This window comes from Moschus berezovskii, chromosome 9 (assembly GCF_049115385.1).
Source record: "Moschus berezovskii isolate FMDL1 chromosome 9, NW_MosBer_1.0, whole genome shotgun sequence".
In the NCBI taxonomy this organism is placed as follows: domain Eukaryota; kingdom Metazoa; phylum Chordata; class Mammalia; order Artiodactyla; family Moschidae; genus Moschus; species Moschus berezovskii.
The window spans coordinates 31,994,616-32,282,973 of record NC_142468.1 but is presented as its reverse complement, the minus strand read 5'-3'; the positions used below and the strand labels follow the sequence as shown (position 1 = coordinate 32,282,973).

Sequence of the window (288,358 nt, the reverse complement as noted above, 5' to 3'; positions counted from 1 at the left end):
TGCTAGAAATGAATACATCCTGCATGTGAGGCAGCCAGGCTAAGTTGAACAAAAGAAATTGTGTTTGATTTGTACAGTAAAACCACAATTACCTGAAGTGCTTGGAGAATAGAGTATCAAGGTTACTTCAGGGTTAACTGAAGGAAGTTTTAGAAAATACTAGCGGAGACTTCCCTTGTGGCTCAGTGATAAAGAATCTGATTTTCAGTTCACAATATATGGATTCAGTCCCTGGTCCTGGAGGATTCCACATGCCACGGACCAAGTAAGCCCCTGTATCACAAACCGCAACTGCTGAAGCCCTAGAGCCTATGCTTTGCAACACAAGCCACCTCAGTGAGAAGCCCTCGCACCACAGCTAGAGAGTAGCCCCTGCTTGCCACGACTAGAGAAAAGCCGTGTGCCACAATGAAGAGACGCGGCACAGCCAAAACTAACTAAATAAATAAAATTATTTTTTTAAAAAGAACTGATTTGTTAAAAAAAAGAAAATGATAGTGAATTCTCTTTATCTCTCCCTCTCTGTCTCTCCTGACTTTATGTAAAAAGCTGGAGAATACTTTATAAAATCATTAGACCCAGTGACCCCATGTTCCTTCCTCAGTAAGCAGAGCATGATGAATTTTTAAAATTCCTTTTCATTTTAAGGAATTTAATATTATATATGATATGTAATATGTCAAGGAATTTAATATAATTAACTATAATTCTAAATCTCGCGTGGCCTCTGAGTCGTGTCCCAGTGCACTCGCAGGACTGGCCTGGCCCTGCTGATGCCTTGGTCTCTCTGCAAAGCCAAGAACATCGCCTGGAGAGGAGTCTTGAGGGAAAATGGCGTTCATGCCTCTAACTCCACAGAAATTCTGTTGCACAGTCATCTTCTCATTCACACCAGATATTTACTTGCCCTGGGAACGTTTTTCAAAATGTTCAAATCCGTGTATCAAGGTTCCTTTGTAGTTTCTTTGAGCATTACTTTGCTACCATGTGAGATGAGTGCAATTGTGCAGTAGTTTGAGCATTCTTTGGCATTGCCTTTCTTTGGGATTGGAATGAAAACTGACCTTTTCTAGTCCTGTGACCACTGCTGAATATTCCAAATTTGCTGGCATATTGAATGTAGCACTTTCACAGCATCATCTTTCAGGATTTGAAATAGCTCAACTGGAATTCCATCACCTCCACTAGCTTTGGTTCATAGTAATGCTTCCTAAGGCCCACTTGACTTCACATTCCAGGATGTCTGGCTCAGGTGAGTGATCACACCATCATGATTATCTGGGTCATGAAGATCTTTTTTGTATAGTTCCTCTGTGTATTCTTGCCACCTCTTCTTAATGTCTTCTGCTTCTGTTAGGTCCATACAATTTCTATCCTTAATTGTGCCCACCTTTGCATGAAATATTCCCTTGGAATCTCTAATTTTCTTGAAGAGATCTCTAGTCTTTCCCATTCTATTGTTTTCCTCTATTTCTTTGCATTGATCACTGAGGAAGGCTTTCTTATCTCTCCTTGCTATTCTATGAGATTTCTAAGCAACATAACCAGAGATAGTAAATAGGGCTTGAGTCGCTATTGCTACGGGAGATCAGTGGAGAAATAACTCCAGTAAAATGAAGAGGTGGAGCCAAAATAAGAACAACACCCAGTTGTAGATGCGACTGGTGATGGAAGTAAAGTCTGATGCTGTAAAGAGCAATATTGCATAGGATCCTGGAATGTTAGGTCCATGTATCAAGGCAAATTGGAAGTGGTGAAACAGGAGATGGCAAGAGTGAACATCAACATTTTAGGAGTCAGCGAACTAAAATGGACTGGAATGGGTGAATTAACTCAGATGACCATTATATCTACTACTGTGGGCAAGAATCCTTTAGAAGAAATGGAGTAGCCATCATGACCAACAAAAGAGTCTGAAATGCAGTACTTGGATGCAATCTCAAAAACAACAGAATGATCTCTGTTCATTTCCAAGGTAAACCATTCAACATCACAGTAATCGAAGTCTGTGACCCAACCAGTAATGCTGAAGAAGTAGAAGGGTTCTATGAAGTCCTACAAGATCTTCTAGAACTAACACCCAAAAAAGACGTCCTTTTCATTATAGGGGACTGGAATGCAAAAGTAGGAAGTCACGAAATGCCTGAAGTAACAGGCAAGTTTGGCCTTGGAGCACGGAATGAAGCAGGACAAAGGCTAACAGTTTTGCCAAGAGAAAGCGCTGGTCATAGCAAACACCCTCTTTCAACAAGACAAGAGAAGACTCCACACATGGGTGTCACCAGGTGGTCAATACTGAAATCAGATTGATTATATTCTTTGCAGCCTAAGATGGAGAAGCTGTATACAGTCAGCAAAAACAAGACCGGGAGCTGACCGTGGCTCAGATCATGAACTCCTTATTGCCAAAGTCAGACTTAAATTGAAGAAAGTAGGGAAAACCACTAGACCATTCATGTATGACCTAAATCAAATCCCTTATGATTACACAGTGGAAGGGACAAATAGATTCAAGGGATTAAATCTGATAGAGTGCCTGAAGAACTATGGATGGAGGTTCGTGACATTGTACAGGAGGCAGTGATCAAGAACATCCCCAAGAAAAAGAAAGGCAAAAAGGCAAAATGGTTGTCTGAGGAGGCCTTACAAGCAACTGGGTAAAGACGACAAGTGAAAGGCAAAAGAGAAAAGGAAAGATATACCCTTTTTTGAATTTCCAAGGTGAATTCACACTGAAGTTACAGAAATTAACAACTTAGTATGCAACTTCCTCCACATAACAAACTCAAATTGAAGCTAGTATTCCTCCAACAGTGTTTTAACCTCCCATCAACATCCCCATATAAGCATCTGATGGTGGACTTCTAGAAATATCAATAGGGAAGAAGTTTGAGGGAAAAATAGAACTTTCATGACATCCCGCTGTGGTCACCTTGAAAGAGCCTGCCAACTTCCATGAGCAAGGCAGGGCCTGGGAAGCACCCCACATTGTACAGAGGTAGCTGCCATTGTTCTGGGATTTGTGGTCCATTCAGCTAGTTGTTTTCCAGCGTCCCCCTACTAAAATCTAAGAATCAGGAGTAGCAAGGATGTCAGCTCAACCGAATACCATGTAAGGGAAGTGGTGGCCTGAGAGCTATGACTGAACATTCATTATATTTTTCTCACTGGCTTGCATCCTGCTTTTTATCATGCTTGTTTCAGTTGTTAATATCACTAGAGTGGGTCAAAGAAATGAAATCCACACCTCAGCTGACCTGGGTAAAGCTAGGAAGACAGGAAAGCTATTTATTTTATAGTGATTCAAGCCCTGTTTACTGTCTCTGGTTATGTTGCTTAGAAACCTCATAAGTCTGACTTGACTCCAAGTTCCACATGGAACATTTGGAAAACTATAGAAGAATGTTCTTGGAACCCTAGCATCATTCAAGAAACTTTTTTCCATGTTAATTCTGCATATTTATTATACATATATACAATGCAAAGATGAAACTTAAAACTGTAATTTTGGTTGTTAATCCATGTGTTATAAAGGGGGAAACATTTTCTTCTTTTCTCCTAGTTCCTATCTCAGATGATAAAAGAGACAATTGCACTAAGTTGGTGGTGTTGGAAAGAAACCTTTCCCCCTCATTTCCTCTATTCATTCTTTCCAGGGAGGAAAGTGATCAAAACTAACGAACAGACCTGCCCTCTGTCGGGCAGCAACCATTGTCCACATGTGGTCTCTTGTTCGCTCTGCTCTGGTGCCCACCTCCCCTCCATGCTGTGAGCCCACTGGGGAAGAAAGGACCTGTCCTTACAGGCAAAGGCCAATGCTTGCCCAGTTGCTCTGCCAGGATCAGGTGGGAAAATGCAATCCAAGGCACTAGGTAAGAATGCTCTCTTGGCTCCTGGTCCAAGCTACTTTCTCCTGTCTGGCTTTACCAGTAATCATGCTGTTATTTTGGTTTCTTATTCCTATATCAATTTCTTAATCTGCTCAGAACTTGAGAGAAGAGTATAATTTACTCAATCCCAGCAGACTGTTGTAATGAAATCTTAGAACAGTAATATATTTACATCTGGAAGGAACTTTAGGGATCATCACTCCTTAGTGTTTCTATGAGCAAATGAACACCTGGAGGCATTAAGCTCCTTGCCCAAAGATACTCAGATAGTCAATGACCATGATGGGATGAAAATTCAGTTCTCTGGAGTTTGGAGTCAGTGATCTCTCCTTTATTGTTATGCTATTCAGAGTCAGCCTTAGTCATGGGCACTTGAAGTCTCTGTCTCCTCCCACCCTCTTCAGGGACTTCAGCATCCAAAGAGTCCCCTGTAGCAACCAGGGGTTTTCTTACTTTCCACATCTCCAATGAACCTTTGCCACCATCTCACTTGAGCCAATCACTGTAAGAGCCATGCACAGAGTACAGTCAATAGCTGAAACTTCTGTACCACCAAAACCAGTAACTTAAGTATTTTTCCTTTCTTCTTATCCTCTTGCCCCTCCTCCCTGCTTGCTCATAAATTACTGCCATTGCAACTATTTTTTAACCACTGAGACCTCCATCAATTAGCTCTCTAGTTCCTCCTCCTTGTTTCACTTTCTGAGTTTCAAGCTTAGATTCCAGGGTCCTTCACTTCAATCCTTCTTCTTATTTATTCCCCTAATCCTACTGACCCTCATCCTTTCATTCAGTTCAGTTCAGTTCAGTCGCTCAGTCGTGACCGACTCTTTGTAGCCCCATGAATCACAGCACGCCAGGCCTCCCTGTCCATCACCAACTCCCGGAGTTCACTCAAACTCATGTCCATCAAGTCGGTGATGCCATCCAGCCATCTCATTCTCTGTCGTCCCCTTCTCCTCCCGCTCCCAATCCTTCCCAGCATCAGAGTCTTTTCCAGTGAGTCAACTCTTCGCATGAGGTGGCCAAAGTACTAAATGACCTGGGATGACTAACTCTTCGACTTCCCCATTCCTGAACATGGGCAAATGAACATTGCTGAAGAAAATCATATAACCAGGAAAATCCACCCCTCTATAAATTCAAGATCTCTAGTTTCTCATGAAAAGGCACCATAGCCCAAGAATCCTACTCAGTTTCTCTGATCATCTCATTTTCATCTTCTCAAACCTTGTCCAAGCTCCTCAAACCTCCAAATCCCTTTCTCTCTCATCTCTCAACAGCAGTTACCTTCTTGTTTAGATAAAATATAAATCACCAGGAGAGAACTCCTCAACTTTACGTAACCAAATTCATTTTCTTCTCTTCCCATCATAATGGAGGATGCATAACTCCCTTCCAAAGTCAAGTTCTTCACCCATGCTAGGACCCCCCCACCTCCTGAATAGCCTACACAGGGGTCTCTCTCATAGCATGCCATGGCACACATGGGATTCTGGAACCCTCACACACCTAGGCTCTAGGACTTGCAGGCTCAGTAGTTGTGATGCATGGGCATTGTTGCCTTGAGGCATGTGGAATCTTCCCGAACCAGGGATCAAACCCATGAATTGGCAGGTGGATTCTTAACCACTGGACCACCAGGAAAGTCTAAGACTCCTTTGTTTTGATAATTGAATCAGTATTGAATCAAGATATTCAAGCTTCAGGCTCACAACTAATGTGCAATGGAGAACTGGATTTCATTCTTAACATTTATGTGCATTGACGTGGTTCAGATTAAGCACCATAATCCCATTCTGTGTTATTGTTCAGTCACTCAGTCCTGTCTGACTCTGCAACCCCATGGACTGTGTATAGCAGGCCAGGCTTCTCTGTCCTTCACCATCTCCCAGAGCTTGCTCAAACACAAGTCCACTGAGTTGGTGATGCCATCCAACCATCTTGTCTCTGTTATCCCCTTCTCCTCCTATCTTCAGTCTTTCCCAGCATCAGGGTCTTTTACAATGAATCAGCTTGCATCAGGTGGCCAAAGTATTGGAGCTTCAGCTTCAGCATTAGTCCTTCTAATGAATATTCAGGATTGATTTCCTTTAGGATTGACCAGTTTGATCTCCTCATTGTCCAAGGGGCTCTCAAGAGTCTTCTCCAACACCACAGTTCAAAAGAATCAATTCTTCGGCACTCAGCCTTCTTTATGGTCCAATTCTCACATCCATACATGACAACTGAAAAAACTGAGATTTCAGTTCAGTTCAGTCACTCAGTCGTGTCCGACTCTTTGCGACCCCATGGACTGCAGCACGCCAGGCCTCCCTGTCCATCACCAACTCCTGGAGTTTACTCAAATGAGGTTTACCAAATTTTAACTCAGAGATAGGCATGTGACCCAACACCAGACAATGAAAGAAGAGCTTTTACCAGGGACTTCAGAGGGAAAAGCCTCTCCTTTCTCTGAGAAAATAACAGACCTACCCTCCTTTTTCATTGTGGAAAAGAGGCAAGTAGCCTCAGATACTATTGGGAGTTATTATGAGGCTTCAAAAAGATTTAGCCTTGGAAGAAAGCTAACACCACACAAGGCAGCAGTCAGAAGTGGAAGAAAAGTGTCTGGTCTTTGATCTTTAGATTTCTTCTCGTATCTGGTTGTTTTTTCTCTTTCCAATTTTCATCCATCCACATGGCACTAGCAACCATTTAAAGGAACTTTGTAAAATAGAAATTTATTATGATTTTCTCAGTTCACACTTAGTGCCTCAAATTATTATAGTTAATATCATAATCTCACATAAATTCTATGGGCTTCCCTAGTGGCTAAGATGGTAATAAATCTGCCTGCATTGCAGGAGACCTGGGTTTAATCCCTGGGTCAGAAAGATCCCCTGGAGAAAGGAACGGCAACCCACTCCAGTATTCTTGTCTGGAGAATTCCATGAACAGAGGAGCCTGGCAGGCTACAGTCCATGGGGCCACAGAGAGTCGGATGTGACTAAGTGACTAACACATAAATTCTGCCCCAAAGCAATAACCATAGTTGTTTTTTATTTCATTTATTTGGCACATTTATTAAGTTCCTACATTTGGGGCAATATTTTATTTACTCTTCCTAAGAACATTATGGAAAACCTTGTATGTTGCCATTCACTTACAAGAGAGGAAACTGAGTTTTAAAGAGGAGATTAAGCTACTTTCCCAAGGCTACCTAGCTGGAAATTGGAGAGTTGGAATTTGCTCAATTCCAGTGATTGAGTTCTTAACTGATACTTAGTATGACTACAAGCTTATGTATGACTTGATCCCTCCTCATCCTTCTAGATTTATTTCAGGAAACTCTTCTACAGGTTAATAATCCAGTCACAACAGTCTTCTTTCTGTTTCTCAGATATGTGTCCCTTCTTCACCAGTTCCCTCTGTTGGGAACATTCCTTCTCTCCCTGCTTCTCTGAGACAGGTCAGGTATCAGAACTTGCTGATGTGGTGTCTCATGATATCATCAAAGACCCAGGTTCTTTGTGCTCTCTGCTGTGACTTTCACAGCCTCTTGTCATCTCTCTGGGCCATGAACTAGCACGTGCAATACTTAGGGATGCTGCAGAAAAGGCTAGCTTGGCTCACTTATTAGATTTCCTAGGTCTGATTTTTCTTACCATGATTTGGACCATTTGTTCTTGGAACAGTCTTACACTATGGGGCCAGTAGATATAGTTTAAAGTATAGAAGCATATTTTTGATAGACTTTACAGTAGAACATTGAAGGCTGAAGCTGACAAAATTGGACCACAGCTTGCTGTAAAGACTCGTGTGGACAGCCAGTTCAGTGTTTTGGCAGCAGGTGGAATTTGCAGATAGCCTCCATGGTCATCCTGAGTTGCCAGGATGGTTATTCACAACCCTTCTCATGGAAATCATTATAAGCACTTGGATAGACTCATCCCTCAGGCTTAAAAAAATTAGAAAGATCTATAATTCTCACCACTTTTCTGAACCAGATCCTCAATTACTATTTAAACTCTGCATGAAGGATTTTCTTAAAGAATCAGAGAAAGAAGGCCTAAGTATTACTGTTAAGAAATAGAAAATGAATACCCATTCAAAAAAAAACCAGCAGCAAATACCACTACCATGTATGATGGAGAAAAGAACAAATGGGATTAAAATTTGTAAAACACAGGATATGTGAATAATACAGCAATCTTTATTTTTATGTTATTTTTCCAAAAATGATGTTTGAAGCGAAGAAGAATGGATATTCAGCATCAAATCATGCATATTCTTCTACTAGGTACTTATTTTTCATAAAATATTGACACATTTAAATCTATTTAAAATTATCTTCAATGAGAAAAATGTCACAGAGTAAACAAAAAATTATATAAACCATCATAGGTATAAGATGGCTGCTGCTGCTGCTGCTGCTAAGTCACTTCAGTCGTGTCCGACTCTGTGCGACCTCATAGACGGCAGCCCACCAGGCTCTGCCATCCCTGGGATTCTCCAGGCAAGAGTACTGGAGTGGGTTGCCATTGCCTTCTCCAAAGCATCAAAGTGAAAAGTGAAAGTGAAGTCGCTTAGTCGTGTCCGACTCTTCGCGACCCCATGGACTGCAGCCCACCAGGCTCCTCCGTCCATGGGATTCTCATATGAGTGATTTAGCAGCAGCAGCAGTATGAATATAATGTGGCAACATGCTTCCTTTATCTCTTCTGGCTGATGGGAGAGTAAATGTTTTTCACCAACTAGGAAGCAACATTTCTTCCTCTCAATTTGTTTGGGCCAATTAAGGTCAGGGCCTCTCTGCTGCTGAACAAGTAACTGGCACTGAAGGCATGTCATCTGTGACAAGGGATGTGGGATTAGTAGTGCAGCTTAGACCAATTTGTATGTATCCTGGAAGTAGAGGCCAATTCCCCAGACTGTACTGCTGTGACATGATGGCCAAGGGGATGGAGTAGACATTGTTGCATCAGTCATAATATTCTCAACATCAACCCTAAACCAGCTTAGTGCCATCAGTATTTCAGGTCTCAGTTTTAAGTCATTTATTCAATATATACTTTTTGGATACCAGACACTAAGCTAGGCACTAGGTTTACAATGGTGAACAGAATAGACGGGATTTGTGTCTTGTGGAGCTTACGGTCTAGGGGGAGGGAGAGAGAAAACTGAACTCAAGCAGACATATAATGACAACATGTGGTGGGTGCCCTAAGGGAGAATAGTTACTATGAGAGCAGAGATTAAATTAAAATTTGCTGTTAAAAATGGCTATCTTGAAAAAATACAGTTCAGCTCAGACCAGAAAGATAAAAAGAAAATAACCAGGCAATGGGAAAAAGAAGCAGCAAGTAGAAACAAGTGAGGGTAAAAATAAAAACAACAACCAGCTCAGGGTAACTGAAAAACAATCTAGTCTCTTCATTCACCAATCATTTGCTTCTTTATGTTTCCTTTCCAAATGATGTGAACATCTGCAGAGACTTTTAACATAAAATTAAAAATTTAAACCTATATATTATCAATAAAAAGGCATCACTTCCAACAGTTGGAAGAGGAAGGTGGGGAGGGAAGGTCAAGGATGATAAGAGGTTGTTAATGTCCCATTTATATAGAGAAGGCTTGAAATACCAGGTAAATCGATGGGACTCAAAATAAAACTATAAATATGTTAAAGTTATTTTAAAATAAATGTCTTTGGACTTCCCTGGTGGACCAATGGTTAAGAATCCACCTGTCAATGCAGAGAACATGGGTTCAATCCCTGGTCTGGGAAGATTCCACATACCGTGGGGCAACTAAACCCATGTACCCTAGAACCTGTGCTCTGCAACAGGAGAAGTCACCATATTGAGAAGCCCATGCACCACAACTAGAGAGTAGCCTCCCACTCACTGCAACTGGAGAAAGCTTGCACGCAGCAACAAAGACCCAGCACAGCCAAAAATAATAAATAAATACATTTCTTTTATAAAAAGATAAACATCAGGTTTAAGATAAATTAGGTTTCCTGTCCCTTCAAAGTCCCGATGAAGTTCCAGAATAGAAGTACGAGGATGAAGAAAATCATAACAAAACATCAGAGAACCAAAGAGGGAGGGAAGGACTCTCCTTGGATTTCAAACCACTTGATGCCATGGTTAACCATATAAAAATTTCAGTTGTTCCTAAGGGAACATCATATAAACTCTATTAATAGAAGTTTCTCTGCTTTCTGTAAAGTGAAAGCAAGTAAGTGAACAGAGTGTCCTTTCCAATGATTTCTTTTAGAAGCAATAAATGCCTAAACCCAAAGCCAGATAGGAAACAACTAACCACGAGCTCCTTCTACTACCCTAGTGTTGCATCATCGCAATAATTTGTCACCATCTCTAAAGTAGAGGAAACCAGAGGTATTTCCTGCAAAGACTTCTGAAGTGTTTGAGTATTTTGTTAGCCTCATTAAACAATTTGAAACTATATGCTGCAATCTACAGTAATTTGAAAAGTATGTTTAAAATGATATATTTTAACTAACAATGGCAGAAATTCACTGAATTAATGAAACCTGATCATCTAAAAGCTGGTGCTGTTTTGGACAAAACTTGAGAAATTCTTCAAGGTTGGCAATTGGGTTTGCTCCTCACTTACCTAGCAACAAGATTCAGGAAGTACAAGATGAATCACACATTTGGCAAAAGCATTGAGATAAATCAAGTCCTTGGTGAGAAAATTTAGAAGTACCATCCATGGAAAATCTGAGAACACAAGGCCTTCCAGCAGGAAAACTCAGCTCTCTAAAGGTCTGTCCTCTCCCTGGTACCATCTCACTTTCAAGCCCCTTCATTAACTTAAAGTGTGCACCACAGTTCAAAAGCATCAATTCTTCGGCACTCAGCTTTCTTTATAGTCCAACTCTCACATCCATACATGACCAATGGAAAAACCATAGCCTTGACTAGACGGACCTTTGTTGACAAAGTAATGTCTCTGCTTTTTAATATGCTGTCTAGGTTGGTAATAACTTTCCTTCCAAGGAGTAAGTATCTTTTAATTTCATGGCTGCAATCACCATCTGCGGTGATTTTGGAGCCCAGAAAAATAAAGTCAGCCACTCTTTCCACTGTTTCCCCATCTATTTGCCATGAAGTGATGGGACCAGATGCCATGATCTCAGTTTTCTGAATGTTGAGCTTTAAGTCAACTTTTTCACTCTCCTGTTTCACTTTCATCAAGAGGCCCTTTAGTTCTTCTTCACTTTCTGCCATAAGTGTGGTGTCATCTGCATATCTGAGGTTATTGATATTTCTCCCAGCAGTCTTAATTCCAGCTTGTGCTTCCTCCAGCCCAACATTTCTCATGATGTACTCTGCATATAAGTTAAATAAGTAGGGTGATAATATACAGCCTTGACGTTCCTATTTGGAACATGGAGAAACCTTGGTAATTTAATGCTGAGTGAAAAAAGTCCCAGAGGACTGCATATGGTACAATTTTATTTTTATAGAATACTAACTTCCCTGGTGGCTCAGTTGGTAAAGAATCTGCCTACAATGCAGGAGACCTGGGTTTGATCCTTCATTTGGAAAGATCCCCTGGAGAAGGAAATGGCAATTCACTCCAGTATTCTTTCCTTGGAAATCCCATGGACAGAGGAGCCTGGCAGGTTCCACTCCATGAATTCTCAAGAGTCAAACATGACTTAGTGACTAAACCAGTACCACCACCACACTACCACTAGCAAGATTAAGCAAAATATCAACTATATATATACTGGTAACTAAGCAGTTTCTTTAAAAAAAAAAAAAAGCAACTAAATATGTGTTTACCATCTGATTCAGCAATTTCACTTTTAGGCAGTTATCCTAGATAAATTAAAAGTTAGGTTTACACCAAATCTATACATTAATGTTCACTGCACCTTTATTTGTATTAGCCAAAAGCCAAAAACAAACTATATTTCTCCAACAGGTAAATAATTAAACAAAATGTGGTGCATCAATACCACGGAATACTACTAAGCAATTGAAAAAAACCTATTGGTAAGCATAATAACTTGGATGGAATGAAAAACAATCAAGCTTTGTGGAAAAAAAAAAGCCAATCTCACAAGTTTGCATTTATATAGCCATTCTTGAAATGACAAAAGTAGATAACCAAGAATAGATTAGTGGTTATCAATGGTTAGAAAGGAGTAAGGGACGGAAAAGGCACTGGCAACCCACTCCAATACTCTTGCCTAGAAAATCCCATGGACGGAGGAGCCTGATAGGCTGCAGTCCATGGGGTCACTAAGAGTCAGACACGACTGAGCAACTTCACTTTCAATTTTCAATTTCATACCTTGCAGAAGGAAATGGGAACCCACTCCAGTGTTCTTGCCTGGAGAATCCCAGGGACGGGGAAGCCTGGTGGGCTGCCGTCTATGGGGTCGCACAGAGTCAGACACAACTGAAGTGACTTAGCAGCAGCAGCAGCAGAGAGGAAATGTGCCTAATTTGTTATTACTGGTCATCCTGTACACAGCCAGCACTATTAAGACAAGAATCTATGGTAGAACTTACATGTAGTCCATCTGTGCTCTGTGGCTTTAGACCACAGCTGGTTGCTTTGATCAGGAAGATAAGATCAAATTAATTGGTTGCGTCCACCCACATTTCCTGGAGAAAAATTTTCTCTTCCTGTTGCTGGATCAGTAACTAGATTTCTTTTTGTTTACATCAAGAGAATCCTTAAAACAGACTACTAGAAAGAATTGTTCTCATCACTAGAGGGCAGTGTTGTCTATAAATGAGTAGTTTAATATTGTACCATACTCCAGTTTGTGTTGGTAATGTGGAAAATACCAAAATCAGGGTGCAGAGCAGGGATGCCGTTATCATGAGTTTCCGAATGGGAAGGTTGTACGGGTTCAGGTTCACCTGAAGAAGGTGTATGTATAGATGAAACACGATACATGCAGATAATTGGATGTGACACTAGAAACAAAAAGGAGGACTTGAGTCACGAAATAAACACTTGATGCTGAAAAAAAAAAAAAGGAGTAAGGGAGCAAAGAAAATTACTTTGGCCTTGAAAGACAGCATGAGGGATCCTTGTGATGAAACTATTCATTATCTTTATTGCAGCAGCAGCCATACAAATCTAAACGAGATAAAGTTGAATAGAACTAAACATGCACACAAAGTGCATATAAAACTAGTGAATTTTGAATAAAGGTGATAGGCTGTATTAATGTTTAAAAAAAAAGTTGAATTCCCTCTTTCAGACTCTTCATTCATTTGTTCATTCAACAATAATTTGCTGCATGTGCTGTCTGCCAGCTACTATGCTGTAGAACTAATTCATCAAAGTTGTGAGATATGTTACAGCGGATAAATGTTCAGGGCCTTCACAATGTAAAACAGGGAGACCTCACTCTGTCATTTGTGTCAGTGAAGGCTTTCCTGAGAGAGAGAATTGCTGAAGCTAAAACTTAATGGATGAGTAAGCAGAAGCTAGATAAATAGCTAGGATCCAGCTTGGAGGGAGAAAATATTTCAGGAGGAGAAAATGTATCTGTTCTCTCAAGTGTTGCCTTGAGCTGGCAAGCAACACAGTGTAGAGGAATTGAAGCAAGATTTGAAAGAAGACTGAAGAGTGAAAGAGGAAAGACAAAGAGAATGAGGGAGTGTTTATGGGGTGAAGAGGGGGTGTTCAGGGGCTCTGTCACCTCATCAGAATCTTGTAGGCAAGTGCATGGGCGGGGTGGCTGGGGAGAGTGAACAGGGTCACTGGAGATGAGGGTTTCAAGGAGCAAAGACATCAAGGAGTTGTTTGGACATCCATATGAACAATGATGATTGTGGGAGCCCACTCAAAGACGGGATAGGTGCCAAAATCTTGGCAGATGGTTAAAAGTTTCAATCATGGTACCAAGGAGTGGCTGGAGAAATTGTATTTCCCACTCCACAATCTCCATTAAACCTCCCAAAGTCATCCAAATAGTAGTAGTAGTCATGGTAGGAAAAATATCTACATGCACAAGAGATCACTGCTGTGTGGTGGGGTAGGAAGTTGTTAACTGCTAGATCAGGTTGATGCCTGGGGAAGGACCCCTCTGGTAGGACTCTGCTGTCTTCTGCTCTTCCTCTCTATTGAGTGCTTTCAAATCGCAGGTCAGTTTGAATCTTCCTGATGGTAATATTCTCCTTAACACTGCATATACCCTGGCAATGGATTGCTTTTCATGGCAAAAATTCCTGAAATACTAATAGCAGTGGACCATGGTGTCAGAGTTTCTGTGGGGACAGGAGAAGGAAGTTGACTGCAAAGGTCACCTCCATCACTGTTATTCAACTCCCACTCCTAAACCAGGCTATAGGGGTCCACTGAAATAGTGGAAGATTCTTCGTCTTCTAGCCTGGCTTATGAAAAGAGAAAAAAAAAAAAAAACTAAGAAAGGCAAAAGTCTTCTTGTTGTAAAATGGAAGGGGAAAACTTTCTGAAGGTGTGAAGTTGGGTGCCTTATCTATCTAGTAACAAAAGGTAGCCATGGGAGACTACTACTTCTTACCCAAATGAGGTAAGATAGACCACTTCTACTTATCCACAGGATGTGAGATAGAGCAATGTAGAGTAAACACCAAAGGCCAAGCAGAACACAAATAGGACAGACCTGAACCTTCTGCAAAGGACGTTGATGGCTGAGGGCCATTTGTCTCACAGTACAACCTTCAGGGGAAAAAAGCACCTGTCATAAGTTCAGGGTGTCCTTAACAGGAACCCAAGTGCTTGAGCATTCTAACATTAGAAAAAGAAAAATTCAACAGAATCATGGTTGGGATGCAAAGCCCCCAGAGATAGCAAAACAATAAAAGAGAAGAAAGGGTACCTGAAACTGCAGTTCTGCAGAGGCTGTGGAGACTGACAGTGAAGGAGAAGAGAAAGCAAGGCAAGCAGACAACTAAAAGCTGAAAAGTCAGACTCCAGTATGGTCCAAGAGAAGAGACCCATCATAGGTGGTGATTCTGGAGTGAGATCACAGCTACAAGCCCTTCCTGCATTCAGACACAGCCACGCCTGCCTTAAGGTGGAGGTGGAAGTCTGCAGCAAACACAGAAATCAAGAGTCTCAATGTTTTTCAATGTCCAGAGTTCAGTCTTCTGCCCAAAGACTGTCCATCTCCAGAACTTTCTCCCCCAGAACTCTGATGGCATTCAGAAGGAAACTGTGAATAGTTAAAAGGGAAACCAAGTAGATTCAGACAGCACAGAAAGGTGAGGGGAGTAAGAGACAAAAAAAAATTTTTTTAATGCAAACCTGTGTGATCCGATAGAGCTATCATCGAATGGCTCTCTGGGCCGAGAGGGGTCGCCAGGATTAGAAGACAGTCACTGTGACATTTAAAGTACACATGACTAAGGGACTCAAATTAACTAGCAGACTAATCTCCTAGTTTAATCTCTTCTGATGAAGGCAAGTCACCTGGAAAAACTATTTTAAGTAGCTATCATTTGCCTCTATTCCACTTTAGAATTATAAAGTTTAATTGAAGTATACTATATGTAATATTAATCTAGACCATGAAAAATAATGCAAACCCTACTTAATATGAAAATCTGAGGCTGCCTTTTATTTGAACCATACATGACTAAACACTTTGATTTGCATATTTTATGAATTCCCTTCTGATGTGTCACATAAGAGTTGAGTCATTTACACAACTCTTTAAATGAAACTTTATGTGTAACACTTTGCACTTAACAGGTTGATGTCTTCATACTATCAGGAGAAATTTCAGATTTCTATTTTATGAAATGAGAGACCAAATTACTGTTCTTACTTTCTAAAAAAATTATCAGTATATATTTCAACTGGAGTGTGTTGAAGCTTTAATGTTTTATTTTTTAGGATAGAAAACATTATACATCTCTTTTCAAAGACCAAGGATTTATCCTTTGGTTCACCATGATATAGGAATGAAAGTTTATAATATCTGATTGTAGGAAATCAACCAGATCAGTATATGCTGTGATGACGTATTGAACATCATCCACACAAGCTGAGTTAGCCTCCTCAGCAGTTAACAGTATGATCTTTACTTCTATCTTTGTGATAAAACTGTTGGTAAACCCATTTGGTGCTTATTTGCACCCTCACTTTTAAAAATACTTGTTTATTCATTGCATTGTGTTAGGTCTTAGGCTCAGCACGCAGGATATTCAATGTGTCATGCATTACAGCACACAGCTCAATAGCTGTGATGCATGGCTCGAGAGCCTGTGGGATCTTAGTTCCCAAATCGGGGATCAAACCTGCATCCCCTGCATTGCAAGTGGGTTCTTAAGCACTGGACCACCAGGAAGGCCCTGTACCGTCATTATTTTTAAACTCTACAAAGCCCTGGGTCACTTGATCACACCTTTTTATGATACCCCCATTGTCCTTCCAGACACCACATCTTTCTAGTCCCTCGTCTACCACTGTAGGTCCTTTTTCTAAATCTGTTCTGTGGACTTATCCCACCCTCCCTCCAACTGAGTTCAACCTTTAACTATTTTTCAAGGTTCCTTCCTCAGTTCAATTCAACAAGGTTTTGGGGGTACCCACTAATGCATGAGGCATAATGATCAATGCTGTCCATGCAAAGATGAATAAGACATGCAAATAACAACAGAGGCACAGAAATACGCAAGTATAATCTAATCTATACTTACGTGCTACAATAATAATGTGTACAAGTAACTTGCTGGCAGGGCCTCAAAGGATAAAATAGTGAACCCTGTCCTCTTCTCTCTTTACCTGCTTTTCTGGGTGAACCTTTTCAATTAGAAGAGAGAGAGATTCACAGAAGCAGATTCAGACAGGGTAGAGTTATTCAATGATATGTATGTATGGGGAAATAAACGGCAAAGGTCTCTGAATGGAATGAAAGAACAGGGTGTGCTCTGGTTTCCTCCACCACATCACTTATGATACATTAAGATTTCTGCTTCCCCAGGAGGTACAGTTTGCACACAGGCCATCATTTTTCTTTCTCTATCCTGTAACACTTTTTCAGCATCAGCAATCACTGTCAATTACCACATTTCCTCCATGTTTATCAACACTAGCTCCTGAAGGAAAGATTCCTGATTGATCCAGCTGATCTTTTTCTCACTAGGGTTTCTCAGCCTCAGAATGGATCCTGCTCCCAACCCAACCCACTGTGGCTGGGAGTGGGACATGATAAATCAGATGTTGATACCCTCTGGTTACAAATCCTCAGATTTAGAAGAACTCTGTTCTCTTTACCATAACCTAGAAGGCCCCACAGTATCAGGCCTTGCTTGCCTCTCCAACTTCATTTCAGGTTGAAGTTTGTAAGGCACATCAGGGGTTTTTCCCTGCCTAAGCACTGCTGCATATGCTCTTCCTGCTGCCCATTCATGAGCTAGAATTGGAGTGTATGAGACAGAGACCTGCGTGTCCTGTTCACCCTATGATCACTCTTGCTTGGCACAATGCCTAAGACAATGGGGTCTCAAAAAGTGTTCGTCGAGTGAATGGTGAATTCACAGTAGACACACAGCTTCCCTTATAGCTCAGTTGGTAAAGAATCCACCTGGATTGCAGGAGGCCCCAGTTCGATTCCTGGATTGAGAAGATCCCCTGCAGAGGGGATAGGCTACCCACTCCAGTATTCTTGGGCTTCCCTTGTGGCTCAGCTGGTAAAGAATCTGCCTGCAATATGGGATCCCTTTGAGTTTGATTTGGGTTTGATCCCTGGGTTGGGGAGATCCCCTGGAGAAGAGAAAGGCTACCCACTCCTGTATTCTGGCCTGGAGAATTCCAAGGACTGTATAGTTCATGAGGTTGCAAAGAGTCGGACACGCCTGAGCTACTTTCACTTTCACACCTCTGCCAAAGGCAGAGACTATGGATGGAGAAGATATCGAAGCTTAGCTCATTGGCTGAGAGTATCTCTTCCTATGTTCTCGACTGCTAAGGTTTTCCACTGATTATCTATTATCAAAGTTCCATTCGCAATTTCAGATCTGCATCTCCTTTCCTTTGAATATCTTCAACTAGATATTCTACAATAATGTCAAGCTTATACTAGTCTCTCAAACCTGTACCTCCTCCCATGTTCCTTCTTTCTTATGATTTCCCCAGTGAGCAGTTCACTGAAATCAGAAATCTGATAGTCATCTTTTTCTACCTGCCCATTATTTATCCTGAAGTCAATTCTTTTATGAAATAATATTTACTTTCCCTTTTTAAATAGCTTTCAAATTCCCCTCCTCTCCCTGCCTCTCTCGCTTGCCTACTTCCCCTTTTTTTTCTCCTGCCCTTGCACACTGTTCTCCTGTGATAGTGAATGCCTTAGTCTTTCAAACTTCCTTATATTTATGTGCCTACTATTTCCTCCACTTGTACTACTTTTCCTTGCCTTCTCCTAGTAGCCTTAAAATCTCAGGAGAACCGGTCAACCTTTAACACTAAATAGACAAACCTCTCTTTTGGAACAAAAAATGATGAAGGATGTTAAAGAGGGGAAGAAAAGGTCCCTGCTATGTTTAAACTCCATAGAAAATGTAAAAGAACTTTGAAGACATGGAGTTCAAGTGTCTGAGCATTTTGTCCAGCATTTTGACCCTCCTAAAAACCAGAGGGAGATTGTTATGAAAATACTAAATTTTGCCACAAAGAACCTAGTAGATGAAATTGGGCTGACTAAAATGACAAGAAAAGCAAGCACCTGCTACATTCCTGTGTTGCTGCTGCTGCTAAGTCATGTCAGTCGTGTCCGACTCTGTGTGACCCCATAGACGGCAGCCCACCAGGCTCCCCTGTCCCTGGGACGTATTTGGCCTCAAGATGAGAGGTGGTCATGATGTGAGCCTTTAGGTCCAAAAGATGTTGCACTTCCTCACTGTCACCAGGTCTTCAGTGGCTAGTCTATTAAGCTCAGCTCAGACCTGGAGTGAATGAGTGAACTGGTCCTCAGCATAATTATGACAAAATCATTAAACTCTTATTGCACAATAATTCAGTAATTCTGACACCAGCTGTGTAAAGGATCTGATCTATATCTCTATCTATCTGGAAAACATTTACAAGGGGTAGACAACTTATGATGGCCTCTAAATTAGTTCTCCATATATTGGGATGAAGAAACACACCACCCATTTTATTTGTTTATATAAGAAGGACACACTTTAATAGGGGAACCAGATCATTTTATATCATATTAAAAGAGTGAACCAAAGAGTCTATCAGTGATATAGATGTCATCTTTCTGGGAACCTTTTCATTATTCTCTACCTCAGGACAGAGTTAATGCTCCTATGACCTTCTCTTGCATATTCATATTATTACACATAGATCACGTTACTTTAGTTATTTGTCTGTCTGTCTCTCCTACTGAATTGTAAGCTGTTTAAGGACAGAAATTACTTTATACCATTTGTCCTCTCTGTGTCTGCTCAGGCTTTACCCTAAAGCTGCCTGTTAAATTAACTATTGTAAACTAAGAAAGGACTCTCTGTGTTCTCCCAGAGTTGTTACTGGTACAGCTGCACTCTAAGCCAAAATAAAGAATATGCGTGTATTTTATTGACTGGAACTCTGATATCTAAGTAGCATGTGTGTTCAGTCACTAAGTTGTGTCTGATTCTTTGTGACCCCATGATTGTAGCCTTCCAGGCTCCTCTGTTCATGGGATTTCCCAGGCAAGAATATTGAAGTGGGTTGCCATTTTCTTCTCCAGGGGGATCTTTCCGACCCAGGGATTGAACCTGTGTCTCCTGCATTGACAGATGGATTCTTTACCACTGAGCCACCTGGGAAGCCCAGCCTAAGTGGGAACAATGTTCAAAACCAAGCCAAGTTTCCAAATAGGACTTTCAATCAAGTGTTCTTTGTTTTTGAGACTCTATCCCAACCTCTTGCTTCCTTTGTCCGCTAACTCATGATGATTGCTTAATGCTTTCCAGCTGTTTCTACTCTCAAGATTTTAAGTTTTTCTTTCACTGACCAAGAGGCACTGAACAACTTATAAGGCAATGATATTTTGAATGAAATTACTTCTCGTATTTCTCTCCCAGTTTTGCCCCACTGCTACAATCTGCCCCAAATATAATCTAGCCTGTCTCACACAGTCCATCCAGTAGCTACCTGTGATTACCATGACCTGATATTCCTGTGCAGAATTCCTCACTTATGCACCAGCTTAGCACGTCCACCTGTCCCAAGGCTTGTTGGCAATGTAGTTTCTACTCTCTGTTTCCTTCATACATGCTCATTAGACAGTCCATAAACTCAAATTATCTGTGAAAATGATGCTGAAAATTATGTCTGTGAAAATGATGCAGTCCGTAAATCTTTACATGGGAAAACTACTAGAGAAGCTGGCTTAAGGATGACTTGGTTCAAGATCCAATGGCCCAATAGAAAGCATTTCTTTTGCAAGGTGGATTGTCTAACTATTCTGATAAAATTATGTTCTCTTTGTATATTCTTTGCCTGGAATGTTTAGCCAAGTGCCAAAACCTGACAAAAAGAGCAGAGAGCTAGAAGTCATGAGTGCAGGGTTCTAGACTTAGCTTGGAACTAGCTAGGTGATCCTGATCAAGCCACCTACTTCTTTCCTTGGTCATTGTTGATTTCACCAGGCAAGCACTTAGGCTAAGGAAAAAAAATTATTGAACCTGTGGTAAAGGTGCTTTTATATAGTGTCAAGAGCTGTGAAGGTTCTGAGAGTGTAGCTTACTTAAAATATAACAAGTTAGTCTGTCACGATTTTGTGGGTGCTGGTAAAAAATAACAAACAAAGAAACATGATATTCCTCGATCAGAGACCAAGGGCTTTATTATTATGACCTAGCAAGCAGCATGAGCATCATCAGAACATTTGCATCAGTTCTCCTTGCTCCCAGGTTGCAAAGGTATGACACAGATGGACACAGAAGGAAGCCTGTGCACCATTGGTTGCATTTCAGAACAGGAGTTCTGCAGTATTCTAAAGGACAGTTTCCACCAGAAAATGGAACTTTGCTTCTTGTGGATACCATGTTATCATGGACTAAAGTTTTGTTTATTTTTCTCATATGTCTCTAATAGATCTGAATACAAATTACTGATTTATATACTTTAATTTTATTGAAGTATGGTTGATTTACAATGTTGTGTTAATTTCAGCTGTATAGCAAAGTGATTCATTTATTCATAAATATATTCTTTTTCATATTATTTTCATTATAGTTTATTACCGGAGAAGGCAATGGCAAGCCACTCCAGTACTCTTGCCTAGAAAATCCCATGGATGGAGGCGCCTGGTAGGCTGCAGTCCATGGGGTCGCTAAGGGTCGGACACGACTGAGCGACTTCACTTTTTCACTTTCACACATTGGAGAAGGAAATGGCAACCCACTCCAGTGTTCTTGCCTGGAGAATCCCAGGGACGGGGGAGCCTGGTGGGCTTCCGTCTGTGGGGTCACACAGAGTCGGACACGACTTAAGTGACTTAGCAGCAGCATAGTTTATTACAGGATATTAATATATTTGCTTTTGCTATACAGTAGGACTTTGTTGTTTATCCATTCTAAATCATTGATATTTTACTTAATGATTTCATCTGTGCTTTATAAATATAATAGATCTAATTCTAGAGAAATGAGACAAGTATTTATGTTAAATGAAGGATATGGATAGGAAATAGGAAAAAGTAAAGGTTGCAATATAGTTCAGGTTGATATTTAAAGATGGCCCTGTGTGAAAATTACAATATATAATCCATGTGCTTTTCCATGTCACTATTCAAATCCTGTCTTCAAATAGTAAGCCAAACAATTCCTTTCATGCCCTCTACTGGATATTGTTGTTCAGTCACTAAGTCATCTGGCTCTTTGTGACCCCATGGACTGCAGCATACCTGGCTCCCCTGTTGTTCACTATCTCCCAGAGTTTGCTCAAACTCATGTTCATTGAGTTGCTGATACTATCTAACCATCTCATGCTCTGCCACCCCCTTTCTCCTTTTGCCTTCAATCTTTTTCAGCATCAGGGTCTTTTCCAATGAGTCAGCTCTTCGCATCAGGTGGCCAAAATATTGGAGCTTCAGCTTCAACATCAGGCCTTCCAATGAATATTCAGGGTTGATTTCCATTAGGATTGACTGGTTTGATTTCCTTGTAGTCCAAGGGACTCTCAAGAGTCTTCTCCAACACCACAGTTTAAAAGCAACAATTCTTCAACACTCAGCTTTCTATTGGATTTTTAGAAGTTAAACATTGATAACACTGGAAGATAATGTAGGAATATTGAAAATAATTTGCAAATGGAAACAAAAAACTGGTGCTTTTTTTAGGGAGAGAGGAAGAAAGTCAATTAACCCTCCCCTGAACAAAATTTATGTTTCTATTTATTGACATATTTGCATTGCTCTCAATTTTCTACAAGTTAACTTTCATCTCTGCAGAATTATAAAACAACCTAGCCAAAGGTGCGTATATTTCTATAGGCAAATAATCCCCAGTGGGTTCAGCATTTCCTTGAAAAGATATTAGTTTTGTATGCTTATTCCAACATCTTCAGTATTTCCTTAAAAGGATCAAGAAGAAGATAAATGAATAGGATCAATTTAGAAGCACTTTGTCTGTCATTATGAATTGCCATTGGGTTTGGATTGGAAAATCGATAAGAAAGATTAGAAAAATTAGCTGTTTGCTCTTCCAGCAGTATTTCAGAGTACCAGCAGAGTATTTCAGAGATGAATTATAGAAGAAAAGATATTTTCACAGTCATTCATTCAGGAAATGATACCAGCTATATGCCTAACTCCAATGGAAGCTTTGAATCCACATGAGGTTCCAGGGAACTATCTCCTGGAAATTATAGTTACAGTCACAATTACTTCTGTATCTGAAAATATTTAACCCCAAGTAAGATAAGCTGCAAACACAGCTGTGGAAAATCTGAAAACACAGTGTGGAAAGTCTTGTTCACCTTTTCACCACTTAGGCAGGCTGACCACCTTTTTTTTGTGACTACTAAACTTGTCTGTGAATTTTTCATCATAGTCTCCATTTACCCAATCCCATCATCCCTAGTCCTAATGCCAGAACATTCTTGGTCATGCTAAAGGTCTATGAGAATTCCCCAGTAATATAGTAGGTCTTAAAACTGACATCACAGTGGGTCTGGAGTAAGATTTTCTTTAGTATCAAAAACGAATCCTTCTCCAAGTCAAGGGCCTTATTTACAGGCCTTTAATATTCATCTGTCTTATCTAAAATAGTATTTAGACTTGATTTTAAGTTGGCAAAACTTCAAAGCAAATTAAACCTTTACCAACATAAATACAAACTATGAAGGGGCAGAAGTGCCGTCAGTGGAAAAGAAATATGACACATATCTACCAGAAGGTGGCAATGTTGCTTCTCCAAACTTTTCAGATCAGAAAGGTTCCTGACTCAGGACAGAAACTGCTGCTGCTGCTGCTAAGTCGCTTCAGTCGTGTCCGACTCTGTGTGACCCCATAGATGGCAGCCCACCAGGCTCCCTCGTCCCTGGGATTTTCCAGGCAAGAACACCGGAGTGGGTTGCCATTTCCTTCTCCAATGCATGAAAGAAAAGTGAAAGTGAAGTCACTCAGTTATGTCCAACTCTTCGCGACCCCATGGACTGCCGCCTACCAGGCTCCTTCATCCATGGGATTTTCCAGGCAAGAGTACTGGAGTGGGGTGCCATTGCTTCTCCAAGGACAGAATAGGTGTGGCTATTTCTAAACTCATTTTACATTTAATTCATAGGCATCATTTACAGAACAGAATGTGACTTAGCTAAGCTTCAAAGTTTATCATCACAGTCAAAATACCTTGTTTAGTCACTAAGCTATGTCTGACTCTGCGACCCCATGGACTATAGCCCACCAGGCTTCTCTGCCCATGGGATTTCCCAGGCAAGAAGACTGGAGTGGGTCGCCATGTCCTTGTCCAAGGGATCTTCACAACTCAGGAATCAAACCCATGTCTCCTGCACTAGCAGGCGGGTTTTACAACTAAGCCACCATAGAAGCCTGTATTCAAAATATACACAGAGGCAAAACACAAAAAGGGTATTTGACAAGTAGCATATGAGTCTGTAGATGTACTGAACCATTACAGTGAGGAAGGTTCCTTGCTGAAAGTTTCATGTGGAAGACACAGAGAAGCAAAGGACCTCAACCCTTAAAAAATTTGGAATATAGTCTGGAAGAAGAACTTTAGTCATAAACTGATCAGAATTTCTGTTTTAAAATTCTGGCCCCAATGTAACTAGATTCTCCTGGATCTTTTCTCCTCAGAGACACTAAACTTACTGCTTCCTATCTGATTGTGGGGTCTTTCTTTACCCTTAGCCTTTCATGGCCATGTTTTCTTCATCACATTTACTTGTTTGGCTTGAAATATCTCAAGCCCTTACACGTTTGGTGCTGGAAGGCAAAGAAAATAAGTCTTGGCATGGCCCCTTCCCAGTGGAAATAAAGGGGACTTTTCTCAACACTTCTTCCCAGGCAGCCAAACAGCTCCAGACTCCAAGATCCCGGATTACGCCCAACTTGAGCCTTGCAATCCTCCCAAGGCCAACATGACATTTCCCACAGAAACCTCAGCAGCCTACCCACACTTAACAAAAGTTTGATAGCCAAGAAAAAAAAAAAAAAGGACTTATATTGCTTATATTCCCAACTTTAACTTTTCACAATCTGCATTTCAGGATATTTACCAGCATGTTATGACAAAAAAATACTAATTAACCAGAAGCTCCTTAGCTGGCTTAAATAGCAACAGCAATAATAGTAATGAGTAGCCTGTTCTAGGCCCTTCTGTGCATCATGCTAAGGCTCTCATTTGGTTTCCATGAAGTGAAAATCACTGTGTGAACACTGCATCTAGTTTACTAGACTCTGACTCAGAAAGCTCAGTAATCTCAGTGAATGTCTCTGGCAAAATGTTGCACAACTCTAGGATTCACATAGGCAGGGTAGAAGGAGCAGTTAGTTGTGTGTTTGTGCGTGCATGCCAAGTGACTTCAGTCATGTCCGACTCTTTGTGACCCTATGGACTCTAAGGAGCCCGCCAGGCTCCTGTGTTCACAGGATTCTCTAGGGAAGAATACTGGAATGGGTTTCCATGCCCTCCTCTAGGGGATTTTCCCAACTCAGATCGAACCAGAGTCTCTTACTACTATCGCCACCTGGGAAGCCTGTGTGTTAGTTTATTTACAGGCAAAAGAAATAATGGAGTCAATTTCTGTACCATCACTGAACATCTGCCGCTCCTCTACTCTCCACCACCTCTCAGGTTTGAGATTCTTTTGCTGGTTAAAGCTCATTGCTGAGAACACAATGGCTGGTGCTACAGAGGGGGAAATGCCAGGTCAGCAACTGAACTGCTAAAGCCATATGTGCCTGCTCCATAAATGCCCGTTTTTCATCTTTAGTGGGCTTCAAAGTTAAATAGCTAAGACAGACAATGCAAAGAAAAATATGACCACAGCAAAACATAGAAACTGCGCTGACTAAAATTAAGTCTTCATACCAATCATGCATTTTTAATGGGAACGTTTATGGAAATTGTCTCCTAACGTTTAGGCAGTATTTTTTTTTCTTCATTGGTTATTTATGATGCTCTGAGCTGGAAACATGAGCTAAGTGGGAAAGCCAGAGAATGGGATTTACTTAACAACCACAACCCTGTCCTTTCATAAATAAAAAGAAGAAAGCTGATCATCTCTTCAAGTTGCTTTGTGAGATAAATAAACCTAAGACAAAAAAGCTACCAGGATTTATCACATCTTTTTTTCTTCTTCCCAACCTAGAATTCCCTAATACATAGTATCTGATGGGTTTCTTTTCTTTGTTACAGATTGTCTGCCATGGTGCTTAGTTTAATTGTGCCATTTTATTATTTGGAATGTGAAAGTAGAAAAAATTTTAATACAATTGAAGAGCTTAATAATTAAATGCCTTCAGCCAAATGAAAATAGCTGACAGAGGTGGTGGGGGTGGGGTGCTAGAAATTAACATAAAATTAGGTCTAAGAGTAGAAAACAAGGAAGAACTTGAGAACCTCAAGAGTGAAGCTGGCTCCCTAGCCTGTTCAATTCTTTAGTGTTGATGTTGGGCCTCTCAAATGCAGTCTTTATTTTGGAATGTGAGTGTGAGATTCCCTAGGAGATTATTAAAGTTCTGCAGTAGATGTAGCCCTGGGATTAAGCTTCTGCAAACAGATTTGCTCCTGTAAAACTGGGTAACTGAGTCCACGTGCTGAGGCTCAAGGCTGGACCATCGTGTATTTGTACAAGTCTCAAATTAAGACACGTTTCCTAAACAGCCATCCAGGCAATTCTGCCATCTTCAGAGAAGCTGAAAACTGACCTAGGCTCTGTGTCCTAAAAGAATGCATTAATCCCTGCTTCACACTGAGAATAATCCCTAGAAATATTGTAAACAGACTTCAAATGCCTGGAGTAAATAGGAAATCTGGGACCCACCAGAGGGAACTTGTGAGGCAGCTTATTTGTGTTTTAGAAGGAGATCCTGTGAGCCACTCATGACCATTCCCATGTTTCAAGGAGCCTTTTCAAGTTCTGTTTTTAAGAAGCGGAGAGATTTTTGCAACCCATGTAAATAAAATGTAGCAAACAGGACATAATAACTGCTTAGTGGTTCCGTCAGCCAGTTAACTATCACAAATGATGATTTCCCTCCAGCCAGACTGTGACATGGTCCTAAATCTTCACAGAAGGTTGGCTGATAAAGGTGAGCTTCACTTAGCCCAGACCTGACAGACTGTGGGTTATGCTATCTCTACCCTTTGTTGAGCTCATTCTTAAAATAGTACCTTCCTGCCTGGGTACCGTACCTCTGAGGTGAGACATAGAGCTAGCTGGAAGAGAGCCAGGGAAGAGAGGGTGAAGCAGTCAATGGAAATTAGAGGAGCTATCGTGCCTGCTGAAATGGCTCCAAATGGGACAATTAGCTGGCCCAACAGGCAGACTCATTGTCAAAACTGAAACGTGGTTCACTGCAAGTCTCCTTGCTGTGTAGACACAGGATAAAGACTCTGATAACAGTCAAATACATTTTTAGGAGGAATGTATAGTTGGGCACATAGTCTTGATACTAACCACCCCTAGGTCAATTTATGTGGCACCAGTGAAGTCACAGGTCATTTAGGCTGCTTCCATATCCTGGCTATTGTAAATAGTGTTGCTATGAACATTGAGGTGTATGGATCTTTTTGAATTACGTTTTTCTCTGGGTATATGCCCAGAAGTGGGATTGCTGGGTCATGTGGGAGATCTATTTTTAGTTTTTTAAGGAACCTCCATACTCTTCTCCACAGAGGCCGTATCGGTTTACACTCTCACCAACAGTTCAAGAGGATTTCCTCTTTTTCATGTCCTCTCCAGCATTTATTGTTTGTAGATTTTTTGATGATGGCCATTCTGACCAGTGTGAGGTAATATCTCACTGTAGTTTTGATTTGCATTTCTCTACTAATCAGTGATGTTGAGCATCTTTTCATGTGTTTGTTGGCCATCTGTCAGTCTACTTTGGAGAAATGTCTGTTTAGATCTTTAGTCCATTTTTCCATAGGGTTGTTTGGTTTTCTGATATTGAGCTACTTGTATATTTTGGAGATTAATCCTTTGTCAGTTGCTTCATTTGCAAGTATTTTCTCCTGTTCTGTGGGCTGAAAACAGATTTCACAGAAAAATGGTATAGATTATCTTATTTACAAAGCAAAAACAGAGACATGAATGTAGAGAACAAAAGTATGGATACCAAGGTGGAAAGAGGTGATGGGAGCAATTGGGAGACTGGCATTAACACACATACACTATTGATACCATGTATAAAATAACTATTGAGAACATACCGTATAGCACAGGGAACTCTACTTAATGCACTGTGGTGACCTGAACGGGGAGGAAGTCCAAAAGGGAAAGGGTATGTGTATATGTTGGCTGATTCATTTTGCTTTACAGTATACCTAACACCACATTGAAAAGTAACAGTATGCCAATAAAATTAATTAAAAAAAATAAATTTTAAAAAGTCACAGGTATTCATTACTCTGAGTTTTATTGAGTGTGTTCACTTTGTGAAAAATTATGAAGCAATACACTTAAATTTGTATAGATTTCCACATGCTTCAATAAAATGTTTGCTTAAAAAATAAAGGTAGAGGATTGTTCTGAATATGGGGTCAGCAAATTATGGTCCCAGGGCCAAATCTTGCTACCTTTTTACATGTGAGCTATGAATGGCTTGTATACTTTTAAATGGTTAAAAAATAAAAACACAAAAGAAAGAAAATAATATTTTGCTCATGTGAGTATTCTATGAATTTAGAATTTTGGCACCCAGAAACAGGTTTTATGGAAACAGCCACATGCTTTCCTTTACATATTGCCTATGGCTATTTTAGTTCCACAATGAGTTGACCAGTCAGAAAGAAACAGTATTACCTGTGAAGCCTAAAATATTTATATTTATGTGTTTGTATTATTATTTTATGATCACATGTTACTCATACATAAATATTTGTATTTATACATGATCTTTTACAGAAAATGCTGACCCTTGTTCTAGATTTAAGGCAACAAAAAACTGGACAACCAAATGCAGGACATTATTCTAAATTGGACCTAGATCAGGAAAAAATGCTATAAAGGACATTTAGGAAACAGTTTGGAAGATGTTAGTACATTCTGTGTAATAAGACAATATGCTTGTTTATTTACTTTTGGCCACACCAGGTCTGTGTCACTGTGCTCGGGTCTCTCATTGTGGTGAGCAGACTCCGCTCTAGTTGCTGTGCACGGGTTTCTCATTGCGGTGGCTTCTCTCATTGAAGAGAGCAGGTTCAAGGGCACTCAGGCTTCAGTAGTTGCGGCATGCACAGGCTTAGTTGCCCTGCGGCATGTGGAATCTTCCCAGCCAGGAACCGAACTGATGTCCCCTACACTGGCAGGCGGATTCAGAGCTCACGTGTAAAAAGGTAGCAGGATTTGGCCCAGGGAAGTCCCAGATAATATTTTTGTAACCATGATAAATTTCTTAGTGTGATCTTGGTATTATGGTTGTTTATGTGGAAGACTGTCCTTGTTGTTAAGACATATATAGGGTTGCAAATAATTGGGGGAGATGTGCACAAAGAACACAAATCTATCACAAACGTGGGAAAATGTTAGCAATTAATGAATCTGGGTGAATGGTATCCTACTATTCTTTCAACATTTCTGTAGGTTTGAAGTTTTCAAAATAAAAAGCTGGAAGAAACAATTAACATAAACCTAAAAACAATGTTAATTTTAGAAGCAGTCAACAGGCAAGGAAAGGATCAATCGGTAACATATGCTGAGGGCCAATCAGTTAATACAAGTGGTTAGAGGTTTGCACATAAACCTCTTCAGCAGTTATACTTTGCGGGTTGTCATCTATCAGCCAATGGCCCTCATCTTGTGGCTTTTCTGAATTCTCCTGTCTGTTTTTTCTGAGCCAATTCCAGATTGCAAGGGGTATACCAAAGATTTACTTGTTATTCAATCTCCACATTCAAACCAAAAATGATAGTTGATGTTTATCCTGTCTTTCAAGAAACTAAAAAAATGTACCTCCCACATAAATGTGCTTTTTAGTTTTTCCCAGTGGGACACAGAAATCCATCATTAACTGTCACTCTACCTTTTAGAAATTATTTAATTCCTTCAAGATTTATTACCTCTTTAATCAAAGCAAACTCCTAATGCATCAGTAATGATCAGTAACGTACCAGTAATTATACACCATTTTCAGCCTATATTTCATCTGTGTATTTTTATGAGAGTTTCTTTTCTAAATTATGCTTTTGTCTGTGGGCAGTCATTTTGAGGTTTAGGAACCAGCTGAGGTGTAGATTATCTTGAAAGGTTGCATATGGATCTGCAAAGGCTTGGGGATTTCATAAAGGATCACTTGCGAGCAGGGGCTGCGAAGCACTTGTGGCTCTGCAATGAAGTAAAAGTGATTGTCACTCTTCAAGACTAGTCTCTTGGCTCCATGTCAGGCTGACTGGTAATATAAAATCTATTTTATCACAATTCATTTTCTGTCAGATAGCCGGGCAGAGACTGTATAGATTATGGCTTCTCAAGGAAACAAAAACAGAATTTGTCTTACTAATTGAGCCGATGGGCTCTTCAAAGCGAAAATCTAGATCAGAAACAAATTGTCCTTTACCCATTGGCTGAGATTTGAAACAGCTCCCCAACTGTCACAGGAAGGAACGAGATTTAATTCGATGTAAAATGCATGAATTAGTTTCTAAAAATAAAATTGGAAGCCCTTTAGTTGCTACAACCTTCATTCCAGGAAAATGAGTTATAGGAGTGTCTGATATTGTTTTATGGGACTTGGAGATTAAAATGACTTTTTGGTAGACATCGCGTCGGCTTCCTATTCGAATGAGTCCAGAATGAAGCTGACTACAATTATAGGGGAAAACATGAATGACCATTACTGGCAATGAAACAACCAGGCATTGCCAGTAACTTTTAAAGCACACATATACACACGTTACACTCCCTTCAAATTTTTTGTTGCTTATGTCCACGTAGACTAAAGTGTCTATACCAGTGATACCAAGCAAAGCTGATTCCTGATGACTCAAACTATTTTACAGCGGATCCACTCCAAAGTTTGGAGAAAGGGGATGGTATTCAGGTCTTTATAGCCCTGCATGTCCCATTCAAGGCCAGCGATAGGTAGCAGAATCCTCCACCTCCAAGGAGATGAGTCCTGCAAAAGACTTTTACCAAGTGAAGTGCAAAGGTTAAAAAAGCTGACGTGTAGTGGGAATAATGTTTTTTATCTCTTTTCTTGGTCATTTCTTTTTATTCTCCGATCCTTCTATCACTTATACTGAATCTTAGTGAAAGTCTTGTCCAACTCTTTGTGATCCCACGGACTGTAGCCCCCCAGGCTCCTCTGTCCATGGAATTCTCCAGGATACTAGACTGGGTAACCTTCCCATCTCCAGGGGATCTTCCCAACCCAGGGATTGAACCCAGATCTCCTGCATCGCAGGCAGATTCTTTACCAACTGAGTCACCAGGGAAGCCCTACTGAGCATTAATGTTGAGACTCATTGCCCCAGCACCAAAAATCTCAGGAAGAACAAAAGAATCAAGTTGTAGGCTCAAAAGCCTGTATTGAATTTTAAAAATAGTTTCTTCAACCTTTGACAGAGGCAGATTCAAAAGCAGAAAACAAAAAGTTTTCTTGAGCTCCAGAAGGAAAAGAACATGAAGTGCTCAGAACATGTGTTTATGTGATAAAGTTTAGTGTCCTTTCTCTGTAACACAAAGAAAAAATAAGAACATTTGAGGGAGGAAGTTAGAGAGATGTGGGGGATGAAAAGACTTAGAAGAAGTGAATGATGAAGATCTTTGTAAAAGGGCTGCTTAATGCTGCTGCCTCTGGATCCACATCCCCAGGAGGGAAGGGAGTGATGGAAACCCCCGGAAAGATGTGGGAAGACAAGACAGGAGGGGACTTGTGCCCTGTGTCCTGTCTGGAGTGCTGGCAGGAAGCAGCCTTCCTGGGACCCATGTGGAGTAGCCACAGTAGAAGGGGAAGGACAGGGCAGGTGCAGGAGAAAAGGGATGTGAGGCAGACCCGTTGTCACGCACATGGCACCTGCGGTCTCCTTTTGTAGCTGCAGCACCTGAAGGAGGGAACGAGTGAACTCAGAGAGAACTAAAGCACAGGACTGCAGGGGGAGGAGGGATTCTCACAGTACAGGTTACGGGGTGGGTGGCCAGAGTCAGAGATGAGATATAAAATGTTGCTGAATTTCAGAAGCTCAATGGGCCCCAGCCAGAGCTGAGGCTGGAGCCTTGTCCACAGGGTAGAACACTGAACCCAGCAGAGCAACAGCCCTGAGGTGAGTCTGCTGAGATGAGTCTTTGAGTTATATCAACAGTGGATCCAAGCTGAAAGGTGATTGTAGCCCAATGGTTCCCTCTCAATGCCAAGATTATATATGAATCCCCCAGAGTCTCTGATGGTTCCTGTGGAGATCAGGAGAAGGGGAAAGGAAGATGAAATAGGAAATGGTTATGGACCCCTCAATGCTGTGCTTCTCAATCAGGAGTTAATTTGTTCCCTAAGAGACATTTGAAGATGTCTGGAGATGTTTTCTGATTGGTACGGAGCAGGAGGGGGTGCACCTACTGGCATCCACTTGGCAGAGGCCAGGGATGCTGCTAAACATCCTATCCTATAATACACAGAACAGCTCTCCCAAAAAGGAATTATCCTGCTCCAAATGTGAGTAGTGGGGCTTTCCTGGTGGCTCAGAGGTTAAAGCATCTGCCTCCAATGTGGGAGACCTGGGTTCGATCCCTGGGTCGGGAAGATCCCCTGGAGAAGGAAACGGTAACCCACTCCAGTATTCTTGCCTGGAGAATCCCATGGACGGAGAAGCCTGGTAGGCTACAGTCTGCGGGGTCGCAAAGAGTCGGACACGACTGAGCAACAGAACGGTCGGAAATGTGAGTAGTATTGAGGGTGAGAAACCCTGAGCCAAAGTGTCTGAGTTACCACCACCAGCAAGAATAAAAGCATGAGAAATGTTTTTTAAAAGTTGTATTACAGTTTTGCACACTTGACCTCTATGGTTGAACACACACACACACATATACACACACACACACACACTACAATACAAAGATGGAGACTTGAAGGAAATGGTGAGTGGAACACAGAATGGTATGGTATATCCCTGAGGACCTTCAACATTTAAAAGTTAGATAGGAACAGCCAGTAAAGATGACATGGGGGAGAGAGTGAGCTACAGAAGAAACTCAGAACGTGTAGTATTCCAAAGGCTAAGGGAAAGGCAGAGAGTGAGGAGGAACAAAGAGCCTCTTGATGAGAGTGAGAGAGGAGAGTGAAAAGGTTGGCTTGAAGCTCAACATTCAGAAAACAAAGATCATGGCATCCGGTCCCATCACTTCACGGGAAATAGATGGGGAAACAGTGGAAACAGTGTCAGACTTTATTTTGGGGGGCTCCAAAATCACTGCAGATGCTGATTGCAGCCATGAAATTAAAAGACGCTTACTCCTTGGAAGGAAAGTCATGACCAACCTAGATAGCATATTAAAAAGCAGAGACATTACTTTGCCAACCAAGGTCCGTCTAGACAAGGCTATGGTTTTTCCCATGGTCATGTATGGGTGTGAGAGTTGGACTGTGAACAAAGCTGAGTGCTGAAGAATTGATGCTTTTGAACTGTGGTGTTGGAGAAAACTCTTGAGAGTCCCTTGGACTGCAAGGAGATCCAACCAGTCCATTCTCAAGGAGATCAGTCCTGGGTGTTCATTGGAAGGACTGATGCTAAAGCTGAAACTCCAATACTTTGGCCACCTCATGTGAAGAGTTGACTCACTGGAAAAGACTCTGATGCTGGGAGGGATTGGGGGCAGGAGGAGAAGGGGATGACAGAGGATGAAATGGCTGGATGGCATCACCGACTCGATGGACATGAGTTTGAGTGAACTCTGGGAGTTGGTGATGGACAGGGAGGTTTGGTGTGCTGTGATTCATGGGGTCACAGAGTCAGACACGACTGAGCGACTGAACTGAACTGAACTGAATTGAAGGGAAAGAGTAGCTCAAGAAGGACAGAGTGGCCACCTGTGTAAAGCACTCCAAGAAGTCAAGGGGATAATGAAAAAATTTGTCAGTTGAATTCCACCTCCTGTATAGTAGGACAGGTGGGAAGGGATGAGACCCAGAGGACATGGAAAAGGATTAACTTTGGGCAAGAGAAAAGATTTCTCCTCCTCTGCAACAGAAGAATGGGTACAGACATAGGTAGGTTTGTAAATTTATTGCAAATACATTGTGAATTTCCCACATCAGAGGCAAAATAATCTGCTAAAACTGAGAAGAGAAGCCAAAGAGTCTGGAAGCTTTGAAGTGGTAACCATGGAGAGCAGGTGGATCAGTCAAGGGAAACTTGGCAGGATGCATGAGCAGTGTTGAGCTCCCAGTTGAGGCTGGTGATCATGAAACTGTAGTGATAATCATCAGCATGTTATGTGATATTTCCCCTCCACTTCTCAGCTGCCTGATGCAATCACAGAAAAGACAGATCGCTAGATCAGTCAGCATGAGGTTTTGGTAGGAGCAGAGGTTCTTCATCAGAGTTTGTGTCAGAATCGCACTGAGATTTTTTAGGAGCACTCATATCCATGCATAGACTGTATCCCAGGGTTCTGACTTGGTAATCCTGATGGGCTGGTGTGTATATCCCCCTAGTTTATAGGAAGTTCTTCCATGATGTGTAGCCTCCAGTTAGCAGGCATTCATGCGCTTGGTGCAACTACAGACAGACTGGTCAGCGAATTAGCAAAGGAGAGCTTAAAATGATGGGCAGTAAAGTATAAACCAGATTAGAGAAAGAAGTAAAGACACAGAATCTCACACATTGGGATAATATGGATCTTCCTCAAACTACAACGAGATTATGTCCCAATAAGCCCATTGTAAGTTGAAAAATCTTAAGTTGAAAATGCCTTTATATTAATACATCTAACCTACTGAATATCATAGCACAGATTTGCTTACCTTGAACATGCTCAGAACAATGAAATTAGCCTATAGTTGAGCAAAATCATCTGACAAAAAGCTTATTTTAGATTAAAGTGTTGAATACGTCATGTAATTTATTGAATACTGTACTGAAAGTGAAATATAGAATGGTTGTAGGTTGTTTACCCCCAGATTGGCACAGCTGCCTGGGAGCTGCCACTGCCCAGCATCAGGAGACAGAATCGTACTGCCTGTCACTAGCCCAGGAAAAAATCAAAGTTGAAAATTCGAAGGGCAGTTTCTCCTGAATGCATATTGCTTTTGCACCATCATAAAATTGAAAGATCGTAGGTTGAACCGTCATAAGTTGAGTATTGTCTATACAAAGATCAATATATGGGAGGTCCCCAAAAAGTCAAATAACATGTCTTGTGTAGAAAGAGTGCTGATAGCAGGTTTAAATTAATCAAATTTAGAGTACCTTTTTGTTCTCATCATAACCTTTTGTAGAGGAGAACATATAACCTGTAATCTCCCAGAAAGCTGCATTTTTTAGTATGTGATGGCCCAGAAATGCTCATCATTTCTTTGAAGCTAATTAAACACTGAAGTTTCCAAACACATATTATGTCTCATGATGCTGCCTATAGGGGTAATGAGCCTCTCCCCCCATTCCTCAGAGATGTCTTCCTACGGGGGATAAAGAACAAAGGGATGACACACTTTAAGCATTGAGGGGGAATCTAGCGCTGAGAAGGCTGTCACTACACTGAGGGCTGGACCTGATGCGACTCTTCAGTCACTTCACCATGAGCCTTCATGCTTCCTTCCCTTCGAAACTGCAAAACAGGAACACTAACAGGAAAAGTTGTGATTTATGCAATTCATGCATCTCTGTATTTTATAACTTTTTGGAATAAAGTGATTGCTAAAAAGAGAATATGATTTTAGGATGGCAATAGAAAGACTTCAGATAATAAGGGTCTCAGGAAATGAATTCAGAACTTTTATCTCTGGTCAGTAAGTTATTTAGACAGATCACCTCCTAAAGAACCAATAATCTTTAAAATTATTTGCTTCAAATTTCAAGAATGTGATCACTGATCCTCTCACCCCCCAGCAACACTTCTTCCCAACTCTATAACAAGGGAGACTACTTGTGCAATGGCTCTGTCTGACTCAGCTGCCTCAGGTGTAACTGAGCTGAGCACTGGCCTGGAGGGCTGAGCAAAGTCTTTGAAGAGCAGAAAACATCTCCAAACACTGGCCTCCTGTGACTTTGCCCACCACATTCTCTGGGTTTCTCCCACATGGAAGGTGTGATCCCTCCTTAGAGCATTTTCTCAAGAACAAGTTATTGTATTGTAACTTTGAAGCTCCCCAAAATGTGGGTTTTGATTTCTATTTCTGCAAGACTGAGTCTCATTTCATTGGAATGGCAGAGGATGGTCCTATGGTCCAGCCCCATCTCCTATCACTTTCTTTCCTCTCACTCTGAAGCCCACACTCCAGCCAAATCAAGTAATGGCATTTCTTGGTGATATGGCATTTCTTGCACGACTAGGAACATATTGCCCCCAAACCTTTGGATTAGGAAACAGAGACTCAGACTCTATACATAACTTTGCTGTCAATCATCCAGGGAGCCTCAGTTTCCTCTTCTACAAAATGAGGAGGTTAGAGACTTAGCAGTTGCAAAGGTGTGGTCCATGGGTCAGGTCTGGCCCCATATATTCTTTGACAGGCATAGTGTTTGTGTGTTGAGGGGCGGGTTGGTATGTATTCCGCTCTCCAATTCACCCTAGTCCCCACCACTCTCTCTCACCAATGCCTAGCAGCACACACATGTACATTAGCACCTGGTCCCTGAGTGCACATGAACTGGCCACCAAGAAACCTGATAATCTGTAAGGTTTTGTCCAGGTCTAATAACATGTGAAATAAATTAACTCCAAAAACACAGGCTCAAGCAGATGGTAAATGTGCAAGAAATACATAAAAGACCTCAGGTACCAGAGACCCTATCAAATAGTCCTGGACAGACACCAGGACCTTTACAAAACAATCAGATTCCCTTGACTGATCCCATATGGCTAATGAGTTTGCTTTCTGTTACCCTGTGGCTTATCACCGTTGCTCCCAGGATGGCCTGTTTTCCCACACAAAACCAAACTGATTTCTACACAGAACAACTGTTCCTTTTGAAGTTGTAACCCAATGATCAATAATCTTTATTTTCCTTCCTGTACAATAATTTACATGAGAGAAAATGAAGGTCCTAATATTTCTCATTTTAGCACTGACGAGCGTCTGTAAGTTTCAGTTGCAGTGGAGGAAATCTGGAGCCCATTTCTTTCTACCACTTGATCTTGACAGGATCATGAACCACTGGAATTCCAGTCCACCCTGGGGAGACTTGTTGTTCAGACTCGGTGATATATGCTCACCTCCTCCCAACATCCATTTCCTTTGACGGAAAGAGTATGGCCTTTTCTTTGACCAAACCCATCCCATCTTAAACTAGTTTAAACCCTTTTACACACTAAATTCATGCCACTCAGGTGTGACAAAAACAAATCAATCATCCAATTTGCCCCAAAGAGAAAAGGCTAAGACAGGTCCTAAAGGGCAAAGGGCTAGATCAGATGGTCTCTTAAGACCCCTGCTAGCTCTGCTGTTTTATGATTCTAATTTAAGTTCATTGAAAGATTATGCCAGAACTGTGGTTGCCTCAGAATATCTTGGAATAAAAAGTGCTGAAAAAGAAATGGTCTACATTAAGAAATGTCTCTCCAAAAATGAAAACATGGGGTCATTGAGAATGTACATGTGAGGACACCAACTTTTGAACATCAAAGAAGAGGCCAAAGTAATACAGGATTGGAATATGCAGAGTGGCACCCGGAGATTTGAGAATTATGTTCAGATGATGATCTCCAGCACTGTAGAGTCCAGGTCTGGGATATTCCAAATGATTTATGACTACAGAGCTATGTGCAAGAAATTTAGCGGGGAGTGAAGTAAAGAAAGATGAGCTAGAGTCTCAATAAGTGCTTGCAATCCTCTGAGAAATAGCTAAACCCTTGTAAAGGTCATAACCAAATATATGAACATTTCTAATCTTGATCAGCCTTTTGGAAGTGAGTACATATTGTGACCGAAAAGGGTAGGGACTCATGCAAGAAAAATCGCTGCAGCTTTCAGTTAATTTCATTCATTTGGAAATCATCTTTTACTTCTGAAATTCATTTGGTTAGGCAGTGCCAAAACTAAAGCTTAGAGACAGTGCCCAAGACACTCAGATATTAAACTCCTGAGTCAAACTATGTCTGACTCCTGAATCTGGACTCTCAATCATTATGCAATATTAATTATATATTAAAGAAATCTGTTATTCAAACACTTCTATTGATCAAAGAGCCAATGGAAGTTTTAAAGCATGAGCAGCCATGTTTTTTAGAAAACTCACTCTGGCAGTGGCGTGGGGTATGACCTATGCAGAGGAAGAGACTAGTGGCAAGAATGGAGTTTAAGTTACTATTGCAGCAGGCTGAGAAGGATACAAGGAAGCCTGGTTAATATGGTAGCAGTGAAAATGGAGAAGAGGAATCAGATTTAAAATAGAGTTTTGTAATAGAATTATTGGTGATGAATGAGAAACGGGGTAGTAAGAGGTGAGGGAGAAGCAGTTGCTGTGGTTGGTTTTGTCTTCTAGCTTGAAGCCTGGGTGATGACCCAGATGAAAGATGGATTATAGGAAGATAAAATGGCCAAGAACAAGATGATGAGGACAGTGGAGATAATGAATTCAACTTGGATGCCTGAGACTATTTAGTTAGGCGTGCAGAGCTAAAGATAGTCTTAGGTAGGCGTTATGACTGTGTGGATGGAGGGTAAAGTCAAGAGAACAGGTGCAATCTCTCGGGGAGTTTATAGAGTTAGAAGAGAAAAAGACCAATAGCTAAAACCCTGTGAAATACCAGCATTTATGGGCAGAAAAGGAGGAACAGGCAGAAGACAGAAGCAGAGTGCTGAGTGGTAAAAGAACTGTAGACAGTTGTATTTGGGAAGCAAGGGGAAGGGTTTCAAGAAACAAATAATACAGGGAAGCCAAGCAAAAGAGGTCCAAATATAGATCTTTGGATTTAGCCATTAAAAAGCTATTAGCACAGCAGGGAAGTCAATGTCATTTTGCGTCAGAGTCTGTTTGGGATTAGGGATCAACTACTTCCTTGATGGAAGCTATAGGAGTCTCATTATGGCTTTGAACACTAAAGGCCAGGTGTTTGGTGTTCCTGCAAATACAGACAGCATTTCTAACTGGCTTCAAAATGCTGACATTGTCTGATCTAACTTTTTTAATCTAAATACAAAATCAAAATGAAAGACATTCAAGGTAGTAAATGCTGACATCCCATAATTGTTTTAATGTGAAAAACAGGAGTGTGTTATGCAAAGGATAGAGGCCCAGACACTTTGATTAATTCAGGGCTCATATTTATTTCAAGACCTCTGTTTTCAGTGTTAGTTCTGATGAGAGAGAGCATATATTTCTGTTTTCCAAAATGGTTAGCATGAAGTATCAATAACCCAATGGGCCTACCAGTTTTGAAGTCATCTGATTTGTACTACATTTTCAATTTAGGGACTCTCACCTCAAGTTCTGTGCATTAAAGAAAACTTTATTTTTATATTGTGCTATTTTAATGCAGATAATTCAAGTTCATATAAAATACATCTGCATTGTTTATATTAAATAGTTATTTTATATATTAGATACCTAAAAAAGGCTTTTTAGAAGTTTATATTTGACACATTTAACTGAGAATTCATTTTTACTTACCATATTATTTCATAAAAACCTTCCATGTAAATATAAAGTATATTAGTATTATTTTTAATCAAATAGTAAAGTAGTTCAATAAGATCTTATTATTTGAAATGCTTCTTTAAGAAGCTGATGGAACTTGTAGGGTAATTGGATCACTTTGAACTAACCTCCACTTTGAGTGGGTCGCCTACCTCAACCCTGTGTTTCAAGTGAAGGCCATAAATTATTCTGTTTCACAGTTGAGACACTGGGTCTCTGAGAAAGTGAAAAAAATAATTTGAGTTATGAGCAAGTTGGAGATTAAATCAGACAAAGAATGGACAGATTTCTTTGTGCTTCTAGGCCTACTTTATCCTTCTGTGTTACATCACAAATAGGGTGTGTCTACACCCCTTAAAGAATGCTACCAATCTGATGGAATTAATTGTGTTGCTTGGATTAAAAAAAAAAGTTCTTTTGTCATTTTCACTTATAGTAATGAGTGAGATAACAATCTTACAATATCTAGAACTAGAAGTATCTATTACCTTAAAATTACAAATGCCAATGATAAATATTACATAATAAATCTATATCTATTTACATGTTAATAAAGTTAACATTGATGCTGCCTGGGAAAGAATGGCTACATGAAATACTTCCAGCTGCAAACATCCTGTAGTCACAAAAGCAGAAAGCCTCTTTGAGGTTAGAAAGCCATTTAGTTTGGAGGCCTCAGAGAAGACTTCAACAGCAGCTGAGACAAAAGAAAAAAAAAAAAAACTTTTAATTCATGATCCAGTTCTGTAAAGACTGAATTCTAACTGATTAGCAGGCATGTGACAACTAAATGGATCTGAACAATGGCACAGAGTGTTTGGAAGAGATTTAAGTGTGGGGCTGGGAAACTGGAGTCTTGAATTTTCTTTAAGGTCTTACCAATGACTTGCAGCCTGACTTTACCCTAATTATTTATGTCCTCTCTTTCACACCAGTGTTCCAGTCTCTTTGTCTATAGGGAAGGGTGGGGGGATAATTTGTATCATGCTTTGTATGATACATACCAAAGTAACAAACTATGATAGAGAATTCTATTGGGTTCTGGCTGAAGATTAGATTGGCTAGACCAGGACCACCCAGAGGTAACTTAGACAGTGAGTAAATTTTTAAGAAGCAATTCTCTTCTTTCTCTGTTTTACATTTCAGTGTGAGAAAGGTTTGGAAAGCACAGAAAAATAAAAACAATTGAAATTCACCCATAAGTCAAGAAATCATCACTCGACATTTGGTGTATTACCTTTCAGTCTTGTGTGTATGTGTGCTTGTGACACATTACTAATTGTATTAATACACAATATTAACGGAGATAGTGAAGGACAGGGAATCCTGGCATGCTGCAGTCCATGGGGTCGCAGAGTTGGACATGACTTAGCAACTGAACAACAACAATGAGGAGGAAAAAAGTTTTCAGTGATTTATAATTATACAAGTGGTTTGTAGCCTGCATTTAGTAATCAGTGAGGATTTGTGGTGGCTCCAGTTTTATTACATTTAATGTACTTAACATTATTTATTTAACCAACCCCACCTTGTTAGATATTTAGGTTATTTTTAACTTTTTGCTGTTAAAACCATGCTGATTTAGTTCAGTTGCTCAGTCATGTCCGACTCTTTGCGACCCATGAACTGCAGCACTGGAGAAGGCAATGGCACCCCACTCCAGTACTCTTGCCTGGAAAATCCCATGGATGGAGGAGCCTGGTGTGCTTCAGTCCATGGGGTCGCAAAGAGTCGGACACGACTGAGCGACTTCACTTTCACTTTTAACTTTCATGCATTGGAGAAGGCAATGGCACCCCACTCCAGTACTCTTGCCTGGCAAATCCCAGGGACGGCGGAGCCTGGTGGGCTGCTCTCTGTGCGGTCGCACAGAGTCGGACACAACTGAAGCGACTTAGCAGCAGCAGCAGCAGCAGCAGAACTGCAGCACACCAGGCCTCCCTGTCCATCACCAACTCCTGGAGCCTATCCAAACTCATGAGTTTGGTGATGCCATTGAGTCGGTGATGCCATCCAACCGTCTCATCCTCTGTCATCCCCTTCTTGTCCTGCCTTCAATCTTTCCCAGCATCAGGGTCTTTTCAAATGAGTCAGTTCTTTCCATCAGATGGTCAAAGTATTGGATTTTCAGCTTCAATATCCATCCTTCCAATGAACAACCAGGACTGATCTCCTTTAGGATGGACTGGTTGGATCTCCTTGTTGTCCAAGGGACTCTCAAGAGTCTTCTCCAACACCACAGTTCAAAAGCATCAATGCTTTGGCGATCAGCTTTCTTCATAGTCCAACTCTCACATCCCTACATGACTTCTGGAAAAACCATAGACTTGACTAGATGGAACTTTGTTAGCAAAGTAATGTCTCTGCTTTTTAATATGCTATCTAGGTTGGTCATAACTTTCCTTCCAAGGAGTAAGCGTCTTTTAATTTCATGGCTGCAATCACTAGCATTAATCTTTAAAGAGACACTTGTAGCTAATTGATTAAGATAAATTTCAGTTCAGTTCAGTACAGTCGCTCAGTCATGTCCGATTCTTTGCGACCCCATGAATTGCAGCACGCTAGTCCTCCCTGTCCATCACCAGCTCCCGGCATTCACTCAAACTCGTGTCTATCGAGTCGGTGATGCCATCTAGCCATCTCATCCTCTGTTGTCCCCTTCTCCTCCTGCCCCCAATCCCTCCCAGCATCAGGGCCTTTTCCAATGAGTCAACTCTTCTCTTGAGGTGGCCAAAGTATTGGAGTTTCAGCTTTAGCATCAGTCCTTCCAATGAAACCCAGGACTGATCTCCTTTAGGATGGACTGGCTGGAACTCCTTGTGGTCCAAGGGACTCTCAAGAGTCTTCTGCAGCACCACAGTTCAAAAGCATCAATTCTTCAGCGATCAGGTATAAGAGTGCACATTTTCCTGAATTTTCTTTTTTCTTTAATCTTTATAATTTAATAGGTTTTTCAAGGAGTAGTTTCAGCTTGTTTTAATTTCTTTGATTATTAATGAGCAATCCTATTGAAGTAGGTTAAGTATCTGTGGGCACTTTTAATTGAATCTCTTATTTTTCAACCTAGAAGACAAAATCTACCGTCTTATTAAAAGAATGTCTAGAAGTGCAGACTTCCAGCTTACAGTTAGGAAGTTGAAACTGAAAGCTCCAGAGGATACTCGGATATCTGCCAATGCCCCAGAATAGGAATTGAAAATGTATGTAAATATATGGTGTCTCTGTTCTCACCCCACCACATGAACTGACAAACATCACTAACTGGTCATGGTTTTTCTTCTCATAGGGCCTAGATACTCTCAGAATTCTTCTCAACCCCAACCACTCTCATTCCGAGCTAGTATCCTTCTTGGTCCTACTTGAAGTGAAACCAAGTTGCCTTTTTAGCTCAGAATGTAGCCTAGAAAAGATAAAGGTAGAGAACCTACATTACATGACTGCTGGATTCTTCCTCCATTCTAGCAAATATATATATCACAGAAATGAAGCGTTAGCTGCACATGAACGTTCTATTGTCCATACATAGAATTCATACAATGCACACATGGAAGTTCTGGCCCCTTTTCCGTGTATCCTTATCTTCTAGAACAGTACTCCCTGAAGATATTCTGTAATGAAATAACTGTTGGCTATCTAACAATGTGATTATTGGGATTCTTACAAGGTCTCTTCAAGCTCAATATATAGTCTTCCTCCAAAGTTTGCTTCCACTGCCCAACATTCAATTACGTTTCTTCTCCCTATCCATTTCTGTTTTTTCTATTTTATCGAAGCATAGTTGATTTACAATGTTGTGTTAGTTTCTGCTATACAGCAGAGTGATTCAGTTATATATATATGCACATCCTTTTTCATATTCCTTTCCATTATGATTTATCACAGAATATTGAATACAGTTCCCTGTGCTGTACAGTAGAACCTTATTGTTTATCCATTCAATATATAATATTTTGCATCTGCTAATACCAAACTCGCAAGCCATCCCTCCCCTACCCCCTTGGCAATCATACGTCTCTTTATATCTGTGAGTCTGTTTTGTAGATAAGTTCATTTGTGTCATATTTTAGATTCCACATATAAGCGATATTATGTGGAATTTGTCTTTCTTTTTCTGACTGACTTCACTTAGTACAGTCATCTCTAGGTCCATCCATGTTGATGTAGATGGCATTATCTCATTCTTTTTTATGGCTGAGTAATATTCAATTGTATACCACATCTTTTTTATCCACTTATCTGTTGGTAGACATTTAGGTTGTTCCTATGTCTTAGCCATTGTGAATAGAACACAGGGGTGCATGGATCTTTTTGAATCATAGCTTCGTCCAGATACATACCCAAGAGTGGAATTGCTAGATCATATGGCAACTCTATTTTTAGTTTTTTGAGGAATCTCCATACTCTTTGCCATAGTGGCTCCGCCAGTTCACATTCCCACCAACAGTGTGGGAGAGTTCCCTTTTCTCCACACTCTCTCCAGCGTTTGTTATTTGTAGACTTTTTACTGCTATGAGGTTGTACCTCACTGTAGTTTTGATTTGCATTTCTCTAATAATTAGTGATGTTGAGCATCTTTTTGTGTACTTATTGGCCATCTGTATGTCTTCTTAGGAGGAATGTCTGGGTCTTCTGCCCATTTCTAGATTGGGTTGTTTGTTTTTTTGTGACTGAGTGTATGAGCTGTTTGTATATTTTAGAAATTAAGCTCTTGTCAGTCACATCGTTTGCAAATATTTTCTCCCAATCTGTAGTTTGTCTCTTCATTTTCTTTGTGATTTCCTTTGCTGCACAAAAGTTTGTAAGTCTGATTAGGTTCCATTTGTTGATTTTTGCTTTGGTTTCTATAGCTTTGGGAGACTAACCTAAGAAAACATTTGTATGATATATGCCTGAGAATGTTTTACTTATGTTCTTTTCTAGGAGTTTTATGGTATCAGATCTTACATTTAAGCCATTTCAAGTCTATTTTTGTATATGGTATGAGACTATGTTCTAACTTCATTGATTTACATGTAGCTGTCCAGCTTTCCCAACACCACTGGCTGAAGAGACTGTCTTTTCTCCATTGTATATTCTTGCCTCCTTTGTCAAAGTTTAATTCTCCATAGGTGTGTGGGTTTATTTCTGGCTTCTCAATTCTGTTCCATTGACTCATAAGTCTGATCCTGTGCCAATATCATGCTGTTTTGATTACTGTAGCTTTGTAGTATTGTCTGAAGTATAGGTGGGTTATGATTCCTGCTTTGTTCTTTTCCCTCAGGATTTCTTTAGCAATTCTGGGGGTTTTTTTTGGTTCTGTGTAGATTTTAGGATTATTTGTTCCAGTTCTGTGGGAAAAAAGTCATGGGTAGTTTGATAGAGATCACATTAAATCTGTAGATTGCTTTCGGTAGTATGGCCATTTTAACAATATTAATTCTTTCAACCCAAGAGCATGGGCTGTCTTTCCAGTTCTTTGAATCATCTTCAATTTCCTTTATTAGTGTTTTATAATTCTCAGCATATAAGTTTTTCCCTTCCTTGGTCAATTGTATTCCTAAGTACTTTTTGATATGATTTTAAAAGAGATTTCTTGTTTGCATTCCCTTTCTGAAAGTTCATTGTTAGTGTAAAAAATGCAACTTATTTCTGTATGTTAATCTTGTATCCTACTACCTTGTTGAATTCATTTATCATTTCTAGTAGCTTTTGTGTTATCTCTTTCTATTTTAATGTCATTTTTAAATACAGCTGTTACCAGTCCCTAAAGGGACAAAATTGTATGGGATCTTGAATGGCCATGCCCATTCAATAAAAATATAAGAGGATGGCTGCTGAGTGGTGTTTTTAGAGATCAGCAAAATGATTCTTATGTACATCATCGACCTTGGAGAAAGGGTGCCCTTTAATTTTGCTGTAAAAGAAGGAAGCAGCTGGTGAGGAGCTGATAATGAGAGCTACACTTTTGATGAGCAGCAAGCCAGAGGAACTGAGGATGGAATGACCAGGCAGCCTTTCCCACAGGAATTGAGGATGGAATGACCAGGCAGCCTTTTCCAGCATTTTTCCTCTTCCAACAGCTTGAGCCACTGGCAACCAATCCTGACCTTAGATAGGAAGGATGTTAAGATGTTTTAGTTCCATTTGAGATTCAGTCCATCTGGCTCTGACCTTGAGCACAAGGAATAATCATGGGTCTTCCCACATATTCAGTCAGTTGTTCATTTATTCAACATATGTGAGCATCTATTATGTGCCAGGCACATTAGTGAACCAGATAAGCATAACGCCTGCCAAAGGCAATACAATAAATAGTTTGGGAAGACTTTAGACACCCCACATCCTAAATTAGCCCTTCTATCCCACCCCAAATAAATTCCTAGCCCTTCTTGAAACCAGACTGCCATTCAAATCCTCTCATAATGGAAATTCTGAAGCCACCACTGGTCTGGTCCCTGCCCTCACGGAACTTACATTTAGTGGATCAAGCATTAACAAGCAAGAAGTCAGTGCCATCCAAGTACTATAAGTGCTCTGATGAGGGTACCAATTGGTGCTATGGATACTGAGAAGAACATCAAACCCAAGTGTCACAGGAATGACATCCAAGAAGACAGGTCCTGGCGCATGACAAAAGAGTCAGGGCAAAGAGTCCGAAGCAGAGGATTCAGGATCGGCAGAGCCTAAACGGAAAGAAATGACAGCATATTCTAAGAACTAAGTGTTAGTTTTGGAGCTTAGAGTGGGCGAAGGGTAAGAAAAACAGAGTAAATCACAAGATATGATGATGGGGAAATGGCCAGGACCAGACAAAGAAGGCTATAAGACATGATGTGAGGTTGGAACTCTATCCGAAAAGGGAAGCCAATATGTTTGAAGCAAGCAAATGAACTGATAGGTTTGTTTTTAGAAAGATTGCTCTGGCCAGAGTCAAGAGAAGAGAAGCAAAGTTGGAGAGGAGTGCTTCATCAGTAAGCTGCTGGAGGCATCCAGGCTGCAGATGGTCATGTGGCTGCAGCCAGGGTAGTGGCTATGGGGATGGGAAGGTGTATGAGGGTTGTGTTACTGTTCCAGGGCTGCCATAACAAAGTACCATAAACTGGGTGGCTTAAAACAACAGTTATTTATTCTCTCGAAGTTTGGGGGGGCAGCTAGAAGTTCGAAGTCAGGGTGCTGGCTCCTCTGTCACCTCTAGCAGAGAATCCCCCCTGACTCTTGTAGCTTCTGACATTTGCCAGCAGTCCTATCTTGCAGAGGCACTACCCCAGTCCACTGGCCTTCACATCATCCTCCTTATGTGAGTTTCTCTCTCTCTGTCCAATTTCCCCTTTTTATAACACCAGTTATGTTGGATTAAAGCCCACCCTAATGACCTCGTTTTAACATGATTACTTCTGTAAAAACTCTGTTTCCAAGAAAGGTCATGTTCAGAGGCACTGGGGACTGAAACTTCAACATGTGTTTTTTGAGGGACACATTCAACTCAATATAGAGTTTTTTTCCTGAGTCCCAGTCTCCTCCTGTTGCCCTAGGTCAGATGGGAGTCTTGTTCCCTTGGGCTGCACACCTGGTCTCCAGGATACAGTAAAGCCTGTCCTTAATAGGCCTCCTTCCAAAGGCTAGAGACTTGTCTCAGTTGGGAAATGGAATCTTTGGGACTTTCCTACTACCACCACTTGCCATTTCACTCTCAGAATACTTTCTGTGTCTGAATTCCTCAGCCGAGTCTCTATTCATCTTCCATGGCAGCCAACTCCCAGGATGCAACGTTCCTGCTGCCAGTTACTATCCCTGACTATCACCTGTTACTCATTTTTCAACCACCCCCCCCACACACACAGGTCATCTGAAGCAGAATTATACAGGAGTCGGACACGACTGAGCGACTGAACTGAACTGAACTGAACTGATTGTTTTAAAATATCATTTATTTTAACACAACTAACCCCACTGAAATTAAAAGATGCTTGCTCCTTGGAAGCTCTAACAAACCCAGATAGGATATTAAAAAGCAGAGACATCACTTTGCTGACAAAGGTCTATATAGTCAAAGCTATGGTTTTTCCAGTAGCCATGAACTGAAGTGAGAGTTGGACCATAAAGGAGGCTGAGCACCAAAGAATTAATGCTTTCAAACCGTAGTGCAGTGCTGGAGAAGACTCTTCAGAGTCTCTTGGGCAGCAAGGAGATCAAACTAGTCCATCTTAAAGAAAATCAGTCCTGAATATTCATTGGAAGGACTGATGCTGAAGCTGAAGATCCAATACTTTGGCCACCTGATGAGAAGAGATGATTGTTTGGAAAAGGCTCTTATGCTGGGAAAGATTAAGTGCAGGAAGAGAAGGGAGTGACAGAGGGTGAGATGGTTAGATGGCATTATCAACTCAATGGGCACGAGTTTGAGCAAACTCAGGGAGATAATGGAGGACGGGGAAGCCTGGCATGCTGTAGTCCAAGGGGTCACAAAGAGCCAGACACAACTGAGTGACTGAACAGCAACAGGAACAACAAACCCCACTGCATCAGAACTTCTAGCTACGGGGTCCAAAATTCCATATTTGTAACTAGCTGTCCTAGTGTTTTCATGAACACTCATGTTTGAAGACTGCTGCTCTAGGTTATGATTTCTGGATTTCCTGCCAGGACCTGCTGCAAGGTCTACCTGCCAGTGTTGGCACTCTTTCTGAAGGTACATCTCCTTCTAGGCTCTCCTCCCTTCTCATCTGGTCCCAGGCTACCATGGTTAAACAATTCCAAGCTACCAATTTCTCACAACCAGAGGGAGACAAACATACTAAAATAAACTATTCTTATGAAGAAAAGACCCAAGTATTGGGATTTCACTTAGCCGAGTGAAGATGTGTCATTGTATATTGCTGATGAAAATAATATGAGAATAACATTATTTTTTAATGACTCTAAGAATATGCCCCCAAATTAAAATCCTGATATCTACAACAGAATCAGCTAAAGGTTAAATATATTACATATATTTATGTATGTTCAAATGTGTATGTATGCGTGCATGCTCAGTTCCTTCAGTCGTGTCTAAGTTTTTGTGACCCTATGGACTGTAGCCCTCCAGTCTCCTCTGTCCATGGGATTCTCTCGGCACAAATACTGGAGTTGGTTGCCATGCCCTCCTCCAGGAGATCTTCCCAACCCAAGGATCAAACCTGCGTCTCCTGTGACTCCTGCATTTCAGGTGGATTCTTTACCTGCTGAACCACCAGGGGAGACTCAATGTATGTATATCTATATCAAATTGAAAGTACAAGTAGGCTGTCCGAAGTCCTGATTGCTTCCCTTAAGCACAAACACTCATCTCCACTCTACTTAAAAAAAAACAAAAATCGTGGGAGGGGGGTTCAAGAGGGGGGACATATGTACACCCAGGGCAGATTCATGTCAATGTATGGCAAAACCAATACAATAATGTAAAGTAATTAGGCCCCAATTAAAATAAATAAATAAAAAAAATCATAGTCTAAAAGCTCTCAATCACATGATATTTAGTTTAAAAGAACAAGTCTACCTTCTCTTGGTACTTTTAAGGATTTAGACTCTTATGGTTTGGCTCCAGTATAAGTGACTTATACTTACTTACTAATAGATGTAAATATGTAAAAATACTCATTTTTAGAGCTCAGTGCACAAATGAATTCTTAGAATTTTCTTTGGGGAATTGAAGTTTCAAATCTCTTTCACCACCAGAAGAGAGCAAGCATGGAGCCCAGTGCAATAACAACACTCCTAAAGGTATCAAATAAATATTTGATGATGTTGATCATATTCTTGCCCCAGGCTGAGGGATTGTCACCAACAGAGGAATAGATGATCATCCCTCAAGTGATTTGATCTCATTCATACATACAACTCATATCAGACTTTTACTTGTTAACAACATTGTACATTAGAAGGATAGAGGAGTTTTCTAAGCACAGATGCCTACTAGGTATTTGTAAGTAAAACCATATGTAGAATAGGGTTAAGAAACTCAAAAATAATGAATGGGCCTGCTCTAACATTTAAAGTAAAGGAAGAATTAAAATAATTATTTAAATAGATTGCTGCTGCTGCTGCTGCTAAGTCACTTCAGTCGTGTCCGACTCTGTGCGACCCCATAGACAGCAGCCGACCAGGCTCCCCCGTCCCTGGGATTCTCCAGGCAAGAACACTGGAGTGGGTTGCCATTTCCTTCTCCAATGTGTGAAAGTGAAAAGTGAAAGTGAAGTCGCTCAGTCGTGTCCGACTAGTAGCGACCCCATGGGCTGGCAGCCCACCAGGCTCCTCTGTCCATGGGATTAAATAGATTAGGTCCATATAAACTGATTTGGGTCTCAATTATTCTTCTTGGATATTTCAGTCTAATTGGGATGTCATTCATTCCATTTGCTCATTTTATAAAAATGAACCCAGCAAATTTACACTAAACATTTACATATTTACACTTAAAGGAAAATGTGCTTCCATTTAATTTTTTAAAATCCAGTTACTTTGCAGTTCTAACATCAACAACACCACCTTGTATGTAACCAGCATTTGCTATATCTTGTTCATCTGTCTTTAATCTTGCTTTCATACCTCAAAAATAAATACTCTTCATGTTTTATTCTACCTTTTTTACAGGTATATTCTTTAAAGAGTTGATGCTAGGGTGAAGTTATTTTATAGCAACAGGCAAAGTTGGGGGTTACTAGACCTCTGGCCCTAAAGACCTAGCACATTTTACTTGAGTAAGTGGAAGCTTCTTTTCACTGCCCTTTTGCCTGCTTTTTAGCCCTGGGCCTGCCATCTTCACCACACTCTCTCTATTGAGCTTCTCCAAGTTGTCCTCTATTGCACAAACTCTTATTAAAATCCCTCTTAGGTTTCACACCCTGGCACCCTCACTGAGTACCTTGTAAAGTAAAAGATATAAAATACTGCCAGTCTTATTTTCCCACTCCATTTCAAAATTTTTCCTTTACTACAAATTAAGAAAACATAGCTGATTAAATAGCTCGTATTAATGTTACATTGTAAAAGAGGAACATGTTAAATTCAGTATGAAAAGAAAGAGCGTGAAATAGAGTTCTCACTGGCCCTTTCCATGGCTGTCTACTTCTCTGTGACGGGTGACCAGGAGGGACACCTGCATACCTCGTCTTGGAGAGAACGCCTCTCCATCTTCTCATATAACTTCAAATCCACTTTTCTCTGACTGGTTAGTCTCAGCCTTTCAAATATGAGTATGTTTAGATAAGCTTATGTAGACCTCAGAAAGAATTACTCTTTCACCTACCACCATGAAGTATTCCCTCAAAAACCCAAGCAGACTATAAGAAGAAAGCTTTGATTTTTATTTCATTTTGTCTTCTCTTTACAGAGAATAATCTTTCTGTCTTTAGATATTGTTGATAATTTGGGAATCCAAAACTATATAAATAACCACAACCTTCTCTAAGCTTCAGTTATATATATATAAATTACTTCCTTAAAAGACTTAAGGAAAGCCAAAGGCAGCTTTGAAAACGTGTGTCAGTTTCTTGTTGAACACAATTCAAAACCAGCCCCAGAGCCTGTTGTTACCATTTGTTTTTAATGTGCAGCTATAAAAGAACTCACTGGGACAAAGTTGAGTTTTAAAAAGACAAGGTAGTGAGATTTTTTTAATAGTTGCAGATTTTATAAGTTTTAAAATTGTGAACTGGTGTTCTTTATACACAAATCTTTCTCTTCCAAAGGGACATGTTGGATTAAGTTCTATTTTCAGTATATCTGAGACGAGATCTATCTAAGCAAAGATTCGGGACACTGGCTCTAGTCAGACTTTAACTTCCAAGACAACACTCATCAAACTCCCTGAGCTTTATTGCAAAGATCTGGGTGAGACATGGTAAATACTTTTTAAAAATATGCAAGTGTGGTAGAAAAGGCATATGATTTGTAGTTTGGCAGAAGTATGCACAAATTTAGTCTTTGCCACTAGCCAACTATATGATTGGGGGTAAAATTTTTTAATCTCTGAATCATATGTGAAATGGAATAATAAGTCACTGTTGAAATTGTTGGGAGGATCAATGAAATGATGCACATTGAGTATTAAGGATAGCACCCAGCTCATAGAAACAACTGAAAACTTATTAGGTTCCCATCCCCTTTCCCTTTGTGGACCATGGTGGGAGGGAAATCCTTCTACTTGCTATTAAAAAAAAAAAGAAAATGTGCAGAAAGCTTTCTAGGATCGGATTACCAGTTATTCTTTTCCTGAAAGGCAAGTCTTAGGTTACAGTTTTACTGTAAACATCTCCAAAACACTGCAGGCAGAAAGATCAAGGAGATTTGCAGTTCCTAGAAAGATTCATGATATCCCATGAAAGTTCGTATTTCAAGGCTGATCTGCTGGCTGATGGGATTCTGTCATCAGGAGCTTTCTTTCTCCATGTGGCTTCTTAGAAGATAATCTGACTTTCACAGTTTATTTCCCACAATTTGTCCCTTTGCACGGATAGTATTAATAGTTTCTATCACTTTGGCATTTAGAGAACATTTCTGTTCAAAATTTGCCATATGGGATGACACTGAGCTCTTCCACTAATGAAGAATCTGTATTTAATCAGAGTTTTCAACTTTCATCATCTCTCCTCTCTTCCCAATGCTAAAATCCTACCTACCTATATTGCCAAGGTAAAAATCACTATAAAGTTTAAGGTCACTTCACCGATTACTATTTGTGTGGTGCCTTAGGGAGATAGGATATGAATTCTTCAGGAGGAATCATGCTTTATGGTGCATGTGATCTCTAAGTTGCTGGGTTTGAAAGTTCCATTAGACTAATACTCATCAACTAATAATTATGCATGTGTAATTAAGAATGTGTACAAATATTAATTATAAAAATGTTCACCCCCATATTTTTCAGTGTTTCTACTTAATACAATTTCTCACTAAAAAATTCATTTAAAGTGAGGAAAGAAACTAAATGCCCAACCCATAAAGTTCAAAATTATGAAATTCTATGTAATAGAACACTATTTAGCCATTAAAAATTAAGTTGTAGAAAAATATTTATTAACAGATTTATATTGTAGCAATCTACATGTGGGGCAAATTATAAAACTATGTACTATACAATCCTATTTTGGTAAAATTAGACTAGATATTTATTATATTTATATTAAATACATTTATTATATGTATACTATAGCCAAGGAAAATGTCTAAAAGGATAATGTGCACATGTTTAAAATGCAAGTGATAGAATTACAGTTGGTTTTACTTCCTTCATTTCTCCTGACTGTAGTTTCAGTTTTTCCATAATGAATGAACATGCATTACTGGCATGTATTTTAAAAGTTATTGTTAAAATAATTATTTTCTGATTACCACACGAGGCTCCATGAGATTTATGTGTGTGTGTGCTCAGTCATGTCCAATTCATTGCCACCCCATGGATTGTGGCCTGCCAGGCTCCTCTGTCCATGAGATTTTCCAGGCAAGAATACTGGAGTAGGTTGCCACTCCATGAGATTTAAGGAATGTGTAATAAGGCTTCATGGTGAAAAGAGAGCTTAGGTGCTAGAAAAGGTAATGAATTAGAAGGCCAAGCCTCAGCTGAACAGCAGGATGCTTGAGTCCCTAATAAACTCACCCCTGTGCAAGGTAACCTTGGACGAGCCATATCCCTTTTCTGTACATCACTTTTTCCACATGGAAAAGCACAATGACATTCCACACCTCCATATGATATCACCTAGGTTGGGTATGCACTCTTATCAGGCTCCAGGTCACAGGAAAAACCTGCACATTGTCAGCACTCTGAATTTCCATCAGTGATGTGAGCCATGGGTTTGTCGGACTATTTATTTAGTATTTCTATTTATTTTGCTGTTATTAGATTATGTTCTGGAAACTTTACCATGCATCTTGGAGAGAGGCTTCTCTGTGGGTAATCTTGAATTGCTAATCATTTCCATCAGGAGCAGAGAAGTGGTTTTACTTTTTTGCTTTTCTGGTAAGTTCAAGGAGATCTTTTGTAAGCCTCTGTGTTGTTTGGTTTTGCAGTGCAGGCCTTACCAAAGCAAAATTTCACCTCTGACTATAAAGCTGGTAATTCAGTAGAAGGGGAGTAAGAATTTGTAATGGCTGTTTTAGACAACATGGAGCCCACTGAAGATAAAATAGATTATAAAACAGAGAAATATTACCATAAAGTTGTGCAGGTTGGTCTTCAGCTTTTACAGTGTCTTTCTTTCTTCTGTGTGAGACTCTGAGGTTCATATGCGTAAATCTTTGCCATGTCTAATGACCTCGGAAAATGCTCATCTAATGATTTAAGACAGAGAAGGGAAATTGCTATCAATTCTTTCTATAATTTATTTATCTTTAACTAATTTTATTTATTTGGCTATGCTGGGTCTTCATTTCTGACCAGGCTTTTCTTTAGTTGCACTGAGCAGGGGCTACTCTCTAGTTGCAGTGCATGGGCTTCTCACTGCAGTGGCTTCTTTTGTTGTAGAACACAGGCTCTAGAGCAATCAGGCTTCAGTAGTTGTGAAGCACGTGCCTAGTGGACCCACGCGGCATGTGGGATCGTCCCCGACCAGGGATCAAACCTGTATCTCCTGCATTGGCAGGCAAATTCTTTACCACGGAGCCACCAGGGAAGCCCCTGTTTCTATAATTTAGATTTAACAGGATAAATCTGACACTGGGCCTTTGAATCAGAATAAATAACAGTATTAATAAGCCTTAAAGTGGGCTTCTGAGACTCTCTTCCTGATTAGCTCTATAACATGCATACTTCTACATCTGGCAGAAAATTGGAATATTGGAAATCTTAATCTGAGGCTTCAGATGATCAGTGTCAAGTGGCTAATTATGATTCATTTTCTACTCCAATTTAACCATTAATTAAAGTAGGTATCCTTGACTTAACATTCAGTGTAAGCAAGCTCAAAAAGAAAGTGTGATACACACTGCTCCTGAAAAGCCACTGACTGGTTCCATTATCATCACCTTCCTATCTGTTGCTCGTGGTTGCTATAGTAACTAGCATTTAAGAGGCAAACACACAAAATCAACGTGCTGGGCTGATGCCATTCTCAAACGGCTTTGTTTCTTGTCTAAGATTTCCCTGCCTGCCCTTGTATCAGATTTCACCTCCAAAGCCTCAAGTGACTACCTTGCTGCTTGCAAATGGGCAAGCGAAGGGGAAAAGGGTGGGCTGGAGACAGGCCTCATTATGGCCACCTGCCCTTTTAGAGAAAAATAAAGTCGATGTCCAGTGCAGTTAGTAAGACTCAGCGCCTTGCTCGCTCAGCTGGGAAGGAAAGGGGTTGATCTGCGACAGCTGCTTCATTGTTGTGAGCGGTGTTTGTCCAGCTTCGCCAGGAGCACAGATGGGGTCAGGCCCGCCTTGCTCAGCCACAAGCTCGCCGGAACCTTGCTGGTGCAGGGGGGCGTGGTTTCCAATTCTACACCCAAAAAAGACAGCTGATTTTTCAAGTGTTGCGTTCAAAGCGAAAAGGAAGGGAGCAGAAGAGAAGAAAGAAGCTAAGCTAGAATGAACACTCTGATCACTTATGGTGAACAAATTGGGCCAATGGTTTTTAGAAAGAAAGGAAGCGAAGTCGCTCAGTCGTGTCCGATTCTTTGCGACCCCATGGACTGAACCCTACCAGGTTCCTCCACCCATGGGATTTTCCAGGCGAGAGTACTGGAGTGAGTTGCCATTTCCTTCTTATTTGGATTTAAATAACCATTTTGGTTTATTTCATCTATTTTTGTAGCAGACATGGGCAACATGTTTAAACAGAAAAGTGATAAATAGAAACTATTCCATTTGGGCACTTATAATTTCAACATAAAGAGACACTGACAGTTATATTCATCTGGCCTATACACTAAAAGCTTGCTTTTCTGGCATTCCAGTGATTAAGAAAAATTAGGTCACAACCCCACAGGAGAAACTGCAGTCCCCAAAATATCCCTTTTGAAAGAGTACACATGACTTTACATTACCAGGCACATTAAGCTTGGTTGGAATATTTTTACACATATAAACCTTTAACTGAGTGGTAAACTAATAATTCCCAAGCATTTCTTTAAAGGGAGCTTAATATTTTGGTTAGCAAATGTGCCCAGGGGAAGTAATACATTAATAATTCTTGCTTTGTACACAGTTCCTTTCTTTATGCAGTCAGAATGCTTTATGGTGGCTTATATCCACAAATTGAAAAGAGAATGGATACATCTTATCTTTTATGACTTATTTGTTGAAAGAACACTCCTAAGAAGCACAAAAATAAGATCTGGTTGCATGCCTGAAGGAAAGATTAAATGATTAATGACTTAAAAAACATAGAGAAAGTTACAATATGCATAAGGAAATAATCCATTAATCAGATGTGGGAAAAATACACAATATTGCTTTGCTAATGAAGATTATCACTGTGTCATCTGGCCCTGGACCTACCCAAATTAGACTGGACCTAAATCCAGTGATCTGGAAGTAAAAAAAAAAGCAAAAAATGATGACCCATAACACAAATGCTCCATTTTGTCAGCCCCCTGGGCTCAGTCACTTCTGTTGGGTGTTATCTGATCCTCCTAAGTAGAGAAATGGCTTGTGGAAAAGAGTCCTGGAACTTTCCTGTATGTCTGAAGTACTACATACGCCATTTAGGCCTGAAAAGCTCTTTTATTAGTTATGTGGTCAGTGCCTATGTAAGGGTGGAAAATGCGAGGAAACCAGGAGTCCCATTCTATTCATCTCATCTTTTTAGCTCTAAGCCCTGAAGAAAAGCAACAGCAGTTAAAAAGCTGCTGGGAATGCTCTTTTCATTTCAGTCCATTGGCAGACAAGTAAAATGTGATTTCTTAATCAAAGGGACAGATGCCATTTAATGCAGCCATTAGTAAAAGAAGGGTATGTCCTATTGATTGCTATAACTAAGAATTGTGTTGATAAATACAAAGTTGACATTTATAAGGCATTATGCCCTGAGCAGTTCAGGGATTCAGGAGGCTGGACACAGGAAACCCAATCAAGGGTTTCGGTTACAAGTGACTTAGTTAGGCTGCTTGCCTGGCTCTGTTGAAAGCTTCAGTCCAAAATCACAGCAACCTTCTAAATAAAGAGTATGTGAGCGCACTGAGGACGGACACCAGGGAGTTGAGTGGGCTGGGGCAGGGCGTGTCCATCAGTGTACCAAAAGCCCCACCAAAGCTAGCATCCTTCCTGTCTGGATTCCCCCAGAGACACCCTGGAGCTACGCTGAGAGGGACCAGAGACGCCTGATTTTAAATAGTAGATGTTTGATTTGGGGCAAATTAGTCTCTCTGACGGAGAAGGCAATGGCAACCCACTCCAGTACTCTTGCCTAGAAAATCCCATGGACGGAGGAGACTGGCAGGGTGCAGTCCATGGGGTCACGAAGAGTCGAACACGACTGAGAGACTTCACTTTCATTTTTCACTTTCACGCATTGGAGAAGGAAACGGCAACCCATTCCAGTGTTCTTGCCTGGAGAATCCCAGGGACGGGGGAGCCGTTGGCTGCCATCTATGGGATCACACAGAGTCGGACACTACTGAAGTGAATTATCTGCAGCAACAGAAGTCTCTCTGAGCCTCAGCTTCCTGTCTATAAATCACTGTACTGTTTTGAGAAATAGTTTAAAGTATACAGATGCTTGCTTAGCACAGTTCCAGGTACATATTAGGCCTTCCTTCTTCCTTGTTAATCTCACTCCACCACCATTTACTCCTCTGCTTTAAACCTACATGGCAATATGAAGGCTATTCTTTTTGCTTGCAAATATGTTCATTTGCTCAACATCTTATCTGTTGTCAGTCTCATTTTTCCACAATTTTAAAGAACCATGAAAAGAGAAGAATGGCACAGAGTTATCATGAAGATTAAAAGAAGCCACAGGCTTCCTTGGCAGCTCCGTGGTAAAGAATCCACCTGCCAATGCAAGAGATGCAGGTTCAATCCCTGGGTCAGGAAGATCCCCTGGAGAAGGAAATTGGCAACCCACTCTAGTATTCTTGCCTGGGAAATCCCATGGTGATGGAGCCTGGTGGGCTATAGCCCATGGGATCACAAAAGAGTTGGATACAACTTAGCCACTAAACAACAACAAATCTCATCTCAAAAAGAAGTAATGCCTATAAAGTATGTATTGGAGATGAGATTCACACATTTATTCTTTCTCCAACTGCTTGCCATGTACAACTGCACTAAGATTGAGAGCTAATTGTCCCCAATCTATGTGGGGTGGTCCAGGAGCATGGGAAAGTAGTAATGGGGCAGAATGGGACACCAAAACCATTTCCAAAAGGAGGCAATGCTTAAGCTGAATCTTGGAAGAAAAGAGGGTTTGGGAGTGGGATTGGGAGTAGGGGAGAGTGGAGAGGGTGTGTTAGAAAGTGGGGGATGGGGAAGGAAGAAGGGCACTTTTCTAGTTCCTACTTTCAGACCTATGTAGTCAGGGAGTGCCACTCTCTGAGGAAAACTCCTAACATGAAAACAAAAGACTGAACCCAGAACTAAAAACGACCAACAGACAACTACAAGACAATGCTTTGAGTAAATGAAAATAAGATAAGGAGAACTCTTCTAAAAATCAATATTAATTTCTTCATCAAGATGAGGGGAGATATCATACCCAATAAAACAAGAACAGAATGCTATTAAAAAAAAAAAGAACAAAAGCAAAAAAAATCCCTTAGAAGTGAAAATCTTTAAAGCAAGATCAAGGTAGCTGAGATGCAGAGAAAAAAACAGAGAAAAAAATAAAACTATCTGAATTTTAATATGGACAAAGCAGAGTAACTTACTTCATAAAAGTCTGTACTGGAATTGTGTCTAATACCCAAAATAGCTGACTTGGAGATAGATGATAATACCCTAAGGTTGAAGGGGTTGCTGTTCTCAGAATGAAAACATTTAATTCCTATTCTTTAGTCTAGAAAGGCAAATTACTGTCTCCCATCCTGTAAGAGGTGCTGGTCAGAAAATCATGTGGCAAAAAGTTTTGAGACTCTGATCCTAATGTCTTATCTGTTAAATAATTATTTTTACAAGAGAATTAAATGATAACTCATACAAATATAAACACATATGAATAGTTTCATTTAAGTCACAAATAATGAGGGAATCAGTAAGATACTGTAATTCACTCAGAAGAGAACTCAAAGCACCACACATTTATAGTGAGAAAATGAATGCTGGAATGAATTTGAAGGCCAAAACCTAGAAACTGAATTTTATTTGCTTTATTTTTTAATACTTGAGTCTAAGAATAAGCTATGAACTGTGTGAAAAAATTCTTAGCAATAATTGTTCAATTTTGATGGTCTTGCTCTTTATTATTTTTTTAAATAATTCAAGCCTTTACCTAAAACATAAAGGATCATTCTTTAAGTGTAATCCACCTAGATAATAAAAATCCTGTGCCTTACCAGAAAATTTATTTTTGCTTCATGTTGACTTTATCTTATCCTTTGTTATTCAAGCCCCCCCCCAAAAAAGATTCCTCATTTATGATAGAGATGTGGTTCTTTTTGTGTTATTTTCTACATATTTTAAAATTTTATTTTATTGAAGTATAGCTGATTTATAATACTATGTTAGTTTCAGGTGAATAGCATAGTGATTCAGTATCTTTGCAGGTTATACTCCTTATTGGTTATTACAAAATAGTGGATATAATTTCTTATGCTATACATTATATATTTACTGCTTCGTTTATATGCAGTAGTTTGTATATATTAACTCCATATCTCCATTTGTCCCTCCCCCGTCCCTCTCCCCTTTGGTATCCACCCAAGATCTTTACTGTATGATTCCATTTATGTGAAATGTCCAGAATAGGAAAAGCCATAGAGAAAAAAAGTAGTGGGCTGAGAGGAGTGAGGGGGTGACTGCTTATGTGCACAGGAGTTCTTTCAGGGATGTTGAAATGTTCTGAAATCAGGTTGTGGTGATGGGTGCATACCTCTAGGAATATTCTAAAAGCCACTGAACTATACACTTTAAATGAGTGAATTTTATGGTATGTAATGTTTATCTCTCGATATATCTGTATATATTTTAAAAGTCTCAGAAACATGGGGTAGGTCTGAATGAGAAGGGAACAGCTTTATGAAGAAAATGACATTTGATTTATGGATTAAAGGATGAATTTTCTACATAGAGAAAGGTAAAGAGACTTACCAGCCAGAAGGACAAGCAAGGATCTGTGAACGAGATGGTATCTGGGGAATGTGTGGTCAGTGCATACCTCGAAGGAGGTTAGTGGGAAATGAGACTGGAAAGTAAAACGAGGGTCTGAATCAGCCAGAGTCTCAGCAGAAAAGAGAAGGAGTCATCAAAAGAGGGTAACGAAAGAGAACGTGACAGAGAAAGTGTCCTCAGGAGTGTGTGCGAAGTGAAAGGAACCCCAAGGGAAGGCGAAGCTCCCCTGGGACCAACTACAGCTGGAATTCATTATGACCCCTGGGCCTAACGGTCGGCTGAAGGGAAAAGTAACCAGAACTCAGTGAGAACTGCAGCTGTAGCAAGGAACCCGGTCAGTGTGGACTTTGGGTGGGGGAATGGAGTCACCGACAAACCTTGGAGGGAAGAAACCCAGGGAGAGAACTTTCTCTCCACCCTCCAGTCTCCTGTTAGGTCAGAAGGTACAGAGCACAAACCTGCTGACTGAGTCCGCACCGGTCAGCTTGCTGCGGTGGAGAGCTGGGCCACATATGAAGAGAGAGTCTGGAGAGGGAAGAGCTCAGGGCCAGATCATAAAAGAGGTGTGTGCCTTGCCAAGCAGTCTGGACTTTGTCCTGTAGACAGAAGGAAACCATAAAAGGGGTTTAAGGAGGGAAGTGCCTGCAATGTGATGGTTTGGAGAGAGAGAGAGCCTAACATTGTTTCTCAAAGTGTGGTCCCCAGACCAGCAGCATCCACATCACCTGAGAGGGAACTTGTCAGAAATGCAAATTCTCAGGTCCCCTCGCAGACCTACTGAGCCAGAAATTGTGGGAGTAGGGTCCAACCACCTCTATTTTAACAAGTGCCTTCAGGTGATTCTGATGTGTATGAAGTTGGAGGACCACAGGTCTAGAACATTATCCCTGAATCACATGTTCAGCAGGTTTGTGGAAAGGTGCGGATCCCATGTGCTTTGATCCCTAGGCCTAATGGTCCAATGGACAAGCCATATCTATGCTGGACAAGCACTTATGACTGTGCAGATTGGTTGGCAGTGTACACGTCTAGAGCCACCATTCAGGTAGATGGCCAGGACCCTGCTAACTGAGGTCTGGAGCATGTGGGGCAGCCCTCACGTTTACCTTACTGATTAGGATTTCCAGGAGCAAGTCTGAGCTTAAAGGGAAGAAAGTATAATAATCTTGTGTAGCAGAATAATGTATATCTTCAGTCCTAGAATAAATTGATGCTTGTAGAAAAAGTGTGCCTTCTCCCCTTGAAAAGGGACTGTATGTGAAAGATTGCTTATCCTATAAAGGAAACAGAGAGAATCTCTTTTGAAAGTAATTTGGAAACAATCTAAATATTTAGAGATAGAAGATTGGCTAAATAACTGAGGGTGCATGCATGCTAAGTTGCTTTAGTCGTGTCTGGCTCTTTGTGACCCCATAGACTGTAGCCCATCAGGCTCCTCTGTCCATGGGATTCTCCAGGCAAGAGCACTGCAGTGGGTTGCCATTTCCTTCTGAGGGTACATCTCAAATGTAATACCTTACAGCATTATAATTTATAATTATGAAGAATATTTAATATCATTTAAAATTTTAAAATGACAATGGTGTGTTCTAAATGATTCTTTTTAAAAATTATGCTAATGTTATATATGCATAGAGATAATCTGGAGGGCTATACTTCAAATAATAATTCTTATCCCTAGGTGGTAAAATTACATGGATTTTACTTTCTTCTATTTCCACTTTAACAATCTTCCATACTGACATGAATTTTGAGATTAGAAATTAAAGCTATGACTTAAAAGAGAAAGCAGAAAATATAATGAAAATATGTTCATATTTAAATACTTAAAATATTAAAAATATGTGAATATAAATAAGTTACCATAAAGTTAAAAGAGATATAAAAATGAGGAGATTATCTGTAAATTATGTACTAGTGGGTTAATTAGAAAAACAAAATTCAATATAAAAGTTGGCTAAAGTCATAAACTCTGATCTATAAAATAAATATGATTTTATTTTTTAAAAAGAAAAAATATTCAACTTTGCCAGTAAAAAAAAGAAAAATTAAAACAAGGTATAATTTTTGTTTGACTGGTAAAGATTAAAATGAATAGTCCAGTTTTGTCAGTGTTTAAAATGGATATTTTATCATGGCTTTGACAAGAATATAAAGTTACAAAAATTTTATTTGAAAATATGTTCCAAAAGCTTTAAAATATAGTCTTTGACCAGATAGGAATTTTCCCTGAGAATATAATCAAATAGTCATACATAAGTATATGTTTAGCTAATAAACATTGAAAAGATGCTTAACCTCACCACTTCCCTGAGAATTCAAAACTGTGTACTCGTTTTCATTCATGAAACCCAAAATTTTTCTAATGTTATGTGTTGTCAAGTTTCTGAAAATACAGATATGTGTTGCTGATAGGAAGCTAACTTGGTATACCCACTTTGGAAGACAAATTTGACACTGTCTCTTTAAAAAATATACTGTTTATACTATGACCGAATGATTCTACGTTTCAGTGTTTAACCTAGAGAAAAAGATACACATTCACCAAGAGAAACACGTAAACAAAAAGAAAGAGGTGGGATGAGTCTAAATTTCCGTACATAGGGAACAAATAAGAGATAGTGAGGTCATGATTGTTGTGATGTTCATTTGCTAAGTCACATCTGACTCTTGGAGACCCCCATAGCTGTGGCACACCAGGCTTCCCTGTCCTTCATTATCTCTCGTAGTTTGCTCAAACTCATGTCCATTGAGTCAGTGATGCCATCAACCATTTCACCTTCTGTCGCCCACTTCCCCTCTGTCTTCAATCTTTTCCATTATCAGGGTCTTTTCCAATGAGTCAGCTCTTCGCATCAGGTGACCACAGTATTGGAGCTTCAGCATCGGTTCTTCCAATGAACATTCAGGGTTGATTTCCTTTAGGATGGACTGGCTGGATCTCCTTGCATTCCAAGGGACTCTCAAGACTCTTCTCCAGCACCAAACTTTGAAAGCATCAGTTTTTCTGGGCTCAGCTTTCTTTATGATCCAATTCTCACATCCGTACATGACTACAGGAAAAACCATAGCTTTGTCTAGACAGACTTTTGTCAGCAAAGTGATGTCTGTGCTTTTTTAATAAGCTGTCTTAGTTCAGATCAGATCAGTCGCTCAGTCGTCTCCTACTCTTTGTGACCCTGTGAATCACAGCACGCCAGGCCTCCCTGTCCATCACCAACTCCAGGAGTTCACTCAGACTCATATCCATCGAGTCAGTGATGCCATCCAGCCATCTCATCCTCTGTCGTCCCCTTCTCCACCTGCCCCCAATCCCTCCCAGCAACAGGGTCTTTACCAATGAGTTATCTCTTCGAGTGAGGTGGCCAAAGTATTGGAGTTTCAGCTTTAGCATCAGTCCTTCCAATGAACACCCAGGACTGCTCTCCTTTAGAATGGACTGGTTGGATCTCCTTGCAGTCCAAGGGACTCTCAAGAGTCTTCTCCAACACCACAGTTCAAAAGCATCAATTCTTCGCCATTCAGCTTTCTTCACAGTCCAACTCTCATATCCATACATGACAACTGGAAAAACCATAGCCTTGACTAGACGGACCTTGGTTGGCAAAGAAATGTCTCTGCTTTTTAATATGCTATCTAGGTTATAACTTTCCTTCCAAGGAGTAAGCGTCTTTTAATTTCATGGCTGCAGTCACCATCTGCAGTGATTTTGGAGCCCAAAAAAATAAAGTCTGACACTGTTTCCACAGTTTCCCCATCTATTTCCCATGAAGTGATGGGACCAGATGCCATGATCTTAGTTTTCTGAATGTTGAGCTTTAAGCCAGCTTTTTCACTGTCCTGTTTCACTTTCATCAAGAGGCTTTTGAGTTCCTCTTCACTTTCTGCCATAAGGGTGGTGTCATCTGCATATCTGAGGTTATTGATATTTCTCTGGCAATTTTGATTCCAGCTTGCGCTTCATCTAGCCCAGCGTTTCTCATGATGTACTCTGCATATAAGTTAAATAAGCAGGGTGACAATATACAGCCTTGACGTACTCCTTTCCCTATTTGGAACCAGTCTGTTGTTCCATGTCCAGTTTTAACTGTTACTTCCTGACCTGCATACAGGTTTCTCAAGAGACAGGTCAGGTGGTCTGGTATTCCCATCTCTTTCAGAATGTTCCACAGTTTATTGTGATCCACACAGTCAAAGGCTGTGGCATAGTCAATAAAGCAGAAATCGATGTATTTCTGGAACTCTCTTGCTTTTTCCATGATCCAGCGGATGTTGGCAATTTGATCTCTGGTTCCTCTGCCTTTTCTAAAACCAACTTGAACATCTGGAAGTTCACGGTTCACGTACTGCTTAAGCTTAGCTTGGAGAATTTTGAGCATTACTTTACTAATGTATGAGATGAGTGCAACTGTGTGGTAGTTTGAGCATTCTTTGGCATTACCTTTCTTTGGGACTGGAATGAAAACTGACCTTTTCCAGTCCTGTGGCCACTGCTGGTTTTCCAAATTTGCTGGCATATTGAGTGCAGTGCTTTCACAGCATCATCTTTCAGGATTTGAAATAGCTCAACTGGAATTCCATCACCTCCACTAGCTTTGTTAGTAGTGATGCTTTCTAAGGCCCACTTGACTTCACATTCAAGGATGTCTGGCTCTAGGTGAATGATCACACCATTGTGATTATCTGAGTCATGAAGATCTTTTTTGTACAGTTCTTCTGTGTATTCTTGCCACCTCTTCTTAATATCTTCTGCTTCTGTTAGGTCCATACCATTTCTGTCCTTTATCGAGCCCATCTTTGCATGAAATGTTCCCTTGGAATCTCTAATTTTCTTGAAGAAATCTCTAGTCTTTCCTATTCTGTTGCTTTCCTCTATTTCTTTGCATTGATCACTGAGGAAGGCTTTCTTATCTCTCCTTGCTATTCTTTGGAACTCTGCATTCAGATGCTTATATCTTTCCTTTTCTCCTTTGCTTTTCGCTTCTCTTCCTTTCACAGTTATTTGTAAGGCCTCCCCAGACAGCCATTTTGCTTTTTTGCATTTCTTTTCCATGGGGATGGTCTTGATCCCTGTCTCCAGTACAATGTCACAAACCTCCATCCAGAGTTCATCAGGCAGTCTATCTATCCGATCTAGTCCCTTGAATCTATGTCTCACTTCCACTGTATAATCATAAGAGATTTGATTTAGGTCATATCTGAATGGTCTAGTGGTCTTCCCTACTTTCTTCAATTTGTGTCTGAATTTGGCAATAAGGAGTTCATGATCTGAGCCACAGTCAGCTCCTGGTCTTGTTTTTGCTAACTGTATAGAGCTTCTCCATCTTTGGCTGCAAAGAATATAATCAATCTGATTTTGGTGTTGACCATCTTTCACCAGTGAGACTTTATTTTCTTGGGCTCCAAAATCACTGCAGATGGTGACTGCAGCCATGTGAATCTTTTGATTTCATGGCTGCAGTCACCATCTGCAGTGATTTTGGAGCCCAAGAAAATAAAGTCTCACTGTTTCCATTTTTTCCCCATCTACTTACCATGAAGTGATGGGACTGGATGTTATGATCTTAGTTTTTTGAATGTTGAGTTTTAACCTAGCTTTTTCACTCTCCTCTTTCACCTTCATCAAGAAGCTCTTTAGTTCCTGTTCGCTTTCTGCTATTAGGGTAGTATCATCTACATATCTAAGGTTGTTGATATTTCTCCCAGCAATCTTGATTGCAGATTGTGATTTATGCAGCCAGCATTTTGCATGATGTTCTCTGCATATAAGTGAAATAAGTAGGGTGACAATATAAAGCCTTAACATATTCCTTTCCCAATTTTGAACTAATCATTCCATGTTTGGTTTGAACTGTTGCTTCTTAACCTACATACAGGTTACTCAGGAGACAGGTAAGATGGTCTTGTATTCCCATCTCTTTAAGAATTTTCCACAGTTTGTTGTGATCCACGCAGTCAAAGCTTTAGCATAGTAAATAAAGCAGAAGTAGATGTTTCTCTGGAATTCTCTTGCCTATGATCCAATGGATATTGGCAATTCAATCTCTGCTTCCTCTCTGGCTTTTCTAAATCCAGCTTGTACATCTGGAAGTTCTCAGTTCACATATTGTTGAAGCCTGGCTTGAAGGATTTTGAGCATTACCTTGCTAATATGTGAAATAAGCACAATTGCATTGTAGTTTGAACATTCTTTGGCATTGCCCTTCTTTGGGATTGGAATGAAAACTGACATTTTCTTGTCCTGTGGCCACTGCTGAGTTTTCCAAATTTGCTAGCATATTGAGTGCAGCACTTTAACAGCATCATCTCTTAGGATTTTAAGTAGCTCATTTGAAATTAAATCACCTCCACTAGCTTTGTTCACAACAAGGCTTCCTAAGGCCCACTTGACTTCACGCTCCAGGATGTGTGGCTCTAGGTGAGTGACCACACCATTGTGATTATCTGGGTCATTAAGACCTTTTCCCAATATTCTTGCCTGGGAAATTCTACGGACAGAGGAGCCTGGTGTGCTGCAATCCATGGGGTCGCAAAAGAGTCTAACACAACTTACTTAGCAACTAAACAACAACATGGGAACAGATATAAAATATGTATTTCTGTCTGAGAAAAATAAATGTAGGGCAATATTATTTATGTATAAGTGAACAAGATGTTACTAGATTGTTTTAGATAAATTGTTGTTGTTTAGTTACTATGTCATGTCTGACTCTTTTGCAACCCTATGAACTGTAGCCCTCCAGGTTTCTCTGTCCATGGAATTTTCCAGGCAAGAGTACTAGAGTGGGTTGCCATTTCCACCTCCAGGGAATCTTCCTGACCCAGGGATCAAATCCACATCTCCTGCCTTGGCAGGTGGATTCTTTACCACTGAGCAACCAGGGAATCCCTTTTAGATGTATAAGTTATGTATAAAAACGGATTAAAATATGCACCAAACTCATCATGGTTATTTCATCTGCAAAGGAAGGAAGGGACCAGGTTAAAAAGTGACAGCCAGAGGGGCTTTTCATTTTACTTAGAACAGTCTCATCTTTTTTACAAAAAAGAAGAATGTTTGTATATTTTTCAGATATTTATATATGCAGAAAGACTGGGAAATAATGTATTGAAACATTAAATAGTAGTTAATTCTGGATAGTAGAAAACGGGTGTTAGTTTCTCCTTCTATGTTTTCATTTATTAACAATTCAAGCCCTTCTCACCAAAAGAAGGATATAAAGAAAAAAGGGGAGGAAGGAGGAGGAGGAGAAAGAAAAACCTGAAAGGCTACATAGTGTATGACTCCAATTATATGACATTTGGAAAAATCAAAACTGTGGAGACAGTAAAAAAGGTTAGGCGTTGCTAGAGACTGGGTGAGAGAAGGATGAATAGGAGAGCATAGAGGATTTTTAGGGCAGTGAAACCACCCTGTATGATATCTGTAATAGTGAATACATGTTATTCTACATGTGCCCAAACCTAAGGAGGATGCAATTCCAAGTGTGAAGCCTAATGTAAACTATGGACTTTGAGTGGTTATTATGTGTCAAAGTAGTTTCAGCAGTTGTAACAAACTTACCACTGGGAGGAATGTTGATAATGGTGGAGGCTATGCATGCTTGGGAGAAGGCAATGGCAAGCCACTCCAGTACTCTTGCCTAGAAAATCCCATGGATGGAGAAGCCTGGTAGGCTGCAGTCTGTGGGGTCGCTAAGGGTCGGACACGACTGAGTGACTTCACTTTCTCTTTTCACTTTCACACATTGGAGAAGGAAATGGCAACCCACTCCAGTGTTCTTGCCTGGAGAATCCCAGGGACGGGGGAGCCTGGTGGGCTTCCGTCTATGGGGTCACACAGAGTCGGACACGACTGAAGTGACACAGCAGCAGCAGCATGCATGCTTGGGGGTATTTGGGAATCCTTCCTCTGAATTTAGCTGTGAATCTAAGACTGTTCTAAAAAATAAACTCTATTAAAAAAAAAAGTGAAACTTCCAATGTAGAGGGTTGATGAAATTATGGCATACTAGAGAAGAAACTATCATTAAAAACAATATGGATGAAGACATTTTAAAATTTAAAATGAATTACAAGGTTAAGATGGAGGGGGGAAAGGCAGATACAAATAGAATTCATATTTATTTATTTAGGGATTTGTTTTGTGAAAAAGAAGCAAACATTTTTGAATGATGGATCTGTGGGTAACTTTTCTTTCATTTTAATATGTATTTTCACATGTATCTAAAGAAAGCTTTACTGATCAAGTAATGAAGTTAATAAAATAAAAAAGCCTAGCAAGGATAGGGAAGAAAAGTAAGTTAGTGGCAAACCTAGTATCACCTTAGAATATATTCAATTTTTATTTAGCTTCGGTACATCCCTTTTATTGTCTTGGGGAAGGGAAAAAAAAAAAAAAACCCTGTCAAGCAGCTCCTTTCCCCAGGACACAGAATTTTATGCTGCTGCGGAAACCCAATGGGCAAAAAGGATTTGCGATATAATTTCATATGAAAATGCAAGTGATTTATTGCCTTACCTCTTGATGTGGTACAACTAAGTACACAGAGCAGTGACCTCCATGTACAGCAAAGTGAAGTGAAGTGGTCACTCAGTCATGTCCAACTGTTTGCAACCCCATGGACTGTAGCCTACCAGGTTCCTCCGTCCATGGGATTTTCCAGGCAAGAGTACTGGAGTGGGTTGCCATTTCCTTCTCCAGGGGATCTACCTGACCCAGGGATTGAACTTGGGTCTCCCACATTATAGGCAGATACTTTTACCGTCTGAGCCAACCTGGGCTCAAATACCCTCCAGTGTTTCAAAACTTGGAGCACCAAGCCACACGATTCAGAATTACTTGTAGTGCTTCTGGTTGATAAAATGGAGCTCTGCACAGACCTAACTCTCAACACAAGGAGCCCTGGCATCAACAGAAACAAACACCCTCAAAGCTTCCCATGCACCTTAAAATTTGAAAATATTTGCCAGAGATTAATCACAAAGCCAGTGTGATTTTTTTTTTTTTTTCCAGAAATGTGGATTCGAAGTGTCAGTCCTAACAAAGGTAGGTGAGGATAAGGCACCACAGCATCACTGAGATTGCTTTGAAAGGTCCAAACATCAGAGAGATGGAAGCTGTTGATATCAGTCACAGTCCCTTGGAGGCAGAGCCTTGGCATTTTAAAGAAGACCAGAGACAGAAGGAAATGCTTCCAGGGTGAATTATCTTTGGGTAGTCCCAGATAGGAAAGATAGTATGGATCAGGGAACTCCTGTCAACCCAAACCACAGAGGAGACTGAGCAAAAAGGCAGGGCCAGGCCTCTGGGTGGTGAGCCTGCAGCATCATAAATCAGACTCCCTAGAATGCAGGGAATTCTTCTGATGCATCACAAAGAGAGTCTGCTTTTAACCAAGGACGCTTTTCAATCCCAAAATACCTCAGGATGATAACAAGCATTGCTAAACTGCTCCTGGAAAAACTTCAGAAATGATTTGCTCTATTGCTTTCCTGCCTCCAACCAAGTTCTGACTGTAGGAGGTGGAAATAGAACCAGGAAGCGAAGTGTCCCTTCCTCTGGAGTGGAATGTTCTAGTCCTGCATTGTCTGGTAGGTAGCCACTGGACACATGTGCTATTGAGCACTTGAAACGTGGCTGTCCTGAGTTAGGGTGTGTTGTAAAACACAGTGGTTTTGAAGAAAAAAAAGGATGTAAAATATCCAATTAATAATACTTTTTATTTGATTATCTGTTGAAAAGATATTTTGAATTGTGCTTATGCTCAGTCGTTTAGTCAGGTCTGACTCTTTGTGACCCTTTTGACTGTAGCCCACCAGGCTCCTCTGCCCATGGAATTTTTCAGGCAAGAATACCGGAGTGGCTTGCCATTTCCTTCTCCAGGGGATCTTCCCAACCCAGGAGTTGAACAAATATCTCATGTGTTTCCTGCATTGCAAACAGATTCTTTACCCACTGAGACATTGGAGAAGCTCAATATTTTTAATACATTTGGTTAAAAACATATCATTAATATTTGCTTCACCTGTTTCTTTGTACTTTTTTAAAGTGGGTACTAGAACATCTTACGGAGAAGGCAATGGCAAGCCACTCCAGTACTATTGCCTAGAAAATCCCATGGATGGAGGAGCCTGGTAGGCTGCAGTCCGTGGGGTCGCTAAGGGTTGGACACGACTGAGCGACTTCACTTTCACACATTGGAGAAGGAAATGGCAACCCACTTCAGTGTTACTGCCTGGAGAATCCCAGAGACAGGGGAGCCTGGTGGGCTTCCATCTATGGGGTCACACAGAGTCGGACACGACTGAAGTGACTTAGCAGCAGCAGCAGCAGAACATCTTAAAGTACATATGTGACTTATGTAATATTTCTATCAGACAACCGTTTTCTAGATTGAAAAAGTAAGCAGGTGCAGCCTAGATGAAAATATAAATGACAAGTAGTTATTCTACAACCTTTTGACCCAGCCCAAACAGAAGCACAATTTCCATTTCAAAAACACTTATCTCTAACTTTTGCTCAAATGACTGAGGCTTTCCCCCTTTCTCTGGTGAGGTTCCCTGTTGTGAAATGAGAGAAGCACTCTCATTATTTTTATTTCTCAGTTCCTCAGGGCAGAGGCCATGTTGCTTTGTGTTTTGTGTGGCTTCTCACCCACTGTGGATGCAGGACAGAGATCTGACCCACAGGGCCCATGACCTGTGCAAGCTCCCTTCTACTGTTTACACCTGGTGGTTGTTTATCATTTGTGGTGGTTCATTCGTGTTTAGGTTTATTCAGTAGATGAACAACTTTAGCTAATTGGTGAGCATTTATTGCTAATCAGTATGGCTGATTTAGAGATGGGAATCAATTGTGATGGTTAACTCTGAATATTAGATTGAAAGGCAATTCAAGACCAAAAGACACCTGTTTTTTTGCAGAGCATGGGGGTTAGGTATACTTTTAACTAGGAAAAAACAGCAATGAGATTATAATTGTAAATAGAATATACATAGTAAGCACAGCAAGAAGATTGTGGTCTGAGAAGGGAATAGCTAGACAGAAGGAATTATAAATGTGAGTTTGGATGTTAGAGCTGATGAAGATGTCTCCTAAACTGAGCAAGGCTAGAAGCTGTTGCATGTTAAATTATCAACATATATTGAAGTCTTCTTGCAAAATGATAAATAGTTTGTGTATGCATCCATACATCTGCAGCCTACTGCAGCACACGTGTGCATCACACACAAACTCATACCATCCCCCTTCCATGGCTGAAAACACCATAGTTCCCATAAAAAACCCTTCTGGGGAATGTGAAGTTTTTCAAGTATGAATCTGAAAAAAATGTAGAGAATTGTAACATTTAATCTTGGAACATTTGTTATTCTGGGGCTGCCTGTACCAGTGGGTAATTACCAGAACAAGGATTAGTTCAAATCCAAGTTTGGCCAGTTTAGGAAAATCTGTAGGTCAAAGGGAGGAATTTGTGAAAATCACAAACACATTTTAAAGGATTAAGCAACTAGCTTGCAGTGTGCTCTATGCTCCGTTCCTTCCCACTCCAACACTCTTCCACTGACTCTTACTCTCTTAGTTTTTTATAATTTTTGTTTATTTTTTATATTTCACAGTATACTGCCAATTAGAAATAACTTATGTTTTCAAAATCCACTCCTAAAAATTCACATGGTTCTGGACAGTTTAGGGACTCTGAACCATTTACACATTTGTGTAAACTTGTCCAGTGACACTTGAGACCAGCTGTGCTGGAAAATGGATGATGGGCTATGACTGGGCAGGAAGGAGCAAGTTGTGTTTGACAGTTGGAGCACTTTAGCAGTTCAGACAGACCTTTGGATGTACCATGGTGGAGAATGCAGAATATATAGGAATGGGAACTAGTGAGAAGGGGTATCAGATTCTATGCGAGCAAGGCATGAAGAGGGGTGAGGGGACAAACTTAACTGGTTCCAATCTTCCTAGTGCACCATCCATTGGCTCTGGAGAAGGAAAAGACATGCTTTTTTCTTTTCTTTTGCCCTTCTTTATCCCTGCTAAGGGAGAAGGCAGTGGCAACCCACTTCAGTACTCTTGCCTGGAAAATCCCATGGGTGGAGGAGACTTGTAGGCTGCATTCCATGGGTTGTGAAGAATCAGACACAACTGAGTGACTTCACTTTCACTTTTCACTTTCATGCATTGGAGAAGGAAATGGCAACCCACTCCAGTGTTCTTGCCTGGAGAATTCCAGGGACGGGGGAGCCTGGTGGGCTGCCATCTATGGAGTCACACAGAGTCGGACAAGACTGAAGCGACTTAGCAGCAGCATCCCTGCTAAGATTACCCTTTTCCCTACCATTCAGACTTCAGGCTTTCAAGATGAAAGCTATGACTCAACTACTAGAATACTGGGATATATATGCTTTTTTGGTCTAGCCTGGAAACCTGATCACCATTTATAACATTAATTTTTTTTTAATTACTTTCTAATACAAGCAAGTAAAAATGGGTACAGAATGGACTTTTGGGACAAAATAATTCATAAGATAAACACTATATATGTGTATATATATGTTGTATATATATATGAGATAATAGCCTCATGCTTCTAATAAAGTTGTTTTTATTATTCTTGATATATTAACCTATGATCCCTGAATAAAGAACTGTTCTTTTATAAAAATTTCATCTCATACAAAATTCTCCAAATTGTTTTTTTAAGATTATTTTTATCATTACTTTGTATACTTGTGAGAATTTTTTTAAAGACAGTATGTAGGACTTTGTGCTAAGCTGATGCATAGTCATGCAGCATCAGTGCTGATATTGTTATTCTAGAGTTTTCTCTGCATTTGCTTTGATACCTACAATAGTGCCAAATTGACTTCCTTCTCTTCCTGGTTTAAAACCACTACCCCGCTACGAAACCTATCACCAAGTTCCTCTTTCCTGTTGGAGCAAAACTGCTCAGCTCCCTGAAGCCAATCAGGAATTGGGCTCTTCTCAGCTCAGGATCAGAGAAGGCAATGGCAAGCCAGTCCAGTACTCTTGCCTAGAAAATCCCATGGATGGAGGAGCCTGGTAGGCTGCAGTCCATGGGGTCACTAAGGGTTGGACATGACTGAGCGACTTCACTTTCACACATTGGAGAAGGAAATGGCAACCCACTTCAGTGTTATTGCCTGGAGAATCCCAGGGACGGGGGAGCCTGGTGGGCTGCCGTCAGTGGGGTCGCACAGAGTCGGACACGACTGAAGTGACTTAGCAGTAGCAGCAGCTCAGGATCTGATGCCACACGCTGTCCAAGTTGAGTGTGATGATCCATGTATTCCACTTCTAGGACCCAACAGGGGAATGAAGTCAGGAGAGAAAAATATAGAACTGCATAGCAGTTAGAGGATGGTTCTTCTGCAACAAATGCAGGGGGAGGAAGATGCCAGTAACTCTTCAACAGCTGGATGGGCAGGGTAAGCCCTTCTTTGTAGCATTTGCAGGTTTCCATGATGTAACTACTCCACCATGACTGACTTCAAGCCCCTAGTATGATGTCACTGAACATAGAGTTGGGAAAAGATCTGTAGCAGTAAACCATGATGTAGTATTTCAGCAATTCAGATTCAGGTGGAACCTCAAGATCAGATAATAATAAAATATAACAGTTACTCAGTAATGGGTTATCAATATAATTTATGTAACTGTAATTTTATGTACTTCAACTTTTAATATTAACTATGCTTAACGACTGGCTCACAAAACTCCTGAAATTTCACAATGGGTTTTTGTGAGGCAGTGCCATGGACTCCTCTGCACCACCAATGTAGATTCTGCGTGGAGCAGGGATTGCACATTTCAAATTGGGCTGTGCATAGTGAAAAGGCTTCCTGAAATGATATGAACATCATAGGGATCTGAGACTAGTGTATTAGGGGCACAAAAAGCCTTAGTCTAAATCCTGCATTCATCTCTGAGACATCTGGTTTTCTTTGGAAGTTCCCATCCTCACATTGACCTTACTCAAAGCTACTCGGCTTGCAAAATCTAGTGGGTTTGTAGTCAGAGGTGAAAGAGTTTCCAACATAGTTAACATGCATATGAGGGAGATTATATGGTTATTCAGAATCACTGTTATACAACTGAAAAGTAACAGGGTCATATTTTACTTGCTTTAACTGTTTAGGTTCAAATCAGTATAATTTTCTGAAACAATAACATAAATCCCAGAGAAGAAAACCTGTCACTTGCAGGAAAGCAAAGCCAGAATAAAGCATTCCAACATCTCCTTTCCCCTCTTTAACTGGGTGGCTAGTCTTCTGACAACCCCAAATATTATCTTAGGACCTTGAGACACAGGGAGAGGGCACACACAACCCGAAAGAAAAGGTTACAATCACAGTTTGGTGAAGAGAAAATACTCTCGCAAAGATAATATGCCGTGACATACTGTATTGAAGTATGGCTTTCCATGAGAAATTCCACATCACAAGGTTCTCATGTACTACAGGACTAAAGTCGTCCCTAATCTCCAAATCCAGTGCCTAAGTGCCAGCACAACCTGCTGTGAAACAAGGCTCTTACATAAATCCTGCAAGCTGTAATATTTCAGCTACAAAGGAGACTGTATCTGCCAGGATAATTCCCGATGAGGAAAGTTACAAAACCAACAAAAGTAAACAGAATTCTTTCTCGCCAAGAAACACCCAGCCCATCTTTTAGATCAAATTTGCCACACATGAACTGCCCATTTAAGAGCCCATGCAGAGATCTGATGTTTAAAGAGAAGAAGAAAATGAAAATTGTATGACACACTCAGTAGGGGATATTTTGAAAGCTAACTTGGGCTGGTTTGTCTAAAGTGTATGGCCAGACAATTTTTACCAATGGAAAGTCCACGAATTTTCATCTGAGAATTCTTGATCAAAAGTGACAGGACTGGGTACCTGGAGGCAAGACGTCAGCCTTCAAAACTAGAAAGGGTCAATATCAAGGCTTCCTCATGCAGGAACCACTCTGTATTTTCTGTTTCTGTTACTCTTGAGGAGTTTCAGTTTGCCGTCTTCAGGGTTTTGATTCTATCTGCATTGCCTAATCAGGTGTTCAACTGTTTTAAAATTTATGTGACTATAACATGTGTGTGATAAGTGCTAAGCCGCTTCAGTCATGTCCGACTCTTTGCACTCTATGGACCGTAGTCTGCTATGCTCCTCTGTCCATGGGATTCTCCAGGCAAGGATATTATTTCCTCCTCCAAGGGATCTTCCTCACTCAGTGATTGAACATGCGTCTCACATCTCCTGCATTGGCAAGGGGTTTCTTTACCACTAGTACCATCTGGGAAGCACACTGGGGTATAACATTAGAGTTGAGATAGATAATGCCAGTTTTCTCTTAGTTGGGTTTACCTAGTGTTACGGGTTGGTTTGTGTTCTCCCATTCCCCACCTCAAAGGGAAAAAAAAATTCTTGTGTTGAAATCCTAACCCCCAGTACCTTAGCATGTGGCCTCAGTATAAGTAAGGTCTTTACAGAAGTAATCAAGCTAAAAGAGAGTTTATCAGAGTGACCCCATAATCCAAGACTGGTGTCTTTAGGAAAAGGAGAAATTTGGACACAGGGACAGACACAGATAGAGAAAGAGGAAATGAAGAAGCATGGGGAGAAGATGCCCATCTACAAGCCAGGAGAGAGGCCTGGAATAGATCCTTCCCCCCACAGTTCTCAGTTCAGTTCAGTTCAGTCGCTCAGTCGTGTCCGACTCTTTGCGACCCCATGAACCGCAGCACGCCAGGCCTCCCTGTCCATCACCAACTCCCGCAGTCCAACCAAACCCATGTCCATTGAGTCGGTGATGCCATTTAACCATCTCATCCTCTGTCATCCCCTTCGCCTCCTGCCCTCAATCTTTCCCAGCATCAGAGCCTTTTCAAATGAGTCAGCTCTTCGCATGAGGTGGCCAAAGTATTGGAGTTTCAGCTTCAGCATCAGTCCTTCCGATGAACACCCAGAACTGATCTCCTTTAGGATGGACTGGTTGGATCTCCTTGCAGTCCAAGGGACTCTCAAGAGTCTTCTCCAGCACCACAGTTGAAAAGCATCAATTCTTCGGCACTCAGCTTTCTTTATAGTCCAACTCTCACATCCATACATGACCATTGGAAAAACCATAGCCTTGACTAGACGGACCTTTGTTGACAAAGTAATGTCTCTGCTTTTTAATATGCTGTCTAGGTTGGTCCGGGAGTTGGTGATGGACAGGGAGGCCTGGCATGCTGTGATTCATGGGGTTGCAAAGAGTCGGACACGACTGAGCGACTGAACTGAACTGAACTGAACTGAGGTTGGTCATAACTTTCCTTCCAAGGAGTAAGCGTCTTTTAATTTCTTGGCTGCAATCACCATCTGCAGTGATTTTGGAGCCCACAGTTCTCAGAGGGAGCTAAACTTCTCACACCTTGACTTTAAACTTCTAGCCTCTAGAACTGGGACAATACATTTTTGTTGTTTAAGCCACCCAGTCTGTGGCACTCACTTATGTATCTTGAGCAAATGAATACACCTAGCAAATACTAGAGGTCAGTTTACTGTGAACACAGAAGTACTTCCCTTTCCCTTGGGCATTCATTCCTATGGAAGTTCCTTCAACCACCCAATTAGCATGATTAGACTTTGTCTCAAAGAATTTAAATTGCTTTCAGGATATGACTGAGGTCTTTCAGAGAGGTTACCAGAACTCTGTGGACTCATAGGATACATCAACCATAATATCAACAAATAATAAAAATATGTATCTGGTCAGTTTGGCAATATGTATTTTATTGGAGGCAAATTACCTTACATTAATATATTGGTTGGTTTTGCCATACATTGACATGAATCCGCCCCAGGTGTACATGTGTTCCCTTTCTTGAACTCCCCTCCCACCTCCCTCTTCCCCATATCCTCCCTCCATGTCATCCCCGTGCACCAGCCCCAAGCATCCTGTATCATGCATCGAACCTGGACTGGTCACTTATGATAATATACATGCTACAATGCCGTTCTCCCCAATCATCACACCTTCACCCTCTCCCACAGAGTCCCAAAGACTGTTCTATATGCCTATGTCTCTTTTGCAGTCTCGTATACAGGGTTCAGGTTACCATCTTTCTAAATTCCATATATATGCGTTAGTATACTGTATTGATGTTTTTCTTTCTGGCTTACTTCACTCTGTATAATAGGCTCCAATTTCATCCACCTCATTAAAACTGATTCAAATGCATTCTTTTTGATGGCTGAAAAAAATCCATTGTGTATATGTACCAAAGCTTTCTTATCCATTCATCTGCAGATAGACATCTAGGTTGCTTCCATGTCCTGGCTATTATAAACAGTGCTGCAATGAACATTGGAGTACATGTGTCTCTTTCAATTCTGGTTTCCTTGGTGTGTATGCCCAGGAGTGCGATTGCTGGATCATATGGCAGTTCTATTTCCAGTTTTTTGAGGAATCTCCACACTGTTTTCCATAGTGGCTGTACTAGTTTGTATTCCCACCAACAGTGTAAGAGGGTTCCCTTTTCTCCACACCCTCTCCAGCATTTATTGCATGTAGACTTTTGGATACAGCCATTCTGACTGGTGTGAAATGGTATCTCTTTGTGGTTTTGATTTGCATTTCTCTGATTATGAGGGATGTTGAGCATTTTTTCATGTGCTTGTTAGCCATCTTTATGTCTTCTTTGGAGAAATGTCTGTTTAGTTCTTTGGCCCATTTTTGATTGGGTCACTTAGTTTTCTGGAATTGAGCTGCAGGAGCAGCTTGTATATTTTGGAGATTAATCCTTTATCAGTTGCTTCATTTGCTATTATTTTCTCCCATTCTGAAGGCTGTCTTTTCACCTTGCTTAGTGTTTCCTTTGCTGTGCAGAAGCTTTTGATTTTAATTAGGTCCCATTTGTTTATTTTTGCTTTTATTTCCAATATTCTGGGAGGTGGGTCTTGGAGGATCCTGCTGTGATTTATGTCGGAGAGTGTTTTGCCTACGATCTCCTCTAGGAGTTTTATAGTATCTGGTCTTACATTTAGCTCTCTAATCCATTTTGAGTTTATTTTGGTGTATGGTGTTAGAAAGTGTTCTAGTTTCATTCTTTTACAAGTGGCTGACCAGTTTTCCCAGCACCACTTGTTAAAGAGACTGTATTTTGTCCATTTTATATTCTTGCCTCCTTTGTCGAAGATAAGGTGTCCATAGGTGCGTGGATTTATTTCTGGGCTTTCTGTTTTGTTCCATTCATCTATATTTCTGTCTTTATGCCAGTACCATACTGTCTTGATGACTGTGGCTTTGTAGTAGAGCCTGAAGTCTGGCAGGTTAATTCCTCCAGTTCCATTTTTCTTCTTCAAGATTGCTTTGGCTATTCGAGGTTTTTTGTATTTCCATACAAATTGTGAGATTATTTGTTCTAGTTCTGTGAAAAATATTGTTGGTAGCTTGATAGGGATTGTATTGAATGTATAAATTACTTTGGGTAGTATACTCATTTTCACAATATTTATTCTTCCAATCCACAAACACGGTATATTTCTCCATCTATTAGTGTCCTCTTTGATTACTTTCACTAGTGTTTTACAGTTTTCTATGTACAAGTCTTTTGTTTCCTTAGGTAGATATATTCCTAAGTATTTAATTCTTTTCGTTGCAACAGTGAATGGAATAGTTTCCTTAATTTCTCTATTTTCTCATTATTAGTGTATAGGAATGCAAGGGATTTCTGTGTGTTGATTTTATATCCTGCAACTTTACTGTATTCATTGATTAGCTCTAGTAGTTTTCTGGTAGAGTCTTTAGGGTTTTCTGTGTAGAGGATCATGCCATCAGCGAACAGTGAAAGTTTTACTTCTTCTTTTCCATTTTGTATTCCTTTTATGTCTTTTTCTGCTCTGATTGCTGTAGCCAAAACTTCCAGAACTATGTTGAATAGTAGTGGGGAGAGTGGGCACCCTTGTCTTGTTCCTGACTTTAGGGGAAATGTTTTCAGTTTTTCACCATTGAGGATAATGTTTGCTGTGGGTTTGTCATATATAGCTTTTATTATGTTGAGATATGTCCCTTCTATTCCCACTTTCTGGAGAGTTTTTATCATAAATGGATGTTGTATTTTGTCAAAGGCTTTCTCTGCATCTATTGAGATAATCATATGATTTTTATTTTTCAGTTTGTTAATGTGGTGTATTACGTTGATTGATTTGCAGATATTGAAGAATCCTTGCATTCCTGGGATAAAGCCCACTTGGTCATGATGTATGATCTTCTTAACGTGTTGTTGGATTCTGATTGCTAGAATTTTGTTAAGGATTTTTGCATCTATGTTCATCAGTGATATTGGCCTGTAGTTTTCTTTTTTTGTGGGATCTTTACCAGGTTTTGGGATTAGGGTGATGGTGGCCTCATAGAATGAGTTTGGAAGTTTTCCTTCCTCAGCAATTTTCTGGAAGAGTTTGAGTAGAATAGGTGTTAGCTCTTCACTAAATTTTTGATAGAATTCAGCTGTGAAGCCGTCTGGACCTGGGCTTTTGTTTGCTGGAAGATTTCCGATTACTTTCTCTATTCCATGCTTATGATGGGTCTGTTCAGATTTTCTATTTCTTCCTGGTTCAGTTTTGGCAAGGTGTACTTTTCTAGGAATTTGTCCATTTCTTCCAAGTTATTCATTTTATTGCCATATAATTGCTGATAGTATTCTCTAATAATCCTTTGTATTTCTGTGTTGTCAGTTGTGATCTCTCCATTTTCATTTCTAATTTTATTGATTTGGTTCTTCTCCCTTTGTTTCTTGATGAGTCTGGACAGTGGTTTGTCAATTTTATTTACCTTCTCAAAGAACCAGCTTTTGGCTTTGCTGATTTTTGCTATGGTCTCTTTTGTTTCTTTTGCATTTATCTCTGCCCTAATTTTTATGATTTCTTTCCTTCTGCTAACCCTGGGGTTCTTCATTACTTCCTTTTCTAGTTTCTTTAGATGTAGAGTTAGGTTATTTAGTTGACTTTTTTCTTATTTCTTGAGGTGTGCCTGTATTGCTATGAACTTCCCCCTTAGCACTGCTAAAAAACATGAAAAGTCTTTATATCCTCCTATGCTGTATACCTACTCCTAAAGATTTAATCATGGATGGGTACAACTGAACTATTAGGTCTATCACAGTTACTGATAATATTAAAAAAATTGGAAATGATTTATTCTATAACAGATGATTAATTAAATAAAAAATGGTTACTTTCACATGATAAAACATAAAAAACCAATGACATAGAGAATGCCCAGGGTATAATTTTTTAAACAAAGTAGGCCAATTGTAAAATAAAATGACCCTGAGTTTGAAAGAGAAGAAGGGCAAGGGAAAGAAATGTTCATCTTTCTCACTAGTTTGTAGGCCTATGGGAGATTTTATCACCTTAAGGAGCAATATTTTAAAAATTCTCTATAAAGAACATGAATTCCTGTTATAATTAGGGATAAGCAAAAAACATGGGTACCAGAATTCATAAAATAATTTCTTATGGGCATGATGTTGAGATAATTTGGCCTAGTTTTTAATTTATATAACTATTAATATTTTATTTTCATATAATGCACATATATAAACGCACACAAATTGTAAGTGTACAGTATGGTGAATTTTCACAAAGTGAAATACTCATATAACTCAGAAAAATTTTGAACACTACCAACATCCCAGAGACTTTCTTCATACTCTCCTCTTACTATCTCCTGAAGGTACTACTATTTTGTCTCTAACACCACTATTAGTTGTACCTGTTTTTGAATTTTATATAAATGTAATCATACAATATATGCTCTTTGACTCAGTGTTAATTTTGTGAGGTTCATTCATATACTTACATGGAGACAGGACTCATTCACTATCACTTCTGGAGAGCCTGTAAAACTATTTCTTACAGGCCAGCTGACTGTTGTTGTAAATAAAGTTTTATTGAAATACAGCTATGCTCTTTAATTTACACCTAGGGCCACTTTCAAGCTACAGGGCAGAGTTGGGTAGTTGTTACAGAGAACTGCGGTGTTGGAGAAGACTCTTGAGAGTCCCTTATACTGCAAGGAGATCCAACCAGTCCATTCTAAAGGAGATCAATCCTGGGTGTTCATTGGAAGGACTGATGCTAAAGCTGAAACTCCAATACTTTGGCCACCTCATGCGACCAGTTGACTCACTGGAAAAGACTCTGATGCTGGGAACGGTTGGGGGCGGCAGAAGGGGATGACAGGGAATGAGATGGCTGGATGGCATCACTGACTCTGTGGATGAGTTTGAGTGAACTCCGGGAGTTGGTGATGGACAGGGAGGCCTGGCGTGCTGTGATCCATGGGGTCACAAAGAGTCGGACACCACTGAGCGACTGAACTGAACTGAACTGAACAGAGATCATATAGCCCACAAAGCCTAAAAAGTATTTACTATGTAGCCGTTTACAGAAAAAGTTTGCTGACTCCGGTTACATAGTATTAATTATGTGTCTGTGCCACAGTGTATTTATGCATTCTACTTTTGATGAACCATTGTGCTGTTTCTAGTTTGAGATTATATAATAGGACTGTCAGATTTAGCAAATAAAAATGCAGAACTCTTGGTTAAATTTCAATTTCAGGCAAACAATGAAGAGTATTTTTAATATAAGTATATCCCAAATATTGCATAGGAACCATGGGCTGAATATCATAGCTGTGAATATTGAATTATGTATCTTTTTGTGAACATATGTATATAAGCAATTGTTGGGTATATTTCTAGGAGTGGATTTCTGGGCTATATAAAGTATGTGAGTGTTCACTCTTGGTGAATACTAACAAAGAGTTTTCCAAAGCAGTTATACAAATTTATACTTTCACTGACTATGAGAGATTTAAGTTGCTTCTGATCTTTGCCAATCCTTAATATAATTAGTGCTTTTAATTTTAACCAATCTGATGAATCTGCAGTAGCTTCCCATTGTGGTTTTTATATTTCCCTGGTGGGTAATTAATTTGAGTATTTTTTTATATGTTTATTGACCATTTGGATGTTGGGAAGGGGGCGGTTGTGTGTGGTGCCTATTCAAGATTTTTGGTCATTTTTCTGTTCTGCCAAATGCCTTTTTCATGGTAGCCAGTGATTTATACTATGATGTGGCTTATAATGGTGAACTGGAACAATCAGATTTTTTTCCTCTTCTCTTTCACTTTTTCATTCTTTCTTTCTCCCTGGAATTTGACCTGGAAAAGATAGGGAAGTAGGGTAGATTTCAGCATGATCTGAAAATTCATGAGGTAAAAGTCTAGGGCAGTGGTGTCCAATAGGACTCTGTGAAATGATGAGAATGCTCTGTTTCCAAAGTGTCCAATATGATATCTATTAGTCATGTGTGACTTCATTGCTTGAAATGTGACTATTGTGACTGAGGACCTGATTGTTTACATTTTATTTAATTTTAATTAACATAAATTTAAATAGCCACATGGGGCCAGTGGTACAGAATTGAAAACTGCAGGTCTCATAGATGGGCTAAGGGTAAACCAGTTATAAAGAAGGTGATAGAGGGATTGCAGCTAAGATATTCAAACAACAGTTTTTGTTTCTGAATTCCCAGGATCTATTCAGATGAGACTGGAGTGGAGAGAATTTGACAGACTGGAACTATTTTCATATCTTCTGTTACTGTGGTCTGATGTTATTGTTAGTATTCTTAGATTTTTGTAAGATTCCATCCCCCGTGTCCTGCCCCAGTGCCGGTTTTTCAGCTTTACTGAATTCTCAGAGTGAAATGAATCTTTTTCAAATGCCTCTACAGTGACTAAATTGATTTAAGTTGGTTCAGAAATCTACAAAGTCCTCTCCCTCAGGAAGAACCAAAATTTACCTTTAAGATCTTAACAGATTTACCAGCTTCCCCAACACCTCTTAGGGGTGGTGGCCAAGTTCACAACACTTCTTCCTCTCTGGGAAGACTCCCAGACACACAGGGATAGGTCATGAGTAATCACATCTGAGCCACAAGATCTTGTAATCTTTGCTATAGACAAGTGGTTTGAAAACTGTCATTGAGTGTCAGAATAAGCTTGAGGACTTATCAAAACACAGACTGTGAGGCCCAGCCCTAAAGTTTCTTTTCCAGTAGGTCTGTGGGTGGGGCGCTCGTATTTTCATTTCTAACAAGTGCTTGGATGACATTAATGCTGCTGATCTGGGGCCCTCCTTGAAGAATTACTGCTGTAGATAATTAAGTCTGGGATAGTCACTCTGAGCCGAGAAGGCAATGGCAACCCATTCCAGTACTCTTGCCTGGAAAATCCCATGGACAGAGGAGCCTGGTAGGCTGCAGTCTAGGGGGTCGCTAGGAGACTGAGTGACTTCACTTTCACTTTTCACTTTCATGCATTGAAGAAGGAAATGGCAACCCACTCCAGTGTTCTTGCCTGGAGAATCCCAGGGACGGGGGAGCCTGGTGGGCTACCATCTATGGGGTCGCACAGAGTCGGATACGACTGAAGCGACTTAGCAGCAGCAGCAGTCACTCTGAGCCAGGGCAACCAGTTTTTCTCAGCAATTTGAATATTGGAACAAAGAGACACAGAGACAGAGGGCTATTAGAGCAATGCTCTGGAGAGAAGGTCCAAAACCACCACTGTTCGGGTTCCCAGAGTTGGTCTGGCTCCTGCTCTTTGGTGGAGCCTTGGTTGTTCAGTCCTTTGAATACATCTTAATACCTTCATTATTTTGCAAACTGGCCTGTTTGCAAGCTTCTGTTGCCTGCCCCTCAGTTCAGTTCAGTTCAGTCGCTCAGTCGTGTCTGACTCTCCGCGACCCCAGCACAGCACGCCAGGCCTCCCTGTCCATCACCAACTCCCGGAGTTCACTCAAACTCATGTACACAGAGTTGGTGATGCCATCCAGCCATCTCATTCTCTGTCGTCCCCTTCTCCTCCCACCCCCAACCTTTCCCAGCATCAGAGTCTTTTCCAGTGAGTCAACTCATCGCATGATGTGGCCAAAGTATTGGAGTTTCAGCTTTAGCATCAGTCCTTCCAATGGACACCCAGGATTGATCTCCTTTAGAATGGACTGGTTGGATCTCCTTGCAGTCCAAGGGACTCTCAAGAGTCTAATCCAACACCACAGGTCAAAAGCATCAATTCTTTGGCGATCAGCCTTCTTCACAGTCCAACTCTCACATCCATACATGACCATGGGAAAAACCATAGCCTTGACCAGACGGACCTTTGTTGGCAAAGTAATGTCTCTGCTTTTAAATATACTATCATGGTTGGTCATAAATTTCCTTCCAAGGAGTAAGCGTCTTTTAATTTCATGGCTGCAATCAGCATCTGCAGTGATTTTGGAGCCCAAAAAAATAAAGTCTGACACTGTTTCCACTGTTTTTCCATCTATTTCCCATGAAGTGATGGGACCAGATGCCATGATCTTTGTTTTCTGAATGTTGAGCTTCAAGCCAACCTTTTCACTCTCCTCTTTCACTGTCATCAAGAGGCTTTTGATTTCCTCTTCACTTTCTGCCATAAGGGTACTGTCATCTGCATATCTGAGGTTATTGATATTTCTCCCAGCAATCTTGATTCCAGCTGGTGCTTCTTCCAGCCCAGTGTTCCTCATGATGTACTCTCCATATAAGTTAAATAAGCAAGGTGACAATATACAGCCTTGACGTACTCCTTTTCCTATTTGGAACCAGTCTGTTGTTCCATGTACAGTTCTGACTGTTGCTTCCTGACCTGCATACAGGTTTCTCAAAAGGCAGGTCAGGTGGTCTGGTATTCCCATCTCTTTCAGAATGTTCCACAGTTTATTGTGATCCACACGGTCAAAGGCTTTGGCATAGACAATGAAGCAGAAATAGATGTTTTTCTGGAACTCTCTTGCTTTCTCCATGATCCAGCAGATGTTGGCAATTTGATCTCTGGTGCCTCTGCCTTTTCTAAAACCTGCTTGAACATCTGGGAGTTCACGGTTCACATATTGCTGAAGCCTGGCTTGGAGAATTTTGAGCATGACTTTACTAGCGTATGAGATGAGTGCAATGATGCGTTAGTTTGAGCATTCTTTGGCATTGCCTTTCTTTGGGATTGGAAAGAAGACTGACCTTTTCCAGTCCTGTGGCCACTGCTGAGTTTTCCAAATTTGCTGGCATATTGAGTGCAGCACTTTCACAGCATCATCTTTCAGGATTTGAAATAGCTTAACTGGAATTCCATCACCTCCACTAGCTTTGTTCGTAGTGATGCTCTCTAACGCCCACTTGACTTCACATTCCAAGATGTCTGGCTCTAGGTCAGTGATCACGTTATCGTGACTATCTTGGTTGTGAAGATCTTTTTTGTACAGTTCTTCTGTGTATTCTTGCCACCTCTTCTTAATATCTTCTGCTTCTGTTAGGTCCATACCATTTCTGTCCTTTATCGAGCCCATCTTTGCATGAAATGTTCCCTTGGAATCTCTAATTTTCTTGAAGAGATCTCTTGTTTTTCCTATTCTGTTGTTTTCCTCTATTTCTTTGCATCGATCACTGAGGAAGGCTTTCTTATCTCTCCTTGCTCTTCTTTGGAACTCTGCATTCAGATGCTCATATCTTTCCTTTTCTCCTTTGCTTTTTGCTTCTCTTCTTTTCACAGCTATTTGTAAGGCCTCCTCAGACAGCCATTTTGCTTTTTTGCATTTCTTTTCCATGGGGATGGTCTTGGTCCCTGTCTCCTGTACAATGTCACGAACCTCCGTCCAGAGCCTGCCCCTAAAAGAACTTAAACTAAGACATGAGTATATGAGTTGTGTTCCACCACAAAAACAAAAACCATTCTAAGCATTTAAAACAGATAATACAGTACAGGGAACTGGTCACACACGTGATAGAAGGTTTGAGAAGACAAACAGGTAATAAGATTAGCAACAGCAGGAAGCTACCCCCACCAGTAGACTGGAGGTATAACTGGAGAAGATGGCATTAACAAGGCCACAGTGACCTGGAAGAAGCTGGAATCACGGTGAACCAGTCCAAAGCAGAAAATGCTGTTGCAGCTGCCAGAAACATCACCCAAGTGCAGCTCTGTGGTGGTAATGAAACACCCAGTGTCCTCCCTTCCGCCTACCTCAGTCTCCCAGCAGTGCTTCTCCTGGTTGGGAAGTTTGGGGAAGATGACCTGGGATATCGAAGTTAGCTGGATGCTGTGTAAGAACAAGGTACGTGTAAGAAAGCAAGCTTAGGGCTAGCACTGTTTAATGTGGATTTCTCAATTTTTAATCAAAGAACATTTTGCCAACTTGCAAATTACTGAAATAATATGTGCACACTGTATCATTTCTAATAATTTAACTAGGTTTTTATTAGCTTGTTCCATAATTAGGGGTGACATTTCTGAGTTAATCTTCAGGAGAAAATTGCAAATAACAAGAACTGGCATTTGTATAGTTCTTTTCAATTTGAAAAGTGTTTTTATCTGTCTCACCTAACCTAATCCTAAAAAAAAACCCTTGTGAAGTAAGTTTACCGTTAGCTCTATTTGAAAAATAAGGAAACTGAAACTCAGAGAAAATAAGCAACATGAAATAAAGTCACATGGCTCATAAGTGGCAAAATGGCAAGATCCCAAACCTGGACTTAGTACACAACCTCAATTGTTGCAAAACACCAAGCTATTGTGTGAAAACACATGCAGGGCTACAAACTTCAAATTCTTTCTCTGTTGGTATCTCACTTCCTCCCTTATCTAAAACCCAGCATCTAGAGAAAAACCTTGTAACCATTACTGAGAGGAAATATTTTGAAAGATGAGCAAAACATACCATGATGCCTTTCCCTTGCCTTCTTCTGTAGATGGTCAATTAATCTATTCTCAGTGGTCCTGTGGGTTCTTAATTAATAGGTAATGATTATTGGACAAGATGCGGCCTTTCATGAGATCATTCTGGAATAATAGCAGTCCTTTAAAAAGAAAAGAAAAAAGTTTAAAAAACTCATTTGAGAGTATAAATTAAGCTGCACAGAGTGGGTGTTTCTGATGGCTTATGAGACTATTTAATCATCTAGAAAGAAATAGAAACACACACAATGAGTTTATGTGAATGTGTGTGTGTGTAGCGGGGGTTTCCTTTCTGTCTGCATTGATGCTGTTAAGCTTCCTCTGGTTCCAGATCCACAGATTGCATTTCTGATGCTGAAGAGCCATCTTTGTTTCCCCTGGTTACCAATGAAATAGTGTGCAGGGATCAGTTCAAATTCATCACGCATAGCAAAATGCTTCCAAACACAATGACTTGCTTTCAGTATTTATTATCTATACTTATATCTATTTAATAGTAAGGGCAGCTCACACGCATATCCACACATTTTTGTGCTTATAATCTAGTGTGTATGATGTCCTTTACATAGAAAAATGATATATGTAATACAGCACATCCCTATAATATTAATTGCTATAGAGAATGGAATTTTTTCTTCAGGCAGACTTCATCCTCTCCTTCATTACTGAAGACCGAAGAAAACTTGCTGAAGGGTGATTTACCCTGTAGAGTTACTCCCCAGAATATATCTCAATACTGTAATAGACTTTTATCTGTAAGGCTAAGTCTTGCCTTATAAAGAATCTCCACATCCAATTTGACTCAATAAATTTCAGGCTCAATGATTGATTATATTTCCATCTAAAAGCTTTACACAGTGACAAGATAGGGAGAGCTTTAAGAATCATCCCAGGTCAAGTTTCTTCTGAATATTTCCCCACAATGAACATCAATACATTAAGTCTACCCATTAGTTAGAATATCACTGATTGTACTCTTGATCTGCAGGCCAATGGAACATTTGTATTGTCTAGGTTCCATTTAAAACAATATTTGGAATGGGTGGAATAGCTCAGAACAGGAGAGCAATACTCAAAGTCATCTTCCTTCAGTGGATAAAAATGTGTCTGGCTGTAAGAAACTGGCTTGTTAAGAGAAAATCAGAATTTAGTGCTAAAATCTCTCCCTCAGAAAAACAAAACATTTCTCTCTTTCCTGAGATCCTCAGTTAGTTCCATGAATATTTTTCTCTTGAACCCCATTATTCTTGCACAATGATATGAGAAAATAAGGGTGATAAAACTTTCACCAACAATTAGGTGGAGAATTGTTTGAAATTTTGTGAATCCCCCCCCGCCCCGCTCCCCCTGCCAAACTGTGGTCTTCTAGACATTCTGCTAGTGGAAACAGGGGTGTGAACTAATCCTTAAATGTGACTAAGATATCAAATGCCATTACAATTCACCTTTACAACTGGAATAACTAGATGTATTGTTTTTTTTTTTTCATTTAAAAAGACACCTAGAGATTTGCTCTCAATGTTAATTTTTCATAACATTTGGTGATCATTGAGTAATGTGAAGTGCCATGGGAAAAATATACATATTAAAAATAAAATTTTCCTGAAGGTTTGGAATTTTACATACCCTTTGCTTACTTTTAATTAAACATTTCGGTTATTAATATCACAGTAATTCCTGAACAGCATGATGTGTTGTTTGGCTGAAGTCATACAAAAATTTGAAGAGTATGGTATATAAATTAAGGGGAAAGTGTGTGCATTTAAGAGCACATGTATACATATGTGTTATTTATTAAAACTTCAGGCAAGGATGTTGTCTTCCTGAGAATTCAGAGCCATGAGAGCGGGAAGTCTGCTGCAGAGAACAAAAGCATGGCTGCGCGATAGTATTATCTCTGCAGCAGCAGCAGGCTCCCTGACGGAGTGCTGCGGCGACTATCTAATCTGTTACACTGCATTTTTATTACTGACACCCTGCGTTATTCTGTCAGCTTAGCCGACTAAACTGTTCCCCGAGTTCTGGCTGGTCACCCTGACTCCGTTAAATGGGAGAAGGAAAGAGAAGGCAGGTGATTTGTACCAAGAGAAGCACAGGGAGATTTCTTTCCTTCGGGTCAGCGTCCTTCATCGTCCGGGACTTGGGGAATTCCAGGACCGCATTTAACCCAGAAACCAGAGTGTCCTATTCATTAGTTGCTGCGCAGAGGGAAGACAGTGAAAGGCTTAATCTCTTCCCAGCTGGGGCCAATAGAGCTGGGTTGGTCAGACCTGCCTGGCTGATGTGCAGTAGCCTGGACCCTGCTGGTCCCTCAGAGACCGCACGGGGCCTAGAAGAGGTCAAGTCAAAGGGCACGACCTCAGGGAGCTTCCCCTCCTACTCTTGCCCGCGTAGTCCGCAGCTCGCTCCTGAAAGACCACCGCTACTACTGCAAGGCTGGAGGGCGGGGAGGGGGCGGGTCGCGGAGGGGGCGGGGATAGGGGCGGGGACGAAGAGGCTCCGGAGTTTGCTGGGAAGTGTAGTTTCCAGAACCTCAGGAGCGTAGCTGTCCACGCTCTGCTTGTGGAGTGTGAACTACGATTCCCAGGAGTGCACGGGCCCGGCCCGGGAGTCCATGCGCAGTGGGCGCCACATTGTATCCTATCAGGCGAGGAGAGGGTGATGTCACCTGCGAGTTGGTAACCTACGAGCGGCTGTGAAGGAAACTGTTTAACCGGATCCCATTGTACCCGGAGCGCAGAGCCGCCTTTTCAGCATGCAGGGGCTGCTCAGGTAAGGGGGACGTGCCGCGTCGCCCGCCGCACTCATTCATTAAGAGGCACCGCGCGGTGGCGCGGGGGTGGGCGCGCTTCTTCGCGGCCCGGTGCTGGGTTCGCAGCGCGCCCTCCCGCTGCCTTCCCGGAGCTCCCGGGCCAGTAGGTAAATATTAAACCCGTCCTTCAGGTTGGGTCTGGGTGGGAACAGGACTTAGACAGCTCCCAGCTGCCAAGCTGGGTTTGGGAAAATGGCTGCAAGCGCGACTCAAAGCAAGGCGAGCCCGGGGGAAGGCGCCCCGAGGACGGAGTTGCCTCCCTTCTTTCTTTCTTGAGGCGCTTGGACGCCAAGAGAGCCAGCAGGGTACCACTCGCCGTCTTGCAGATGACACGCTGGGGCTCTGGGGCTCTTGGCCTCTGCTGGGTGCTGCGGGCACTGCTACTGTCGGGAGTTGCTGGCCCCGGAGGCTCTGGAAGGGAGAATCCCGAGGTAGGCTTGTTAAAGTGGTAACCGAAGAGGCGGGACTCATTTACTCGTTCGCGTCCCAGCAGAACCCCCGCTATCCCGGGCACCCTCGTCCCAAGACTCATTCGAAAGGGATGGAGTGACTGTAATTTAGGCGAAGTTGGAAGCTTAAGGTCTCAGAAAGAGGAGGGAAACCCACGTTGCGGAAGAAGCGAGGGGTGTTTGCGGACAGCGGCGAGGGGAGGCTGCGCAGTCTGCGGACCGGGTTCGAGGCGCCGCAGGGCGATCCAGCCTCCTGTCCCTTTGGGTAGGGCACGCCTTGGTGCCCCTTGCACTGAAGGCTCCCTCGACCAGAAGCACTTGAGCTAGGACGAAGCGTCTGCCCGGAGTGCTGGCTGGGCGGTGGGAAAGCGGTGGGGAGAGTTGAATAACGATACGAGTCGCAGTGGGACAGAAGGGCTGGGTAATCGGGTTTCCCAGCTAGTGGTGAAAACTGCTTGTGATCCTCATGGAGACGTGTGCGAGGCCCAAGAACTCTGTATAATAAAGTCTTCTGGATTTCCTTTCCCTAGCACCCTTATCCCTTCTCTTACTCATTCATCAAACCTTTGCTTAAGGTTCTGTTCTCAAGTTGCTCTCAGCCTGCGATTGGGGGTATTCTGCCTCTCGTTCCTATAAAATATTTTAATGGACCCAGGAATCGAATACACTCCAACCCTCGTTCACTACCCAGCCCCTCACCTTCCGCCCCCATCTCCAGGATACTCAAGGAGAGCATTAAGAGTAAATGCCACCCGTGACGCTCTCGTTGAGCTAGTAGTTTCCCGAGGCTCGGGAAGGACCTAGTGAATTGAAGCGGAGTTTGCCTGCAAGATGAATCCTGTTGCCATGGCGACTCCTGCCGTTGGAATCTTAACTGCTCCCACTGCTGTTTCAATTCGTCGTGGCCCTGCGGGCAGCTGGGAGGGCGTGGCCAGTAGGTGTGGTCAGATGCTCGCCCTGGGCCCAGCTGCTCTCTCCTGGTCACCGGTTTCAAGGTCCCGGGCTCTCTCCATTCCCTGTAAATAGCTTGAATACAATTTTTAGACCCCTTTCCCTCTCTCGAGCCCATACCTGGTCTCTCCAGCTCCAGCCCCAGAAAAAGCTGTTGAGAGCCTTTGTCCTGAGGCAGACTCCAAAAATTACAACCAGAAGATCTCTTTCCTCTTTCACGCTAGCTGCTTCATTTTCCTAATAACATGTAATAGTGTTGGGAACAGCTTTCTCAAGGAGTTCTCTGTCATGCGTGAAGAGAGCTCCCTGGCTACCAGTAAAGGTCCTCAATTTGCCGTAAGTGCAATTCGAGGGACAAGTAATGACTGAAATTGACTTCTGGAATTCACTGCTATCCCATGTGTTTCTAATGAAATCTAAAAAGCCTGCCTAGAGGATTCAGATCCTTGAGAGGGTTGGGATTTGGGAAGCCTGGGTCCTGCTCCGGCATTTATGGCTTCCCCATTCTGGGGTGAACCCTCTGCCTCTGGGGACCTCAGTCATTGGGGACCTGGGGAAAGCAGCATAGAGTGTTTCCTGAAGTTGATTTCAGTATAAAACCTTGTGACTCTAAAAAGGAGTTGTTCGCCGTCTTTTATGTTTCTCAAAGAAATCTGAAGATGAGAGTTTAAGCCCAGCTTTTGACACTGTGACATCGGGTTAATATCTGAGCCCTACTTGTATGGCAAAATAGCCTGGGTCTCATGGTAATCCTTCAAAGTGGGCAAAGCAGCTATATCAGTATTTATAATATTAGTTCTACTCTTACTACTATTATCCCAGTACCTGGACATCTATTTATCTTTTTATTGTAGAATTGTTTAGGTTTTGACTTTTTAGATTCTCGTTGAATGCAATTATTGGTTATTTAATTGCATTAAGAGTAATCGAGCTATACATTTTGCTTACCTTCTGCTTTCATTTCATACCGAAGTGTATTATCACAGATATTGCAATTAAGGGGTATATATCTGTTAGCATCAATGCATGTGCATTCATGTGTAGGTAAACGCTTGGGGATTCTGTGTGCCAGGTGGTTGACATTCATCCTCTTGTTTTAAGTAGGTGATTACATCCCCATGAGGAAAGAGTATCAGAAATTTCATTACAAACTAGAATTGCCTTAAATTATCTCACTTCCTGACTCCCTCTAATGCTGTTAACAATCCCACCGTTTGTGGGTTTTTCCCACTCGGAAGGTCTTTTGAGAGCAGAGTCTTTGCCTAACCTGTCCCTGCCTATCCAGCAATTAAAGCAGTGTTTGGCCATTGGCAGGTGTTTTATAAGTATTTGTAGAATCACTACTCACTAGTAGAAACATGATTGGAGATCCAAGATCTGTATTCTTTCCACTGATAGTTTTGTCATCAATTGTAACAGTCCTTAGTTTTCTATCAAGCAGTTTCATCTCAGCATAAACCAGAACTCCTGTGCAGCATGTGACTTGAGGCATAAAAGGCCTTCCACGTGTTTGAAATAATCGAATTGTAACTGTTTGCTTTTGGACTGTATTCTCTCACAGACTGCTGCTGCTAAGTCACTACAGTCGTGTCCGACTCTGTGTGACCCCATAGACGGAAGCCCACCAGGCTCCCCCATCCCTGGGATTCTCCAGGCATGAACACTGGAGTGGGTTGCCATTTCCTTCTCCACTCTCACAGACTACCCCCCCCATAATTCTTAATACACTTCTTATTACACCAAACCAGACATTTCTCAATATCTCTCTGTTGTACTGTCCTTGGCCCAGATAACTGTCCCAGGAGGTGTACGACAGGAGAATAGGAAGAGAGACCAAGGCAAAGATACCCAGAGACTTCTACCAGGCCACGAGTGGCCCCCCAGAAGCACCATTGGGTAGAAAGGTGGACAACGGCTCTCTCATCTGGGGTGGGGTTATTCTATAAACAGGGTAAGTTATTCAGACTGCTGATATGAGAGAACAGGGTAAAGACATTTGCCCAATATTTGTAGCATTCAGTTATCGGCCAGTAATTTGCATTCTGTGGGTTTTCAGAAGTGTGAGTGAGTGAGGAGATGTGATAGTAAAGAGGCTGCAGTGGGTGGACATGCGTACAGGAGCTCAGTGAATAGGTGCCAAGGAATTTGAATCCTGAATTTCTTGCTCTGTGGACACGCCTCTGGCTGTTAAGAATTGGTGTGTCTCTGTGTGTGGTTTTATTTGAGCTACTTTGTTTAAGAGGCTGCTTTTAGTGTTGATTCTGTGGTCATCAGAACAAATAAGGTGTTTACAAATAAAACATAGTTAAGACTGAAAGTGTTTCATTTTGTAAATATTTGGGGGATTGTATAAAGAGTGGCTTTGGCTTGAGAATCTTGAGGTCTTCTGTGAAATTACTTAAAAACTTACAGCTGTTGGATCAGGGGAAACAAGCTTTTCCAACAAAACTTGGTACCAATGATAGCCTTAGGTGTTTGGTTCAGGAAATAATCACAGAGAGGGTAACTTCTGTGGGGGCCCTCCCTGGCTTCGTGTCATGCCCCTGGCATTTCTAAGTGTTAAGTCTATTCTAGTATTGCAGGAAACAAAGCAACTTTGCCCATTTAGGATAGCAAACTTGTTTAATCTCTAGAGGTGGCCCCAGTCAAAACAAAAATTCTTCTGTTTTGTGATTTTTTTCTTCTTTGGATAAGGAATGTGGGCTACTGTCTCTTATTTTGGTATCAAAATTTCTAACTCGGTAATGGAGGGAATCTTTTAAGTGAATATATGTATCTTAAACACTTAGAGCATCAGATCATAGTGGTTTCCTCTATTTGAGGGCGCAGTTTAGAGGCAACTGCTGCATAGGTAATATTTCAGAACTTGTAAGGAGGACTGTGTCTGTGGGTTGGTGGGGCAGGCTGGGGCTGGCTGTCCGAGGATACCTCTCTTGAAGGATGTGCTTGGAGTGGTTGAGGGGCTGATAGAGATTGGAGTTGAAGGATGGATCTGAAGTGCCCCCTTCTCCCTTCCTTCAAGCTGCCACTCCGTGGCCCCACTGAAAGAGGGGCAGATGAAGATGAGATGCAAGTGGATCTGGGTGACCTACATTCCACTCTAGCAGACTATTTCCGCAGCAAAAAAAAAAAGTGTTTACCTTTGTATTTTCTGGCATCTCCACTGTTCCAAAAACAGAGAAATAAGCATTTTGAAATGAGTTTGCATTCACGGTACACGTCTAAAAATGATGTGATTAAGTCCTAGGAGCATAGCAACAAGCATGTAGAGCCTGCCCCACTCCTGCCCATTAACCTGAAGTCACCAAATACACCCTCAGCCCTGTGGATGTGTAAGTACTCCTGGTTTTTATCCCATCTATGACTTTCTGAAATGATGGTTCGCCTCACCTGAGCATCTGAATTCTCCTTGCTGTCTCAGTTCCAGCTTCCGGGAAGCCTTCCCTGCCTCTCCCTCCGTTTTCACAACCATCCATGGCGCCTTCCTCCTTAAGAGCCCTCAGCCTGACCACGCAGCCAAACACTCAGAGCTAATGTGCTACTAATAGTCAAACAATGTGAGGTGCTTAGCTGGGGTCCGGCCTTTCCTAATACTTTTCTTGAGCTTTACCATGGCCTCTTTCACAGCTGTAGGGGGTAGGTACTGTTATCACCATGTTAGAGTTGAGGAAACTGAGGCATGAAGAAGTTAACAAACTCATTGAACTCACACAGCAGTAACTGCCAGACCCGATTAGGGACCCAGGCATCTAATTATTTACCTCTGCCCCTCCCCCCATGCACCCACACACACACACAAACACATTATTGCCTTGCCTCCGGTTTTCTCTCCACTGAGTCGGAGGAATCACAACTTCCTTTGTGTCAAGGTCGATTGAGAGTAAAACTGCTTATTGACTTAAAAGTTTCTTAGAGTCTGATTTTCTGGAACAAAAAATGTTAAATGAGATTAGGAATGTTGCATTTGTGTATTTGAATGATAAGAATTTCTGAACTCTCTCCTTTTTGCTTTGTGAATGATAGGCAAATTACTTGAAAAAGGAAATGCTTTTCCTTGCCATCTCTGAATCTATTTGCATTAAACCCTCTTGTTAACTGAGATAACTTTTCAGTGGGTTGAATCTTTTATCTGAAGAAAGCCCTTCTCACTCAGCGCAGGGCCACAGAAACCTGTTTTGAGATTTAAGACTCCCATAATGTCTTAGCTTCCCAACTCCCTGTTGTCTTTTAATATACATGGTGAAAGCTCTTTTGAAAAGAAAATAATGAAAACTTGAGCAGTAGTCAAACATGTCATCTAATATTGGTTATCCTTAGATGGGTTTCCCAGGTGGTGCTAGTGATAAAGAACCTGCCTGCTAGTGCAGGAGATATAAGAGAGGTAGGTTCAGTCCCTAGGTCAGGAAGATCCCCTGGAGGAGAGCATGGCAACACAGTCCAGTATTCTTGCCTGGAGAATCCCATGGACAGAGGAGCCTGGCGGGCTACAGTCCATGGGGTCACAGATTCAGACACGACTGAAGCAACATAGCCCACATGCTTAGATATTAAAATAAGCCTTTTTCTGAACCCTCGTCTTAGAAAAGAGGCTTATTTTTACAGTGGAGCAGATTTGGTGCCAGATATACAATTGCAGTTCTTTTAAACCGTAGCCACTATTGTGAATTAAATGTGGAAAACTAGGGAAGTAAGTTCAATTTCCAATGTTGGTGTGATTTCCTGACTTACAATAGATCTTTTACTTTTGGCTTAACACTGGATATTTTGCCACGTTGACAATATTTAATGAAGACTATTGAATAAAATACAAATTGTGTCATTTAGGGAAATAATAGGAAAGTTATGCCGTAACAGCATATTGCCAGGAAAGGAAAATGAAAACAAAAGCCTTGTTAGCCCTTAAGCTGCTGAAACATAATATTCATTCAACAGTCATTGATTTCAGAAGAATTTTTAAATTCATCTTGTTAGGTTTCCTAAGTGTGTCATTCACCTTTACTAGTAGCCTGAACTCTTTCTGTTCTATAAATTGCACCAGGATAGGAGTGGAAGGTTCCTGTGTTTCTGCCAGGCACACAGTTAGGGTCACCTATTAAACTGGTCTTTGTCATCTTTATTTCTGGAGGGGGAGAGGGAACGAACCTCCTATATGATTGGCAAACATTGCCCATCTGATGGAGTGTCTGAATTTAGATTCCAAGTGCAGATAGTCTAATTCTGAGCTTTCGGTATTATCTGGGCAATGCAGATGCTCATCTTCTGTTTTTTGAGATAAGTTCTCATATTCTGGCTTACTGGCTAATCTCATTTTGTTAGTGACAAGCCAGGTCAAGGGCATGAGTTAGTTTTGCCTGATCTTGGAGCCACCAACTGCACCTGTAATCCTAGTAACTTTTTTTTTTTTTTTAATTCTTTGTGCTCCTGGTCACAAAGGAGACTTAGACAGTGGATAGACCCCGTGGATATATCACCGTATAGCCCTCATCACTAAGGGCGAAGATGGTGCCATATTAGAAAATGAACTGATGAGGGTTTTAGTTTTTTTCTGACCCCATAAGTTAGAGGCAGGGCTTCACTGGCAGTTTGCCAAGGAACTATGTTTCTGCTCCTGACTGATGTGTCCTTCTGTGAAGAGTGTGTTAGGAATAGGGGCAGCTTCCTAAAACACAGCCGTCGTCTTTTCCCTTTCTGAGGGGTGTGACCACAGTCCATAGTGCGTGCTTTGGTGCCCTTTCTGGGCTTCGCTCTTCTCCCATAAAGCTTTTCCAGATTTATACCCTGGAAGAAGAGTGAAGGATCATGGCCCGATCATTCACCTGGTGAACTAGACTGTTCACATGCATCTAGGCTCAAATTTATATTTGTTGCATGGAGTTTTGGTAAAACTGAGCAGTGAAATGTCTATACAGAAGTTCAGTTAGAAACTAGTTCTGTGACAAAGGGTTAGACTAGGGACTCTTCTAAATTTTGAGAATTTACTACAAAACTTATTATAAAAAGAAAATGAAATGGACAAATTAGATCATTTAGAGGTCATTGTTGCATTCTCTTATTCTTGAAAGTTGGTGAAATTGTGGATATAGAAAATGTATGGTTTGGGTCAAGGTAAAGGATTTAGGAATTAAAAAATAAATGCTGCTACAGTTACTCCATATTAGTGGTGGCTGTTTGATTTAGGATGGTGGTGGGAAAAGAAACAACATTTCTGCTCCCATTCCATTTGTGTGGCAACCTTGTTTGCATTAGGGGTGCTCCTCTCCCTGCTCAGCACTCAATGGTCATTCAGACTTAAAGTCAGAGAGTCTGGAATGAATCTTGCTGGAATTGAAGCCAGTAGCTAAGGCTGCATTGTATCCTCAGAATGTTGAATCAAAGGCCTTTTATTATATTTTTGTATTTTAAAATCAAGAATAGAAATTGGATTGGTCTAGAAAACCTCTGTGACCCATTTAGGGCTTGACAGTCAACAAGGAGGTGACATTTGCAACTACAGTTACAGGAACTGTGGCACAGGACTGCCTTGGTTCACATTTTCTGCTAAGGAATACGTGTGTGTGTGTGTGTTTAGTTTGACCCAGTTTCTTTTCAGACTGTGACTGAAGCTACCTTTCTTCTGTACGCCACTTTTTTCTACTATATTCCTTGGATTGTAATTTGAGTCTGAAGGACCAGTGACCTACTTCCTTGCCAGTTTTTCTCTTACAGCCTCCCTGTGGGCTAAGGGAGACCGTGATCCTCTGTGGCCAGGTTCCATACCAGGGGAGACACATTCACTGACCTTATAAAGGGTCTTGCCCCTTAACCTCCTACTTAGAATAGGGACCTGTGTGGCAGCAGAGAGGAGACGGTTTACACTGTAATTCTCCCAAGCTCAGATTGTTTTTCCGATGGAACAAGTTGGGAGAAGTAGGTGGAAGGGAGGATAGAGGGAGTTATTGGGCTTCGCTTATCTTATCATTTGTTTCCCTCTGGATTGCCTTTGTTTATACTGTCTCCTCAGGTCAGGAATTCCTCCAGCAGAAAGCATGCATCCACACGGGGTTGTTGAGATTGGGGCTTCCTTCTTGTGCTCGAATTGCTGACTTGGCTGTCCTCTCTCCAATTTGATCTGAAAGGAGGGCTGGAATGATTTAACCTGCTTTACATTCTTCCATTGCGGGGGAAAAGAGATCTTAAAATGATGGCTTGCGGGCAAAAGGATTAATGATTTTTCTAATGGGGAAAGGAGATGAGGCTGAGAAAGTTCAACACCTATGTATAACTTCTTCATGTTGGTTGCAATTTTAGAAACAAATGTTTGACACCTTGAATGAAATCTCTTCTTTTGGTTGCTGCTTGGCAATTGCACAGAGGAAAAAGAAACACCATTTGATTTTAGGTTCAGGTTTGGGTAATCTTGGTAGTTCCTTTAAACTTGTTTCCTCATCTGTGAAACAATGTGAAAATTCTAAAATCTTATGAGAACAATTTCATCCTAACATAATGACCTCACTTACATGGTGTTGTGTGATGTTGATATAATGTCCACTGGGTTCCCCTAGAATGGAGATCAGCGAAGGGGGATTCTGTTTTCATACTTGCAGAGTTTCCAACTTTGGTCCCTGTCCTTAGTAGTGTTTCTAAAACCCTCTTCTTGGCTGGAAGCTAAACCCTCGAGGTCTGATCTCTAGTCTAATCTCCTTAACTGAGCAGCTTCTAGTCTTCCCCAGGCTTGGGGCTTAGGAAATTCCATAATAAGGGATGAGGCTAGACTGTGGTGTCTTTGAGTGACCATCAAGTTCTCTTTAAGTCGATCATCTCTTTGAACTAGAATTTGATTACCACCATTGGCACACAGGATGGATGCAGCCAACAGTCATATTTTATTTGGCCAGGACAACGTTATTTAAAAATGGAATGACTTTAGTTAACATTTATATTCTGATTTGTCACTGACCTCACCAAACCGTAGTGCCTCATACACAACCACTTTGTTTATGTGATACTTCTTAACCTCCTTGGACCCTGAAGGCATTTGAGTTTTCAGTCCCCATTTTAAACCAAATTAAATTGCAGTAAGAGGCTCTTTGACCATTTATCCAGCAGTGGGCTGGCAAATGATCCAATCCAGGGTTTCTTAATCTCAGCACTATTGGCATTTTAGGCAGGATCCTTCTTTGTTGTTGGGGGCTGTACTGTGTGTGAAGAATGTTCATTAGTGTCCTGGGCCTCTACCCACTCGTTGCAACCTTTCCCCCAGTTATGACACCAAAAATGTCTTCAGATGTTGCCAAATGTCCCCTGGGGAGCAAAACTAGGTCCAGTTGAGAGCCAGTTGAAAGATTTTGGATGGCCTGGGAATTTTGAACACTGGACCAGGCTTGGATATTTAAGGATAAATTCGAATTCATCTGGGAAACTGAGCTACCCTGCTGTTTTTTTTTTTTTTTTCCAGGAGTGGGGGTAGTTGGTTAGAACAGGGTAAAGGTCAGTGAATTAGACCCTTCGAGGTCGCTTCTTCATTCTTCCATGACCACTGCCTGGGAGGCCAGCCATAGTTTAAGGACATATCCTTGGTCACAACAGGGGGTTCTGTGAGGCACTGGTGCTGGGTCAGGGCAAGCCCACCAGAGCTAGTGCGTAAACAACTCTGAAACATATAGTTTGTGTTGGTGGATCAGTAAAGTGATCTGTGGGTAAAGACGATGAGACTTTGGGGAAAGAAAAAGTCAAAGACCAAAATGCTTTAAAAAAAAAAAATCAGCTTTTAAAAAGTAACAGTTTATCTCAAATCGGCAGTGAGGGAAGAGCTCTGAAAAGAACTAGCAGCAGACTAATGTCCCCCACCCCTCTTTTTTTCCTCTCCCTCAAAAAAGAATGTTTGTAAAACTCGACTCAAAATCGGGCTTTGGCAACACTTAAACTTGCCTTGCCTCCCAGAAAAACATTGGCCAAGTTTCAGTGTACAGAGGGAGAGTGTTGTGAAGTTTTAATTAACCAATCCAAGCTCAGTCCTTGAGCAACTAATCCAGCGATAATGCTTAGGGAAGCACACAGTTTCAGTTAAAACGTAAACCATCAAGTCTCTTCTTAGAGGGGTAGGTGGGACTTCTGAAGGGATCCATGCCTCTTCCTAAACACTGTTGGTTCTGTATCCTGGTTGGGAATCATAATTATCCATGGTGGTTTAAAGAAATGCCTTGTTATCACCTCTCATCCTTCAGAATGGCTGTCATCATGTTATAGGATGCTCGGGGCTGGCATGCGGGGATGACCCAGAGGGAGGATAAAGGGAGGAGGGAGGTGGGAGGGGGGTTCAGGAGGGGGAACTTATGTAAACCCGGGGCGAATTCATGTCAATGTATGGCAAAACCAACCAACATAATATTGTAAAATAATTTGCCTCCAATAAAAAATAAATTAATTACCAAAAAAAAAAACAACACAAAAACAAATGTTGGTGAGGATATGGAGAAAAAGGAACTCTTGCACACTGTTAGTGGGAATGTGAATTGATGCAACCACTGTGGAAAACTGTATGGAAGTTTCTCAAAGAAAACCAAAGAGAGCTACCATATGACCCAGAAATTCTACCCCTGGGTATATATCTGAAAAAATAAAAAACACTAATTTGAAAAGATACATGTACTCCAGTGTTTGTAGCAGCATTGTTTAGAATTGCCAATATAGAGAAGCTACCTAAGTGTCCTAAGTATCCATCAACAGATGCACACGGATAAAGAAGGTGTGTATATATACAATGGAATACTACTCAGCTATAAAAAAGAAAACTTGCCATTTGCAGCAACATGGATGACTTGGAAGACAGTAAGCTAAGTCAAATAAGTCAGAGAAAGATATTCTATGATATCACTTATTTGTGGACTCTAAAAAATGCAATAAACTACTGAATACAACAAAAAAGAAGCAAGACTCGTAGAGCACAAACAAGTGATTACCAGTGGAGAGAGGGGATAGAGGGGCAATATAAAGGTGGGGGTGGTATTAGGTACAAACTAATGGGTGTAAGATAGGCTGCAAGGATGTATGTACAACATGGGGAATATAGCCAGTATCTTGTAACAATTGTAAATGGAATGTAACCTTTAAAACTGTATTTTTTTTTTTTTTTAAGTGAGATGCCCAGGGATTCTTATTCAGTAGATTTAGGATTTGGGCCCAATCTTCAGGATTCTTAAAGCTCCCATGGTAATTCTGATATTTAGCCAGGACTGAAAACCACTAGGAACACAAGATCCTTGTGTTTGGGAAATGTGGTTATAGTTGCAAAGGTGTGCTGGCCTGGACTGGGTGGTTAAATGCACTGCCCTTTTTTCGTTTTTTTGTGTGTATCCATTTTGATATGAATATTTTGTTTTCTAGAATTTTGAATTTGTGAAAAGGATAAGTCTTTTATATGTGGTATAGTGTGCATTACCTAATACATTGAACCTAATTCTCATAATCTAGAGTTTTTTGTATTTTGGTAGACTGTACTGAAATAACTTGTGAAAGTTATTCTCTCCTTTTCAAGATGCTTCCCTGGGGTGATTGAATATGCATATTAATTAAAGCAAAGGAGACAAAAAGCACCCAATGGCCAATACCATGAGTGCCCTTGGATAAACTGGTGGGAAAATCTAGATTCCAGATGGCATCTAGATATTTCACAGCAAAGTTAAACTCAGGTACCTGTCAGACTCGTCTCTGGCTTCATAAAATTGGGCAGATTTGTTTGTTGCAAGTTTCCTTCCTCAACCTATGCCATGGGCCATCATGCAGGACTTTAAAGTCCTGCATTGTAAACTACCAAAGGTGGGAAATACAGTAAAACAGCTCCTTTTACTTGCATTTTACTTAGAATAATCAGATTAGATCTAAATATCTATCAAGCATAGCAGAGGCAACTGAATAAGGAGAAAATACTGTACCTGAGCCTTGTATGGCCTATCTCGTAAGCTATGGAAGTGAAGTGAAGTGAAGTCGTGTCTGACTCTTTGCGATCCCATGGACTGTAGTCTACCAGGCTTCTCTGTCCATGGGATTTTCCAGGCAAGAGTACTGGAGTGGGTTGCCATTTCCTTCTCCAAAGCTATGGAAGTGTCCCCTTAAAGCATCATTTGTTTATTCACTTGGCAGGTAAAGAAGTTTTGATACTGGATGTGAACATATCAGAATGTTGTTTTATATCCCAGCTTTCCTCCTTTGGAATGCAGAACTCTTGTTTTACTGAAAAAAGCTCAGATTATCCTGTCTTCAGCTTCTGAAATAAAAAAATTACGTTGTGCAATAGGTGAAGACTCTCCCCAATGAAAGATTCTTTGCTTCCACTGGCAAGTAATTTCATGTTTTGCTTATTTGGATCATGTCCACATTTTCAAAGGAATGTAACCAGCATCAGTTATAGGAAACAATGCTCTACGATCTCAAATCAGTTTTTCCAGTATGTTATTCCTGCAGATCAAATCTTTTATCCTCAGCTCTTTTCTCTCCTAAAAGCCAATTGTGAGTCTCAGATGGCCATATTTTGTATTAGAAAACAATTTGTTAGCATGACATGGTATTAAAGAAAGAATGGCAGTTTTAAAAAAAGGCAGAATACATATTTTTTTTTAAGGGATGATGAAAATGTTCTAAAATTACTTATAATGGTTACACAGTTTATAATTATACAAAACCCCTCTAAACTGTACACTTTAAATGAATGAATTTTATGGTGTGTGAATTATATCAAAATAAAGCTGTTACTAAAAAAAAAAAGACTAAAAAGAATCAGACTAAGTAAAACCTTAGAATTTAGACCTTAGGGATAATATCTTGGCCTTACTTTTCTCTTTTCTTCATATACACCTCAATTTTTTCTCTAAATAGATAACATGGACAAAGAATAATTGTGATCATTCCTCAGGACCATCTGAACCATGGGAAAATTCGTTACAATGACATTTTTATTGTAATGAAATATGGCTCATATTTTTATCATCCCTCTTAATTGTGAGCTAGGGCAATAAAGGTTAGACAGGTTTGCAAAATTTTATACCTGTTGTGATGATAAACCAAGGTTTTGGTTAATTGCAATTTGCTTTAAACTTGTTCTGTTCGATTATTTTGCAGAATTTTTCTGCTGTAGAAGCCGTTACACTGTAAAAAGTACTCAAGTATATAATCTTGTCTGTAATACTGTGTATGTTGGAGAGGAATATTTCATTTATAAGGGATTATGTAACTTGGGGTTTCTCAAATTTGGATTCATGATCATTTGAGAAACACTGCGTTAAAAGTTAAATTGATGAATGTTGAGGTACTCATTTGGTGCCATTGGGATCAAAAACTTGTGTAGAGGTAGACTTTGAAGTTCTATTTGGGTATAAGATTGTTTTCCAGACATATTAGTTTTATTGCTGCATAATGAACTACCACAAATTTAGCAGCTTAAAGCCCCACCAGGTCGGAAGTCTAGGCATGCTGTAGCTAGGATTCTCTGCTCACAGTCTCATCAGGCTAAACCTAATGTGTCAGTCAAAGCCACAATTCTCATCTGGGGCTCAGGGGATTCCTCCAAGCTGTCTGGTGGTAGTTGTTGTTGGTCAGTTGCTAAGTCATGTCTGAATTTTTGAGACCCCATGAACTGTAGCATGCCAGGCTTCCCTGCCCTTCACTATCTTCCAGAGTTTGCTCAAACTCATGTTCATTGAGTCAGTGATGACATCCAACCATCTTATCCTCTGCCACCCCTTCTCCTCTTGCCATCAGTCTTTCCCAGTATCAGGGTCTTTTCCAATGAGTTGGCTCTTTGCGTCAGTTGGCGAAAGTATTGGAGCTTCAGCTTCAGCATCAGTCCTTCTAATGAATATTCAGGATGCAGAATTTATTACCTTGTGTCTGTAGGACTGAGGGCTTCCCAGGTGGTGCTAGTGGAAAGAATCTGCACAAGAGATGCAAGTTCATGCCCTGGGTTGGGAAGATCCCCTGGAGTAGGAAATGGCAACTCACTCCAATATTCTTGCCTGGAGAAACTGATGGACAGAGGAGCATGGAAGGCTACAGTCCGTGGGGTCACAGAGTCAGACATGACTAAGTACATAAGGACTGAAAACTAACTGCTGGCCAGAAACTGCCTGCTTTTAGCTCCTAGAGACCTACGTTTTATGCCACATGGCCTACATTGGAAGATCACAAGAGGATATTTAGTTTCTTTTTTTTTTTTTTTAGATATAACTAATTTTATTTTATTTTATTTTTTTTTTAGGTAATTAATTTATTTTTTATTGGAGGCAAATTATTTTACAATATTATATTGGTTGGTTTTGCCATACATTGATATGAATTTGCCCCGGGTTTACATAAGTTCCCCCTCCTGAACCGCCCTCCCACCTCCCTCCTCCCTCCTCCCTTTATCCTCCCTCTGGGTCATCCCCGCATGCCAGCCCCGAGCATCCTATAACATGCATTGACCCTGAACTAGTGATTCGTTTCACATATGACAACATACGTGTTTCAATGCCATTCTCCCAAATCATCCCACCCTCACCCTCTCCCACAGAGTCCCAAAGACTGTTCTATACATCTGTGTCTCTTTTGCTGTCTCGTATACAGGGTTATCATTTGCATCTTTCTAAATTCCGTATATATGTGTTAGTATACTGTATTGGTGTTTTTCTTTCTGGCTTACTTCACTCTGTATAATAGGCTCCAGTTTCATCCACCTCATTAGAACTGATTCAAATGTATTCTTTTTAATGGCTGAATAATACTCCATTGTGTATATGTACCAAAGCTTTCTTATCCATTCGTCTGCAGATGGACATCTAGGTTGCTTCCATGTCCTGGCGATTATAAACAGTGCTGCAATGAACATTGGAGTACATGTGTCTCTTTCAATTCTGGTTTCCTCGGTGTGTATGCCCAGGAGTGTGATTGCTGGATCATATGGCAGTTCTATTTCCAATTTTTTGAGGAATCTCCACACTGTTCTCCATAGTGACTGTACTAGTTTGCATTCCCACCAACAGTGTAAGAGGGTTCCTTTCTCTCCACATCCTCTCCAGCATTTATTGCATGTAGACTTTTGGATAGCAGCCATTCTGACTGGTGTGAAATGGTATCTCATTGTGGTTTTGATTTGCATCTCTCTGATTATGAGGGATGTTGAGCATTTTTTCATGTGTTTGTTAGCCATCTTTATGTCTTCTTTGGAGAAATGTGTGTTTAGTTCTTTGGCCCAGTTTTTGATTGGGTCATTTATTTTTCTGGAATTGAGCTGCAGGAGCTGCTTGTATAATTTGGAGATTAATCCTTTATCAGTTGCTTCATTTGCTATTATTTTCTCCCATTCTGAAGGCTGTCTTTTCACCTTACTTATAGTTAGGATATTTAGTTTCTTCTTCTAGGTCACGTCTTTTCTGCCATCAGCCAGAAAAAAGGCTGATTTTATGGTCTCACCTGATTTGGTCAGGCCCACCCAATATAATCTCTCTTTGACCATATAATGTAACATAATCATAGGAGTGATAGCTCATCATATGCATAGGTTCCACTCACCCTCTAAAGATTATGGGGCATCATGTCAAGTTCTGCCTTTCATACCGGATAACAGAAATTATGCCAGTATATTGCTGATGATTATTTAGGTGAAAAATCCAAAATCCCAAAATGAATGATATTTCACAAGGTATGCCTTAGGACCTCTCCCACTGCCCTGCTCCCACCTACCCCATCTTTTAAAAATATCTCCCCCTCAAACTTATTGCTTTCCATTGATACTTTTCTTGTTTCAAGTAGAATGAAAATGACGATCAAAAAAATTTTGTTATTAAAACTTCCTACATAAAAACACAAATGCAAAAAATGATTAATATAGGTTTATTATATTAAACCTGTATATTTATATGGAGCTGTTTCATCAGTTATCAGTTCATGTTTAATTTTTCATTTCTACCTCCAATTACCTTTTGTCAACTCTGGGATTATTTTAAAGTAAATTCTAGACATTTTATAATCTCATCTGTAAATATCTTAGTATTTAGTTTATGTCCAAAAAATTGGGACTCTCTTAAAAACATAACTAAAATCTCTTATCGTATCTAAAATAATTTATACCTTTAAAGTTACAAAATATTTCATCAGTTTTCAAATTTACTGTTAACTTCTTTATTTATTTATATTTATTTATTTATTTTATTGGAGGCTAATTATTTTACAATATTACATTGGTTGGTTTTGCCATACATTGACATGAATCCGCCCCGGGTATACATGAGTTCCCCCTCCTGAACCCCCCTCCCACCTCCCTCCTCCTTCAAATTTACTGTTAACTTTTTAAAAAGTTTATTGAACTCAGGATTCCAGTAAGGTTCATACATTGCAATTTTAAAAAAAATGTCCCTTCAGTTCAGTTCAGTCGCTCAGTCGTGTCCGACTCTTTGCAACCCCATGAATCACAGCACACTAGGCCTCCCTGTCCATCACCAACTCCCGGAGTTCACTCAAACTCATGTCCGTCGAGTCAGTGATGCCATCCAGCCATCTCATTCTCCGTTGTCCCCGTCTCCTCCCGCCCCCAATCCCTCCCAGCATCAGAGTCTTTTCCAGTGAGTCAACTCGTCACATGAGGTGGCCAAAGTATTGCAGTTTCAACTTTAGCATCAGTCCTTCTATGAACACCCAGGACAGATCTCCTTTAGAATGGACTGGTGGATCTCTTTGCAGTACACGGGACTCTCAAGAGTCTTCTCCAGCACCACAGTTCAAAAGTATCAATTCTTCGGCGATCAGCTTTCTTCACAGTCCAACTCCATACAGAGTCTCTTTAAATCCCAGGTAGTATTTTTCTTTGCAGTTTACTTGTGAGAAGAACTGGATTATTTGTCCTATAGCATTTCCTACAGTCTGGACCTCATGGCAAAATAGCTCTATTTCCCGTTTCCTTTAAGTTAGTTAAGATGAAAATAATCGATACCGTGGACCTCTCTTGTCCCTAGAGGTAGAAAAGCTCAGTTGGTAAACAGAATGCATCCGTATGGTTTACTGTCCATGTGTGTACAGGTATTTAGAGATATATCTGAGAGTAAAGCAAGTATGTTAGGTTTTTCAAATTCTTATTATTGAAAGCAGTGTAAGAGTTACATACAGAGTGAATTCAGTTCAGTTCAATTCAGTTGCTCTGTCGTGTCTGACTCTTCATGACCTCGTGAACCGTAGCACACCAGGCTTCCCTGTCCATCACCAACTCCCGGAGTTTACCCAAACTCGTGTCCATCGAGTTGGTGATGCCATCCAGCCATCTCATCTTCTGTCTTCCCCTTCTCCTGCCCCCAATCCTAGTGTAGTTTAAATTCTTGTGAAAAATATATCACATACAGATGCACTAAGTGATACTTAGATTTATTTAGTAGTCCTTTAGCCTAAATGTTTTTTGTTAAATAGAGTTTAGCTTCCATAAAAGGAAAAAAAAAATTTTTAAAGGAGGGAGATGTTTCAGTTTTGAGTTTTGGAAAATAACCAGATTATTAAAACTGTGCTGATCACGAAATAATTGCTTTTCTGTAACAGGACTTTGCTAGTTATTTCATATCTGTAGACTCTCCAGAGGTGTGTCCTGTGGCCTCAAAGAAGGTGATATATATTTTAAATCCTAACCATTGGAATATTCTATTTTAAAAACTGCAACACTTAATATTGTTTTAAGAGAATAACTTTATATGACTACCATTGAAGGAAAGTAGAAGAGGCTTTTCAGTTTAAATTTTATTTTGAAGGAAAAAATAGAATTGGGTTGAGAGAAGTACTGATAAAAGCTTAATTAAGAGCATAACAATTTAGCATGGGGGATATAAAACTTTTTCTGTAAAGGGCTAGATATTAAATATTTTAGTCTTGGTAGGCCATGCTGGCCCTGACAACTATTCAACTCATTGTTGTCGGAAGAGCAGCCATAGACAGTATGTAAACACATGGGAGTGGCAAGTTAGGAAGAAATGACATCTTGATCATATTGTCTTACCCATGAACGTGGAATAGCTCTCCATTTACTTGTTTCTCTCATTTCATTCACTAGGCTTTTGCAGCTTCTGCATATAGATCTTGTACATGTTTTGTTAGGTTTATACCTAAGTATTTAATTTCTGGAGTGCTAAGTTGTGTTGTGTTCTTAATTTCATCTTCCACTCATTTATTGTTGGTATACAAGAAAGCAATTGACTTTTACTATTAACCTTGTATCTTGGAGATTTTTTGTAGATTTTTTTTTTTCTTTATTAAGTTGAGAAAGTTCTCTATCCCTTGTTCACTGGAAGTTTTTAATCATAAATGGGTATTGAACTTTACCAAATACTTTTTCTGCATCTATTGATATTATCATATGATTTGCTTACCTGGGATAAATCTCGCTTCCTTTTGGTGTATAATTCTACATTTGTGTTGGATTCAGTTTGCTAATATGTTGCTGAGGATTTTATGTTACGTTCCTAAGCAGTATTGGTTTATAGTTTCCGTGTAATGTTTTTGTCTAGTTTTGCTGTTAGTGTAATACTGGTTTCATAAAAAGAGTTAGGAAGTATTCCCTCTTTGTGTATCTTCTGAAAGAAATTGCAGAGAATATGTGTGATTTTTCCCCTAAATATTTGGTAGAATTCACCTGTGAATCCATCTGAATCTGGTGCTGTTTTAGAAGGTTATCAATTATTAAACTCTCTGGTTTTGTTAGTTTTATGGCCTGTAATTCAGAAACTGATGTGTTTGTAGATAGTTGATGTTAAAGAATAATTAGTTTAAAAAGAAGATTCTCAGTTACAAAATAAACATGTCAACAATTTGTATTTAGCTTATTATTTAGTGAAGGAATCAGTAAGCTGTCAAGACCAGTTCAAAGGAGAATTTTAAAAACATGTATATGTCTATTTATCTAGCCACAATCTGAAATGCTGAAATAAATTTGCTTGTGGATGCAAAACTGATTGATATTCTAAAGGGCTATACAATGTAATGTTTTCCTTTATACATTTACGTAAATCAGTTGTATCTCTGCCAGACAAAATCCATTTGCTTCCTTATAGGTAAAAGTCATTACATTGTTGTGTATTTTTTACAAGTTAATTCCTACCTCTACAGAGTTGTGAAATTGTCTGACCCAGCATATTCTCAGACTTTTCGGGACACTTTGATCCTATTAAATATTGACAACTCCAAGAAAATTTGTTTAATATACAAATTAAATGGGAAATCAGAAGTGAAACACTTTGTTCTTTGATTAAAAAAAAACAACAACAATGAAGCCTAATTCATGTTATCTGACTGATGACTTCATCTTGGGTGCTGAAACTTTTGAAAAATTCCATGGTATACTTGTTGAGAGAATGAGAGACAAAATGGCAAGTAACATCTTAATATTATCATGAAAATATTTTTGAACTTAACAAACATCCTGACAAGATCTGAATGCTCTCCGGGCTTCCCAAGCCACCATTTTGAGAATCATTGGCCTAGTTAGAAGGAAAAAAAAGTCAAAGATAATCCCTGGAGGACCTGCTAGACCACAAATAACACTCCACTGAAAAGATATGCAGTAATCTCTTGACCGTTTCTGAATTTTGATTTTTTCTGAACAGGAGTCCCTTCTTTGACAAATGTCTTGCACAGCATGGGGAATTTTCAAGGCTATTCCAAGCAATTAAGTCAAAGGTTATTTTTTGATTGTAAAATTAATACAGGTTAAAAATTTTAATACAGATTACCATGTGAAAAATTAGGAAATATAGGAAAGTATAAAAAGAGAAAAACCTTATAAAGGCAAGTAATGTTAACATTATGGGAAAGTATCTTTATGTAGTTTTTAAAATATTTTTGATTATATATGTCCTGTTTTACATTCTTCTTCCAACTAAATGTTGTCAAAGCATTTCTCATGTTATTAAAAAATTTTTATTGTGGTAGAAAACACATATAAAATTTACCATCTTAACCGTTTTTATACTTGTTCTTAGCCAAAAGGCCAAGACGCGATCTTAACCATTTTTAAAATACACAGTTTAGTAGTGTTCAGTGTATTTACATTGTTATGGAACAGATCTCCAGAGCTTTTTCATCTTGCAGAAGTGAGACTCTATACCAATTAAACAACTCCCCTTTGCCTCTCCCCAGCCCCTGGTAACCATCATTCTATACTGTTTGTCTATGAGTTGACTACTTTAGATGCCTTGTATAAGTGGAATCACAGTATTTGTCTTCTTATGGCTGACTTGTTTCACTTAGCATAAGGTCCTCAAGCTTCTCCCATTTTGTAGCATCTGGCCAGATGTCCTCCTTTAAAGCTGTGTAATACTTCAGGGCATCTATATACCACATTTTCTTTATCCATTTGCCTATTGGTGGACATTTAGGTTGCTTCCAACTTTTGGCTATTGTAAATAACGTTGCTGTGAACACGGGTGTGCAAGTATCAGTTTGAAACCATGCTTTAAATTTTTTTGGATATATACCCAAAGGTGGGATATAACCAGAGCCTGAATCATATGGTAGTTCTATTTTTAGTATTTTGAGAAACTGTCATACTCTCTTCCGTAGCAGCTCTACCATTTTACATTCCCACCAACAAAAGTGCACATCTTTGCAATATTTGTTTTTTTGAATAGCCATCCTAGTAAGTGAGAGATTATTAAAACTTAATAAACTTTGTTATTGTTCAGTCACTCAATTCTGTCCAATTCTTTGCAGCCCCATGGACTGCAGCACACCAAACTTCTCTGTCCATCACTGTCTCCCAGAGCTTTCTCAAACTCATGTCCTTTGAGTCGGTGATGCCGTCCAACCATCTTGTCCTCTGTCATCCCCTTCTCTTCCTGCCTTCGATCTTTCTCAGCATCAGGGTCTTTTCCAATGAGTCAGCTCTTCGCATCAGGTGGCCAAAGTATTAGAGCTTCAGCATCAGTCCTTCCAATGAATATTCAAATGAATGAATTTATTCATCTAATAAACTTAGATAACAATATTTATTTCCAGTTTATGTGCAGTATAGGGTAATCATTTTCCTAATATTTCCCATTAAAAGCTGTTATGAACATCTTTTTTCTTTTTCACACTATTTTCTTGAATTTATTTATTAGAAATGAAATAAATGGGTCAAAAGGTATATAATTTTAAAATTTTTTGTTAAGTATTGCATAATTGTTCACGAGAAAGGTTTTGTCAGTTGACACTGAATCAGTTGACACTAAAACATCTTTCATTTCATGTCTGTGGTGTGAATATTATTATCTTATAATTGTATCTGTGATTCAACAATCACATTTTATTCTAATTTACATTTCAAAATTTGTTGTGTTAGTCACTCAGTTGTGTCTGACTCTTTTGTCACTCCATGGACTGTAGCCTGCCAGGCTCCTCTTTCCATGGAATTCTCCAGGCAAGAATAACTGAAGTAGGTAACTGTTCCCTTCTCCAGGGGATCTTCCCGACCCAGAGATTGAACCCAGGTCTCCTGCTTTGCAGGCAGATTCTTTCCTGTCTGAGCCACCAGGGAAGCCCAGAAATTTGTTAAAATAGAACCTTTTTCTCTAGGCTATTTGTATTTTTCCTTTCTCAAATGGTTATTTGCCCATGGTTATTTATTTATTTGAATCCCAGTGTTTTGAATGGATCATAAAAGAGATTAATTAGCAATGCAAATATGAAGTTACCAGACTTTTCACAAATGTATAAATAGTCATGGAACCCCTTAGCAGAAAAGTTATGAGGTCTCCAGGCACATTTTAAAATGACTTTAAAGGTCTCTGGCTACAGATTTGCATAATTAATTATGTTAACAAGCCCTTTCCTCATTATCTGGAGGGAAACCTTAGGTCAACTCCTGCCATCTTATGGCCAATTTGCATTTCCTGGAACTTTTGGCTCAGTGGTTTCTTACTTTAAGTGATTTTTCTGCTGATAGCAAGACTGCTACAGAAGGCTTTTCTGGAGGCAGAACAGGGAGATGATAAGTGGTTTTTTCCATTGGACTGAAGATGTTTGGAAAAATAGGAGGTAGAACAATGAAATAATCCAAATATTATGAGGAAAGAGGCAGAAGTTTATATTAGAATGGTTTATGTGATAAAGGAAATGTTATACCCAGTTCTTTTTGTTTATAAATGGTATCTCAAAGCAGATACTCAAGTACTTAGCTAAAAATTTTAAGGCATTGCCTATGCAGTACTAATATTATGATAATGCTGTACTCATCACAGTCTGATTGTCTTTGTGTCAATATATCATAAAGCAACATTGTGGGGATGTGACTTTTCTTCTACTTTAAGCACTTCAGGTTTGTTCTAATTTAAACAGAAAGAACAAAAACCAACTAATCTTCAAAGCATTGAGAGAGAGGTTTGTGTTTTGAAATTAATTTTCGATAGTTATGGCAACCCATAATAGACTATAAGGCAGTGTTTTCCAGCATGCTTTAGAGAAGACCACTTTATTCAGAATTATCACGTTTCTGTTGACATGTTTTTTCTGGAACTCTACTTTGAGACACTATGGCTGTCTGTCCTTGTTCAAGAAGTAACAAAATGCAAAATGTGGAACTTTCTGGTAAGGCGTTGGCAGATAGTCCTTGTGTGTTTGTTTGGGAGATATAGTTTGATCCAGTAGTGGAGAGGTTGCTTCAGTCATGTCCGACTGTTTGCGACCCTATGGACCACAACAGCCCACCCGGCTCCTGTGTCCATGGGATTCTCCAGGCTAGAAGACTGGAACGGGTTGCCATTTCCTACTCTGGGGGATCTTCATGACCCAGGAATCAAACCCGCATCTCTTCATTGGCAGGTGGGTTCTTTACTGCGAGCGCCACATGGGAAGCCAGGTGGAGAGGTTATTATGAAAGTATTCTCTGGAATAAGGACCACAATCCAGGGGAGAAGGTCACTTCTGCATTCTTCTCTCTGAGTCATCAATTCATGTCTTCCTAGCCTAGAAAAATATATTTCTCCCCAGCTGATCTATTAGTTCCTAAGCACCATTCAGATCACAAGTGGTGAGGCCTTCCCTAATATCTCAGTTGGTAAAGAATCCGCCTTCTATATAGGAGACCCTGGTTTGATTCCTGGGTGGGGAGGATCCCTTGGAGAAAGGCTCAGCTACCCACTCCAGTATTCGTGGACTTCCTTTGTGGCTATCCTGGTAAAGAATCCACTTGCAATGCGGGATACCTGGGTTCTGATCCCTGGGTTGGGAAGGTCCTCTGGAGAAGGGAAAGGCTACCCACTCCAGTATCCTGGCATGAAGAATTCCATGGACTGTGTGTAGTCCATGGGTTGTAAAGAGTCAGACACGACAGCGACTTTTACTTTCACTTGATTCATTATAAATTGACTGATGGAACAGAATTTCCAAGAGTACCAAATGCCTTTCTAAGTAAAGAATCAGACACTGCATTCCCACATTCTGTGGACAAATGGCACCTCTAATGTAAATGGACCTTGAGATGTTTTGCCTTAATTTTCTATAATATTTCATTGATTTGCAATGGTAAAATCTTGTGAAAAATCTTTAATATGAAACAGAATAGAGTTTATAGTCTTCTAGTCTATGCCTGGTAAAATCCTAAGCTAAAATTATTCAAACATACTTTTCTAGTTAATGATAAGGAGTTCCATATTTTATGAATTCACAAAAAAATGATTTAAAATATAAAAGATTACTCTGTTATCTTCTGATTCAGCCATTCTCTGTTAATTCCTCTTATAAAATTTTTGGGTGGACTATACAATTGATGGACTCACATTTTGTAACTTTCTATATAGGTTTCATTTTTTGAAAGAAGCTAGTCCTAAGTGGGTCAAACTTTAACAGATAACATCATTAATTTTCTGCTGAGATTGGCAAACAATTTTTATTTGGTTTGTGTTTACTTAGATTTTCAGATATGTTTGTTGTCTTGCTCTGTTGAAGAAACTTTTAATTCCTAGTGTTTAATACCAAAGTGACAAAGTGTAGGTCCATGTTATAATAATAATGCTGTAATTTTTTTTGTTTTTAGTATAATCATCTAGTTGGGGGCATGTACTTTTTTGAAGTGAGAAGTTTTAAAAATAATCTCAGACAGAAAACCTTGAAATTATCAATTGTCCCAAAGAGAACGAATACCAATCTTAAATCAAAATTTCAAACCATACATTATGGCTCACGTTGTAGAAAACTCTGTATTGAGGGAATGCAGATTCTTTAGCCTGCTATCTACTGTATCACTTTGGCTGACGGTCTCTTGGGTCTCAGCCTCCTTCAGTTTCAGATACGTGAAGTGGAGAGGTTTGAATTAGCTCACCACTTCCCTGGGTTGGGAAGATTCCCCTGGAGAAGGGAAAGGCTACCCACTCCAGTATTCTGGCCTGGAGAATTCCACGGACTGTATAGTCCATGGGGTCGCAAAGAGTCGGACACGACTGAGCGACTTTCACTTCACTTTTGTGACAGTGTCGTCTCCACTGGCTTTGAAAGGCATGTAACATTCACTGTCTGAGTTGACCCTGAGTGTCCTGCATCACAAGTCAGGATCTTGAAACCTGGAATGAGTAATTTGCATACTAATAAATTTAGTGTAATGACAGAATCAGTTAGAACTCAGGTCTCCACTATCATCACATCCTAGATGGTTATCTGACAGCCCCAGATGTCAAATACACATCCCTTCCCCCACTTCCTCACTGTCCACAGTTATGGCAGAGAGTGTTTATCCCATGCTTATCTAACGTGACATTTCTTTCCTACTCAACCTGGACATGGCTTCACAATCCATCTCAAAGCAACATTCTAATAGCTACAGCTAATAGGCAAGGAATTCTAACGAGTTTGGCATTGTATGTAGTAGAATCTTTAAAAAAGTGCCACTGTAAATTTTTTAAAGGAAATTTGCTTATATTGTTTAATTCAACGGGAATGTGTTGCTTTCTTTTTAGCAGTGGTTCCCAAAATGATTTCTTTTTAATTGAAGTAATTATAGATTACCACACAACAATGAATTCAATGACACCATCAATGAATTTCAGTTTCATTAATCACAGTATATAAATCCATTTGGAGAAATGGGCATCATATATATATACAAAACATTTACATGCTTATGAATGAAACGCTTCTTGTGATATTTCCCACCCTCCACCTACTGCCCGCAATCCCTACCACCAAAAGTTAGGCATTAAAAATCATTATTCTATACTATTTTGTCTTTTTTTCTTAGTTTTAGTTTAAGTTAAGTAGGATTTGATTTTTGTTTTAAGGGACCTCTTCAGTGGTTTCCAGTCTGCATGCTGTGGAGTCCCATTTCCAGGAGGTGCCTCAAGAGACACTCCCCAACCCCCACCCTACTGCCTCCCACCCCTTCCAGCTTTAGCCAGCCTGTCTACTTCAACCCTTCTGTACATTGGGGTTCTCCATGAGATTTCATTTCGATAAAGAGTTTCACAGCTTTTTAAAATTGAAAATGACTGATAATCCTACATGCCCATTTTACACAGTATTTCAAGGTTATCCTATTGGTTAACACTGGAGCCAGGATAAGGACCAGTGTTGTCCATCTTGCTGGCTGCTCTTTCTTCATCCCCTTGTCCTGTTCATAAGGTGGTGGAGGAGGTAAGCTGACACCACTGCCAGCTCTGAGAGCAGCACATACTTAAGTGGAAAGAAAAATTGTTTACAGTGTTACCAGGGGCCTGAAATCTGTTTCCACCCTGAATAAAAGGTTATGTGGTGTATGTATTTGTTAGTATGGGGTGGGTGGAGGGATGGTGAAGCTTTTTTTAAAGCCTAATTTTATTTGAAACAGTAACGAGTGATGCTCTAGGCAGAAGACAGCTTCTCTTCTCTTTTTCCCTGTGTGTGCCTCTTCCCCATGCTGAGTTTGTGGCATGACTTACCTTGTCCTGAATTTAACCATTGTCTAAGCAGACTCTCTTGTCTCTTTCCTAGATTTTTCTGTCTATCAGAGGACAAGCTTAGGGCTTCTTTCTCTACATTGGTCCCTGTTGTCATTATTAAATCAACATGCCATCAAGATATCAGCCAAATAGGATATTTAACATACCTTATTTGGGCTATCTTTTTCTTTTTGACTCAGATGTCCCTGTAAAACTCATTGGTTTTTAGGACTTGCTTACCTCGGTTTCAGGTCAGTTCAGTCGCTCAGTTGTCTCCGACTCTTTGCCACCCCGTGGACTGCAACACACCAGGCCTCCCTGTCTATCACCAACTCCCGGAGTTTACTCAAATTCATGTTCTTTGAGTCGGTAATGCCATCCAACCATCTCATCCTTTGTCATCCCCTTCTCCTCCCGCCTTCAATCTTTCCAGCATCAGGGTCTTTTCCAGTGACTCAGCTCTTCACATCAGGTGGCCACAGTATTGGAGTTTCAGCTTCAACATCAGTCCTTCCAATGAATATTCAGGACTGATTCCTTTAGGATGGACTGATTGAATCTCCTTGCAGTCCAAGGGACTCTCAAGAGTCTTCTCCAACATCACAGTTCAAAAGCATCAATTCTTTGGCACTTAGCTTTCTTTATGGTCCAACTGTCATATCCATACATGACCACTGGAAAAACCATAGCTTTGACTAGATGGACCCTTCTCTGCAAAGTAATATCTCTGCATTTTCGGTTGGTCATAGCTTTTCTTCCAAGGGGCAAGCGTCTTTTAATTTCCTGGCTGCAGTCACCATCTGCAGTGACTTTGGAGCCCCCTAAAATAAAGTCTGCCACTGTTTCCACTGTTTCTCCATGTATTTGCCATGAAATGGTGGTGGGACCGGATTCCGTGATCTTAGTTTTCTGAATATTGTGCTTTAAGCCAACTTTTTCACTCCTTTCATTTTCATCAAGAGGCTCTTTAGTTCTTCTTCACTTTCTGCCATAAGCATAGTGTCATCTGCATATCTGAGGTTATTGATATTTCTCCCGGCAATCTTGATTCCAGCTTGTGCTTCTTCCAGCCCAACATTCCTCATGATGTACTCTGCATATAAGTTAAATAAGCAGGGTGACAATGTACAGCCTTGACGTACTCCTTTCCCTATTTGGAACCAGTCTGTTGTTCCATGTCCAGTTCTGTTGCTTCCTGAACTGCATACAGGTTTCTCAAGAGGCAGGTTAGGTTGTCTGCTATTCCCATCTCTTTCAGAATTTTCCAGTTTATTGTGATCCACACAGTCAAAGGCTTTGGCGTAGTCCATAAAGCAGATGTTTTTTTGGAACTCTCTTGCGTTTTCCATGATCCAGAGGATGCTGGCAAATTGATCTCTGGTTCCTTTGCCTTTTCTAAAACCAGCTTGAACATCTGGAAGTTCACGGTTCACGTATTGCTTAAGCCTAGCTTGGAGAAATTTGGGCATTACTTTGCTAGCGTGTGAGGTGAGTGCAATTGTACAGTAGCATTCTTTGGCATTACCTTTCTTTGGGACTGGAATGAAAACTGACCTTTTCCAGTCCTTGGTCACTGCCGAGTTTTCCAAATTTGCTGGCATATTGTGGACAGCGCTTTCACAGTATCATCTTTTAGGATTTGAAATAGCTCAATTGGAATTCCATCACCTCCACTAGCTTTGTTCGTAGTGATGCTTCCTAAGGCCCACTTGACTTCGCATTCCAGGATGTCTGGCACTAGGTGAGTGATCAAAACCATCATGATTATCTGGGTTGTGAAGATCTTTTTTGTACAGTTCTTCTGTGTATTCTTGCCACCTCTTCTTAATATCTTCTGGTTCTGTTAGGTCCATACTATTTCTATCCTTTATCGAGCCCATCTTTGCATGAAATGTTCCCTTGGTGTCTCTAATTTTCTTGAAGAGATCTCTAGTCTTTCCCATTCTGTTGTTTCCCTCTATTTCTTTGCATTGATTGCTGAAGAAGGCTTTCTTATCTCTCCTTGCTATTCTTTGGAACTCTGCATTCATATGGGTATATCTTTCCTTTTCTCCTTTGCCTGTTGCTTTTCTTTACGCAGCTATTTGTAAGGCCTTCTTAGACAGCCATTTAGCTTCTTTGCATTTCTTTTTCTTGGGGACGGTCTTGGTCCCTGTCTCCTGTACAATGTCATGAACCTCCATCCATAGTTCATCAGGCACTCTATCAGATCTAGTCCCTTTAATCTATTTCTCACTTCCACTGTATAATCAGAAGGGATTTGATTTAGGTCATACCTGAATGGTCTAGTAGTTTTCCCTACTTTCTTCGATTTAAGTCTGAATTTGGCAATTACCTCAGTTTACCTTACCCATTTGAGGCTGCAGGTGATCTAGAATTACTGGAACAAGTGTCTGGTGACACTTTGTAGAGGGCATCGAGTAGATCCCAGTTCCATGCCTGTGTGTGGGGTGTTCAGTGTTTCCCTTCAGATTCTTGTGGGTTGGTTGCTCCCACAGACTCCTGACAGGCAGCTGGTTGCCTCACCTTCCTTGGGAAGGTCATCTCCTGAGCAGTTGCTTTTCTGATAACTGTGGCAAAGCCAACCATTTCACTTCAGTCAGTAGTTTCAACCTTCTCTTTTCCCGTATGTTGAAACAGATCTGACACTGAGAAACTGAAATGGCTTTCTCTGGACCCACTCACTTTTTACTCCCTGGTGACTCGGTGGGAAAGAATCCGCCTGCAGTGCAGGAGATGTGGGTTTGATCCCTGGGTTGGGAAGATCCACTGGAAAAGAAAATAGCAACTCACTCCAGTATTCTTGCTTGGAAAATCCGTGGACAGAGGAGCCTGGTGGGCTATATTCCTTGGGGTTGCAAAGAGTCAGACTTGACTGAGTGACTAAACAACAACAATAAAGTTCAGGAACTTTTTATATATTTCCTTCTTAGGATATAAAAGGAAGGAGGAAGAAAACAAACAGTGAAAGCCTCGTACGTCAGAAAACTGAAGCTATCTGCTGTCTTTAACAGGAGATATGTCCTTCTCATCCATCCACCATTTAGCAAGTCTGTTTTCTTTCAGAATAAGTTAGGATGGCTAACTGCAAGTTCTTGAACTGCCTAAGGGAAGACTCTGTGGAGGAACTTTTGTTATCATAGCTCATCAGCAATGTTCTAGAGGGTTACCAGTTTCCCTTGTGAGGTGGGAAGGAGCATGGTGAGCAACATGATGAGTTTGAAGGCCCTCAAGGTTTATACAAAGTTAATGTGCTTTGGTGGAGGTAGTTCACTAATGGTAACTTCATTTTCTTCCCAAGGCAAATTGGAATCTCAGAAGTGTTAAAATATCCACTGCTCATATCTGCGTCACTGGAATTATTGATTAGCTTGTTGTAATCACAACCAGAGTGACTGCTGTTTCAGGTGAAAAGAGTAGGATTGAAATGTCAAGGAGCTGTTTTTTAAAGGCATCCCTAGAAATGAGTAATATCTGTGAGCTGCACTGTGTCAGGGTCGATTTCCTGGGTTTGATAATGTGTCCTGGTTTTGTAAGGTATTACTGATGGGGGAAGCAGGGGATTTCTTTCCCTTCTCCTCTCCTCCCATTGTGTTCCCCCTCTGCCTTTCCCTTCCTCTCCTTCTCGTCCTCCTCTTCCTGCTCCTTCTCCTTCCTTAGGAGACTAAGGTTATGGCAAGAGTCAAAAGTTTAAAATACCCTGAGAGGAAAAATGATCATTCCAGGTAAGACATTTCATTTCAGGTCTAATATCTTTCATTCTTTCCTTGCTCCCTCCCTCCCTTCTTTCCTCAGTTTTACGGAGATACATTTCACATAGATAAACCGTCTCTTTTAGAGCACAGTTAATTGATTTTTTTTTCACAGTTCATTATTTATTCACGGAGTTGTATAACCATCACCACAATCTAATCCTAGTTTAGAAAATTTTCAACTTTCCAAAAAGGGACTCCATAGGCATCAGCAGTTATTTGTGTGCCGTCTCCACTCCTTCCCCCACCCCTGCCATCTGCATCCCAGAAAGCCATGGATTTGCTTTCTGTGTCTATGGATTGTCTTGTTCTGGACATTTAATATAAATGAGGTCGTATAGTATGTGATCTTGGGTGACTGGCTTCTTTCATTTGGTATAATGTTTTCTAAGACTTCATTCATGTCATAGCCTATATCAGTACTCCTTTTTTGATACCAAATAATATTCCATTTTATGGATACACCACATTTTGTTGATCATGGACATTTAGATTGTTTTTATTCTGTGGTTGTTATGAATAATGTTTCTGTCAGCATTCATGTACCCATTTTTGTGTGAACATATGTTTTTAGTTCTTCTGGGTAAATACCTAAGTATGGAATTGCTCGGTCATATGGAGAGTCTATGCTTATATTTTGAAGAACTGCCAAACTATTTTCCAAGTGGCTGTACCATTTTATATTCCCACCAGCAGTGAATGAAGGTTCCAGTTTTTCACACCTCAGGTGTTTCTTAAGCACAGTGTTTTTGTTGTGTTTACTAAATGTTTCCTCTTGTCTTGGTGGCCGTGGGAGTAGGGAGCTGAATAGTAACATTGGAGGAAATGAAACCAATAAAAATCAAATAAATTATTTTCAGATTGGCCGAGTGTAGCTCTGGAAACCTTTCAGCCCAGAGCCTACAAACCTTCCTGTTTTACTGGATATGACATTACCAGGAATTTTACTTTTCTGCTTTTATTCTCCCTGAGGAGAAAAAAAGAAATATGTCTTTTCCTCACCAGACATGTAAGGTTCAAACGAACATAAAGGATCCCTGAGTTATTAACAATTCCACGAGAATATGTACTTGGTCTGTGCCCAGAATAGTCTCTATAAAATTTTTTCTCTTGGAGCTTCCTCTGTACTGTTCTCCACCAGAGTGTAACACAAGAGCTGAATCAAGGTTTGCTGAATCGATATTTAGCAAAGAAGTGATGACTGGATGCTAGTCAACTGGCTCGGGCCACTGGAAGGCCTGCCTCTGACTGTGCTTTCTGTCAGCTGCAGCCTCTCAGGGTTGTTACTGGCCTGCCCCAGGCAGTGGTGTTCGCATTTGCCTTGTCTGAGTTCAGGTTAACAAGACCTTCCATAATCCACCAGAGCAGTGAGCAGGTAAGTCTGAAGATCTTGAAAATGGCCCAGTACACCAGCCAAAGACAGGATCCCAGCTCCTTTGCCCTGTGTGGCAGACTTGGGGAGTAGCCTGGCCAGGGAATACCAGGGAATACTATCTCTAAATTCTGGTACATAGGTCTGACAGCTCCCACGGTCTTCTGGCCACTGTTGGTTACTTTTGGTCATATAGTGACAGGAAGCAACCAGATTATTTTGCCTGCTGAAACCAAACTGTAACAGAGAAGACATGCCCCTGATGACTACCTTTCTCACATTCCCCCTATTTACTTTCCCCCAGAAAAGGATGTATTTCTTTTATTCAAGTAACTCAAATAGGAATCTAGTGGGTGGGGGCACAGGCTCGAATAGTAGCTGCTGCTGCTGCTGCTAAGTCACTTCAGTCGTGTCCGACTCTGTGTGACCCCATAGACGGAAGCCCACCAGGCTTCCCTGTCCCTGGGATTCTCCAGGCAAGAACACTGGAGTGGGTTGCCATTTCCTTCTCCAACGTGTGAAAGTGAAGTGTGAAAGTGAAAAATGAAAGTGAAGTCGCTCAGTCATGTCCGACCCATAGCGACCCCATGGACTGCAGCCTACCAGGCTCCTCCATCCATGGGATTTTCTAGGCAAGAGTACTAGAGTGGGTTGCCATTGCCTTCTCCGCAAATAGTAGCTACCCATCCCATTTCCCACATTTATCTTCTTGCAGAGCAGAACTTTATGCATGATGGTTACCAGGGTAGATTCCCTCCAGATTTTCATTGACACCCTAATTACGTACCTTTCACTCTCTTTGTGGGTGAGGGGGTCACTACACATAGGTAGTGTCTAGCAGGTAAGTGTTGTCTCTAAAGCCTCTCCTCCTTGATCATTCACTCTCTAGCCAAACCTCCTTTGACTTCCCGGAGTCCCTCCCTGAAATGCCTTGCTCACATCAGGACAGGACCCCATGTTCCTTTCTCCTCTCCAGTAAAAATTGTCCATCTCAGGCACATTCTTCCAATGACCTGTATTACCTCTGTTAAATCAGTATCTTGTTTCCATTAAAATGAGATTGGGTTATGTATGTATATGTGTGGGTATATGATTTTGGACAGCTGTCTGTTGATTATGGGCTTCCTGCATAGCTCAGTTGCTAAAGCATCTGCCTGCAACGTGGGAGACCTGGGTTCAGTTCCTTGGGTGGGAAGTTCCCCCGGAGAAGGAAATGGCTACCCACTCCAGTATTCTTGCCTGGAAAATCCCATAGACAGAGGAGCCTGTTAGGCTAGAGTTCATGGGATCGCAAGAGTCAGACACGACTTAGTGCTGTCTTTCTTTCTATTGATTATACCCATGCAAATTGTCTACCCATTTTACTAAGTGTATATTGTCATTGAAAGGCAAAAAATGTTTTTTAAAACTACATTCATTTCAGGGGTCAGTTTCACATCTCCATGAAGCCTTAGAATATTTTAATGTTAAAGTAACTGTTGATGTATTATCTATTGGCTAGCCCATTTTGTAATTTCTGTAGTAATTAATGTATCTGGCTTAATGGCTTCAACTGGAGCTATAAAGAGTTGAATTCTAAATATATACTATGTATATACACACACACATATATATATATATATATATTTCTTTTGACTTTTTTTGACCAGCCAGTACTTTGACTGGATTGAGAGTTCATAATGCCTTTCCCAAATCCCCCAAATAGGAGTTTCCAGCAGTTAAAAAGAATTTGAAAACAGACCTTTGCTATACATTTGTTCATCTGACATTGTGTTTGACCTGGTCTTGGGACAAAGAGAACTGTCTGAAAAAGGCTGTTTCTCATGCAGGTAGGGGTGGAGAACTGAGTTCTTCCTAATCCATATATGTGCCTTTTTTTGTTACTAAACACAGTAGACCCAGAGAGGCAGCCTGTGTGACATGCCAGGCCTCAGGACCAGCTCCCTGTGAATGTGTTTGACCAATTTTTAAGGCAGTAAGGATTGATCAACTGTCAGCCACCATAACACTTCATACAGTTACTTTCATCTTCAGTAGTGTAGTGGATTTATCTGCCTTACAACTTATCCACAAAACATCATCCTTTTATCTCTCTGTGACATTCTTCACCTTTGATGGGATTCTGACTGTATCATTGTGGCTTATAACTGGAGTTACCAGTGGAAGTCTGAGATCTGATTTTCTTCTAAATAAGCATGTTGTATGATGTCCAGTAAGGTAGCAACCAGCTGTATGTGGCTGTTTGTAAACAGGTGTGAAACATAACAAAAGACAAAGAATGAGTGATCCTTCACAAAGGAGAAAATATAAAGCTGCTTCTTGACATGCTGTAAGAAGCATTCTCCGTGCTCTTGGATGTTCCAGAGGACAGCAGAGAACAAGGACCAGGATGCTCCCAGACATGGTGGTGGTCTCCACAGGGGCTCATGCCAGAGACTGGAAAGTGTTATGGAGCAAGTTTTTCCAGCCTGCAGGAAAAGATTATTTAAAACAACAACTAGAACAAAACACCCCGCCAAACTCACACAACTTCACCCAGAAAGTTTCTGAAGATAAGCTGGTGATTGGGGTGGTAGTGGAGTGTTAAATTCCTCTTCAGCATCACACACTTGGCTCAAGTTTGGAGAGGAATTTAGCTATAATTTGGATGTAGGCACCATCACTTCCACATTTCAGAGCCTCGTTAGCCACATGTGGCTAATGGCTACTCTGTTAGACATTGTAGAGATAACATATCCATTGTTATAGCAGGTTGGCTGTTCATTGGCTCCTTTTTAGCCCGCAGTAAGTTTGTATGCAGACTGCTATATAATACTCTTTCCTCCAAGAGTAAAACTAAAGTCTGGGGAATTGGAATTTCTGCTCCCCAGAACTGGATCTTTGATCTACCTAAGACTTAGTGCCAATGTCTTTTATATGTTCATGTACATATAAATATAAGGTTTGGTTTGAACATGAACTTGGCCGTCATGCATTCTGATTCATCCAATCCTTACTTACTCTGGCTTCTTGCTCTCAGAATCCTTCCTTTCTAGTATTGCTTTGGTGCCCGCTCCTTTGCCTCAGGGACTATGATACTGCATTTAACCATGCCTTTGTTTGTTCTAAACTGCCTTGCTCCAAATGTATACACCTTGCCTGAGTGTTAGCCATGGATTGTGTTTGGACTTAAGAGTGGTTCCTGCTATGGATTCAGTTATTTGTTTTGAAAACACAGATGTTCCAGAATAACATCCATTGCCAATCACTGAACCACAACGAAAAGTATTGTCTTGACTTCACTTCTTGTTTTAAGCAAGTTTCACAGGCTTCTCCTCCTGAGATTTTGTTTTCCCAGAAGCTGCTGGCAGGAGACAGAATGATCTGAGGAAGTCCGAGAATTGGTGGCTCTCTTCTCTGAATGTCATGGAACATAACTAAATTTAAAGCTCTTGAAAGGCAAAGGCAATATATTTTCTCACCTGTACTTTACCTATAAGTACTTATGGTATTAATACTTCAACAGTGATTGGCTGATTGATTAATTCTGGAGCAGACTTACTTAATGTGGTTTTTTGTTTTAATTTTTGTTAATATTTAAATCTGCTGAAATTGAACATTCTATATTGAAAATAAGTTTGTCTAGTTTTGAACAATGAACTGGTTTATTACATTATTGCTTCCAACAGGACTTACTGTGACTCTATTAGTGATAATTAATAGTTCTCTTGGTGAAACCAAAAAATGAATGTGGTTAGTGAGGCATCACTGATGAAACAATGTTCTTGCCTCTAACACAAAAATAGGACTTGGGCTCTGTTTACGTGGCCCCCATTTATTCCATTAGGCAGTGAGGACCCCTGGAACTAAGTGCGATATGGTTGTAGGAGTCTGGATGCAGCAGAGTGCTGCGTTTGTTGAGCAGAAATCTTGATTTGAGTCTGTTTTTGGGTTGGCTTTGCCACCACTAGCTCCGAATCTGGGGAGTTCCGATTTAATTTCCCCTTGGATGAAATAAGTATTTTGATGCCTGGCTTCCCTGTCTACTTAGTGGGGCTTATGAAGATCAAAGGAGAAAGAGTACACAGAATCATTTTTCACAGTGTTATAAAGTGTAAGATTTTGCTACTGAAAGAGTGATACATAGCCTATGTATATCTGTGGATTGATGTTTATACTCATTGAGTCCTCTTGTTTATGTGTCAAGAAACTCAAACCTTAAGACATTGGGGCAACTAAGAACAACTGAGAATCTAATGGAACATATGCTCAAAATGTGTTTTTGTTGTGTGAGGATGATTTTTTTTTTCTTTCTGCATTTGAAAGGTCAACTTGGTACCACTTATTATTTTAAAATAGTTTGAGAATGAGGTGCAGGACATTTTCTACTTGAATCCATTTGGTGATAGACTGTTTCCTGGAACATTCAACTAAGTGGAGGGGGATTGAACTGATGTCTGCTTCCTTGTGTGTTATTCTCTTGGCTGACTTGGTTTGTACCTCTGTAAGATCATAGGGAGGCTTCCCTGGTGGCTCAGATGGTAAAGAATCTGCCTGCATTGCAGGAGAACTGGGTTTGATCCCTGGGTCGGGAAGATTCCCCTGGAGAAGGGAATGGCTACCCATTCCAGTATTCTTGCCTGGAGAATTCCATGGACAGAGGAGCCTGGGCAGACTACAGTCCATGGGGTCACAAAGAGTTGGACAGAACTGAGCGACTAAGCACTACTGCAACACTACAAGATCATAGAGGAGGCATCAAGTAGTACCAAAGTGGCTATTTCTTTGTTCTTTTCCTTTTAGGCTCTGCCTCAGAATTATTTTGATTGCAAGCAAGAGAAGCTAAACTTAAGCAAAAAGAATTTGCCTGAAGAATATGGGGTAGCCCTAATGAAAGTTGGAAAGCACAGGTGGCTCTGGAGATTTAGAATTCCAGGGAGAAAGTCTACTTGGCCTACTTTAAATCTTTGCTCAGCTTTGGCACATTTTTGGCAGGATTGGCGGGATAGAGGCAAGACACCAAGACTTTAAGGAATAGGGGTGGATCATTCCCTGTAAAATCAGTATGCTAGACCGGCAAAAAGAACAGTAGATTTCAGCAGGATTCTCAGTTCTCTGAAATTAGGGGGGGCACTTAACATGCTCTGTCTGTGTATCTACCAGCATGGGTTACATCTCCCTTCTTTTATTAACAAGAGAAGCAGAGGTTGAGAAAGATTAAAGAGGAAAGGATCTTCACTGCTGGACACCACTGCACACCCAGGATATAGACAAGTGTTCCTCACTGCTCCTAAGGCAGGCCCTCTTCTATACTGTAGTGGGATCCTTTGGTACTCCGTTTATTTTTCTCTTTTGCATTGCCATTGTAGTTATAGAATTTTAAGCAGTATGGAAAAAGAAGTAAGACTGTTTCTACCAACATGGGGAAAAGGTTTACATCATCTGGGAGCAGCATGAAGCCTAGAGCCTGGTTACTCATAGATACCCCTTAAATATTTTTTGAAGAAATGCTAGGATTACAACATATTTTGGCCCATACGTTGGTCTTTCTTACCATATTCTTCATTTTATTTTAATCTTGAGGGAGAGAAAACACCCTGGCAGTGATACTGAAATCTTTTAAATTTGTGGCATGATAGGAAAATGTAATTACAGTGTCAACATTCTGTCATCCTCCATTCATCATTCTTTATGGAAAAAAAAATTACAGTGGTTCTGACACAATTCCAAGGATCTAATGGTTTCCCATGACATAAGTTGAATTTTAAGATATTTTACCTAGAGATAATCAGCTTCTCATAGCCTTTAGAAATGACATTCTTGCCCACTATTGTTCTTTGTCTGCCTCCTCTACTTAAGAAGAGAAAACTAAAGGAAGGGGAAATTGCATTTTTACTATTGGCTGAAAATGGTTTAGAGCATCACTTGATGATATCTGGAAATTCACTTAACTCAAGCTGTTTTGTCTTCCCACACATTTCGAATGGATGCTAAAAGGGAAATAGCTCTGAAGAAGCAGAAGAGTTATTTTTAGATTTTACGCCTATATTTGGGCTTCATTACTCAGATTTTTTCCCCCAGGGCCGGGTTCATATTTATGTGTACTGTGCTTGATGGCTTTTCCTTATTCTTCTTTGCCCAGAACCACCTGGAGGCCAGCACACTCTGTACGCATGTCAGTCTGCAGTATGAATAAACCGTGTGTCCTCCCTTGCCTGCCTCTTCCCTTGGACTTTCCCCCAAACGTTGTAGATCAAAAGGTTACTTTGTTTCAGATTTACCTCTAGTTTCAAGTAATTTATTTCTCCAGGGGCCATCCATGTTTTCTGTTTTTCCCCTGAGTTCTCAAACACCTTGATTTTTCCACTGATTTTCTTTTACACTGATACGATATTTAGAAAATGTAGAGAAGTAGTCTAATGAATTAGTTTTTTAAAGGTTTGACTGAATATTTGTAGTTCTGATTAGCTAGTAAGCTTCCCTGGTGGCTTACACAGTAAAGAGTCTGCCTGCAATGCGGGAGACCTGGGTTCGACCCCTACTCCAGTACTCTTGGCTGGAAAATTCCATGGACAGAGGAGCCTTGTAGGCTACAGTCCATGGGGTCGCAGAGTCGGACACGACTGAGCGACTTCACTTCATTTCATTGAAACTAAGAAGCTTAGTGGACCGAATTGGAAGATGTCCTCTGTGGGTGTTGCCTCTGTGTAGGTCACTTTGCCCAACCTTACACACCAGCAGTAGAAGGTATTGATTTAGCACGTTTGTCGGAGACACTCCTGGTTTTCACTGAGCAGGGGATGCTTTTTGTAGATTGTTTGAAGGAGATCTTCCTGACACCAGTGTATCACTTATGGTTTGAGTTTTTTTGAGTTTGATTTAAAAACTCACTTCACGTGGTTCTTAAAGAGACATAAAACCAAGATTTAAAATATGCAAATAAGATTAAAAAGAAGACCCTGATTTATTTGTAATCTCTCTGGGCCCTTTGTGTATTCATTCTGCTCTCAATTTTGAAGTAAATACAATTGAAATGTTTCTCCATTCACTTACCATGTAATGGGTGGTCAACGGTGCGTGTAGTTCTAACAACTTGGTAAAACTAAATAGGTTGCATAAAACTTGCTTGATACCTTCTTGATTGAAATTCAAAGGAAGGAGACTCCCGCTGCCCTGTGGATCAGCTTCTGTTCTTAGCAAGCTCTCAGAAGGCCCTTCAGGGAAGCCATCATTCTGGATGGTGTTTCCATCTTGGTGGGTGGCCTGGGCTATTGTCCTTCCTATAAATAGTTGAGTGGGTTGCAAAGAATGTCAAGTAAGTTTTTCCTACCAACACCCATTTTACTAGTAGAATGTTTGAAAGAATGGGACAGTGATGGGGTAAATTTAGCACTGTCTACTTACTGGTGTAAACCTTAGTTGATTTTAAATTTAAGGCCTGTTATTAGCTCTCTTCCCCTTACAAAGGGAATTTCAGCTGTGATGCAGACGAGGCAAACCACATGACAAGTCCACTGTTTCTCTGTGGAATAATGGTATCTGGGTGGGCCTTTTGCTGCTTACTTACAAATGGTCCCTAGAGGTGACCATAGTGGGACTTGACTCATGGAGCCTTTGCCAACTGGAAGTCTCACTAGGGTGGCGCAGAGACTGGTGTAACTGGATGCAGACATTGCAGCTGAGCAAGCAGGGTGGTGGTGATGGTGGTGGTCGTGGTGCTGGTGGTTTGGAAAACAAAGATGCTTAGAGGCCTTTTGTTACAAACGGGGGTCCTTACCAGGGAGGCAGTAATCTTCCACACGGTAACATGGGGCCTCTGCCTGTGCCTGAATTTCTTTCTATCCAAGCAAATTAAACACTTAAAAAACAAAAAAGATCTTAAACAAATTGACCATTTGAATTCCATGGCACGTGGGACTCCTTTCATCATCCTGTTGTCAGAATTAAAAAGTTCTCTCTTTTGAACAGCTGTACATGATCAGCATGTCATTTTCTGCTTGCAGTGATGTAGAGATTGTTGTTGTTGTTTAGTCGCAAAGTCGTGTCTGGCTCTTTGCGACCCCATGGATTATAGCCAGGCTTCTCTGTTCGTGGGATTTCCCAGGCAGGAAGACTGGAGTGGGTTGCCATTTCCTTCTCCAGGGGATCTTCCTGACCCAGGGTTGGAACCTGCATCTCCTGCATTGGCAGACGGATTCTTTACTGCTGAGCCATAAGATGGATCAAATTCAAATGTTTCTAGCAGGTGGGTGATGTAACTCAGCACGGGAAGGAAAATAGTCATCCGTTTTGCATATTAAACACAAGAATATTCCTTTCCACTTGTCTCTCATTTGTCTTTGGACATGTGGCACACTGTATTCTGTTTTCCTGCTTTTGATGGAAATGTAAGCTCAGGAATTATTTCACCATCTTCTTATTTATGTGCAAGTGAAAATGATGAAAAATGGCAACTCACTCCTGGCCTTAGTGTTGGAGAAAGAGTAGGCTTGGTGGGATCATGGCAAACTGCATCAGGTTATTGCTGCTTGGGAATGGAAGTACTGTGTTAACAGAATGCCCAGCTATTTGGCAATTAATAAAACTACATTTTAAAACATTATTTTTTAAGAATGCTGTTTGGTCCAGTGGTTAAGAATTTGGCTCTGGAGCCAGACAGCCAGAGTTCAAACGGCCAGTTGTGCTGTTAATTACCTGTGTGACCTTGAGCGGTATAGTTAATCCTTGAGCCCCAGATCCTCACTGAAAAACAACGCCTATAATAAAACCCCGTCATAGGCTTGTAGTTAGAACTTCTAACCCATTAGAAGAACTCAGTGACTGACATATAGCTAAGTGCTTAACAAACCTTAGCTACTGCTATATTATCACTCAACAGCAAGTGGGTCTAAGAAAGTGGGCGAACAAACCACCAATATGCAACTTGGGTTTAAGAGCACAGACTTTAGAGCTAGCCAGCTTTGAGTCTAGGTGCTACCGTTTACTAGCTGATTATCTCTGAGCAACTTATGTGACTCTTATGAGCCTTTGTTTCTAATCAGTTGTAAATGTGGCACAGTAGGATCAACTTCTGGGCTTAATGAGTATTCAGTGAGATAATGCATGTGAAGTGATTGGCATATTTGATAAATATACTGTGTATTGAGCATTTGGTAAAGACTGCACCAGACTGAAGGTTAGTACTGTTTTATCCCCACTTTACAGGGGAGGAAACCGATTGCAAGTTAATTCCTTTGGGAAGCTGTGCACTGGCAGTTCTCCAGCAGTGCTGCTGGAAGATTTACGCTTCTGCACTGTGTGTGTGGTATGGTTTAGTCACGAAGTCGTGTCTGACTCTTGCGACCCCATGGACTGTAGCCCATGAGACTCCTCTGTCCATGGGATTTCCCAGACAAGGATACTGGAGTGGGTTGCCATTTTCTTCTCCAGGGGAATCTTCCCAACCCAGGGACTGAACCCAGGTTTCCTGCATTGCAGGCAGATTCTTTACTGCTGAGCCACCAGGAAAGCCCCATGCTTCTGCATACATTTCACTATTGTTCTTTGATAGCCTGTTCAGGTGTGCTCATAAACATCCATACCTGTCACCTCATTGCATTCACCATGAGGAGAACCTGTACTGCAGATCTTGCATTGTCAAGTCTTAAGAAGACCAGTTGGATGTCATACCTCTAGAATATTTCATAACTACTCATTCTTCCTAAATTTACATTGTTGCTTGAAAGTCATGGTTTTATCAGAGCACCTCTGACTTGACCTTTCTTCTGAGTGCCCTTGATTTCTTTTATTCTTGGATGTAATAGTAGAAAGTTGTCTTTTCAGATTCATAATTAACTCTATAAAATTGGAAGGGAAAGGCCATTGACAAAGTAGACTGATTTGGTGGCTGTTCACCAACATATTGAGGAGAGCATGGCAATCCACCCCAGTACTCTTGCCTAGAGAATCCCTTGGACAGAGGAGCCTGGCGGGCAGCAGTCCATAGGGTCACACTGAGTTGGACATGACTGAAGCAACTTAGCAGCAGTAGCAGCACCAACATATTGAAATTCTCTACCTTTGAAACAGCCCTCCATTTAGTTTGGAGATGGTAAACCAAGCCACATGGTACATCTTTGCAGGGTTTTGAGGAATATTGCATTTTATCCAGACCAGCCAACTGCTTTGAAAGCTTTCTGTTGGGACATGCACACAGTTGGTATGCAGAGATGTCAAGGGGACAAAACTCATTTCATCCAGTGAATATCCTGGTAGACTTGGGGGGAAAAGGCTTAATTATGCTTAATAACGGGAAATTCCCTTTCTTTAAAAAAAAATCCCATTTTAAATGACATAAAATGATCTTTACAATGAGGAAGGCAGTCAGTTTTGACTTTTATTTATTTTTTTTTCAGGGAGTGAATAATCACTTCCTTAGCAGAAAGGAAAAGTGTTTCTAACAAAGTGCCTCTAACAAAGTGTTCTTTCTTGAGCTGCTCGACATTTGAAAGTTCAGGTAATTTTTGGCAGATCAGAAGAAGGATGTTATGGCAAAATGGAGTTGCCAAAGTGATCCTTACACTATGATTAGTTTTCTGTCTAGTCGTGCTTTTTAGTAGCTAAGGATCTGAAGGTGGGCATTTCTTAGAAACGTGATTTTACTCCTTACTCCTCACACGTGGTCTGGCACCTCTGAACACTTTGACCCTGCCTTGTGCTTCTTCTCTAGTCTACTATGCCGCGGGTACATTAGCCATCTTTTTGTTTCTCAAGCAGCGTAGTGTCTCCTCCCCTCCAGCCTCTGCTGTTCTCTCAGCTTGGGACAGTCTTTAGATTCTTGCATGGCTGGTTTATTTTCACCATTCAGATATCAGTTCAGTGACATCTTCTCAGCTGCCATCTTCATGACTTTGCATCTTCTAAAGAATCACTCCCCCTTCAGAATCCTTGGCCACTTATTTTATCTATCTGAAATTAGAGTTATGTTTGTCCCCTCTTACTAGAATACGATCTCCATGAAGATGGGAGCCACATCTTCTTGGTTCATTGATGGGTCTCCAGCACCTAGAAGAGTTCCCAGAGGTTGTCACCATATGCTTTGTAAATGAATGACTTAATTTATTTTTAATATAAATGTTTTTGAAAACCTTCCCCAAATTCTTGTGCTTAGTGTAGACCAGAGGTCAGCAAACTTTTTCTATAAGGTGTTAGATAGTAAATGTTCTAGATTTGGGGGACCAAAATACCTCCCTGACAACCACTCAGAAAGCAGCCATAGCCAGTCTGTAGACATGGTTGTGACTGTGACCCAGTAAAACTTTATTTACAAAAAATGTTGAGGGGAGGGGTACCACAGTGATCTACAGGCTGCAGTTTGCCCTGCAAACTAGAGTCCATTGGTTTTAACCTACACATTCTGCAATGTTCTGTGAAAGAGTGTGGGATTTGAAGAGTAGCTATTTTAATCAGAAGCTCAGTTCAGCTGAGTTCCTAGTTACAACTAGGAACATGTGAATATCTATTCCTGTTATGTTAGAAGGGAACGTGTAGTGAAAATTATCCAAAGCGTGATAACATTCCCAGAGACATCCTATATGTATGTGGTGGAATACATGTTAGAGAGTGTTGTAACAGAAAAGTTAGCTACTGATCTAGCATTGGCAGTGGAAATACCAGGAGAAATATTGATAAGAATTAGAAGTTGAAAAAGTTTGACCACCCTTGGTCAAGCTTAGCCAATATAGGATTTAGTTTAGGCTAAAGCAGCAACTTTAGGGAATGGATTGATCTGAAATTATGGAGCACTTTATGTACTTTTCTTCTGAAGGAGGAATAAACTCAAAGATACCTAAATGCCATCAAGCATACTTTAGAAAACTTGCATCTATCAAACATTTTGTATCAGGTTTGACACGGTCTCTAATAAGATACCACCACATGGCTGAGCTCTTAGTCCCTGGACTTTCTCCCTTCTTCCCACATGGCTCCCCAGAGCAGGAACCAGCTGGTCAGTGGGAAGTGTTTCTGAACAGGCTCGTTCAGTTATTTGAAAGATCACAGATTCACAAATGATATGCCACATACTTTGCCTCTGGAGCTAGGTTTCTAATTTTCTTCTTTGACTGAAAATGTTTAAAAGGATGCAACCAAAGTTGACTCATTCTACTAATTAGAGTATACAGATCTTGATGAAATTTCAAACAGTGTTTAAAACAGCATCATCATAAACCAGGAACTCCGGGAGTTGGTGATGGACAGGGAGGCCTGGCATGCTGTGATTCATGGGGTCGCAAAGAGTTGGACACGACTGAGCGACTGAACTGAACTGAATATTCATATAGATTTTTAGTTTGTTTTTAATTTTGGTAAAAGAAAAAAACAGTCATACAGGATTTTGAGATTTATTCGCTAGGTCAGGCTGTCTGTTTATCAAGAGTCTATTTAGAATCACTCATTGAGTCTACTTAATTGCTGTGTCTTAAATGACTGTGGCCTTGAGGAAGTCATTTAATTTCCTAAAGCCTCAGTATCTATAAAATGAAGATGATCTCTCAAGTCTCTTATAATCTGGGGTGATTTTTAGTTGAGCACATATGCTAGCTCCAGTGTTGCTGGAACTGGAAGTATTAGTGAAGCTCATATATCCCTTTGAAGCTGTTAGAGTGCTTTTAGATGATATATTTACAACTTGTTTCTCCTTCAGAACTAAATGATTTATTTGAAATGACTTGTGAGGATATAGTTGGCAATTTTGCAGAGTAGGATATTTGTTCTTTATGTTGAGATCTTTCCATCAGTAAGCACGAAGGCTGCGGAGAGAGAAATAGTGGAAGCACAAGTAATTCATGCATGTTCTTACCTAATGGCTTAGGTTCACTAGGTCCATAAGATGACTGTCTTGGTTGTTGTCTTTTATCAGTTTTGTCCATCTGTCTTATGAGATGCCTTTATGACCTTGTGAATGAGAGAAAGCTCCGAGGAGTTCAGCAGCACCCGCGTCCACAGCTAGATGGCTGTCATAGCCCCACATAGAACTCAGAGCTTCTCAGGATGCCTCTCTACAGGGAGCAGGCAGCTGGTGTTTGAGGCCCCTTCCTTCTGTTCTGCTGAGATGTAACAGTTCTCTGAAGGCCCATTCATATTTCATCTGTTTCAAAAATTTCTGAGGTCATCCTAATTGGAAGTGCCCTTAAGGTCCTCTGAATCTCTGAAATACTTAGTATCTCTTTTGTGGCAGTTATATCTAGTGTTGTGCATTTTTCTGTGTTCATGAGGCTCTCTTCTGTTAGACTGTAAGCTCTGGAATGCCTGGAACCAAGTGTGGTTTCTCTCATTGTCTCCTGTCCTATCCGGCAGTCATGGGTATAGTTTATCCTTCCCCTGTGTTCCCCATGCACATCTGCAAGGCAGCCTCTCCTTTTTATCTACTTGACTTCTAAAAGGCACAGAGGATGGCTTGTTCAATTTTGTATTCCTAATCCTTTTCATATAACCCCTGACAGATAGCTTCTTAATGGAAGAGGGAGTAAAGCTGTAGTTGACCCAATAAAACACTGGAATATTTACATTTGTATGATTTTTGCTGATCTAGATATCTCCTGGGTGTACAATGTATTACCCTCTAAAACATCAAATGTTTTGATGACACATAGTCATCATCTATTTCATACATGATTTAAATGATGTTTCTTCCGTCAGAGCCTTTCAGTGAAAGCCTCAGGTGACTCTTTCTGAGATGATTGTAGGATGGCACTGCAGAGTAGTGGGGGAAAGGAAGCCGGAATTCCAGCCCCTGCTCTGCTGCTTAGGACTGTTTTGACTTTGTGGAGGTCCCGTTAGTGCTCAAAGAATTTTCTCAACTGTAAAGTAGATATAAAGATAATATATGATTGCCTGTGCCTCTCTCTTCCTCTTTCAGGAAAAATTTGTTGGGAAAATCAAATGATACTGTGGATATTCAAGTACTTTGAAGACTGTAAATTACTAAGGGAATATATTACATGTTATAAAGGAGGGTTACACCCAATGGTTTTAACACTTAGATTTTTTGTGGTTCTATGAAATAAGTAAACCAACTTATAATTAGGCCCATTGACCATTACCCACATAAGGGCCTCAAGGTCTTACCTGTTCCACCCAAATCCTGCAAAAAGTAAGCCTAATAGTTTATTTTTTTAATTTTCATTCACTTTATTCATCATAAGTATGAATATGTCCATTTGTCAAGAGTGTAGTGTTGAAGATCAAGAAACCTCCCCATATCAAGAAACAAAATACAAAGCAACTCTTCCCCCACCCAGAAAACAGTTTTCCTCAAATCACCACTAATTTAATAATAGAAATTTCCAAGTGTTAAGACATCAAGGATTATTACCCTGTAATGATAAAGCCTAATAAAGTGAAAATACATTCATTAAATCATGAGGGATAGTTTAGATATAAGAATAAAATATTGGTAAATATAAGTTTTTAATAGATTAATCAATCTAGAGAGACTGGGAGGAAAAGACAAGAGGGTCAGTGCAACTAACTCTGAAAATTCGATACTGCATATGTAACTAGGACAAGAAAAATAATTCATATACAGTAATATGTAAGTGTATTATGTATTATAGATGAATACAATCAAGTGTATCTTAATAAGTAAAATACCATGTAGTGATGCCTAATAGTTAAACACAGTTTCCTTATTGCCTTGATAGTTCTTTTTCTAGGTAGAAAGAGAGAGAGAGATAACTAAATGAATTTTATACTCAGTGCAGGATACTGTATTTTACTTACCACCCCTGGCCTTTTCCAGTTTCTGAAGTCTCTTCTTTCTCACTGTGTGCAACTGCTTTGATATATTTTCCTGTGACATTTTCTTTTTGAGGCTCGATGTATTCCTTCTCTGGCATGCAGCTACTCTCTCAGACTCTACTGCTAGCTACAGAGGTAGAGATGAATGGCTGAAATGAGGTTGTGGCCTATTTGAGAAAGGGAAATAGTGGTGGTGACTTCTGAATGTTCCCTGCCTAGCAATGATGATGACTTTTACATCCTAGTAACTCTGTTTTTTCAGCACTATACTGTATACTTTCCCAGCTTCAAGGAACAAGTACCTCATAGACTTATTTAAGATTCCTAGAAAGACATTCTTGCAAAATTTGTCTCTAAAATAGGAGCCCTTTGAGAAAAGAGGTGTTACATTAGTCATACTGATTTGTGAGCAGCAAAATCTTTGGAGCCTTTTCTAAAATGAGACATTTGTGTTTGGATTTGTGACTTGATTGTTAGGTTGACTATTAGGTTGATTCTTGGAAAATAGTAATGCATGAAAGAGTTTGTGGTTTGAGGGGATGTTATACGTAGAAAGAGAATAGCCTGACGTGAGACAGGGTTTAAACCCTTTCTGATGTCTCCTATTTTTCTGGATGTTCTTGTTATCTAAAACTGTGATACCTGCTTCCTAGCATGGCCATAAAAATGAGCTGAAATGATGCATGTTGATGTCTCACATGATCTCTCATACTTTGGGGGCACTCAGCAATTGGCAGTTTCCGTTTTATTTAGTCAAGTGGAGGAGGAATCAGTGTTCTTTTCATTGTTAAGGGACAGAAATCCCACTTAAATTGGCCTCAGGGGATGGGGCGGGGAGCTTCATTGAATCATGCAAAAGGTCCAGGGATATTCGACTTGAGGCTCAGCTGGATCTAGTAGTTCATGATGTCATTAAACCCTCCTTCTCTCCCGAGGCCCCTTGTCCTGTTCTCTCATTTCTGCTTTTGTCTATGCTGCCTTTGTTCTTGGGCACTTTCTAACACATGGTGGAAAAAGCAGCTAGTGTAAATTCCAGGTGTATGTGGTCCTTTTATCTTGTGATTCTAGGAGAGAGCAGTCCTCTCATCTACAGTATCCATCCACATAAAGACCTTTGGTCTTCTTTGTGTTGTGTGCCCATCCTAGATCAGTCACTCAGTCCAGAGGGTGGAGTGCCTTCATTGGCCAGGCCAGTGCCATGTGCCCACCTCTCTATGGGTGGATAAGAGACAGGACCACTTATTGATTACTCCATTAGAATCACCAGGGGAGGAGAGTAAGCCCTTCCCAAAGATGTGCAAAGTGGGCAGATTAGCTTAGAGACATGCCCCTTAGGGATAGTGACCAGAGGTCCCAAAGACAGACACAGTGTACTCTCAAGTTGTACTCTGTGTACATGTGTGTATGCACACCCCTATGCTGTTGTGTGTTACTTTGGAAGACCCACCATAGATTCATTCTCTTAGGGTTCTACCACTTCCTATTTCTTCCAGTATAATCTTTTCTTGAATGGCATTTACCAATAAGGAAAACACTTATTTCTGAGACATGGCTAAAATTATCTGTGTTTTGTAAAATTTGACCTGGTTAATTTTATGGGAGCTTTTGTGTTTGTAGTCTATAGTGTATCAGTTGTGGTACATACTGGATACCAGTTGTGGTAAATAGTGGATAGAAGAAGCTGGCTATTTACATATTTCTTCTTGTTTTCTTAGCATAAGGATCTTCTACAATGTACCATCAAGGTTTTCCTGGTGGCTCAGATGGTAAAGAATCTGCCCGCGATGCAGGCTACCCGGGTTCAATCCCTGGGTCGGGGAGATTCCCTGCAGAAGGGAATGGCAACCTACTCCAGTATTCTTGCCTGTAGAATTCCATGGACAGAGGAGCCTGGCGAACTGCAGTCCATGGGGTCCCACAGAGTCGGACACGACTGAACGGCTAACACTTCACTTCACAGTGTACTACCATGTTTCTTCTTAACTGTGGAACTGTAAACAGGAGAGTGGCTTCTCTGTTTCATTGGAGCCAATTCAAACATTAGAACCAGAAGGAAGAGTCCTTTGCTTCCTTTAGGTATATTCTTTGACTTCTCAAAGTTCAAAATGATGGCTTACCCAGCAATGGGTAGAAACAGTGGCCTGTTGCACTCCTTTCCATTTTCATTTTTTATTTTTAAAATTAATTTTTGGTTGCATGGGGTCTTTGCTGCTGCACCCAGGCTTTTTCTAGTTGCTGTGAGTGGGGTACTGTCCCGCTCTGGTGCAGGGCTTCTCATTATGGTGGCTTCTCTTATTTCAGAGCACAGCTCTCGGTGTGGGCTGCAGTAGTTGGGGCACTTGGGCCTAGTTACTCTGCGGCATGTGGGATCTTCAAGGATCGAACCCAGGTCCCCTGCACTAGTAGGTGGATTCTTAACCACTGGACCACCAGGGAAGTCCTTCTTCCCATTTTTAAAGGAATTCATCAGGTGGTCTTGGTTCTTGGTTTGGGAGTTATGTGCAGACTATAATCCTAGGTCTAGAGCTTTTTTTTTTTTTTTCCTTTCTTAAATCATAAACTTCCCTTCCTTAGAATTAATTATTTTCTATGTTGGGATTTGACACTATGAGGATTAAATTTGCTCTAAAGGCCGGAAAAATGTGCGTCTAAAGTGGATCCTCTGGTTTACTTCCTCAGATGCTAGAACTGGAAGTGATCTTAAAGATCATCATTCTGTCTCTTTAAGGATTAACTAAGGCTCCAACAGGCTAAATAACCAGAGTCACAGAGTTACTTAAGAGGCAGTGCTGGGATTAGGCCTAGGTCTCTCTTCTTCCTAGTATCTCCCCCCGCCCCTCACCGCCACTGACCTCAGCTATCTTCATAGTTTTTTTCAGGCAAAATTTTTAACATATTTTCTCCAGAACATTGTTTTCCTTTTGACACAGCTCAAATATAAACTTGGAGGTCAAGAACCGAATTGACCCCTTTCATCATCATATGCCTAATAATGTTAATTAGTAGTAGCAGTATAGTATAATACCAGTAATAATAATGATAATAAAAATACATCTATAAGGACTTTGGCCAGACATTATTCTTTGTACTTTACATACATATTTACCTATTTAATTCAAGCATCAACCCTGCAGCCTGGCTACTATTATTATCTTTATTTTACGATGAGCAAACTGAGGCCCAGACATATAGGGTTTGGCTTAGAAATGTACAAAGAAAGCACTCAGTAATTATTTGATGAATCCTTAAAATTTCCAAAGCACTTTCACAGTCATTATCTAATGTGAGGATGGTTCAAGGTAGAGTTTCTTCCTTAGGACATCATGGCCTGAGAGCTTCAGGAGCATGACTGAGTTTAGAAATAGTGAGTAGTACTCTTGTCATGTATGGATATGAGCGTTGGACCATAAAGAAGGCTGAGCACTGAAGAATTGATGCTTTCAAATTGTGCTGGAGAAGTCTCTTGAGAGTCCATTGGACAGCAAGATCAAACCAGTCAATGCTACAGGAAATCAGTCCTGAATGTTCATTAGAAGGACCGATGCTGAAACTGAAGGTCCAGTACTTTGGCTATCTGATGTGAAGAACTGACTCATTGGAAAAGACCTTGATGCTGGGTAAGATTGAAGGCAAAAGAAGGGGGCGGCAGAGGATGAGCAGGATCACTGACTCAATGGCATGAATTTGAGCAAACTCCAGTGAAGAACAGGGGAGCCTGGTGTGCTGTAATCCATAGAGTTACAAAGGGTCAGACATGACCTAGTGACTGAACAACAGCAATAAGTAGCAACTTGGGAACTGCTTTGATCCTGACCTTCTGACCCCATTGGTATCATCAGTGGATTTCTACAAAAGCACATCCTCCTGGTCGGTAGCTCTGGAAACTCTGAGGCAGCATCAGGTTTTCTATTTGCCCCCAGGCTGTCCATTTCCAGCATTCTTCCTTGCTCTGTGCGGATCCACATTTCTGTCTGGTATCAATTTCTCCCTGCCTGAAGGACTTCCTGTGAAGAGTGTTGGCTTTTGTTCTGGCACACAGTTAAGTTCCTCAATGACCCTTTTAAGGTTGCTGTCAAGCTTTTTCCAGAGCAGCCTGAGCCTAGGACCATTTTGGTGACTCCCCCTGGTGTTTTAGGTAGTCTGAGGCTGATGGGAATGCAATCATTCGCAGCCCTGTGTGGATCCTAGGTCCATGTGCAAAGCAGTCCTCAGCTGAAGCTTTGAGGGGACCCCTTGGCAGATTTCCAGAGCTCTAGTGGTCTCAACCTCTCCAAACTGACTCTGCATCTCAGCAAGACCCCTGAACATGGCTTGGGTTTCCTCTTCCTGCACTACTGTCTGGAACAAGGTGGGGTGGTTAGTAGGGCTCACCTCACCTGGAATTTCATTTTCTCAGTTTGATGTATTTTTGTAGTTGTTGGTAGTGTGATTCCCATAGCAGTTAATCTTTCATGGGGGGAAGTGGGAGTCCAGGTTCTTATTTGAAGTTCTGAACATTAGCTCTCCAGGGGTAGCTGTTTGTCCCCGCTTCCTCAGGAACATACACATCACCCTCTTCTTCCTGCTCCCTCCTCTCCTGGGTGCTCCGTATTTCAGGAAACATGAAAGTTTCCAGTAAAATGAATTGCTATTTGAAGCAAGCAAAATATTTGTCCTGAAGATAGGCTGACAAACTGAACCCTCCCTCCACTCACTCCCCATCTGTCTTCTCTGAGCCAGAGTCTGAAATGTTGCAATGGCTTGAACAGCCAGGGGTCAGGTGCCAGTGGACCAGCTCTGTGAGGGCAAGGTCCACATCCACTTTGTTCATGCTCATATCCCAACCCACAACAGGGAATGGGCACACCATTGGCCCATGAATGAATGGATGAAAATGTATAAGTGATCACACATGCAGAATTGCGAATTTGGGGTTGGTGTGTACCTGTATGGGGAGGGGGTGAGTCTTGACTGCCTGTGAATCGTCTATGACGCAAAACTAGTTTAACGTGTGTGTGTAGGTTGATTATCTATGGGCATCTCTGTCCTATGACTGTTCCAGTATGAGCAAGTATGGTTGTTAACCAGCATGTTTTTCCACAAATGAGCTGGCTCTTCCCTTACACTTGCCACCACCCAGTGAGGTGGGGTGGTGGAAGGAGAGGAACCACGGAGGAGCCAGTAGCCAGGTTAGCAAGAACTGGCCACAGTTCTGGTTACTGCTGATGAGTAGGAGGGAGATCTAAAAGAAACAGACTGTCTTGGTGGATTATTTTCACAGAATGGAGAGTGTAAGGTAAGGTAAGTGATGATTTTAGGGGGAAAAAAAAGACATTGAGTGCAGGGGAAAGGTGATGGCATATATGTGGCAATCACATGTAAGTAAGGGTTAAACATTTTTCTGTCATGTCTTCGAGTAGATTGAATGCTCCCTTGAAATGTCAAGCCTAACTTTCTGGACTATTTTTAGATCTCTTTTAGTGTTGTACTACCTCCTGTTTTCTTGCCTGGGAAGTCCAATGGACAGAGGGACCTGGCAGGCTTACAGTCCATGGGGTCTAAAGGGAATTGGACACGACTTTGCACGAAATACCAACAACCTCTTGTTTTGGCATTAATTTTCTCATCTTTTTTAAAACCTTACCAATGTTTGCCTTCATCTTTTGGAGATTGGCTATTATGCTTCCATTGGTGCCCTTTTGTAATTTATTCTTTCCATTACTGTATTTGCTTGCTTATTTAAGGTTGGTCAGAAGCCATGAATGTAACAGGATACACTGTACTGCTCTTTCGATAGTTTTTGAACTGAGCTTTAGGAGGTGGGGTTTTGGATTACTAAGCAAATTCTTTCCTTTTGGGTCAAACTTGCCAATAAATACCTAACAAAAAATTCCTTAATTAGACACTTTTAGTTTTTTATATGTTTCTGGACCTGCTGCCTGGGGAGTATATGTTGTAAAGATAAAGGTAGAAATATTTACTTTTGTAGCAAAAAAAAAAATTACAGAAAATCTTTAAGATTATAAGTAAAAAAAATCTTTAAGAAGATTCTCATTATACAATTTTGGTAAAAGTGAACAGCTATGCATTCTGTTGCTATGGTGATGAGATACTGTCTTCCCTTTGATAGTTTCCCCTTCACTCCCCCCACCATTCTAAATTAATTATAAGTTTAAAGGAAAAAGTCATTGTTCATATTGGTGTTTTACAGTTGAACAGATTGTTTTCATTTGGAGAACTAACAATTGTAGGGGTGGGTGTGGTAAAGTGAAAAAGTGCAGAAATGAAAGCATTCTGTGAGCCAGGGCCAGAGCATAGATATTCATTGACAATGGGCTGTGGCCCCAAACAACAGAATGGGAAAGACTAGAGATCTCTTCAAGAAAATTGGAGATACCAAGGGAACATTCATGCAAGATGGGCACAAAAAAGGACAGAAATGGTATGGACCTAACAGAAGTAGAAGATATTAAGAGGTGGCAAGAATACACAGAACTATAAAAAAAAGATCCTCATGACCCAGATAGGTGGTCACTCACCTAGAGCCAGACATCCTGGAATGCAAAGTCAAGTGGGCCTTAGGAAGCATCACTATGAACAAAGCTAGCAGAGGTGATGGAATTCCAGTTTAGCCATTTCAAAATCCTAAAAGATGATGCTGTGAAAGTGCTGCACTCAATATGCTAGCAAATTTGGAAAACTCAACAGTGGCCACAGGACTGGAAAAGGTCAGTTTTAATTCCAATCCCAAAGAAAGGCAATGCCAGAGAATGTTCAAATTACCACACAATTGCACTCATCTCACACGCTAGTAAAGTAATGCTCAAAATTCTCCAAGCCAGGCTTCAACAGTACATGAACCGTGAAATTCTAGATGTTCAAGCTGGTTTTAGAAAAGGCAGAGGAACCAGAGATCAAATTGCCAACAAACGTTGGATCATTGAAAAAGAGAGAGAGCTCCAGAAAAACATCTGCTTCATTGACTATGCCAAAGCCTTTGACTGTGTGGATCACAATAAACTGGAAAATTCTGAAAGAGATGGGAATACCAGACCACCTGACCTGCCTCCTGAGAAACCTGTATGCAGGTCAGGAAGCAACAGTTAGAACTGGACATGGAACAACAGACTGGTTCCAAATCTGGAAAGGAGTACATCAAGGCTTTTGTCACCCTGCTTCTTTAACTTATATGCAGAGTACATCATGAGAAATGCTGGGCTGGATGAAGCACAAGCTGGAATCAAGATTGCCAGAAGAAGTATCAATAATCTCAAATACACAGATGACACCACCCTGATGGCAGAAAGTGTAGAAGAACTAAAGGGCTTCTTGATGAAAGTGAAAGAGGAAAGTGAAGAAGTTGGCTTGAAGCTCAACATTCAGAAAACAAAGATCATGGCATCTGGTCCCATCTCTTCATGGGCAAATAGATGGGGAAACAACGGAAACAGTGACAAACTTTAGTTTTTGGGCTCCAAAGTCACTGCAAATGGTGACTGCAGCCATGAAATTAAAATACGTTTGCTCCTTGGAAGAAAAATTATGACCAACCAAGACAGCATATTAGAAAGCAGAGACATTACTTTGCCAACAAAGGTCTGTCTAGTGAAAGCTATGGTTTTTCCGTTAGTCATGTATGTGTGTGAGAGTTGGACTACAAAGAAAGCTGAGCACCGAAGCACTGATGTTTTTGAACTGTAGTGTTGGAGAAGACTCTTGGGAGTCCCTTGAATGGCATGGAGATCCAACCAGTCCATCCTGAGGGAAATCAGTCCTAAATAATCATTGGAAGGGCTGAAGCTGAAACTCCCAATATTTTGGCCACGTGATGTGAAGAACTGACTCATTGGAAAAGACCCTGATGCTGGGCAAGATTGAAGTCAGGAGAAGGGGACAACAGAGGATGAGATGGTTGGATGGCATCACCAACTCGATGGACATGAGTTTGAGCAAGCTCTGGGAGTTGGTGATGGACAGGGTAGTCTGGCGTGCTGCAGTCTATAGGGTCGCAGAGTCGGACACGACTGAATGAACTGAAATGAACTGTAGTCCCAGAAGGACAAAAAGAGACATTTAAGGTTTCATGGCTTATCTCTTTGATTAGCCAAGATAATGAATGAATTAAAGGGCATTGAAAGTGCCTGGCATGTTAAAGAGGGTTGATAACTGAGAGTTATTTAATTTTTAAAAAGACTGGTTTACAAACAAATATTGCTAAACTCTCAGAAACAGCTGGATAATTAAGGCAAAAAACAAGTCCAAGTCCGTGCTAAAATGAATGAAGTTGCTCAGTCGTGTCCGACTCTTTGCAATCCCATAAACTGTAGCCTACCAGGCTCCTCTGTCCACGGGATTTTCCCGGCAAATCTGGAGTACTGGAGTGGGTTGCCATTTCCTTCTCCAGGGGATCTTCCCAACCCAGGGATTGAACCCGGGTCCCACATTGTAGACAGATGCTTTACCATCTGAGCCACCAGGGAAGTCCTAAAATAAATAAATAAAATAGAAGGAACTAAATGCAAGGGCTTCCCTGGTGGCTCAGCTGGTAAAGAATCTGCCTGCAATGAGGGAGACCTGGGTTCAATCCCTGGGTTGGGAAGATCCCCTGGAGAAGCAGCTGCCCACTCCAGTATTCTGGCCTGGAGAATTCCATGGACTAAGTCCATGGGATCACAAAGAGTCAGAAACAACTGAATGACTTTCACTTTCACTTTTCAAATACAAGCAAGCCCTCTTCTTCTCCAATCTTCATTTTATTCGCCAAAGAGCTACTCTTCATTGGCTTTTGTATCTGCTATTTTATCATGTGCATGTTTAAATAAGCATGGCCTTCCTGTGTTTATGATATACCATAGTTATTATGCAAATTGGACTTTTTATTTAATATATTTTATACCTCTGAATGTCAGAAAGATGGCTCATTCTTTTTAATGACTGTATGTTATTTCATTACATTGAGAGGTACTCTAAATCTTTTTACCAGTCTTTTAGTGATAGCTTCCCATATTTAACCATATGATATCTTTTTACTGTTTAGTATTGTTTTACAGAATATGAAGTCCAAATATTAACCTCAGTCTCCAACTACTCCAGGCTTGGTACTTGAGATGAAGTAACAGTTTAAAACAGAGCTCTTCTTATTATTTCATTGAGAACAAATTTTTAAGAGAAGCAGTCTCTTTAGTATCTAGTCTTCTTATATTACCCAATAAAGCAATTATTACTTTCACCTAATTATGTAGAAAATTACAGAGTTGGGTGGAGGGGGCATGTTGGATAGTATCAACTTCCTTCACACTTTCCTTTTGATGATGGTAGGAGAACTTTTTTTTTGGCCTGGGTTTAAATCAGGAGTGTGGTCATCCATGTATAGTAACTAATGATGAAAATTTAATAAGGATCCTTACTTACTATTTGTTTGACTCCTACAGTTTCAGAATTGTTTATACTTCCCAAGGATATTTATCACACAGAGAGAAATCACCAATAAGAAGACACACTCTATTGTAGTTGCTGGTAATTTCTATTTGGGTTGACTGTTAGCTTTGTTTTAATGAAAAGAAATGTATTTATCAGTTCACTCACTCAACACATGTGCTCTTGTGTCCTTGATACATTCCCACTTAGCTCTCACTTTACCTTTTCCCTCGTCCTCAAGGTCTGTTTTCATTGCTTTGTGTACAGGTTAGTCAGTTTTGAAGTGCATATTGAAAGGAAAACACTGTTTTTCTGAGAGCATGTACCTCGTCTTTGTACTTCTTCAAGGCTCTGCTTTTGGATGGCTTCTTAGCACCCAGAAATGGCATCATTTTCCAGTTCTCCCAGACCAGCTGAGATTTCTGGAAGTGACTTGGAACTCAATTGCCAGAGCAGCCTATTAACAGATACCAGAATAAGTGTCTCTTGTCTTTGCTATTTTCCGAAAGCTTGATAGGCATGTCATATTGACTGATGCTGATTTGTTCAGACCTTGTCATCATTGTCTATGAGCTGTGCATGCTTACATTTTAGTGTCTTCTAATGACCTCAGAAAAATCCATTTTACTTTCACTTTTACAGTAGGCATTTGCTTCCAAAGTAATGGTAACTTTATTTCCCTGGGAATGATACTAGCATACTGGAAATCATTTTGCTGTTCTTGAGAATGATTTATTTTCTTCCCAGCTGTTTGCAATGAATAATATTTAGTGATATTTGAAGAAATCAGGTTTCGATGACATAAACTTTTGCAAAGTGTGACCAGGAAATAGAATCTTATCTTATAGGACTGTTGTGAGCATACAGACCTCAGTTTCATAACATTCCTTGATAAAGTCTTAATGTGGTCCTGGAAAGACCATCTCTTGCCTTATAAATTCATACAGTCACCGTGTTTTCATTTGGTTCTACAAGCAGTGTGATTCCATTTTTTATTGATCGATAAGGAGGACCCCAACTATTTCACCTTTTAAAAGTGGAACCTCAGAAACATGTCCTTGAGAGAATATTTCTAGAAACCAACTTTAAAGTTGTAGCCAAACATTCAGCACCCAAGTAAATATGGAATATGTATACCTTTTCAGAGTATCTAAAAGTAGAGAAGAATTTTGAAACTTGTACTGAATTTATTACCTTAAAAAAATCTTTAAGTATATTTGATTGCATCTTAAAAACATACCAAGTACTAAGTTTTCTTCCTTCTGAAGTCTCCTGGCTCTATTTGTGATATCTTGTGATTTCCAATGTATAATAGAAGTATAATTGAAACAGAGGCAAATAAAAGGAACAAATAATGGAATTTCCCACCCTCTCTTCTAACCAGCCCTGTGACCAAATGAAGTTTCAACATAATGACGTTAGTGAACCAGAATTCTCCAATTTCCTCTAGTAGTCTGCAGAATTTATAGCAAAACTTTTTTTTTTAATCTGTAATGTTGTTATTCCTATAGCTGGTGCTTGCAGGCTTGGGAATATTCTTCTTCTATGTGTTCATCAAGTTTGCATCTAGCATTACATTGACATTTTCAGATTTGTTGACTGACATAGAACAACTCCAAATCAATATAATATTGACAATGAAGCTGTCTCATTTTGGGGCATGGGTTGAAGTTATGCAGAAAGCAAGCTGTAATTTTTAATAAAAGAATAGGTATAACTATTAACAAGTTATTCAGGTATATACTTAAAATTTTGATGGAGTTTTATTGAGAAGTCTTGCAGACTTTTCTACTTTCAATAGAAAACTTGAATTTGCATGATGCATTTATGAGTTCATTATCCACGTGAAACTATTCCAGTAGGTTCCCCCAAACTTGGACATGTGTGAAAGTAATAGCCACCATTTATTGAGCATCTTCCGTATGCCAAGCATTTGGCTAAATACTTTAGCAACTTTAAGATTAATAATTCCAATTCTGGAAGCATTGCTGTGCATTCACATATATAGAGGTAGAGGGGTATGTATGTGTATGTGCGCTTATGTGTAGCCACCAATGCAGTTTTGATATAAATGGTGATGTATATGTATTATTCAACTTAATTTCTTTTTTCCCCACTCTGAATAAGTTAGATATTTCCCTGTCAGTATCTGTGGACCTCGTATATTCTTTGAAACCAAGCATTAGTTCAGTTCAGTCGCTCAGTCGTGTCCGACTCTTTACGACCCCATGAATCACAGCACGTCAGGCCTCCCTGTCCATCACCAACTCCTGGAGTTCACTCAAACTCATGTCCATCGAGTTGGTGATGCCATCCAGCCATCTCATTCTCTGTCGTCCCCTTCTCCTCCTGCCCCCAACCCCTCCCAGCATCAATCTTTACCAGTGAGTCAGCTCTTCGCATGAGGTGGCCAAAGTATTGGAGTTTCAGCTTTAGTATCAGTCCTTCCAATGAACACCCAGGACTGATCTCCTTTAGGATGGGCTGTTTGGATCTCCTTGCAGTCCAAGGGACTCTCAAGAGTCTTCTCCAACACCACAGTTCAAAAGCATCAGTTCTTCAGTGAGACAGTCCAACTCTTACATCCATACATGACCACTTGAAAAACCATAGCCTTGACTAGACAGACCTTTGTTGGCAAAGTAATATCTCTTCTTTTTAATATGCTATCTAGGTTGGTCATAACTTTCCTTCCAAGGAGTAAGCATCTTTTAATTTCATGGCTGCACTCACCATCTGCAGTGATTTTGGAGCCCCAAAAAATAAAGTATGACATTGTTTCCACTGTTTCCCCATCTATTTCCCTTGAAGTGATGGGACCAGATGCCATGATCTGAGTTTTCTGAATGTTGAGCTTTAAGCCAGCTTTTTCACTGTCCTGTTTCACTTTCATCAAGAGGCTTTTGAGTTCCTCTTCACTTTCTGCCATAAGGGTAGTGTCATCTGCATATCTGAGGTTATTGATATTTCTCCCGGCAATCTTGATTCCAGCTTGTGCTTCTTCCAGCCAAGAGTTCCTCATGATGTACTCTGCATATAAGTTAAATAAGCAGGGTGACAATATACAGCCTTGACGTACTCCTTTTCCTTTTTGGAACCAGTCTGTTGTTCCATGTCCAGTTCTAACTGTTGCTTCCTGACCTGCATACAGGCTTCTCAAGAGGCAGGTCAGGTGGTCTGTCATTCCCATCTCTTTCAGAATTTTCCACAGTTTATTGTGATCCACACAGTCAAAGGCTTTGGCATAGTCAATAAAGCAGAAATAGATGTTTTTCTGGAACACTCTTGCTTTTTCCGTGATCCAGCGGATGTTGGCCATTTGGTCTCTGGTTCCTCTACCTTTTCTAAAACCAGCTTGAACATCTGGAAGTTCACGTGGGATTCTATAATGTGTGTGTTAGTTGCTCAGTCATGTCCAACTCTTTGTGACCCCATGGTCTGTCCATGGAATTCTCTAGTCAAGAATACTGGTATGGGTTGCCATTTTCTTCTCCAGGGGATCTTCCTTACCCAGGGACCAAACCAGGTCTCCTGCATTGCAGGCAGATTCTTCGCTGTCAGCTACAAGGGAAGCCAGATTCTATAATACTAGTTCTCAAAATTGCCTGCACATTGGACTTACCTGTGAAATTTGAAAAATTGCCCAAACCCCCAGTACTGGAGAGTTTCATATGATTGGTGTAGTATAAAGCCTGGGTATCAGAGTATGAGAACCAGTGATTTGTACTGTGGATGCTCCAACATTTATTGAAAGAATCCCCCTTTGAAGGACATTAGATATTCTCTATTACAAGTAATGAATCCTGTTTTCTTTCTGTCATAATGTTATAGTGACCATTCTTGTTAATATTTCTCTGTGCTCACATGTAAGTATGTCGGTAGGTTAATTCTTACATGTGGAATCTAGGTGCAGTGCTGCGGTCCATGGGGTCGCAAAGAGTTGGACATGACTGAGAGACTGAACTGAAATGAACTGATGGAATCTAGGAATTCTTAGTTGTGGATCAATGGGCAAGTGCATTAGAAACAACAATAGATACTGGCAGATTGTGATACAGTTGATTTCCCCCTTCTCTGATTATTAGATTGCCCATTGTTGGGCAGAGGGTTTTTTGTTGCCTTTTTTTTTGTTTGTTTTAAACTGATCTTCTCCCTCACCTGCCTTGTTTCCACCCCAGTTATAAAAAATGTTTGTTCTGATTTTGGAAGGTTGTACATCTGAGTGCTTATGGAGGTTCCTATCATGAAGGGAGACTGGGGAAATCCTACGTCAAAGCTTTTTTTCTCTAGGTGTTCTGAGTACTGTGTCTTTGGACATTAGTTTCATAGGCTGACATGAAATTCCTGCCTTTACTCCTCATCATTAGAAGCATGTGTCTCTCTCAAAGGGCTGGGCAGTTCTGATTTGAGAACAGCACTCACCAGAGCCAGGCTTCCCTGGTGGTTCAGATGGTAAAGAATCTGCTTGCAGTGCAGGAGACCCAGATTCATTCCCTGGGTTGGGAAGATCCCCTGGAAAAGGAAATGGCAACCCACTTCAGTGTTCTTGCCTGGGAAATCCCATGGATGGAGGAGCCTGGCAGACTACAGCCCAGGGGGTTGCAAACAGTTGGACACGACTGAGTGACACACACATGCACACACACACACACACCAGAACCACACAAGACCTGGGCACTTGGAGGCCAGAGTGCCTCTTTACTGCCTTCTTTCTACACCTGAACTTGCCTTCCATGGAAGCTTTTACGATCATCTTTCCATAAACCTCTCTTGAAGAATTATTATGTAAAATTTATAGGTAGAATTTTTATGAAGGGTAGGGTACTTCTTTTGAAGGGAGTTTCAGTTTTCATAATGCGATTCCATCATCTGATTCGTTGTTTCTGGGTGGCTGCTCTCTCCTCATCATGAGCAGGACTCATTAGGAATAGCCCAAGCATAGGTGTGGTGCTGGCCTGGCCCAAAATGAGCCCCTCAGAGCAGCACGGGTGTGGAGAGACTCAGCATCTGTCTAGTAAACAGCTCACCACACTGTAATTTGGAACCCAAGAATCACCATGTACTTAGCTTTCCATAAACATTTTTGACACCTATAATGGCAAACTGTGGCTGTGTTCACACTTGTTCAGAATGTTCTTTCTGAGGCAACACTGGGAAAGCCAGTGACCCCAGGTGCTTGCAGTAGATTTTCTACCTTTGTGACTGGTTCACAATGACTTTCCTGGGCGGACAGGCTACCTTCAGATGTCGCAAGTAGAATAATAAATACTTGAGATCAGTGACTGAAGAAAATGTGAAGAGGAATCAGGTCAGTGTTGTAAACGTCAGCGTCGTTGCAGTGACTCAGCTGGGTGTGCTGTGTGGTAACTTTTGTGTACGTGGTTAGATCAAAATATTAAACCTGTTGAGTGCTTCAAAATATACAAAAAGGCTAATTTTTTTAATGCCTTTTCTACGCTGCCCCCAAACCCTCAGAGACTTTCCCACAATTTGCAGATAAGCTGACTAACCTGCAGAGCGCTTGATTTAGTGGTGACAACTACCCTATAGAGATTAAATCTGTCTCATTCCAGGAATTTGTTCTGCTGATACACACAGGAATGTCAGGGAGAGGAATCTGGTTAACATATTTCCACCAAACAGTAGCTAACAAATATAAACCCACCTTCCAACTTCTAAATGTAGTTCTCACTTTCTTTTGTGATGTCCATTTAAAATCCATCAAACATTTATAGAGGGCTTCAGGATGCTGAAGTCTTTTTTAAAGTCACTCACCAAAAAAAGTGTTTGAGCTGGTATCTAAACCCAGGTTATGACTCCACAGCTGCCTGTCATATTGTGTCTGCTCATCCGTTTTCCCCTAACTCAAAAGCTACATTTACCGTGAAAAAGATGAGAGTTTCTTAATAGTTACCAGAGAGTGAGGCTAATTTTAACCAAGAACTTTTTTTCTTCATGGTATTTTTTTTTATTTCCTCTTGATACACTTGTGATCTTGGCATAAAAGTAGTTAGAAGAACATGAAAAGACGAAATGTAATCAGTGAGTTTTAAAATTTGCTTTCAGGAAACATGAAAACATGTCAACCCTCTAGGCAAGTTTTTATTTCTTAATTTTCAGTCCAGAGACCTGTAGTTTCCCTACGATGCCAAGAGACGTTATTTTCAATGGAGGCTTGTGCAGAAATAAAAATACCCATACTTGGCCTTGATGGTAAAATGTAGTTTGAGAAGGAGTGAGGTTGAACAGTGTCTGGTTTGGGGCTATGAGGGTCAGTAGCAGTAGTCACTTCCAGAGGATCACATCTTGTAGCTTCACTGGGGAAAAGGACTTACTTAACATTACTGGGAGGATATGTCATGAATTCTTGACTTTAGAGTACCCGTAGTTTATCCTCTCTAAACCACATGAAACTTTGCTTGAAGATTTGGAAAACATAATTGTTCAAACCAAGTGCAGTTGACCCTCAAACAACACAGGTTTGAACTGCACAGGTCCACTTGTCCATGGAGTTGTTTCAGCAATAAATACTACACTGCTGGATGATCTGCAGTTAGTTGGATGCTCGTGTGCAGAACCATGGTTGCAGGGGGAGCTGAGTATACAGAGGGCCGACTATAAATAACACTAGGAATTCTGACAGTGTGGAGGATCAGAGCCCCTCACCCCTTCGTTGTCCAAGAGTCAACTGTATATATCTGTCCACCCTCTTTTCTCTCAGAATTTATTGGAATTATTTCAATTGTTTCCAAAAATGCCTAGTACTGTTGTTCTTTTAGGACGGTGTCTTTTTAATGTCATTTGCATTTTCTGTGTAGATGGCACCAAAGGGTTGGCTACTTCTTTGAGAAAGTCTGCAACATAACTACCTAAGTATGGTCATTTCAATTTGGAGACACATTAAAAGGTTCTTTATTGACCTGTGGGCCTTGCCTGGTAGCTCAGCATTAAAGAAACCACCTGCCAATGCAGGAGATGCTGATTCAATCCTTAGGTCAGAAAGATCCCCTGGAGAAGAAAATGGCAACCGACTCCAGTATTCTTGCCTGGGAAATTCCATCAACAGAGGAGCCTGGCAGGCTACAGTCCATGGGGTCCCAAAGAGTTGGACACGACTGAGCAACTAAAGAACAAGATTGACCTGTAGTGGTGAGGACTCTGACCTTTGGGGGTTATTTCAATGGGATCAGCAGAGGACCAGAGCATATAGACAACAGGTGATTGCTGGTGTCCTGAAATGCACAAGTGCTCTTTTCTGGTGACTGTGATAGCTTACTGTCAAACTGTTGCTGAAAGAGCTGCTAGGTGATTTAGGAAAGTTGCATTCTTTTACATATTTGCTGAAAGCAAAACTTGGCCTCATGGAATAGTAGAGAGCTTTGATGTGATAAAGCTGGCTGCTGAGTTGTAGCTTCTTGTGTATAAACCCCACATTTAAATTTGTCTTTATAGACTCTGAGTGGGTCCCTGAGAGGCAGGGAGATAGAAACTCAAGGGTGGAAAATGATTTGCATTTCTTACAGCTTGGATTTAAATTTGTTTATTGACTCTACTCACAGACTAGCAACAGGTCAGCAGGCCCACGGGCATAGGCCCTCTGCCGAGGCTGTGCTTTGCTTGATGGGGAGCTCTTATGACACTTGGTTTGGCTCTTCTCCCAGATGATCTAGACGAGATGTCCTGGCTTCCAGACTAGTTTCTGTCACGTGAACAGCACAAACTTCCTAGCTCAAGATATGTGTTATATGGGCTTTAGGGATTTATGCTCTAACCCATGGTTAAAGTATTGAGTCATGACAGAGTAGTTACTGCCAGCTTTTCAGGGTGAAGACCTGGAGGTCCTTCCCTTTGCTCTTTACACGAGGAGGGGTTGTTTTCTGGCAGGAGTCCATGGCTTGGGCCTGGAATAAGGCTGTTAATTATGTGCTAGTTGAAGCTTGGTCTGGCTTGAGGGTGTGCATGGACTTCACGTGGGTTCCTTCCTCCCTTATCTTGGGAGGAAATAGGGAAGGAAGGGGACTGGTTCTGGCTTCCACTTTGCAATTACTACTGCCCCCCCCACCCCCACCCCAACACCTACACTGATGCCGGCAAACATAGAGGAGGGAGTGTGCTGGGCTTTTGCTGCCCTGCTTACATGGTGGACAGGAAGTGTTTTCAGGGCCCTTGTGCCTTATTTGAATGTTTGGATTTTGGTTTCTCCATCCATGGTGGGGTGTCCTCATTGTTCTTCTCTTGTCTCAGAAAAGTCACTGGGTTGAGAGTACTGACTGCTGGGTGAATTTCCAGGAGCCATCCAAGAAGTGGCCTATTAGAACATCCTTTTGGGACCAAGTGTGTGGGAAGGGCTGTCTCTCCACGGGACACACTAGAAACGCCCTTTCCGTTTCCTGGTGCAGAGGATGTTGAAACTTACAGGGAAAACACATTCTCTTTCAAAGGTTTTTCCTACAACCTTTAGACTGCGTTTCATTATTTTTTAAAGCTCCAAATAGTACTTGGCCTCTGGTGTTCTTGGGAAATGAAACCAGACATGAGGAATGTGAGAGGGGAGAGAGATGGCCAAGGAAAGAAGCAAAGCCATTTTTCCCTTTCACATTCTTGTTGATAAGAGAATTTGGGTTAACATTAACATGTTGCTGAAACCCAAGTCTTATGTCAGGCCCTCCGCAAAATGTGGGGTAAACTGCAGCTCTGAAAATAATAGGTTTGATGATTAAAACTGAGGGTTCTCTTAACTTTTCTCTTTAAAATGCTTTTGGGGCATAATTTTTTTTTTCTTGTCCTTCTTTTTATGCCTGTGACATTGTTTCTGAGATTCCAGAAACCATTTGTAATAAACAATGACAATATTTTATTGGGGAAAGGATAATTGGAGAATTAAATATGAAATACTGTCCATCTTGATTAAAATAATAGACATGGGGCTCAAATACATAGTCCCCACTGCGCTTCATGTGTGCATGCAGACACTCTCAACTGCTTAACCAAGTTGATGGAAGACAGCTCACCATCTCCTTTTTTCCCTTCCTTGAGCAGGTAAGCTGTTTTCCTTGTAACCACTTTGATTAGAGGAAAATGTTGGTAACTTAGCCAGTGGTAACCTCAGCCATTTTTTAAATGTGTGGCACGAGTCCCTGATGAGCCAGTTAGAATGATGTATGAAAGTGTGAAAGTGTTAGTCGCTCAGTCGTATCTGACTCTTTGTGACCTCGTAAACTGCAGTTCACCAGGCTCCTCTGTCCATGGAATTCTTTAGGCAAGAATACTGGAGTGGGTTGCCATTCCCTTCTCCAGGGGATCTTCCCTACCCAGAGATTGAACCCACATCTCCCACATTGCAGGCAGATTCTTTACCATCTGAGCCACCAAGGAAGCCCAGAATGATGCATGTATCAGTGTAAATCTATTTGTCAACATGACCTTCCAGTTTCCCCCATATGTTGGGTACTATTCATGTGCAGCTTTGTGGAAAACAAACTTTCCATGTTACGTATGTATTGTGACTTGGCATTATCAAAGGAAAACTACTGAAGGGGGTTTTCTTGTGGACTGTTTTTGTTCTCTAGTGGTTTTGTTATTTTCAGTCATCATAATCATCATCAACATTCCTGAAAATTTGGCCTTCATTTTTTGTCTGTTATCACATGGAGAGTTTTGTTTGTTTTGGTAAAGAACAGTACAAATGACTCTGAGCTAGCTAGGCCGCAGATGGATTGCATTTCTGATTCTTTGCTAAGCAAAATGCACCTGCTCCAGAATCTTAAGTAGCTTTTTAATTGCTTCCTTGTGCATGGCATAGCAAAAGTCATCTGTAATGTTACAGATGGATTGCACATTGGATGTCCCAGAAGTGCCCTCTTCCCCTCTGCAGCAGTGCCAGAAGCTTAGATGAGAAGATGTGTTCTGGTTGAGGACCCAGCTGAAATGATGGAATTAGTCCTTTCCCTCAGGCTGATCTGATTAAAAGGGGGCCAAGATGTACGAACACAGGTCCCTGGTTTCATTAACTGCACATTTTGTCTTCAGTAGACAGAAAGACCAACTTCAGTTCAGTTCAGTCGCTCAGTCGTGTCCGACTCTCCGCGACCCCATGAATCACAGCACGCCAGGCCTCCCTGTCCATCACCAACTCCCGGAGTACACTCAAACTCATGTCCACAGAGTCGGTGATGCCGTCCAGCCATCTCATTCTCCGTCGTCCCCTTCTCCTCCCGCCCCCAACCTTTCCCAGCATCAGAGTCTTTTCCAGTGAGTCAACTCGTCGCATGAGGTGGCCAAAGTATTGCAGTTTCAGCTTCAGCATCAGTCCTTCCAATGAACACCCAGGATTGATCTCCTTTAGAATGGACTAGTTGGATCTCCTTGCAGTATAAGGGACTCTCAAGAGTCTTCTCCAACACCACAGTTCAAAAGCATTCACTGCTCCCTGAATGTCCCAACTAGGTGTGACCGCCCTGATCTCTGAGGGTTTTTCATCTATTTCTTACCTCATACTGAGTCTGGCGTGTTGAGGAGGTTGTATGAGAGCTGAGTAAGTGCATACATCTTGGGCGAAGTGTTCACTGAAAGTAAGGAGTGTGGAAAATGTAAGATTCTGTTTCCATGTCTGTTTCCAGTGGAGCTTACTTGAGGATGGGGAGAAAAACCAAGTACCAGCTTGTTCAGCCAGAGAGAAATTTCTCACTCTAAGGAAGCTGTAAACACCTCCCCCCAAGGATGAAGTCTGTTTGTGGGGCTGCTGTCAGCATCAAAAATGTTGACAAGTAGCTAAAAAGCACTTGGTGATCTGATTGCCTTCAAATACTTTGGCAGTGGTGAAAAGCAGATCTAGAGGCAACTGTGGGAAGAACACCCAGTCTCACCCTGCTGAAGTTCAGAGATGAGACCATCTGTTCCCTTATGCATTTGTGCTTTTGCATTTGACAAACATTGCAAATATACTGTGTGCCCGGGACTGAATGAAACTTGGTCCCTGTCTTTAGGATCTCATAGTTTCATGGAAACAGACATGAATTTTTTAAAAAAACAACAGTAAAAAAAGACTCAACTATGTATATGATGCTGGGGGTGTGTAAAGAAATGTCTGATCGCCTCTGGGACATTTAAGACTCACAGAAGTAGCAATACTGGATTAGATCTTGGCTGTTAAGTGGGGAATAGGTGAAGAAGGAAGAGAACACCAGGCTAATGGGGCTGTGGAGAGATGGAGGTGAAACTACTACTCTGGACAGTGGGCTGGGCGTGGGGTGCACAGCGTTCAGAGTGTGGGAGGAGTGGTAGAAATAGAGGAGGCAATGGCAGGCCATGGAGGGTCCTGTGGTCCAGCCCAGGAAGTTGGACCCCATCCAGGAGACACTGCAGAGCTAAGTGACAAGTCGGATTTATGATGTGCTGAGAATAAATCCCAGACCCCTGAGTCCACTATACAAAGCCCTAGGGTCTGGGCCCCTGCGCCCTGCAGCCTAGTCTCTCTCAACGGCACTCCTGATACCCACTATGCTCCAGCCCCACATATTTTCCTTGCTGACTCAAATGTGCCAAGGTCTCCACCTGCCCTGGGTATCTGCTCACACTCCTGCAGCCTAGAGTCCTCTTCCCTGACATATTGCAGAGCTCGTCCCATTTATCCATCAGGCCTCAGTTTAAATGCCCCCTCTCAGATGACAGTTGCTAAAGTAGCTGTCCCTTCCCACCAACACCATCACCACCATTTTCTTTCATTTTCTTCTGGCATCCCCTATAATACTAATCAAAATGAGTAATTATGTTTTACTTCACTTCATTATTTTAACCCCTGCTTTCTTCAAATCAAATAAGCTCCCTAAAGGAGATCAATCCTGGGTGTTCATTGGAGGGACTGATGCTAAAGCTGAAACTCCAGTACTTTGGCCACCTCATGCGAAGAGTTGACTCACTGGAAAAGACTCTGATGCTGGGAAAGATTGGGGGCGGGAGGAGAAGGGGACGACAGAGAGTGAGATGGCTGGATGGCATCACCGACTCCATTGGTGATGGACATGAGTTTGAGTGAACTTCGGGAGTTAGTGATGGACAGGGAGGCCTGGCGTGCTGTGATTCATGGGGTCGCAAAGAGTCGGACACAACTGAGTGGCTGAACTGAACTGAAAGGCATTTTCTCTTACTTTCATCCCTTTTTCTTTCCACAGAGGAGCCAGCATAAAAACCTGGTCTTTGGCTTTACTGAGACTTTTCAACACAAATCACCTATCAAAGGCAGTATTTGTCCTTATTAAAATGACTTCAATTAGGTCCTTAGATGTAATAGGCTCTATATCTTATTACTCATCTTAGAAACCAGCCAAGACTCCTTAATATTCTTTTGTTTATAGAACTGTTGGCATTTTATTTTTTAAACTTGAAAAATGCTTTGGATGGACTTTTTTAAGATCTTAATGTTTCCTCTGCGCCCCTCTTCAATATCACCAGAATGTATTATTGACATAATTTAGGTTTAAGTGAAACAACCTGTAAAATTCTAAAGTGAAGTAACTGCCCTCTTTGTTCATTTCTCAAATACAGTGGTTGCCCTCCTATACATGTGAGGTGCAGCACACGCCATGGGCACTTTTTCCTATGGAGTTGACTTTTCAGTGGGGAAAGAAAGACCCAGACCAGAAATTACCTTACCTGTTGACTGTTCATCATGAAGAACTCAAAATGCTAACAGGACCAAGATTGTGTTCAAATGGGTAGGTTAGCAAGACTGCCTGCCAGTGAACTTGAGAGCTGAGCCTGGTCCTGTGGCCCTTCATGAGCTGGTCTTCTCCTGCTTTTGTTTCTTAACCTTGTCTCTGAATAGCCTGAACACCGCTTCCCACAATCCCTCATACACACATGTGTGTATAGTCAGACCTGGACAGGAGCCTCCGAACAGTCTTCAGTTTATGGACTGGGAGTGGTAGGGTATGTAGGACACTTGAATGGGAAGTGATTCCTACTCTGAAGACACACACAAGAGATGAACATGAACACTTACAGTTTAATAAGTCTTATTTCCCATCTCCTGGTGTACATCAGCCCCGTTGCTGCCTACCCGTGCTGGTTAACAAAGTGCAAGAATTGCACACTTTGAGGGAGCCTTAGAGCAATTTGACATTGCTGAAATATTGTACCATATTTTACAAAACTATGTTTGTAACAGATTGGTGAGAAAGCCATCCATCACCACAGATAGTTTGAGAAGCTGGTATGTAGATCACCATAACTTAGAAGTTTTTGATAGGAACACTTTTGTATACACATTTCCTCCTCCTCTGTCACATAAATAGTCGTATAAAGTGGTTTTTAAAAAATCTTATCCTGTTTTATCAATTATGAAAGTAGTAAATCTTAATTGTGAGAGCAACTGGAGAATACAAGACATTTTGGGTTTTTTAAAAGTAATCCATACAGCTGACATGAGCTAACTGCAGCTCATATTTTGGTGTATTTCTCTTGTCCTTGCCCCCTGCTTATATATATATATATATATTTCTTTTTTTGTACATAAATGAGACAGTGTATACCTACCTATTCTTTATTTCATATATTCTAAGTATTTGCATGTCATTAAATATACTTTTTAATTTAAGTTATAGTTGATTTGCAATATTAATTGTGGTATATAACAGTGATTCAGAATTTTTATAGATTATATTCCTTTCATAGTTTTTATAAAATATTGGCTATATCCCCTGTGCTGTACAATATATCCTTGGATTAAATATTCTGTTTCAAAGGACTGGATTGTGGTCTACCAACTAGTTGTACCATAACTTATTTACTCTTCACATAGTTCTCTATCATTAGCATGTATTCTATGCCCTTGTTTATTTGCTCTTAAAGATCACGGTTTGATAATTTTTGTGACAACACCTTTGATTGTATCTTTGAATATATCCTTAGAATATATTTCCAGAAGTAGAAACTCTTGGTCAAAAATTGTGACCATTTTAAGTCCTTGGTAAATTGCCCTTTGGAAATGTTGAACCAGATTTCATCTACCACCAGCGGTGGATGAGGCTTACTGCATTGAGTGCTCTCACGATTGGTACTGTCAGCCTGGGGATACAGTTGACAAAGAGAAGAGCAGAGGAAATTAGTGGACTATCTGGATAGAAGACAGTGGGAGGGCGAGATATTTATGGGGCATGGAAAACTGTCTGTTGGCTAAGTGTAGGATACTTTTTATCTTATTTTTTTATGTTTTTAATTTTTTTTGGCATGTGGGATCTTAGTTCTCTGACCAGGGATCAAACCCACATCCCCTGTGTTGGAAGCATAGAGTCTTAATCACTGGATCACCAGGAAAGTCCCTAGGATACTTTTAAAGAAGTACAAAAAACAGAAGCAGTGAGTTGGAATTGGATTTGATGGTGCACTGAAAGCCAATTTAGAATGGTATTGGGGAGCCATTGGTGGGTTTTGAGTAAAGAGATGAGACCCTCCAGGGCTCAGCTCTCAGAAGATCTTATACCTGTGCTATGTGTACCACCCCTCACTTGCTGTGTACTCCTTGCCCCTTCCCAACTCATGCTTTTGTTTGCACTATTCAGTCTGTCTAAATGCCCTGCTTTCTATTATCGGTCAAAATTCCACACAAGCATCGGGGCCAGTTTCTCCCCTACAGTGCTCCTGCTTTATTACATAGCACATATTATATGATATGTCATATTAATTTTGTTATAATTAATTGGAGCACTACTCTCTCTTGGGGCTTCCTCAATGACTCAGTGGGTAAAGAATCCACCTGCAGTGCAGGAGACACAGGAGATGTGGTCTCAATCCCTGTGTCAGGAAGATTCCCTTGAGGAGGGCATGGCAACCCACTCCAGTATTCTTGCTAGGAAATCATCCCATGACAGAGAAGCCTAGTGGGCTCTAGTCCATGATGTTGCAAAGAGTTGTACATGATGGAGCAGCTAAGCACCCTCAAGCTCTCTCTCCCACCAGATTAGAAGCTCCTAATGACCACTTCCTTTCTGTATCCTTAGGTACCTACTGTCACGCCTGGTATATAGTAGATACTAATACACATTTACCAAGGGAATCAGAGGTACTGCGTATGGCTCATAGGACCTTGTACAGGTACTCCCTAAACCAGGAGGTGTCTGCTTCAACAGAATGAAATATTAGGTGTCTCGGCGAAGTCTTTATTCCAGAGTCAGTTAGGTCATCATATAGGCTCCGTGACAGATACTTTGCTCTTAACCTCTTTTCTCCCTTCCCAACTCAGAGATTTCCAGTTGCTAGCTTTTGAAGGCCACTATCCCTTAAAGTGAGTGGAGGGTTTTTCTCTAGAAGTGTTTGCAAATCATAGTTATTGATGAGACTTTTCACCCAAGTTTGCATCATTGTATTAATTACACAATCAAGAAAAACTGGTGACAGATTCTAGAATTGGATTCTCTGATTTGGAAGAGACACCATAAGTCCATAAGTTGGGTTTTATTTTTAAAACTTAACAAGAGCAAAGTTCAAAGTTCATCCCTTTCTTCATTATGCAGAATTAACTATTGTTAAATGTCGACACACTTGGTTCTGGTCTTTTGTGTGTACACTTTTATTTTTAATTGCGTAAATAATGTATGGATACGTTGGCTTTTTATTTCTATTTTTTTAATTTAAATCTTACAGATAAAGCTTCAGGACTCCTTGATTTGCATCCCCATGTCTCATAGTCTAAACACTTTTTAAAAAAATAATGTCCTTTGTTTAAATGAAATTTTATGTTAAAGTCTGCTGTTCTTCCAGTTAAATATGTGAGGCATACACATGCGTCCCATGTAGTATTATGTACTGAGGGCACAGCGGTGAACAATATATGCAAGGCCCCTGCCCCGTGAAATAACCACACAGGATAATTTGAAATGGTGATACTCGCCCTGAAGAACTTCAAACAGGGTAAAGCGATAGAGTGACGGGAGCATTGCATAGGACTGTGGCAGATAACAGTGGTTGGGTTGGCTTCCTGAGAAAGTGAAATTCATGCTGAGGCCTTAATGATGAGAAGAATCAGCCATGCACAGGTGTGGCCAGAACATGCTTGTCAAGGACGTGGATCAAGGACGTGGCTGATGCAAAGGCCATGAGGCAGGAGTCAGCATGGCCAGTATAGTTGAAGTGCAGTGATTCATATATAGAGCCCTAGATGATGGGGGTGGGGGAGGGGACAGTCAGAAGCCAGATTGTAATGCCCCTTGGAGGCTGTTTTGTGGCCTTACATGTTCTTATAATTGCAGTGAGTAGCCACAGAATGTTTTTATGAGATAATATGTCAATATCCAAAAGGATAAAAGCAGAGCTGCTGAAATTGAAGCTGGAGTGAGAAGCTCAAATCAACACCTACTGAAAAATCTCTGATTTCTCTCCCCTCTCCCATCTGAGAGCTGGGGTACCTTACCCTTTAGACATTTCTAACAGGTAACTCTAATCTGAAGACAGTGGAGCCAGGGACTCCTCACTTCCATCCTACCCCAACCATTTACATTGGAAAATTCTTCCTTATGTCTCCTGATAGCTTCTTCCCGTTGGTTTTAAATTCAGTCTGGGGAAGGGGGCCGTGACACAGCTCTGACCCTGTTGCTCTGGAGCTGCCCCTAGAAATCTTTTGAGAGGGTAGTTGCAGGCCTCCGCCTCCCCCTCAGGCTTTCTTTTCCGTCTCGAGCAGTGCCTGCTCTGCGTCTCAGCAGTGGTGTTGGCTCTGTGTCTCGGTGGTGCTGGTCGGGACGTGAATACATTGTGTGATCATCTGCAGTGCACTCTCTGCTGCTCAGCGGTCACTGTTGCTTCTCCAGCAAGGTCACCTGCCCACAGCTCTGAACTGTGAGAGTCATCAAGACCCAACCGCATCTGCTTTCTCTACTTTTTTTTATTTTTATGAAAGTGGAGTAGGGTGGGTGGGGCATTTCAGTAAGACTCAAAATTGCTCATGGGGTTAATCCGGACTCCCAGCCCGGGCTGTGGCTCCTCCGCACCGGCCCTCCTCTGCGCTGTCACTCCCTGTGGCTCCTGCCTGGGCTCCGTGCATGTGTTCCCCTGCCTTCCCGACACAGATGTAGCTCTCCTCCTCCGCCCTTCCAGTTCACCAAGGGTCAATTCATAGTCCACATCTATTTTTCCATTTCAACCCCGTCTCTCTTTAAAAATTAAAAATCTACAGGAGTTATACATGCATATGCTCTCATCATAAATGTGTATATATATATTTATACATGTATATATATATCTCACAGAAAGTATGTTTCCATTCTTGCCTATTCCACATCCCTCTCATCTCTAGGGGTTAGGAATTTGCTGTGTATCTTTCCAGGCCTTTTGCTATGTATTTACATTTAAATTATTTAGGTTTTTGTATAAGATCGTTTTAAAAAGACATTATGGGACGTTACACACATTATTCTTTGAGTTGCTGTTTTTCACTTGACAGTTAACTTAGAAATTTTTCTAGGATAATACACATAATTGTGACTTAAAAAAGACTGTGCAGTGATTAAAATTCTGCAGTGTTTTTAGGTAAAAATTCAAATTTGAAAGGATATGAAGTGAAAAGTAGTTCTCCCATCCCCTCTTTTTCTTTTGGAGGTTACTGCTGATAACGTTTCTTACATGTTTTTGTAAGTGCTTTAAAATATGCAATCCTGTAGCATATAGTTTACACATCACATAGCATCTTGAGCATTTTTTTTTTCATATCTACGTGCACAGATGCCTCGTTCTTTTTAGTGAGTGTGTTAGGTTCTCTTATGTGAGTATACTATAATTTAGCCAACCGTCTCTCTCTCTCAGTGAACTTATTTGATCTTTTCTGTTTGGAAATCTCTGACCCTCCTAGCTCATGTTAAGTCACTCCCCATTTGTTATGAATTTATCCAGCACGATAAACATTAACCATGTGCCTTCTGTCTTCTGGTGCTGCGTGGAGCACTAGGGCCACCAAGTTGCTTGATACAGAGCCCCTCCCTGCTTTTAGTTATCCTGGTCTAACTTGAAGACACACTGCTGAGGAACTTACACTGTGACAAGAGCTGGAATAGGTAGATGTGCCTTAGCATATATATTATTAATTCTACTTGGGGATGGTAAAGAAGAAATTGCAGTCAAACCCTAGAGGATAAGTAAGAAATCTTCTAGGTGGCAAGGAAGAGAAGGTCATTCCTGCAGGGGTTAACAATACCAGTCTGGGTTGGCAAGAAAGAGCAGGTGATGTGCAAAGCATGGCCAGGAGCCAGTGTGATTGGAGCAAATGCTGGGGCATAGGCTGGCTGGGGCGGTACTGTTTGCTCAGCAGTGGGTCATAGGAAACATACAACATGTGACTAGAAGGACATGTGCTTTCTGCTCAGCTGGCCCCCAGACCCTCTTGGGCTTGTCCTCTATGTCCTGCGGACGTTGTCTCCAGCTGTCAGCTCCTTTTGACATTGCCTTCAATACATGGGGCTCTTTTGTGAATTGGTCTGTCTTGAAATATATATATATATAATACAGTTTTGTATGCTTAACTCTGTTATGTTCTCTTTTGGCAGAGTTTAATCAGTCAAGAAATAAAACATAATTCAGCTATGGCCCCAAGGAAGAGAGGTGGACGGGGGATATCATTCATCTTCTGCTGTTTCCGAAACAATGATCACCCAGAAATCACGTATCGGCTGCGAAATGATAGCAACTTTGCGCTTCAGACCATGGAGCCAGCGTTACCCATGCCCCCTGTGGAGGAGCTGGATGTCATGTTCAGCGAACTCGTGGTGAGTCTCAGACTTCATCCCAGGAGTGGCTGGGAGCGGGAGGGAGGGGAGAGGGTGTGAACGGTTTGGTTGGACACGGTCTTGCCTTTCTTCGGTGAAACGGCCCCTGTCTGCACCCCTACTGTCAGCCCTGAGCCTGTAGAGGAGAAAGAAAAGGGTAGCATCACTACCTCAGAGGGTTTGCTGGTGCTTAAATGGAGAGATTTAGATCTTTAGTTCTTCAAATATGCAGCCCTACTGCATCCTAAGTTGCCCTTTCTAGTTCCTCCCTGTCCCAGCCTGAGATGCTTGTGTGCACAAATATTTCCTTCATCTGACACCTCCTGGGATTCCCTCACGCTTCCTGCCACTCCCAGTGTGTAGTGTTAGTGTCTTTTAAAAAATTAGTCACGCTGTCTCGCATGTCCTTGATCCTTGGATGAAAGACATTATTATTTAAGTAGAGTATCGTTATTTAGCCTAATGATAGGATTGCAGTAATAACTGTTGTGGGAAACTTTTTATAGATGCTATCATATTTTAAAATCCACTATACTGAAGTGAGAGACATATCTATGTAGGGCCCACTCATCAAGAGATATAGTTGCTCTCTGCAACTTAGCTTCTCAAGCATCTGCAAAGTAGTGTTTCTTTCCAGTCTGCGTTTCAGGGGATATTATGGTATGGTCAAGGGCACTGGCATGGACATTAGGAAGACTTTGGTCCACATTACTGCTCTGACTTTATTATCTGTGTCAGTAGGGGAAAAGCTTATGACTTTTCTGAGCTTATATTCTGGAAAGTGGAAGGGAAAAAACACTTGCTAGGTTTGATGTAACATTTAAATGAGAATCACGCAGAGTGGGAATGGCCCAGTGCCTGCCCCTTCTTAGGTACTCAATGAATATTACACGAAACTCTATCCTCCTTTGATTGCATCTGACATTTTATAATGGACTTAGTTCTAATCAGATCGTTTATGTTGTTCAGCAGATACTAGGGACTGCTATCATTTTACGTGTCTTACATCATAGGCTGTGTCACTGCCCTCCGGGGATAGTAACTGAACTGCTTGTGTCACTCCAGCTTTGATGAACCAAAATTCACCTATAAGCTTCTCTTATGAGATAAACCAAGAAAGGCGAGTATTAATACTATGAAACTGATGTTTGAGTTCTGGCCTCCTGAGTGGATTAATGAGCTGATTACCAACGAAACTTGGTTGGGAAAAGAAAGAGGTGACACCTGGCAGTATGTTTACATTTGAGGATGTTGAATATTTTGCAGTGTTTCAGGAATCTCTACCCACTCCCATTTCTACTGCATGCAGAACTCTGTTCTAGATGTCAGTGAGGAGGTTCAAAATGGAAAATTAGAACCTGCTCCCAAATTGCTGCCGGTTTCCATAGTTTAATTGAGAGGTATAATGCACCAAGGCAAGAAGCACACACACCTCTGCATAGGCTGTGTGTAACTGTTGTGGGATATAGGACATGATGGATGAGGAGGGTGGTCAGGGAACACCTCTTGGCAGAGGTGAATGGTCAGGAGGGATTGAAAATGAAAAGAGAAGTGGAAGGGATCAGCGTTAATGGCTGTCTTGGTCATCTGCAGCTAGTTTATCCTGTGATGGCAAAACCTCAGTGGCCTCTCTGTTATTGATGTTGCATGTCTGCTGTGGATTGGCAGAGGAAAGAGAGACATGGTGAACTTCTCAGGCTCTAAGCTTATGCTTGGAAATGACACGAGTCACTTCAGCACACGTTCCTTTGGCCTACACAGATCACATTACCACTCCCAAGTTCACAGGGGCAAGGACATGTCATCCTTCTGTAGGGATTGGCACCACAAATCACATGGCCGAGCCTGAGGTCACTGGGATGAGTGGAGGGACTCCATCCTTTCCCAGGGATGGGCAGTGAATCATGTATCATGATGGCTGTCATGAAAGGCAATAATGATGCATTGATGGGCTTGGTATTATTTCCCAGTTAAAGTATTTTAAAACCAAAGTCAACCGAAGGAGACAGATGTTGCTGATAGACAAAGGCCTCCTCAGTGGTAGAGAAGCTGGTGGACAGAGCTAGTCCCCTCAGAGCACCCACCTCCATGGTCCTTTCAGTTATATTCTGTCAACCTCCCCAAATGAGACCCAAGCCAGAGCCTGTGTGGTGGCAGCTCCATGTACATCTTGAAGACAGCTCATTGTTCTGTATTCATAAGGGAGAAAATTCCACTCTCAGCCTTATTGATGTCTTTATTCTGTGTGAAAATTGCCTACAGCTGTTAGTTGTTAAAAAACCAATGCCAAACCAGAACTTTAAGCCAGAACCATTGGAAAACAAATTATCTTGAGGTTTGTATCTGTCCTGGCGAGTGATGGATGGATTTTTGTCTACTCTTGACTTCAGGGACTTAGACCACAAATCCATCCAACTGCCAAAGGTGTCCTGGGGCAAGGGAGGTGGGCTCAGAGCCATTGGGAACCTCTGCCCAGGGTTCTCTTGAGTAGTCGCAGGAGCAGTTCTGCCTATGCCCTTGCACAGAAGGATGGCCACGTGGGGAGGCGGAGTATGCTGCAATATAGGGTAACTTCCTTTGAGATGGTTTCTGTTGGAATTTGGGTTTATTTCCTTGCCTGTAAAATGGGGATAATGCCATCTTTCTGATGTGCTGATGCAAAGATTAAAGAAGACAACTTTCTTTTTTAAAAGACTGCTGCCTATTCATGGGTGCTTCACAGCCCACATCCTGGTATAGCAAGAAGGATGGAAGATAATTCAGGTATGTCCTGGGCACATCACCCCAGGCGAATATCCCAGGTTTTTCCTTCTTTTGAAAGCTGATCTGCCTGCTGTGAGCGCACCAGTGTTGGTCCTAACTTGCAGGCCATTCTGCCTCTATCTGATGGAAAGCATCTCATCAGGCCCTGTCATTGTGAGCTAGTTTCCTTTGCATCTTCTGATGAGTCACTCATTTGATGTATTTAAAAGTGATACCAAATAGGTTGCTTTCAGAATTGCTTACAGCAACCTTATCATCTCATAAATAAAGCAAGCCTGCATGGGAGGTTGACCACGTGAATCTTTAAAGAATGTGGGCCCTGAGCAGTGCCTCATACTCTTAACATTGTACAGTCAAGCTGCAAGAGCATTCCAATTTCAGGATGTAGTGGTTTCTGGAGGTCCCAGGCCCATACTCTGCACACGCTCCCCACCCGCCATCCCATTTTTAGTAACAGCTTTGTGGAGATACATTTGACATACCATATATTGGGTTGGCCAAAAAGTTCATTTGGGTTTTTCCACCCGAATGAATTTTTTGGCGAGCCCAGTAATTCACCTGTGTAAAGTGTACAATTCACTGACTTTTGGTATATTCACAAAATAATACCCCCATCAGTATATTTTAGAACATTTTTCTCACCCTAAAGCAACTCCCTTACCCATTAGTCATTACTTGTCACTTCCCCTCAACCCTGCTATCCCCAGGCAGCCACTAATCTACTCTGTTTCTATGACTTTGCCTCTTCTGGTCATTTTCTGTAAATAGAATCATATACTATATGGTCCTTTGTGACTGGCTCCTTTCACTTAGCATAATCTTTTCAAGGTTTATCCAAGTTGTAACATGTATCAGTACTTCATTTCTTGTTATTGTTGAACAATATTCTGTTGTATGGACATACCACATTTTGTTTATCCACTCATTGTTGATGAATAGTTGGGTTGTCGCCAGTCTTCAGCTTTTATGAGTATTGCTGCTCTAAACTTTAATTTGCAAGTTTTTTTGGTGTGGAAATATAGTTTCAGTTCTTACAGGTGTATACCTGAGAGTGAGATTTCTGAGTCATGTATAACTTTTGAGGAACTTCCAAACTGTTTTCCAAGTTGACTACACTGCACCATTTTACATTTCCACCAGCAGTTATGAGAGTTCTAAGTTTTCTACACCTTCACCAATTCTTGCTGTTTTCTACTCCCTTCCGATTGACCAGCTGCTTTTGAAGCTGTTCTGTTGCTCCTGGAGAGCTGAGGACGGGTAGCCTGGGAATGTGTGTGTGCATTTGTGTGAACTGCCAAATAGAAATAGTCTCTGCCAACAATTTTAAAATGATTTTGGATATTTAAAAATAAAATATTGAGAATCAGTGTTATCTCCGCTAACCATTTATTTTATGCCTTTGAGCATCAATCCTTTTTCCATATTACTGCCCCCATTTCTTCCCTTCTCCACTTCTGCTTTGTCCTGTGTCTCAGTCACAAATCAAGAAGCTAACCAATCTGAGACTCAGCACTCTTCCCAGAAAATAAGATTCAGCTAAAGTCTTGTCTTTTCGACAGGGTTTTTAGGTCTTAGATTATCCCCACCAGCATGTTTGAAGAGTGCTAGGGGGCATAGCACTGTATGCAGTCCTTGTTCATGGAACCTTTTACGTCTTAGCATTAGCAGTGGAAGATTTCCTTTGGGATAAACAGAAGAACGTGTTATTAATTGACAGATCAATTCCTTTGGTGTGTGTATGTGCACGCGTGTGTGTTAATTGCCTGCTCTGTGCCAGGCCCTGAGGCCACTGGTCCTTCTTGACTTTGTGGGGCTGAAGGTCCAGCAGGGGAAACAGGCAACAGAAGACACTCTCTTATCCATTGTGACTGAGGGCTCTGAGAGGGGCCGCTTCGGCAGGACATTTTCTTGAGGAAGAACCTTTATTCCCCCTTTTTCCACAAGGTGAGAGTTGACTCACAAGTTCCGTTTCCATCACCCTTGGCTCTCTTGCTGGGAAGTAGCATTCTCAGCTTTCCTTCCAACCCTTTGGAAAATTCATAGCTTCATTTCTCTCCCTTATTCTAACTCTCTGCAACTCAACCTGCTTTCAGAAAGCACACATTCTGTGACCCTTGGTGCTATAAATTTCATAGGATTGAACCCCCTTGGGGAGTTCTGAAATTGTCCAGTTATATCCATGACTGGTGCCTATGTGTCTAACTCAGCATTGAAATCCCAGCAAGCCCACGTCTGCAGATGAAAGTTGGGTTCTCCAACCCAGCTTTCAGGAGCAAAAAGGGAGGTGTTTTTTGATCTCCCATCTGCTTGAGCTCTTAACATAGCTGTTATTTAATTCCATTCTTGTTGGGGAACAAGGATGCTGCTTACTGACACCTACCCCCAAGCCTCACAGGTACCTAGTGTGGAAGGATCTTGGAAGCGTTCCTGGAGGAAGTGTGATATTTAATGTAAGACTTGAAAAGAAGGAATTATGCAGGCAAAGAGGAGAGGAAAGTGTGTTACAGACAGTGAAAATAGCATATATAGGGCTGTGAAGTGAGAGAGAAAATGTGGAAGACTCAAGAAATTGAAAGTTCAGCGTAGATGGTGTGTGAAATAAGAGCCTGGGTGGATTGGGGTTCTGAGAGCCAGGAAAAAGGGATGGAGAGAGATAGTTGTGTTATTATATATTCTCAGATTCTTATTTGAACTAAAGGACAGTACCCCTGCTTTCTTACAGGTTTTCTCAATGAAATATGCTAAAGTACATCAAAACATTTTGCTATCTGGTTATATTTACGAAAATAACCCTTGTTCATTGCAGTCTCTGTGAGGTGTCAGTAAGCTTTAGCAAAATGTGTCATGTCTCCTTGGGTAGATTTTGAATATGTTTTCCTTTGAGTCCAACTGTTGAGGTGAGATGGCTTGTTTCAATGCATATCTTCTGTGGCTACTTAACTTTTGAAATGGAAAGAGAATTTACTATAGCCCCCTTCTGGTATTCTGTTCAAATACATGACTCTTGAATATACCAAGAGTTGAGGGTATCCCGCAGAATATTTCACAGCAGTAGTTATATCAGAAATGGCATCTCCTCACAGATTCCCTCAGTTCTCTTGCCTTGTGAAACATCAGAATATACATCTGCTTTTCCTGGGTAAGGTTTTATTAATAGGTGAGAAGCCAGGTTTATGATAAGTCTGGTCCTGATTTTCGAAATATCCTTGGAATCAGTTAACTGACCAGAGGAAAACTTTCCTTTCTAAGAGAGAATACATCATCGTGAATTTATAGATAGTTGGAAATAATAAGCAATATAGACCCAAGTTTTCCTAAGTCTGACATGTTACCAATTCTGTTTATTCTGTTTTCTGTTAACCTGCCTTCATTCAGATTCAGTATTTAGTTTTCCGTTTATTTGACCAATGTGTCTAATATTCTGGGATAATTTGTTATACAGTGCTATGTGCATGTGGGTGGGTGCTCAGTCATGTCCGACTCTGCAACCCCATGAACTATAGCCCTCCAGGCTCCTCTGTCCACAGAATTTTCCAGGCAAGAATACTTGAGTGCATTGCCATTTCCTACTCTAGGGGATCTTTCCAACCCAGGGATTGAACCTGTGTTTCTTGCATCTCCTGCATTGGCAAGTGGATTCTTTACCACTAGAGCCATCTATCCTAACACCTGTGCATTTCACCATTCTCAATAAAAATGGTGCAAGTGTTGCTCTCAACTTAATACTCCACCACTTGGAGGTGGTGGAAATGTGAGGGGGTGTTTCTAGGTCCTGCAATTACTGAATGGTGCTGCTGGAGTTTGTGGCCCATTCCAAGTGGCAGTGTTCCCTCTCCCCACTGGGAGTTACTGGGTGACCCATTGTCAGGGTGAGGTTCTTCCTGTGTAACTCATTTCCAATCCCAACTCTATCTGTGGGTTGGCGGTGGGTGGCATGGCAGCCTGACTTAAATAACTCTACTTTCAGTTTGCAAAAAGTCACTTTTTAGAATTCCCATTTTGGCATATTTACATTCTATCTTTAGATAGAAAAGGTTATGTTGGATACAAGTGGAAAATTGTCTTTAGATGGCCAATATACAGTTGTTACTATTTTATTCTTTAAGAACTGGTATCCAAAAGTGGATTTCCAAAGGTGCTATTAAAAAAGTTTAGTTGCGTAGTATCAGTTAAGTGTTATGCCTTCCAGGAAATATAAAAGAACATTTGAAAGAAACTAATTGAGAAATTCATTAATGATCACCATTTATATAATTGAGGATTGTCAACAAAAGTTAATACCTCAATGGAGAAGATGGTGTTGGTGGATAATGAGAAGATTTGTATGCTCATAAATATAATCACTTACTGTAGATCAGTTTTATTATTATTAGGTCCTGAGGACACTCTCAACACCAGCATAGACTTTGAGAAATGAAGATAGTAAGACTGAGAGGATTTAGTTGACGTATCAGAATTAGATGAATTCACAGTCAAGGCAAACTGTGCCAGATGAATTCCCTTGGGAACATACATCAGTAAACTCTTCATTTTTCATTATGTTCTGAAGTCACTTTGGTATGAGAAGAGCTACAGGAATCCAAGTTAGTCTTATGATATACCAGTATACAGATTTTGTTCTTTTTGTTGTTGTTCAGTTGCTCAGTCATGTCCAACTCTTTATGACCCCCTGGACTGCAGCACACCAGGCTTCCCTGTCCTTCACTATCTCCCGGAGTTTGCTTAAACGCATTTCTATTGAGTTGGTGATGCCATCCAACCATATCATCCTCTGTTGCCCGCTTCTCCTGACTTCAGTCTTTCCCAGCATCAGGGTCTTTTCCAGTGAGTCAGTTCCTCGCATCAGGTGGCCAAAGTACTGGAGCTTCAACTTCAGCATCAGTTCTTCCAATGAATATTCAGGACTGATTTCCTTCAGGATTGACTGGTTGGATCTACTTGCAGTCCAAAGGACTCTCAAGAGTCTTCTCCAACACCACAGTTCAAAAGCATCAATTCTTTGGCACTCAGCTTTGTTTATGGTCCAACTCTCACATCCATACATGACTACTGGGAAAACCATAGCTTTGACTATATGGACCTTTGTTGGCAAAGTAATGTCTCTGCTTTTTAGTTGGTCATAGCTTTTCTTCCAAGAAGCAAGTGTCTTTTAATTTCATGGATGGAGTCACCATCTGCAGTGATTTTGGAGTCTGAAAAAATGAAGTCTCTCATTATTTCCATTGTTCCCCATCTATTTGCCATGAAGTGATGGGACCAGAGGCCATGATCTTAGTTTTATGAATGTTGAGATTTAAGCCAGTTTGGGAAGTCACAGTTTTCATCTGTTGTTTCTTAATTGGAGTGTAAACTTTATACGTTAATTGCAGTCCCCAACTTTTTTGGCACCAGGGACCAGCTTCAGGGAAGACAGTTTTTCCACAGATTGGGTGGGAGGTAGAGGGTGGGATGGTTTGGGGATGATTCAAGTACATTACATATATTGTGCACTTTATTACTGTTATATCAGCTCTACTTCAGATCATCAGACATTAGATCCTGGAGATTGGGGATCTCTGGTGTAAAGGATTGCTTCATAATTAAGCAGAGGAACTCAGACTGCACAAAGACTTCAAAGATATATCTAGAATAGTCTTAAAGTGTTCAGTTGTCTGAAAGCCAAAAATAGTAGTCTAATGAACTGATATCAAAATTGTTCAATTGCCATGAATTTAAAAATTCTTTTCAATTGACAAACTTTTATTTATTTATTTTTAATTTTTATTTAATAAATGGTACAAAGCACAATGCCAAAAACATTAACAGTTAAAATTTCACCAAATGAAAAAATACTATAGAACACACAGTTGTAAAAAGCTACATTAAGTTATTTTACGACTGCCTCAAGCTGCAAAAAGAAAAAAAACTGAATGTCGTACCTAAGTTATCCCTCTCTCAAAATAATGCCATTTATGTTATAGACCATGAGCACACCATCAAAAGACGGGAACTGCTTTTGTTAAATCATATATATATATATGACTATAAAGAGAAAATTCTGTTCGTGTAAAGGACATGGTTAATTGACAGAGAAGAAAAAAAATATTGAGTAGATATTCCCTTGATACTGTGGTATTTTTGAAGAAATTAACTTGATGAGTTCATAGAGGAATGTTGGAACAGTATTAGAATGTGCAGTAAATCACAAAAGGAAGTGGAAATGTAGATATGGGCTTAAATGGGTTCACTGCTAAAATTGCTGTGGGATAGATGTGAACTATTGCCAGTATATAGTCAGTTTAAAGATGAGCAAAAAATGATCCTAAATCTAGAACTTTATAAACAAATTATTTAGGGCCTGAGAAGAACTGATGGTTTATGATACAGGGGATGTTGATATAGGGGGTTTTTCTTGCTTATGTATGCTGTGCTTTTGAATTGAACTTTGCAATACATCCAGAAATCTAATAGGATTGGCAGTAGATCTTCATTTCAGTGGACAGTATACATTTCTTTGAGGTCCTGTCTGCTTAGAGATAGTGAGATGGTCAAGATGGTTTTCAAAATTTTCTTCTTGTCTTCGGATTCCCTAAACAAATCCAGAAAAGCTTAAGATAAAACCATAAACCATTTTATTCCTTCTAGTCCTAAATGTGTATTTTATCTCATCAAGACCATTCCAAATGTCCTTTTATTCAAGTTGTTAAATTTACATTTTTTACTCCATGTTAGGTACTTTGTTATCAATCCATTTATTTCTGGGTGCCTCATAATTTAGAGCAGGGACTGAAATGAGGATGGGGGCTCAGGGAGAGATGGAGGAAAAAATCATGAAAACTTTATTTTAATACAAATTCTGCAGGACTGTCTGAACTAATAATGTTATTGAGAAAGTGGTTATGAGTCCCCTTGGCCTTGATGATTTTCATTACCCTGAGTTCTAAAGAGATGTTGAGAGGTATGTATTTACTTAGGTTTTGGCTTCAATTTAAAATCTGATTATTTAACTTAATCCTCAGGCTGCCATGTGCGAATTACACAGTCAGCAAACTGCGCTACTTGCCAGCTCTTTACATGTCCCCATCCAGACCAGGTTTTAAAGACAGGGAGGATAATTTGATCTCCATAAGTGGTATGGTTTAGGTAAGCTTTCAAGTGTAATTTCGAAAATGTGTTTCAGTAATGGCTAGAACAATCTGGTAGTTTGTACAAATAAATGTACTCAAGGATATATATTGATGTACTGGGAGTCATTTAAATACCATTTGCTCTCATAAAACATATGTCACACAGCCTGCGGGAGGTGAATGCCCAATACATGGATCATGAATTGCAATTCTAAACTGTCCTCAAGTCTTTTTATCTGCTAGGCTTGAAATCCCCTCTTTTCCACATGCAGTTCCTCTGGAATTTCAAAGTGTTTCTTGATTTGTGTTGTAGGAGCTCAGTACCAGTTACATCTTTTGGTTATGATTTTCTGGCTCATGGATGAAGGGGGAAAATATATATATATATATATGTTCCTAAAATTCCTAAAAACGTCCCAAATTCCTAAAAAAGTTGGAATTTTCCACCTCTTGTCTAATGTTAAATAAATCCACTGGAAACATCCTACAGCTGCTAGCTGTTTATTTCATTATACAGTGTAATATTTAATAACTAAACTGAACCAAACGAAGGTCACTTAGAATATATACTTGTGTTGTTTTCAGGAAAGATGGACATTTCTTGGGTATAGAAGAAAAAAGCAAGTCCTTTGCCATTTTTTAAACAATCAGTTTAGTTTATTCACCTGTGGACATTCATGTTAAATCCACTGTGAGCATGTGCCTTTACAACGTGAGAGAGCAGAGGGGCACAGGCATCGAATCTGGCTTTTTCACTCAAGATCTCCAGGGCCTCTAGCAGTGCCTGGTCCTGAGTCCATGGTCAGTAAATGCTTGTGGTCTGGATGAATAACTCACTACTGAAGGTTTATACATGATATGCTCAGGAAGATTTGAATAAATGTATGTGTGCATGCGTGAATTAATGATGGCTGAATCATCCAACAGTTGGATTCCTATTCTGAATTATTCTTGAAGTAATCGTGATGGGCTTGGGCTGGTTCCTGTACTCTTCCTGCATTCATGTCCACCTTTTGTCATTCTCTCTCCTCTTCTTCTTCACTTGGATGTCAGTTACCATGGCAGCACCGAAGGGTAGCAGGTTAAAAGGCTAAGGGTATTGTTGTTGTTATTCAGTCATGTCCGACTCTGCATGACCCCATGAACTGCAGCACTCCAGGTTTCCCTGTCCTTCACGATCTCCTTGAGTTTGCTCAAATTCATGTCCATCAAGTCAGTGATGCCATCCAACCATCTTGTCCTCTGTCATCCCCTTCTCCTCCTGTCTTCAATCTTTCCCAGCTTCAGGGTCTTTTCCAGTGAGTCAGTTCTTCGCATCAGGTGGCCAAAGTACTGGGGCTTCAGCATTCTTGTCTAAGAAATATTTTCTGTCCTTGGTAGTCTCTCCACCCTATATTACGTGGTAGAACAAGTAAATAGCTGCAGTGTGGGAGGAGACTCATTGTGCTAGATATCTTTTGACCCAGCTAAAACTTAGAGGTGCCAGCTGAGCTGCTTAGCAAGTCCAAGCCGGTGGGGAGAGGCCTGGATGAGAGCAGTGCTGGTGTCACTGTGGAAGAGGGACGCGTGTGGAACTTGGCTTCACAGTTGCCCACAGGACCTTCCTTATCTCTCACTCTACAAGCTGACTCTGTGTCTCAGGAGACAAAGTCCCTCCATTCAATCAGGAAAACACTGCTTAGAAATCCTCTCAATTAAGCCTTGTCAACAGAAGTTGTACTAGATTATAAATATAAAAATTGGAAATTTGGGTAGCTGGATTGCTGTTGAGAGTTGATTTCAGCATATATTTAGAACAGGGTGCTTTACTTTAGATTATTGGAAAACTGCTGGTGATGCAGACTAATTAAAAGTTAGTCTAATGAGTTTCTAGTTGAAATAACACAAAGAAGCCAGATAAGAAGCCTACAGGTTTCGCAGCAGACTTTTGTCTAGCAAACTGGATATAGTTTGCATTGCCTGCTGTTCAGAGTAGGAAAGGAAATAGTGTAAAACAATTAACCGTGGGTAGTAAGAAACTAAAAATTATTTCTATTAGTCAGCCTTTGCTTGTGGGGTTTCTCAGTTATTATTTTTATATGTCGAATGAAAACACATCTGTCAGACACAGAGAACATTATTGTGTAGGTGGTGGTGAGTCATATTGTGGTATTTTGTGTAATGACTAAGAACGTTGGCAGAAATCTTACAGGCTGCAAACCTTTAAGGTTTGTTCTCTGTGTGTACACATCTCTTCAGGGACTTAACACTCGCTGTTGTTTTCCATTTATGTCTGTCTTGACTGGTTAGGGACGGGTAATAATTCACTGAACGCTCCTCTATTTAAACCGACAAAGGGCTTATCTAACTTTCAGGTTTCCAACCACCCCTATGAAAATAAAACTGTTCTCAAGGTCATGGTGGTTAAATTTTAAGAGCTGGGATGGCATTTCATGACTCGTGGATGTGGTGGCTGTTTGCTGTGGGAAGGATGGATGTTCATAAATTTAATGAATTATTGCCACTGAAAGGTACATTTTCTCCATACAACTATAGAAGTCTAATTTTGCTGCTGTTAAAGTGCCACCCTTCAGCCCTCTGTCTGCTTTGTCTGGCCCTTTCCCCTTTGTGTGGTACTTATCACTGTGTCATGTGACTTAAGGCCTGACCATTTGTCCCTCCAAGAGGGTTTGTCTTGTATGTGGTAGTGTTGAGTGGTGGGGTGGGAGATGAGGTTAGACGTGGGAGATGAGGGCGGATGAGGGAGAGGGTGAAACCCAGAGAAGGCATCGCTGCTGTTGGGTTTATGTGAGGTGAACCGGGGGGTTGCTGCCTCCCGGACATGTGGGAGACTTTTGGTGGGTGGGGTTAGGATGGGTAACTTGGGCCTGTTTGCTATGGGTAAATACCTGGTGTTTTTAATTTGAAGAAGAAAAGTTACCCTTGTGTGAATAATACAATGTTAAAAAATACTGTGAGCTCTGTGCATTGAGTCAAATGGATGATTACCTTGTCAAGGACCATTTAAAAACCAAAGCCAAACAACCCCAAAACAGAAACATACACAAAACAGTGGGCTGATTGTCAGGGTAACCCCAAGGACCTGTCTGTCTTAGCTCTCCCTCTCTTCGTGTTTTTAATCTGTTTCCCCAGCATTCAACATGTGTCTTCCTACTTCTGTGTGATATAGAGTTAGCTTAACTCATTAGAAATAGAAATCCTGAATTCCTTCATTAGAGATTTCTCTTGTTAGCTGAAAACTCACTTGTTGGCTCACCGAAATCTATTGACTTGGTAGATGTTCAAAAAATAAGTCATTTAAATATCGCATTGAAGGTGTTATAAATAATTCCATATTTTAGCCTCGCTCACATCTCTGAAAAGAGCTTTTCAACTCATTCAAGACCCTTATTGTATATTATTTCAAAATTCCTTCCTTTGCTTTATCTAGTGAATCAGTCCATTTCCTTAGATTTTATTTGCCCTGTGCCAATTGTTTTCTGATTTATATAGATTTCTCTATAGAGTTGCCTGCTTACTCTAGAGTGTAGAACTGGGGGTGGTTTCTTTGTGCAGAATCTTTCCAAGTGGGGTTTATAACATGCTTTGTGAGAAATAAAGCCAGAACTTTAGTTCCCACAGCTGGACCTCCTTCAGCGTTCTTTTCTTCTTAATAACAAAAAAATGTCTAATTATTATGTTTTCTCCTAGATAATAAAAATATAGGAAATAAGTGTTCTATAAAGATATGAAAAACATAATTGGTATCTTTCCACAGAAGAAAAGCCTTTGTTGGTTTCCATTTTTAAGAAACTTGTACTTTCTGTGGAGAAAAATGATGCTTGGTGCAGATGTTTCTTTTTCTACCATTCACTAAGTCATTTTCCTTTAAGTTTTAAAGCCCTATCCAAGAAAGAATAATATGGAAAAAAAAAATTATTTGGCCAATGAAAGGAGCTAGACCATCTCAGTCTAAGGTAGAGTAACAGGAACTAAATTTATTCTATTTATCTTTGGATTAATTGCCAGGCCTCAAAACAATATCTGACATAACGGTGGGGGGAGTAAGGTGAGAGGTGATCTAGAAGCAACCGGGATGCTTCCTGGGGTTATGCCAAATACATTTGTTTTTTAATCTTAGTCAAAAATTTTGAAAAAAATATTAGTGAAAAAGATTGATGGCAAGAGGAAATGAAAAGGGGGGGGCGACAAGGGATGAGATGGTTGGATGGCATCACTGACTCAGTGAGCTTGAGTTTGAGCAAACTCCGGGAGATAGTGAAGGAGGGGAAGACTGGAGTGCTGCAGTCCATGGGGTCGCAGATAATTGGATAGGACTTAGAAACTGAAAAATGAGTGAAAACCTTGACTATTAACCCACAGAGAAGCCAGTAAGATCACCACTCAGGAAAAACAAAAAACATTGAAAAGTTTCTTCAGGACTTAAATTGTTATATTAACCTATCACCTAATTTAATCTTGAGGGACATTGGGGGAAACATTGCCTATCTCTTGGTCTAAATGGAATGCATACTGTTGGAGTCTACATAATTTTCAAGGTAAGGACAAGAATATTTCATGGACGTGATCATGGTTTCAAACAGAAACTGTATCTAAAGTTGTAACGTTTCTCAGATTGAACTACTTAAAGAGGTTCACTTTTTCCCTTTCCTGCCTCTTCATACATTTTTTTCAATGTTTCTTTTTGATTCCTTGTTTTAGTTAACTGTTCAACCAGAATGACCTTTCCTTATTATGTACACACAGCCCTATTTTCTCTAGTCTGAAAATTTTTGTTTTCCTGGAGCTCCATCAACCAGGCTTGATTTTTTTTCTCTTTAAGAACTTTATTGAGATATAACTTACATGCTGTAGAATTGACCCCTTGTAAGTGTACAGTTCAATGCATGTTAGTAAATTTATGTAGTTTTGCAGTCATCACCACAATCCACCTCTAGAATAATTCCATCACCTTATCTCCTCTTGGGTCCATTTGCAGTTAATCTCTGTTCCTGCCTCTAGCCCCAAGGAACCACTGATCTGTTTTCTGCTTCTATAGATTGTTTTTTCTTTAAAAATTCACATTCATTTCAGTTCAGTCGCTCAGTCGTGTCCGACTCTTTGCAACCCCATGAATCACAGCACGCCAGGCCTCCCTGTCCATCACCAACTCCCGGAGTTCACTCAAACTCATGTCCATCGAGTCGGTGATGCCATCCAGCCATCTCATTCTCTGTCGTCCCCTTCTCCTCCCGCCCACAATCCCTCCCAGCATCAAATTCATGTAAAGGGATACTATCTGAAATGCCGTGATCCTAATTGTTTTGTTTTCCATGATTGACTCTTTTAGTATTTGAATTATCAAAATGAAAAATCTCTTATAATATTGCTTTGAAGTAATTTCATAGCTTTGAAGAGACTAATATATGAGGTGATTTCAAATTAGTTTATACTCTGTTCTTTTTCCTCCTTTCATCATTTGTGCTTTCATTCCCCAGCTTGCCCAGCAGTGTATCTAAATGAGTGCAGGTAGCTGAAAAAGAAAGTAGGGAAAAGCAGTCCATTCATTTTGTAACCAAAGAACAACCCCAGGAGTACTGTCTGTGAAATAGGTTATAGATTCAAACATAGGAGGTAAAGCTAAAGCTAGCAGCTTCCATAAGAAACCATAGAGTCTTGTTTTGTTTCATCTGCAGCTTGCAAAGATTTCTTACAGAAAATAAAAACACTAACTTTAATAAAAGAAAAAATATTATGAAGTTATATTTCATAAAAAAAACAGTGATCAAAATAGACTTAACAAAATGAAAAGGCACAGGTGAGGCAAAATACTGGCAGTACATACCTCTGACAAAGGACATGTTTTACAACAATAAGACAGGCAATTCATAAGTGGGCAAAAGATTTGAATAGATACCTCAAAAAAGAATATGTGTGACTGTCATGTGAACTTGTGAAAAGGCATACTCAGCATCAGGTGTCATCAGGAAAATGCAAATTAAGACTACATTGAGGTACCACTTCACATAAGCTGTGCTGTCACTTCAATGGTGTCTGACTCTATGTGACCCTATGGACTGTAGCCCACCAGGCTCCTCTGTCCATGGGATTCTCCAGGCAAGGATACTGGAGTGAGTAACCATTCCCTTCTTCAGGGGATCTTCCTGACTCAGGAATCTAACCTGCATCCTTATGTCTCCTGCATTTGTAAGCAGGTTCTTTACCACTTGCGCCACCTGGAATGCCCTAGGATGACTAAAATTTAAAAGATATAGTACCAAATGTTTGTGAGGATGTGGAGTAACCAAAACTGCTATATTTTGCTGGTGGGAGAGTAAAATGTTACAACCAGTTTCTGAAGCTTAAAGTGCAAAAAACTGCAATGTATACCTTTGCCAAAACACAAAAATTGTTTACTTAAGAGTGTACCTTTACTCTCCGTACGTTTGCGTGCCAAGTCGCTTCCGACTCTTTGCGACCCTCTGGACTGTAGCCCGCCAGGCTATAGTCTCTTATGTCTCCTGCACTGGCAGGCGAGCTCTTTACCACTAGTGCCACCACGTTACTTCAAAAAAAAAGGAAAGGAGGATGGGTTTGAATTATTGAAATGCATTGATCTTCGCTATGTCCCATAATAACCCCTCTCCTTCCTTTTCAGATACCCACCTGCCCTCACCTTAGTTTTTCTTCAGTCCAACTATATATCACATATTGTTTTGGGTACTGACAACTGATGCAAAGATAGATAGAACAAATTTCATTCCTGCCATCTGGAGATGAGTCTAGGAAGGGAGTCAGACATGCCAATGTGATTGTGATTAATGCAAGTGTGATAACCGCAGCAATGTGATTAATGCCAAAAGGTTAGGAGAGCAGAGAAGAGTACCCCCACCCCCCAAGGTAAGTCAGGTAGGCTGGCCTGGGGGACATGTGATCCCTTGTAAAAGCTTAGATAACTTGTAAAAGCCAGAATACTCGAGTGGGTAGTCTTTCCGTTCTCTAAGGGATCTTCCCAATCCAGGGATCAAACCCAGGTCTCCCACATTGCAGGCAGATTCTTTACCAGCTGAGCCACAAGGGAAGCTCAAGAATAGCCTTTCCCTTCTCCAGAGGATCTTCCAACCCAGGAATCAAGCTGGGGTCTCCTGTATTGCAGGCGGATTCTTTACCAACTGAGCTATCAAGGAAGCCCCAAAAGCTTAGATAAACAGGACTCATTCTTAGACATGGTGGGAAAGGCTCTTTGGAAAAAGGTTTCTGAAATGGGCAACTTGTGATCCCAAGTGCTGAAAGTTGGCTGCTGGTGGAGGAGAAAGAGGAGGAAGGGGTGAGGTAGGGCACATCAGCAAAGGTCATATCATGAAGGGCCCTTCCTACCAGCTAAGGAATTTGGACTTTATCCTGAGAAGAAGAGGAATTGTTGAAGCCTTCCATCATCTTGTCTTCCTAACTGGAATCTAAATTCCATGCAATTGGGGTCTGTTATTCATCTTTGCATCCTTTGTAATGTCTGGCCATGGTCCTGGAATGGGTAGGACATGGAGTAGGTGTTGATTGATCTCTAAGGCTATGCGATAGTCTCTTCAAGTCTTGCAGGCTTGTTTCAAGCCATATTATTAAAATGGAGTGAGTCAGAGCAAAGAAACTTTTGGAATGGAGGGGTGGGGGTCTCATTACACTCTGGGCATTGTGCCTAGGCACTCCCAATTATTATTTAATCCATGTTACCCCTCCTTGCTCAGATTTGCCAGTGACCTCTGATTGCTCTTAAGATAAAGACCAAAGTTCACAGTGGCCTGCCTGCAAGGCTGCTGTTCACTGTCTGTGGTGCTTTTGACCTATTTAACTTCTATTTATTTCTCAGGTCTCACCTCAATCACAGCCTTCCCTGCCCCACGACTCCCCGTGGCAAATGGGCTCTGGCAGCTCAACTCTGTGTGCCCGTCCCTGGGATCATGTGATTATTTGATTTCTATTCTTCCCTTTCGAGCATATGAACTTTGTGATACCTTTCTATTCCCTGCACCTACAATGCCTAAATTTAGTGGACGCTTGAATTTTACGTAATCCGTAACAGCCAGACCTGGAACTCAGGGGTATCTGACAACAAAATCTCCCTCTTTGTCCAGATAGACACTCAGCAGGCCCAGCGGGCCGCCAGTGCAGCTCAAGGGTGTGTTTTTCCTACTGATGTCAGTGTCATGGTTCTACCCACCTGTTGAGTGATCAACAGAATGAACAGGCTAGTGGTTAAGCACATGGGCTCTGGAACCAGGCAGCCTAGCCTCAAGTTCCTCCTCCACCATTTACTAGCTGTGTTACCTTGAACAGGCTATTGAATCTGTCTGATTCAGTTTCCTGGAAAGTGGGATAATACTACCCACTTTATAGGATTATTGTGAGGATAAACTAAATTAATCCATTAAGAACACTGCTACTAAGCACACTGAAAGTACTCAGTAATTGTTAGCTGTTACCATTACCACTGTCCATGTATTCCTTCCTATTGTCTTACTGTAATCCCAGATTACATCCAGAGGGCCTTTGTGTGTGCATGCTCAGTTGTGTCCTACTCTATGCGACCCCATGGACTGTAGCCCGCCAGGTTCCTCTGTCCACGGGATTTCCCAGGCAAGAATACTGGAGTGGGTTGCCATTTCCTCCTCTAGGGGATCCACCCGACCCAGGGATCAAACCCGCATCTCCTGCATTGGCAGGCAGATTCTTTACCCGGTGATTCACCTGGGAAGCCTAGAGGGCCTATATCAATTTTTAATTATTTTATGGAAATTCTCGCCTTGCATGAAGCCATCTACTGTGAAGTTATAATTCAACCATGTCCTCTCAATTCAAAATTGGTCATGTGTGTCTCAGTAGAAGCAGAAGTTTTCTAACAGCAAAATATAATAGTATTAATAATTTTTGCTGTGAATTTCGAGGTTTTTAGGATTCACATGTTTCTTCACACCTCTGCTCAGTTAGGAAAAACAGTAGTGCAGCGTAGTAAAGGATTCAATATTAGTAGCACTGTTCACTCACAAATCAGGGCTTCCCAGGTAGCTCAGCTGGTAAAGAATCCACCTGCAATGTAGGAGACCCCAGTTTGATTCCTAGGTCAGGCAGATCCCCTGGAAAAGGGATAGGCTACCCACCCCAGTATTCTTGAGTTTCTGTTGTGGCTCAGCTGGTAAAGAATCCGCCTCCAGTGTGGGAGACCTAGGTTCGATCCCTGGTTTGGGAAGATCCCCTGGAGAAGGGAATGGCTACCCACTCTTGTATTCTGGCCTGCTGAATTCCATGGACTGTACAGTCCATGAAGTCTCAAAGAGTCGGACATGACTGAGCGACTTTAACTTTCACTTTTCTCTCACAAATCACAATCCTTTTCCCCAAACTAAAGTGAAGTCGCTCAGTCGTATCCGACCCTCTGCGACCCCAATGGACTGTAGCCTACCAGGCTCCTCCATCCATGGGTTTTTCCAGGCAAGAATGCTGGAGTGGGTTGTCATTTCCTTCTCCAGGAGAAATTCCCAATCCGGGGATTGAACCCAGGTCTTCCACATTGTAGGCAGACACTTTACCGTCTGAGCCACCAGGGAAGTCTTCCCCAAACTAAGCACCATATTATTGAGCTATTGGAATAACTGACCTGACTCCACAATCCCACCCCAAGAAAACCCTAATTGTTGGGAAGTGCTTTATGTCGCCATACCCCCCATTCATCAGTAGATGAGAACAGGTGTAACTTACAGGGAATTAAAAAAGGAAGAAAGGGAAAAAATAATTATTTCACATATGTAACAGTTGCATAACAAAATTTTAACATTTTTAACATGTTCCCTTATAATGGAATTTTCTGTAAATATTTTTTATTCCTTCCTTGGTTTTATATTGTTGAAATTCTTAACTGGTTTCTAGTGGTTAGTGTCTGAGTGTGTGTTTTAGTGACTTAACTGCTTACCTTTCTCTTAAAAGAAAATAGCTCCTGATTTGTATGTAAAGATGAGAGAATTGACCATAGTACATTTGCCCCTCCCTGTGCCAGGCATTACTACCTGCTGAGTTGATGTTGCTAATCCTCACAGAGCCATGAAATGACAGGCCCATCCTGGAGATGAGGAAACAGAGGCTTAATGAGATGAAGAATTTTCCCAGGCAGCCGGCATGTATCAGACCTTGTGTCTCTAGGCCCTGGAGGTGCAGGGGTTAACAAGATCAGGGCATAAGGGATAACGAGAAATAAGCCTGGCAATTAAGTTGGGGTTATAAATGGAAGACCTCAAAAGACTGGCTGAAGATGTATAATTAATTTTGCAGGCAGTGTGGAACTAATGACATTTTGTACTTCCTCCCACCTTCTCAGCCCTCAACACTGGGCAGTCAGTGGTGTAAGGACCCTTCCAGCTGATTCCATTGCTCACTCAAGTCTGAGGACCACTGGTATAACGCATCAGTGGCCATGATGTAGAAAGGATCGGAAGGGCGAGAAGGAACTGGGGGAGGCTGGTGCCAGAGCCAGGGCAGAGGTGATTAGGGCATAAATTTGGGTGCCTTCACTGGAAACAAAGGGAAAATGTGAGTTTTTTCCAAGGAAGAAATGATAGCACTTGATGACCCAGCAGAGGCAGAACTGTAAGATGGGAGGCCCACGAGTGGTAGAGCCGCATTATATGGCTCAGTTAGCTGAGTCTTGTTATTGTGCCTTAATTCATAGTAATTTAATATGTCTCACACCCATCAATCTGCCGCTCTTAACTAGATTCAACTTTCCCTATAGGAATAAAAATGTACCAGATGCTCAATACCAATAGTAATGTTGACCACGGATTGAGTTATTAAATGCCAAGAACTGTTCCCTATGCACTTTATAGTCATTATCTCATTGTTGTTCATTAGTTATAGATGTTCATAAATTGCCTTCCCTCAGTGTCCAATCTAAGCTGCACACCACTATAAAATTAATGTTTCCAGACACTGATCTGAGAGACTGAAAGTCTGGACTCAGGAGTCAGACAGCTCTAGGCTTAAACCCCAAGCCCCATCATTTACCAGGCATATGTGGTCTTTGAGCAGGTTACTTACCCAACCTTCTGCCAAAACTTCCCCCAGCTGTATTACAAGTATTATTAATACAAGGTGGGTGTGATCATGAGTGGAACTCTCAGGGTTATTGTGAGAGCTAAGCAAGAAAATGACTGCACAGTGATTGACATTTGAAGTACTGGATAAATATTGGTGATACAAATGTCACTCCCTTGCTTAGAACCTTCACTGGCTCTTCTTGGTCAAGAAAATAAACTCCTTAATCTGGCCTTGAAGATTGTCCACAGAGTCACTCCCTACCTCCCAAACCTTTAATCTGATGGTTCTTTGCATAAACCCAGTGCTTCAGCTAAGCTGGTCAGTGTCCCCTAGACACTCTAATTCATTACCACATCCCGACCCTTGGTTTTCTTCTTCCGCCCATCTCATCATGTCCCTCAGGGCCCATCCCGATTGTCAGTGTTTGTAGAGCCATCCTTACCAGTCCTTCATCTGTAAAATGAGTAAATCCCTCCAAACTCTGGAACTTTAAAGACCTTTAATGTTCGATGGACCCTCTGCAGCAGTACACGGTGGCCCAGGACAATTCTGTCCATGCCCAGCCTGCTTTCCTGACCCTTCGGTAAGTGTAGGGCTGCGCTGGGTGCCCAGCCCAAGGCCAGGGACCTGCTTTCTTAATGCTGGTAACAGACACTGGCACTTAGCAGCTTCTTGGTCTTTCCTAAGTTCATCTGAATATGTGTTGGCTTTGTTTTCTCATTCAAATGATGCTGATAAAACTTCCCTTATAGGAATAACAATTAATTTGTAAAATAATTATTATTATTTGTCTTCACAGGATGAACTCGACCTCACAGACAAACACAGGGAAGCCATGTTTGCACTTCCAGCAGAGAAAAAATGGCAGATATACTGTAGCAAGAAAAAGGTAAGATATTCATAATGATTCTGGTTAACTGGAAAATAATGATTGTTTTGATGCCCTTTGCTCTCCCATTTCACCACCAGACTTCAGGCACTTCTTTATAATGTAAAAAACAGATCAAATATGCCCATTTGTGGTCTTAGCACTACTTGTGGTAAAGGACCAGCTCCTTGGATGTTGATTTTATCAACACCTCATTGCAACCCCCTCACCTCACACCATTATTCATAACCTTGTATATGAGACCTCTAAATAACATCAGCTTACAGAAGGTTGAAGTGTTTTTCCAAAACTTGCATGAAAACTTTACATGAAAGTTTGTATGTAGGTAGGTGAGGACCAGCACTGTGGTTTCACAGCTGTAGTTTTCTCCGCTCTCTGTGACTACCTTCGAACAGCTTTCCATTTCGCCATCTCTAAGATGTGGCCTTGTCCTCGCGGTGTGAAGTGGCTCTCCATCCATTTCACATTCCAGACTGGGGCCAGAGGAAAGGGGAAGGCACAGCTCCCCACCCCGGCTCTTAGGGCCACGTCGGGAGTCCCAGACCTGAACTCCCTCGCAGCCCACTGTTAGCTACATGGCCACACACCCCTGCCAGGAATGCTGTCTTATCCTGGGTGGTCATCCACACATAAAAGCTGAGGATTCTGATGCCTTTGGAGGAGGAGAGAAAGGAATTCATGAGGTAGAGAAAGTACTTAGCTCTCTTCTCTAGCCTCCATGGCACTAGGCACCACCCATGGACTGTATCTCCCACAGTAAAGCTCACTCTGCCATCTTTCAAACCCAATGGCAGATTCTGCGACTGTTCTCTCACCCGTTTTTGGAACCACTTGTGTTCATGGCCGGCTTTTGCCACTTTCCCATCTGTTCTAGGGGAGACTTACATCAAGACAGGGAAGCAGGGAGGTCAGGGTTGGTTCCTAAGGGAATTGCTACCTTTCCAACTAGAATGGGTGCTAGATTACTCACCTCTGGAAGCAAAGAAACTGGAACAAACTATAACAATCCAGTATCTTGAGAAGACACAGTATCAGCCAGGGAAACCTTTCCTTAGTGGATTAGGATGCATTTGGGGACCTCCATTTGCCCCCATGGTTCCCACCCCCCACCCTACCACACTGCCTTGTGTAATTGGCATGCCCCTCCTGGGAGCGTCTCTCCAGCAGTGAACCTTCTGTATTCCTCTCCTGCCAGGCTTTATAACCCTTGTAACACCAGCATCTGATACCTGGAAGTGAAGGCATGATGAATGAACCACTGAGTTGTTGGGTTATACCTACCTCTCAAACAAACTGAAGCACATTTAACTTTCCATGTGAGCTATTGTAATTGATAAAACTGCATGTGGGGTTTTGTTCCAGGGCTCTTTGCTGAGAGATGTGTCCAACTATAGCCTCTTAAGATGACTTCTGAGCCACTTAGATCATGTCAAGCATTAAGGGTTGCTAATGCAGTGGTAACCAGTAAGATGTGTTTGTGAATGAATATGTCCTCTCTTTCTCTCTGTGAACATCTTACCAATGGGAAGACCTCTCTTCTGTCAAACTGATGAGTCATCGCTCAGGAAAGACATTTTAAATGGAAAGAATTTTAAAATGAAAATAAAAATGTGCTCTGTTCTGAGAGTAATAGTGTTGAATGGTCTTGAAAACAAGAGAACTTTTCAGGCAGCTGCCTTCAAGACCTGGCCCCTACAACTGAGAGAGAAAAATCCTTAAGTGCCTGAGTACACAGAGGATATTGTCTATTTTGGCTCAGATGAGCGCAGATTTTTTTCTCAAAATTAGGAAACAACATGAAGTGGGGATTGAGAACATTCGTTAGAGGAGAGGAAGAGGCAGGAGAATGGGAGCAGCTTACCGAAGGGAAAGTTTTCTTCTTTCCCAGATTTTATTACACCCTTGACGGCAATTGAAAGTTAATCATGGAAACTACTGCCCCTTAGATTAGAAAAGGCAAGCCCTGGAGGATAGAAACGACCTCGGCCTCACAGCTGCTGCTCATTTTTCAATTTCCTGGCCTATCAAATCCTCTTTCAAACCTTGTCTCCTATGTGCGCGGTGGGGTTGGCTTTTTGTAGGAGAGTGGATGTAGGTGCGGCCACTGGCCTCGGAATCCCATTTCCTGACGGATGGGCTATTCCTGCGAGTACCTGGCCCAGTTGTGCAGATCTTTGGGAAAGCGGTTTTCCGGCTAGCTTCATTCCAGCAGCTTGGATTCCCTTTATGACTTAGCAATAGTGTGACTGAGTGGGAAAGCCATCTTAACTCTTTGGGGAATCCTGGGAGTTTGTAGATCCGCCTCACTTTAAAATGGCTTGACTGAGGATTTTATTGATTAGAGCTTCTCAGACTGTTAAAACTATGCTGTGCTTTGGGTCGACAACTGACCTTTTGGGACCCTGTAATAAATAGAGAAATAAAACAATAAGAAAACACAAAACCCTTTGCATGAAAAGGGCCCGATGCTTGGTCCTCTTCAGAGAACCTGGCCTCCTTCAGGACGGGTTGCCCGTTCTCAGAACGGAGACAACGGTGGCCATCCTTACCACCAAGAACAGATTGTTTTCCTTGGACCATCTCTTGGGTTTAGCCGTTTCAAATCAGACTTGTCACCAGCAAGCCCGACCACATCCATTTCTCAGGCCAAGGGAAAGCTACACCCCCATGGCCCCTTCAGACTTTCCATCTTTCAAGATTAGAACTCAGAGCATCATAGATGTTCTCACACATAGTGAAGCCATAGAGTAAGGGTCCATGAGCGCCAACAGAAACAGAGCTGGGGAAAAGCAGGCTTTCTGCGTAAAAGTGCACAGCAGTTGTGGAGACAAACGGCACTGGGAACTGAAGATGGGGCCTGGCCTTCCTCAGCCAAGTGGCTCTTTTCCATCCAATAGAGACTTGAGTCCCAGCGGTGGCTATCTGCTTATCAAGCTCTGTGTTCATTTCTCAAACAGCTTTATCCGAGTCCTCTGGTTGAAAACTCATTTCCAGAGCCAAAATGAAAGCTGCAAAAGTGTTCCTGGGGCTAAAAGAATTGGAAAGAAATTAATTGGAATTTTGCCTAATTAAGTAATCCGGGGGGAGAGCAAGAGATAGATGTTGCGGCCTTGTTGAAAGTCCAAACAAATCTGTAAAAATGACATGGTTTGGTCAGCCATGGTTTGTCGTATGTAGCAGTCCACTGTCAAATTTTTTTAACTTTTATGAAAGGTCCAAGGAAAGGCTCTGTTGGTGGAGCTGGGGGTATTTTCAAATAGGAAATGTTTGTGGTTCTTATCTTTAAAGGTAATTCCCTTTTTAGTTCCAATCACAACATGCTCTTTTGTTTAAGTGAGGTTTTTCCCAGTCTTCAGCCAGAAACTGCATCTGTTAACAATCTTTTGGATTTTAAACTGAAGCTTTTTAAACAATGAACCATCTGACCATGAAAGGCATCTGGCCATGCTGTATTTGCTTATTGTTAACATGATTTTTAAACCCTGGGAAAAGTAAGGAGTAGGTCTTCAGAGAGGAGAAACTAAGATGGTATACACACTGTATTATGGCATCAGCAGTCTTACCAGCCCAGGCAAAAATCTTCGTTAGTCACACTTCTTCACAGGAGCAGTTGCAGTAGTTGCATCACTTAACCAGTCCTTATAAGTATCCAGAAAATGCTCTTTCCCTCTCCATGAGCTTCAGAGTTCACAAAGTCAGTGAATGGAATTAGAAGCTGTGAGCTGTAGTAACTTCATATATCTGAGGCAAAGATCAAAATTTGGTGACTGCACCTAATGTTTCCTCCATGCATTTCTGATCCCTAAGCCAAGGCTTAAGTAAATGGCTCTGGACTCTCCATATTACATTTCTGTATCTTTTGAGGTCAGCTTTGGAGAAGGTAAGTTTTTGCTGTGTTTGTTTGACACTAGTTTAATTAAATCACTCAAGAACCTTGTCTGACTTGGCTGCAGTTGAGCCGTTCAGCTTTGTGGGAAGTGCTGATCTGGTGCTAGGCATGTTCAGAAGACATCAAGGAAAAGTGGCTGAGAATTCTCCTGGTACCTTTCATTCACTTCCTTTATTTGGTTTGCATATCCTTATTGGATCACTTCCCCATTCTGCTCCACAAGAAGGAATTCTCTTTTACCACATACACAAAAAAGCAATGCATTGTGAATGGTCATCAGGATCTTTCAGATGCATTCAGAGCACAAGGAGGAAGTGGTTTGATCAAAACAGGGATTTAAGGGAACATATGCTAGTAGTAGTGGAATTAAAGACAAAGGAACCATTGGTCTTCTACAGGACTGTCAAACAAACCAGCTGTACAGCAAGGAAGTGGAATGTTGATATGTTAATGGACTGGTTGTTCCCAGTCTCCTGAAGGAAAGCGAAAAGGGATAAGTTAAGTCTCCTCTTCCCTGGAGAAGGAAATGGTAACCCACTCCAGTATTCTTGCCTGGAGAATCCCATGGTCAGAGGAGCCTGGCGGGCTACAGTCCATGGGGTCCCAAAGTTGTACACAACTGAGCGACTAACACGGTCTTTCTTTACCATAATTATTTGAATGTTCAGTAGAATGAGCCTTACGTTTTCAGTTGCCCACTTTGCCAGATGTTGGAGATTTGGGAGAGAGAGAAAACTAGGTATCTGTAACTGTTTCTGGACTTCTTTAGAAATACCTGGTTTGGTCTCCTACCATTGAGTTTTCACCCTGATAATGAATTCCAGTTGGGTTTTGTGCTCCTAAGTGCCAAGAGGTTACAGGATGTGGCAGACTTAAAAATGATCAGAAATAAGACTGGCCTGTCTTTCTGCCTCTGCTTCTCTGAGAACACATGAGGGAAGCACGGTACCTGGAGGAGTGGGTATCACTAGGTTCTGAAACTCCCTGCCTTGTTTGCATATTCCCCGGCTGTGAGAGGTGAGGATGCGTGTTTGATCTCGGACTGCAGCAGTGAAAAAACAGCAAGCTTTGCAGATCTGGGGTTTCAGCCAATGAAGCAGTGCAGTTGGCAAACGGCTAGTTGGTTTGTGTGTCACCCTGATGTGTACTGAGTATCTGGGGCAGAATATCAGCTAGATTCTGAAGGTGATTAAACAAATCAGATTTCCTGGAGTGGATGGTCCAGGTAGAAGCAGATGAAATCAAATAACTGCCAGGTCTTAGCATAAGCTCCATTCTAAGGTAAGCAGACTCTAGGGCACAGAGGAAGGAGTCTCCTCCAAGCCTTGGGGTATTCATGTGTGATGGAGACACAATTCCTTCGTCACTGTGACCACTTCCAGGGCTATGCCAGCAAGGGAGCTGATGTTGTGCTTTCATCCCGTCATCTGGAACGGGCTTCTTTTCCGACAGCTGAGCTGTGCTCACACACGCTGTGCAGTTTCCCTCTTCACTTGTACTTTGCTCTTTGTCCCTTCTGCCAGTGCCTGAAAGGTCAAGTTCAGGCTGTTGGCAATCTGATCTTTACTAAACACAGTTTCTAGAGCTTGTTAGGAAATCTATGGAGAGGCTTAAACTTTAGAAAAATAAAGACACTGAGGGGAAGATTGAAATAACTGAGGTTTATTCAACCCAGAGAAGTCAGGTGAAAATACCAACTCAGGCTGTTCACCTGGAGTCCATAGCAGTGAAACTGTGGTTTCTGTCACAATATCGCCAATTCTAGTTGGTAAAGAGCAGCTGCCTCAAGTCCTCCCAATAAAAACTCTCCTGACAATCTTGACTTTCCCTGCAAGGGCCAACCAGTCTTCCTTCATGATTCAGGGACTTGAGGCAAGACAGGTAGGGGACAACAGGACTCTGTTCCCATATTGTATTATTAGTTCCAAATTATTGATAACCAGGTTATACTGTTAATAAATGTTTTGAACATTGGCCTAAGTATGAGATGCTGATAGATCTAAAGATGGTGGCCGAAATAATTTGATAATGGGGGCTCAGATGGTAAAGCGTCTGCCTCCAATGCAGGAGACCCGGGTTCGATCCCTGGGTTGGGAAGATCTCCTGGAGAAAGAAATGGCAACCCACTCCAGTATTCTTGCCTGGAGAATCCCATGGATGGAGGAGCCTGGTAGGCTACAGTCCATGGGGTCGCATAGAGTTGGACATGACTCTGACTCTGATCCAGAGCCTGGCACATGCATCTTCCAGGAGTTGATCTCATGGTAGTGATGAAAGATACAGGCCAAGAACTATGTGTGGGGTATTCTTTGCAGTGTTGTCTCTGAAAGCCAGTGATGGTCAACAACTTAGAGGGGGATGATTATATTATAGGATGCAACCATAACAGTATCTTGCTGCCACTGAAAAGTCATGCTTTCAAAGAAATTTTGAAGACCTAGGAAATTGCTCAGGATGAAATGAAGGTTTAACAAGAGAAATAAAACTTAATTGGTACCATCAAAAATATGCAAAAGAAAGTTTCTATATCTATAGAAGTAGACTGATAGAAACTGTTGTTTGGTTGGATTGTGGGTGGGGTTTATTTTGATTTATTTTTTCTTTATACAAATATTTCCCAAATGTACCAATAGTCATTATTCTCACTCTTACCTTGGGATAAGGTTTTTTTTTGATGGTAAAATAAAATTGCTCTTTATAAAAAATATGTATAGTATAGTTTGTCAGGTTTTAGTCAGAAAAGCAAGGCTACTAAGAGAAACACATGCTGGGGGAAATCACATGCAAAGAGATTAACCCTTATGTAATCATAGAAACTAAGCACTCCCTGTAAAGCTGCTCTCTTTGCTTCTAATGCTGGAGCTTTATGTCCTGGGAGCAGGCAATTGGGAGGGAGGGTGGCTGTAAAGAGAGGGGAATAAGGACAGGCTGGAGTCCACAGGGACAGACCGACTCGTGTGGCAGGTTCCACTGGCTGACCCTGGACTGGGTGTCCTGCAGAAGCCTGAGCGGTTAGTCATGGAGTTCAACACACACACACGCACACGCACACACACACACACACACACCTGGAGGAGGATCCAGGGGAAGGTGGAGCAGTTGTACACCTGCCTACTGATTCACACCAATGAGGTGAGCCAGCTGATAAAAGACAGTGCCTATACAACCCACTCCAGTATTCTTGCCTGGAGAATCCCGTGGACGGAGGAGCCTGGTGGGTTACAGTCCACGGGGTCGCAAAGAATCGGACACGACTGAGTGACTTAAAATTAAATACACTATAAAATGGCTGCTGCTTCACTGCCACCCTGCACATCTTCCCCTATAAAAGTCTCTTGTGGCTTGCGCTCCCTGAAACCTGTAGGCAGTTGCTCAGCCTAGACAGCTTGAACATTGCAAAGCCACTTCATATTTCTCTTTGAAATTAGGAGGAAAAATAAATATCATTTAAAATATAACCAGTGCTTGTGTTGTCAAGACAACTCTGGCATTTTTTTTTTTCCTTTACCTCAGGGGCCCTTTATTTATTTACTCTTCCTTGGGAGGATTAAAACAAAGGTGGAATCTGTAAACCACCCAGGATTTTTCAATACCATTTATCTCTTTAAGCAGTGACTGAAAGCATGGTGATTCTTGGTCCTGATGAGATGGCCTCAGCTTTCTGCCGAGAAGTCTGCTGAAGGGAAACTGTTTCTCATGGCCCTTTCTCCCCTAAGTAACGTAATCTCATAGCCAGTGCCCCATTTTCTGTCTTTATTTTCTTTTTGTTACAAAAGCCAGTGCTATCAAAAAGAGCACCAGTTTTTAGAACTGGGGTCCAAAATTCATGGATTCTCTGTCCCTGGCAGCCCTTAAACCAAAGTTGTATCCCTGTCAAAAGCAGGTGGTTCATGAGGATTTACTTATCTCCTCTTCCCATAATATCTTTGTTTAATAATATCATTTTGAGTGCAGTTTTTCCTCCAGTGTTACCAGTTCTATCATTCCGGCTGTGCCTACTATCACTCCTGCTGTGGGGTGTCCAGATGGTCCTGAACTCATAGTTTGTGTTTTCATTAACATTGACCCAGCTCAATGAAGAAATGGAGAACAAACTTGCCTATAGAATGAACCAAAGCATATCTGTCTTTCTTCTTTGGTACTTGGTGGAGTGAGTGAACAATTTCTGGATTCTTCTGTTGGGGTGTAGCCCTCCAGTTCTGTAGAGTTCTCTGTTTTTCAGTCTACAGATAGCACCAGTGAGAGGACTCCCCACCTCCCTTGGGGTGGATTGGCTCCAAAAGTTTTTCCATTAGTGGATCTGCCTAAAGGTTTCCTAAATTTTATCTCTCACAGTTGTTCTAAACTTCAGCATAGTGTGACTGGCTCTGTTTTTTCCATCATAAATAGAAGCCAAGTAATAACTGTAAGAAAGACTTTGCATATTTAACGTCTATCTAAAGGGCAATCTGAGAAGGCAGGGTACCCCACTTATTAGCTAGCTGTGTGACTTGGGGCGTATTTCTTAACAGCTCATTTCTCTCTTCTCTATACATTGAGGTCAGGTTCATAAAATTGTGAAAATTTTAAATACGATTTTGAGTTTGTCAGAGAACTTGGGGCATGGCGATGTTAATGTTATCACTGATAATGTCAGTGATGGTGACAGTAATTGAAATAATGATATGGGCTGAGTTTCCGTTCACACTCATGCTAGTCAGGGATTCAGGTCCATATTAGTAAATAATGATACCTGGGTTTCTTAGAACAGAGCTTCTCCCTTAGTTTCTCAGAGGACATTTCAAGGTGGAGATAGTAAGGTAGGAGGATGCATTGTTAAGATAAGGGAAGAGACCAAGAAAGTCTTTATTGTGAGTGTCAGAAATTGTTAAAGAGGGTCCCCATTTAATTAAGAAGTTCTAGGGATTTTTGCCTTACTGATCAATGGGGCTGTCCCTTAACTTCTGAGTAGAACCCTGAATCTGATTTCAGGAGCATCCTTAATTATGTCTTGGATGATGGAGGCCAAGAGGAAGTCAAATTCCAGTCCACTTCCTTCTTACTTTCACCCACATGCCACTACAGCACTCAGTCCCTGCTGACCTTGGGTAACCAGTGGAGATGCTCACATCATTGGGCTTGCCAGGCAAGCAGTCGTGAACACTCTGGGGAGTGGACATGTATGCGGGTCAAGCTGTGTTGTTAAATAAAATTAAGCTTCCTTCTTTGTGGCCTAGGAAAGGCAAGTGGTTAGTAAATATCTTCAGTTTTCAACATAAAACAATTAAAGAATATTTTTAGATGACACCATTGCAACTGTTATTTTTACAATGGGGGAAAGTCCCTTTGTAATACACAACATCAAGAAGTTCCATTAAAGGAGTCAGTATTCACAAATGAGTAACTTATTAGGTCAAAATGAACCGGATTTACAAGTTCTCTGCTCAACAACAAAATTTGTTCAAAGTTGCAGCATTATAATCTGTTAGTGCGTTCTAGCTGTATGATTTCTGAAACTAAGCTAATTAAACAAAATGTCAGTGTTGAGGAAATAATAAAAGAATGTTTCAACAAAGTAGCAGATACTGTTACTATTAGGAGTCTTTTTATTGAAATATAGTTGATGTGTAATACTACAGAAGTTACAAGTGTACAATGTTGTGATTCAAATTTTTTAAAGGTTATACTCCATTTATAGTTGTTATAAAATATTGGCTATATTCCCTGGGATATACAGTATATCCTTGTAGTTTATTTTATATATAGTAGTTTATACCTCTAAATCTCCTACCCAGTCTGGTCCCTATCCCTTCCCTCTCCCCACTGGTAACCACTAGTTTGTTCTGTATGAGTCTGCTTCTTTTTTGCTATATTTGTTTCAATACATTTGTTATATTTGTTTGTTAGTTTTCTTTAAATACAGCTAGTTTGTTGTATTTTTTAGATTCCACATGTAAGTGATACCATACAGTATTTGTCTTTCTCTGTCTGACTTATTTCACTTTAGCATAATGCCCTCCAAGTTCTATCCATATTGTTGCAAATGGCAAATTTTCATTATTTTTTGTGAATGAGTAGTATTCTATTGTGTATATACCACATCTTCTTTATCTATTCATCTGTTGATGGACACTTGGGTTGTTTCCATATCTTAGAAATTATAAATAATGTTGCCATGAACATTGAGGTGCATGTATCTGTTCGAATTAGTGTTTTTGGTTCTTTTGGATATATCCCCAAGAATAGAGTTGCTGGGTGATACGGTAGTTCTATTTTTAGTATTTTGAGAAGCCTCCATACTGTCTTCCACAGTGGCTGTTATCGTTAGAAATCTTAAACTTAATTACCAGGGTGGACTTTCTGGTTTCCAATAAATTGACATTCTCTAAAATTTCTAAAAAATGAAAACTAGCAAACTTTTAATAACTTTCTCCTCAGTCATGTGATAAACTAGTTTATCCTGGTTGATTATTCTTGTGTGTGTGTGAAATGTTTTTATATGCAAAAACATATAGAATATAATAAACACCTGCATTTAACAAATGCTAACATTTTTTAATACCGTGGATTCTTAAGAAAGAAATAAAACATCATAAACGTTGAAACCCAAAGGTGACCTCTATTCTGAAGGTGATATATTTTCTTTTGCCTCTATATATATATTTCTTTCTCTGAATGTATATATCCATTGACGATATATGGTATGTCTTCATTTTAACTGCCATACAATGTTTCATTATATGAACATGCTGCAGCTTAATTATTTTTATCCCTCTTTGAATAATATCTGTTTCCAAGTTTTCATTATTTAAAAAGAAAATTGCAAAACATCCTTGTGTATATATTCAAAAATTTCTCTAGGGTAGGCACCTAGACGTGTATTTACTGGGTTGTTTGGTTTGAACATTTTCACCTTTAATTGCTCTCCAAACTGCTTGTAATAGTTTTTACCTGCAGCAAATTAGTCGTCAACCATCCAAGGGCTTGGTATTGTTGGAGGGGGTGGAACTAGTGTTTGTATGCCCTGATCAATCACTTTACATAAGTTTGAATGTCTGGGGTACAAGATACTGTCATTAAAGTTCTTCAGTTTTCTCTCGTATAGCTTAGCAAATCAAATTAAAGTACAAATTCCTGGAGTAGAAAGTAGACATTTCATTTAAAAAAGAAAAACCCAAAGTTTAGAGAATGAAAGCATTCCACTCAAATATCCGTAAAGCTGGACCAAAGTACAAAATGTTACAAGTACCTAAAAATGGACAATTCCCTCAGCTTTCTGTTTATTTGGTTTGACTACAAAGGAAACTGCTCTGTGTGTGGTTCACTCTTCCTCTCCTCTAGACCTCTTTGCACCCTCAGGTCCAGACCCGGGGAAGCTGTGTTTCCATCTTTAGCCAACTCTTGACTGATACATGCCATCATCAAACACAGGAAGTTCCTCTGAGGCATCTGCCAGTTCCCCGGTGGGTGACTAAAGTGCAGGTGCAAAACCAGCATGTCTGCACAAACAGGCACAGTGGCTGGAAAAGCACACAACTGGTCTCTTTCTTTTCTTCTAACCAGGGTACCCTTTTCTGGGACGTCTCTTTATACAGATTGTAAAAGCCTCTCCCCTCTCTTGTACTCCACAATTCCTTCAGATCCTGAGAAACTGAGATGGGTAACTCGATGTTTGTCTGTGCTGCCTGCCTTCAGTCTGAGGTGGTTTCCATGTGCAAGTAAGTCGGTTCACAGATTTGGAGATTGCTGGTTCTTCAGTCTATGAATCTTCACTCTGCTTTGTTCTTTGCGGCCTTGTGAAAACAGTGAACGTGTATCTGCTCTGTGATACCATCTCTCTTTTGTGCTTCCTCGTACTTGCATTTCTTCAGTGAGGAACACCCTTCATCCAAGGCCTTGCTTCCCCTCTAATTAGAGAATACCAGGCTGGTAGACGAAGGGAGAGAATGACGCTGTGTTTTGCATTCACTTACCATCTTTCAAACGACAGTGAAAATAAATAGGCAACATACAGCTGAGACAAAGTAAGGTATCTTGGTTGGACAAACCAATTAACATGGAGTCATGGGGAGTGTGGGGGTTGTGTGTCCTGTGGAGCTCTATTTTCCCCTCTGGAATGGGGGCTAGAGAAGTTAGCCCCACAGCTTTCAGTCTGTACTTGTCACTCATGCCTGCATCTGCGCTGTGCTGTGGGAAGAACACTCTTGCTTCTGCTCCAGACTCTGGAAGAGACTTGGAACTGTGGGTTTGAATGGAGATCCTGGGAGAGCAGTTGTTCTCAGCTACCAGAGGGCAGCTATCTTTGGCTTCCAAATCTTAATGGTTAAACAGATTCCTTTTGACACCTCAGCTGCAGGACAAATTCCATCATGTGTTGATTGCAGAGTTTGGAATACATGACAATCTTAGAGCTGTCAGTCTTTGTCATAGAATACTTGTCAGCAGTACCATTGTGGAACCAGGGTGCTAATTGCAACTCTGTGAGACCCTTTGAGCCCCTTGCCTGTGTGTTGAAGCACATAGGCATTGGTCCATTGCATTTCCAAAATTCTGCAATCTGCAGGTATAGAATTGCACACTGAACGATCACTGCATCTCTGGAAAGGACTATCGCTATATCTCACACATGAGAATCCAGACCTAGCCTCTTGTTCTGGTTATCACCAGCCCAGGGACATGTGGCTCACGAGACAGTCCAGACCAACACACCTCCTCTGTGTCAGTTTTCCTTTGGACTGTGGCTTCCTTCCTTGGTTAATGGAGTTCACTGTGAATAACTCCAAGCAGAGTTGGCAAGAAGATTTGTCTTGATTACTAACTGTATAAACAACAAGGGATTGAAGCCCAGAGGACTTTGAGAAGCATTTGGAAGTTATAAATAACCTCAATACGAATAGTGTGGTAATTGATTAGCACTGTCTGCCATGACACATGATGGGAAAATGTGGCTCACGTGATAGTTATATACCCTCCTTGTTCTTGAAGGTTCCTGTTGTGCCTAGAGTATGGTTGCACATAAATGTCACCTACCATGCTTCTTTCCCTTGGGTCTCTCCCTGGTTCTCTTCAGATTCTCTAGGTTCTATGACACTTACTTTCATAAAACACCACCCCAAGTCAGCCTGACTTCACCAGCTCCAGGAGACAGGTTTAGGAAAGATATCAGTAGAAGAAAGTGTCAACTTTGGATGAGAGATCAAAGAAGGAAAAAAAGCCACTTTACTTGATAGCTCTAGCATACCTAATGTTATTGAATCCTTGTTATGGTTGGTGTATTTCAGAGCTTCTTCCCCTTGGGAAGTAGGAATAAGCTTTGAGCTCCCAGTGTAAGTTAGAATGTGCCGCTACTAACTTCTGTGTGGGGTTCTCCACATTCTTACACTCCAGAAACTGAGTAATGATGTGTGGAACAAGAAACAGGTTGCAGTAGAAAGTCTATTGAAGAATACCAGCTTTAAGTTAGTGTCTTAAGTTCTCTTGTTATTCTTCAGTGCCCTGAGGAATAACATTGACTGGAGCAGTCTTAGGATGCCATCCTTTTATCTGTCCCCATATGTAAGGAAAGGCAGTTTATGTTTCCTCAGTTTCTAAGCTCTATTTGCCCACATCCTCACATTTAGACATTTCTGAGACAGTGACATCTTCCAGTGGATGCTTTTCTCTTTTCTTTCTTTTGCCAAAATTGCTGTTAGTAATTCAGTTGTATTCTGAATTAAAGAGTCAGTGATGACTTAAAACCAGAAATACAGTTATGACTCTCCTTCCAGGGGACAGTTAACCCTGCTGTAGCATTTCTCACAGGCATCCTGAGAATGCTTCCCCGAATGGAACATGCCTTTATGGGCTCACTGTTTCCCCCAGTTCTCTTCATAGTTTAATTACTATTTTCCAAAGTCCTCTCTTTACGGTCTCGTGTTAAGTGTTATACTGCAAATCATAAACACACTTTGATTGTTTTCCCAAGAGCAGGTTACAGAACATCAAAACCTGCTTTACAGCATTCTGAAAGGCTGGTCTGGTAGCAAATCTGGTAGCAAGATGTGAGGCAACAAAGGCCACTGACACCACTGATTGGATTTCCACACTGCATGAGGGTTTAGTGGTGTGTGTCCAAACATGTTAATTTACCAACCAGCTGGACTAAATCGTACCTGGGTCTATAGCACTCCCAGATGAAATGTGGGTCAAAGACTCTGCTCTTAACAAGCTACATAGAAGTAATTTGTTGTAAGTCATTGCACACCTTTGTGTCATAGGCAGCAGGGAAATGTGGGCTGGTGTCATTTCTGAAAATAATAATTGGAACCTTTTTCTTTTTCTATGCCATGAAAATGAAGGGAAATTGTCATCTAAAATTGGCTTCAGATGTTGGATTTACACTGATTGAGATGTTTAGGCTCCAGTCATTTTCCATGCCGTGAAGTACTTTGCCAAAAAAGTGACTTGTTAAAATAAATGAAATAAATATCTCGTAGTTTGGAAAATGGGCTGTAAAGTCTCAGCTTTTAGTTCTAGGTGAGGATTGTGGCTATTTTCTCAGCTATATTAGCACACGAAATGCATTTTCCCTAAGGATCCTGTAGCATGTGACTTGTAAGATTTCAGTTCTGTAAGGTCAGCCAAGACTTTTTCAGGAAAGAAGAGGGTGTTGGAACAGATGGGGTCCCTGAGCTGTTTAAGAAATGCAGCTGGTCTCCTTACTGAAGTCACACTGTTACTCTGTTTCATCGCTGCTGTTCCCACAGAGAGACTAGAGGACTTTAAAGTGGCACTCTTAATTTTGGAGAGAATAAAAGTGATAGCTGGCTGAGAAGTAGCACAAGCCTGATTTTTCTTTTTTTTTTTGAATAGTGGTCAAGTGTAGTTTTCTTTCTGGCTGGGGGGTGGGAGTGGGGGAGTGGGTCTAAACTCACTGAGTTGACTACTTTTTTTGGGTGAGCAGTGAAAGAAATTTCTTAGACATATTCCAGGGGACTTCACTGGTAGTCCAGTGGCCAAGACTGTGCTCCCAATGCACGGGTCCCTAGTTCAGTCCCTAGTCAGGGGATTAGATCTCGCATGCTGCAACTGAAGATCCCATGTGCTGCAACTAAAACCAATGCAGCCAAATAAGTGTGTGTGTGTGTGTGTGTGTATAAGTGTGTAAGTATAAAAGAAGTGTCCCAGCTATTTGACCAGCAAATTTCTGGGGAGGATAGAGAACCAGGTGCATCTGCGGATATAATGGGGGAGGAGTAAAGTAGAATAGTCTCAGTGGTTTCAAATCAGTCTCAGAGATGCATAAATAGAAACCATGCCATACAGACTAGACAAGGCAGTGGAAGCAGGCAGAATTGTAGTTAAGTGGTAAGGATGGGGTAGGTGTTCTTCAGCAAAAATTTTGGGCTTCCCAGGTAGCACAAGTGGTAAAGAACCCGCCTGCCAATGCAGGAGATGTAAGGGATGGAGGTTCGATCCCTGGGTCAGGAAGATCCCCTGGAGAAGGAAATGGCAACCCACTCCAGTATTCTTGCCTGGAGAATCCCATGAACAGAAGAGCCTGGCAGGTTACGGTCCATAGGGTGCGACTGAGCATGCACACACAAGTATTTGTGTAATTTAGATGTGATGAGTCTGGTGCAAGGTGTTAGTCATACAGCTTGGTTTCCACCTTACACCTTTGTAGACTGTGTCCTCTTCAACCAGGAAGTACTAGTCATCTTTTATTTTGCTAAATTGTGGTTTCATTGAAATGCCAGAAAAAAAAAATACTGAATGTTCTGCCTATAGCACTCTTCAGAGTAATCTCCACTTTTCACTATTTTGAGGTATTTAACAAATCTGCAGATTGTTTTTTAAAAAAAAAAAAAAACCTGATCACAGTGCAAATGTTCTTATCCATTGAAATGTCTTGTGTCTAATGCATTTGCTTATTGCCCTATTGACTAGTTTTGCATCTATTTGTAAATTAATGTCTATATATCTTTGCTAACAAATTTTCTTTTGAACCTGTTGTAACATCTTACTGTTTCTCTCTCATTTACTCATGAGTTCAACAAAATCTTAGACTTAAATCATGCCAAAATCATGCCATTTTACTTTAAAAAAATTACCCTTTGTCAATGCAGAATTTTAAACTTAGAATTGATCGGGGACTACCTTACTTTAAGTAATCTGAGATCTTTAATCATATTTTAAATGAGTACATGATATGATAGTGTCTAGCCCTGTCTGGGGAAACATGCCTTGTCTATCACTTTTACTGAACTTTATACCTGCATCCACTAGAGCAAGGGAAGAAGTAGAACTCAGGAGGTCAGAAGAGGTGTCAGACTTCATACATGGAAGAAGTTCCTGTGATGTTTGAAGAGGTGGATGTACAGGAAAGGAGCACATGTATAATCAGTGAGCCTGGGTCCTACTTCATTTCTGTTATGTTTTAGAGATGACATGTCCTCAATCTTATAAGAAGAAAACTGATTTTACTATTGAGTTTATGTCAAACTTTGTTAAAGCATATACACTTGATAAAATACAGACTGTCCATGTTTACCTTTGTTTTATGTATCTTTTATTCTAAATCAAAAATGTCACTTCTTGTGACTTATCAGGAAAGCAAGAGCTTGTTCTCTTTCCTCTTGCAGAGACATTCATTTTGCTCAGATATGTGTCTCAGGTGCCCTCTCAGTAGAGACTGTGTAGAGTTGAGCATCACTGACAAGCACATCCCTTTCATAGGAATTCAGACGGCTTATATTGGAGTTATTTTTCCAAGTAGCAGACATGAGAGTGTGATGAACGTATGGAAAATTTGAGGGTTTTTTTTTTTTTTATGAATTGAAGATAAATGTTTGCTATTCAGTCACTGGAGAACTTTTGGCCTGGTTAGGAGATGACTCTGGGAGGACATAATAGCTTTTTTTTGAATCAATTAAATATTTGCTGGGTTATTGCTCGTAGGAGAAATTAGACTTAGTCCGTATAGTTCCCAAGGGCAAAACTAAGCCCAACAAGTTCTTGGAGTTACAAGGAGACATCTGCCAATTCAGAATGAGGTGAGTTTTCTGACAGTCAGTGAGAATACTGGTTCCAAACAACTCTGGGCCCTTGAAGCCTTCTCTCAGAGAACACATGATCGATCACCTGCCGGTGACCTTCTGTAAGGAATCCCTGTGAGAAGAAACTCAAACTAGGGTCTCTCCAGGGTCAAAGACATAGCTATATAATTACGTGATGGCTTGCCTTAAAAACATGCAGATGTTTTATAGCATAAGGAGAAATGAAGAAGAAAGTTTGCTCTTCTCCTGTGATTCTAAATGCTAAATATGAAAGCTACTGCTATGGCGAGTCACCCTCCAGTCTTTCTAGAAAATGACTGACATTCTGAGGCTCAGGAGGAGGTGTTGGATTTCCTGGTGGATGAAGAAGCTGCTTTTCTGTAATCATTCTTGTGTGGGCCCAACCGGATTTTGGCAGCATGTACATTTGATGTGTAATTGTGGCCCTGGCCAAAAAATGTAACCAGGGTTGGCAGTCCCAGGAACCACATGACTCTCTTGAACTGTGACAACATAGGAATTACTGTTTGAAACCAACTGCCTGAGTTTGGCAAATATCAGACATAGGATATAGTTTCAGCCCACTGCTAGGGATCGGAGGTGAGGGTTGGAAGGACTGAGTAAAGCAACTGTCTCAGGAATGCAAGTTTGTGGACCTACTGGGTTTTCTTTTCCTGATGAAAGAGCAAGAGGGGAGGAGTTGGAGGCAAATATCAGGATTTAAAAGACCTAATGATTCTGTGCTGTTTTTAAAAAATGAGATTTCAGGGAGCAGCAGGCTTGGTAAGAAGGTAGACTTTTCAGGGTCTGTTCCATCTCTTGCAAAAATGCACATTACTGGGTGAATCCCACACAGTTTATGTGCTAATCCAAACTTAAACTGGGGTTTACTGGACATAGAGTGGCTTCGAGGAGAGGAGAAAGCATGGAAAACAGTTGGTGGTCAAGTAAGAATTTTCCGAATTTTGATGTACTCCCACCCTCTTAAGAGTCGAGCTTAATCTAGCACAGAGGTTGGCAAACCATGGCTCATGGGTCAGATCTGGCCAATAGCCTGTTTCTGTAAATGAAGTGTTACTGAGACATGGCAGGGCCCACTCTCTTTAAGTGTTATCTATAGCTGCTTTCTTTACCACTGAGCCACCTGGGGCGCCTGCCAAGCAGGAGACATGTGTTCAATCCCTGGGTCAGGAAGATTCCCTGGAGAGGGAAATGGCAACCCAATACAGTATTCTTGCCTGGGAAGTCCCATGGACAGAGGAGCCTGGCAGGCTACAGTTCGTAGGATCACAAAGAGTTGGACACAACTTAGTGACCAAACCACTACCGCCATCGCTGCTTTTGCATGTACAAAGGCAGAGTTGAATCGAGTAGTTGCAGCAGACTGTGTGATCTACAAAGCCTAAAATATGTATGATCTGGCCCTTTACAGAAAAGGCTGGCTGTTCCATACTTCATGGCCATCCTTTAAGAAGATGCTAATTATACTAGTGCTGTTGAGCTAGAAGGGAAAGATTGTTGTTGTTCAGTTACTCAGTCGTGTCTGAATCTTTGTAACCCTATGGACTACAGCATGCCAAGCTTTTCTGTCCTTCACCATCTCCCAGCACTTGCTCAAACTCATATCCATTGAGTCAGTGATGCCATTCAACCATCTTGCCCTCTGTCATCCCCTTCTCCTCTTGCCTTCAAACTTTCCCAGCATCAGGGTCTTTTCCAGTGAGTTGGCTCTTCACATCAGATGGCCAAAGTATTGGAGCTCCAGCCTCAATATCAGCCCCTACAATGAATATTCAGGACTGATTTCCTTTAGGATTGACTAGTTTGATCTCCTTGCAGTCCAAGGGACTCTCAAGAGTCTTCTCCAACACCACAGTTCAAAAGGATCGATTCTTTGGTGCTTAGCCTTCTTTATGGTCCAGCTCTCACTTCTGTACATGACTACTGGAAAAAACATAGCTTTGACTAGATGGACCTTTGTCCGCAAGGTAATATCCCTGCTTTTTAATATGCAGTCGATTTGTCATAGCTTTTCTTCCAAGGAGCAAGTGTCTTTTAATTTCATGGCTGTAGTCACCATCTGCAGTGATTTTGGAGTCCAAGAAAATAAAGTCTGTCACCATTTCCATTGTTTCCCCATCTATTTGCCATGAAGTAATGGGACCGGATGCCATGACCTTAGTTTTTTGAATGTTGAGTTTTAAGCCAGCTTTTTCACTCTCCTGTTTCACCTTCATCAAGAGGCTCTTTAGTTTCTCTTCACTTTCTGCCATCAGGGTGGTGTCATCTGCATATCTGAGGTTATTGATATTTCTCCCGGCAATCTTGTTTCCAGCTTGTGCTTCATCCAGATAGCAGAACTTATTAGCAAGGCTGTCCACAAAATGTTTTCCCCTCTTCCATCCTACCTGCTCTTCCTCTCGCCCACATTGGTATCTGTTTCCTATCATTCATTTGAGTTTAATAGATGCCACACACCATGGAGACACACCTAAAGAATAAAATTTTGACCTGTCTGGCCCTTTCTGCCTAGAATTCTATAAAAATTCTAGGTATAGAGTGAATTTATTTAACAGCTGTTGTATTGTTTAGTCCATGGGGCTGAGCCCATTAAATCCAGAATAGGAATGACAATTCAATGCAACAGGTGACTATTTTGATCATTAAGAAGGGATAGAATTTCTTGAACCTGTGTGATCATAGTTAACATGTTTTCTAATAGCATTTTCTTTAAAAAATGGAACAGGTTTTATTAATATTTAGTTGCCTTTGTCCTATAATGAACATCGTCAGAATGAAGTTTACTTTGTATTATATGAAGTAGTACCTTTCTGCTATTGAGATTCGTTTAGTTAAACCTTAATATAGCACTACTGTTTTTCAGTTGATGGTACTGTTGTGTATCACTAGAAGATTTTTAGCCAGTCTAAATGGTGAGTGTCTTTCTTTCCTACCAAGTATTATCCAAGAACCTCATGGGTTTGTAACTGAATGGAGATTTATGGCTTTAGTTGGCCAAGTGCATGTTGCTTCAGTCTGTGATTTGTGGTCTAGGGAACAACCACAGAGTGTGTCCTTTACAATTGATTGACCTTTGCACAGCCTATTTTGGGCCTTCTAAGAGCATCTTAAAAAACAATACCAGTTCTTACATATTGTTACTTGAGCCTATTAAAAATTTGTCCTGTGGTAATTTCGAAAGAAATATTCTTTACATTAAGACTTAATACTTAAACTGCACTTTGAGACCCACTTATATCACTAAAGACTTCTGATACTACCAAGAATTGCAACATAATAAGTGTGGAAATTTAGAACGTGTTAGCATGCTTCAGGTACTCAAACCTTACCCCAGATCACACAATTTCTTTGTCTGTAGCTGATATTAGGGTTAACAGAAATAGAAAATCCAGTAAGAAGAAATAATTAGAGAAATGTTGTAAAATAATTTTCTGTAGGGGGCAGAAGGGTGCCCTGGTGATGGAGAACAGACACACCCCAAATGTTGCACAGTCTTGACCGGATATAGTTCATGTAACACAGAACATTAGAAAAAGCAGAGCTCTTGTCCTAACAAAACTTTCAAACTGATGCTTTCAAACTCTATTTTAATTGTGAAAATAGCCCTTGTTCTTAGTAAAATGAAAGTGTGAATTGTACAGAAGTTTATAAATAAAAGACTTTTTCTACTACCCTGCTACCCAGTTCAGTTCAGTCGCTCAGTCGTGTCTGACTCTTTGCGACCCCATGAATCACAGCACGCCAGCCCTCCCTATCCATCACCAACTCCCGGAGTTCACTCAAACTCATGTCCACAGAGTCGGTGATGCCATCCAGCCATCTCATTCTCGGTCGTCCCCTTCTCCTCCCGCCCCCAACCTTTCCCAGCATCAGAGTCTTTTCCAGTGAGTCAACTCGTCACATGAGGTGGCCAAAGTATTGGAGTTTCAGCTTTAGCATCAGTCCTTCCAATGAACACCCAGGATCGATCTCCCTTAGAATGGACTGGCTGGATCTCCTTGCGGTACAAGGGACTGTCAAGAGTCTTCTCCAACACCACAGTTCAAAAGCATCAATTCTTCGGTGATCAACCTTCTTCACAGTCCAACTCTCACATCCATACATGACCACGGGAAAAACCATAGCCTTGACTAGACGGACCTTTGTTGGCAAAGTAATGTCTCTGCTTTTTAATATATTATCAAGGTTGGTCATAACTTTCCTTCCAAGGAGTAAGCGTCTTTTAATTTCCTGGCTGCAATCAGCATCTGCAGTGATTTTGGAGCCCAAAAAAATAAAGTCTGACACTGTTTCCACTGTTTTTCCAGGGGTAGCCGTTATTGCATTTTATTATGTCTATTTCCAGAAATGTTCGTGTGTAGTGTATATATTTTTTCTATAGATTGGAGATCATATTTTGAATCACTTTTCCCTCCATAATATATTTGGTCTTTTTTTTTTTTTTTTTTTGATGGGGACCTGTTTTTAAAGTCTTTATTGAATTTGTTACAATATTGTGTATATTTTATGTTTTGGTTTTTTATTTTTGTCCACAAGGTGTGTGGGATCTTAGGTCTCTGACTAGGGATTGAACCCACACCCTCATGTATTGGAAAGTGAAATTTTAACCGCTGGACCATCAGGGAAGTCCCTACTTGGTCAGCTCTACTTCATTCTTTGCTACTGCTACAAAGTAGTTTATTCAACCACTTCCCTTTCATATACTTGTTAACTTTATTTGCTAATTCAAACAGTTCTGCAGTGAAACAAATTTTGTAATATATATCTGTGCAAGTGTAATCATAGGCTAAATTCCTGAATAGACTTACAAAGACTATGTGTGTTTTAAATATGAACAATTACTGTCAAAATTTATGTTCAGACTGCTACAAATTTTTGTAGCCCTAGTAACAGGGACTTAGAATGGCCATAGCTAGAGATCCTGAAACAGTATCATTATCATCCTAGCTAACATAAGTTGAACTTTTCTGTGTGTCCAGTTCCCAGAGCTCTTCCTTGGTAGCTTAGCTGCTAAAGAACCCCCCTGCAATGCAGGAGACCCCAGTTTGATTCCTGGGTTGGGAAGATCCGCTAGAGAAGGGATAGGCTACCCATACCAGTATTCTTGGGCTTCCCTGGTGGCTCAGCTGGTAAAGAATCCATCTGCAATGTGGGAGACTGGGGTTCAATCCCTGGGTTGGGAAGATCCCCTAGAGAAGATCTCCTGGAGAACAGCTGCCAACTCCAGTATTCTGGCCTGGAGAACTCCATGGACTGTACAGTCCTTGGGGTAGCAAAGAGTCGGACATGACTGAGCAACTTTCACTTTCACTTTTTAATTAACTTATTAAATCCTTACAATGACCCTATGAGGTAGGCACCACTTTTACAGAAAAGGAAACTAAATCTGAGTCACACACAGAAATTACTTACCTTTCCCACTAAAAATCATTTAAGGTAGTGAATGTTTGAGGATTCAAATGCCTGTCTGTTGATGGTGGTAGAAGTGGAATACAATCAGCTTGGATTGAGAGAGAGATGATAGTGAAGTGAGAGACAGAAGTGTCAACAAATAAATAATGCAGATTTAATTCTTCTGGGCAAAGTGATACTGAGAAAAGCAAATGCACTGTTGAGCATTTAAAGAGGTTTGGGGAGGATCTCTTGAATTTTTTTTATTTTTAGTAGCCACTGACCAGCGATATGGAGTGAAAAATGTGCCGGTTGTAAATGAAGTTAGAAATAGACTATGTATTTCTTTACCTTTTAAATGAGTTGGTTGATTAGAGCCTGACTTATAAAAAAAGAAGAAAAAAGAAAAAATTCAATGTTCTTGAAGGTCCTTTGCACTGTACAGGTTCCCTTTTCTAGCGAAGAGTTTGTTTGTTTAGAATTTGAGATTGTAGGAGCAAAGTGGAAAACCAAGAAAAGGTTAAAGCTGCATTCAATGCAGGTTGAAAGCAAAGGCAGAATGTCCATCCAGCAAGAAATTTTGTCCATGAATACACTCTTATTGATGCCTATCAAGCTACTAAGGAAATAGGATGAGTTGGATTAGAGAAATAATAAAATAATTAATGTTGAGATTTTCCCCCTCTAATTACCTTAGAAAGAAAGTAGCTGTTCCAAGTTAAAGGTTAACTGAGTCACTGAACAACATAATTTTTTAAATTATTGACTTTAGAAATTGAGCACTCTAAATATATTAATAATAACAAATGATGTTTCACATAACATCTCACTATTAGAGTCATGTAGAATCTTAGAGCTTGTAGGTGCTTTGAAAAGTCGTCTCACCTCTTAATTTGAACAGAAGAAAAACAAGACCCGAAGATCTTCAGACTTAGCTGCTGCTGCTGCTGCTAAGTCACTTCAGTCGTGTCCGACTCTGTGTGACCCCATAGACGGAAGCCCACCAGACTCCCCCGTCCCTGGGATTCTCCAGGCAAGAACACTGGAGTGGGTTGCCATTTCCTTCTCCAATGTGTGAAAGTGAAGTCGCTCAGTCGTGTCCGACCCTTAGCGACCCCACGGACTGCAGCCTACCAGGCTGCTCCATCCATGGGATTTTCTAGGCAAGAGTACTGGCTTAACAGTAGGTGCTAATTGAATAAACCAACAAGTAAGTTCTTGAATCTCGTCTTTGCATGGCCTATCTGGTCATTTTTCCACCATACCAACTCTGAATATAAGTGATGTTTGCAAATAATCTTGGAAACCAATTATCAGTGTACAATTTAAGAACATAAAATGTTTATACCAATTCAATATCTAATAGATTATCTAATAGACCTTCTAAAGATAGACATATAACTTAAATGCTTATTATGTTTTCAAGAGGAAACAAAGCTGGATATTAATATATTAATATGAATTATCCATTCTGTACGTAGAATTAAGAGAGCATTTAATGTGATTGCTGCAACTTGTATTCACATAGGACAGTCTTCTCTAAGTGTTTTTAAGAGTTACCTACTATCTGTTTTAAAAGAGAGGGGGAAAGCAGTGTTTTTAAAGAATAAAATGAAGGCAATATCATGGAATCAGTGAAGTAGGTAGCCACAAGTAGGGTTAGATGTATATCATTTAGGGATGGTTTTGTTTATAATTTCAGTGTCTACAGGTGGTCAGTGCCATGGGCTCATCTTCAGCAGCTCTTGAGACGTCTCCATGAAGACAGACTGTGACATGCAGTGTGTAACAGACAGGATAACAGGTTAGGGAAAAGCTTCTTGGTGCTGTCTGCATGCACAGATATAAAGATAGATGAGGTGTTGGCAGAGGAGCAGAAGAGTTCCCACAGAAAGCCTGGAGAGAAGGTTCAGAGGTAGCCCGGGTAAGACAGCAGACCTTAGAATGATATCACAAATGTTGAATGTAGCAAAAAGTAGCACTAAGGTTTAGGGAAAGGTGAACTCATTTTCATCTGCTAATCATATTTGAGTCTCTTACAGTGAAGTGGTGAAGAGTGAAAGAGCAGCTTTGCACTCAATGTGTATTGCTTGTGATTAATTTGAGGTCTCGTTTTAGGACAAGAGGTTGTCATGATTCTTCTCACTGCCACTGAATTTCCAGCAGGACGACCTTTAGCAACTCATCTGTACTCCCTTTGCCTCTGTTTCCTCTTCAGCAAAATGAGTGTGATGACAGCTACCTCACAGGGTAGATTAAATGAAGATCATAGTGCTTAGCACAGTGTTTGATGCATGGGAAGACGCTCTGTATGTGTTAGGATATTGCTGCTGCTTCCATTACAAATACAGTGATACAGTTTGTACAGGCTTGTGTATTTCTCCACTTGTTTCTCTAGAACAACTGTATAGAACAAAAACAGATGGCTCAAAGAATAATATGTGTTAGAGGTTGGTAATGCATAGGACTCAGTTTCCTTCCAGGAATATTATACAAGTTACCCTTCCATCAGTGATCCCTTTCATGGACTTCTTAGGAGAAAGTCTTCCCCTTGGCAAGTCTTCACATCCAATGCTCTTTAGGGGACCTCGGAGAAAAATTAAATTCAGCTCCTTCTGGCTTGTGTCTCTGTATCACTGGAGACTCCAGCAGCCACACAAAGGAGCAGGAGATTTGGTTCATAGGTATGAGTTTGTCTTGGCTACTGCAGCACACACACGTCTGTAGAGCACCAGGGAATTACACAGGGGAAACTGAAGATGCGTTGCTAAAATGAAGGACTCTGAGGATCACCCTGCTGGGAATATAGTGATAACACTTTGTGTTTTTACGAGAAGCTTTCACATACATTAGCTCATTTGATTTTCTCAGCGCTGAGGCATGTAAAATAAAAATGAAACTTTCTTCCCCTAATTTTGACTGCAGAATCTAGATCTACTCTTAATCCATTTACATTATTTTAGAAGCATTTTCAAAGTATAAAGAGTTTTCTCTGTGCATTAATCTTAAACTTCTAAAATGATCTCCCTTCTGTAACCATGAATGTTAAACTTGCAGCAGTCTGTCATGGGACCCCAGACGTGGGACGTGATTTTGTTGTAGTTTTGGAAATTTGCCCTAGTTTGAGGCAATAGAAAGATCTGGCGCCTTCTATTTCATTTTATAGGTTCAAATACCATTGAATATCACTGTGGGTTTTGGCTTGCTGAATACCTTGGTAGCAGTAGGGTTTTGCTAACTTTAATACATCATTTTAAGAGGAGAGAAGGGTTCAGCATTTATACTCCCATTGTAGCTGTTTTATTAACATGTTCAATAATAATCAGGGGCTGTTCTAAAAACTCATCAAATTTCCTTAGCTTTTAAAAGCCATGAAAGTGAAATCCAGTCCAACTTCAAAGCCTCTGCTATAGCCTTTGTCCCGTCATCTGGCTTGTTCAATCTCCAGATGAAATTCATGCAACTCCCTGAGTTTGGATATCAGTTACTACCAGCCTTTAAGGCACTGTGAACAACAGTTACTTTGCCCCCTACTTGTGACTACTTGGAGTTTTGAAATTGTTTCTTTTATCTCACCAGAGTAGATCTGCCTAGAAAGATTTGTTTAGAGAAAGTTTGTTTCTTTTAAGTAAAGTATAGGACTGAAATTAATAACCCTACCTTGAAGCCATTATTCCGAGGATGGGGATCCAGACACAGTAAGTAGTAGTAGCTCCTTCATTGTCCAGGACAGCTCTGAGTGCCTAGACCAGCACTTCTCCATGGAAACGAGAGGTATCAACTGTACTAAGGTGCTATCTGAATGTGAAGCTAGAGAAGAACTGGAATTTTCCCCTTCAGGTTTGTTTTGACACACAGAATGACTTGACCCGTACAGGTTTGCATGGAAATCTCTCACCACAAGGCCATCTTCAAGTGGACTTGAGGCTCTAAGGGGAAAAAGGCCACAGTCACCTGATTTTGGGGGGACGTGGGGGCTCAGGTTGACCAAGATCTTCCATCCACAGAAGCCCTAGGGACTCTGGTGCTGACTTCAAGCCACCCTGGTTTGTAAGATGCAGTGATTTAGGAATGGATTCCTGAATTCCTTGGGTTTCAGTTCTCTTCAGCTCAGATATTTTCTTCCATTACATTTTCTCAAACTCACAAGCTGTCATGGTATAAAAGCTGGACCTGAGACTAATGTGTGTTCATTTTGTTGCCTTCCATCCGATGTTGGGCTTTATTTTACCTCCTCATCTGAAGCAGTACCTAGTTTTGGTCACATCAAATGAGACCCTTCTTCAAAATATTTACTGTCTGCTGGAGCCTGAATAAACTAACTGCAAAAGTCTAGTTAACAACTGGCCAAATCCCACGGTCATTTTTAAAGACGACTTCCCCTCTTTTGTGAGTTTCATCCAGACGTGTAATCTGGCAGTAGTGTCTTTAGCGCCACACAGAACGTAGAGGTCCTTTGTCCTTGCAACAAACACAGTCCCCTACCCAACGTTACTGCTCCCCTGAAGGAAAACAGCATATTCTTAACTGTGTGTGGCTAAGTTCTCATTTCATCCCTGCTTGCTCCCTGGTTCAGAAAACGTGCCTTTGTCACACCTAATTCTGACTTCAGCACTATCTGCGGAGATTGGATCAGGAATACCACCCCGGTCAAAGGGACAGTCTGGTGATCTAAAGCCAACATTAAAAGACAAATACCTTACATCTCCATGTCTTCTAATGGTTTGTGTGGGCCATTGTCTAGAGGCGCTGGAAGTCTGATGTTTTTGTGACCATTGTGTATATCTGGTGGTATATCACTTTTTTTTTCTGTCTCTTTAGGACCAGGAAGAAAACAAGGGTGCAACAAGTTGGCCTGAGTTCTACATTGATCAGCTCAATTCCATGGCTGCTGTAGGTATCCTTTCTGTTCTCTGACACAGTTTAAAATGCAAGTTTAGTACAAAGCATGCAGTTGCATAATAAATTCACTTAAGAACTACCAAATATCATTATCTCTCCAAAGTCCATTCCAAATGTTCAATGTTGGGGGAGAAAGGGGAGGCATGAGTGGTACTTGGCAAAATGATTATTTTCCAGTATGTTTTACATAAAATCAGCACATACTAAAATATAAGTGAGTTTAATGTTATTGGAGGAAATGTAATCATAAATCTGGCTTCTGTTCAGCTTTAACTTGCAACTGGTCTTATCAGTCATGTGGAACTTGGATAGGGCAACACCATTCTAAATGTTAATACCATTTAGAAATAGTACAATGAAACTATCCCTTCACTGTTCTCTTCCCCCTCCCCTGTTTTTTAAAACTGAGGGCTTTCTTAGGTTCTTGGTCTTATAGGGTACCAAAATACTGTTTTACTCATATAAATAATTTTTAAAAGTTCATTAAATAGGTGGCTTAATGAAAAGGCATAATAGTAATAATTCTGAGATGTCCTTGGGAAACCTTTAGTAGGTGGATTTTTTATTTAGTAATTGCTAAAAAGGTGTTCTCAATGTCTAAAATGCACATTCCAGGCACATGGATAGCTCTGCAGTGTCAGAGTTTTGAGCTGCTTGAGGGATCAGCAAAGATACACAGCAGAAAACACATCATCAGCATTTGAGTCTTAATAGCTTAAATCCTGTCCACGTTGATAAAAGTTGGAGGTTTCCCACAGCAGAGCAGTCTTTGCCTCCGTGGGCACACTTCTGATTTAAGAGTGTATCTGTCAGGTTCAACTTTGAGTTTATTCCATTCAAGCAGATGACAACTTCCATAATATTTTCTCTACTTCTCCCTTTCCTCCTGTCCACAGGGTCCTTGGGGAGAATTCATTTCTTACCACTTAGAGCAAACATTCTAGATTGTCTAATATTTTGCTGCTGCTAAAAAAGTTAAAAACTGACTAGAATATGTGAATCAGTCACACTTCTGCTAAACTTTCAGAGGCCTTGACTTTTCGTAACTTCCTCTTTCCTAGCTTTTCCTTTGATGAGGCTTCTTCTGCTGTCACACCATGAATAAAATAAACAGCCTGGTACATGTGAATAGAGCTGTATAAATTATAGAAGAAACTGCATGAGCTTTTGCCCCAAGGGTTTCTCTAAAAGCACAGCAGAAAAGAACAGAAAGTAACCACGAAATCCTTCTACCAGGCATCTGACACAATGATGAGAAAAGGGTGATCTCAGCATTCATATGAATGTGTTAACAGAACATGAGGCTTGTGAGGGCCTTCAGGGATTTTCTCTCCATCCGCCTGAGCAATAATAATACAGAGCCATTTGCATTTCCTGCACGTAAAGGTTATTTCTGAAGTCTTGTTCTTGGCTGTTAGGGAAAAAAAAGAGCTGTCAGGCAGGCTGTCTCTCTTTCTAATTAAGTCAGCCTTATTTGATGTCTAACATGGAAAGTTGCTCCTTTGTTAATGTATTCACTTCTGTGAGCAGAGAAGTACTAAATAACTGGGTTTTTTTTCCTTTCTTCAACTTTTAGGGCAGTTCGGTTAATCTGTCCTTTAGTGACTTACTCCACGCCTTGTCTGGAGTTGGCCTGGCTTATTTCCTGTACTAGAAGATCCCTGATGTGCCAGTTTGTAGCACTTCTTCGAGAGCCTCCCTTTTCCTTCATCCAGATCCTTGGACTACCTTTTGCTACAATTCACACATGATCTATTTCAATTATACTTGCTTCCTAGTCTAAAGCCCTCTCCAAGAGTATCTCCAGACCCTTAAATATCAGTGACTTTGCTCTTCTTTGTGGACATGAGTGTGAGCAAACTCTGGGAGACAGTGAAGGACAGAGGATCCTGGCGGGGGCTCCATGGGGGGTTACAAAGAGTCAGACTTAGCGACTAAACAATGACAAATGCGTTAAACACCTAGCAAAGCTTTCTTCTGCTCCTTGAAGCACAAAGCTAGCATCTTTTCAGGGTTAAGGGTAAAGGCATTATAACAATTGATGAAATAATGAGCCCTCAACACTTCTGCATCTATAAAGGAGCAAGGAGGTCTGATGAGACCAGAAACCCTTTGCTAAGTTTTCTGTTTTTCTCACCCTATTAAGTGGCCACTGCCTCCTTAGAGGTCTTGCTAACCTCTCTGGAGAATTCCTCACAACGGAAATTCTGAGACATCATCCCTAGGGACTTGGAAAGGCACATAAGTCCTCCCGGTCCTTTCCTGGCTTGGCAGCTAGGCTCTCTGGCTCTGCTTTGGGAATTGTTGAAGGGGTGTTTATCCACATCATCATCATCCATTGTCTTCAGCACCAGCAGCGGCTGCTGCTATTGAGTGTGTGTCATGTGACAGGCAGACTAACAGGCACTTTACATGCTGTTTTAAGTCCTTACAAGCACCCTCTACTCTAAGCGCTGCTTATAGATAAGGAGTCTGAGATTCGGAGAAAGGTTACCTTGCCCAAGGTCATCTCATTTGGAAGTGGTAGAGCTGGAATTTAAGCCTATCAGTCAAGCCTATCAGCTCAAAGACTCCTTTCCAGCTTGCCTCTCACTGACTAGGTTTTTTAAATCTTTTATCACTGTGGAAGAGGCCTGGAAATCCCACCCACAACCCACCTCCCGGCTTTTCTGAGGTGGTACAAGCATCTGCAGAGTCTGATAAACAGTCCATGTTGAGAACCGCAGCACTTACTGGTCTGTGAAGCCCTTTATGGAACAAGTGCCATGACTTTATGGAAGCCTCGTAACAAGAATTCTTTGTTCTTTAAAGGACCCCTGAGTGATCTGTTGGCTTTTAAAGAGTGAAAAACAGTTTAATAAAAGGAGAGCGTGTTCCAGAAGGGCCTGGACTTTCTTGGTGTGTGGCTTCTGCGTGCACTCTCAGGGAGCAAGGATGTGAGGTGATGAAGTTCTGTGCGCTTAGCGGGTTGGCTTATTGATTTCACACCAGTGAAACATTTCAAAAAGAAGCTTACTTCCAGACTTTCCCAGCCAGGAATGTTTTCTGTGCCTGGTTTGTACATCTCTCTCTGCCCTGCATGTTCCAATGTAAACCTCAGCAGCTTTGACCGGCGGAGCCTCTGCTAGGACACACTCTGTCCTTTGCCCGCTCCTCAAATGAGCAGAGATTTAATAAGTAGTTAGCGCACCCACGGAGGCCACCACAGGCCTGTCCAGTGTATGCCAAGGTGCATCCTGGCTGTTTGGCATAGCAGTCATCTTAGGAAATGTAAGCATATCCCCCTTTCCTATGAAAAACTGCAAATTTAGGCTTTTTCATAAATGTGAAGCTTGAAAACTTGAGACTGCATATAAATTATTTTATTTTGAAAAGTCACTTTAGAATATCAGGTTCATCTACATAGAATCGATTTTCTTAATAAAATAAACAATCTTAGATTCAACTCCAATTGTACTACGCACAGAAAAGAGGATAATGTCTTCTGTTTTGAGATGAAAGTAATAGTTCTTATATTGGGAAAGGAAATTCTAATTTAAATTTCTTTTCATAAAACTCCCAACTCCTCTAGGAAGAGACTTAATGTAGTCTGCCTTTATTTGGAGGTTCCTCCTTCCCCAAGATTGTTAAAAGGATAAATATGTGCATCTTTATTTGGTATTAATGAACCACAATAAGAAATGTATTTAGTCTTTAATTTGGGAGGTTTGGGTGACAAGAAATGATGTTCATAAAAGTCTTGATCCTGGACTGCGGATTCAAAGTGATTGCTTGGGAGTCTAAACAAATTCAGCTGTGCCACAGGAGATTAAATGTACTTGGCTAGATTTGTGCTAAATTTTCCCAGATATGGGTCTCATGGAGCCACGAAGAAATTCATTGGCTATTTGCACACACAGCCTCTTCCCCTGCCATCCTCTGGTGACAGCTGTCAGGGCACATCTCTAACAAGAGGACAGCTTTAGCAGAAATAGTTCAAGTATACGAAACAAGACTTTACTGATTTTGATTTCAGTTGCTATGAATGATAATAATATATGTTTGCTTTGAGCTTTACCCTCCTAAGTGTGAAGTCAAATTTAGGTTTTAGTTCTTAATTAGTTTCTTAATTAAGAAACATTTAGTTTCTTAATGCTTGTACTGTTAATGTGAAAGAATTAAGTAAAGTCACCCCTTGATGATGTGTGGTCCTGAAAGAAAGGGAGAGACTGTACCATTGAGACATATGAATAAGAGCCAAATGTTTTCTTCAATATCCCAGTCTGTTTCCCAGCCATGCATTTTATCAGAATAGGTAACAGGTAAAAACACTGAGACTGGAGAAGCGCGTGTTAAACATAGGAAGAAGGCAGGGGACCTGTGGTTCTGTGGGTGGAGGCACCTAGGGCCTTAAGCCTTGGGATACGTTTAGTACCAGGCCTCCCTGGTGGCTCAGTGATAAAGAATTCACCTGCCAATGCAGAAGATGTGGGTTCGATACCTGGGTCAGGAAGATCCCCTGGAGGAGGAAATGGCAACTTCTTGGGTGGAGAATTCCATGGACAGAGGAGCCTGATGGGCTACAGTCCGTAGGGTTGCAAAGAATTGGACACCACTTAGTGACTCAGCAACAACAACTTTTAGTACACGTAGGTGACCACAAGGTAAAAGGAATGAAAACAACTTTTTAACAAGTCTGTGAATCTTAGTAGCATTCATGACTTTGTGATATCAACCGAGATCTGCTTCCTAGAACCTTCCTCTTTGAAGTGAAGTCTACAGACTGCAGCATCAGCTCCGCCAGGAGCTCAGCATCTTTAGCTTCACCTCAGATATGCCAAATCAGGGCCCACATTTAACTTCCCCAGGAAATTTGTATCCTTGTTAAAGTTTGAAAAGGAGGAGAACACACACACACACACACACACACTCTCTCTACCCTGATTTCCAAATGATGTTGAATCATTTCTAAAACTTAAGCATTTACTCTGAAGAAACTATCTTTGTGTCAAGTTGAATTTAATCATTCTTCTTAAAAATAATTTGATGTAACAGAAAGTGAAAAAGATTACACTTTTTGGCTGAGGAATGAGAGAGATAGCATGGGAAGATTGCTGCCTGCCTCTGTTTGATAGTGTGATAATATTATTTCATTGTCAGAATGTTATATTTAACTACAAGTCTAATCTTTCTACCAAGTATAAATAGTAATATCTTCATCAGAATGTAGTTATAGAATAGTTAGTTATATAAGTGTTTGGAAAGCTCAATCTCTACTAAGATTTCTCAACAGTTTCTTAAAACTTTATTTAAATGCAAAAGAACTAGCTTGTGGTAGAGCGAATGAATTTGTGGAATTCTTTGCTTTTGCTCTCCATGCTGACTTATAGTAAATCTTAGCCACAGTCTCATTTGATTGTTTGTGTTAAAAGTGATAGTAGCATGTACTCTGTGGGCTTGTTTTGCTTGTGCCATAATTAAAACATATAATTTAAAGAAGTTACTTTATAATTTTCTTTGCATAGAGAAAATCTTTGCTGGCTTTAGAGAAAGAAGAGGAGGAAGAGAGAAGTAAAACTATAGAGAGTCTGAAGACAGCACTAAGGACAAAACCAATGAGGTAATGTTTTACTAGGCAGCATGCACTGCTTGTCTCTTTCTTTTCTGCTTTCTTCCTCTTTTCTTTTTTCCCCTTCCTTTTTCTTAATTTTTCTGCAATAGCCAAACTTTTGGGGTAGTCCTAAAATAAAAACACGTAATTAAACCGTGGATGAAAGACCTTACACATTGAACATTCACTAAATTATTTTTCTTCAATTAAAAAAGATGTCGACAGGCATGAAGATGGCTAAAGTTAAAAATGGCAGACTAACAAGTGTTGGTACAGATGTGGAGAAATTGTAACCCTCATTCATTGATGGTGGGAATATAAAATGGTGCAGCCACTTTAGAAAACAGCTAGACAGTTCCTCAGAATATTAAGCATTGTGTTGCCATATGAACCAACAGTGTTACTCCTTCTTGATATATAGCCAAGGGAAGTAAAAATATGTCCCCTAAAACCTTATATGTGAATTTCAGCATTATTTATAATAGCCAGAAATGGAAGCTATCCAAATTCTATCAACTGATGAATTCGTAAGTAAAATGTGCTATATCTATATAATGGAATACTTTTCAACCATAAAAAGTAATGAAGTACTGATACATGCTACATGGATGGGCCTTGAAAATATTTATGCAAAGTGAAAGAAGCCAGACACAAAGGACCACATATTATATGATTCTGTTTATATGAAATATCCCCAGAAGGCCAATCCATAGAGACAAAAAGATGAGTGGTTGCCTGGGGTTAGGAAGAGAGGGAAATGTTCTTCTAGGATTGATTAGGAAGGGGTAATGGTTTTCTTGGGGTAATTAAAATGTTCCAAAATCAGATAGTGACCATGGTTGTACAACCCTGTGAATATATTAAAAATCACTGAATTATAATGTTGAAAGTATGGATTTTATGGCATGTGAGTTATTGCTCAGTAAAACTGTTATAAAAGATGGATTATCATCTACTGTATGCCTCCCACACCTTTATTAACGCCTTTAAGGTTTGGTAGGATCTGGCGTGCTTACAGGTGCATTTCATTAGAACAAGATCTAGCTTGGCTAGATCTTGGTTACATGGTTGGGCGAAATGACTGGAAAATAAAGATTCCCTATATTTGACTATAAAATGATAAGAAAAATCTGCTGATTTCTCCAAAATTATATACAGTTGTATGAGAGAAGTTTTCTAGCCTATCCTAACTGTGTTTTCCTCTGTATATGTGTTCCGAATTCTCAGATGTTAGTGGATGCCCAAGGCTAAATAACTTTGGAAATTTCTGGAGTAATCTAGGTTTTGTTACTTTAAACTTTTCAAAAGGCTTAACCTGCAGATGTACATTGTGAATTATTCTCACTGATTGACTTTAAATAAATGCTGCTGCTGCTAAGTCGCTTCAGTCGTGTCCGACTCTGTGCGACCCCATAGACGGCAGCCCACAAGGCTCCGCCGTCCCTGGGATTCTCTAGGCAAGAACACTGGAGTGGGTTGCCATTTCCTTCTCCAATGCGTGAAAGTGAAGTCGCTCAGTCGTGTCCGACCCTTAGGGACCCCATGGACCGCAGCCTACCAGGCTCTTCCGTCCATGGGATTTTCCAGGCAAGAGTACTGGAGTGGGTTGCCATTGCCTTCTTCGAAACAAGTGCTATAAATATAAAAATATTAGTATATAGTAATCAAGTATTGCTTTTATTTGTTTTATATATTGGGATTCCATGTAGCATGTCATACAAAAGGAGGGCTTTGCTATGAAACCTTAGGAAAATAGATTATCATTTGGCAAGTAAATATCCTGGAGTTTAAGGATGCTTTTTGACTTTGATTGGTGTGGGGCATGCTTGAGTCAGTGGTCAACACTTAAACATGCCTGGAGACTGGATGCTATCCTAACACAGGATCAGCAGATGACTTTAACCTGATATCTGAGTGTCTTCTTGTTCCTGGTTTCCTATGCTTATAAGGTCTGTTAATTGGTTATTTATATCAACTGAGATCTTTTCTAACTCAAATGGAGATTTTTTTTCGCACTTCTGGTTAGACCTGACCATTGGGTCTGTGCCAAGGAAGAGGCCTCCAATTAAGAAGACTTCATCAATGTAAGCCTTCTGATACTTTAGGAACTACATCTTCTTACTTTCTCCTGACCACCACCCGCCTAAACTTTTCTCTTCAGGGCTATTAAAGAATTCCTCTTCTCATGACAGGTTTGTAACCAGATTCATTGACTTGGATGGCCTGTCATGTATTCTCAACTTTCTAAAGACCATGGACTACGAGACCTCAGAGTCTCGAATACATACCTCTCTCATTGGATGTATAAAGGCGCTAATGAACAACTCTCAAGGTCGGGCTCATGTCCTGGCTCATTCTGAGAGTATTAATGTTATTGCTCAGAGTCTGAGCACAGAGAACATTAAGACGAAAGTGGCCGTGCTGGAAATCTTGGGCGCTGTGTGCCTGGTTCCCGGGGGCCACAAGAAGGTTCTGCAGGCCATGCTGCACTACCAGAAGTATGCCAGCGAGAGGACCCGCTTTCAGGTGGGTGCTTCCACGCCACATCTTCATTCCTGCCTCGTGACAGGTGCCTTTCTTGGCCCATGGGTGGTGGTGGTGGGGAGGGTGCCGAACTTGAAATTTCCCCCTGTGGTGAGCATTCATATGTGGCTTCAAGTATTTCCTTCCTCTTAGGTAAAGAGTAGAATATTCTTTCTGTAGTTGGTCATATGGGGTTGTGGATTTCCAGTAGTCCTCCTCTCTTACCTGCAGTTTTGCTTTCCACAGTGCTAATGATCCGTGATCGGCTACTGTTTGAAAGTATTAAATGGAAAATTCTAGAAGTAAACAATTCATAAGTTTTAAATTGTGCAGCTGTTGTGAGTAATATGATGAAATCTCATGCCATCCTGCTCCATCCCTCCCAGGATATGAATCATCCCTTTGTCTAGAATACCCACAATTTATACACCACCCAGCTGTTAATGGAGGGAAAACAAAGTCTATATAGGAGTATATACAGGGTTCAGTACTACCCACGGCTTCAGACATCCACTGGGTATATTAGAACACATCCCTTGTGGAGAAGGGAAGAATTTAAAAATGTAGCCCTCCCTCCTTTCTACACATTATATAATACACTTTTCAATCTACTAAATGGGTGTTCTCTGAAAATTTTACAGATTGCCAGTCTTGATTTAGGATCAATATAAACAGTGAGATTATGTCACCACGCTTTTTTATACTCAGTAAAAGCAAGGTAAATTAACGAAGCACAACCTTTTGTGTTAATACTTTGTATACATGTATGTATAAACATATATGATGTAAGAATTTTGAAAGAGTTTTTAGGGCTAATCTTAAGAAAAAAAGGTAGCTTTCTATGAATCGATGTAATTTTGACACAACACAGGGTTTTAAAAATTAACTTCTGAGTATCAAAAAATTAATAAAATGAGAGTAAGGTAGTAACTATTCAGTCCTTTGTTTTAACATTTGTATCCTTGGTAGACATTAATTAATGACTTGGACAAGAGCACAGGGCGGTATCGAGATGAAGTGAGTCTTAAGACCGCCATCATGTCCTTCATCAATGCAGTGCTAAGCCAAGGCGCAGGAGTGGTAAGAGCCTTCTGTTTCACAATCTAAAACATATTATTAAAGAATAATTTTTTTAAAAAAATGCAAGTATGTTCTCTAAAGAGCTTAAAAATGTATTCCATCACCCTTCTACTTTCAGGAAAGTTTGGACTTTAGACTTCATCTTCGCTATGAATTTCTGATGTTGGGAATTCAACCTGTAATAGATAAATTAAGGGAACATGAAAATTCAACATTAGATAGGTAAGTCACACTGTTACAACAGGAGATAGTTCATGTATTTTCCATGTGTGTAGTGCCAGTGTGAACTACTTGTGACCCAAGGAACTTGTACCAGAATGTTAGAGCAGGTAATGATGTTTTTATTAGTAAGACTTTCTCCATGAAAGAAGCAGCAGATTGTGTAGAGAACTTAGTGTAGGTTTTGAGATTAAATGGGAATCCAAATCCTAGTGCTGCTGCCTACTTGCTGTGTGTTCTGATCAAGTTACTCGATTTTTGTGAACCTTACTGTTTCTATACCTGAAGAAATGGTGATGATGATGATCACACTGTCTTTAAGGGCTCTTATGAAATGTTACTGTAAAACATGTGGAATCACATGGTGTCTTTGATAGATAGTCTGTGAATGTTAATATCCACTTCCCTGTTCATTTGCTTGTCTGCAAATTTTACGATTTCTAACATACCCTGCACGTTTTCAGGTCTTTCCTTCTACCACTCTTCTCCCTCATTCATGCACTCCACCATGCTACGATCATGTAGACTTGCCTCAGGGCATTTGCACCTGCTGTTTCCTCAGCATTAAAAGATCGTCCCACAGATGTCCAAATTGCTTGTTCCTGCGCAGCGAGATCTTTTCCGGTCGCTGTGCTCACATTCTTTACCTTACCGCACCTCCATCATTCTCTGCTCCCTTTACCTGCATGTATTTGTCTCCACAGAACTAATCATCCCCAGTATCAATAGTTAGGGGCTTAGTAAATATTTATAGGAATAAGTGAAAGGCATGACCATTGCTTTGTAATCTTTAATTCAGTGGTCAAGCAAGTTACTTATATGGACTTATTTTTCCATGAAGAGATTCTGTGAGTAGAATCGGGATTTGGTTGCTTTGGGGTTGTAAACTTTTATGAATTGTCTTCTACATGCCAGGCCTCCTAGGCTTTTAGATTTGTCTCTTTTAATTGTATCATTTGAGATACATGATGTCTTTTTTCCTTAGCACATAGTTAAGGGAAGGCATTTTAATTCTGTTGTGATACTTCTTTTAGAGATATCCCTGAAATTTTAGGAAAGGTCTTACTATTTATGTCCTGATTCCTATGTGCCTGTGTTTATAGGATGTTATACTTTTAGTAAATTGTCTTTTGTCTTTCAGGCATTTAGATTTTTTTGAAATGCTCCGAAATGAAGATGAGCTAGAATTTGCCAAAAGATTTGAACTGGTACGTATACTTAAAATTATTCTGTTTTGACTCAGAAGCTCACTGATTTCCCTGCTGTAATGTGTGTCATAGAGTTGTGTAATGTAAGAGCAAAATCACATTTTCTGTTTTGCTACCTAAGTGGCTGGATTGGGTTCTATTTGCCTTAGATTTGCTTACCTTACCTTGCAGGAATTGAAGAACTTAAATGCTTGATTTAGATGTCTTTTTTATATGAAACAGGTTCACATAGACACAAAAAGTGCTACTCAGATGTTTGAGCTGACCAGGAAGAGGCTCACCCACAGTGAAGCTTACCCTCACTTCATGTCCATCTTGCATCACTGCCTCCAAATGCCTTGTGAGTGTGTTTGTGATTTACATGTGTTTGTGAATGTTGGGACATCGTTCAGAGGTTCCTGTCATCTGAACAGTGTGGCTTAGGTTGAGTGCACACCAGGGATTCCAAACCCTGGTTTTTGTGACAGCCCAGTATGTCTGCGGGCTTCCCTGGTGGCTCAGTGGTAAAGAACTGGCCTACCGATGCAGGAGACACGGGTTCGATCCCTGGATCAGAAGATCCCTGGAGAAGGAAATGGCAACCCATTCCAGTATTCTTGCCTGGGAAATCTCATGGACAGAGGAGCCTGGTGGGCTACAGTCCATGGGGTCTCAGAGTCGTACATAACAAAGTTGTTGCACAGTTTAAGGGGTGTTATAAAGCTCTCAGAATAAAATGAATTATACCTCCCTTTGATTTTAAAAATAAATATATGCCTTACAACACATGTAGAAGGGGATAAAAAGTACCTTCCAGATATTTGGGAAGGGTAGTAAACATCTGTCTGGTTCTGTGACTCTGGTGGGTGACCCCTGTTGAAAAATATTCATTAAAGTTTTGAAACCACTTGAAGTATTTCCACTGTTCTTTTCTTTTTTAGACAAGAGAAGTGGCAACACAGTTCAGTACTGGCTACTCCTAGATAGAATTATACAGCAAATAGTTATTCAGAATGACAAAGGTCAAGACCCTGACTCCACACCTTTGGAAAACTTTAATATCAAGAATGTCGTCAGGATGTAAGTTGCTTCTTTTTGCTGCCCTTGAGATAACAGCAACAATGTAAGACATTTGTTTTATCTTACTTCAAAATAGCAGTTGGGAGAACTAAAGTGTTCTGGAGGTCACATATGAGTTCCTATATGTATACATGTAATATATGTGTGTAACTTCTGGATTTAAAATGGGTCTCAAGCATGCTGAGGACTTGCTTTGTGTTAAACAATTTTGTACCTAGAGAGCATGCATTTAGCAGTCGGTCTTTTGTGCTTTTTGTAATGAATGCTCCTTTAACTGTTATACAGGTTGGTTAATGAAAATGAAGTTAAGCAGTGGAAAGAACAAGCAGAAAAAATGAGAAAAGGTAAATGATGAGGTCCTGATAAGAAAAAGGGTTGTGTTACTGGTTATTGAACAGCTCTCCTTACTGAACATTTTAGAAATTTGCATTGATGCTTCTTATTGACATTGGTGAATAAACAGCCTTTTCCCACCATAATGTCTTCAGGGCAGTGCCTAGTTTTTCTTAAATCAAACTATCTTAGTTGTCATGTTGATTCCTCAATATTTTATCCTTTTATTATAATCATCTGCATTTTTTTAAGCATGTGCTGTTCAGTATTCATTAATTCAGATTTTCTTAGCTACCGTTCATGCCAACCTTCCTTATAATTGCTTTTTAAAGCACACTGGATTTTAAGAAATATAATAAGGGACACCCAGGGATTACCCAGAATTTTAAAAGAAAAGTTCCAGCCACTTGGTTTCAGCAGTCCAATTCTCCATTTGACCTTAATTTGGCACCAGTTATAAAAAGAGAAATCGTGCAGAAAATCACTGACCATTGTAGACGTACATGTTATGAAATGTTAACAGGCCAGCTATTGATGAGTGTCTCAATTTGTCTTTGATATCAACACTTAGCATCAAGTAACTTGGGGGTCATGCCCATCACCATGACAACAACTCACAGAATGGATGGAACTTTTCTCCTCCTTCAAAATTAGCAAGTTAAAGTTGGACTCATTGAGAAAACAGTCATACTCCTGGCCACTACTCTTTCATTATGCTGGCACACATTATGCTGACTTCCTTTTCCCTATCCAAGTGATGCATTCACACCAGTGACATACAATAGCACTTGCCCCGGTATTCAGTGTGTTGAAAAGCTAGTCCACAAGGTGCTGAAGTATTTCCTTTCCTCATATCACATTTTGTCCATTGAGCAGAAAAGCAGTCTCACCACTGGTACTGGAAAATACAGAATAGGAAGTTCTATTATATTATGGGTTCCTCATATGAATTCAGATTGGTCTTAAATAAGTGAGGTTGCACATACATTTTTATAAATTAATTCCAGAAACTGCTACAGAAAGAATAGAGACACTGGTTTACCCTAACTTGTAGGGTAAAGAGAGAGTTACACCAGAGAAGATGGTCAATGAAAGAGTGATGTTTTGGGTATATACCCTGAAGCCTGGACACTCAGGTGTGTGAGTTGAAGAGAGTACTTAGGACATAAGCTTGGGAGTCATTCATCTAGCAGGAATGTCCTGAATGGCTGCAGGTCAGGTGCTATACTGGACTCTGGATCTGAGTCTCAGTCTGCCCCTGACTGGTATGTGAGTAGGCTAAGTCCTTTACTCCTTCAGTCTGTCTCTGCAAAGTCAAGCTTGAACCTAATAGGGTTGTTGTGAAGATTAAATGAAAAATACAAGGACTTTAGCATAGAGCCTGGCATTTATTACTTGCCTAATAAATGGTAGAGGGCTTCCCTGATGACTCTGCAGTAAAGCATACACTTACAATGCAGGAGACATGGGTTTGATCTCTGGGTCAGGAAGATCCCCTGGAGAAGGAAATGACAACTGACTCCAGTATTCTTGCCTGGAAAATTCCATGGACAGAGGTGCCTGGCTGGCTACTGTCCATGGCATCTGAAGACTTGGACATGACTTAGCAATTAAACCACCACCAATAAATGGTAGAATGTTTTGTAGGATTTAGGCAGTTGAAGTGGTACTAGAGGAAATGGCCGAGGTCAGTCAGAGGAAAGTTCCTAAGCCCTGTCCCTTATCTATAGAATAGACTCCTGGGATGGGATCTGGGGGTTCTGAAATGTTAAAGTCTCTCAAGAGGTTCTGAGGCTTGGTCAGATTTGTCAAAGGCTAATGACCAGTGATAGGAAATCAGGTCTTAAACAGTTGTCAAAGAGGAATGAAATTGAGATAGAAGAAGGAAAGGGAGATGCAGTGGGGTAGTTTTTAGATGTTGCTGAAGAAGTCGGGGAAGCATCAGTAGAGTGGTAGACGTAGGTTGATGGTTATCTTAACTCCAAGGCTGGTAAAATCCAAGGAGTTTAGTGACTTGAACCCTTCTCTGCAAACTCTGACTTTGGAGGACTCAGAAGAGAGAAAGTAAGAGACAGAAAGCAAGTATTTAAATGTGTTATCAAATTCAGAAACAGAGCCCAACTCTGTATCGCTCTTTCCCAGTGGGTTCTATCTCTAGTGGGTTTATTGATATAAAAAGATTAGGGGTTGGAACCAAGTATTTGAAATAAAAATGTGCAGCCTAAACCTCATTAGTCCTCTTTTCCAAAGAGCATCACTCTTGTCAGTGCTAGAGTCAGCAGGTATGTTGGCAGCATAAGCAAACATTATGCGAAATGGGATGCATTGTTCCATTATAGCAGGATTGGGGGAGTCAGTGGAACCACAGCTAAGAGCTAAAATTTTTCTTCTCTTACGGTTCTCATGCTCAGCAGGTAATCCTGCCCTGATGGTGTCTAATGCTGAGATGATAAAATTTGCCCTCCCAAATTTTTATAATTGTTACGCCGGAGCATACAGCACTTCAAGTCCAAGGGGCCCTCGAGGGGAGTGGGAGCAATGGCTTCACGTTGGGACAAACCCTGGGTCTGGCAGCTGCACTTCCTCCCAGAGCAGGATCCTCCCTTTCTGCCCCTCCACTAGTTGGACCTGAGCCAGCAAACCCAGCTAATGAACACTGGCCTTCTCTTATTCCCATATTTAAGTTGCGAAAAGAAGTCCTGTTAATAGTCACTTTTCATAGTGTGACTAAAGGGCCATTTCTAGGACAGGATTCTGAATTAAATACCAAGCAGGCAATGTTCACCTCCACAGATAGTTGCCCATGCTTATGTCCCCTCTTTGACACTGTGACTGGAGGGCCTCTTCCACCTTTTACAGATGTAGTTGATAAAGTTGTTCATCCAAAGCCCCCTCCAAGCACGAGCACCATTGAGCCCATGAGTTGCTCCCTTCGATGGAGAAGAGGAATGATATTTGCCTAATAAAGAGCCTCCTGGTCAACCTCGATCAATTTTCTGTTTGGAATAAAGTGCTTCAGCTTTGAAGAGTACACCATTTTCATGTCCAGTTGTTTTCCTGTGTAGAGCACAATGAGTTACAACAGAAATTGGAAAAGAAAGAGCGAGAATGTGATGCCAAGACCCAGGAGAAGGAAGAGATGATGCAGACCTTAAATAAAATGAAAGAGAAACTGGAAAAAGAGACCACCGAGCACAAGCAAGTGAAGCAGCAGGTGGCAGACCTCACGGCCCAGCTGCATGAGCTCAGCAGGGTAAGTTCACCGGCCCAGGGCCAGGCCTCCATGACTGGGCAACTGCAGATGCCCCACTCAGCCCGGAGCCCCGTCCTTAAGTAGCCATCTCTGTGGGCAGGAAGAGAGCCTGAGCCTTCACCTGACCCATCACAGTGGCTGAACAGCCTCCTACCTCTGCTGACCCTGCACATTAGCAGAGATGGTTGGGGGTGTTCGATCTCCAATGCAGATCCTCTCATAAGAGTGAGGAAATCACATTAGCTTCTTAAAATGGAAACTTGTTATCATGAAAACCAAACTGGAGGATGGTACCAGTAGTGAGAGACGTAGAGCACCATGTACAAGTCCATTCGACTCAACTGCCCCTTAAAGCCCACAATCTCGGATGTGTGAATTTCTCTATAACATACATGTTAGGCAGAGTTTCAGACTCTCAAAATGGTCTGATGAATTTACTTCTCCCGTTAATCTTGCCTTTTCCTATTTTTATTTTTCAGAGAGCTGTCTGCGCTTCACTCCCAGGTGTACCCTCACCTGGAGCCCCCGGGGGACCCTTTCCTTCCTCTGTGCCAGGGTCTCTCCTCCCTCCCCCACCACCCCCACCTCTGCCAGGTGGGATGGTTCCTCCTCCGCCTCCTCCCCTCCCCCCAGGAGGCCCCCCGCCTCCCCCAGGGCCTCCTCCCTTGGGGGGAATCATGCCACCTCCTGGTGCCCCCCTGGGTCTGGCACTCAAGAAGAAGAACATTCCTCAGCCCACAAATGCCCTGAAATCCTTCAACTGGTCTAAGCTGCCTGAGGTAAGCCATTTGTTCACATTTGCCATCTCATGGACAGCATTAGCAGCCTACCGTGTTGTCCCTGACAGGGAGACAGCCCTGGCTCTCCAGTGGTTTCATTTTCTCACATAGAGTTGGGGTTCTCACTAGCTCAGATATTTAAGTGATAAAGCTTCTGAAATAAATGACATGTTATTTAAAGCCAGCTCATTCTGAGCATCTGGTAAGCAAAAAATTTGGGAGAGCAGCACTTTTTAAAAAAATAACTGCATCTGTTCTTTTTGTGTCTAACTATAAACCCCAGCACTTATTAACTTGATGTTTACAGAACAAACTGGAAGGAACAGTATGGACCGAAATTGATGATACAAAAGTCTTCAAAGTTCTGGATCTTGAAGACCTGGAAAGAACTTTCTCTGCTTATCAAAGACAACAGGTAAGAAAGAGCTTGTGCCCTCCAGATGCTAAAACAGTTAAGAAGCTCATGTTCTTGTGCATGATCTCTGGGCCATCTGCCTTAACCATACTGTGATGGGCATCGTAAGTCTAGGCCGTTTGGTCTACCCTGAAATATTCCTGCAAATAGCGTAACACTTGGGTCTGCATGTGTGACTAGGTGCGTGTGCGTGTGTGTACATGCCCATGTGCATGTGTGTGCATGCACGTGTGTGTGTGTGCTTGCCCGTGTGCATGTGTGTACATGTTGAAGGCATTCAAGCTCCTTGTTGGAGAGAATCATACTCTGGTGTCTGTCTACAACCTTGTCTCCATTGGTGGAAGGAGTCTTCATGGTCTTGTCACTTGTGCTCAGTCAAAGGGGTCACCAGGTGAAGATATTAGTAGAAGAATTACCTAACTTGTAGTGTTACCTCCCAGTGTTCATTTCTGAAGCTGTTTTAGTTATACATATGTATCTCAAGGGGTTATTATCAGAAGTGGACTGCCTTTTTTATTTTTAGGACATTTTTGTGTTTTTTTGGTTTTTTTTAAACAATGTTGTGTTTTATTTCTACTATACAGCAGAGTGACTCATTTATTCTTTTTCATATTCTTTTCCATTATGGTTTGCAACAGGGTATTGAATATGCTCCCTGTGCTGTACAGTAGGACATTGTGATAGGGCTGTTGAGTAGAAGGAGTCTTCAAAAGTCTGGGAGATGGGAAGTGACTGTAAGTCGGCAGCTTGATGGAACCTAGGGGGATGTTTTTACTCTGTCAGGAACATGATCAATTCAGAAGTGGGGCCATGAAGGTTGAGCAACTGTGGAGATGGCAGTGGGACAAACAGAACCCGAGGCGCTTCTGAAAAGTGAGCAATGTGGTAGTTGTGAGAACGTGCGATTTGATGTGGCTGAGTAGACAGTGTCACTTCATGAGCCCTGGTCACATCTGTGTGGCACCTCTCACTCCTCGAGGGGGCATCTTAGTAGAGTTCACAACCAAGTGGCTTGGTGCCAAGAGTCTCAGAAAAACAAGGAAAAGGTGGAGTGTGGCCTTAGTCAATGGGAGATCTGGGAAGGGGAAACGTGAGTCCCAGGGCATAAGGAAAAATCTCTAAGAGTGACTTGGGGAGAGAAAGGCTGAGGAGGAGCATAGACTGTGTCTTGAACAGGAAGAGGCAGAGGCCAGGCGTCTGTGCAGGGGCTTTCCTCAGGCTTTACTGGGAGGCCCTTACGCCTGCGTGAACCACGCCCAGGGTGGAGCATCCTCAGACAAGCAGCAGACTTCCTAGTCTGCTGAGGCTTGGCCTGGTTCCCAAGAAAGAGTGTCTCAGAACAGAACTGCCACGCCCTGAGGGAGAGCAGGGACTGGGACTGGAGAGAAACGACATCTGAGGGTTTTCTTTCTCAAAATGGCCTTTGATGAAACTAAAATTGAGAAGGAAAAGTAGTATGTCTTTTAGCTAGAACATTTTCCCTTAAGTGAGGGAACACCTTGTGGGATCCTTTCTGCTATTTTAATAAAGTATAAAAATGCAGGTGGTTGCCTGCCATGACAGCATGACTTCAAAATAGGAGCTCTCAGCCTGGCCCCCACAAAAGCATGAAGGCAAATTTGTGCAATGTCATACATGCCAAATAAAGGAAAATGAAGAAAAAGAAGATAGGACATTGTCCAGTTGAAAGCAAGATACCTTATCTTTCAAGGGACAAACGAAGGATGTGTTGAGAGCTCTTGCATGGCAGGTGCTTGCACCAGACTCACTGCAGAATGGTCACAACAGGCCTCTTCCACTCTCTCACACACACCCTCTCTCTGCTATCCCAGGAAGGTTTATTCTGGGCTTTTTAGGACCCTTTAGCCGGGTTCCAGTAGATTCAAATAATCTTCTGACCTCATCGCACATTCCATTGATTCCCTACTTCAGTTTCAGTCATTAATACTGGTCCATTCTGGTTGCTTAAGATGAAGGTTTCGGAGAAGGCAATGGCACCTACTCCAGTACTCTTGCCTGGAAAATCCCATGGATGGAGGAGCCTGGTGGGCTACGTCCATGGGGTCACACAGAGTCGGACACGACTAAAGTGACTTAGCAGCAGCAGCAAGATGAAGGTTTGGGAACTTAGAGAAGTAAATAAAAGGAAGAGAAAACAGCATCTATTTCAAATGATGCTATTCAAGTCTGAGCTTGTGGATCGCATTTACTGTGAAGGCAGGTGGTTGAAAGACCCAAGTTTACAAGACTCATAATTAACTGCCTTTCAGCAGAAGGTGCAGAAGGATGCTGCCAAAATGCTCTGGGACAAATATGTGGACAGCTCTCAAGAGCTCCAAGAGACAGGGTTGCAGAAAGCCTAGCAATTGGGTAATTGTCTCCTAGCAACCAATTGCTGTTTAAGTAATCAGTAGTCCTGCCAGTCAGGCTAGACCAGAACATTTCAGTTGCAGTTAACACTAAGTCGTAGACTGGTAAGTAGAATCATTTGTGACATTTCCAAGAGTGCTTCCTGGAGAAAATTTTCAGTACACTTGCTCAGCTGATTCAAGTTATGTTTCTCCTCTTGGTATAAGAATGTGAGAAGAGAATTTTTAAACCATAAATGTGTTTCCCAAATGAAGATAATTTCAACCATTCCATTGAATTTATTGAATGTTGAAAGACAGAAAATTGAAAGATGAAAGCAGTCTAGTTAGGAGCACAGGGTAAAGGAAACAGGGTTTCTGTCATTATGTCCCCTAGTCTTGTAACTAATGGCAGTGTCAAAAACCTATGCATTTTCATTTTAATCTTGGCAATGCTGTGTATAATTGTTATCACACTGGAACTGCTCTCTTTTCTACTCCCAAATGAATACTGGGAACCTTTTTTTTTTTTTTTCTGTGATATCTTCTCTTTCTTCCCTCCAGAGTTATATAACCCTGACCAAACTCTCAGGATTTCAGCCAGTTGTGTGACCAAGTAAATTTCTCAGAGGCAAAGAATACATGAATACCATTGTCTGTGTGCCTGTAACAGGAACGCTACTCAGAGTAAGATTTTGAAAAAAAATTTTAAGCTTCAGGTTATTATAATTTAGGTTAACCCTGACTAATGACATTTAAGAGAGATTTTATATAAATAAATGTACACACACACACACAAGATATGCCCTGTTGATATGAGAAATAATTGAGTCATTAAAAACTGAACAGATATTTATACTGTCGGAGTTGGTGATGGACAGGGAGGCCTGGCGTGCTGTGATTCATGGGGTCGCAAAGAATCGGACACGACTGAGCGACTGAACTGAACTAACTCCAGTTTTAAGAACAAGACCATTTCTATTCAGGTTTTTTTTTTTCCAGTGTGGATATCAAAAGTGTGCAGAACTGAATATGTAAGCTTATGTGCCACACGAAATGGAATTTAATAGCATGCAGTTATTCCCCTGCTCACATTCCAGAAGTTCATTTAAAAGTCAATGTCCTAAATCTCAGAACCTCTTTTCCTCACTGAAACTATATTATACATGATTTCTAAGCCAGCCACAGAAGACTTATTTTAACACATAATGTAGCACATTGCATATTAGCACTATTTCAGATACATTTGAACTATTTATCTTCGTTTTGTGGGAAATTTTCATCTTGAGATGTTATAAATTCATTCTCCCTATCTATGCAGTTGGTAGAGTGAAAATGAACTGAAGTTACTACATCTCAAGGAACATGTATTTTTGTCACAGCAAATGAGTAACTGGCTATCTCCATTCCTCTTCTTCACTCTGCCTGGGGACACCCCTTCTTTATAGTTCTATTATCAGCACATAGTATTTCAAAGCCTCTCTGCTCTGACAGAGAACAAAGATAACCACTCTCCTAGGCTTAGAATCCGAGGAAGGCAATGGCAAGCCACTCCAGCACTCTTGCCTAGAAAATCCCATGGGTGGAGGAGCCTGGTAGGCTGCAGTCCGTGGGGTTGCTAAGGATCAGACACGACTGAGCGACTTTACTTTCACTTTTCACTTTCACACATTGGAGAAGGAAATGGCAACCCACTCCAGTGTTCTTGCCTGGAGAATCCCAGGGAAGGGGGAGCCTGGTGGGCTTCCGTCTATGGGGTCACACAGAGTCGGACACGACTGAAGTGACTTAGCAGCAGCAGCAGCAGGCTTAGAATCTGATTCTCCTGCTAACATGTAATATACAAGTTGTTGGGGTCATTCTTGGGATCCCATTTGGAATATTCTGTGGTATCTTCTAATTTATCTTATGGATGGGCAAAGAAATTTCCTTTTATATTCTTTTTACATTTTTTTGTTATTCTGTATATCTGGTTTCTAACATTGAACAATTATATGATTTAGGACATTGGTTCAATAAACTTGATCTTTAGCTATGGCACATGACGGCAGAAGGTTAAAAACTGTAAATAGTGGTTTTTCTTAGTTCCACAGTAGAAGGTAGAGGTTCTATAGCTGGACAACATGGCAAGAGTTAATCAAATGCAGCGTTTTATTTAAATATTAGTGCATGCATTTCTCTGGAGAGGGATCTCTAGCTTTTATCAGAATTACAAAGGTATCTCAACCTCAAAAAGATTAAGAACCATTCATGTAAAAGTTGTCTTTGTCTATAAAATGGTGAGTCATTATTACATGGTGAAACCCTATCTATAGGAATTTAGCAGCACTGGTTCCTGAAAATATAAGCTCCAATTTCCTATTTATTTTCCAAATCCTAATCCCTATACCAAAAATCATCTGGAAAAATCAGGCATCCTGTTAGGTGGAGCCAAATGTAGACAGTCCTGTCATGTTTGGCCCAAACCTATTAGTGAATCATTTAGTTTCAAAGAGGATATTAACTTATTTGAAATAAGCCTGGAAGCATAATTATTTTTAACATTTTCCATCTAAGAAACTTTGTGATTTTATTTACAATGTGATGATTAAAGGACTCTTAAAAAGGGGGAATCTCAAGACCTCCAATTAGCCAAACTCTCACATGGCATTCCTCATCCTCACCCTGCAAAAGATAAGATAAATTACTTTGCTATTAACTGTTACACTTAGCGCTGCTGCTGGTTATATACAGGAGATCTTGACCAACTGCTTCAGCTCAACTGAGAAGCAGAGCAATAGGCAAAGAAATGGACTTGATCATTTTCTTGAAAGGTAAAATAATTGTAATGTATGAGAGCTTCCAAGTGTTGAGCTCATAAATATGCGACAGGTATTGTACAAAATACCGTATCTTCAGTATCACATTTTATCCTCACAATAGTAATCCAGTTGTTTACTTCATTGTACAGATAGTGAAACAGCTCCAAGTCACATCCCTCACAAATGCTAGAGGCCTGGTTCTGTAGCCCACTACAGTAGAGGTCAGAGGTCTTAATTTCTTGACATTGGGAACTTGGGGAGAATGCGTTACAGAGGCCTTCATACAAGTTTCTTCTTTGAAAGCCAGACAGGGAGAGTGGTGTCTAAATCCAGCTTGCAACTTGTCTCTTTCAGAATGAAAAGCAGAGTAAGATGACCTCATGGAGTTCACTACACTAGAGTTTTTTCTGCTCTTGAAAAGAGAAACTGCTTTTATAGGGAAAGAGTCCTGAAGAGTTTCAGGGTAAAAAAACTTGACAGTTACAACAGGGACAAAATAAAACTGTGACATCAGAGGAAAGAAAGGTTTCGTGTGGTTATCGATTTATTTTTTTAAATGCCATTCCAGAAAAGTAATCCCTCCTTGTATGGGTGGAGGCAGGGGAGGATACGTGTTGTTTCCCATTCGAAGAATGATGTGAAACAGCTCATCTGTGTGAAACTGGCCTTGGCAGTGCTGCCGGGACCAGTGAGGCCTTCAGGAATCTGCTGAGTAAATGCTGGTTGTGCAAGTAGTTGGCCTGAAAGCTGGGGTGTATTTTGCACACCGAAGCTTTATTCATGCCATCATGGCAAAAATATGCAAAGAAAGCTTTGACTTTCTCATAACATGTGAACTACCTCTTCCTCTTTCCCTTCTTCACTCCAAATCTTTTCTGTGAACTATTTTAAACAAAGACTGTTGCCCTTGTCTCATGAACAACAGTCCTGAGGCAGTGGGGACAGGACCACCAATGACTCTAGCCCATGAATCACTTATTGTCTCTTAATTGGAAATTCTTTTTCCTCATACCTCCCAGAGCACGCACATGCATTGTTTGGACTTTCAAGCAGTACTGAGGGTTGGTTTTACTGACCTATGTTGTTGAACTTGCCTTTTTTCTTTTCTTCATTCTTCCTCATGACACAAGAAGACAGAAGATTATTCTATCCACTCCAAAAAAAATTTTTTTTTTTCTGGTAGTAGTTTCCTCAAGTTGATGGAATTGATCCATATTTTCTGCTTCAACTGTCATGTTAAATACATGGAGCCCAATGGTCCTTTCAAAGAGGATTTTTTTTCCTTCCCCAACTTGAACTCTTTTGGGGATGTTTTAAGTCCTTTCGTATCTGAATTTGATTTGCCACTATTGAAAATTGTGTATAGCACCTGCTATCTTCTCTCTTAAACCTGAATGCTTATTAGTACCCTGCTTATCAGTGCATCTTCAGCCAGACTCTCATCTTCATCAACTCTCGTTGCTGCTCCTGAGGCATAAATTACCTCTTACCCAGTGTCACTCATTTCCTTGACTCTCCTGTGTGTTGCTATGATTTCTGAACTGCATGTATCTTATTTGCCTTTTCCATGCCTCTGCCATGGCTGTAGGATTTCTTTGTGAACAGTAACTCCAAGCAGGTAAGTGAGCTAAAACCCCCACCTTGCCTAATGTAACTCCTTGGCTCACTATAGCTCAAAATGTCTGGTTTTCCTGTTTTTTTTTTCTGATAGGGTAATGCAATATCTAGTTAATTCCACATTGGGTTTCAACTCTTCCCTGAATATTTAGAGGTATGCCTGAAATCTCTGCACAATATGAAATAAAGTTTGGTCATGTGTTGGCTCTTAATATAGACTCCATATTGCCTTTGTTTCCTAAACCATTATCCAGTTCCAGAACTGTTTGGTTTCCTTACGTTTTTTAAATGCCATGATATATTTTTTAAATTGATCTTGACCTTTCATAAAATCAGGCTCGCTGTATATCAAATCAGTCTGTTTTTTACCTTGACGCTCTGTTTACTCAAAAGGTATTGTATGTATAATTGCCTTATGCCTTTTCCACCATGAATTATGGCCCTCCTTGCTTACAACTGTCTATACAGCAGCAGAGTGTGCAAGTAGTGTTTTATTGTTAATTGAAGTAAATTGAACTAATGCCTTGAACTGCGCACTCCCTGTTGTCCATCAGGCTCCAGGGTAATGAAAGGTGCCATCTGGGCCTGGGAGCTTCTTATTGCACATGAAGATGTTTGGGAGGTTTTATTGTTCAGCTTTCTGAGTATTCAGGATGCAAATGGTTCTGGGGTGAATGCGCCCTGCAATTGGCTGCACCGGCAGCGGCACGCCTCAGCTGAGCTTGATTCATAGTGACAGTCCTTCTGTCTGCTCTCCATTGGGATTTGGGGGACAAAAGAAGGGTAGTGTTCATTGATAATTTATGCATCTTCAACTTAGAAGCACTTTGTTCTTCCAGATAACGCTTTTTCAAATGTGGGTGGTCAGCTTTTCTTGTTATTTTCCTTTGTCAACTAGATTTTAGCTTTTGTTTCAGTCCCACCACCCCCCCTCCATTCCCCTCACCATCTCAGCTGTGCGTGTGTGCGTGTGTACGTGTAAACAGCAAATATAAAGGAAAACTGTGTGTCTGAAGTTGGAATGTCCCTGTTTGACTTTGACGGATTTCTTTCCTGCTCTTTATAGAAAGAAGCAGATGCCATTGATGACACACTGGGCTCCAAACTTAAAGTCAGAGAGCTTTCGGTGATTGATGGTCGGAGAGCTCAGAATTGCAACATCCTTCTCTCGAGGTATTGTTCGTGTTGTCTCAACATTTCTGGTAGGACCAGCTTTTCTATCATGTGGCCCCAAACCACGTGGTTGGACTCGTTCTTTTACCTGGACTGAGGGTCAGCTCTCCAGATTTCTTCTGTCCAAGGTGAAGAGGACTCTTACTGTTTACTTTCCCTCATGGAATATGTCAGAGCTGGTGCCTACTTTCTTAGGGTTTAATTTCCACAGACTCCTAAATTTTAAAAAGCAGACCATCTCAAATCAATGTTTTGCTTGGTTTTCCCAGAGAGCCTGTAAAAGGGACTTTACTGTTATTTATACTTCTTGGCTTTAGAGCTATTAATACTTTGGCTATTGAAGTAACACTGTCACAGTCTCAGCACCCACATGAAGCCTCTTTGTTTCATTTTGCTTCTTAAGTCACCCTTTTATACTTCAGGCTATATTATTTCATGTTCTTTGTGAACATTTTTATGACTAGAAGTATGTCGACAAACCTCAGTAAAATGCTGATTTATCCATTTCAGCCCTGTTCAAAAGTATTTTTCATAATTGATGAACCATCATGGTCCTAGAGCTTGAAAAAAAGAAAGGAAATTTGGGAGCCTGGAATCCGATTATAAATAGCTTCAGGGAATGTGTCAGCTGGTCTTGGGCATTTCAAGTAGCTTTTCTGAATCTTTTCTCTAAAAAGGACTTTTACATTAGGCAGAGATACCTAATATTGACGAGGCGAAGGAAAATGTAAAGAACCCTGAAGTTTGGGGCATTCTGTACAGTCTAAGTCACATTGGTTACACTCTGGAAAGAATGTTGAATCTGTATGGAGGCTGACGCAAGGTGACTTGTTTTTCAGGAATAGTGAAAATGGAAAGTAGTAGTTCTTATTTTTCACACAGTCTTAGAGTAAATTTAACACAAAGCACTGCAGCTTGGTTTGCAGCATAGAAGTTTGATTGATAGCCAGATGTATATTACTTCAGGGAGAAAATGTTTCTTTCAGAGAAACTGAAGCTTGGTAAGACCCCCCTGAGTTTTAATACAGCTAGTAACGTAATGTGAAACATTGTATTAGCACTTAGTTTTCTCCCTCTGGCTAGAAGCTGTGTAAAAGGCCAGGCCGTGTTTTTATCCCCACTTGTGTTCAGGAAGACACTATTGAAGATAGTTTTGAAGGTCTGCATACATTTTTTCTATAGACTGTACAATTTGTTTTGTTACAACTTCTTTTTACAAGTAACATTTTTACTTAATAGCAAAATTAAATGAAAATTTAGAGAGAGTCTTTTTTTAAACCCTAGAACTTCCCCCTCTATTTTGTGCTTTTGCGGTATAGAAGAGCCCTTTAAAAAAACAACTTGGCAAAGAGAGCCGTCACTCTGAATTTTTATAGTATTTGAGCTCTACCTGTGACCCAGTTCCTCATAGACAGATCATTCTCAGTACAAGATGCCACCGAGGGTAATTACACTAGTTATAGATAAGATTACAACTCTTTCTGGCAAATTTCCCATCCCATTACTGGAGGGATTGTTTCATATTTGTCGTACATCATTCCCTTGTTACATCAAAAATGTCAAAGGCTAAGGTGACTTAGAATGTGAATATACCTAAACTCTTTAGGAGACTATTCTAAGAACTTGTCTTATGTCTATTAAATTATCTGTTAATATCCAATTTAATGAATAAATATTACAGTGAGCACATAACATTGAAAATGTATTATGTGTAACAAGCTGATTTTGAGATACCCTTATGGTAATTGGGCCTTATTGATCAGGGTCTAAAACCTTCTGTGCCACAGAGGAGTCAGGACTGCATGCTTTTCCGCTCAGTGCTCAATAGTTTTACTCTCTCTTCAGGAAAGCACAGGACAGCTAAAGGTAAAAAAAATGAAGTAGAACTAATTTGTTTTTTATTTAGTTGTTTAACCACTCAGCAATTTACCTTGCTTTCACTCCTCCTCTTCATCGGCGATGCATGACTACACACAAAAGGAGCAAGGGGCTTCAAGGATGGGAAAGATGCTTTTGATGCTTTGATTCTTTTTGTCTTAGATTGTCACTTTGGAGTGTTTAATTGCCTGGCACTGTGCTGGATGCTGTAGGATGTCCCAAGACTTACGATTGCACTGTTGCCTTTGGCAGCACGTGGCTAATTGGAGAAGAAAAATGCCACAGACAAGATGACTTGTGAACAGTGCAGGCCTTAGACTGGTCTGGCAGGAAGGAGATGGGGAGCCCAGCCAAGGGAGAGAGGGGACAGCAGCAGGGTTTTCCTGAGAAAGTGGGCCGCGAGTGGGAGGCAGTTCCCAGGGTACGGCCAGAGCAAAGGCAGCTGGGGGGTGGTGCAGGGAGGTGGCGAGCATTCAAGCAGAGCTGTAGAGAGAGCTCTGTGGTTGCAGTCTCTCACTTGGATTAAATTAGGTCAGGCAGGAGCATCTGAGATCCAGGTCTGGTGCTTTTGTAACAGCCTGAGTCCACCCAGAGTCAGTCTATAGAATGGAGGTAATGAAAGTGGTAGGTTTGTAAGAATGAGAACCCGGCGTGTGAGAAGCACCAACAGAGTGCCTGCATGTGGCAGCTGCTCAGTCAGTGGCCCGATTATATTCCCAGGGGATCCAGAGCCTTTTGCTCCAGAGAAGAGCACTGTCTCAGTAAGGTTTTGAGTTCGATCTCATGGGCTTGCAGGATAGGTTGGAAGGGGTCAAGAGCCGAAGGCACAGGCTGCCATCAGACAGGAAGCTCTTTTTGTTGCTCAGCTAAGACCTGATGAGGGACGGACTGGAGAGAGAAACTGTCGCTAGCATTTGGAGGCTGACTTTGTGCCTGGGGACGAGTAGGAGTGTTTCCAAGCTGATGTCAAGATCTCCTACCTTTCCACACTTACTGCCTTTCTTCTTTTCTGCTTATTGCATTCCCAAAGTCTGGAGACCGTCTTTCTGTGTCTTATCTTGCTGACCGGGAATTTAACTTCTAGCAATGCAGTCATTATACCAAACTCCACCACAGCAAAAGCCCGTGGCATAGTCTATGGGCGGTATTGTAATATGCACATGTCTGCAGTGTTTGGTTATCTTTAAAAACTCTTCCTTACCCACACACTGCAGAAGTTTATGGACCATTTGGCCAGGCGTAGGTTCCACAGCCTCACCTGGAGCCAAAAAGGTCAACTCTGGAAGGAAAGCCCACCTTATCATAGGGTTCAAGCAGTGGAGAAAGTGCATGTGCTCATAGCGTGAGAGGCCAAGGTCTCCCATCACCCAGAAAGAGGCTGTCTGGAAGGTGGGGTGCTTCAGGCCACCACAAATCCTACCTGTCACAGACCTGAGAAGTGAGTGGCATGGACATGGTATGCCGGAGAACTGTTCCTCAGGCCCCCGGCAGAGTCAGCCAGCATCTCTGCTGTGTGTGTATAGGTGACATGTGGCAACTTAAAATTCCCTCGGCTTTATTCCCTAAACATACGTCTCCTCTCCTTTCAAAAAGAAAAACAAAAAAATAAGAATCTCGGAAGCTGGTTTATATTGCAAAATGAACCCACCTAAAATACACTTTTATGAAGTGTTCTGCCATTCTTTTTTTTTCTTTCCAAATGCTCATGTAACATGACAGCTAGGGTGCAGTAAACCACAAAGAGCTACTTTAAAGTGGAGAGATTTGGCTTAAATCCACTGAAACAGAGCTCAGGCTGATCTAGCCACCCATCCTTAACTTAGTAGTTTAATTGCGCCTGGATGTTCCAGGTCTCTTGGCGAATTTTTTAAATACTTGAGTGGAGCAAGGTGGAGTTAAATACCGGTTTTAAATGGCCAGTTTGTTTCCTGCCTTGCGTAGCAAGTTGAAGTGGGTGTCTCACAAGTTGCCACCCTCCTGCACCCCAGAACACTGCCAAGCTCTCAAAGCCATTAAAAGTTTAGAATTAGTAGGGTCCTTCAATTACAGAGATTAGCGGCTCATTCAGTGGATGACAGATGATACTAAGAACTCTTTGGCAACCTAGAGAAGCCTCCCAGAGGGCCACGGACCCCTCTCTTCTTTCCCCAAAGGTACAGTTGCTTTGTCAGCTCCCACAGGCCACGTGCAAGGCAGGATGTTGACAGGCAGATTTTCTCAAGTACTAGCCATTAAAGTCTCAAGTCTCTTTGTGGGCCACATTAAGAGAAACCAAAATTGTTATGAATTAGTGCCAGTGTTTAGTCCAGACAGCCTCAGGGGGTTGAACAGCATAAATATATACAATTTCAAAAGCAAGAAGTTCTGCACTCCATATGGGGAGCTAATGAAATGCAAATCTGATACTTCAAGTATTGTTCTCACTCTGATGTTCAACTCCTTTTCTCTTACATGGAAAACAGAAGGACTCAGCAGAAAGACACCATAAAGTGGTTTCTCCCACTTGGTGTGAAAAGGACACCAATCTTTTCTTAAATAAGTGGAGCTTTTCTCATGATAATTTTAGGTGTTTCCACAGCCCGCTGGTTTTCATTCATGGCAGTTTCAACCTTACCTCATCCCGCTTCTTTGGCCTTGCTGGCTACACCATGGTCTTTGCCCTCACTTGACTCAAGAGTCTTTAGTGTCTTGAAATCTAGGGCTACCCAGGGTCCATGTGGTGGAGATTTTGAGCTGGGATAGAGTTTTCCCCTGTTGTATGTTTCACAATGCCAAATTGACTTAATTGTGCCATTTAAGTTGGATGGTTTTACATCATGATGTTCTAGTGACGTTGTTCATGGCAAATGATTATCTCCAGACCAAACCAATCTGGAGAAGTCTGTCTGGTCCAGAGTCTCTGTCCACAGCCCAGGAGCTGTGATGGTGCTACAACTTGGACTAGGGAAGAGAACAGGTCTCATTCTAGAACATGGACAAATTGGCATGTTGCCTAAGTGCTCTAGTTGGTTTTGAAAGCACGAAATAGAGTAGTATTTATACAGTAGGATTCCCCAGCCTGTTCCTTCCTATTGGCCTACTTATTGGTACATGAAACAACATGCAGTATCAATGGCAGGATGGATGCTTTTAACAAGATCATGTCAAAATCTAGAGAAAAGGACAGGCAAGAGATGTCCAGAATGAACTGTCTTGCCCAGGTCCTTTCCTCCTCATGGGCTCTGTGGCCACTCCTGCACTCATCAAGCCCTCTTGGGAGAGCATAGGTAGCTTTTGTGTGGAGTGTTTCTGCCTATCATCTGATCCTCCCAAACATTTGTTTCAGTTGCTCAATCATGTCCAACTCTTTGCCACCCCATGGACTGCAACAAGCCAGTTCCCTAACCTTCACCTTCTCCTGGAGTTTGCTCAAACTTCTGTCCATTGAGTCAGTGATGCCATCCATCTCAAACATAAGCACCTTTAAAATAAGCACCATGACTTCTTTTTTAGTACTCCTGGGCCTAATGGGTGCTATTGACAGGAAAACTCTAGTGAAATAATGGCTCTGAGAGCACTTTGGGAAGTTTCATGATAAGCCTACTTATTGATCAAATAGCTGCACTTGAATATTAATGTTACATAAGTATTGCTGCTTTTTTTGCCCTGGGTGGAAAAATCTGCCTTGCAGAATATACATAGTTCATTGTGCCCTTTCTATAGTGAGACACTGTGCTAACCACTCTGCATGTGCTATTTCACTTTACACACACAAAAATATCCTTTTTTAAAGAAATATAGTTGTTATTATCTCTGTTGTATAGATGAAGCAACTGGGGCTAAAGAAAATAAATGTTTCCAAGGTCACACTGACCAGGAAGTGTCAGAGCCAAGACATGATTACAACCTGTCTGATGCCAGAGCCCCTTCCTTCAAATGTTACACATGAAGGCTAGATGCCTTGCTCTATATTTGTGTGTTTATGTCTTTATCCTCTGTCCTAAATGTGATTTTTCTTTAAGATCATAAACAAGAAGAATGAATCAAATAATGTTAATATGAGACCTTAGTGGTAGCTTATAAGGAAGTAAGAATTTTTAAGTAAGTCTGGTCTGATGCTTATAAGCAGGACAAAAGAATGACCCTATTGTAACAGCTAATAATCTGATTAAGATTTTTTGCCCCAGTTAAGACTTTTGGTTATATCTAATAAAAACATATTTTTACAAGCATGTTTTAATTTCATCTTTTTTCACATTCAACACTTTGTTGTCCTGCCATAATCAAGACATAAATCCTCCATATAAATCAGTAAATCATAGGAATTAATGGTAGACAAGAAAACAGAAATCGGATTTGAGTTTTTGCTTAAATCCTTCCCTATGAGATATTAACTAGATAAGCATTATTTGTTAAAAGAATTTGGGATTAGCAATCAACAATATTGGGTTTGTGTTAGATACTGTGCCTTTGTATGCGTTTGACCTTGGGCAAATCACTCAGCCATTCTGAGCCTCAGTTTCTCCCTCTACTAAAAAAAAATCTTCAGTTATTTTTAATCCAAAATGAATGAACATATATGAACATGCCTCAGCTATGTTATTTTGTATATCAACTTCCATTTTTTAACAATAACATTCTTAACATGGCATTTTTAATTTGAGAGCAAACCTTAAACACTCCTGACACATAATCAAGTTAAAAAGTTAATTTTCCTCTTTGACCTGCAATTCGTAAATATCGTGTATTAAATAGTTGTATGTGGGTGTTTTCCCTACTCCTCGTCTTCCAATCCCTTGCTTAAGGAAACTAAATGGTGGAACATAACAGCTTTGTTCTCCGAGTCAGCAGAGCATTACAAAGCCCAGAAAGAATGTTAAAGCCATTTCAAAATACTATTTTTAGGTGCAATACGGTCAGGAAATAAGCTTTCACTGAGAGATTGTGAGAAAAATGGTACCTGAAGGTTGGCAACTGGTGTAGCAAAATGAGTTATCTTGTATTAAATTGTTAACAATATCAGCTTGAGTAGTCACAACAAATTAAAACATTCTTTCTCCAGGTTGAAATTATCCAATGATGAAATCAAACGAGCAATTCTAACCATGGATGAGCAGGAGGATCTGCCCAAGGACATGTTGGAACAGGTGAGCTGCCGGGTAACACTCAGAGCACAGGTTATGCCAGACTCTTGGTGGAGAAGAATACCAAGGAGACCTGGTTGTTGTTAGGAGACAATTTCCTCACCTCTCAGTGGAGGAGGTCAGGCCAAGGTTCCACGTGGCTCTGTTAGGAGGCTCTAGGACTTGCTCCTCCCCTTGTTCCTTAAAATGATGGGTGAGAATTACAGTCCTGAGTGTTAAATGCCAGAGTCTGTCTCTCATGCTGTTGCCATCAAGTTGTTACCCCTCAGCAGGTCCCATAAATCTACTAGCTTTAGTAGAAAGTGTCTGTTTCACCGGAATACTGAGAATCTCAGCACTGTGAGATCACAGCCTGCACTGCAGAAACTGAATCACTGCTTACTCCCTGACACATCTGTGTCTTGGTCTTGGCTCACCATTCCCACAACCACAAAAGCCACTGTCAACCCCCTGGCGAGTGTCATCAGCACTCGTATGTGTCATAAGGCAGGCTGTGAACTTCTTGGGGCTGGGTCCTGTCTTCGTAAATTGTATCGTACTCTTCTTGTGTTATAAATGGCAGTAAATTCAAATGCCAGGGCTAGCAAGTATAGGGTAGACTTAAACACAGTCAGTATACGTTCTTGTCTGTGAGATCTGGCGATCATTTGTAATTTTTTATGGCCAAGCAACAAGTCAGATGTGGTGCCCTAGCCTCTCTTCATGCAGTATTTCCATAACACCCTCTGTGCAGCCACTCCAGCCATGTTGTTGTCAGCAGCTTGGTTCATTTATCTTCCAGATGATACTGTTGGTGATATTGTGCTGGTAGATAACCCCAGAGATTATTACCTATCTCTTGGTCTGTGCCTAAATTTTCCTGTGCTTTGTGGGAATGTCTCTGCATGATCTAATCCTGTTCTGTCTCCTTGTCTCTTTGTCCTGCTGCAGAATCACATTTTGAGAGAGTTTGGTCACAAGGCCCCACCTGTTTCTTACAGCCAGGTCCACCTGAGGTCACGTGTGGACACAGGTGATCACGATTCCAGGCTGAGCCTGAGGTGTCACCTGTTGGTGTGCTCAGCTCCCAGGAGCAAGGCAAAAGGCTGTTCTGCTCCGCTAACAGGGATCCCGTGGCGGTGGGCTTCTCCAGCTGGAGCGCCTTTTTGCATGTGCATCCTGTCCTGTTTTCATTGTTTTCCCCCAAGGCCTCAGCCACGAGGTGGGAGGAGTGATGTGTACAGTGTCACCACACCTCCGTGGGCCTGCCCCTCCCTGAAACCTCTGCAGCTGCAGTCATCCAGGGTGAAAACCCTCACACTCAGCAATGAAAAAACTTTTTCTGCTGTCCTTTTAAGGTTTGATTTAGTTCCCAAAATAGTTAATGACTATGTTTCCAAGTCTGTTAGGATGCTCTGTGCATAAATATTCAAACTATTCCTAAACTGAAAATTCCTTTGTCAAGCATTTTGCATCTCCTCTCCTCACTCTCCTCTCCCTCTCAGAACACTCGTCAAAACAGAGCCTCTGCCCCTGAGAGTGGAGCTCCACTGCCCTCTGTCCCTCCCCGGCCCCCAGGTGACCCTGCTTTGCAAATGCGAGCACCAAAAATTGCTTCACCCGGCATGAAGAACTAGGCAGAAGGCACTTCTGTCGTTAGGTCTTCAGCCTCTGTCGACAAGGTTGTATGTTTAAAATTCCAACAGATCTGTTTACTGTGAAATTGCATCCAGCAAAATTCCTCCTCGAGGGAAAGGATTTCTAAAGCTTGCCAAAAGAGCTTGTAGTGCAAATAGAATGTACTTCAGATAAATACAAGGGAAAAAAGAAGTCTACTAAAGCAGACTCTGGCCAAGTGGGATACTTCTGACCCGGCTCTCCTGAGAGCTCTGAGTGTCATGCTCTGCTCGTCTCCCAGGCTCTTTCTTTTCCTGTTCACTCTAACCCTCCTTCCTGTGCCTGAACACAGCATCCTTTACAACTCAGTATGGTCTGCATCTGAGCCAAGTTCATCCCCTCCTCTTCTGCTGCTTTTAGCAGCTGAGATCAGATCTCAGATGAGGTCACTCCTCTTTCTTGGGACGCACACCTTTCTCCTCTTCACCAGATGTTTGTCTGACTCTTCATTCTTTTTGAAACTGTCCATACACCGTCTGTTCTCAACTCCACCTTGAGGAGGCCCAGGCCTTTAGTCTCAGCCTCTCACTGTTGCCCGTGTGAATAACGAGAGAGAGCTCGGGATGACTGTGTTATCCCGAACAGGGGTCTGTGGACTCAGCAGGCAGGTACGGGGGATCCCTGATACTAGAACTGAATTCCAAAAGGTAAAAATCCAAACTCGGGGGAGAAAACAAGTCTTGTGCTCCCCCTTGCTCCTTCCTTCCTTCGCCCTACCACCTTCCCTCCTGCACGGAGGAAGCACAAGAAGACACGGGTCGCATCCAGTGTCACCCCTAGAACAAGGGAACACCCATGCCTAGACGCTCTCAGGCCGCCAAACCTATGGACTCCCTGGCGTCTCCTTCCACCTCTCTTCCTCCACCCTGAGAGGGGAGAGGGGACCCCTGGCCTCTGCTCTGGCCCATCCTTTCCCTCCAATCAGAGGACCCTGCCCCTCTCCTCGAGGTCTTCCACCTCACCATCTCAACATGTAACTTGTCCAAGTCCCAGCCTTCACACGCACAGACCTCTTAAGACCGCCCACCCCCTTTTGCTACTGTGCTCTCTCTCTTTCAACGGACAGTTCTTGAAAGCCTGCCCACCTTTTCTCTCCTCCATAAAGTTGTTCTCACTGAGGATATGCACTTCCTTGTTGCCAGAGCCGGGGGACACTTTGCAGTCCTTATCTTCCTTGATGTACTGGTGGGGTGTGACCACGATGGCCGCTTGACCCACATTAAACGCCTCTTTCATTGGCCCTGTGACTCCACGTGGGTCCCTCCTCTGCCTCTTGTGAAGGTCACTCTTCTTCTCGTCCTCATCCCATCAGTGCCGGCTGCTCTCAAGCCCTGCTTTTCTTCACTTGCTGGAACCCCTGGTTACCTTACTCACATCCATGCATGTTGTAACCCACACCAGAGCTCTGTCTTCCAGATTTCTTTGGAATTTCAGACCATCTGTCCACCTGCCTACTAAAAATCATGGGCTTCCCAGGTAGCTCGGTGGTAAAGAATCCTCCTGCCAATGCAGGAGATGCGGGTTCGATCCCTGTGTCCGGAAGATGCCCTGGAGAAGGCAATGGCAACCCACTCCGGTATTCTGACCTGGAAAATCCCATGGACAGAGGAGCCTGGTGGGCTGCAGTGCATGGGGTTGCAAAGAGTCGGGCACGACTTAGCGACTGAGCACACACACTACTAGAAATCATTGCTCTGTTCTCTTGTCAGTATTTCAAACACTAAACTCCCCTTGTCCTCACCCGCCTCCAGTCTTCTCCCTGTTCCACTCTATGTACCCCCTTGCCTGGATCACAGCCTTTTGACCCTCGTTTACCTCAATCAACACATCAGGCCCATTCAAACCCCACCCCGACCCCTGGTAGCTCTAGAACCTGTCCACCACCCATTCCAGGACACCGCTGGATTACTGCATCAGCAGTCTAATAACTACCCCCAATACTTCTGATCCTTTCTGGTTTTCTCCATTCTGCAGGCAGAGTGATCTTTTTAAAGTGCAGACTCATTCCCCTACTTAAGATTTTACATCCCATGCCTTCAAAATAAAGACTGAATTTCCTATGAAGCCCTTGCTCCTCCCTGCCCTCCCCCTCCTCTGCCCTCCCCCACTGCCATGACAACTGCTCTTCCTCCTTTATAAATGCTGTGCTGCCCACTCCAGACCTCAGCCCGTTCCAGACCCCAGATAAGCACTCTGCCGGGAATATATTTCCAACCTCACGTCATTCATCTTCTTCCCTGTAGTTCCACCTCTCTTTCTCCACTGGCGGTACCCAGACTGACTGCCTTTTCTGAGGTCCCTTAGTTAAACCCAGCAAACATTTGAAAGTCTGCTAAGTGGACCACCCAGTGCCAGCACTGAGTTATGGGGAGGACCCTGGGGCCCAGAGGCTCAGTGTAAATTTCTTCTTTTAAAGTCCGAGAATATTTGATCTAGAAAATAGCACACACACACACACACACACACACACGCCGCATACACATACACATTTGTGCTTTTAAAGGAAATTAGACATGTACAGAAGTACTTTTTCAACTTGAAGTATTATCGCTATCGCTTCTACATTTCATGCTCATTTCTTCCTCCAAAATAAAATATGGAATCAAAAACTTCAAGTCCCTCTGTGTCCCTCTCACCCAGCTCTACAAAGAGCAAACAATGAGATGGAATTAGATGAGCCAAAGAAATAAGCAAATTGATTGGAAAATACGCATAGAATTACTCATTCCAGCATGATGTACAGAAGAAAAAAAAAGACAGCTGGAAATCGAGACCCAGGTTCTATTTCTGAAGATCATATGCACTTGTTTTATAATGCTGGAAAGGGGCCTAATGTCTCTGGAACGCTGATGTATTATCTTCTCATGAGAGTATTGAATCTCCAAGGTTCCTCTAATCGTCTTTGTAAAGTAGGTCTGGGAAAGAACTTCTCAATTCTGATTGAGAGGCATTAAAGAACAGATAGGTACCAGAAGTGAATCTTACACCAGTTTAACTACAAGTAAAAACAGAAAGTTTTTCCCCCCATTTTGATTGAAATATACAGCACTATAAATTTAAGGTGTATGGCATAATGGTTTGACTAACAAATTTGAAATGGTTTCCATAATGTCAAGTTAGCACCTGTCATTTCATATAGATAAAATTTTTTTAAAGCAAAAGTTTTTCTTCCTTTATGATGAGAACTTTCAGGATTTACTCTGTTAATAGCTTTCATATATATAATGAAGCAGTGTTAATTATAACCATCACGTTATACATTACATCCCCAATACCGGTTTATCTTGTAACTGGAAGTTTGTACCTTTTGGCCACCTAAATGGAAAGATTTTATCACTTCTATTGTATCTTAACAGCCATCTATGAGGAGAGCTTATAAATTAAAAATTAAAATTTCATCGTGGGACAAATTTAACTGAAAGGGTGAAAAATTAGGACAAGAATTTTAATTATAAATCTCAGTTTTAATATTTGTGTGTACTTTCTAGCTCTTGAAATTTGTTCCCGAAAAAAGTGATATTGACCTGTTGGAGGAACATAAACATGAACTGGATCGGATGGCCAAGGCTGACAGATTCCTTTTTGAGATGAGCAGGTGAGTTTGAAAATGTTTCGAAAGCAAAGACGCCCCTGACCTTTCTAAGGAAGTGAAACTTTTGATTCCTGTTGAATTATCTGGGCCAATTAACCTGGCTTAACTTGAAGTCTTTTTAAATCCCCCAAATCTCTTCGAATCTGAGTTGTGTGGAACTTGACTGTTCTGTTTTTGTGCGTTCTCGCCCGTTGGTAAGCCAGGGTCAGGGTTTCTTCACAATTGTCTCTATCTCTGGGCCTCTGTCTCATGTACTGTGACCTAATCAAGTCATAACTTTTCCTGGTTCCAGTCAGCGTCTTCTCACCACTTTGATCGCTTGGGATTCTAGCTCGCTCTTCCTTGTACTTCAGCATCTCAAGGTTGTTGTAAAATAGAAAACAGTGGACAGACTCAAAGGTAACAGCCTGGAGCCCACATAACAAAATAGCCAGGGCCTAGATGTCAAATCATGACATATGCAGACATCACTAATCAATCATGGCACTCTTCCCATGGAGCCTTGGCAAGCTTTCTCAGCCCTTCTCCAGAAAGCCCCGCGGCAGCTTCTGCTCCATAATTGAATTTGGCATGTGAGCTGAGTTGATTTACCATCCCAGGCCTAGCGAATTGATTCTGCATTAGGCAAGGACCAGTGGTCCTGAAACTCTCAGTCAACCTCAGGACAGAACACCTCCCATGAGTGCCGATGGCCTACGTGGTGGCCAAGGTGAACATGCCTCTCACTCTACATTTCTGCTGTCTCTGAACTTATTTTTGTTTCATCTCAACTTGCCATTTCATATAATACTGTAGAATAAGGGGTGGTTTTGAAATTTTGACAGGTGTGCATTTGTCCCTTCGTGTGGACAAATACATGACCCCAGTAGTTGCAGTAGCTGCCACTTAGTAACTGTCTAGGTCTTTGCATGCATCTTAATCCTTCTATCAGCACTGCCAGGAGGGCTGTCAGGCAGGGAAATATTCTCTGCCCACTAATGGAGGAGTTAAGGTTCCTGCTCAAGGTCACCGAATAAGAACAGAACCTAGGCTGCATCTGTCTTATTATATGGCATAGTTTTGGATGAGGGCTGATCCCTGGTCCTCCTGAACTGAAGTTTCCACTGAAGAGCAGATCAAGCAGTGACTTCAGAAGGTCTGGCAGAAGTCCCACTCAGAAACACCAGGCAGCCTGTCCTGGCGGCGGTTGGAGGCCAGTTCCCTGTTATCTATAGGTGCCAGTTGCTCTCCTGGAGGGCAGAGCTTTCCAGTTCTGAGGGGCACAGATAGGGAGCCAGCTGTGAAGAAAGAGGAAGGTTTGGGGGCATGAGGGGGGAGAGACGGTGTAAGGAAAGAAGGCTGGAGACAAGTTTTACCCTACCGTTCTGCCAAAGGCAAACATTGTGGAAAGTGAGACAGCACAGGAGGAGGGCAGGCAACAGCCTCTTATTTACAACAGCAGAGTGGAGTCTGTACATTTTCATTCCCTTTTATCTCTTTTCTGTTCTCAAGAGCTGCTGGGACTCTGAGGAAGAGAAGGGGGCTTCAGTCAACAGCAGTTAGCTCCCAGTTTCTTTTAGCAAAGGCAATGACAGCCCACTCCAGTGTTCTTGCCTGGAGAATCCCAGGGACGGGGAGCCTGGTTGGTTGCCCTCTATGGGAACGCACAGAGTCGGACACGACTGAAGAGACTTAGCAGCAGCAGCAAGCTGATTGGAGCTGAGGACCTGCTGCCCTTGCTGGAACACTCCCTGTAGGGCAGTGGGAAGTGAGTTCTGCAGGCATAGTTGGGCTCAGGCCCTGTGCTTCTTTCCAGGAGAGGAGCTCTCTGGGTTGGGCGGGGGCGTGGAGGAGAAGGGGGAAAGGCAGCACAGGTGCTCCAAGGTACCCTCACCTTTGAGGGAATATAGGTGTATTAAGTGTTCATTAGTTGATGCTTGCTCTTGCAGAATTAATCATTATCAACAAAGACTGCAATCACTGTACTTCAAAAAGAAGTTTGCAGAGCGTGTAGCAGAAGTGAAACCCAAAGTAGAAGGTAAAGTCAAATCCCTCAGAATGGAAATGTTATTCATCCCAAGTGCTCATGTACAAGTGTAATGCAAGTGCATATAGTCAATAGAATCCCTTTGGTGATTTTTTTTTTTTCCCCTTGAAATCTATTGGAATTCTGGCAGATAATTACTTAAGGTCTGCATTCAGCTTGCTGGCCTAGCCTGAGTTCTGGAGCTCACGCACAACCCCTGGGCTTTTGCTATCTGGGTGTTGGTGAGGAATTTGATTGCTACTGACACCAAACCTACAGTTAGCTTTCTTCCAATGGGGCCTTACTGGATTTTTTTAAAGGAAGATTGGAGGCTGGTAGGTGGTTTGATTTTGAGGCTGTTCAATTTTTAGCTGTTTGAAATGTGGGCAACTGAAGAGCACAGCACAGAGTGCAGGCTGGCCTTGGGGCCCTGATGACACCTGCCAGCTGTGACATGTCACACGTTCGCCCAGTTTTTCTACTGGTGAAATTGATCAATAGTCCTGTGATCTGACTCACACCAGGCAAGAAAGGGTTTGCAAAGGAATGTGGAAAATGCAGTCTACGCTGTATGTATTCCTAACTGCTTACGGTTGGTGAGTCAACCAAGAAAAAGAAAGGCTGGGATTGTGCAGCTGCCTATGGGTCTCTTGAACAACCTGAGCTGACTCTCCTGGCCCCCTCGTGTCCTGCTTATGGTATAGGTGTTCAGAAAGTTCTCCCAGATAATCAAATGACCCCATCTTACATCTTTGGTTTCTGTTATCGGGTGTGTGGATTTAGGATGAGTATCACTGAAAAGTCTTGGTTGTAATAGTTTCATGTATTTTGTTTTGAAGCAATTCGTTCTGGCTCAGAAGAGGTGTTTAGGAGTGGTGCCCTGAAGCAGTTGCTGGAAGTGGTTTTGGCATTTGGAAATTACATGAATAAAGGCCAAAGAGGCAATGCGTATGGATTCAAGATATCCAGCCTAAATAAGATTGCCGACACCAAATCCAGTATTGACAAGTAAGTATGGAGGACCTGAGCACTTAGGTTGGGGCTCAGCTTTGTACCTCTGGGCCTCCTGACACAAGTGTCTGATCTGCACTTCTCCTTCTCGTCCTCCTCCGACTCTGATCCTCTATTACCTCAGGACCACGTGAATTCCAAGTTTTTTGTGTTTGGGGTTTTCTCAGGTAAACATTTTGTATTGTGTGATACGTGAAAGGCAAGTTCACACACCAGAAATAGACAGCTAGATGAGTTTTCACAAATTGAACACGTCTGTGTAAGTAGTGCCCAGATCAAGAAACAGAACATTACCAGTATCCTAATAGTCTCCTCGTGACCTCTCCTAATTGCTACTCCTCCACAAAGATAAACTAACAGCTGAGGATAGAATGTGATGTTTGCTGGCTTTTTAGATTGTGTTTTCCTTGGTACCTGGGAAGCGAGCAGCTATATGAAAAGTTGAGTGTATACATCCGTTCTCACTGTTGGTGTTCAGCTGCTTATCCCAAGACTCATTAAAATGCTTCCTCGAAAGTGTGTTTTAAGTGAACAGATTCTTGTTAGAGACACCAGGATGTGAAAATGCACTGGTGTCATTTACCGGCAAGGGCATTAGGCATATTAACTGTAGCTTCTCTGAGAACTGTGGTTCTCTAAGGCTCTCACTGTCATGGAAGGAATTTGTTTCTAAGGTAAACTTCTCTGTAACCTGAATTCTTTTTAGAAATATGGCTGTTCACCCTAATTATTCCCCACCAGTGAGCTTTTTACTCTGTATTTTCTATAGCGTTAGTGAAGCATAGCATAATGGCAACCTTGAATCCATCCTATAAAAAATAAGCAGTGTGTTCAATTGCAGAGCTAAGCCTTATTTTTGCATTGAAATAGATTAACAAAGGGCAGCTGATATATTCTATCACCACCACCTTATTTTTAATGTAAGCACTCGATCCTTTCATAGCCCTTTCACATTTGGTTGTCACGATAGCCTGTGAAGTCCCCAGGCCAAGTGCTATATCGACTGTTGTCAGATAAAGAAATGGAGGCAGGGTCAGAGTCAGGTGTTTCATTTCGCTTGTCTGAGGTCACAGCCAGCAAGGTGTTTGGCCTTACAGGTATTGACAACTATTCTAGTGGTCTGCCCACAGCTTTCCTCTATCAACAGGCAGATCTTATTTGAAGGTTGTAGTAGGTAACTGCAGTATCTTACTTGCATATGAAAAGCAGCCATCTTTTAAGGAAGGGATTCTTTTCCCCTGGGCTTATAGGTTGGGGTGGAAGGAAACCCTCACCACCAGTCACAGGTGGAGGACCTCTCCACACACAGGTGTGTGCACACATAACATGCCCTCAATACCCTTTGCATCCCACCCTTCCAACTTACTGATAACCTGGCACTTACTGCATGATATCTACTAGTTACTATAAAAATTTCTCCAGTACCCAATTAGCCTTTTCAAAACATTAAAAAACATTTCTGATCTTTTTCTTTTCCCTCTTCATTCTGCATTATAGGCTTGTTTATGGTAATGACCAGATAATAATCCAATGTGAGATGTTTAGTTATTGTTTTTATTATTCAAGAATTTATATCAGGTGTTATTTGGATAACAGATAAATATAGAAGCTCTGATCTAGTTTTAAGTCTTTCTCCACACAAAGAAAAAAAAAAGGTATATATGATTAGTTAAATACATTTATTTCTCTGAAATAATGAAGGAAAACAGCATTAGTCTTTCTCATGATGGGCTCTGGAATTTGCCCCTCACTCAACCAGCACGAGACAGACACGTAGATTCTGTGAATGGCAAAATTGAAATGGAACAATACAGCTGAACATCTGCAAAATAAGTGACCAGAACTATTAGCTACTGTTTTACTTTGGTGAACAATGGTCTTCTAATTATTGAGAGCAAGAAAAATAGGGGAAAATTTTTTCCACGTGAGCCAGTTATCTCAGAGGAATAGGATTGCATTGACTTCTAGGAAGCTATAAGGATAACCAGAAATGGTTTGCATTGATACGGAAAAAAATTGTTTGCCAACTTTGCTTCACTTTAGTTGCTGGGGAGACTGTGACTTAGCCTTGTGAATTAGCAAACTGCCTAAAAATTATGGAAATGGTTTTTAAGCAATGTATTTGTATCCTCCTAATTATGGTAACTTTCAACAGACTAAGTGGTTCTTGATCTTGGCTGTTAGATTCAATGGGAAGTTTTTAAAAATACTCAGCCTGGCTCCCACTTCATTCCAACTGATGAATCCCAGGTTGGCCCAGGCATCTAGGGTTCACGTGATTGTAGTGTGCATTGGAGTCGGGGACAAGGGGACCAGACTCCTACGGCGTGGCCTCATGGATACAGTTATCAGATGCCTGCCTTTTCAGCCCAGGTCAATCAGGGTTCAGCCCTGTCAACACTGAAGAGGGAGCCAGTTATGCAGTTAGGAGCTGAAGTGTTGCTAAAATTAGGCTGTGAGGATATCATACCCATGATGGCACAGTCCTGGCTCAGTTCCAGGCCCTGCCCTGAAATGGGGGGGCTTCCTAACTTTCCAGCCACCCTTTGCTGCAGCAGCAAAACAGATGAGGTCAGAGGGGGAAAGAGAAAAACAAATGAGTCAAAAGGGGAAAATGTTATCCCCCAGACCAAAGAAACCTTAAATGAGAATTCTCAATAATTCCCATCAGTGGGTCGCTGCTCTGTACTTTCAGACTTGAAAATTAACTGTCCTGTTTGGTGCATTAGATAGACATCCCTCACTCCCCACCCCACCCTGCTTTGTTCTGAACTGGCAGGGCAGGTATGTGGATGCACTGTGAAGGGATGTCCCCATTGGCAATGGTTCAGACTCATTTTCATCACTCATCGCATTACCCAGATTTGGAAGTGTCCTCATTACGGGCCAAAAATGTAATTCTTATCCCCTGCCCTTCCGTTTCAGAAGATGTGTGCCTCTTTTGACATCTATTTATGTAAATCCCATGAAGACTCTCCTCTTATCCCTTTCTCTTGAATTCCTGCTTTACAGGAACCCCCAAATTTTAAAAGTAATGCAGGATATAGCTTTCTTTTGGAATCAGACACTTGAATATGCAAATCATATGCCGATATCAACCATGTTTAATACTCTCTCCTCTAACTGTAGGAACATTACACTTTTGCACTATCTCATCACTATTGTGGAAAATAAATACCCCAAGGTTCTCAATCTAAATGAGGAGCTGCGGGACATTCCTCAAGCAGCAAAAGTAAAGTAAGTACTAACAGTGAATCGTTCCAGCTTTTCAAATCCCTTGGTCTGTGCTTTAGCCATTGAGATAGTTAGTGTTACCTTAAAAGCGTCCTTCTGTCTTGCTTCCCCCTGAATAGTATATGAAGTAGTTTCAATCATTTCCAAGTCACCCAGATATATTACATAATTTTGAATACATGATTAACTCTTGAAGAAGGGAGTTAAGGGTGCCAACACACTCCCTAACTCCCACTGCACAGTTTGAAAATCCAACATATAACTTTATAGTTGACCCTTCCTATACGAGTCCCTTCACATCCATGGTTCCACATGTGAGGAATCAGTCAGCCACAAATCACTTAGTCCATCGTCACTGGAAAAATAATTATGTATAAGTGACCCTCACAGTTCCCACCTGTGTTGTTCAAGGTATTGTTGAACATATACCGTGAGCATATGTTGTGTATACTTGTTCTAGCTGTTTTGGAATACTCCTGGATACAATTTTTAACTTCTGCAAAACCTAATTTTCTGAGTTATGAAGATGCAGGGAAGAAATGTGGTTTCACTAGTAGTTGGAAGGGGTGGTTCTCTTAAAATACAGGTGGGATCACCCTTAGTTAAATGAGGATATGTCGTTAAGCAAATAGAAGTGCTGCAGGTTAGGGCGTTGCTAGTATCAATTTTCCCAGGTGCATACACTCCCAGAAACCAAGCAGTTTTTTAATGGAAAGCAGTCTTTATGCAAATGAAGGAATACAAATAAAGTGGAAAGTCACCAAGTTTTCCTCATAAACTTCACACTACTTTTCAGAGACCTCGTGAGGGGCATGCACTTTTCCTTGCTGCTCTTCCTATTGCACCCAGCTCCCCTCCCCGCCTTTAAAAAAAAAAATGCTTTAAACTGCATCTTTTTGCAGTCATTTTGAAAAATCTGATGAGCAGCCTAATTTTTTTCCTCTGTAGAGTTTGGGAGAAATGTACCATGATGTAAGACATGAAATTAAAATGTGAAGGTAAATGAAGTATTGGTAAATTTGTTTACATGTGAATTCTCAGTGAGAATGGTTATAATCTCTAATGTCTAAAGCCACCAAATAAAAAGCATTATGAGAAAAGCCTAGGAAGCTTTGTTTAAAAAAAAAAAAATCAACAAAAATGAAAACTAGTTAGTGAAACTTTAAGAAAAATCATTTTTGATTGAAATGTAGGCTATTACCTTGTAATATTTATACTCTCAGTGAAAGTGAAAGTCCCTCAGTCATATCTGACTCTGCGACCCCATGGACTATACAGTCCATGGGATTCTCCAGGCCAGAATACTGGAGAGGGTAGTCTTTCCCTTCTCCAGGGGATCTTCCCAACCCAGGGATTGAACCCAGGTCTCCCGCATTGCAGGCAGATTCCTTACCAGCTGAGCCACATGGGAAGCCCTCATACTATCAGAGTTTTCGTGAAAAGCATTACAGTAATGATGAGCACAGCACACACATGATCGTGCCTCAGCTCTTTCTTTCCCTTGTCCAAAGAAAGTCACACACGGCAAGAAATTTATTTCTACATACAGTAATTTGCTTGAGTGAGATTTTTATGAGATTAAAATGTCATATTTCTATTCTGTCCTTTTCAACCATATATATCTCATACCTGCTGGCTTTGGAAAACAAGAAACATGATCCCATACCTAAATTTCATAAGTTTAAAATGTTGCTGTCTTTCTGTGAGATCTGAATGTTGAAGAGAATTTTAAGCATTTAAAATGAATTTTAATTAAAAAATTTTAAACACTTCAAATAGTGTGGATGACCAAGAATGAAATATTTAAACTCATCATATATTTAATTCACAAGTATAAGTCCCATGTTAGTTACTAAAATGCTGCCATTTACAACAGCATGACCGAGCTGGACAAGGAAATAAGCATGTTGAGAAGTGGCCTGAAAGCAGTAGAGATGGTGAGTATCTGTTTCTTGTTCTGATTCCCAGTCTCGTCATTACTGGTGTCCAGTGGAGGAGTTGCCAGTTGCCTTGGCATGCTGGTATGCTCGGGATAAACATTTACTATTTAAAATGCAAAAATAGAGAAGCAAAGGCAGACTGAGTTTAGCCTGGCGACACAGCAGCAGGCATCACGGGAGCTGGGACACTGGACCCAGAGTTCTACCACTTTCCTATCTGTGACGTAGGACTTATGACAGTGGATTGGGCTAGAGACTCTTCAAGGTCTCCTCAGTGTTCCTGTTCTCTTGATAAATGTTCACTCAGTAGAGCAATGGAACTTCTCTGTCGTCTTTGCGTTGGCCCTTTGGGGAGTATGCATTGAACACTTTGAGGGTACAGTCCATTCTCAAGGAGAGGGGATCAGGATGACTCAGAATGCTTGCCCTCCACATGTTACAGTGGCCAGGAGCAGTCAGTCCAGTTTACCTCCTGTAAAGTGATGACAAATGAGGCTTTCGAAGGAAGGTGGTGATTTAGGTTAGCCTGGACCTTAGGGAATAGCTGGAGTGTGTGAGAGGACTATCTCTTCTAGATGAGATGAACTTCGAGCTGTGGCTTAGAAGGAGAGAGAGTGAGCTTAGGTACAGAGGAGCGAAGCCATCCCAAGTCTACGAGATGACCTGAGCCTGGGCTCCATGGAAGGAAAGCAGGTCAGAGTGCTGGAGAAAGAGGAGCCAGTGGCCTTAACCCTGATTTGAGGGTGCAGCTCCCCGTGGGTACCACACAGGGGCTGTCACCAAGATGGAGATGGATTAGGGTGGAAGCCTCGCTCCCAAGAGCAGACAGGGCTCTGGCCTGGCCCTTGGTGCGGGAGGCTGGTTTACAGGCAGCTCGGGAAGGTGCCCCACAGATCAACTTACGGGAAACACCAAAAGGACCCTCCTACTGCTTGTAAAACTGCCATAGAAAGTAGTTGGCATCATTAAAGAAGCTCTAATACAAATTAAAGTTGCGATGCTGATCTTTTCTGTTTTTAATAAATTAAGGAGCATGTGATTTTTTCTCTTTTTTCCTTTTTTCGGGGGAGGGAGAAGAAAGACATAGCGGGTAGGCCACTGTTTAAAAAGTGCAGGAGCTGAGCCGACTGCACCATTTTCCCAACCCCTGGGCTGGGAGACTATGAAGGAGCATGGCATATGGTCCTCGGCTTTCACAGGCCAAACAGGGTAAGGGCGGTTGGGGACAAAGCTTGTTTTATAGCCTTCACTCTGCTGCATTTCCTCCCAGTGGAAAGCTTTCTCAAGACTAGCATGGCAGCTGTGACAGCCCTGAAGTCTGATAATGGATGCTCTGACCCCTGCATCTGAGCTAGTTCAGAACAAGGCATAAGAGAGGAGTCCCGAGGAAGTTGTGTGTTTGAGGGATTTATTAAAGGTCATTTTGCTGAAATCTCTCTAGCCCCTGGATCATGTACACTGTAACACACTCATGATAGGAAAGGGCCTGCAGCAGCTTCCCCCTACCCCTGGCAGCTTAAGTGTTAAGAGGGAGGAAATATTGGGGGGCAGACTTTAACCTGTCCAAATATTCATTTTTTTTTAACCTGTCCAAATATTCATGTGTCCCAACTATGCTTTGCACGAATCAGTTGTACTGTTGGAAAGGTATCACAGGTGGAATTCTCACGAAATTATACATTCATGAAACACATTAAAATTGCTTTCACATCTCTGCACCTCACACATATAACTCCCTTACCAGCCCAAGTACTAGAATTGTGGCAATTTCTTTTAATCAGAGCAAGTTCCATAAAAGTTTCCACTTCTATTTCACTTGATTCCCCTGGTAATATGTATATTACCCTCCTTTTATGAGTGAAGAAACTAAGACCCAGGCTACTTGCCATGGATAAAAATCAAGTCAGTGGTTGAGCTGAATCAACCCCTAGCTTGTGACCTCTACTCTCCTACTTATTATTAGACTCTCTGCCATAGCAGGTATGGAAGAAAATAGAGATCCAGAGTAAGTCAATAGATACACAGAAGAGTTGTTACTGAGACCCTGGAGTTAAGACAGAGGTTGAGTTCAAGTTTTGGCTGTATCACTTGACTCTGAGCAAAGAATCCCTCTGAACCTCAATTTATGTGTCAATACAATTGGCATAATAATTGAACAATCATAGAGGTTTTGTGGAATGAAATAGGAAAATGCATCTGGCAGTGGTTTAAGTTATTATTGAAATGAAATTTGAATAATCTGTGTTCATCACCATGGTAATGGAGAGGATGGCTAATTAACACAACACTAATACCTCTACCTGCCTGTTCACAAAACCCGAATGGTATGGATGAGAAGAAAAATGGCATTATGGTGCCAAACGCTACAGCTGAAATTCTACTGACCTAGATATCACAGCTTAGGAAATAAGTAGACTTGGCAGATACAGAAAAAAAGGAAACAAATCAAGACACCAGAGTTCTTGGCACAGAATATCTACAAATTCTCTTGCTTTCAGTCACAAACCCTTTTATTCCAACTTGCTCTCCATTATTTAACTTATATGAATTTTATCCAAATGTTAATCTGCTTACATTCTAAAGCCAGTATACAAAAACCACACCAATAAAGTACTCAGATGACTGGTTAAATTGCATTTTGCAAATGTATTTGCACACATGGGCATGACTCTGGCAGGGTGGGCAGAAGCAGAGCAGGACATGAACTATCATAAGATGTTTCTACAGTAGTTTTGATGTGTTTGCCATTCTGACTTATTAAACTTGAGGCATAAGGAAAATGAAACAAGCTGCGTCTGCATCTGAAGCCTGCGTTGACATTATCCATTCCCTGTGTTTAAGGAGCTGGAATATCAGAAGTCTCAGCCCTCAAAGCCTGGAGATAAATTTGTGTCTGTTGTCAGTCAGTTCATCACTGTAGCAAGCTTCAGCTTCTCTGACGTTGAAGATCTTCTAGCAGAAGCTAAAGACTTGGTAAGTTTTCCCTTGTGCACTGAGTATTGCTTGACAGGGCTGGTACTTTCAGGTATTACAATTATTCTTCCATTTCTAGGACTGTGATCAGTTGAAACACACACTTCCTAACTGGCCTACGTTTCTTTAGGTTAGTAAGACCTTGGAGTATCTGAATGGTGTTAAACCAGTGAATACTGTGACAGCTTTTTCTTGGTTATTATTGGGCCAAGGCCTTGTGCTTCAGAAACGTGTAAGATGCTCTCCTTACAAGAGCAGATAAGAGACTTAGGAGAACAGGGTGTTCCCTGTTTAAATCTCTAGAAGAACTTATAAATGATAGGCACTTTAAATTCACAGCCTCGTCACAAAAGGTATAAATAGGACTTTTAAAATGAATTTTGCTATTACAAAATCATGTTTTCCTGTAAAGGAAGAGTTTTCATTGACAAATACCCAACACCTTAAAATCCCACTAGCCCATCTCACAGTCTCTGGTTATTTCCTTTTCCAGAATTCACACACATTCATATTCATGTGCACATTCTCTCATCCTCTTCTTGTTAATAAATGACAGCAAGCAGCTACCTGCCCACCCTATTGAGTTCGTCCTCAGTGCCCATTTTTCAGCTGTGACAACACTCTTTGCTTGAACTTGACTCTTGCCCTTGAAACTTGAGTAATGAATCTCATTTTTCCGTGGTCCCCTATTCAGTTGTAGATATGGATGATTGTGTGTGTACACACACTCTGGTTAAAGTTCAGAAGCAGACTGTGTTAAGATACACTGGCTCATTTCAGCATGAAGCCCCACCTCCAATGTTATTAAATAATAAACAGAAGACAAGATATATGTTTGAATCACTGCTGTTACCTGATACCCCTGACTGAAACCAGTGAACTGGTGTTAGCAGCCTCCACTGTGATGGCCCCCACCCCAAACCAGACAGTACAGTACCTACTTCATCAAGAGCTCAGACTTTTTCCTAAGAATCTAGTGAATAGTTAATTTTTTATTTACACACACCCTACTTTTTTTTAAATTTTAGTGTGGGAACTTTAGTCTTGGACTAGTTTTCTTCAGATTTCCAAGACCAAAATATACATGACTTCATCATCACTAGAATTCCTAGATAAAAAGATCATTCAGGATGGCTTGAAGTGCTTGAACTTGAATGCTTTTGAAACGCAATTGTAGGCTATCTATTGCTGTTTTGTTCATACCAGAACTTCTAGAAATTAGCTTGTAAAAATCATGGAGCAAGCTAAAGCACTGTGTGTGGTGTGTGAAGAATGTTGTATTTTTCCCTAAAGAGCTTAGTTTCTAATACAATAGCTCCAAATAAGTAGAAGATCGAGGATGCCTCAGTGAAAAGTGGTTAAAGAATATTAAAATAAATTTAAAGATATGAAATATATGTATAACTGAGAATTGTCATACTTAATAAATGTTGAAAATATTTCCTTTACGTAGATACTATTGCCAAAACATCAGAGAAACTTATTAAAAGCAAACAATGCAAGAAAAATAAAAGCAATTAGACCGTGAAGTATTTATGCAGTCCTCCCCAACCTAAGAGTTCCTAACTATGAAGAAAATGAAAGAGCTGGAAATTTTTAAGTAGTTGATAAGGCATAAGGAGTGAGAATTCATTTGACCTTGAAGCTAGAAACACTATCCTTTGTTCAGTTCAGTTCAGTTCAGTCGCTCAGTCGTGTCCGACTCTGCGCGACCCCATGAATCAAAGCACACCAGGCCTCCCTGTCCACCACCAACTCCCGGAGTTCACTCAAACTCATGTCCACAGAGTCGGTGATGCCATCCAGCCATCTCATTCTCCGTCGTCCCCTTCTCCTCCAGCCCCCAACCTTTCCCAGCATCAGAGTCTTTTCCAGTGAGTCAACTCGTCGCATGGGGTGGCCAAAGTATTGCAGTTTCAGCTTTAGCATCAGTCCTTGTAGCTTAGGCCTAATGGCATGAGATCCTTACAGAAGGAGATATAGTTCTTAAAAACAACTTGACTGGCACTGAACAGTATTTGGATGGCCAAAATAACACTAAGACACTTGAAAGCACACTATCTCGAATTATGAAGATAAGCACCAAAAGAGCTAAAAATGGAAATGTTAAAACAAAGACCGGCTGTGCTGTTACATTAATGTGTATATTTTTTAATTTAATTTTTAAAAATTATCCCTCAATATTTTGCATTTTAGCTGTTTCTAAAAGATTTGCCTTGAAGGGGACACTAAAACAAAGGTTTTGGAATAAAATTGTAGTCTCAGTCATGAAACACTCAGAGTTGGGTTGCCTTAAGATTCCGTAATCGGTGATTGTTTTCTAATTGAGGCCCAGGAAATAGAGTAATACCAGCATTACTTATGATTAGGAAAAGCAGCTGACTTTGATATTAACCATATGGCATCAATAAATGATATTAAACTACTTCAAAGAAAAGTTAAAGGGGTAAGTTTCCTTACCCCTGCTGAGTTTGCTATTAGTTTTATATCCTGAGCACTCTGTCCTCTGGTATTCTGCTTTCTTGTTTTTTACTACTGTTTAGTTAATGAGAAGTCATAGGATGTAATCATAGATGTTAAGCTGAAATGAGGTGGACAAGAATAAATGGTTTCCCAAGATGCTGGAGTATTAAATTTTTTCCTTTAGAAACAATTAGATATGTTTAGCAGCCAAAGGTAAATCCAGCAAGTTATATTTGACTCAATTGGAGCTTCAGCCCCTCAAGAGAGATTGATATTTATGTGATCATGGCGTTCTCTTGAAACACTGAACTTCTTAAAACCTTCTTTTTCCCAGTTTACTAAAGCAGTGAAACACTTTGGGGAAGAGGCTGGAAAAATACAACCGGATGAGTTCTTTGGCATTTTTGATCAGTTTCTTCAGGCTGTGTCAGAAGCCAAACAAGAGAATGAAAATATGAGAAAGAAGAAAGAGGAGGAGGAGCGCCGAGCTCGCATGGAGGCTCAGGTAAGAGGGCAGGTGACGGGCCAGTCCCACCTCCTGGAAATTATCCTGCTACATCTCCTTGGTTTTTAGGAAGCACTCCTATGTGCTGGCAAGGAGGAGGGCATCAAAGCCCTCTCTGGAATGCTACTGGGAGTTTAGTCAGTAGAAAGTTTCTCTTCAGCAATGTGGCGGTCTATATCCAAAGCCTAAAAAAATATATTCACATCCTTTGATCTGGAGTTCCACTTCTTAGAAGTCTTTCTAAAGAAATAATTCTACATTTCCACAAAGAGAACAGCACTCTTTATAATAAAGCCCTAACCTAGACAGCCTAAATGTTTACCAACTGGGCACTGGTTCTAAATGATGTTCAGTTGAGTATGGTTCAGTCACTCAGTCGTTTCTGACTCTTTGTGACCCCGTGGACTGCAGCATGCCAGGCCTCCCTATCCATCACCAACTCCTGGAGTTTACTCAAACTCATGCCCATTGAGTCAGTGATGCCATCAAGCCATCTCATCCTCTGTTGTCCCCTTCTCCTCCTACCTTCAATCTTTCCCAGCATCAGGGTCTTTTCAAATGAATCAGTTCTTCACATCAGGTGGCCAAAGTATTGGAGTTTCAGCTTCAGCATCAGTCCTTCCAGTGAATATTCAGGACTGATTTCCTTTAGGATGGACTGGATGGATCTCCTTACAGTCCAAGGGACTCTCAAGAGTCTTCTCCAAGACCACAGTTCAAAAGCATCAATTCTTCGGCACTCAGCTTTCTTTATAGTCCAACTCATATCCATACATGACTACTGGAAAAACCAAAGCTTTGACGAAACAGACCTTTGTTGGCAAAGTAATCTAAATGATGTAATAGCTATATAATGGACTATTTATGCAGTCCTCAAAAGTCATGTCTTTTTCATGTGAGAGTGCTTACAGAATGGTTTCTCCATGAAATATTTTTGTGTAAAGTGAGTGAGATATACCCCCAGATATAGTGGTGAGATATACCCCCAGAAGGTTCATAATGGTTATTTCTTTGTAGATTTAAGGGTTATTTTTCCCTTTTTATCTGAATATATACATTTTATATAATGTGTGCATATTATTTGGATCTTAATAATTGTAACTCTTGCATAGTGGGTTCTAGGCATCCATGGTAGAGAGAGGCTAATAAGCCTTTGATGTCAGGAATGTGGCCTGATGAGCATTTGCTTTCATCTGTCTATACCATCAAAGAAACCAATGTTTTTAATTAGAATATCATGAGGGTTAGGGCGACTTCACTTCACTTCATGAGGTTTACCCAGATTCTGGACAGTGAGAGTCTAATTACAAAGTGGTGGTCATTTTTTTCATTGCTCCTTGTTTCTACAATGAGCCCCCTCACATCCCAGTCACCCACTTGTGACAGCCAAGGGATTGGCAGCTATTGACAAACATGGTGTGACTGCAGCACTGCCATATCCAGTGTTCGTCTCCACTGAATACAAAATACAATATTGTCCTGACACTTCTCTAAGTGGTTGCTTTCCATTTGCAGCTCAAAGAACAACGTGAAAGGGAACGGAAAATGAGGAAAGCAAAAGAGAACAGTGAAGAAGGCGGCGAGTTTGATGACCTGGTTTCCGCTTTACGCTCAGGAGAAGTGTTTGACAAAGACCTTTCCAAACTGAAACGGAATCGCAAGCGCATCACCAACCAGATGACGGACAGCAGCCGGGAGAGACCGGTCACAAAACTTAACTTCTAATTTCCCTTGAATACTTTTTTAGAAAGCTCATTAGCAGCCCTTTGAAGTGACTAGAACGTTTCATTACACTGCCTTGCAATCCAAACAGTGGCAATTTCTCCTTTCATCTGTGAGTGAATGTGTGAACGTGTGTGTATGTAAATGTGTGTGTGTGTGTATATATTAAGAAATGTATATAGAAGTCTGAGTGTTGTCTGGAGACCTATATGTTTGGTTAAAAAAGAAAAAAAATCTATGTCTATGTATGTGCTCAGAACCCCTTTGTGTATGCATTCATATTGAGTGTGGCTCATCTTCTTTCCCCGAACACCATGACTGTTCAGAAGCACAATACTGTCTCCTGAAAGAGATACGGAGACATTCCCTAGAGTAAAAAGAAAAACAAAAAATAAATAAATATAGCTTGAGAAATATTTTATGGTTTCCAAGCTTGATATACTTTGAAATTATTTTCATTGGTGAAACTGGTGTTGGAAAAATATAGATTTCAAATGGTTTTTGATAGTTGACAAGTACGATGCTGGTGCATTGCATCAGTAATTGACAGGACCAGCTTAGAATTTCTGACGTTGGTGTGGGGATGCAGTCTGTAAATGTTTATGGAGAACATCTTGCACACATTCTGAATTTTGTAGAATGTCAATCAGAGTTCTTTTATATGTTTAAAACCTGGACATCAGTTTCCCCCCTAATTTCATCAAGTTCTCTGCCAAGCACTCATCATGATTTCTTCACGTTGCTTTTGGAAAGAACACTATTTATCTAAATGCAATCCATGCTCTTGTTAAAAAGAACAAAATTACCATAATGTGCTTGTTTTCCTAACAGTATAGAACTATAAACTTTCAAATTTCCCACCCAAGACCTAAAAGAAAGAATTCTCTGAAAGGATAAAAATGATTTTTTAAAAAAATTTATAGGGTGCCTTTTTTTTTTTTGTATTTTCTGTTCTGTAGGACAAGCTGCATCTTCTGTAAATATGTTTCTGAACTAAAGAACACTTAGTGAATGCACAAAATGTCACGACCACCAACAGAGATGCCAAGATCTATTTATCTCTAAGTATGTTTGAAGTGGTTTGCTGTTTATATGTTGTCATTTTAAATGGTGTGTCAGTAACACTACCTGTAAAATTTCAGTCCAAAAGATAAAGCTCTCAGGGAGAAATGAATAAAAACAATGAACATTAGAAAATAAAATATAGATGCTTACCATTAACCTACCAACTCTTAATATCCTTAAATTATATGATATATACAGAGGACTGTTACTTTTTTTTTTTTTGCTTTGCTTTATTTATTTGTAGTAGGGGAGGGGGGCTAAGGTTCTCTATTTTCTTTCCATCAATCCTGTTGTGGTTGGGTTTCCTGTGGAGAGTAGTTTGTCCTATTGCACTAGAACATTATTTACGCACTAAATTGAGTTTCAGTCAATTAACGAATATTTATTGAAACACCTACTATGTGCCAGGCATTGTAGGGCTACAGTGGTAAGCAAGACAGAGCCCCTGCCCCCAGGGAGCTTATGCTGTAACGGGGACAGTTAAGGGGCAAACAGAATACCAATGTGTGTGCTGTATAGGAATCATGCTATTTAAAAATAATTTGTATAAACTGTAATGCTTAGTGCAGAGGGCAAGGTCTCTGCACTACATGAAAGCTGTGAAATAGTGCTCTAAAAGTTGGCAAGAGCCGTGGTTTTATGTTCTTCCCCCTCATTGCAAACTTAGCGACTTTCTACATATTACACAGAAGTAAATGACTAGCAAGTAAAACAGTCACAAATATATAGCAGACGTTGCGCTCCCCCAGCTCCTAGGTATCAAAGTCTGCAAGTCTACTGTGTTGAAGATGCAGACTGAGACTTCGCTCAAAAAAGCTTGGAGGTGAGGAGAAGTGGGGTACGCTAGTGGGGTTTGTCTATTCCTTAACTAAAGTGCCTCTATATATATTCTTTTCTATTTAGAGCAGGAGAAATTTGATCTGGCTTGAGTTTGGGACTGACTGTTGAAAATGGCTTTGTTTTACAGTTTAAGGAATGGGCAAGTGGAGGGAGTCACATAAAGGAGCAAGTTTGTGTAGCATGTTCCTCTTGCCTTTTGTAATCATCCTTGTTTTGATATGGCCATCCTGGTAGGCCTCCATTGCCATTTCCGTTTTTCGTTTCTTTCCCCAAAAGCTGTGTGCAGGTCATTCCATGTGCCATTGTTGGAAAAAGGAAAAAAAAAACACCTACTTTTTAGATTGGTGCTGGTGTAAGTAGCCACTTTTTCTCTCTTGGGTGTGTATTTTAAAAGTTTTTGTTTGTTTTTTTAAATTAATGCCAAAAAGACAAAGCATTATAATTTGTAAACTTAATTATATGTCTTGTATCTTATTAGTTTAGTAGTTGGAACCACTTAGTCTTTAGGTGCAAGACTGTTGTTATAGTACCAAGAAAAAAATGTTGTATGTGTCATGAGACTGTACATTTTTTTAAATAGCAATATGCAATAAAGAAATGAATTCATTATGTGTACGTACATGCTTTCTTTGAGTTATTAAAACAAACTTCTTTGCACTTTCCACCATTCAGTTCAGTTCAGTCACTCAGTCATGTCCAACTCTTTGCGACCCAGTGAATCACAGCACACCAGGCCTCCCTGTCCATCACCAACTCCCGGAGTTCACTCAAACTCATGTCCATCGAGTCGGTGATGCCATCCAGCCATCTCATTCTCTGTCGTCCCCTTCTCCTCCCGCCCCTAATCCCTTCCAGCATCAGAGTCCTTTCCACCATTAAATTTAAATATTGCAAGTCGTTGGTTAATTAGGAATAGTACAAACTTGTTCATATTGGACCTCGAAAAGTATAGTTTTCTGCTGTGGCGGCATTCAGCACATCCACAGACCACCAGATACTACCTCTTTCTGAAATTAACCTTTTTGTGTAACTCTGTATGAGTTAAATAGTTTCATAGTGAAAGTGAAGTTGCTCAGTCGTGTCTGACTCTGCGACCCCATGAACTGTAACCCACCATGCTCCTCTGTCCATGGGACTTTCCAGGCAAGAGTCCTGGAATGGGTTGCCATTTCCTTCTCCAGAGAATCTTCCCCTCCCAGGGATCGAACCGGGGTCTCCTGCATTGCAGGCGGACGCTTTACCATCTGAACTACTGGTAAAATTATTCAACTGGAGGTATACTAAAGAATCTCTAATCTCTAGAATCAATCTTTTTCATTTTGAAGCATTTCCTTTAAAAAAATTAATTTATGATATTGGTCAATATGGGAAGTGTCACCTGTACAGAAGAAGGAATGTGCGTTATATCCTCTGAAAATTGGGACTCTCTTTTGGCCCCATGTCACTTTGGCTTCCTGGCCATCCTCTACCCAATGTAAAATCAAACTGAAAACAAATTATCCTAGAAGTGGTTGCTTGAGAGTTCAAGCACTTCTGGTCTTGGGAATGGACTCATGATATTCTTATAATTACTATCTTTTTATTTAGCTCCTGGATACTGCATAATACCCAAAAGCTTTTTGTTCTTTTGCACTGGCATTCAGATGGGAGAGATCCTTCTCCACGGTAGGGAAATTTTATATTCCTTCCTACAAATGGAATATAGCATTTCCTCTTTACACATTTGAGTGAGAACCACCTAGACCCTCAGCTGCCCTGGGGTATTGAGAGAAACGGGAGAACCTGAAACTTGGAGATCATTATGCATACTTGTATGTCTTCAGTTTTCCCCAGAAAAACCATCACTAGGGAAAATGTGCTTCTGTCAGGGGATGAATTTATTCAAACCCTCCAGGATTCTGCCCTTTTTCTATAACTTAACATGGATAATCTTTAATAAACTAGTTTGGACACAATTATTTAATAGATTAAGTTCTGAATGGGAATATTCTGTGACTTTTTAAAAAAATAACAAACACCACCTGTTTCCTATCATATGGAAGACCTAAATTAAGTCCTCCCAAGGTTTAACAGCTACTTGATTCCATAAGCACTAGCTTCAGGAACCACTGGACTATGTGTGGAGAGACTAAAAGGAATGGTTTTGCATCAGGGTCATTCATGAACCATTATGCTGCGTTCGGTGCTCACTTTCTCCATGAGGTCTATATATATTGGTTTGTGTCTCTATATCCCTGTGCCCTCTGTTACTGGGAACTCTACTGAAGTCTAAAAGCCTTTTGAGTTCATAATTAAGAAATGGCTTAGGGGGTGGGACGAGACGGGGACGACAGAGAATGAGATGGCTGGATGGCATCACCGACTCGATGGACATGAGTTTGAGTGAACTCCAGAAGTTGGTGATGGACAGGGAGGCCTGGCGTGCTGTGATTCATGGGGTCGCAAAGAGTCGGACACGACTGAGCGACTGAACTGAACTGACTAACATCTATAAATTCTTTATCTTGGAGAAAGCTTGGAACCCCTGGAGGAAGGAAATGTATAAGGAGTTTCAAGTTTTCCATAGCAAAAACTTTTTATTCGTCTTGTAGGGAAAACATCAGATCTAACCTTTGGCCTTTTCCCGGACATGCTTTTGTCTACTGCAATCAGCTGTTTGTTTCCATGGTATCAAACAAACAGCATGAACATGAGATTGTACACGAAGGGGTTTTGACAATGGAGATCGTTATTTTAATCAAACCTGGAAATGTTTGTGTTTTTTATGGGAAAGAGAAAAATTTCCCATGCCATTTAAATAAAGCATGTATTCTCTCTGCTTCTCTGCCTGTGGTTTCTTTCATTGGAAGGAAGAAGAAAGGCAATAGTTCTGTATTGATCTTATCATCTCCCACTTAATTTATACCCTTTATAGTCATGTGTGGACATTCCTGTGGCAAAGGAAGCTGCAGTCCCCCATCAATGGTGAGCATCTCTTAGCATCCTTATCCCCATCCTCCCATCTCACTTCCAATGTAAAAATACTTTCCTAAGTCAAGTGAGATTGAGGGGCCTCCCTGACTCAGGGATAGGAAGAGTGCCAAGAGAGATGATTGTGGTGCCAAGCAATGACTCAGGAAGACAGGGTAGCGGGGAGAAGGAAGTGTCTACCAGATGCTTAGAAAAGTCCTGCTCCCTTCAGCAGTGAAGTGAAGTGAAGTTGCTCAGTCGTGTCCCACTCTTTGCGATCCTGTGGACTGTAGCCTACCAGCCTTCTCCATCCATGGGATTCTCCAGGCAAGAATACTGGAGTGGGTTACCATTTCCTTCTCCAGGGGATCTTCCCAACCCACGAATCGAACCCAGGTCTCCTGCATTGGAGGCAGACGCTTTAACCTCTCAGCCACCAGGGAAGCCTTCAGCAGTACATATACTAAAATAGGACTGATAAAAAGATTATCATGGACCTGTGCAAGGATGATTCACAAATTCATGAAGCATTTCATATTTTTGGAATCTAATAAAATGGTATCAGTTCAGTTCAGTCGCTCAATCGTGTCCGATTCTTTGCGACCCCATGAATCACAGCACACCAGACCTCCCTGTCCCTCACCAACTCCCGGAGTTCACTCAAACTCATGTCCATCGAGTCGGTGATGCCATCCAGCCATCTCATTCTCTGTCATCCCCTTCTCCTCCTGCCCCCAATCACTCCCAGCATCAGTCTTCTCCAGTGAGTCAACTCATTGCATGAGGTGGCCAAAGTATTGGAGTTTCAGCTTCAGCATCAGTCCTTCCAATGAACACCCAGGACTGATCTCCTTTAGGATGGACTGGTTGGATCTCCTTGCAGTCCAAGGGACTCTCGAGAGTCTTCTCCAGCACCACAGTTCAAAAGCATCAATTCTTCAGATGATCTTATTTGCAAAGCAGAAATACGGACACAGATGTAGAGAACAGACACGGATACCAAGAGGGAAAAGGGGAGGGTGGTGGGGTGAGCTGAGAGGTTTGAGACTGACATACATACATCACTGTGTATAAAATAGGTAACTAATGAGAACCTACTGTATAGTGCAGGGAACGCTACTCAGTGCTCTGTGGTGTTGGGAACAGGAAGGAAGTCCAAAAGGGAGGGGATTTATGTATATGTATGGCTGACTCATTTTGCTGTAGAGCAGAAACTAACAATATTGTAAAGCAGCTATACTCCAATAAAAATTAAAAGAGAAAAGCTTGTGTATGCCTCATCAGACACTTCCCTACCGAACCCACTGAGGCTGCTATCCTCTCTCGCACACACCCACTCGACTAATACTCTTTGTTAACTAAGGGTGCCCTTTGACTTTCCCAGTTTATTCACATCTGGGCGTATTAAAAAAACAAACAAAAAAAACACCCTTTGAGACTTCAGCCCAGCCTCTAAAAGCTCAGGATTAACTCTAAGACCAACAGGACCTTGCTGTCCATGCCTCAGCTCTTTACTTATCTGGGGGGTGTGGGGGGGGGCGCACTTCAGGAGGGGAGGCAGAAACAAAGGCAGGGCTGGTCACTAGTGAGCTAGTCACAGTTAGGCAGTTCAGATGATAAACTTTTAGGATTTGCAGACTCAGAGTTTCTGCAGGTTGACTGTCTTTAGAAGGCACACAGGAAGAGCCTACCTTTCCCCCTCCCTGCCTCCCTCCTGCTCTCGTCCTTCCCTCAAACCAGTTTCATTAGTTACTCCACCATCATAAAGACCTCATTATCTGGAATTGTCTTAAAAGCCTTTTGTAGAAAAACAGTCCTCTCCTATCGCCTTGAATGTGAGATATTTGACCCTGAAATGCACCAGCTGTTTAGTGACCTGACATTTTTATGGCTGGTGAGTTCACACCAAGAGCTTGGCCTTCCGAGTCGGCCAGCGGCACTGCTCGGAGAGGTCAGGCCGGCCCTGTTTGACTGGGGTGCTGCTGAAGGATTAACGCAAGGGGGAAGGAGTCTCTACCACGCAATCTGGAGAAATGATGCTTCCAGGCAACTGGCATAGACTTTCCCTCACGAGCATGTGATGCAGGTGACCCTGACCACTCCTGGAGCTATCCCCAGGAAAATCAAAACATTAAAATCTTCCCCACAGATGACTGTTCCCAAGCTTCCTTGTCCTGATTTCTATGTGGCACACTGGAACCTGATCATTCTTGAGTTGTCTGTCTCTGGCGTACATGAACTGGGACCCTTGCAGACTTCCACAGTACCTTCACTTCCCTTTTTTGGAGCTGGGCAGAGAGTTCTACAACTTTCCATCAAAGGATGTCATGGTTCTACCTCAGAGGTCTCTGGGTGCCAGGGAGTCACTGCAGCCCACTGACTGACTAGCATTAAACACACTGTCCGGACGGCATTGTCCAACAGTCACACAATTGCTTAGAGCAGATTACGTTTCAAGAGCAAAGAGGCTCTTTCCTGGGTTTGCTTTTGTTTTCCAGGCAACTGTGGTAACGCGGATCCTCAGAGCCCCATGGGAGCTGCACTGAAACCACATGCATTGATTTAGTCATAAAATCAATGCATACCACTGACACGGCTTTCCCTGTACAGATTTCAGTGACCTGGGCAGAGTGAAGTTGGAAGAGGAGGAAGGAACAAATCTAACTCACTGGATGGGCCTCCTGCTCTCATCACGGGGTGGCCACAGCTGGATGGCGCTGTTTGAGCAGACACTGCATTTTAGATGCAACCAAAATGCCTCCCAATGAGGAGCCTTCAAAACTCTCAGAGGCATCCACTGACAAGAACTTTTTAGCTCACAAATTACGAAGGAGACACGGCAGTGGGCCTCACACATTTGAAGAGGGAGAAGATTTATTCTCTGCTTCCCTAGAAGGCAGGGCTGCAACCATGGATGACAATCACCTGCACACTGATTTCACTTCTCCTAACCTGTCATGCGTGTGTACCAAGTCGCTTCAGTCATGTACAACTCTGTGACCCCATGGACTGTAGCCCACCAGGCTCCTCTGTCCATAGGATTCTCCAGGCAAGAATACATGAGTGAGTTGACATGTCCTCCTTCAGGGAATCTTCTGGACCCAGGGATCGAACCCATGTCTCCTGAGGCTCTGAGTTGGCAGGTGTGTTCTTTACCACTGAGCCACCCTAATCTGTAGAGATGCTCCCAACTCCTCAAACTAACAGCAACTGGACAAGCTGCCTCATAAGACACTGAGTCCACCCATCCTTCAGTTCAGTTCAGTCGCTCAGTCGTGTCCGACTCTTTGCAACCCCATGAATCACAGCACGCCAGGCCTCCCTGTCCATCACCAACTCCCGGAGTTCACTCAAACTCATGTCCATCGAGTCGGTGATGCCATTGAGCCATCTCATTCTCTGTCATCCCCTTCTCCTCCCGCCCTCAATCCTTCCCAGCATCAGAGTCTTTTCCAATGAGTCAACTCTTCGCATGAGGTGGCCAAAGTATTGCAGTTTCAGCTTTAGCATCAGTCCTTCCAATGAACACCCAGGATTGATCTCCTCTAGAATGGACTTGTTGGATCTCCTTGCAGTCTAAGGGACTCTCAAGAGTCTTCTCCAACACCACAGTTCAAAAGCATCAATTCTTCGGCGATCAGCCTTCTTCACAGTCCAACTCTCACATCCATACATGACCACTGGAAAAACCATAGCCTTGACTAGACGGACCTTGGTTGGCAAAGTAATGTCTCTGCTTTTTAATATACTATCTAGGTTGGTCATAACTTTCCTTCCAAGGAGTAAGAGTCTTTTAATTTCATGGCTGCAATCAGCATCCACAGTGATTTTGGAGCCCAAGAAAATAAAGCCTGACACTGTTTCCACTGTTTCCCCATCTATTTCCCATGAAGTGATGGGACCAGATGCCATGATCTTTGTTTTCTGAATGTTGAGCTTCAAACCAACCTTTTCACTCTCCTCTTTCACGTTCATCAAGAGGCTTTTGAGTTCCTCTTCACCCATCCTTAGAGGCATTCAAATCTCTAGAAAATGGCCATCCATCCCATCAGGATGAGTCAGCAGTTTAGGACTAAATGGCAGGTTGGATAAAAGATTTTTTAAAACTTTTTTTTGGGAAATAATTTCAAACTTAAAAAAAACTTCAAAAATTAAAATATCATGAAGAACATCCTATCCCCTTTTCCCAGATTCACTTACTATTAACATCTCACCCCATTTGCTTCATTTGTGCACATGTATTTTTTTTTCCCTGAATGATTTGAGGGTAAATTGTATGTATGTGTGTTGTGCTTAGACTCTTATCAACCCTATGGACTGTAGCCCGCCAGGCTCCTCTGTCCACGGGGATTCTCCAGGCAAGAATACTGGAGTGGGTTGCCATGCCCTCCTCCAGGGGATCTTCCCAACCCAGGGATCGAACCCAGCTCTCCTGCATTACAAATAGATTCTTTACCATCTGTGTCACCAAGGAAATCCCAATTGCATGTATCATGGCCCTTAATTCCTGAATACTGCAGTATGCATTTCCTAAGAACAGGGCTACATTCACAAATTATTTCACATTTATCAGCTTTATAAATTTATACTGATATGTGTGTCTGATCAACCATCCATGTTCCAATTTTTTCAGCTGACAGAAGAATGAATGCCCTTTACATCATTTCACCCCTCCAGAAAAGGATCTAGTCCAAGATTCAGATATTGCATTTAGTTGTCATATCTCTTTAGCCTCTTATCAGCCTTTGTCTTTCATAACACTGACATTTTTTAACACTAGTCCTGTGGATGGAGAATGGCCACCACAAAGATGACCATGTTTAGTCCCCAGAACCTGTGAATATGTAATATGTTACCTTACATGGCAAAGAGGGCTGTGCAGATGTGATTACGGATCCTAAGATAGGAAATCTGTCCTGCATCATCTAGGTGGACCCAATGTAGTCTTATAAGGGTTCTTATAAGAAAGATGCAGGAAGATCAGACAAGATGTGAGAACAGAAGCAGAGGTAGTGTGACTTTTGCCTTTGAAGATGGAAGGGGGCCAAAAGCCAGGGAAAATAAGTACCACCCGTGCCCCCCCCCCACCTACTTCTTTCATGGTTTTCACTTTTTTTGTTTTTTTTAGAATTAGGTAATATATTCTCAGCTGGAAGACACCACACACAGTATCAAGAAATCACATCTCAAAACACTTTTGTCCGTCCCTCATGGGTGACATAAGTTTTGATCACCCAGTCAAGGTGTCACCCAATTTCTTCTCTGTGTAATTAATTACAAGGTTTTGTTATTTTTGAAATTAATAAGCAATCTGCTCCTCACCAAAATATCCCCATAGGTTTAGCATCCATCAGTGGTTTTTGGCTGAAACAATCTTTATAATAATTACAAAGTAATGATATATTCAGTTCCAACATTCTCTCTGCATTTACCAGTTTGTCTCTATGTCCTACTGTAAGCAAGGTCCCTCCTGCCTCTTCCACTGTTAATTATCTATGATTAATATGGGCTCATAAAGTCCTGTTTTCTCAGTAATTTTTTTATGCTCAGATTGTTCTAGATTTGACCAGAATAAGCCCTCTCAAGCTTGCTCCTGTGTCCTTGTAACATATCATATATTAAAAAAATATTGTGATTTTCTAACAAAACCAAAGTTTCCAGGTTTATCTTGTACCTACCCTGCCTCAGCCTTGGAGCAAGACATTTCTCCAAGGAATTCTGATGCCTTTCAGTGGGCATACTATTAGAGATCAAGATTTATTTTGCTTCTTGACCCTTTCCACATAGTGAGGAAACATATACATGTATATATCCATATAACACACATACACAGAAATCTGTGCTTTGCTTAGTCATTCAGTTGTGTCCGACTCTGTGCGACCCGTGGACTGTAGTCTGCCAGGCTCCTCTGTCCATTGGGATTCTCCAGGCAAGAATACTGGAGTGGGTTGCCATTTCCTTCTCCAATGCTTGAAAGTGAAAAGTGAAAGTGAAGTTGCTCAGTCGTGTCCAACTTTTGGAGACCCCACGGACTGTAGGTAGGCTCCTCAGTCCATGGGATTTTCCAGGCAAGCATATTGGAGTGGGTTGCCATTTCCTTCTCCATGAAATACACTAGTTTCATTTGTTTCCATTTTCTTTCAGGTTTGGTTAGGTTTTGTCCCCTTCTTAATCTTACTAATTTTATGTTTTAAATATGCAGTCAACTAACATACTTTCAAAGTCAAAACTCTATGAAAGAGATATACATAGACTTTCCTGTGTCCCTTTCACTCAACTCTGAAGTTGTAGGTACTCAACTTTAACACTTAGTGGAAATGATGCCTGGTTGTGGATGTGTCTGGTAGTGAAAGTAAAATCCAATGCTATAAAGAACAATATTACATAGGAACCTGGAATGTTTGGTCCATAATTAAAGATAAATGGGATGTGGTCAAACAGGAGATGCCAAGAGTGAACATCAACATTTTAGGAATCAGTGAACTAAAATGAATAGGAATGGATGAACTTAGTTCAGGTGACCATTATATCTACTATTGTGGGAAAGAATCTCTTTTAAAAAATGGAATAATGCTCACAGTCTACAAAAGAGTCTGAAATGCAGTACTTGGGTGCAATCTCAAAAAAGACAGAGTGATCTCGATTCACTGACAAAGAAAACAACTCAGCATCACGGTAATCCAAGTGTATATCCCAACCACTAATGCCAAAGAAGCTGAATGGTTCTAAGACCTACAAGACCTTCTAGAACTAAAACCGAAAAAAAGATGTCTTTGGTGGCTCAGAGGTTAAACCGTCTGCCCACGGGAGACCTGGGTTCGATCCCTGGGTTGGGGGGAAGATCCCCTGGAGAAGGAAATAGCAACCCACTCTAGTATTCTCGTCTGGAGAATCCCATGGTGGGAGGAGCCTGGTAGGCTACAGTCCACGGGGTTGCAAAGAATCGGACATGACTGAGAGACTTCACTTTCACTTTTCTCTTTTCAACATAGGGGACTGGAATGCAAAAGTAGGAAGTCAAGAGATACCTGGAGTAACGGGCAAGTCTGGCCTTAGAGTACAAACTGAAGCAGGGCAAAGGCAAACAGAGATTTGCCAAGAGAATGCACTGGTCATAGGAAACATCCTCTTCCAACATCACAAGAGATGACTCTACACATGTACATAACCAGATGGTCAACACCGAAATCAGATTGACTATATTCTTTGCAGCCAAAGATGGAGAAGCTCTATACAGTCAGCAAAAACAAGACCAGGAGCTGACTGTGGCTCAGATCATCAGCTCCTTATTGCAAAATTCAGACTTAAATTGAAGAAAGTAGGGAAAACCACTAGGCCATTCAAGTATGACCTGAATCAAATCCCTTATGACTATACAGTGGAGTGACAAATGGATTCAAGAGATTAGATCTGAAAGAGTACCTGAACAACCATGAACAGAGGTTCATAACATTGTAGGAAGCAGTGACCAAAACCAACCCCAACAAAAAGACGTGCAACAAGGCAAAATACTTGTCTGAGGAGGCCTTACAAATAGCTGAGAAAAGAAGAGAAGCAAAAGGCACAGGAGAAAAGGAAAGATACACCCATCTGGATGCAGAGTTCCAAAGAATAGCAGGAAGAGATAAGACTTAAGTGAACAATGCAAAGAAATAGAGGAAAATAGAATGGGAAAGACTAGAGATCTCTTCAAGAAAATCAGAGAAACCAAGGCAACATTTCATTCAAAGATGGGCACAATAAAGGTCAGAAATGCTAAAGACTTAACAGAAGCTAAAGACTTAACAGAAGTAGAAGAGATTAAGAAGAGGTGACAAGAATACACAGAAGTTCTCAGTTCAGTTCAGTTCAGTTGCTCAGTCATGTCTGACTCTCCGCGACCCCATGAATCACAGCACGCCAGGCCTCCCTGTCCATCACCAACTCCCGGAGCTCACTCAAACTCATGTCCATTGAGTCGGTGATGCCATCCAGCCATCTCATTCTCTGTCGTCCCCTTCTCCTCCCACCCCCAATCCTTCCTAGCATCAGACTCTTTTCCAGTGAGTCAACTCGTCGCATGAGTTCTAACTATACAAAAAAGATCTTAATGACTAGATAACCATGATGGTGTGGTCACTAACCTAGAGCCAGACATCCTGGAGTGTGAAGTCAAGTGGGTCTTAGGAAGCATTACTATAAACAAAGCTAGTGGAGATGATGGGATTCCAGCTGAGCTATTTCAAATCCTAAAAGATTAATCTGTTAAAGTGCTGCTCTCAATATGCCAGCAAATTTGGAAAAGTCAGCAGTAGCCACAGGACTAGAAAAGGTCAGTTTTCATTCCAATCCCAAAGAAGGGTAATGACAAAGAATGTTCACACTACCACACAACTGCTGTTTTCACATGCTAGCAAGGTAATGCTCACAATCCTTCAAGTTAGGCTTCAGCAGGATGTGAATGGAGAACTTCTAGATATACAAGTTGGATTTAGAAAAGGCAGAGGAGACAGAGAGCAAATTGCCAACATCCACTGGATCATCAAAAAAGCAAGAGAGTTTCAGAAAAACTTCTGCTTTATTGAATATGGTAAAGCCTTTGATTGTGTGGATCACAACAAACTGTAGAAAATTCTAAAAGAGATGGGAATACCAGACCACCTTACCTGCATCCTGAGAAACCTGTATGCAAGTCAAGAAGCAGCAGTTAGAATCAGACATGGAACAAAAGACTGGTTTCAAAATTGGGTAATGTGTACATCGAGGCTGTATGTTGTCACCCTGCTTATTTAAGTTATATGCAAAGTACATCATGCAAAACATAGGGCTGGATGAAGCACAAGCTGGAATCAAGCTTTTTGGGAGAAGTATCAATAACCTCAGATATGCAGATGATACCACCTTTATGGCAGAAAGCAAAGAGGAATTCAACATTCAAACAACTAAGATCATGCCATCCAGTCCCATCACTCCATGACAAATATATGGGGAAACAATGGAAACAGTGAGAGACTTTATTTTTTGGGTTCCAAAATCACTGCAGACAGTGACTGCAGCCATGAAATTAAAAGAGGCTTGCTCCTTGGAAGAAAAGCTATGACAAACCTAGACAGCATAATAAAAAGCAGAGACATCACTCTGCTGACAAAGATCCATCTAATCAAAGCTATGGTTTTTCTAATAGTCATGTATGGACAGGGGAGTTGGGCTATAAAGAAGGCTGAGCACCAAATAGTTGATGCTTTTGAACTGCGGTGCTGGAGAAGACTCTTGAGAGTCATTGGGCTGCAAGGAGATCAAACCAATTAACCCTAAAGGAAATCAACCCAGAATACTCATCAGAAGGACTGATGCTAAAGCTGAAATTCCAGTACTTTGGCCATCTGATGCAAAGCCGATTCATTGGAAAAGACCCTCGTGCTGGGAAAGATTGAAGGCAGGAGGAGAAGAGAATGACACTGAATGAGATGGTTGGATAGCATCATTGACTCAATGGACATGAGTCTGAGCAAGCTCCAGGAGATGGTGGAGGACAGGGAAGCCTGGCGTGCTGCATTCCTTGGGGCTGCAAATGTCAGACATGACTGAGCGACCGAACAACAGCAACAACAAAGCTGTAGGTACTCAACTTGAATATTTTCGTTTATAATGATAAATGTAAGTGTTCACTTATTTTTCCTTCTTTTTGTGCACAAAAGGTAGTGCGCTCTTCTGCAGTGAGACTTTTACACTTAAAATCTGCTGGAAATTACTCCATGTTGATTCACACAGATCTTCAACTTCATTAATGTTTGCAGCTGCATTGTATCCCATTGTGTGTACTGAATATGTGTGTGTGTGTGTGTATTAACTTGCTTTAGTCATGTCCGACTCAGCGACTCTCCCAGACTCCTCTGTCCATGGGATTCTTCAAGCAAGAATACTGGAGTGGGTTGCCACGCCCTCCTCCAGAGGATCTTCCTGAGCCAGGGAGCAAACCCACATCTCTTATGTCTCCTGCCTTGGCAGGTCGATTCTTTAGCACCACCTGGGAAGCCCCTGATTAAACATAGTTTATTCAACCAATCTCCAAAATTTTCCAGTTACATATATCATTGCAATAAATAACCTTGTGCTTCTCTATTAATTATTGTTGGAGCTTTATTTCCAGTATAAATTCCTAGAAGTGGGATCACTAGGTTGAAGAGTAAACACCTAGGTCATTTTACTAAAGACTGTTAAATTTCCCTCAGAGGGGTTGTACCGTATTGCATACCTTCCAGCAAGGTGTAGGTGTGCCTAATGGATTCAATCAGTTCTTACAATTTCCACTGTTACCTGCCCTCATCAGCAACAAAGCACCGTCATCTCTCCTCTGGACTATGGCAATGGCCTCCTAACTAGTCTCTCTGTTTCAGCCTTTTCCCCCCATAATCTATTCCCAACAAAATTGACAAAGTGATGTTTTCAAGGTGTATGTAAAATCGCTGCAATTTGCTGAAGCCCTGCTTAGCTATCTCACTTAAAATAAATGCAGCAATTCTCACAACAGTATCTTTGGTCCTAAATGGTCTGGATGCCAGCCCGGCTCCATCACCCCTCTAATCTCATCTGTCCCTATTACTTTCCCTGTTTCTCCCTTTGCTCCCTCTTCTTCCTTGATCATACCAAATGCTGACCTACATCAGAGTCTTTGCACTTCTGTTTCCTTTGCCTAAAACACTCTTCCTTAAGCTACCACATCACTTTCTCTGTCATCTTCTTGAGAGTAATTTTCTTTTTTTCAGCTATGTCATATGGCTTGTAGGATCTTAGTTCCCTGACCAGGGATTGAACCCAGGCCCCAGGCAATAAAGAGGTGGAGTGCTAACCACTGGACCGCCATGGAATTCCCTGAGGTTTTTCTTCTAATGTAACCTTCTTGCCACTCAATTTACAATTACAATCCACATATATCCCAGCAACCATCCCTGTTCTCTGCTCTCCTTCATAACACTTATCATATATTTTAAATACTACTTTTTTTATTATGTCTCCTGCTCCAACCCCACCCATTAAAATAAAAGCTCCATGAAGTCAGCGATATTACCCTGCTTTGTTCACTGAGGATTCCCAGCATCTGGAACAAGGTCTGACATTCTAGAGGATCTCATGGTGTGTGTTAAATTGAGTGACTGACTTCAATATACCATTCTCTTTGATAGATCAAATATGCAAAAAACAGAGATGATGTGACTAATGCAATTAATGAGGCAATCACCAATACATTACAAAATAAATCTTTGATGTAGGGACTATTGTGTGCATCGTAGGATATTTAGCAGTGACTCTGGCTTCTACCTTCCCAAGTTGTGACAACCAAAAATGTCTCCAGACACTGCTAAGGGTCCCCTGGGGAATAATATCTCTCCCAGTTAACACCCACCCATCTATGCTTATGTTCCTAAAATTAAGCCATACATGCACAAAAAGAGCAGAACTTAATAATAAAAGTTTAAACAAAAAATATCACCATCATTTGGGAAGAAGATTTTCCAAGAAATACTGGGTCAAAAGTTAACCAAAACTATATCTAAGATCTGTTTAAAATAGGATTGCCAGAAAAAATACAGGATACCCAATTAAATTATAATTTCAGATAATTTTTTAGTGTAAGTATGTCCCATGCAATATTTGAGACACATTTACACCAAAAAATTATCTATTGTTTATCTGAAATTGAAATTTAATTGCAGAGTTTGATATGTTACTTGCTAAATGTGGCAACTCTATAAAATAATTAGTATATACATTGTTATCTAAAAAATACAGCTACAATATATAGAATACAGCCCAAATTCAAAGGCAAAGTTATGTACATTGATACTTTCATTTCTTAACAAGAGAAATGACTAAAAATTAACTAAAAATTTAAATGAGAAAAGCACAAAATAAACTGAAAGAAAACAAAATTAGTAATCTAAAGGAATGTCTCACAGCTAAGTTAATTAAAAGAGAACTCTTGCCCACTCTAGTTACAGCCTTGATGGTAAGACTGTAATACTTGGAGACACTGGATTTTTGGGGAGTGCAGAATACATTCTGATGGCTCTACATCTACTCAGCCCTTTTCTGGGCGCCCTATCTCTGTCTTCTGTTGGTATCTTTTTTCTTTAGATATACGACTACATGTCTTTGCCACGCTATGTAATGTCAATCAGATTTTTGTCTGCAGCCTTTGATCACTTGACTCGAGGAAGCTCTTTAGTCACAAGTATGGACATCATTGCATAACCTGGTGACTTCAGAAAAGGCCTCCTTTGTGTCCATTCAGTTGATTTAGTTGGATTAACTGAGATTGAGTGATTCTCATTGTCTCTCTCCATCATTATCTCTACAGATGAGTTCAGTATTTTCAAGGCATTTCTCTCCTACATCCTTTTAGACATGTTCAGGATGAGATGGTTAGAACGCACCATCAACTCAATGGACATGAATCTGAGCAAACTCCAGGAAATACTGAGGGACAGGGGAGCCTGGTGCAGTGCAGTCCACAGGGTTGCAAAGAGTCGGACATGACTTAGCGACTGAACAGCAACAGGGAGGTGGCAACACCTCCCTGAAGGCATGGGCACTCAAGACATGCACCTGTAAGTGACTGGACTCCCGGAAGGGAGCAATTCTATCAACCAACTTTGAGAACCAGGATGGGGACAAAGAAGTAAGGCCTATTGTATATGATTGACTATCACCATATGGTCATTTCCCAAGCCATGTTCTTATCAGTGGTGGCCCTGCTGCAAAATTTCAGTTCGAAAGAGCATTACAAGGGGAAAAAATCCCAACCTTTATGTAGCATTTCCTAGGTAGTAAACACAGGATTTCCTGCATCCGAAATGACTTCAACCAATTGCTTGTTCCTTCGAACATGGCCTGGTGACAAATTTGGACACGGTTCCATTAAGCGCAGATAAGCTTGTTGATTGAAATCTCCTCTAGCTGAGCAAGGGGTTTGGCCACATGTGCAGAAAGTTCACAAATCTGTCCATCCCCACAGGCCTGCGAGCTGCAGAAATGTTTTTATCTCAAACCGATTCCTGCTTGGTCTTAGTATTTCTTGGGTTTCCATGACCCCCCAAGGAGACTAGAGATGCTGAATCACCTGTTTCTTCTGAGAGCTCAAGAAGGCAGCATGGAGGGTTAACACTGAGCTTTTGAACACGAGTGTTTGTGAGAGGGAAGGGGAAACTTTCCAACTCACACTCTCCACGGGAAGGAAGTGTGTTCAGTGGAGGGGCTGGAATCCCTCTCTCTTTCTCTGACATAATTCTGGTCACACCAGGATAATTTGTAAATCTGCATTAGAAGCAGTTCCTTTCCCCATTTCCCATTCCTAATAAGGTGCTTGTGATGAACTAAGTGAGTGGAATTCTCTCCCCAGACTTCAGCCCCTCTTTGTTTTAAAATCCTTCAGTGAGCTGCTGCCGGAAGCGTGTGGTTTCGTAACTCCCAAGATGCAGTGTTGGCCTGGAACACATCTGTAGTTTAGTCATCACAATGATGTTTCAAAGAGTCACAGCAACCTCTCCCATCTGCCAAAGGACAGAGGATGTACGGGATTTTGATTCTATAATATTCTATAGAAATGTGGTATCCATGCTACTATGTGGAAGGCACTGGGGAGGAAACCTTTTCAGGAAAAGCCAGGTGAGTCTTTGGGGTGAGGATTTGTAATATTTCCATCATGTTGCCTCAGTTGCTGTCAAATATAAATACCAGCTGTGTACCTGGACATAATCCCTCTGGCATGTCTGTGCTCATCGACCACAAATCTTTAGCTTTAGTGAATCAGTGAATTGCTACCATTCACTTCCTTAGTCCCTTTGGGCTTGGTTGTTGAGAATCAAGAACTATTTGTTTACCCTATCTCCAAGTTTTAATGAATTTATGAAAATGAACTCATTAAAATATGGCTGTAGAAGTTTGCATGATTAACATTTCAGAGGCAATTTCATTTTAGAATAATAAGTATCATTTAATAAGGCTGCTGCTGCTGCTAAGTCACTTCAGTCGTGTCCGACTCTGTGCGACCCCATAGACGGAAGCCCACCAGGCTCTAGGCGCTACAATAAGCATTTGTCATAAAACAACCCAATTAAAACCCAGTGACTCATATTTTACAGAGGAGGAAACTGAGGCTCAGGAAAAGTAAGAAAATTTACCCAAGGGCACACAAAATTCAAACATAATCTGACCAAAAAGTCTGAGACCTTACAAATATTCAATCTTAAAAATTTGCAAAAGACACTGAATTGCCCACCTAATACTTTTTTTTTTCACTTCTATGTTGATAATGCTATTCTCTGAGATTAAAAATTGAAACTAGAACAGAGTTTGAGGCTGTTTTGACTCACTGTTGCAAGTGGGAATTTTCTGATGGTGGAACAGTAATCCTAGAATCTGGAGGCTGGAGGAGACAAAAAGGACTACAGTAGTGGACACGCAAGTTTCAATTTCCTACTATCACCTCCTCTTTCTTCTGCTAACCATCCTCTTCCATCAGTGTGGGGTCAATCAGAAGGTTCCCACACTCCTAAATCAAAGAACGGACATGTGACCCAAGCAAGGCACACAGAGCGAGGAGTGCCAAACCTGGTTCCAGTGACAGGCCCTGAAGACACTGCCATTAGCTCCTGCTGTCCAGAACTCAGGAGCTTCTAGTCCTTTCTGAAGCTTAGGTCTTCAGCTTTCCCAGCAATTCTGAGAATGGGCCAGAGTCAGATTCTGCTGCTTGGAACTGAAAAATCCTACAAATGTCTAATCAGGGGTGTTCAAAGGACTGAGGGGCCAGACTCTGCTTCTGCTTTAGCAAAAGGACTGTTTGAACCAAAAATTTTGCTTTTAAAGTTTGCAAAGTCTCATCTAAGCATGCTTTGTCCTTGGTAGTTTAAACTGTGACCATCTAGCTCAGTTCTTGGGGCCTATAAGTTTTATTTTGCAAATAGGGGCTTCCCAGGTGGCGCTAGTGATACAAGATCTACATACCAATGCAGGAGACTAGGGGTCTATCACTGGGATATCCCCTGGAGTAGGAAATCGCAACCCACTCCAGTATTCTTGCCTGGGAAGTTCTGTGGGCAGAGGAGCCTGGTGGGCTACAGTTCCCAGGCCGAAAAGACTGGAACAGGACTGAGCTACTGAACACAGCACATTTTACAAATGAATTAAAATATGAGGAGAGGGGGGCACCTTAGGAGCCCCTTTAATCTCACCATCATCTGGACACAGTCAAGACAGACGGGAACAACTGCCGCCCCAACGCAACCCGCTGCCAACACTTTCAAACTTGCTTCCAAATCACATCTGAACTTTCCTTTAAACAACTTATTATAACCAGCAAACTGTACGACAGCACATTCTTTGTATACACATTCAATGTTGGCAGTTTTGCTTATTTCCTACTCCATGCCTGTCAAAAGAGATTTGCTCAATAATTTCTTCTTTAGAGCTATTGAATCTGAAATTTATAAAACTTTAAGGGACCCTTCCAAATTCAAGACCAAATCTAAAGAAGTTGATCAGAAATTTTAAGCTACGTTCCTCCCTATTCTTCATACTATCACTTTCCAAAAAGGCAAAAATCTAAAGCTCCTTGTGAAAAAAGAAAAACAGAGGCTCAAACCTAAATCAGTTTTTTGGCTTTAGATGAAACGTAATCTTATGTTTAGCAGTAAATATATGGAGGGTTTTTTTTTTTTTTGGTCAAAAATAGATTTCTCCTCTTTTCTATTTTTATAAATGAGCTAAAAAGCAATGTGAACAATTGAAGGGCATCTAAAGAGCTATATCAGGGTTGGGAGGTTTACGGCAATGGTAGTTGGAATAGATAGTCCTCAGGACAGGAGCAAATTGAATTCCAAAAGTTCAAATGGAAGTTTGTTTTTAAAACTTGAAACATATTTTCCATTGGAAATTGTATTTAAAATGATAACTGTATCCTAAAAGTTATCCTACAAAGGGCTTTCAGACTATCCTAAGAGTCCTGACACTACACCCAATAGTCCTGGTTCATATGGTACAGAAAGGAACTTGCTGAAATCTGATACCTCTTTCTTTACCCCTCACCTATCTTCCCAGCATTCTTTGCTTCCCTTGATCTCCTCTGGGGCCCTCTCTCTGGCTTATGCTTCTTCCAGGTGCTACTACCCTCAGGTCACCTGCAGCAAAATTACACCAGGAGCTTATTAAAATGAAAATTACCAAGCCCTATCTATCTCTTACACAGAAATTTCCATGAGTGGTGAATTTCTAGGACTCTGCCTTTTAACCAGCTCCCCAGTTGATCCTTTTACATACTGAGGTTCGAGAGCTGCTGCCCTAAGTGTTTTGTTTTCCAACTGCCTACTTTTACCTCCACCCCAAATCCAAGTTTCTGTTCACTCCAGCTCACTGCTCTCAGCTCAAATGCAGATGACAGCAATGGATTAATGTAAGTTTATGGAATACTTGGTGATGGAATCCTCAGGGTTCCTGCCCTCTTATCTACCTGTGAAAGCCCCTGATAATCATTTTTAACAACTATGACCTCAATCAAATCCCTTATGATTATGCAGTGGAAGTGAGAAATAGATTTAAGGGACTAGATCTGATTGATAGAGTGCCTGATGAACTATGGACGGAGGTTCGTGACATTGTACAGGAGACAGGGACCAAGACCATCCCCATGGAAAAGAAATGCAAAAGAGCGAAATGGCTGTCTGAGGAGGCCTTACAAATAGCTGTAAAAAGAAGAGAGGCGAAAAGCAAAGGAGAAAAGGAAAGCTATAAGCATCTGAATGCAGAGTTCCAAAGAATAGCAAGGAGAGATAAGAAAGCCTTCCTCAGTGATCAATGCAAAGAAATAGAGGAAAACAACAGAATAGGAAAAACAAGAGACCTCTTCAAGAAAATTAGAGATTCCAAGGGAACTTTTCATGCAAAGATGGGCTCGATAAAGGACAGAAATGGTATGGACCTAACAGAAGCAGAAGATATTAAGAAGAGGTGGCAGGAATACACAGAAGAACTGTACAAAAAAGATCTTCACGACCAAGATAGTCACGATAATGTGATCACTGACCTAGAGCCAGACATCTTGGAATGTGAAGTTAAGTGGGCCTTAGAAAGCATCACTACGAACAAAGCTAGTGGTGGTGATGGAATTCCAGTTGAGCTATTTCAAGTCTTGAAAGATGATGCTGTGAAAGTGCTGCACTCAATATGCCAGCAGATTTGGAAAACTCAGCAGTGGCCACAGGACTGGAAAAGGTCAGTCTTCATTCCAATCCCAAAGAAAGGCAATGCCAAAGAATGCTCAAACTACCGCACAATTGCACTCATCTCACACGCTAGTAAAGTCATGCTCAAAATTCTCCAAGCCAGGCTTCAGCAGTATGTAAACCGTGAACTCCCAGATGTTCAAGCAGGTTTTAGAAAAGGCAGAGGCACCAGAGATCAAATTGCCAACATCCGCTGGATCATGGAGAAAGCAAGAGAGTTTCAGAAAAACATCTATTTCTGCTTCATTGACTATGCCAAAGCCTTTGACTGTGTGGATCACAATAAACTGTGGAACATTCTGAAAGAGATGGGAATCCCAGACCACCTGACCTGCCTCTTGAGAAACCTGTATGCAGGTCAGGAAGCAACAGTTAGAACCGGTCATGGAACAACAGACTGGTTCCAAATAGGAAAAGGAGTGCGTCAAGGTTGTATATTGTCACCTTGCTTATTTAACTTATATGCAGAGTACATCATGAGGAACGCTGGGCTGGAAGAAGCACAAGCTGGAATCAAGATTGCTGGGAGAAATATCAATAACCTCAGATATGCAGATGACACTACCCTTATGGCAGAAAGTGAAGAGGAACTCAAAAGCCTCTTGATGAAAGTGAAAGAGGAGAGTGAAAAGGTTGGCTTGAAGCTCAACATTCAGAAAACAAAGATCATGGCATCTGGTCCCATCACTTCATGGGAAATAGATGGAAAAACAGTGGAAACAGTGTCAGACTTTGTTTTTTGGGCTCCAAAATCACTGCAGATGCTGATTGCAGCCATGAAATTAAAAGACGCTTGCTCCTTGGAAGGAAAGTTATGACCAACCTTGATAGTATATTAAAAAGCAGAGACATTACTTTGCCGACCAAGGTCCGTCTAGTCAAGGCAATGGTTTTTCCCGTGGTCATGTATGGATGTGAGAGTTGGACTGTGAAGAAAGCTGATCGCCGAAGAATCGATGCTTTTGAACTGTGGTGTTGGAGAAGACTCTTGAGAGTCCCTTATACTGCAAGGAGATCCAACCAGTCCATTCTAAAGGAGATCAATCCTGGATGTTCATTGGAGGGACTGATGCTAAAGCTGAAACTCCAATACTTTGGCCACCTCATGAGACGAGTTGACTCACTGGAAAAGACTCTGATGCTGGGAAAGGTTGGGGGCGGGAGGAGAAGGGGACGACGGAGAATGAGATGGCTGGATGGCATCACCGACTCTGTGGACATGAGTTTGAGTGAACTCCGGGAGTTGGTG

General features: G+C 41.1%; 1 protein-coding gene, 1 long non-coding RNA gene and 1 pseudogene across 6 annotated transcripts; 2 read left to right on the top strand and 1 right to left on the bottom strand.

Moving 5' to 3' along the window:
- Positions 1-79,964: 79,964 nt before the first annotated feature.
- Positions 79,965-88,803, bottom strand: LOC129562840 (uncharacterized). Its single transcript, XR_008687266.2, has 4 exons — positions 88,447-88,803; positions 86,348-86,486; positions 85,654-85,729; positions 79,965-81,771 (listed from the first exon to the last, which is right to left on the bottom strand). It is a non-coding gene; the product is annotated as an uncharacterized LOC129562840 (long non-coding RNA).
- Positions 88,804-88,981: 178 nt separating this feature from the next.
- DAAM1 (dishevelled associated activator of morphogenesis 1) lies at positions 88,982-269,682 on the top strand. Of its 5 annotated transcripts, none has more exons than XM_055437063.2 (25): positions 88,982-89,136; positions 163,244-163,462; positions 185,192-185,281; positions 212,420-212,491; positions 218,005-218,099; positions 220,283-220,616; positions 221,583-221,693; positions 221,812-221,915; positions 223,054-223,120; positions 223,343-223,460; positions 224,041-224,179; positions 224,465-224,523; positions 227,578-227,765; positions 228,245-228,544; positions 228,852-228,959; positions 236,792-236,898; positions 243,818-243,902; positions 249,044-249,150; positions 251,076-251,164; positions 251,992-252,160; positions 255,293-255,400; positions 257,274-257,334; positions 260,179-260,310; positions 263,108-263,278; positions 264,794-269,681. In XM_055437063.2, exons 2-25 carry the CDS (start codon positions 163,280-163,282, stop codon positions 265,001-265,003), a joined length of 3,207 nt encoding a protein of 1,068 aa, XP_055293038.1. In that variant the 5' UTR covers positions 88,982-89,136; positions 163,244-163,279; the 3' UTR covers positions 265,004-269,681. The 5 variants fall into 5 exon arrangements, with proteins under 5 accessions (XP_055293038.1, XP_055293040.1, XP_055293037.2 ...); XM_055437065.2 differs by lacking the exon at positions 88,982-89,136 and adding an exon at positions 89,172-89,283 and having other exon boundaries at positions 264,794-269,682; XM_055437062.2 differs by lacking the exon at positions 88,982-89,136 and adding an exon at positions 89,311-89,607 and having other exon boundaries at positions 264,794-269,682.
- Positions 269,683-270,295: 613 nt separating this feature from the next.
- LOC129563692 (U6 spliceosomal RNA) lies at positions 270,296-270,396 on the top strand (annotated as a pseudogene).
- Positions 270,397-288,358: the final 17,962 nt, after the last annotated feature.

Excerpts from the sequence above, each read along its gene's own strand:
- DAAM1 (XM_055437062.2), top strand. The coding sequence starts at position 89,503 with ATGACACGCTGGGGCTCTGGGGCTCTTGGCCTCTGCTGGGTGCTGCGG. Across the intron at positions 220,617-221,582 it reads GCGAGAGGACCCGCTTTCAG|ACATTAATTAATGACTTGGA; the intron begins GTGGGTGCTTCC and ends TATCCTTGGTAG. Across the intron at positions 223,461-224,040 it reads TCACTGCCTCCAAATGCCTT|ACAAGAGAAGTGGCAACACA; the intron begins GTGAGTGTGTTT and ends TTTCTTTTTTAG.